General features: G+C 36.4%; 1 protein-coding gene across 1 annotated transcript; it reads left to right on the top strand.

The window, feature by feature from the left end:
* The first annotated feature begins 9,752 nt into the window (after window positions 1-9,752).
* Window positions 9,753-174,105, top strand: CF2H8orf34 (chromosome F2 C8orf34 homolog). Its single transcript, XM_049633303.1, is given in 9 exon segments — window positions 9,753-9,952; window positions 9,954-10,070; window positions 10,072-10,146; window positions 90,357-90,504; window positions 103,819-103,950; window positions 106,902-107,030; window positions 123,472-123,500; window positions 156,345-156,517; window positions 173,074-174,105. Coding segments are annotated over 9 exon segments (1,122 nt in total). The 5' UTR covers window positions 9,753-9,817; the 3' UTR covers window positions 173,258-174,105.
* Window positions 174,106-247,500: the final 73,395 nt, after the last annotated feature.

The raw sequence follows: 247,500 nt of genomic DNA, 5'->3' as shown, positions 1-247,500 counted from the left end.
CATTTTTGAGAGACAGAGACAGAGCACAAGCAGGGGAGGGGCAGAGAGAGAGGGAGACCCAGAATCAGAAGCAGACTTCAGGCTCCGAGCTGTCAGTACAGAGCCAGACTCAGGGCTCAAACCCACAAACCGTGAGATCATGACCTGAGCTGAAGTCAGGCGCTCAACCGACAGAGCCACCCAGGAGCCCCCAGCCTGAATGGTTTTTAAAATGACAAAATGCCATAATATAAAGAAAATAAAAATACATAAACAATGCAAAGTCTAACTCCAAGTCCATATTTTTAAACATTCTCCAATATTGCCTCTTTTATTCTAAAAACAGTTCCTGCAAAAAACTGTATTACCATGCTCAATCACATACCTCTCCCAGTTGTTGAAAAATATGAGTTGATCAGTTGCATTACAAGTACATTAAAAGACATTAATGAATATTTTCCAGGTAGAAAGTAAATAGAAAGCTTTGAAAGTAAAAACATTACAAAAATAATAGAGGTAATTGAGGTGTTCACAGGTATTCAAAATATTCAACTGCAGTTGAAACTAGTCCCCAGAAATAAAATGCAAGAACACATGCTTTGGAATAAGATACTTAGATTTGTATTTTGGCTTTTCCATCAACTAATATATGTTATCCAACAGCTATTGGCCTTGGTTTCCTCGTCTGTAAAATGCAGAGTGATAATGACAGGTAATCATGGTCATACAGTTGTCAGTAAGTTTAACTTCAGGTTTGACACCAAAGACAGTTTACCTTTGAGAAATGCACACTCTGAGGGAAACAAAAATGTCAAAGGACACTTAAACTTGTAGATAATACCTCAAATACTGAACAAAGAGACCATTTATCCTGGGGAGAAGATAGGACACGTTAGAAAAATTTAGTCTCGCAAATTTCATTTCATAAGGTCCCAGTCCATTACTACCTAATTGTAACTTTTTATTGGAGGGAGATTAACATTTAACATCAGTGAAATGTACAAGCTTGGACATATATCTTCGTTGCCTGTTTGAATTCTGTAATATTCTGTCATTGCTTCATTAAGACTACAAGTTTTTGCTATGATGCCATTTTATTAAAGATAATGACATGAAAAAGAGAAAAATGTTTTTCTTTTGAGAATATTTTTTGGAGCAAAACAGTATGTGAGTACTCTCAGTATATGATGAGAGTAAGAAATAAGTGTCCCAAGACATATGAAATCTTGTGTTCAGTGGCAATGATTTGATAATAAAATGTGTCTAGGGATATGACTGTCAATGGCAAGCATTTACAGACAAAAGGTTCTTAAAATACATTTTAAAAACAGGTGTAGCAGAAAACATTTGTTATCAAATCTAGTCAATTGGTTTTCACCGACCACTGACAATTGTTTCAGACCTAGGCTGCAAGATGAACAACACGCTTTAAGATTAAAAAAAAATAATAATAAAAGACGAAAGAAAGTGGCAAATTGAAGAGGAGAGGCTCAAGAAATATGTAAAGGCAAATCAATGCTGCTATCTTACTGAAAAACTATATTTAAGTACCTTATAAACACTTAGAAGAATATTCTGTTGAACAAAATCAATTAGAAATTATTATGTATGTAGAAAGGGGATTTGATTATAGATGGCCGACAACCTGGTTATTAGATATGCTTCATGGTTACCTTATGAATTACCAGCATTTTATTCTTTCTTTTTAAAATTCAATTTTTTCTTTCAATTATTCATCTATTCATTCATTCATTCATTCATTCATTTAATTTTTGGTTTCCTAATACTTCCAGGCAAAATTAGTAAGTTTAGCTGTTGTTCCCCATGAACTCATCATAAATCTTAGTGTTAGATATCTAGTAAGTCAGTGTGATTCTTTGTTTGTGGAAGCTTAGCATATCCTTAGACATCACAAAATTCCCTCTCAGGACCAAAACTATCCGAAGATTGGAGGGTAGGTGTTATCCAGAGGAAATGGACCAACATTTGCTTTGGAAGGAGAGAACTTGATGACTACTGTTGGGCATTATGGTATCCACAGTGTTTTTGTAGAAAACTGCCATCCCACCTTTTTTTTTTTTTTTAATTTAAATTCACTCTAGGTAATGGTGATTCTGTAACTGAACCAATGTGAGTTTGTTTCTTGGTGAGTCACAGATACAGTAGGTGTTGTCCCACAAAGTAAACTTTATTTGCATCCAATGAGGAGGTCTCAGGGGATAACTTCCACAGCCTGACTCCCTGAGCAAGGGGGATTCGATTCTTTTTATTTAGGATTAGGGTGAATATTTAGGAAGGGGACCTTATCATCCTATGTAGAGGCAGACATAGGCCATGCATATGTCTTAAGGAAACATGCCTATACATGCATTTTATGTTATGTAAGTGATGCTGTGCTCCTTCTTGGGCAGAGATTTTAGTATTATAATGAGGCAAAGGTTGTTGTCGGTCATTCTAGAGGTCACTTCATGGTCCATCTGAGCAGGTACAAGTCAGGGGTTACATTCAAACGGGTCTGGGTAGTCTGGGCTGGCTGGAGATCTTGTCAAGGCAGTCGTTATGAGTTGAGGGCTGATTTGGGTTTTCATTTGCCTAAGTTAAGAGATACTCTGGAAAGAAAACCTGAAGGCAAAATGAGGGACAACGGTTGGAGAGTATAAACAGGTAGGCAGTAAAAGCCAGGTCAGTTCCACTAATTCTGCTAAAATGTACTTTTAACCTTTAGTGCTGGGGTTGTTGAGATATGCTGCATGACTGAGCATTGGCTGGCATTTACAGAGATGCATGTTTGAGAAATAGGTCCCATGTTACTTACTCCTTGATAGCTAGGCTGGAGCTGTAGCACATCCTGCCCTAGGCAGAGTGCCTGGTTCCCCAGAGTGCCTAAGTAGAATTGTTTCTCCTTACCAGGTCGTCTTTTGTTTGCTTGGATGCTCATATTTTCTCCTTTCTTTCAATGCATTTAGTATCATGTTACAGTATTCTGTAACATTTCTCATCGTTGACTTTTTAGCTTTTTATTCCTAACAAAGACACTCACTAATTGGGATAAAAAAATCAAGACAGCATCATTTTGGAAACGATAAGCAAAAAGCATGTCAGAGTTAACAGTTTATTGATGATTAATATGAAAGTTATCTACACAGTTTGATCTCTGTAGATTTCTTTGAGTGATTCATAATATAATTCATATAAACAAGTGATAAAAAGATATTGACAAACAGTACTTTAGATTATTGCTTATAAATATGCCACACTCTAAAAATTAAATATTAAAACCCAATATTTAAATGTGGAAATTGAAGACAGAGGAATATCACTTGAGAAAGCTGGATGGTGAGACTTCACAAGCTGGCAGAAATATTTGAATTCTGATGGTCCAGTAAGTCATTAGTGCAGTCAGAATCAGTCCCAGTGTGATTGATTCTCACTGTTCAAACTCACAAGAAAGACATATACATACAAGCCAGTTTGTCAGTGTATTAATTTAGTATGAGGCCAGAAATTTACCACGGTATCTCCCCCACCAACCCACCACCTTTCCCATATAAACACACGAGGGAAGTAAAATTCGTGGTCAAAATACCTCTTGGTTGAAATGAATTCAAAGCAAAAGGAAGTGGTAAGCCTGGGACATTGGTAGTCAAGACTTTGGGAGGAAAATGATGTTTAAGAAGCTACCTTGGCTCAAATATGGACTCTGCTACTTATTAGCTGTTACCTTGTACAAGTTAACTTACCTCTGTGTGCCTCAGTTTCCTTACCAGAAAAAGTGGACCTAATAGTAGTACCTACTTCATGACAATGTTTTGAGAATTAAATGAATTAGGGCAGTGGATAAAGTGCTTGAAACGTACCTGGTATATATAGTAGATGCTGTATATGTGCTCATCATTTGCATTTGTTGTGAGAGTCATTTCAGGCAGAAATGAAGAAAACTAACTCTCTCTGACCACCCTCATTCCCCGAAGGACCAGATTACTCATATGTGCTGGGTCCTATAGCTTTCTGTCTTAGGAGACAGGCTTGAATAATCACCAAAAATTTCTATTGTCTTCCATTTTCCAGACTTCATGTACAAAACTTTCTTCCCTTATTATGTAATTTCTTTATGCAGAGTAATACCATTGAATAGATCATTTTATGTTATACTCTATACTTATCTTACAGCTCTCTTTTTGTATCTAGAAAACCTCCTTTCAATTAGGGGACTATTAACTCTGTCTTACTGCTTTGATTAGCAAGATACTCTCTCTACCAAGGACATCTTCAGGTAATTGGTTTAACACAGTTGATGCGAATTTTGCAAGTCTAAGTCTGAAGGTATTGACGATGATGATGATAATGATAATGACATGATGACAGTAATAACAACATTAACACTACCCTTTATTGAATCTTTTACTGTGCCTGGACCTGTACTGAGTTCTGCCTGCATTATCTCATGTAATCTTCATGATAAACTGATGAAGTCAGTACCATTTATTTTCAGTTTACAAATGAGGACATCGAGGATAGAGAGGTTAAGTAGCTTGTGAAGATTACATACCCAGTAAGTGCAAAGCCTAGATTCTATCCCATGCTAGAACTCCAAGGTCAGTATTCTCAATAATTCATGTATAATGGATTCCCAAACATGTCCCTCCCTTTCCACTGAACTTGAACTACCACCCAAGTAAACAAGAAAACACGTTCTAAATTTTCCTGAGGAGCTACTGAAAAAATAATCAGAGTTAAGGGACACCTAAATGACCCTTCACCCATACACAGATATGAGGCCTGGTGGTAATCACAAATCTAACACTATGTTGAAATTAGTATCTTTGTAACAAAGTATACTATATGAAATGATAATAAATACTCTTGCATTAGCATCAAAATGTATACAGGCATCTTCTGAATTGTTTCCTGAAAGATAAATATTGAAAGTTTCCATATATAGAATAGCCCACTATGCTATCGTCAAAGGTGGTTTAAACCATAATTATCATTCATTTTTGACAATTCAGACTTGAAAATCTAAATACGTTAGGGAGGGAGGTCTGTCACTTGGGACTATTCCATGTTCTCACTTTTCTGCTTTATCTCTTCCAGAATCCCCTTTATTTCAGTCTCTGACACAGCCTCTCCACCCAATAGCTCAAAAATAAAAAATCCTGGATGGTTCACTGAATTCTCTATGAAGATACTTGTCCCTGTTTGTTGTAAAGTGGAAAGTGAAAGCAATACAGGAAAGGGGCACATATATTTCAGGGTTAGTAGTCTAACTTCAAGGAACCTGTATACATTTCTCTGCTCTCTGATTTTAATATTTAATTAATTTCAAGGGATTATATTGCTAATAATTCCTAATTAGGTCAACAGGCTTTCACCATTGTTCTCTTGTCTCATCAAAAATCATTTGGTTAATGGGGCACCTGAGTGGCTACTTCGGCTCAGGTCATGATCTTGTTGTTTGTGGGTTCGAGTTCCACTTTGGGCTCTGTGCTGACAGCTCAGAGCCTGGAGCCTGCTTTGGATTGTGTCTCCCTCTTTCTCTGTGCCCTTCCCCTGCTTGTGCTCTCTTTCTCTCTTTCTCTCTGAAATAATACATGAGTAAACTTAAAAAAATCATTTGCTTGAGGAGCTGTGCAAGGTATCTTACAAACAGAGTTAGAAGAGAGCTTTAAGTACATCCCATAAACTGGATTCTGTATATTTGTAAATTATGCTGACAGGCACTCCTATAACACAATGAGGCCAAATCAGTCTCACCAAAAATGGCCTTTTCATGCTGTACACAAGCCAAAAAAAAAAAAAAGGAAAGGATCATAAAAGTACCATATTTATGTGTGCAGAAGAAAGTTGTTAAATTCAGTCAAAGACAATGGGTGCTTTTCAGCTAATCTTAAATGGACTAAATGAAACAAATTCTTAAATGTACAGCAATAGGATATTAATTAAATATGTATTTATGAAGAACATACTGTACGAAATAAATACTATGTTACATGCTACAAAGCGTAAGAGAATTATTAAGATATAGTTCATGATTTTAAAGGGTTTGCAATTTAAAAGAGGGACCAAGATATACATACAGTTAAATGGAATAAAACAGAACATAAATATCATGTGTTTGAGGCAAAGTTTAGCCTGAAAGAATATAGCTGGATTGAATAGATCTACTAAGATTTAATTCACTCATTCAACTGGTATTGACTGAGTGTTTACTAGGTACCAGGTCAAGAGATACAGCCCTTCTCACTAAGGGATACTGATACATGCAAATTAGACTCTTGACTAATTTTCAGGATACAGGGTAGAGAATGGAAATAGCCTTGGCTTTGGAGTTAGAAAAAACTGAGTCAAACCCTATCCACTAGTCATAAGGTGACTTGGGCAAATAATTTATAATCTTTTAGTTTCATTGCAGAAATCATAGGGTCATCTTTGATTCTCTCTTTCAACCTCATCCTTCCATATAGTTCATTAACAAATTAGTCTTTAAACATTTCTTGAATACATCCTATTCTCTCCGTCCCTGCATCCGCAGTCGCTAAGCCTGGCGCTCATGATTGCTAATGGATTCTGTAAACCAAATTGGCTTTCCATCTCCCTTTTATTCTTTTTAAATCGATCATGCATCGTGTAACCACAGCAATCTTTCCAAAACTTTTACCTCACCATACACTTCTCTGCTCAAAATTCTTTAGTCACTTCTCATTGCCCAGAAGATGCAAATCTACACTTCTTAACAAAGCATTTAAGACTTTTTTTGATGTTTATTTATTTTTTGAGAGAGAGAGAGCAGGGGAGGGGCAGAGAGAGAGAGAGAGAGAGAGAGAGAGAGAATCCCAAGCAGGCTCCCCGTTCAGCTCAGAGCCTGACGTGGGGCTCAATCCCACAACTGCAAGATCATGACCTGAGCTGAAATCAAGTCAGACATTTAACTGAATCACCCAGGAGCCCCAAGGCATTTAAGACTTTTAATGAGGTAAATTCTGCTCACATTTTTAACCTCACATGCCAATATTTTTCCATATAGACCCTATGTTTCTCTAACCACCAGCCTGTTGTGTGCTCTGTGCTTTTGCATATGCTATTTTTTTTTTAACACCAAAGCCTGAAATATTACCCCCATCCCCACTCTACCAATCCCATCTGGAAAACTTAAAAATTGAAAACTTAAAAATTTTAGTCTTCCTTTACGATTTTGCTCAAACACCATCTCTTTTGTGGAGAATTCCTTGAGGATCTCAGTACAGGTAATTTTTACGTCATCAGTATGTGTACAGCATGTTTTATATATCTATATTAGTACAATGCATTCAAATGTCTTATTTGTGTATATACCGATTGCCTCAACAAGATTAAACACCTGAGAGCAAAGACAAGGCTTTTCATCTTTGAATCCTCAGCTCTCACGTAATGTCTGCCATGGAGAGTCTGTGTAATAAATATTTATTGTAATAATGAAGTCAGGTTTGGGGATCAGTGGAAAGAACCAAGAAATGCTTTTAGGAGAAGATAGTATGTGAGGTTGGCCTTGAAAAACTTCTAAATATTTCCTTAATTTAAAAAAAGTAATTTTGAGGGGCACCTGGGTGGCTCAGTCGGTTGGGCGTCCGACTTCGGCTCAGGTCATGATCTCGCAGTCCGTGAGTTCGAGCCCCACATCGGGCTCTGGGCTGACAGCTCAGAGCGTGGAGCCTGTTTCAGATTCTGTGTCTCCCTCTCTCTCTGACCCTCCCCTGCTCCTGCTCTGTCTCTCTCTGTCTCAAAAATAAATAAATGTTAAAAAAAATTAAAAATAAAATAAAAAATAAAAAAAGTAATTTTGAGATGTTCAGTGTTTTAACACACATAAGGTATTATATCTTCATGATTCTCCCTTTAATATGTGTTTTGCCAGCAAAGCTTTCTTCTCTTTTCTTTGGGTGTCTTTTCTTTCTTTCTTTCTTTCTTTCTTTCTTTCTTTCTTTCTGTCTTTCTTTCTGTCTTTCTTTCAATTCAAGGCCTAACTGCAGTTGCTCTGAGCATGTATGTGGTATCAGAAGTACTGGACTTTTTAGCTGGATCATAGATGGCTCTACACCATACCTTCTAGCAAATAGAAATGCTGATGTTCACTATGTATATTTAACTTCTCCTGAACATACTTGGAAATATGTAAGTATACCTTTGATCCATAACGGAAAACACATGAGATCCCAAGGCACGTCACTGCTATTCCACCTACTTCATCCGGGCAGATCACCCAAGTCTGATTGTGAAAGCAATATCCGGGGGATCTTTTCATTGCAAATCCTGTCTGTTTCAAGTTGTTGGTGGTGGTGAAGCTTTTAGGAGTTCTAGCAGATTTCTTACATGAATTATTAAATGGAATTAACAGTAGCTTCTGGAATCTTCCACTCTTAACTATTGCATGTTTCCACATATGTAGTTCTGCTTAAGTAGTCACACAAAAGAAAAAAACATCGATACCAATAAACAAATTATGAATTACAGAAATCCAGAACACAGAAAGAAAACTAAGTCTAGACTGTTGCAGTCTGCTTTAAGTACAACTATTCCCTTCATTCCAAACCTTCATATTTACCAACACAAATCTTCATTTTGGCAGCACGTCATGGTTTAGGAGCCACAGAGATCGTCTTTGGAGGCCTCAGTGCGTTTTTCTTTTCTCCTTCTCCTCTTCTTCTTCTTTCAATGTTTGTTTATTTTTGAGAGAGAGAGAGAGAGAGAGAGAGAGAGAGAACATGACCAGGAGAAGTACAGAGATAGAAAGGGAGACAGGGAATCCCCAGCAGGCCCCATGCTGTTAGCGCAGAGCCTGATAGCCTGATGCGGGGCTTGATTTCACAAGGGTGAAATCATGACCTGCACTAAAATCAAGAATAGGACACTTGACGACTGACCCACCCAGGTGCCCATCAATGTGTTTTTCAGGAGAACTGTCTGTAGATCTTCAACTTGGGAAATCCCTGGATAGTAAGAAAGGTATTGTCTAAATTTGAGGATCTCATGAGGTGTCTAGAGGAAGCATCTTTAGGTGGAATAGAGTAGTATCTGGCGTGTAGCTACAGACATATTAAGAACATGTAGATTATAATTCACGTAATTATACGTGAATCAGGAATTCAGATTTGCAAAGGAGGACTGGCTTGCTTTTATCTCTTATTCCTACCAAAAGCTAAAGGGTGGCTCCCAACCTTTGGGTGTCTGCACTTAGGGAGTTTTCATCTGGGTTCCCAGCCTATAGATGGGCGCCAAGCCAGACATTCTAAAGGAAGACAACTTCATTTTAGCGGCAAACCCTCAGACCCACGCATCTTCCCATGACTCTGCCTTTCTCCGATTCTGAGCTAGTGTAGGCAGAGCACGAGGTGCCGAGGACAGGCTCCGAAGGGGCGGTGGGGACCATCCTTTTCGAACAGCGTTTGTAGCTGCCAAGAGTAGCCAACAAGCACCAGATTTATGTGCACTTTGAAAGAAGCACCTTCACCATTGGCTTTTTGAGCGGCGCTGTCGCTAGGGAGCAGCGAGCAGGGCGAGCACAGCCTGGGGAGAAGCCCGGGCTGTTTGTTCCTGCAACGGGGAAAGGGGACGCACACAGTCGGGCGCGCGGACACACACGCACGCACACGCACGCTTGCCGCGAGTTCGAGCCCCGCAGCCCCCCACCGCCCGAGGGCGCTCCCGGCGCCGCGCCAGGCGGAGAAGCATTCGCTTCCTGGCTCCTGCTGCTGTTGCTGCCGCCCAGAGGAGAGAGGAACCTGGAACCTCTGCCTCGAATTTCCCCCGGCGCCGCGCGCTGCGGAGAGCGGCGGGGGTGGGCGCCAGGAGGAGAACGCGATGAATGAGTTCTCCCCTCGCCTCGGAGTTGACTGAGTTGGCGGCGCCGCGCCCGAGCTTCCGGCTCTCGGCGCCCCACGCGCTCGCGGCTCCCGGGGCTGCAGCCCACGCCCGCGGCCGGGGCTGTGCCCGCCACGCCGGGGGAGCCGAGGCTCTGGAGCTCCTGTCCCGGCTCCAGTCCGGGGGAAAAAGGAAGGTTGTCCCCTGGCCCAGGCGCACGGCCGCGCGCTCTCCCGCACTCTCCGCGGCCCCTTCTGTCTCTCCATGGCGTCTCATCAACAATCCCGGATCCAGGCTTACCTGGAGAAGAACAAGATCGGTCCCCTGTTTGAGGTAAGGCGCTGTGGAGGAGGGCGGTCCCGTTTGTATCTGGGGGAAGGGGTTCAGAACACCCGGAGGGAAGGAGGGACCGCGAACAAATGCGCGGGAGGGGTGGCCGTGCGGCCCCAGTTCGCTGGCATTCGCTCTGCCCGGGCCAGGGGGTCCGGGAACGCGGCCGGGCGGGCACCTTGCCGGTTACCTGGGCGCGGACAGGTGAGCTGGAGAGGGCCCAGCGTCAGTCTGGCAGGGGAAGTTTGAGCGGTCTGACTGTCCTGCATCTTTCAGCCTTATGCACAGGACCCGGACAGGCTGAGACCCACAGATGCACACACTTAGACTGTCTTACACGCTCACACTTTCTTCCTGGAATTTACACCGTATTGCATGTTGGATTTTTTTTGTTTTAATGTTGGCAGTAGTAGAACCCAGAAAGGTGAAAGAGGCGCTTAGCAATGGGGGAGACTATGGTTAACTGGGAGAAAACTGAACTGGTAAGGAGTAGGCTTCGGTAGATGAAGCGCCTTGAGTGAAATTGTCAAACTGAGACGCTGACATTGATCTCTGGATGAAGGGAGAGTCCTGTGCATTGCAGACCCTACATGTGTTAGGGTGAGAAAGGGGCGGAGAAAGATTCAGGAAAAGCATAAACGTATTTATGAGAGGAGACGTGTAGCTCTGAGCTGCTTTCTCTCACCATCAAAGAACCGATGACAGAAATACAGGAGGAGAAAGGAAGAGCGGGAGGACAAGAGAAAAAGAACCAGAGACTGAACCGGGCACTGGCAAAGCGTCCCGGCGGTAGCCAGCGCGCTGGGCAGATGCTAGTTCCCGCGGGAAGGAATGCCCAGGGTCCGTTCCCAGCCCGGTCCCACCAGCCAGCTGGGCACGGGTGGGAGACGATCGGACGGACGTGGGAGGCTCGAGATCCTCCCTCCCCCACCAAAAGCAGCTGTGGTCACTATTGGCGGTTTACGTGTCCGCGGCGTGGGAGTAAGGCTGTAACGCGGCAGGGGGAAAAGATAGAGAATGGGGTTGTTCCCTAGTACTGAGGAGAAGAGAATAACTGCAGAGAGGGGTGGGGGAAGCGAAATAATGCCCTAGCACAAAAAGGGAGAGGTGGACAGGGATGTGATCAGATAGGTCTTTTCTCTGGGGAGGATGGGTTTCAGGGAACCAAGATTTGCAAGATCTCAAGTTTTTCTGCCCAACTTTATGTTAACGTTGTAGTGTCTTGGGAGCTATGGCTACTGTTTCAACTGAAACTCGTTGTATAGAGTCATGAAGTCCTATAATGCATGTCTTGATTCTTGTTTCTGCCCAAGTGTTATTGCTGGTGCAACTAGGTTGTTTTATTTTATTCTAATGATTAGAGACCATGCCTAGTTCGACATCTATCTATATAAAAAGCTGAAGCATAATAACACTTTGTGACACAGTGTATTAATTGTGTTAAAAGAAACATGAAATACTTTCACAGTGTTTCTACGCCCCTAGAACATAAAGTATAATTTACCAGGGAGATTAAGTGAGTTGTTTGTTTTAATAGATTTGTTAATTTATCTTAAAGTTGCTGAGACTCTCTCCAAATGATAATGATAGAGTTTGGAATATATGTAAACTTTCTACATAATTAGGAAATAAATCCAACTTGATTTTTATCAAGTGCTTATTTAAAAAAAACTAGCCCTCTAGATAGTTCTGCATTAATGAATTTTAAGTGAAGACGAAATTGTCTCATAAAATCTTAAGACTTCCTCACCAAAAAAAAAAAAAAAAAAAAATTATATGCTATGTATTTTATTGATTTTTTTTGGGTGACATATTACCTACATTCCTATTAGCTTGGATTGCAGTGGTGAGTAATTTTTAAGGGCCGATATGTACTTTAAACAATTGAAGGGAGAAAACAGCTAAGTTTCTGCTTCTAAAAGCAGGTTTGTATGCAACAATTTTGATCATAACAGAGCTTAGTTTTGAATAGAATTATATATACTTCACAAAATTGGAAAATCTCACTAGCCTGTAGCGTCTGTCTCATGCTAGAGAGAATATAAAATGTATAGTGTTCATCTGGCATTCTCAAAGCCCCCAGGGCTTTGGTCAGTGCTTCTCATGAGAACTGCTTCAGGAGATCAAGGAGGAGCCCAGGAACCTGGACTTAGTAAGAAGTGGCACAAATGATTGTTACATATTTAATTTCTGGACCACATTGTAAGAAACGGTGTCATAAGTTAAACTCTTGTGACTCTTAAGTTTTAATATCTGTGCTATGTTGTGATGTTTTTGTGCCCTGGAGTTGGTGGACATAGGCTTACTTTAGTTTTGAAAATATACAAGACCTGAAAATGTGTTCCCTTTACAGATTTTCTAAGTTAAGAATGTTTTAAGAAAACTTACTGGAGTAAAGCACTTTAAAGAGAGCACGGGAATATTGTTTAAAAAAAAAAAACAAAGATAACATATACTGGTTGAGAATATTTGTATCTTGTTATTTTTTTAACTATACAGCTTAATTACCTAATTTAGTTAGTTTATTTCTTAACTTAGTTTATTTGCTTATTTCTAAATTTTATCATTTGAGAAGTTTATAAAGCTATACACAATATGGTATTGTGAAACTATGTTAGATGAAAATTAATCTTGTTTCCATGTGATTGAAGGGTATAAATTTATATTGTCTTTAAATATGATTTAACATGCTTAGAGGCATTACAAAACCATGTCTAGAAATCATTGCATTAGAGCTGGGTAATGATATTTTAATTAAATAATATAAAGAGGTAAAGTGAATATGGTAATAATGACATATCCCACAAACTCTTGAAATTTTTAATACTTTTAGTATTCTCATTGGCTTATTCAGGATAGGCTAGTATCCTGATAGCCTAGGCATCAATCTACGAGGAATGCTTGACATCGCTTCAATAAATTAGAACTAGAATCCTATTAATAAAGATTTCCACATGTAACTCCTTACTTAACTGGCAAGATATGAAATGGTTTGGCTTTCACCAAAGTATGGTATTTTGTAGCACACATAGGCAAGATTCATGGCGCAAACACAAGACTTACCTCAGCCAACCGCTTAATAGTTGAAGAGCTTGACAGTTAAAACTTTTGAAATTGAATAATCAACTGGCATATATCTGCTTTTTGGGATCAAGTGATCTACTTTGTCTATGTTGTAAGTAGTTAAACTTCATTCCCAAGAAATTGTGTATGTGGAACATCACAGTAAATATTTTCAACAGAGAGAAGTTTATACTTTTCAGTTTCTCCCATTTCCATGAAATAAACAGAATAATTATTTGAATATTATTGGTTGGAAGGGTGCTCAGGGCAGTCATATATCTTGGTTTAGGACTGATTATGCTTACAAGAGAGTGAAATCCTAAACTATTAAAACTCAGGATAATGGGGTCCCCGTTAAATCTTCATAGAATATTTAAATCTCTGTGTATTGAAGATGTGGCAAACCAAATTCACTACATTTTTTTCAAATGTGGTCTGACCCACTCCAAGTAGAATGGAACCACTTTATCACCTTCTCTGTTTAGTTCAAAGTACCTCTACTCACATGGGCTAAATTTGTGTTAACTGACTTGACACATATGTTATGAAGTGGACTCATATCAAATGTGTGGTCAACCATCAGCTTGCATCATTCATACAGTTACTACTGCGCAACTTGTTTTTTTCTGATACCCCTGCCCTACATATTCCAGCCATGTCTGCAACCTTGAACTCAAGTTGGCCTGGAGATTATCAGGCAGTGGCCTGGTAGGATCAGGAGATTTGTTATATATAAGGTAGAAGACTGTTGAGAGAATAAGTAAATATGTTGAAAATAATGCAGTCCAGTTTTATTGCTGATAGAGACGGGATTCACAAATACAAAAAGGAGAAAATGTAGAATGCACCCTGCAGTGTTGGATTGAAATTGGAGGTACTGGTGTATCTCATAACTTCAAGAATAGAAATAGATATAAATGTAATAGAAGTAAATATGGATTTGTATGTAGTAACATATACATAAGTATATATGCCTACATTTATTTCCTTACTCTGTCTACTGTGATGGCCTGAAAAATAGCAACATTTCAGTAGCAGTGAGCACACCAAGTGACAGATTTTGAGTTCTAAATACCATTCTCCATCAAGTGGAACCAGATATCCTTGGAGAAATGGTTGATCCTAGGCTTGAGTCTGGGAAAGCACAAGATAAACCTGGACCATCTTATGCCAGGGAATAAGGAAGTGGTCAAAGAATTATAGGAACATGTCAAAAGCTTGAAGAGACTCCTGTTAACTAAATCTGGGGCAATTTGAGATTCAAAGTATGATAGTAACAGATTATCATACTATAAAATAGGAGTATTTTATTCCACTACAATATATTGGGATACATGAATGTATCTAATTTATGGGGAGAAGATAAAGCTTTACTTTATAGTAGAATGCCAATTAATAAGAGTAGAAGTGGTGATGGAATTAGAGAATTACTACTTGGCAACCACTGAGCAATAATTGAGGCAATAAACATTAATTGTTGCTAAAAACTAATGGGTGAAAGTTGGAGGAGGAATGAGATGTTTACCTAATGTCTAGTATCTTTCCACAAAGTAGTTGTTAATTACAAAGGGAAAAGTAACTTTATAGTGAAGAAACCAGGAAGACTGAACTTTACTCAAGTGATGGGACAAATCAATATTGTGTGCTCCTGATAGTATGCAGCTAAAACAACTTTAATTCTTTAATATTTATGCCAATTACACATGACCTGAACTGAATAATGAGAAAATATCTGATAATTTTGATAGGGAAACTCTGATTTTCTGATGTGTTCAATAATGTGTAAAGTCATGACAGTCAAGGAAAGTCTCAAACTGATGGGACAATACAACTAAGTGCAAAATATGGTCCTAGAACTGATATGTTCACTAGGAAGGACATTATTAGGACAGTTTTGCAAACCTTGAATGGGGTCTCTAGGTAAAGTATATATGGAGTTATTTCTGCTCTTCATATACTTTTTCTGTAAGTTTAAAGTTATTTTAAAATTAAAAAATATTAAAAATAAAAAAGACCATCTAGGAAATAAGTATTTACAAGTAGTTCACCCATTGGATATTTTTTTGAACATTAAATTACGTGAACTTAGTTAAGAATTGTTTCTGTGACTTAACAGATACAATTGAAATCAGTAAGTATTAAGCTATAGTTCTGAGTAAAGCTATACTTAAAGTCATGGTCAACTAAACATATGCATTTTCCTCTTCTCCCTCCAAACTTTTATTGAAATATCAACAAAAATGTTAAAAAATAAATTCATAAGAGTGCTGGAACACAAGGAAAGGTGCTGAGGCAGAGAGACTGTTTCTCCCATATGAACAGAATTTCTTTATTATGAATGGTGGTATATCCTTTGCACCTATCTATGGTCAAGTGACATAGAGTCAATTATAAGTGGTGGAAATGTTATTTGGAATTCTCTGGAAGGTGCCTTAAAATAGTTGGATTCAGTTTGGACATGTTCCTCATATGCCTTCCTTCCTTATTGTTGTCTAGAATGCCTCTTTGTTCATTCTTCCTTTGTACCCTTCTTTATTCTCTCCACTTCCCCAGGCAACTACTTGTTTCCTTTCTGTTACCGTAGAATAGTTTTCCTTTTCTAGGGTTTTGTATAAATGGAATCCTATGCTATGCATGCTTTTTTTCTGTATATCTTCTTTCACTCAATATAACTATTTTACAATTCATCCATCTTGTGTCATGTGTCAGTAATATATTTCTTTTAGTTTCTGAATAGTATTCTATATGGATGTATGCATTTGTTTCTCTTGGGTAAATACCTGGAGTAAATTGGCTGGATCATATGGTAGGTGTATGTTTAACTTTTTAAGACATTAGCCACTAGTTTTGAAAAGTGTATGTACAATTTTACATTCCAACCAACACTGTATGAGGATTCCAATTGTTCCACGTTCTTGCTAAAACTTGGTGTTGTCTGTCTTTGTAATGATAGCCATTCTAATAGGTTTGTGTGATATCTCATTTAGTTTTAATTTATATTTACATTATGGCCCCACTCTTACCCCTATATTCTGAGACCAGTGTCAGTGGAGATCATGTGGGAAGCATGGCTTCTCTCACCCCTGGCAATAATGAGGCATTCCTTTCCCTCCCCACCTGGGTCATGTCAGGGGAGGCCTAGAAAAAGAGTCAGGACTTTCAACATTGCTGAGTGGTAATGAGGCCATTCCTGCCATGAAATCCATGCCAAGATACATTATAGTTAAACTTCTGGGAAAAAAAAAGTCAAGATATATCTTGAAAGGAGCGAGAGAAATGAAATACCATACCTATACAGGGAAAACAATTTGAATAGCAGCAGATTCTCATCAAACCTATGAATGTCAGAAAGAAGTGGCACAATATTTTTCAAATGCTGAAAGAAAGAACCTAGAGTTTTATACTCAGAGAAAATATCCTTTAGAAATGAAGGGGAAACCAAGAGAATTTGTTACCAACGGGTCTACTCTAAAAGTTTGGCTAAAGGAAGTTCTCTAAACAGAGAGGAATTGATAAAAGAAAAGAAAAACTTTAGAACATTAGGAAAGAAGAAAGAACATAGAAATAGAAAAAAATATGACTAAATATAATACATTTTCCTTCTCCTCTTGAGTTTCCTAAATTATGTTTGATGGTTGAAGCAAAAATTATGGCAGGGTCGGATGTGGTTCTAAATGTATGTAGAGAAAATATTTAAGAGAGTTGTATTATAAGCAGGAAAGAGTAAAGGGGAGCAAAGGAGGTAAGGTTTCTATAGTTCACTTAAACTGGTAAAACAACAACACCTATTGATAAGTTGTGCATTTTTAATGTCATACCTAGAGCAACCACTAAAAAAGCTATACAAAAAGATGCCCTCAAAAACTCTGGTAGTTTAAAATGGAGTTCTCGGGGCGCCAGGCTGGCTTAGTCAGTTGAGTGTCCATCTGACTCTTGATTTTGGCTCAGGTCATGATCTCATAGTTCATGAGTTTGAGCCCCACATCGGACTCCACACTCTCTCAAAATAAATAAATAAACTTAAAAAACAAATAAAATGGAGTTCTAAAAAATGTTCATATAACTCACAGGAGTAGGAAAAAGAAAAACAAAGCAAAGAACAAATAGAAAAAAAAATAACATGGCAGACTTTAGTCATAATATGTCAATAATTAAATTAAATGCAAATGGTCTAAATATACCAGTTAAAAGACAGAGATTGTCAGAGTGGATTAAAAAAATATGACCCAACCAGTAGGCAGTGTCTAAGAAACTCACTTCAAATACAAAGAAACAAGTAGGCTAGAAGTAAAGAATAGAAAAAAAAATATGACTCAAACATCCAAAGAAAGGAGGAGTGGATCTTTTAATGTCAGATAAAGTAGACTTCAGAGGATAGAAAATTACCAGAGACAGGAACTGCCATTATGCAGTAATATAAGGGTAAACCTACTGAGAAAAATAGCAGTCAACAGCAGAGCTGCAAAGTGTTTGAAGCAGAAACTGACAGACTTAAGCAGAGAAATAGAGAAATCTACAACTATAGTTAGGAAATTCAAAACCCTTCTCTTGACAATTGGAAGAAAAACTATACAGAAAATCAGGAATGCTATAGAGGAACAAATGCACATCAAAGGATATAGTCGACATTTGTAGACCACTCAATGCAACAACTGCAGAATACATATTTTTTTTCAAGTGACATGGAATGTATACAAAGGCAGACCATTCCCTGAGCCACAGAACAAACCTCAGCTGAAATCATACAACAGGTTTTCTCCATTACAATGGTAACAGAAAGAAAACAGGAAAATTTCTAAAACGCTGTGAAAATATACAGAATACTTCTAAATAATCTACTGGTCAAAGAAGAAATCTCAGGGAAATAAAAATCCATCAAACAATGGAAAGGAAGATATATCACAATTTGTGGAACACAGCTCAAGCAGTGCTGAGAGAGAATTTTATAGGGTAACATGCATACATTAAAAAAGTGGACTGATGTGATTGGTTAGAATAGGGCCCATGCTTTTTATGTCATTCCTCTGTGCCCTTCCAGTCATAGAGGACAATCTGTCCAGCTAGAGAGAGGGCTCTTCCACAGTGAAGGATGTGTGAGTATCAGTAATCCGCTGACAATGGGTGTTTGTCATGTTTTGTATCCAAAGTAGATCTTCAGTTCTTAAAGGTGGGAAACAAATATCTTGCCTCATTCTTTATTGTGCATTCACTATAGTGTCTAGTGGAGCACAGACAATAAAGCACAGACAATAAAGCAGTTGATATCTGTTGAATTAAACAATACACAAACAAGACTTGTGTATTTTTTTCCATCTATGGAAAAAAATACATTTAAGTCACAACCAGCTAGCAAATAGCGTCTTAATATTTATTCCTTTAAGACCTAGAGCAAAATATTCCCCATCACATTAATTAGCCTTTATGTACAGTGAATAACTTTTAATTATGTACTTAACTATCTAATTCACTTTCAGCTATATTTTTTCCTTTTTAATATCTGCTTTCACGAGAGGGCCTGATAAATTAATCCACACCACTGTATAAGGCTAAATGTATACCCCGCCCCCCAGCACATTTGCATTTCAAGGGAGGAAGTTGCATGACACAGTTATATGGGATGAAGCAGGTGATCTTTGGAAATCACACGAGCTTAGCAACCATTTATTCTCTGCTTGACCCTGGGCACTTGATGATCTCTGTGAACATTAATGTCCTCATCTGCAAGACAATACCTAAGAGGGATTTTATGAGGACTATATGAGATGAAACGAAGTCTAAAGAACCCAATCCAGTGCCTGGCACTTGGTGGACACCCAGTATTTTGACTGCCATCTCATTAGATGCTACTATTTCTCTTTTCAATTAATAGTAATAACTCAGTGACAGACCCTGTGGAGAGATGCTTTTGAAGGATGGCCTTCTAGTATCCTGAAATTAGAACTAATTCAAAGTGTGGAAAAAACAACAAAGTAAACATCTGCTTTTTAAGGTTGTAGCTCTGATATCTCTGAAAAAGCACTGTGGCACAGTTAGAAAGGAGAGTAGGCCAGTGTGTGTGTGTGTGTGTGTGTGTGTGTGTGTGTGTGTGTGTGTATGTTCTTTGTTAAGCAGTGGGAGAAAGGGAGGTCTTGCTTGTTGCTGTATCACAAAAGTATACTTTACTTTGGCTAAATTTGGAGACATTATACATAATTAGAAAACAATCCAGAATATATCTTATTGCTTCAGAGAGGCAACCTGGATCACTCCCAACTAAAATAGCACACACAGATCCAATGTCCCTGTCACTCTCTGTAGCATGATTTTTTTATATCCCTTATTGTATTTGATATTGTTTTATTGGATTTATTCCTTTGATTTCAGTTTATATTCTGTTTATTCCACTAGAGTATAAATTTCTTATAGGAAGATATTTTGGTAGTCTTTTTAACTGTATCTTCCTGCCTAGAAAATGTCTGGTACGTAAATGGTGTTCTACTAAATAGTTGTCAAGTACATTTATGAATGAAAAAAATCATTATGAATGAAAAATCAGGATCAACCTATCAAATTTGAAAAGTGTGGTTTGGGTATGAATAATCATTTGCCACTAGGAGTCTGGGAATGTCTCAGCAGTTTATGAGAGATTTCACTTTCTTTAAAATTCATTATGACTTTGTTATCTTTTCAACAGCTATTAAGTTCTTTGGCACATGATGTTTGGAACGTCATTTACATTCATTTGGTACATATTTATTGGGTGCTGTATTATGTATTAAGAAATATAAATTGAAATAAAATATTTCCTGTCCTCAAAAACTCCTGCATATTTAGAAAAGACTGATAATACTTGGGGCACTCTCAAATATTATATTCTGGTAAATTTTACAGAAGCCTACCTTGGTTTTCTGTTTATATGTTTGGTACATTTTCATACACAGCAATACATTCCATTAATAGACTAATAGAAGTAAGAAATTAATATTTGAAGTTCAGATTTAGAGATTGGTTTCCAATAAATTTGCCATAGAATCAAGTATGTAAATTGAACAAGGTAAAGGGTAGATTTGTTAGTTTCTGTTGTTTTTGCTCCTGGGAGTTCTTAGCACCAGTAAGACATCTAAACATGAATTATTAAAAATACCTAAATGATCTGATTGTTGAGTAATGTTCTACATGAAACACACTGACAGTTTTCAGTTGTAAGTTGTTCCTTTAACATAAAAGAGAGAACTTTCTTTTTGAAGTATAGCCTGGAGTGTAAAGGGGTATATAACTCCTGCTCTTTCTTTGCTTTTTGAACATATTGATCTGAAATCAAAAAGTGACAAGCTATATTGAATTGACAGTACATTTGATTTGTCTGCACATTGAAATAATATATCTATTTGTGTGAAGTGAACTATATTGTATTAAGATTTATTGTAGCTGTGTATTTCTGAGATATTATTTTTATTTTAATGCTATTTTACTCCTAGGATTCTCTCCAGAGGATCTGGTATTGTTTTGTTGATTTCATTTTTTCTTGTTATGTTTTTTATTTACGATATATAATAATTATTTTAGCATTATATAAAATGGTGATTAAAACCAGCTACAGTTTATTATGCACAGAATATTATTCTATTCTGACTAAAAATATTTATTGAAACATTTCTTATTATCTTTCCTCTTAGTGATATAACAATGATATGAAAAACACTCTTAAAATATACAGATGACAAATACTCTGCTATGTGGAGCCTTAAAGTCTTAGTTTTCCAGAATTTTAAAAATCTAACCCTTTCTTTATATTCAGGTAAGACATTGAGGTCTGTGTACAATTAGCAACACGTCACTGCCATAGTCTATGGATGGATAGGGAATCCAAGACAGAGGGCAGTGTCACTACTTTATCAATAGTTCAATCTTGAGAAATCATAGTGAAGAATTCATGCAGGTCATGTACATCAAGTTCTTAAGTTATTAACAAGTATATTTTTGGATAAAGTTAGTTGAAGAGTGACTTGGGTGCCCATTCAGCTTTACGGTGACCCACTAAAGAATTACTTTCACTGAGCTGTGCAGTGAGTGATCTAAGAAGCCTTTATTGAGAGTCATTATAAGAATCAGACCATGAAAATACGGTTTTGTCATCTATTAAAGGATGTTGTGGAGGGGCATATTCATTGCATTAGACAGCATCCTCTTATGAGAACTACTGTTCTCTTTTATAATGTCAAAAATAGGTTATGAACCTCACACCTTCAGAATGGCTAAAATAAAAAACACAAGAAACAACAAGTGTTGTCAAGGATGCCAAGAAAAAGGAACCCTCGTGCACTGTCGGTGGGAATGCAGACTAGCTCAGCCATGTGGAAAACAGTATGGAGGTTCCTCAAAAAATTAAAAATAGAATTACCATATGATCCAATAGTTCCATGACTGGGTATTTACCCAAAGAATATGAAAATACTAATTTGAAAGGATATAGATACCACTATGTTTGTTGCAGAATTCTTTACAGTAGTCAAATTAAGGAATCTGCCCAAGATGAATGGATTAAAAAAGGTGGTATATATGTATATACAATGGAATATTACTTAGCCATAAAAAGAATGAAAGCTCGCCATTCGGAACAACATGGATGAATCTAGAGAGTATTATACTAAGTGAAATAAGTCAGTCAGAGAAAGACAAATTCCAGATGATGTCATTCATATGCGGAATTTAGGAAGCAAGGCAAACAAGCAAAAAAGAGACAAACCAAAAGGTAGACTCAACTGTTGAGAACAAACAAATGGTTACCAGAGGGGAGATGGGTGAGGGTATAGGTGAAATAGGTGAAGAGGGTTAAGAGTACACTTATCATGATAAGCACTGAGTAACATATACAATTGTTGAATCACTATATCATACACCTGAAACTAATGTAACACTGGATGTTAACTATACTGGAATTAAATAAAAGATAAAATAAAAAATAAAGAAAAACAGTCGTATATTAATATTTTGAATTGTGTAATTCATAGCATTCCTTTCCTTTTTTTCTTTGTATAGGCTTCTGGAAAACTCGTGGTAGCCAGAATGTAGGTCATTATCATGAACATTTTTTTTTATTGAAATATAATTAACATACAGAGTTATAGTAGTTTCAGGTATGCAATATGATTCAACAATTCTATGCATGTCTCAGTGCTCATGAAGATAAGTGTACTCTTAATATCTTTTATCTCTTTCACTCCTGCCCCTATCCACTTCCTCTCTGGCAACTACTAGTCTGTCCTCTGTATTTAAGAATCTGGTTTTTTGTTTGTCTCTTTTTACTTTATTTATTTGTTTTGTTTCTAAAATTCCACACATGAGTGAAGTCATATGGTATTTGTCTTTCTCTGACTGAGTTATTTTGCTTAGCCTTACAACCTTTAGATCCATTTATATTGTTGCAAATGGCAAGATTTTTTTTAATGGCTGAGCAATGTTCCATTGTATATATACCACATCTTCCTTATCCATTCATCTATGGAGAGATACTTGGGTTGCTTCCATAATCGTGGCTATTGTAAATAATGCTGCAGTAAATATTGGGGTGCATATATCTTTTTGGATTAGTGTTTTTGGTTTCTTTGGGTAAATACCCAGTAGTGGAATTACTGGGTCATAGGTAATTCTATTTGTAATTTTTTGAGAAACCTCCATAGTGTTTTCCACAGTGGCCGCACCAGTTTGTATTCCCACCAGTAGCACATGAAGATTCCTTTCTCGTGAGCATTTATATCTCCCTTCTTTTCCCCACATTGTCTTCACTTGTTTTACTTTATGTTTCCCTCTACTTTTTATTTATGCTATTTGATCATAGTTTATACTTCTTTGGAAAATACTTTAACTTCCTTCTGAAATAAGGATGAATATAAATATGTTATATAAATCATAGAATGACCTAATCTTGGTCCAAATAATTTGGGCATATCATAGGATGTATTGAATCATCTGTTTCCTGTCGTTACATGTTATAGCTGGCTTGCTTTCTAGAAATATTTATTTGGCTCATTCTGGATGTTTAGTGAGAATATGTTTGCAGGATTAGCCTCCCAGGGTTAGCCTTTTGAGTAGCAGAGATGAAGCTGCCTTAAAAGGCAAGCTTTGAGACTCAGGCCTTTTACACAATGTTTTCTCTGCTTAAAGGTTTTCCTTCACATGCCTCACATGGCCAGCTCCTCCTACTGTCCAGATCTCATGTTTAAACATACTGTCAGAGAGGCCCTCACAGACCACTCAATCTCAGCAGCTTCCCATCAGCCCCTATCACACCACGTTGTTTTATTTCCACACAGCACTCATCAGGTGTGGCCTTTTCTCATTTATTTATTTAGAGATTGGCTCCCTCTCTTAAATTAAGCTCCACAAGGAAAGGGACTTTGCCAACCTTGTTCTCTGACATGTCTTCACAATGCACAGTAAGCCCATTTCCTGCAATCAGGTATTCATTCTCATTCTTCTTACCAAATATTCCTTAAAAAGGTTAAATAAGCTTTGCTCTAGATAGGATATTATATGGAACCATTAAAAATGTAGAAAATATGAATTCAAGATTGTATGTGTATGTAACTAGGTAACATATGCAAAAAGATAAGAATGGATAAGAATGGTCTATAGCTTTTATATGAAGTGCTCAGTGGAGGGGCTGTTTTTGCTCCCACAACCATTCTGATTTTCCAAGCTCTCTGTATTACTGTGCTAATGCTTTTAGTATTAAGTCATTTGTTTTAGATCATTTCATCTCCTTGAGGCCCTTACTAACTCCCATATGTGTACTATATTTGCATATTAGTACTGGATTTCTTGTAAACTAAAACCCTAATGGGGCCTATTGGCAGAGGTTGAAGGAAAACCCCTCATTCAGGAGACAAATAAAAAATGATGGTTATGACAAGCTAGAAGCAGGTGTCATGCAAATGAGCACCAGGTGATTAGAAATGGTGCCAGGTGGGCAAGTGGAAAGGCATAAGTCAACATTTTCAAATATAACCTGACTATCATGTTTTACCCTCCCCTTTCTTTTTTTTAAACCCTTTTTAAAGAGTTGAAAAACATTGAGAAGTGTGGACACACAACACACATGTGCGTGTGCGCGCATACACACACACACACACACACTGTTTCTCTACTCATTGTGGTCATACTTCTTAAACAAGAGTATGTATTCATTATGACAAATGCTAATAACTGTGGATGATATTCAAGGTTCATGTACATTTTAAAGATAATCAAACTTTAGAGAATTTTCATGCTTGTACTTTGTCACTTTTAGCTCTGTGTCCATCCATCCAGGAGGATGAATTCACAGTCCAGGGTCATTAAAGATGCAAGAGTTTTGGGACATTGAATTATGAGATGAATTCCAAACTGGGGTAGCATTCAGGGTCCTCCAAAATCTACTTAACCATACTTCTCATTTTCCCCACACACTGCCTTCAGTGTGAGCAAGGTACTTTGTCCAATTATCCCAGTACATATAATATCAAGTCTTTGCTTGATATTCTTTCTACATGGAATATTTTCTCTGTTTGCTATAATGTCTTAGATGGGGTTCCTTGGGAGACAGACTCTGAAGTGGAGATTTGCATGCAAAGGGTTAACTGTGGCGTGCTTAAGCCCGTAAGGGATGTGAAGGGAGTGAAGGAAGTGGGTTTGAGTGGAGGAACAAAGTGAACTGTGAAGTAGTTATAATAGATAATAGAACTCTCAGACGATCACAGGGAGAGCCCTGCAAGTGCAGAGGTCCTTAAAGGCTGTTCCTTTGCACTTTAGTGATTAGAAGCAAGCTTCCTCCAAAGAATGTGACCTTGGATGAGGCAGCTGCCTTCCTGGAAGGACGAATCTGGACAAGACCTTAGGTGAGAGCCTCTAACAGCCAACACTCCTGGCAGCTGGCAGAACGAGCTTTTGTTTCTGAAGAAAGGATCTGGGCACATACCCCAGAATCTACATTTTCCTGTTTGAGTATCAACCACTCATTAAGGGATAGTTCATGTTTTGTTTCTTTAATTAAATATTTTTGACTTCTCTAGCTACCCTAGATTTTCTGTTTTATGAACTATTGCACTTAGGGGCTGTGCCACTCACTTTTGTGGTTAACCACAACGTTACTTAACTACTTTCTTCGTTATGGTTTGCTTTTCTAACTACTGTTGGCTTATTTTTTTTTCTTAATGTTCCTCCTAAGTATCTAATTTGTAGTATATGCATCATAAGAATTTAATTAAATACTTGTTGAATGAGTAAATGCATAAAAACAGCATGGCTTGCAGAAACACAAGATAATCTTTGCTTTATCACAAAATAGGCTAAACCTTTCCACTACTTCTAAGCTTCATAAATGAAAAATATGCAGAAGATTAAAAGATGATCCACAAAGTAAAAGGAATTAATATCTCTGTAGTCTATTACAGGAGTCAGTGGATCCCCTTTTGTGTGTGTGTGTGTGTGTGTGTGTGTGTGTGTGTGTGTGTAAGATGGACCAATTTGGATTTTCTGTTGTCAGAAAAGAGTCTTTAAGTTATCCATGTGGTTAAAAATATTGTGATTTGTAGGGTGCCTGGGTGGCTCAGTTGGTTAAACATTCAACTTCAGCTCAGGTCATGACTCATGGTTCATGGGTTTGAGCCCCACATCGGGCTGTGTGCTGACAGTGTGGAGCCTGCTTAGGATTCTCTCTCCCTCTCTCCCTCCCTCCCTCTCTGTCAAAATAAATAAACTTAAAAAATATTGTGATTTGTGGAAAGTAAAAACGTAATTATGTGACTCCATTCAATCTGTGTGAGCCTAAGAAAGATGCAGCTAAAATAAATGGCATCCTTTTTTGTGTGTTTAATTGATTGCCTTCTCTCTCACATGGGGTATACATCTGGGATTCTTAGATGGATGTTTTTTTTCTTGATGGCTCATTTTGACCAAATAATCAAGGTTTTTCATAAAAATTGGATAGTTTGTAGAAATTAAGTCTGATTTTGAAGCTTTTTTTTTTGTTAATACCAAGATCTTATTAAGTATGCAGCAGAGTTTTCATTTGTGAAAAATTAAGATAGAAAAATCGGTCATTTTAATCTTCTCTGGACCAGTTAAGATGCACTAGAGTCTATATGTATTAGTTTACTTTCTACTGTATTTTAATATACTTAAAATGTGATTTTTGGAGGGTCATCTAGCTCAATGAAGTCCTATTCCCAAAAGGTTTCAAATGCCACCTTACTCTATGAAAATGAGGAGGTTTTACCCCAGATTATTCTGAGATTGGACCAGAAAGTAGATTTAATTATGATGAAAGGAAATTTATCATTTTGATTTTATTTTATTTATTTATTTTTTTTTAATTTATTTTTGGGACAGAGAGAGACAGAGCATGAACGGGGGAGGGGCAGAGAGAGAGGGAGACACAGAATCGGAAACAGGCTCCAGGCTCCGAGCCATCAGCCCAGAGCCTGACGCGGGGCTCGAACTCACGGACCGTGAGATCGTGACCTGGCTGAAGTCGGACGCTTAACCGACTGCGCCACCCAGGCGCCCCTATCATTTTGATTTTAAATGTGTGTTGAGAACCATGATAAATTATCCTAGTTTATTTTTACTTAGCCCTAAATTATTTTGAATTTTTCCATGTAAAGAGCCATATTGTTTGTGAAAAGCACAGTGTTGTTTCTTTCTTTCCAGCTATTATAAATTTTATTTCCTTTTTTTAAAAATCATATGATGATATGATGGCTATTATTAGTGAAAAGTAGTAAAAATGAAAGTTTTGTGTCTTTTCAGTGTCAATAGCCTTTATGTCTTTTTTTTTTAACTTTTTTAATTTTATTTTTGAGACAGAGAGAGACAGAGCATGAATGGGGGAGGGTCAGAGAGAGGGAGACACAGAATCTGAAACAGGCTCCAGGCTCTGAGCTGTCAGCACAGAGCCCGACGCGGGGCTCGAACTCACGGACCGCGAGATCATGACCTGAGCCGAAGTCGGACGCTTAACCGACCGAGCCACCCAGGCGCCCCTAGCCTTTATGTCTTTTTTGAGGAGAGGAGGGACTTTACTCTTTTGGCTAAGAATTCTAATACAATGTTGAAAAGAAATGGTAATACTTTGTACTTTTTTGGGTGGGTTCTGATTTTAAGAGGAATGATCATTACAACATTAGTAGAGTTTAAATAAATAGATAACTTATAAAGTTAAAAAAATTCCCTTCTCTTAATAGTTTGCTAGAACTTTTAAAATTAAAACCTGAGTTCACTTGGAGTGCCTGACTGGCTCACTTGGAAGAACATGTGACTCTTGATTTCAGGGTTGTGAGTTCAAGCCCCACACTGGGCACAGAGATTACTTTAAAAACATTGACTTCACTTAATATTCAAAGGTCTTATTCGTATATTGATATTATCATATGAATTTTCTCCTTTATTCTGTTAATTGGAAGAAGTACATTATTGGATTTTTAAAATGTTAAACCAGTTTTGAATTTCTGGGAGAAATGGATTCTGATCAGTTGCTGGGTTTGGATTGCTAGTATGTTATTTAAGACTTTCCTCTTCAAAAAACCTCTCTGACCTCAGTCACAGAAATTTCTTACTTGACGCATCTCCAAAGGCAAGGGAATTAAAAGCAAAAATGAACTATTGGGACCTCATGAAGATAAAAAGCTTCTGCACTGCAGAGGAAACAGTCAACAAAACTAAAAGGCAACCTACAGAATGGGAAAATATATTTGCAAATGACATATCGGATAACGGGCTATCCAAAATCTATAAAGAACTCACCAAACTCCACACCCGAAAAACAAATAATCCAGTGAAATAATTGGCAGAAGACATGAATAGGCACTTCTCTAAAGACATCCAGATGGCCAACAGGCACATGAAAAGATGCTCAATGTCACGCCTCATCAGGGAAATACAAATCAAAACCACACTGAGATATCACTTCACACCAGCCAGAGTGGCCAAAATGAACACATCAGGAGACTATAGATGTTGGAGAGGATGTGGAGAAATGGGAACCCTCTTGCACTGTTGGTGGGAATGCAAACTGGTGCAGCCACTCTGGAAAACAGTGTGGAGGTTCCTCAAAAAATTAAAAATAGATCTACCCTACAACCCAGCAATAGCACTGCTAGGAATTTATCCAAGGGATACAGGAATGCTGATGCATAGGGGCACTTGTACCCCAATGTTTATAGCAGTGCTTTCAATAATAGCCAAATTATGGAAAGAGCCTGAATGTCCATCAACTTATGAATGGATAAAGAAACTGTGGTTTATATATACAATGGAATACTAGTTGGTAATGAGAAAGAATGAAATGTGGCCTTTTGTAGCAACGTGGATAGAACTGGGGAGTGTTATGCTAAGTGAAATAAGTCATACAGAGAAAGACAGATACCATATGTTTTCACTCTTATGTGGATCCTGAGAAACTTAACAGAAGACTGTGGGGGAGGGGAAGGGAAGAAAGAAAAAAGAGAGGGAGGGAGCCCAACCATAAGAGACTCTTAAAAACTGAGAGTAAACTGAGGGTTGATGGGGGGTGGGAGGGAGGGGAAAGTGGGTGATGGGCATGGAGGAGGACACCTGTTGGGATGAGCACTGGGTGTTGTATGGAAACAAATTTGACAATAAATTTCATATATATATATATGAGAAAAGAAAGTCTTTTATATATATATATATATATATATAAAAGACTTTCTTCTACTTTTGGAAGTTTCAGACTTAATTGTGTGTGTGGTTTTCCCAGAAATAGTAGGATGCATGATGAGTAATATGTTTACCTTCCTCATGAATAATGCAGTAGCTTTAGAGTGCTTTCCCTCTTGCCAGTACTTTTGCCAGCATATATGCTGTTGTTCATTATTTCAATTCATTTTTTAAAATTCCAACCCACAAAATAGACAGGTAACAAGTACCTTAATCTTTTATTCACATTTTAAGATGTTCTTTCACATACTTCTCCCTAGACATCCTTGAAACCAATCTTCCAATTCTGTTATTTTCAAATCTTCCAGCCACACTATTATCCACTGTCCATAAATCAGTGAATCCCTATTTCTGGCAATAGATCAGTTACAAGGGTAAGTAAATATTCTTAAAGCTTTAGAGCCTTTCTCTCTTTCTTTCTAGAAGACTTCTTAGTGGACATATAATGCCTTAATAGTCCACTTGATTTTATGCCAGTATGTCATACTGGACCAGGTCTAAACGAGTATCAAGTGTTTTTTTGTTTTGTTTTGTTTTGCTCCTTTTTTTTTTCCTTAGTCATGCATCACTAATGAACTCCCCATGAGGATGTACATATAGGTTGAGGGAGAGGCAATGTAGCAGAAGCACATATTTAAGGAGTCTGAGCTACCTGCATATGTAACTTACTGTGCTCTGGATTTCTGCTGTAAATGTCCAGTCTTATGGTGTGGTAGTCAGAGAACGCCCAGTTCATAACGGACAGCTCAGATCTCCTGGCCAATTCATGTCCAATAATCAGGTGTTCTTCTAGGGTCCAGTAATAAACCAAGAAGACTTCTGCTATCTGGAGAAGCACATAGGACTTTACTAAAATTCTTGTGGGACCTGTGCATCTTCTCCTGTGCAGGCTTGCTGGCCACTCAGTGCAGCATCCCACTTGGCCCAAGCACTTGGACTATTACTGGATCTCCTGGGACATGAGGATTTAGTGCCAAAACAGCATGTACTACAGCTGGATCTGCAGAAGGGCCTGATGTTGCTCTGGACCCCACTCGATAACAGCAGCCCAGGGGTGCCTTGGTGGCTCAGTTGGCTAAGTGTCCAACTCTTGATTTCTGTCCAGGTTATGACCTCATGGTTCATGAGTTCAAGCCCTGCATCAGACTTTGCACTGACAGTGCAGAGCCTACTTGAGATTCTCTCTCTCCCCCTCTCTCTCTTCCTCTTCCCCACTTGTACTCTCTCTCTCTCTCTCTCTCTCAAAATAAATAAGTCAGTTTTAACAAATCCCAGCAGCCTAATGGGTTATTCAGTGTATTCAGGTATTCAGTATGTTCAGTATATCAAAGGCATGCTCCTTTGTAGTGCTAGGTGGTGTGGGTACAGCAGCTTGGGAGAGGATAATCTTGAAGGATTAATGGGCCCTCAGAGACTTCAGCTACTTGGGAAATCCCTAAACTTTCATGAGGCCAGACTCTCCATTGTGGTAACTCAAGTCATATTTCAGCCTTCCACATCTGGTTTCTTTCTCTTTTTGTATAGATTGAGTTGTATTTTGTAGGCTGCCTGTCTGTTCCACTCCTAGGGACACCATGATTAATTTTTAGGCAATATGAAAGACTACTGCTGGTCAGAACATTTTGCTTATCATTTGGTTTCTGTTGCTCATTATCATAAATATGTCTGTCCTGTCTGTGGAAGTTAAGCAGTGCTACCTGAGTGGCTTCCAGAGAAAGCCATCATCCCAGTTGAAAGCAGAGTCTGTCTTAGTGGCAGGATTTTCTCTGTCTTCTCTGGTCTTTAGAAGACAGCCAACACAGAGTTTTTCAAGGATATTCTCTTGGTCTTCTCCCTGATGTATTTCCTAATTCTTTTAAAAATTTTTTTTAAATGTTTATTTATTTTTGAGGGCGGGGGGAGAGAGAGAGAGAGAGCAAGAGAGAGAGAGAGCGAGCGCGCATGAGTAGGGGAGGGGCAGAGAGTGAAGGAGACACAAAATCTGAAGCAGGCTCCAGGCTCTGAGATGTCAGCACAGAGCCTGATGCAGGGCTCGAACCCCCAAGCCATGAGATCATGACCTGAGCTGAAGTCAGACGCTTAACCAACTGAGCCACCCAGGTGCCCCTGTATTTCCTAATTCTTTAGTGAAGAGAATGTCCTCATCCCAGTGTAGAGTCAGGGGTGAGTGGATGTGCAGTTTTCACGTGATAAATTTACTGCACTATTATCTTGCTAAGTCTTTGTACTCTTTCCTTTGAGTCATTCTATACTGTAGCGTCTCAACCTCGCTGAATTCAGGACTCTTGAGGCCCCGTGTCAGTCAACCAACCTAGCAAACTGTTAGAACATGAAAACTAACACTTTACATAAGGAATGTATAGATTCTCCTGTATCAACCCAGCACAACCCAGTGTTTTATTCCATTTGCTCTGATCTAACATCCTTAGAATTCATTTCCATACATATTTTTGCCAAAATAAATAAGGGAAATCTTACAGAGTGTAAGCTATCTCCTACAGGGTCAACCTTTTTACCTGTCTCCCAGGAAGAAGCTGATAGCTGATTCTGGTTATCAGTCTAAAGGGAAAACAAAGGGGTGGCTGGGTGAGTCTTAATGAGAAACGTATCCCATTGCAAGGCAACTTCCCAGGTGAGGTTACTCAGAGCCCCAAAGAAAGAAAGACTATCTCCTTAACAAAGAAGGACATGACTTCCATAAAATCACCTAGAGCTATAAGAAATAAGAGATTGTTTTATGGCTGCTGGCGAAGCTTTGTGGTTCTCTGTGAGTTGAGCTGAGAGTAGAGCTCTGAGCTTGCCATTATTTTTGTAAGCTGTCAGTTTAGGCAGATTCCCCCTTAAAGTTATTACTTGTATTCCTTATGCTCACCATTATTACAATAGTGGTCAAGTGTAGCAACCACTCAGTTGCCCAAGGCAAAGCCTTCTCCAGGCAATTTATCACAAACATGCATGTTAATATTTTAAAGTGTGATGTGTCTACGTGTCACATATTTTTAGTATTATAATTCTCGCTGGGTTCAAGCATATGACCAAACAAATCATAAAGTTCCATCTCCAAGGATCTTGATCCTCAGTACTGATTAGGAGCAAGTTGGAAAACAGAAGCCACATTTCATATTTCAACAGAGATAATATATTATGGGGAATTGGCAGGATAGGGGTTGGAGGACTGAAAAAACAAACAGGGAAAAGCTGGGGTAACTCAAATTCAGTAATTTCAGGAAGCAGCTATATGGAGAGTCTTGGGAACAAAGGGAAGAAACATAGAACCAGGGGAGCACCATTGTCCAAGGTTGGGAGAAGGTGGATATTCCAGCTGCAGGGGAGAGAGCAAATTCCCCCTTTCTCTAGCTTTTTGTTCTATTCAGTCGCTCAATGGATTGGATGATGGCCATCCACCTTGGTCAGGACAGTCTTCTTTATTGAACCTACTGATTCAAATGGTGATCTCTCCTGGAGACACCCTCATGGACACACTCAGAAATAATGTCTTTTCAGCTATGTGGACATCTCTTAGCCCAGTCAATTTGACACATAAAACTAGTCATCACAGTATTCAATATGGTTTACTTTTGATCCACTGTTCTCTGCTTTAATGCTTTAGCCAAAATTTCTGAGAGAGCTGGAACTGTCTCATTCCATGTTCTACTTCACTGGTTAATTTACTAGTAGAATTTATTTCCTTTTCTTAAGTCACAATATATTTCATTTATAGCAGCATATGGCCAAAAAATTAAAATATGTTTTTTCTACATTAATTTTGAAATAAATATGTATTTTGGAGTTTAATTTTTACTTAGTAATCTTGGTGTATCACAGAATTAAAATAAATACAGCCACAGACATTAATAACAAAAGCAAAATGATATAACTCTTTCTTAAAATACAGTTATACTTAAGAATTTTTTATTTGAAGATTATATTAGAAACATATTTATATGTCTTCTGGTGTGTTAAATAAACCTATAGCAAATACAAGATGCAAACTCTTAATCTTTGATGCTCAGCTTCTCTCTTCATGACATCCAACTTAAAATGAAAGTTTTCTCCCATTTCTGACTATAGCACAACAGATGTGAACCTATTTTATTATTCGTAGTGGATAGGATTTGTTGTAGTTCAAAACTGACCAGACATGGACATTGTTTGAGGGCCCAGCTCTCCACCAAACACAGATAAAAATATTTGAACTTCTTTGTAATTATTCAACTTGAGCTTTGAGATTCAGAGTGAAGCCTGGAGGACACCACGTAGCTCCTAAAATATTAGTCATATTTCTCCCAGTGCTACAAAGAATCCATATGTGAAACATACTAATCAACTAAAGGTAGTTATCTTTATCGTTATCTTTTAAAAAATAAATGATCAAGGCTAACAGAGTTTAAATAATTCTCCCTAGATCATGTCTAAGTGCTAAAACTAGGATTTGCCTTGGGGGAAAATGCTTGGTCTTTGCAATTAAAAATTGTTCAAATACCAATTTCCCCTTTTACTAAAAGTGTGACAGGAAATTACTTAACCCCCTTAACTTTCTTTTAATCAACCATAAAGTAGGGTAAATATTTCCTACCTTAGTGGCTTACTGTGAAGATTAAATAAGGCTATATGCTTTGATTTAGTGACTAGTGTAAAACAAGTCAATAAAAAGTCATTTTCTCTTCTGTCTTCATATAGGAAAAGATGTTATAGAATCAACATCAATAAGATTCTTTGAGATGCTTTCTAATTCTATCAGAGATAGTTCTGTGATGACTCATCTACATCTTCTTAATTGGACTTAATTTTATACCTTTAAGAGAGAGATTTTATTTTTGTGCAGTAAGGTGACACAGGAAATTGAATTTTTGACATGAGCTTTGCCTATATCATGTTCTAACTCAGTAGTTTCCAGTGTTTGTGCAAACCTATTCATAACAGTTGTTTCTTTATGTATCCGCATTTATGTGTATGGATGAATTATAGGCATATACAACTGTTTAAAAAAATTATACATAATAAGACACATGTGAACAAAGACCTTTTCAAAAGATGAAATAAAAATAAATCTAAGTAGAAGTTCTAATATTTTCTTCCCATTCCCTAACAGACAGTCATGTACACTCCATGGAGAAACCATGGCTCCAACCATATAGTGGGCATGCACAAGCATTTTTAGAATAGAAACTCATTATATAGGATGTTCCTATGTTCCTTTCTGCTTCTGTTGGTATTCTGGTGTCTTTCAAACCCAGAAAACAAATAGGATGACCTAAGACAAGGTAGTCTTTCAATCATGAAAGATTGATTCATGAAGTGTATGTTATACAGTGGGTCCCTGAGAGTATTATTTTGTTTAGAAAAAAAAGTACAGACTACCTAAAATACTCACATGTCTTGGCCTGTTGTAATCTAGGAATTAGCATGTGCCAGAAGTATGATTAGACTTGATGACACTACATATTATAAATAATATGTAGATGCATTCAGCAAGATAGCCAAGTAGTTAAGAGGTTGGGCTTTAGAGTTAGGCATATCTAGTTTTTAATCAGGTTCTGGAACTTACACTCCTAATCTCCCTCCATCAATCAAGCCATCATCTACCCTACCCTTAACACTTTATGCAGTGCCTGCAACATACCATTAAGTGTACTAGGTGCTGAGCTGTAGAGGACACACAATATTTCATGAGGCAACGTCAAGATCCCTGTCCTTTTTCTCTTCACATTTGTATCCCCAAGGCCTAGAACAATGCATATATTTGTTGTGGGAAGGAAGGAAGGAAGGACGGAAGGAGGGAGGGAGAAGGAAGGGAAGGAAGGAAAGGATAAGATGGGGAGCACCTGGGTGGCTCAGTCAGTTAAGCGTCCAACTCAGGTCACGATCTCACAGTCCGTGAGTCCAAGCCCTACGTTGGGCTCTGTGCTTACAGCTGAGAGCCGAGAGCCTGCTTCGGATTCTCTTTCTCCCTCTCTCTCTCTGCCCCTCCCCTGCTTACATTAAAAAAAAAAAGTCCAAAGAGACTAACACAGGAATGTACTGTTTCCTTTTGCCTTTTTTTTTTCTTATTTGAAAGTTTAAAAGTTTAAAAGCTGAGCCAGGCAACGCTCATAGAGGTCCACTTATGAGAAAGGCAGAAGCAAGAAGCAAGAGTAAGGAGTTGGTAAGCCTATCCTTAGGAGTAAAAGCATGTGGAAGAAGTAGAGGTTTTTAGTTACAATCTCAGTAAGAATCTTCTAAGATTCTGCTACTCACGATTGTATCAAATGTCATGAGTCTCATTGGACGTTGTGCTGTATGAATTGTGAATCCTCAGGAAACATTTACCTGACTCCCCTCTCCCCCACTTATTTTTAAAAGTAATTTAGTGATTAGTGTTTTTTTTTTCTATGTCCTGGCGAGCCAATTTTTGCTTTGTTTTGTTTTTCTTAAACCCGTATGTGTGAATGTGCTAAGGCAGAGAACTGATAACATTGATTTGAAATCACACTATGTATTTGTTTCCTAGTTAATTCATTTACTTGTTTTTCAACAAATATTTATTGACAATTCTATGTCAGTAAATTCTATGTCCAGGTTCTATGCTTGAATGATAATAGACTTCAGAATAAATTCCTTGTCCTCTAAGTTTCTCCATGTCTTGGTTTTTTGGGGAGGGTTAAGATTCTTCTGAGTAGTGGAGAGAGCCTATTTTAGGATGAAGCCCACAGTAGAGACAGCAAAGCAGAGAAGCAGAATGACCAGGTTCTTCCTGGACCCGTCATGAGATTAATGAGCCCTTCAATCAGTCAACCAACTTGAAGTCTATCAAGCTGAGGACTTTATAGCTACATAAGCCAATCCTACTTATTATTTAAAGTAGTTAGAATTGGGTTTTCTATTACTTGCAACCCCAAACATCTTAAACAATTAGATATATATGATAGGTAAGTTGAGGGTGAAATAATAGAAAGGTTGGGGTGTCTGTGTTGTGAGGAACATTTATTTTTAAAGTTTGAACTCTGGATCAATACATAAAGAATGATACTAAGATTATCCAACTAAAAATAGAAACCTGATACTATAAATTTCAAAAAGCAAAGCATTATCTTTGCAATGAAAAGGGACAATGAGGTACTGAACACATATGATTTCCTATTATTAAATGAGTCTTAAAGTTCTTTAGGGTTTTCAAAGAAAGAAGACTTGATGTGTGAACAAAGTCAGCACACTTTACATGCACTTATTTATATTAATAAAACATGTGTTTATGTAAGTTAATTAAATTTAACATTAGTACTAATTTGTAAACAAGAGCCTATAGCTAATCATTGTTTGAAGAGAGAACAAGATGATGGAAGGCTTTAGCTGTTCATGGCTAGTTGAGAATCAGACTTTGCATCTCTGGGACATTCCGGGGTTGCTTCAGTTGTCCATCCCATGCCTGTACCTGGTGACAAAAATCACTCTTAAGAACAAAACTCCAGAAAGCATCTGTTCCCTTTACCACAAAGGAAAAATGTCTAATGTCGTTTTCACATCATAACAGGGAAACTAACCAAGCATGAACTTTACCAGCCTCTAACTCTACCTCCCCTGCTCCCTGATAGCATTGACTTGGATAGAATCTACTGGGCTATCATTAAAAAAATTTTTTTTAATGTTTATTTTTGAGAGAGAGATACAGAGCATGAGCTGGAGAGGGGCAGAGAGAGAGAGGGAGACACAGAACCCGAAGCAGGCTCCAGGTTCTGAGCTGTCCGCACAGAGCCCGATGTGGGGCTTGAACCTACGAAACGGGAGGTCATGACCTGATCTGAAGTCACTTGACAGATTGCGCCACCCAGGCACCCCTGTTGGGCTGTCATTTTAAACCATTGTTGCTACTTTGCTTTTTTTTTTTTCTGACTTTGGTCCCAAAGTTGCACCTTCATCTGTTCTCTTTTCTTCCATTGCTTAGATCTTTCCTTCATTTCTCTTAGCAATATTATCTGATTCCTTCCATAAGCTGTTGATGTTCAAACAAAGAAACACGTACAAAAACTCAAATAAAATGGAGTACCTGGATGGCTCAGTTGGTTAGGCATTCGACTCTTGATTTTGGCTCATCATGATCTCAAGGTTCATGAATTCAAGCCCTGCCATCAGGCTTCTTGCTGACAGCATGGAGTCTGCTTGGGTCTTTCTCCCCCTTTCTCTGCCCCTCTGCCATTCTCTCTGTCTCTCAACAAAACAAAACAAAGAAGCTTAACAATCTTCAAATAAAATTGGGACCCCTGGGTGACTCAGTCGGTTAAACACCTCACCCTGACCTAGGTCGTGATCTCCCGTTTTGTGAGTTCTAGCCCCTCATTGGGTTCTGTCAGCACAGAGCCCACTTCGGATCCTCTGTCCCCCTCCCTTTCTGCCCTTCTCCTGCTTGCTCTCTCTTTCTCAAAATAAATAAGTAAGTAAAAACATTAAAAAAAATGAAATAAGATAAACTTGAGCAGTGTAGGCCACTTTTTATAAAATAAAAAAAATTCACATGATTATTTTGGACACAAATGATCCAGGACACCCTTCTGTTCTTCCTGAGCACATACATATTACCATCCACCCTTTGTCTTGTTGAATGTTCCCCTGAGGCTCCTTTTATGGTTAGAGAAAATATCTTCAGGGTCATTAAGATTTGTAATATGGCTCAATCTGCCTTTAAATTCACTTGCTAAATTAAAAAAAAAAAATAAGTAGCTGCATTTTCTCTGACAGGAACAAGATGTACTTGAAAGAGAAATTGAGTTCAGCCCAGAAAAATAAGTTGTAGAGAATGAAAGAAACTTGAAGAGAAATCCAGCATTTAATTATGTTTAATTGTCACTGTGGAAATTTCTGTTTACAGTATTGTCATTTTTAAAATGATATTTTTAGAGGTGACATTTTGATTAGGATAATTTCCTACTTCCAACATAGTGTGTTTTTATCAGTATTTGACTCCATGGCTGTCAAGCCAGCAAAATTGTTGATAGGTTTTTCAGATTGGATGAATGCAAGCCCCAGATTTCTTGGCTCTAATTGGGGCTTACTGAATGCATCAATATTTTATTGACATAAAAAGCCCAGTTCATGTGACACTACTTAATTCAATTGTACCACTTGGTAAATAGATACACACAGGACAGTGATGAGGTCAGCAAATGTTTTATTTGTGCAGACACTTTGGAAAGAAACTCAGGTTGAACCTGAGCTTGGAAAAATATATGTATTACTGAATCCAAGGCAATCAAGATTTATAACACATGCACTTCAGAAAATTCTTTTGGGAAAACATTAACTTCTTTTATGTGTTGAATTATGCCTTCGAGCTACATTTCAACTGAGAGTCCGTATTAATAAATTAGATAATAAAATGTAAGCAGAAAGATGAAAGCTAGTAAGATAAGTTGTCTTAGGGAAAAGAAGGCTTTGAGGTGAAGGAATTACAATTAAGAATTCTACAATAATTATGAACTAAAGCATGAAGGGTTTCAGTTATTTAGTAGAAGAACAGATTAATAAAAGAATACTTAAATATTTTTTTGATTATTTTAAGAAGTACAATAAGAAATTTGACTCTATGGGATTGGCTAGTTTGTCACATTATCTGAAGAAGGAAGAGTGGCTTACGATTCTTTAATAAGAAGGGGAAATTATAAACTTCATGAATTTGTATTCAAAAACCCTGCTCTCAGCTTAAATCTTCCAAAGGGAAGATTTATAGGTTAACTAACCAGACTCTTAATTAGTCCACTTAATCCCTGAATTTCATGTACAGTCAGTACCATAGTTTCCAATTTGCAAATGTTGCTTTTTGAATATTCCATCATCATTGGAAGACCTCCACCATTTATATCCTATGCTTAAAACACCAAAGCATCTGGGGCACCTGGGTGACTCGGTTGAGCGTCTGCTTCAGTCAGGTCATGATCTCACGGTTTGTGGGTTTGAGCCCCGCGTCGGGCTCTGTGCTGACAGCTCAGAGCCTGGAGTCTGCTTTGGTTTCTGTGTCTCCTATCTCTGCCCCTCTCCCACTCGTGCTTTGTCTCTCTCTGTCTCTCAAAAATAAATAAATGTAAAAAACAATTCAAAAAAATTAAAAAAGCCACGCATTTATAAGCTTTAATAGACAATTAAAATAGGCAGTTACATGGGTTACAAATTATGTATCTTAAGCATGATATGTGTGTGTTCCATTTAAAATTTTTTTTAAATACCATTGATTAAAAATAGAATTGAAAAATAATCAAAATTAAGTTTTATAACCTCATTATCAGAAGTAACTGTCATTAAAATTTTAACATATTTTCCACTCTTTCTTTTGTATATATGTTATTTAACAAAAGTGATTTATATTATACAAACTGGCAACTTGAAAATTTCAATTAGAAATATATCTTGTAGGGCATCTGGATGGCTCAGTCAGTTAAATGTCTGACTTTGGCTCAGGTCATGAGCTCGTGGTTCATGGGTTCAAGGCCTGCATTGGGCTTTGTGTGGACAACTCAGAGCCTGGAGCCTGCTTTGGATTCTGTGTCTCCTTCTCTTTCTGCCCCTCCCCTGCTTGTGGGTGCACTCTCTCTCTCTTTCTCTCTCTCTCTCTCCCCTTTCTTCCTAGGGTAAATTCTTGTTAATATATTTGCTATATAAAAAGTTGTGCTCAGTTTAGGGAATTTTACATATATTGCCAAACTGTTTTCCAGATTTACAGGTTACAGTCTCAGCAGTGTTGTAGGCTACACTTTTCTTTATATTTTAGCCTCTATTTCCTTATTTGTAAAATAGGAATAATGATAATAATACAGTCTGTTCCCACTTTCTAGGCTTGTTGGGAAGACACATTGTAATGACATGTGAAAATGGTTTCTATAAAGAATTAGAAGCTTGAAGTTTCAAGGTCTCAAGGGAGTTTTCTCCAACACCCTGCAGTTCTGTCTTCCCGTGTTTCCGTCAGCCTCTGTGGTTGCTGACTGTCTCCCTCTCTCTCTCTCTCTCTCTCTCTCTCTCTCTCTCTCTCTCCCTGTCACCAAGTTCTTATGTGCTAGATACCGAGCCACTCACTTTACCTTCAGTACAAATACAATGGTCTGAAAAGGTGATGTTGTGACCCACTCAATAAGTCAGCTATGCAGTTGCATTTCTTATGTACTTAATCCTTAAAGCTCCACATGCCTTACTAGTTACAAATGACACATCTCCCTCCTGGATTTTCCAGCCTGCTTTGTGTAAGGCCCAGGAAAACCCAAGGGATTATGTAATCTAAACGAGGGGGAGCCATCAGTGCATCTCTTTATGTGCTCTAAATACAAAATGCTTGATTTACAGACTGAGCTTTTTCTTCTGCAAGAGGCCATTCTCTTTGCCATTGTGTGAGTTAACCCCCACGTGACTCCAAAGGGTATTTCTATCTATCTGCCCATCTAGAGAAGATTATCTTCCATCAGTCCATGTGGTCCTCTAGTTTCACATAATTTCCAAATAACTTAAATTTTTTTCTTATTAAGACAATTTATAATGGAATCTCTGGCAGGGAACTGCTGCCATTAGATGGCAACCATCACATAATGTCATCTTAGAAGCCATTGAGATCTGAGCCTGAGCTTGGAAAGTCCAGAGACTAGCTCTCGATAACCAGCATTGGTGATCAAGCCCTGAAGAAAACCAAAGCAAAACCAAACAAACACCCCCCCCCCCAAAAAAAAACCAAAAAAAATCCCCAAAACCTCTCACTCTTACTAAAATACATACCGGCCGGGGGAGGACAGCAGACTGCCACATTTACGTTACAAAAAGAGATTGACAAATGTATCCTGGACCACGATACTGGTGGGCATGACCAAGAGTTTGGGAGCCAAGCTTTATGAAAACAAAGTTATTATTCTAATATATTTCATCAATTTTTTTTCCGTAAGAAATCTTCATTACTGGGATTGAGAATAGGCAAACTGTACTTTCCAGAATTTTCTCTCCATATGAATGGAGACTCAGGAGATTCTTTAGGGACATTGATTGGAACAGCAAGAGCTGGATGCGTTGGCTGGATGTGTGATGGAACATCAAGCTAAGATGTTCCATACGTTAATCTTACAAAAGGAAGGTTTAGTTTTTGCAACAAGATAAATACTTACAGACTAGTTATTAAGATCCTCCCCCCACCCCATGGGGCTTAGATGAGCACTGCCAGTGTTTGCCTCTTGACTCTACTTTTTATACTTCCATAACTGGCCATCATCCCTTCCAGTGGACAAACTCGTTTCTTTTTAGCTTTGTCAAGTGCAGCCATATAGGAAGGAAGCCTCTTTTTTTTTTAATTAAAAAAATTTTTTTTAATGTTTATTTATTTTTGACAGAGACAGAGACAGAATGCGAGTGGGTTAGGGGCAGAGAAAGAGGGAGACACAGAAGCAGAAGCAGGCTCCAGGCTCTGAGCTGTCAGCACAGAGCCCGATGTGGAGCTCAAACTCAGGAGCTATGAGATCATGACCTGAGCCGAAGTCGGATGCTCAACCGACTGAGCCACCCAGGCGCCCCGGAAGGAAGCCTCTTTTTCTTTTTTTCTTTTTTTTCTTTTTTACATTTATTTATTTTTGAGACAGAGAGCGACAGAGCATGAACGGGGGAAGGTCAGAGAGAGAGGAAGACACAGAGTCTGAAACAGGCTCCAGGCTCTGAGCTGTCAGCATAGAGCCCGATGTGGGGCTCGAACTCACAGACTGTGAGATCATGACCTGAGCCGAAGTCGGACGCCCAACCGACTGAGCCACCCAGGCGCCCCAGGAAGCCTCTTTTTAGGTGACTTTTTATATCTATGCTTTCACCTCTTATGTGTTGTTATTACAGATTTTTTCTTATTATTTCATTTATTTATCTCATAAGTTTTTAAGGAGTACCAAATCTATAACCTGCAACACTTAAACCACGAGTTGTTTAATGCTTTTAATGATGCTATTGTTTTTATCATGTCCAGTTTGCATGTGAAGGATCTTAGCTTTATAGAGTTGACATACTTTCCCAAAATATACAGAGTACAATTAGAGGAGATGATATCAACCTGGGATATGTCTGAAGCCAAAGCCCGTACTTAAAATTTTTTTTTTCATTTTTAGACTTTTTCAGCTTTATTGAGATATGACTGACTTAAAACATTGTAGACATTTAAGATGTACAAAGTGTTGATTTTGTATACTTCTATATTGCAACATAATTACCACTATAGTATTGGTTAACACCTCTAACTAATACTCTAACTACAAAAGGTCTCATAAGTACCTTTTTTCTTTTATGGTGAGAACATTTAAGATCTACTCTGTTAGCAAATTTCAGGCATATAGTACAGTATGTTAACTGTAATCACAAGCTGTATGTTAGAACTTACTTCTCTTATAAATGGAAGTTTATAGTCTTTGACCAGCATCTCCTCATTTCTTTACTCCTCTATTCCAGTGGCCACCATTCTACTCTCTATTTCTGTCAGTTGGGCCTTTTTAGATTCTGCATATAAGTGAGATGCTACAATATTTGTCCCTTTTTGTCTGACTTATTTGGCTACAATGCCTCAAGTTTAATCCATGTTATTGTAAATGTTGTTTTTCTCATGACTAAATGATATTCCATTGTGTGTATACACACTACATTTTCTTTATTCATTCATCTGTTGCTGGACACTTAGGTTGTTTCCATATCTTGGCCATTGTGAGTAATGCTGCAAGGAACATGGCCATGCAGATGTTTCTTTGAGATCCTGTTTTCATTTCTTTTGGATATGTACCTGGAAGTGGGATTGCTAGATCATCTGATAGTTTCATTTCTAGCTTTAAATTTTAATTTTTGAATGAACCTCCATACTGTTTTCCATAATGGCTGTATCAGTTTATGTCTTCACCAACAATGCACAAAGGTTTCTTTTTCTCCACATTCTCACCAACACTTATTATCTCTTGGTTTTTTTGATGATCAAAGCTCATACTTTTAACTACTAGGATAGTTTGCCCTCTGTCTCCTTAGATTCTTTACACTGCTTATTAGCATCCACCACCCACATGTGGCAATTAAATTAAATTAAATTAAATTAAATATAATTTAAATTAAATTAAATTAAAAATTCAGTCCTCAGGTCTCACTAGCTGCATTTCAAGAATTCAGCAGTAACATGTGGCTACTGTATTAAACACAATGGGCATAGGTTATTGCCCTTGTTGCAGAATATTTTATTGGGCATTGTTGCCTTAGATTCAGAAGTATTTCTGTTTCTTCTCCTTTCTGGCTTCCCACTATTTAATACAGTGAGATGCCATCTTCCATGGGCTCGTGAGACACCAGTTTTCCTCCTGTTTTTTTAGGCTATTTCTTCTCAGTCTTCTACCTCTACCAACTCTTTAAATGTTTTATATTCTCAGGGTTCAGTCCTAGAGCCCATCCACCTCTATGGAGTCAAATGCTTTCTGTCTGCTGACAATTCTGAGTTTTATACTTTCACTTCATATCATGTCTTCTGATATGTCTACTTTATATCCTTGCTGCTTAGATTTGTTGACAGCTCCATCCTCCCGGGAAGGAAGAGGCTCCTTAGACAAGAACTAGGAAATGACAGCATGGCTCTAGTGAGCAGAAAAAGAGTGGACCAGATACTGAATTCCTATGTGCTCTTAAGTGTAGCAAAGTTGAATGATGGCATCAGGCCAAAAATTTGGAAATGCACAAGACAGGGAAGAAATAGCTGTCATCCTAGGTCCCGTACACACTTGAAAGTAAAGTTATCCAAGGCCATCATCATGACTTTGTTCATATCTGTTTTCTTACTTCCTAGTCTTAGCAAAATTTTGTTGAAAATTCTGAACTTACTTCAACTGTTCTATACGGAACATATTAAAGGAGAGAACATTTTGCCTAAATTTGGGGAAAATTGTTAACCATAAAATCGTGTCCTCTGTCCCTCCATCCCTTCATCTTCTACTTGAGACCCATGGGATGGTGACCGTGATCATTCACAAGCTGCTTCAAGGATCTGTGTCTTCCTTGTGTGGTTTAGACATTTCCCCATCGTAAGATTTCCCTTTAAGTATTAACATTGAAATTTGTAGTACTTATGCTGCTAAAAATACAGATCCTCTTCAAACTGTGTACTGGGAGGAAATATATTTGGGTCTCAAATGTTCCTTTAAGGTTTCAAGCCCAATATATACATCTACACTTGCAATGTGAAAATGATCAATAAGCTTCTCAGTTATCATATCCAGATTTATACTTCAAGCCGTAGAGTGTACAAAAGCACACCTTTCAGAAAAAAAAAAAAAATAAGGGAAAAAACTTCCCCACCCAACACTACAGCCCATCCTGATTCTTTAACTTGTGGTAAGAATTGCTCATTTCTTTTCTATGGCCATTGGCTATCTCCATAAATATTTTTCATCCATGTGCCTGGGAGATTATCTTGGTATGAGGTACCTTAGAGTTATGAGGTACCAAGAGAATATTTGTTGAATGAAAAAATCCAGGTTTGTATCATTAAGCAGTCTCAATGAACCTGTGCATCCTCTCCAATTGGGTGGAAAGAGTATTTCTCTTCCACTAAAAGCAATACACAAGACATTGGGATAGCTATGGGTGTATTTTAAGTAGTCTGCCATTCACATATGTGTTGTGTTTAGAAGAAGATACTTAATAACACTGTCCTTTCTCAGCAGTTATAATGAGAGGGAAAGTTTCACCTTTTTAAAATAACTTGAACTAAAGCTAAATGCTTTAGAGATGGAAATTTGGCTTGTTCCAAATATATTTTCTGAAACTACTTTTAAAAAATTTTGTTTGCATCTGAAGTCAATGTCAATTTAGAGTTCCTAACCCTCTTCTTTGAAGTTTTAATAGGTCCTTAATTATAGAGGGAAAAGATACCCACAGCAAAAACAATGAATCAAAAGAACACAGATTCAAGGACTTTTGCCAGTTTTGTGTTCAAAATACAAATATATTGCTGTTTGCATCAAAAAAGATGCTTGGTAGAAGCCAGTATGAATTTACTGCATAAAAGCAAAATTTAGCCTCTGCTGTTGTTGATTACTATCAGATTAGTAGGCTAAAATTGGTTGTTTAAATACATAAAAATACTTTGACAAGGAAATTGATTCGGCCATTATGTGTAGACATAACTGTTATTTCCCCTCAGCCAAAGGCATTGTTCTCTATCTGCATATAGTTTGAAAGATTGGAAATGTAGGTTCTAATAATATGATGGCACAAAGCTCATGGTGGGAGCAGATGGTGAAATTTTAACAGATGACATGGAGAAAGTAGAATAATTCAAATTTTATTTTGCTAATATATTTTCTATCAAAGAGGATTATCTTTAAACACTTAAAACAAGATGTTCTTGATTAAGAAGAAGCTGAAGACCAAGAAATGAGAAAAAAAATAATGCAATATGCTTTAATGAGCTGAAAATCTTTCGGCTCAGAGTAGTTATATCTTTGTGAATTTAAACAACAATTGAGGTCATAGAACTACAGTGTACCTTCTTTAATTACTAAACTGACATCTAACTACGATTACTATGTGTCAGTCACTGTTTTAAGCACTAGAATATTATCTTATTTGATTCTCACAATAGCCCTATGTGGTGATTTTGTTAGTTCCTTTTTAGTGATAAGGTATTGAGGCATAGAGAAGTTAACTTGTCTAAGGTCACACATGAATCAAGTGGAGGGACTAAGATTTCAACCCAGGTACTTTGATATCAGTATCCATGGAGCTAATCCCCATACCTTCCTTGTCAAGCTGAAACACAGAAATGCCAAAACACTGAAGATAGGAGAGAGATTTTTAATTTTCAAGATAGTAGACTAGATATATTCTGGAATCACCAGAAGACAAGATTAATTGGTCTAGAGTCAAATTATAGAATTTTTTTGGCAGAATAATGTCTTTTAAAAATTATTAAAATATAGTTGACATCATGTTACATTAGTTTCAGGTGTACAGCATAGTGATTCAAAAAGTCTATACGTTATGCTATGCTCATCTGTCGCCATAAGATGCTATTACAATAACATTGACTATATTCCCTATGCTGTACCTTTCATCCCCATGACTTCCTCATTCCATAACTGGAAGCCTATTTCTCCCACTTCTCTTTAACTATTTTTGTCCATCCACTACCCCCCCCCCCCCGCCCCTTGGCAACCATCAGTTCTCTGTATTTGTGGATCTGTTTCTGCTTTTTTGTTTCTTTTTTTTTAAGATTCCACACATATTTTGTTTTTTAAATCCCACATGTAAGTGAAACCATATGGTATTTGTCTTTGAGTTATTTCACTTAGCATACATAATACTCTCTAGGTCTATCCATATTGTTGCAAATGGCAAGATCTCATTTTTTTTTTTGTTCAGCAATACTCCATTGTATATACATTACACACACACACACACACACACACACACACACACACATACACCGCATCATCCTTATTCATTTATCTATCTATGAACACTTGGGTTGTTTCCGTATCTTGTTTATTGCAAATAATACTGCAACAAACATTAGGGTGCATTTCTCTGAGTTGTTGTTATTGTTGTTGTTTTTAATTTGGGTAAATATCCAACAGTGGAATTATTAGATCATGTGGTAGTTTTATTTTTAATTTTGGGGAAATCTCCATACTGTTTTCTACAGTGGCTCTATCAACTTACAGTCTCACCAATAGTGTACAAGGGTTCCGTTTCCTCCACATCCTTGCCAACACTTGTTACTTCTTTTTTTGATTCTAGCCATTCTGACAGGTGGTTTTGATTTGCATTTTCCTGATAAATAGTGATGAATAGTGATATTGAGCATCTTTTCATATGTCTGTTGGCCATCTGTTTGTCTCCTTTGGAAAAAAAAAATCCTATTCATGTCCTCTACCCATTTTTTAAGTTGGGTTATTTAAACTTTTATGTGTATTGAGTTGTGAAAGTTCTTTATATACTTTGGATATTATCAGATACATCATTTGTGAATATCTTCTCCCATTCAGTAGGTCATCTTTTCTTTCATTTTGTTGATGGTTTTCTTCTTCTGTGCAAAAGCTTTTTATCTTGATGTAGTACCAATAGTTAATTTTTGCTTTTGTTTCTCTTGCCTGAGGAGATCTAGCTGGAAAAATGTTGCTAAAGCCAATGTCAAATAAATTAGTGCCTCTGTTCTCTTCTAGAAGTTTTATGGTTTCAGGTCTCACATTTAGGTCCTTAATCCATTTTGAGTTTATTTTTGTGTATAATGTAAGAAAGTTGTCCAGTTTTATTGTTTTGCATGTACCTATCCAGTTTTCCCAGCACCATTTGTTGAAAAGACTTTTTTTCCTATTGAATATTCTTGCTTCCTTTGTCAAAGATTGTTAAACCATATAACCGTGGGTTTATTTTTGGGCTCTTTGTTCTGTTCTGTTGCTCTAGTATCTGTTTTTCTTTCAGTATCATACTGTTTTGATTACTACAGCTGTGTAGGATATCTTGCAATCTGAGATAGTGATATCTCCAGTTTTTTTCTTCTTATTCAAGATTGCTTTGGCTATTTGGGGTCTTTTGTGGTCCCCTGCAAAATTTAGGGTTATTTGTTCTAAATTTGGGTTCTTTGAAAAATGCTGTTGGTATTTTGATAGGAATTGCATTAAACTTGTAGACTGCTTTTGGGTATTATGGACATTTTAACAATATTAGTTCTAAATGAGCATGGACTGACTTTCCATTTGTTTGTGTCGTATTTAATTTCTTTTATCAATGTTTTATAGTTTTCAGAGTACAGGTCTTTCAGCTCCTTTGTTAAGTTTATTCCTAGCTTGTTTATTCTTTTGGGGGCAATTGCAAATGGCATTGCTGTCTTAATTTCTCCTTCTGCTTTATTATTAGTGTATAGAAATGCAATGGATTTCTGTATATTGATTTTGTATCCTGCGATCTTACTAAACTTATTTATCAGTGTTAGTAGTTCTTTGATAAAGGCTTTAGGGTTTTTTATATATAGTATCCTGTCATCTACAAATAGTGAAAGTTTTACTTCTTCCTTACCAATGTGGATGCATTTTCCTTCCTTCCTTCCTTCCTTCCTTCCTTCCTTCCTTCTTCCTTCCTTCCTTCCTTCCTTCCTTCCTTCCTTCCTTCTTTCCTTCCTTCCTCCCTCTTTCTTTCTTTCTTTCTTTCTTTCTTTCTTTCTTTCTTTCTTTCTTTCTTTCTTCTATGATTGCTGTGGTTTGGACTTCCAGTACTATGTTGAATAAAAGTGGTGGGGTGGACATGCTTGTCTTGTTCCTGACCTTAGGGGAAAAGCTCTCAAATTTTCCCCATTGAGTATGATGTTAGCTGTGGGGTTTTCTGATACGGCTTTTATTATGTTGAGGTCTCTATACTTACTTTGTTGAGGGTTTTTTTTTTTTATCATGATGGATGTTGTATTTTATCAAATGCTTTTTCTGCATCTATTGAATTGATTATATGGTTATCCTTTCTCTTATGATGTATCATGTTCATTGATTTGCAAATATTGAATCATACTTGCATCCCAGGAATACATTTCACTTGGTCATGGTGAATATTTTTTAACATATTGTTGGATTTGGTTTACTAATATTTTGTTGAGGACTTTTGCATCTATGTCCATCAGAGATATTGGTCTGTAGTTATCTTTTTTGTAGTGTCTTTATCTAGTTTTGGTATCAGGATAATGCTGGCCTTTCAGAATGAACTCGAAAGCTTTCCTTCCCTTCTATTTTTAGAAGAGTTTGAGAAGAATAGATAACTTTTACTAAAATGTTTCGTAGAATTCACCTGTGATGTTGTCTGGTCCTGGACTTTTGTTTAGGAATTTTTTGATTACTGATACAACTTAATTGCTGATAATTGGTCTGTTCAAATTTTGTATTTCTGCTTGTTTCAATTTTGGGAGGTTATATGTTTCCAGGAATTTACCCATTCCTTCTCAGTTGTCCAATTTTTGGCATAAAACTTTTCATAATATTCTCTTATAATATTTTTTTCCTGTGGTGTTGGTTGTTGCTTTTAATCTTTTATTTCTGATTTTGTTTATTTGAGTTCTGTCTCTCTCTCTCTTTTCTTCATGAGTCTGGCTAAAGGTTTATCAGTTTGGGTGATGTTTTCAAAGAACTAGCTCCTGGTTTCATTGATCTATTATTTTTGTTTTTGTTTGTTTTGTTTCTGTTTCATTTATTTCTGCTCTACTCTTTATTTTATTTCCTTCCTTCTGTTTTTAGGTTCTGCTTGTTCTTTTTCTAGCTCCTTTATGTATAAGGTTAGGTTGTTTATTTGAGATTTTTCTTGCTTTTTGAGATAGGCTTGTATTGCTTTAAACTTTCTTCTTAAAACAGCTTTTCCAAAGATTTTGGATCATTGTGTTTTCATTTTCACTTGTCTCCATTTTTTAATTTCTCTTTGATTTCTTGGTTGACCCATTCATTGCTCAGTAGCATTTTATTTAACTTCCATGTATTTGTGTTCTTTCCAGATTCTTTCTTTGATTTTGAGCTTCATAGCATTGTGGTCAGAAAAGTTATATATAGTATGACTTCAATCTTTCGAATTTGTTGAGACTTGTTTTGTTGCCTAATATGTCATCTGTTCTGGAGAACATTCTATGTGCACTTGAGAAGAACGTGTATTCTGCTGTTTTAGGATGGAATATTCTGAATATATGTGTTAGATCCCTCTGGTCCAATGTGTAATTCAAAGCCACTGTTTCCTTGTTGCTTTGCTGTTTGGACGATCTCTCCATTGATATAATGGGGTGTTAAAATCCCCTACTGTTGTTGTATTACTATCAATTTCTTAATTTATGTTTGTTATTATCTGTTTTATGTATTTGGGTTCTCCCATGTTGAAGTGCATAAATATTTACATTTGTGAGACCATCTTGTTGCATTGTACCCTTTATGATTATGTAGTGTCCTTCTCTTTCTCTTGTTACTGTCTATATTTTAAAGCCTATTTTGTCCTATATAAGTATTGCTACTCCAGCTTTCTTTCCACTTCCATTTGCATGGTAAATTCTTTTCCATCCCTTCTCTTTCAATCTGCATGTGTCTTTAGGTCTGAAATGAATCTCTTGTAGGCAGCATATAGGATTGGTCTTGTGTTTTTATTCATTCTTTCACCCTATATCTTTTGATTAGAGTGTTTATTCTTTTTATATTTAAAGTAATTATTGATAGGTATGTACTTACTGCCCTTCTGTTACTTGTTTTGTGTAATATCTTTGTAGTTCTCTGTTCTTTTCTTCTCTTGCTCCCTCACAGTTTGCTGGCTTTCTTTAGTGAAATACTTGGATTCCTTTCTCTCTCTCTCTCTCTCTCTCTCTCTCTCTCTCTCTTTGCGTATCTATTACTGTTTCTGATTTGTCATTACCATTAGGTTTATATATAACATATGCATATAGCAGTCTATATTAAGTTGATGGTCACTTAAGTTTAAACCCATTCTAAAAGCACTAAATATTTACCCACCCCCTATGTTTTAGGTATATGGTGTCATACTGTACATTCTTTTATTTTGTGAAGCTCTTGACTGGTTTTTATAGATAACTTAATTTTACTGCTTTTGTGCTACTTTTCTTATTTTGGGTTATTGTCTTTCCTTTCCATTCAAAGAGTCTCTTCTAACATTTTTTTTGTAAAGCTGGCTTTGTGGTGATGAATTCCTTTAACTCTTGTTTGTCTGGGAAACTATTTATCTCTCCTTCTCTTCTGAATAGAGTGCTATCTCTTCTGGATAGAATGCTTGGCTACAGGTTTTTTGTTTTTTTGTTTTTTGTTTTGTTTTTTCCATTAAGTGCTTTGAATATATCATGCCACTCCCTCTGACCTGCAAAGTTTCTGCTGAAAAATCAGCTGAAAGCCTAATGGGGTTTCTGTATAAAACTGTTTTTATTTTTTCTCTGCTGCTTTTAAAATTCTCTCTTAAATCACTCCATTTTGCCTTTTTAATTACAGTGTGCCTTGGTGTAGACTACCTTGGGGGCTGTCTGTGTCTCCCAGATCTGGATGTCTGTTTCTTTCCTCAGAGTCAGGAGGTTTTCGGCTATTATTTCTTCAAATAAGTTTTCTGCCCCCTTTTTTTCTCTCTTTTTCTGGGATCCCTAGAATTCAAATCTTACTACACTTGATGGTAATGCTGAATTCCCTAAGTCTATTTTTATTTTTTCTCTCTGTCTTGTTTAGTTTGAGTGCTTTCCATTACTCTTTTAGGTTGTTGATCCATTTTGTGTTTCTTCCAGTTTACTATTTATTCCACTTAGTGTATTTTCAATTTTATTTATTGAGTTCTTCAAATAAATAAAATAAATCTCTGGTTCTTTTTTATGTTTTTATATTTCTTTGTTAAAGTTCTCACTGAGATCCTTCACTCTTTAGTCAGCAAGTATCTTTTTAACCATTATTTTAAATTCTCTATCAGACATATTATTTATCTCTATTTCATTTAGATCTTTTGCTGTGATTTGGTCCCATTCTTTCATTTGGGACATATTCCCCTGTCTCCTAATTTTGTCTAACTCTTTGTGTCTGTTTCTAGGTGTTAGTAAACTCAGCTACATCTGCTGTTGAAAGTAGTAGCCTTTGTCTTTTTCTGGCTGACAAATGCCATATGATTTCGCTCATATGTGGAATTTAAGAAACAAAGCAGATGAACATAGGGGAAAGAAAAAAAAGAGAGGGAAGCAAACCATAAAAGAGACTTTTACTATAGAGAACAAAATGAGGGTTGATGGAGGGAAGGTGGGCAGGGGGATGGACTAAATGGGTGATGGATATTAAGAAGGGCACTTGGATATTAAGATGAGCATTGGGTGTTATATGTAAGTGATGAATCACTAAAATCTACTTCTGAAACTAATATTACATTATATGTTAACTAACTAGAATTTAAATAAATCTTGAAACATTAAAAAGTTGTTTTAATAATAATAAAAAAGAAAGTAGTGACCTTATGATGAAGAGGTCCTGTAGTACTCTGCTGTGGAATGTCTCCTGTTTACCAGAACCTCATGCTTCAAAAGTGTCTCCTGTGTGTGTTGCCTACACTCTGTGATTGTGGCTGAGCCATGTTTGCCCTCAGTGTGGTTATTTGCAATGGCTTTCTTTGCCTATTGCAGGCAGGGTTTGTTCCCTGTGCTGTTAGTGGGCCTGTCTGGGGCTGCCTGGGGATTAAGCTGAGTCAGACTAGGTGTTTACTAGAGATGCAGTAGCACAAACTATAGAAAAATGCAGGGACATGGCACATGGCACCACCAAGGTCCACATCAGTTACTGGGATTGAGGCGGGCAGAGTTGTAGGGGGTGGATCCATGGAGGTATCCGGTGGTGGGAGGTGTGGTGTTGGCACAGGTTGTTCAGTTAACTCTTGGAAGAAACCTGGAGCTAAGGCCTGGCTGGAGAGGGTGTGCCTGCAGAATATGTATGTTGGGGTGCTCTGTTAGCAAGTTAGGTCATCAGTATTGAGGCAGTGCTGGGTCCCCCAGGTGTCTGTGTGTTTATGCTGGGGCCTGATGGAGGGTAATGGCATCCACCAGTAGGGGGCTACTTCTTTATTAGGACCAATTGGATATTTCCCAGTAGTTTGTCACAGGGAATACTTGGTTGCTTTCTATTGTTGATGGTTATTTTCCACTGATCTTTTCTAATAGTGAATTCGATGAAGACTGCTTCTGACTTTTGTCCCCAAGACAAATTTTGTTTTTTTAAATAAACAGATGTTCAATTTACTGTTTTATTTTTTCTCTCTTACTCATTATTCCATGGAGAAAAATCTTTACAAAGCTTGCATAAAGGATTTGAAGATTAAATGCAATTGGTTATATTTTGTATTTAGCAACTTCTTTCATTAACCTTCCTAGCCTTATTGTTTTTCATTCCAGAGGCCCAGTGGAGTCTTAAGGTAGCTTTTTTCCTCTCCAGAGAGCATAAAAAGTCTTATCTGATCACCTCAACTATTCAGCTAGCTGGAACCACCCCTCCTCTCAGGTAATCCAATGGGTTACCTGAAACCATTTATCTTTCATGTCATTATAGTATGCATTTTTATGTAAATAAAATTTATACCTCCTTGGGAATAGGGACCTACATTCCTTCCCCTCCCATCTCTCTTGACCACAGGTACTTTACCAGGCTAAAGTATTATGGTGTTATGATACTGAATCTACTGAGCAATGAACAAATGGGTATTTATTAAGGTGTTTTTTTTAGCTTATTCTTTCTTGACACAGGTCAGTAGCTTGATGCCAAAATGTAGTGCAGGCAAAGCAGTGCTACAGAGGGCCATGGGTTGTGCCATAGACTATTCAAAGAAGTAGAAAGTCCTCATATCCTTCAAACCATCTTCTATGGATGCTATTTCACTAGTCTGGTCTAGTCTTTCTCAGAATGTTAGCATGTATGAAAATAATCTGGAGAGTTTGTTACAGCACACTGTGTGATAGGTCCCACTGTCAAGAACTTTTGATTCAGTAGATATGAAATGAGACCCAAGAATCTGCCCTTCCAGCTCCTAAGCATGCAGCAGCAGCTGGTCAAGGGATCCCACTTTGAGAACCACTGCTCTGAATTGGCTTTAGATGAGTGTTATAAGTTTTACTTTTTTTTTTTTTTTTTTTTACTGAGAACTGTACTGCAACCTTTTTGTATTGTCAGTTGATAAAGAATGCATGTAAAATCCCAATTACAAGATGTGGTACCCAGCAGGTATTCAGTGAATCGAAACTTTATTGTTGCTAATCAGATTTGACATCCACATTTCAGTATGCATTTATTCTATAGAGAGTTATTAAATCCCACCCCCTTGTAGGAAATGGAGGTAGATTAGTGAACTGTTGTCCTCATGGTAGATTAGTTAGTGAACTATTATGCTCATATTGAGGAAGAAGAATAATAAGGAGGCAATTATAAAATTTAAGGCATAATTTTCATTCACTGATCGAGCATGATCTATGATCTTGGGCATGCTCCTCAGTTTCGACATCTGTGAAGTAGTGATGATGCTAAAACTCACATAGTTGCCGTGAGTTAAATGAGGTGTCATAAGTGACTTGTGTACTATCAAGGCTCCTTAGATGTGAGGTGCAAACTAAAAACAAAGAACATATATATAGGAGTGACCAAGAGCGATGGAAAGAAAAAGATTCTTGTAATGCATTACAGTGATGACTTACAGGAACATTTCGAACACGTTCAGTACCTAAGTATACTTGTTACCCATGTTGTTTTACAAGCACGTGAGCCTCTTTAAAGGTAAGAATTTATTTTGTAAGTATTGTATTAGATAGGGCTTGGGTGACAGTCTCTTTTTGATTGTAGCTTAGGGACTCAGAATTATCAAGCACTCGGAGGCTTATTCATTCAAGGGGTTATATATTAAAAATCTCAAGGTGATACTGAATAAAAGAAATAAAGTTATCTTTTGATATATAGAAGAGATGATTTGACAATTTCTTTTCTATTTATTTTCTCAAAGCCTTGGTGAATTTGTGTGGAGAGATATATATTTACTTTTCACATAAGAAGTGAAATCTTGTTTCAAGGACAAGATAGAAATTATTTTTAGGCTTACATAATCCCAGTGATGACCACTTTTCTTTTAACCTGTTTTCTAAGGTGCTTATGTATTAAGGCATATGAATAAGCATTTTGGTGAGCTACGGTTAGTTTTGAAGTGATCACCATGACCATTACTATTAGTGAAGAGGTGATTCCTTTGTTGCCCTGGGTTTATGTATCCTATTTCAAATTTGAGTTTGTTTTGCCTTTTCTCTCACTGTTGTTATATCTTTTTTCCCCTTTTGGTGTGGCATCTTTTACTATAGAAGGTACTAGAAAGAATCAGAATACAATGGACATGCAGTTGGTCAAGGATAAAGAATGGGAGTTCTGTTTCTGAGTCTGCCAGTCTGTCCCCTGGACCAATCTCCGAAAATTTTAGCACATTGGGCTCCATGTTCATGAATTGAGGACCATAAACTGAGTTTATTCTCCTTGGAAAAGAAAAGTTTGAGGGCTAGCTGAATTTAACTAATGAAATTTATGAAATTTTTTGAACTAAAAGGTGATAGCTGCTTGCTTTCTATGTAAGCCATAAATGGGTCAAGAAGAAATAGCTAACATTAAGATAATACAAATGCTCTGCTGGTGGAAGTTAATACAAATCAGAGGGGATTTTGAATAGAGGCTGTATCTCATAGATTCTTTAAAACTAGAAGAGGCTATCTTTTCATTCCTGTCATATTTTTCTTTTGTTTTTCTTTGGCTATAGGAAGTTTATCAAGTTTTGAAAGTTCAGCCTGTGTATCTCCTCCAGGCTGTGGGCTTTGGAACCAGAGGATCTGGTAGAATTAAATTTTACCACTTAATAGCTCCGTTTTTTAATCTGTAGAATGGAGATGAAGGTTTTGAACCTGTGAGTATGTATATTTGTAGTATGTATCACTCAGGGTACTCCAGAGAAACAGATCCAATGGGAATTTATTTTAAGGAATTGACTCATGCAGTTGTAGAGGCTGGCAAGTCTAAAATCTGTAGGGCAAGCCAGCAGGCTGGAAACTCAGACAGGAGTTGGTGTTGTAAGCTGGAGACAGAATTTGTTTCTCGGAAACTTCAGTTTTGCTCTCAAGGCTTTCAATTGATTGGATGGGGCCTGCCCACATTATCAAGGGTAATCCTTTTTACTTAAAGTCAGTTGATTATACATAAAAAACATATCTGTGAAGTATTTTTACAGCAACACCTAGATTAGTGTTAGACTGTATGACTGAGTACGGTGGCCTAGCCACATTGACTTATAAAACTAGTTATCACACAGTTGTCATATTAGCTAAAATATCCTTACTCTGAGCTAAATGTTCACATGGATTACTTCACCTAGTTCTGATAAACATCATAGGAGGAGATTTTCTTCTCTTAGAAAGGATAAAACTTGCCACTGTCCCACTGAAATTTGCAAAAGCATGGGAACCGTATCTTGTTCAACTAGAGTACTGTCACAAAAGTTTTCAAATTCATATTGGAAAAGCGAATGCTTTTCTTTACCATCTCGCACTCAGGCTGTCCTGACATGCTGGGGGCCGTGTTCCCCAGGCCATGTAACGGGCTAGTTGAAAAGTATTAGGCAAACGTGCCCAGAAAAGCAGTGATGAACATTAGAGAAAGGTAACTGTGAATGTTACAAGAGGTCTCTTCTCTTCTACAGTTTGACCTTGTTAAGTAATTGTTGTTTTTCTTTGCTTAAGTAACTTTGAGTTGGGTGTTTGGCACTTGCTGTCAGAGTCTAGTATGATACTGCCACATTACTATCAAAGTGACAGTTAACAAACAACCATCGAATCGCAATAGTTTGAGCCGCAAGTTTTATTTCTTGTTCACATTCTATGCCCATTTGGGTCAGTGGGAAATTCTGGTCTCTGTCATCTTCATTTAAGAGCTTCCACTTTCTGGGGCACCTGGGTGGCTCAGTCAGTTAAGTGTCCAACTTTGGCTCAGGTCATGATCTCACCGTTCATGAGTTCGAGCCCTACATTGGGCTCTATGCTGACAGCTCAGAGCCTGGAGCCTGCTTTGGATTCTGTGTCATCCTCTGTCTCTCTGGCCCCTCCCCTGCTCATACTCTGTCTCCCCCCTCTCTCTCTCAAAAATAAGTACACATTTTTAAAAAATAAAAAAAAAAGAACTTCCGCTTTCTGAAATATGGCTGGCCACCACAGCAGAAGGATGGAAGATGATAGATTGTGCACTGGTTCTTATAGGCCCAGAGTGACATAAGTCACTTCTACTCATATTTCCTTGTCTCAAGCAAATCACATGGCCATCCAAAAAATGCAAGGAACTGGGAAAGTGTAATCCTATCACATCCAGAAGGGCAAAACCAAGAAAATCGATGAACATCTCTAATAAATACTGAATGGTTTGTGTAACTTTAAACTCATGCAAAACACATTGGATAATTTTGTTGGTGGAAGGTAATTATCTGAAGAGAATATAAATTCTAATTTCAAAATTATCATTTTTTTCATTTTTTTGCCATGATTTTTGTTTCTTATCTACAAAATACTTTTCTTTCATGAGATCATGAAGATCTTCTATTATATTTTCTTAAAATAGTTTTTTTTTCTTTTTTCATTTAAGCATTTAATAGATCTGGAGTTTATTTTTATGGGGTTTGAGTTAGGAATCTAGTTTTATTTTATTTATGTATAGAAAGGACACTGTCCCAATACCATTAATAAAATAGTCCATTTTTCTTCTCAGATATAAAGGATCATCTCTGAAATATATTAATTTCTCATATTTACTTGGGTGCATTGGAGATTTTGATTTTCCTTTGCAATGTTCTATTTTCTTATAGTAAAAAAAATCATACAAAACTGCAACAAAAATAATGTATGTTACCTTTGAGTGAGTATAAGAATGTTGCTGGAGTAGTCTTTGTAACTTTTTGTATGTTTTCCCAATTATAAAGAGGTAATGTTCTGCCAAAACTATTATTTTTTATAAAGTTTTTGAAGATTAGATAAAATTTCATTAGAAAATAGCTTTGTTTATCAGATACTTTCTATCCTCAATTATGCTTTACTTTAAAAAAATACTTAATGTGGGAATATTCCAATTTAATATATAAAAACTGATAGCTGTTCAGAATCCACTTTAAAGGAGATTGACCCTAGTTCATCCTCAATCTGTTCTCAGTTTGAAGAATAGGCCTGTGTTAGGAACTGCAGTCCTATTTTCTTTTATAGGTTATTATGATTTTGAAAAGTGATAACATCATGTTCTTGGCTTCAGGGAATAAAGACTAAGCTTTGGAAAAAGCCCAAGGATTGAATGTTGACCTTGGAAATGTTTTGTAAGGGAATATATTAGAGAAACACATTACTTTCTTAATTTTGTTTGATCCATTAGCCAAAATTTCATTTCACTTGTAAAACAGTGCTGTAGTTCTCACTCATGCTTTAAACTAATTATTTGGGGCTGGTGAGAGAAGGAAATGCTGAAGACTGAGGTACATATATGTCTATGCATGTAGTAAATTTTCTACAACTGAATAGCCTTTTGTGAGTAACATGAGTTGAATTCAGGTATTCGTGGTGGTTGGTCAAGCCTAGCCCAATCAAAAAATGAGGCATAATCTCAGCCTCATTCCACATATTACAAGGAATTTTGTCTATGTTATATGATTTGATGAAATAAAGAAGTGTAGAGAATTGACACATTTTTTCTCAGCAGAGTTCTTTACTGTCACAGGAAATAGAGCTTGGAACAAAATAAAATGCATGAATATCTCACAAAATTTTTGGTAGCACAAGTCATGAGAATGTTAGCAGGTCAGTGAAGGATGGAGGAGTTTGCATTGAACCTTCTTTCCCACCTTAATGGAACAGTACTAGGTGGCAGTGACAAATTAGAAGCTGTATCATAGCCCCCAAATCAGGCTAATCACATAAGATTGGCATGGGGAGAGAAAATGTAGATCATGGAAAAAGTAGAGAAAGAGGAAGCTTTAGAAGGTTTAGCAAAGGAAGCAAACTATTTCAGTGTAGTGTTTGAGAAGAGAGATGTGGAAAGAGATGAAATTAGAGAATTCAGCAGGCATCACTTCATGCTTGCCAGTATAACCATCATTAGGAGCTTGGGCTTGATTCTGAAGGTGATAGCAAACCATTGAAGAACTTTGAACAGGTTAGCGAAAAAAATAGATGAAAGTAAAAGTATACTCTTACTCTTCAAAATCTAGTCATCAGTCATCAGTGTGTCATCAGTCAGGCTTAGTATTTGACTGTCTGTGGGAGTAAGGGTGAGGACTCTTCGAGAATAATGGGATAGGTAGTGAAATTGAGTGGGTAGGCATGCTATTTCTGAGGGAAGAAACACACATCCCTGGCAGTTATTGCCTTATTTTTAAGTGCCAAGTATTGTGCAAAGTAATTTTGTTCCTAAATGTATGATATTTACTACCAATTTAATGATGAATTCTATCTTGTTTTGGACTCGTGCTTTACAGTAAGCACATAATTTCTCATCTTAAGTGAAGGCAGTTATCTCAGTGCATAACTTAGTACTAAAAATAATGATATTCCTGCCATTGCCATCTAGTGGCCATTATTAGTTATGGTACCTTTCATTTAATTTTGTGCTCAGGATTTCATTTCTTGAATTATATTGCTCTTAGAGAGAAGGCTATGCACTACAGTAAATATTAGCTATTGGAGAATCAGTTTCTTTGAAAATTCAGTAGGAATCCTACAACTGAATAAATCCTATTGTGTAGGGTGTTAGTGATGTGAAGATTCTGTTAAATTTCATGGCATAAATTCTACAGTTTTTCTAGAGCAGAACTTGAAACAACTTACTTTAGCACTTTTGGGGAAAATTTACCAAAATTTTAGCAATAGTTACATTCTTTCATATCATGCCAGGTAACAGAATGTCCCTCAATGGCAAATATGTGGAAAACATACAAAGGGGTTTTTGTAGCTATCAGTGTGTAAATACCTAGTAGACAATTGTTGTGTGCCCAAAGATTAATGTTGTCATACTCTGAGGGACACAAACGAAGAGCAGAACATGGGCATTTCCCTGGAAATATAACTTTACTGGGCGAAGATAACAAAATATACTGTTTGTTTCCAGCCCTCTCTGAATCCAGCTACACACACAGACACACACAGACACACACATACACACACACACATGCTCCAACCAATAATTCAAGATTCTGAACATCTGTAACGGGGCCTCCTATTTCTATTGAGTATCACTGGTCAAATACTAATGATGAGCTCCTTGATGTCAGTAATGTGTTGTGTTTTATACTTCTGTTTGCCTTACCATGTCAAACAAACAAAAATTAAAATAGTAATTTCTTTAGCCAAAATCTTATCAATAGACTTTTAGATTGTTTACAGTCTTTGTTATTTTAAATAGTGCTTTAAATAAATGTCCTTGTTTATTTGTACTTTTTAAATTGGCTAGATTGGGATGCACATTTTTGCTTTTGAAATGCCTTGCTGCATGGTACTGCACTGTTTAAGGCCATTCCTTTTGTCCTGTGAACTATTATTTTATATTTTTTACTGGTTTCTCTTAGTCTATTTTTTTCTTTTATTTATGACATTTTTTTCTAAGAAAAAACAAAATATACATACCACAAATAATGCAATTTTAAAACCTGAAACACAGATTTCAGAAACACAAAGATAATAGATTACAGCCTATGATTTTTCTGTAGCCACTTTAACTGTTAGAGGTCTGTAGAGCCTCTTAATTAATTTAAAAGTCTAAAAGTTATGCCTAAACAAAGCTCATGAAAATTCCCTTACAGTTGAACCAGTGATTAACATTTGTGAAGACTATCCCATTTATATTAAATGTGTAGTCAGAGGTAGATTAACGTAAGCCTGAGAGGAATATGTAAGCAAATAATCATCAGAAGCAAAACATAGTATACTGAAAAAATATTTTGAAAATCGTAGTATTATCACCAAATAGAGTTATTCTGGCACAGAGGAATTCACTTACATAATCCAACATCCCTATGAAAGAAATGATTTCAAAGCAGTTTGAGAAAGTTTCAAGTACTCTTGAGATATTCATTCTATATTTGAATTGTTTTGCTAAATATGCAGTTTTAGCATTGGGGAAATTTACTGAAAAAGCAGTTTACAGCACAGCAGTATCTGACTCAGCATCTCTTAACTTTGCTTTAGAAAGGGCTGGCTCTGTGGGCCTGTGACCTGTGCCATCACACAGGCCCCCACGCTCAGAGGTCTCCACTCTTGGTTTAATGCTCTGCTATTGTTTTCTTAAAGTTCTTAATCATTTTTAACAAGGGGTCCCACATTTTCTTTTTCTATTCTCCCCAGTCACAGAGAAGCATCAGGCATTAGAGCCTCCTCGATGAGGTTTTCTACTATTATACTGTTTCAAATCCATGCAGTTCAGTGCTTCTAAGGGCCAGGTTACTTCTTGAAGACCCCGATTTGCCCTGCAACAAATATCAGTAAGGAGCTCTGTGGTGTACATTCCTCCCCCCGGGGAGGCCATTGGGAGGTAGGAGTACCTGAAGACCAACAGCGACTCCTATAGCTGTCAAGTCATGTTGCACCTCCTGTTGAATAGCGGATTCTTCTTACCACTGGCCGCTGTTCTGTTAAGCCCTTTGTGCTTTCTTACCCTATCTTTTGGAAGCCTCAGAGTTACTACACATAACTGAGTCAGTTTGTGTTTTGACTCTGTAGATTGTCTTTTAAATATTTCTTTTTCAGGAGGGCAGGGACAGAGGATCCAAAGTAGCTCTGCACTGACAACAGAGAGCCCGATGCAGGGCTTGAACTCCTGAACCGTGAGATCATGACCTGAGCCGAAGTCGGACACTTAACCGACTGAGCCACCCAGGCACTCCTCTGGTGGCTTTGGTCTTAGTAAATTGAAACGTGGTTTCCAATCTTCTTGTAGCATATTATCATAGAACGGTAGAAGGATCCAGAATCATAGAGAGGAGTTGAGATGTATTAGATTTGTGACTCCACAGAAGACCATAGGCGTGACATTCTGGGTGGTAAACTGAGAGATGTGTGTCTCTGCTGATGGCCCAGTTGAGAGAAATGTGAGGCATGTCAGGTCCACCTGAGAGCCTTATGGATGAAGGAAAGTCAACCGCTGACATGGGATCAGCAGCTTCTTGGGGCAACACTGTTCTCCCCACAGCTCCTGGGGGTGATGGTTGTCAGAGGATTGCTTCATGGGTGGACTACTGCACAAGGGCTGTTAAGACATCTTCCTTCTGGTGGAGTTATGGTCTGGGTGGCTCAAGGAGAGGAAGGCCAACCTGGAGCAGGAGGCCAGGGCTGTTCCAGAAGTAGGGTGTTGAGGAGGGTAGAGAGTGGGGTGTGGAGGCCCTGCCTCTGCCTATGACTGCAGAGACTTGTAGAGTGACTGTGCCCATAAAAATCAAAAAAGAAATAACCTCTTATTAAAATATTATCCCCTTAAGACTTTACAAAAGATCAAATTCATATTTAAATGTAACTTTTCTTTCTAGCATTTTACCACACTTCTGCATACCTGGCTGCCTCTGATTTTTATATTCATGCATATTTTTTCTTTTCCTTTTATCTTTGTAGAATATCTCTTATACTTTCTTTTATGTAGGGTGTGAGGGAGATACACTCCTCAGAATTTCATGTCTGAAAGTATCCTTCCCCCTCTCTGACCCTACAGTTGATGATAACCCAACACATTCATAGAATCTAAAGTCATTTCCCCTCTCATCCAAATCAAGGATCTTAAAGGTACTGCCCTTTTATTTTTTAACATTGAGTTCTACTGATGGGAAGTTTGTAATAGTCAGAATTTCTTTACTTTATGAGCAGCATTTTGCCCCACTGACATCTTTTATTATTTTATTTTTATTTATGAGCTTTTTACATTTCATCACGATATTTTTAGCTATGGGTCTTTTCATTAATTCTGAGCTCTTTCAGTCTGATGCTTTGAGTATCTCTTCAGCTTGGGGAAATCTTATTGTATGTTATTCTTTATCTTCTTATTTGCATTATCACTGTATCCTTCTGAAGTGCTTCTTAAAAGGCTGTTGGGACTTCCATATCTCACTTCCATACCTCTTCATATATATCCCCCCCCCCTTTTTTGTATTTTTATTTCACTCATCATTAGATTTCTTAATCTTTAGTCTTTAGGTCACTAAAATTGCCTTTAATTTATTGAGTCCTTCCACTTATATTTTGATTTTAGCCACAGTATTTTAAACCCCATGAACTCTGAATTTTTCTCAGATTTTTAACTTTTCATGGCAGCGAGTTCCTATTTTATAAATGCTACATTCTTTCCAGTTGAATTTCCTGAAATAGCTCTATTTCTTCTTGGCTCAGTTGAGCTCTTGTTTATACACTTGTACAATTTTTCCTAAAATTTCTGGTGATTTCTGGTTGTTGATTCATATGAATGAAAATGAGGTTTCTTATTATAGATACCTTTCTCTAGACTTGACTAGATTCCCCATCTGACCTCTTCCTTGACTGGGAAGGCAGGAGAGGGGATTGTCTGAGGGTCCAGCAATCAGGCTTCCTTGTATAATGCCAGGTGGAACAGCCAACTGCCTAAACGGGGAGGGCCGTGGTTTGGGGTATAATGCTTTCTTGTCGCTCACTCACAGGCATCTGCCTTCACTTTTCATGAGATGTGGAGTCCAGTGTTACCTCATGTTCTAATCTGCTGCTTCGTGGAGTCCAACACCACTCCTGTAGACTCTCTCAGACAGGTGGCATGGGAAGAGTTCTCTGACCTCATTATGTGGGAAAAAGTCCCAGCTGCCAACAGCACCTCTTAGAAGAGGGAGATGGGATCCCAACTAGCCCAGTTGCTCAGAATGCCATTCTTTTATGAATCACAGCAAAGGCTTTCCCTTGGCCTTTGGTTTTGTGTGTTAGCTTGAATGTTCTCTCTAGCCTTCTTGGAAAGAATAGAACTGTCTTGGGCTGTAGTGTCTCTCCTGCTCTGCTGAAACCACTAGTCTTCCCCTACTTGCTTCATTCTTCATGTTAACAGAGTTTCTCAAACTTTCTAGTCCACTGATGGCACCCTTTTTTGCTTTCTCTTGGGAATGTGTTTTCACTCTTTAAATAATATCTTTTCTGTCACTTTAATAGGACTTTGGGGCATGAGGGAAGGGCTAGTCCATGTAAAGATGTATAAGATCATTCCACTATGTTATGTAAGAAACCAACAGGTTTTTAACTTGTTGCATAAATGTCAACCCACATGGCTTCCAAATAGTATTTGTGGTCTGGATTTGGTGTTGAAGGAATACGATTTTGGTCAAATAAAAGTATATAAGCATACACAGCATATTTCATATGTAAAGCAGTCTCGAAAACAGCTGGCAAGATTATTCATTGCCTTAGCAGAAAATGGATTTTACTGAATGATTGTGAATCTTTCTAAATCACCTTGTGGTTTACCAGCTGCATTGAGCTCACTTGGACTCTGAGTGTTTGTTGACACTGATTGCTGTTTATTGTTCATTAAGAAATTTTAGTCTAAAGCACATGATGTCTGTTTTTATCACAACATATGTAACTAAACAAAACCTTATATAAAGTAATAATATAAATAGAGTTAAGTACATACATTGTGAATGGGGATATTAGGTATCTGTAAATTAAAAATGTGTTATCAGCAATTGCTGATGACATCAATAGACTTTTTTACTTTTCATAAACCATAGGGAATATATGATTGTCAGCATGCTGCTAAATTAATTTATATAAGAATGTCTGTCTATGCCTAATGCCATGACTTTTGCTTTAATGTAGATTTAGTATTTAGTAGTAAATGCCTTATCAATTAGCTTCTTTCTACATCAGCGTGGTGTTGTGTGTATTAGGTATAATATTTCTTCTAAAATGAGTACATAAATTTGAATATTAATGTATTGTTTTAAAGTTTTGGATTTTAATTGTACTAGTATAGTTTTTTTCAGCTGAGAAAATATTTCTAATAAAGAAGAAAGATTAGTCCTTAACTGTTTCAGACTTGCTAGATTTAAGAGATATTTTAAATATAGTCCTATCTTTCAGCTCCATGTTATCAGATTATATTGCCCACCACCTCTCATTGTTACTTTTATCTGTAGACCCTCGGGTGGTTCCCCATATTCCTTAATAGTGTTAACTCCTAATCATTAACACTCTTTCTAATACTACACATGTATTCATTCTTCACAGTTTTCACATACATGTAGATGACCTTTCCCTTATCCTAGTGTTCTTATTAAACTTTTAACCAATGATTTTTACCTGGCTTCCTGCCTCTACTACCCCTATTGCCATTACCAGTAACCTCAGACTCTCCATAGTCTCACTTTCAAGCATCCTTCTCTCCGACCATCTCCTTCTAGCCTTCTAATTCACTGCCTCTAGTATTCCAATCCCAACTTTTCTTTAACCCCACCTGGACATCCAGTCCATTGATCCTACATGTTTTCACTTTCCCTTACCTACTTGATGTCCTCACTCTGCTTCCTACTCAGCTTAAATTCTGGAATCTGTGAATGGGACCTGTCATTATAACTGCTCCGTTGCACATACCCTCAAGTGCCTTGCCCCTCTCTCAGTTCATCCTACTTAATTAGCAAAACCATAACCCTTTCTTAATTAAACATTTACCTCTTTCTTTTTTTAAAGTTTATTTATTTATTTTGAGAGAGAGAGGGAGCATGAGCAAGGGAGGTCCAGAGAGAGAGAGGGAAAGAAGGCTCCACACTGTCAGCACAGAGCCCAGTTCAGGGCTCAGTCTCATGAACTGTGAGATCATGACCTGAGCCAAGATCAAGAGTTGAACACTTAACCAACTGAGCTGCCCAAATACTGCAACATTTACCTCTTTCATGTCTATACCTATGCAGCTAAACATGGGTGGGAGGGAAACACTAACTTGTCTTGTTTTAAGTTTGTGACCACAAATACCAAGTGGCCAGGTAGCCCTCACAGTCATAGTCCAATCATTCCTATATACTCCTGGGTCCCTACTTTACAGGTCTCTCTTTTTCCAAAACTCCCTGTCCTCATCTCCCCTGCTCTGTTTCTGCTGTTGACCTTGTTTCCTACCTTCCTAGGATAATTGAAGCAATCTGATCTGAAGAGAAAATCTACAGACCAACACCAGCAACTATAGAGCAGGGATACCTTTCTCTTTTGTTCACTGACAGTCTGCAACACACAGTGCCCGGTTTATAGTGGGTGCTTACTGGGCACCTGGGAGACTCAGTCGGTTGAGTGTCCAACTTCAGCTCAGGTCATGATCTCACAGTTCGTGAATTCGAGCCCCACTCTGCTGTCAGCACAGAGCCCACTTCCATTCCTCTCTCTCCCTCTCTCTGCCCCTCTCTCACTTGTACACTCTCAAAAATAAATATTAAAAAAATAAATTGGTTTAGGTTAAATCCCTATTAAAAATATAAAACCAACCAAACAAAAATCAACTATAGTGGGTGCTTATTAAATACCTGCTGAACATATAAATACCATTGATATTCTAAAGGAAGGATTAAAATATTAACTTAAAAATTGCTATGAGTACCGTCTATCTCATCTGTCTCGCTACTTCACAGCTCCTTTTATCAAACTGGCGCTCTTGGTCTTCTGCCCCTAAACCATCCCTGGCTCGTTTTTCCATATCATGATGAGTGGTACTGACCACAGCTCAGTCATTGAAGCTCAATACCTGGGAGATTCATTCCTCAGGCTGCTTTTACCCACTCCTTCTCCCGATCAGCTCTACTTTTGGAATTTGTGTAAAGTCAGGCCACTGCTTTGCACCCTCAGTTATGCCTCCGCTATAGTAGTCTAGTTGTCCGTGAACAATTCTTCTGGCTTCTCCTCTTGATCTTTACGTAGTGGCCAGAAAACGCTTTTTAGAAGGGTAAATCAATGTTCCTTCCTTCCTTAACAGCATTCATTGGCTTTGCACTCCATTTAAACTAATCTATGCCTTAGCTGACAAGGCTCTGCAAAGGTCTGGCATCTGCCTACCTCTTCAACTCACATGCTACTCAATCCCTATTGGCATTCTGACAGCTCTTCAAAATGTATCAAGCTTTTCAATGCCCAGGAGACTTTGCATTTAGTGTTCTCTCTGCCTGGAATGTCTGGTTCTAATTTTACCTTAAAATCTTAGATCAAATATCACCTCCTCAGAGAGGTTTTCTTGACCACCCTATGTAATATATCCCACCCCCATTTTTTTCTAATATTACTCTGCCTTTTTTTTCATAGAGATTTTCAGAATTCATATTTATTTTATTTATTTATATGATTGTTTATTATCTTACTCTTCCAAAGAATGTAAGTTCCCTAAAGCCCTAGGACAAATCAGTATAATTTATTTGGAGACCCAGAGACTACCATAAATATGTGATATGAAAGTGAAAGATGTATCGAGGGAACTTTTGCTGTCTGTAGAATCTAGAGCATATTATTGTAAGAGGTGAAACTGTTGTTGGGAATGGTTTTTATATGACATAATGTATTCATTTATTCATTCCTTCTTGTAGTAAATATGCCAAGGACTGTTCTTTGATCTTGGGAAACAAAGATGTCTAAGACACGTTTCTTGAACTCTGCAGAGAGTTGCACTGGTAAACACATGATTTAATACAGTGGGATGTGTGTTGTCTAGAATTGTGTTCATAATGTTCTTCATACGTTTTCTATGCCTAACTAACTCTGCTTTGGGCTGATCAGAGCTGGGCTATGTTTTCTTTTGTTTTTAAATTCCATGTGGTTCTTATTATGATAGTCACTTCTCTGAAGCTATATTTAGTAGACATCTGAAATATCACTTTTCCACCACTTCCTCTCCTAATAAACTGCCATTTCCACCATCCACATGGCTAGTAAAAAAGGCTATGATGTTCTTCATGAGAACCTGATCAATATGTCCATATCTTCTCTGGAAATTTTATATATTTGAGACCCAGAGAGTCAAAGTTCACTTATGTCTGTTGACCTGATGTGTAGGAGCTAAGTTATGTTAGCTATATATGGCCATGTAACACACTACAGCCCCAGAGGACAGTGGGTTCAGAAGCTGAAGGAAATGTTACCCAACATGTGGAGAAAGCCAGCTACAAAGAAAGATAAAGTAAATGGAGAGAGACACGTGTTGAGCTTCAAGAGTCTGCCTCTAGTTGTTCCTGAAAGCCAGCATTCATCGCGCCACTTCCCATAGATTGGTTTTTCAACTTGTTCTGGAATCTGTAAGCTAATAAAATGAATCCATATTTTTTGCCCAAGCTAGAGACTTTTGACTGAGCCATACATTTTTGGAGGGCAATAACTATGAGTTTTTAGAGTTTTATTGAGATATAACTGACATACAGTACTGTATAAGTTTAAGCATAATGACATAACATATATATTGTGAAATGATTAACACAATAAATTTTGCTAACGTCCAACACCTCACATAGTTACAAAAATTTCTTTTTCTTGGTAATGAGAACTTTCAGGATCTATTCTTTTAGCAGCTTTCAAATGTGCTGTACAGTAGTGTTAACTGTAGTCAGCATGTTGTACGTTATATCCTCTGGACTTATTTATCTAATAACTGGAAATTGATACCTTTGGACCACCTTCCCCCAATTCCCCACCCTTGGCCTCTGGTAATCATACTACATGAAATAATTCAGACAGAGAAAGGCAAATACTGTATGACCTCACTTAATGTGTGGAATTTAATAATTAAAAAACCCTCACAGACAGAGATCAGATGTGTGGTTACCAGAACATACATTTTAAAATATTACCTACGGGAAATTCTATCCATCTATCTACTTTATACTTCACACAGATTGATCATCAAATACACGGCTTCATCTATCCTCTTAGCAGTGATATTAAGGAGAGTTGTTCTTTAGCATATGCTACAGCAAATGGTATCCACAGCTGCCAACTCTGCTCGAAATGGCTTCTCTATTTGTTCTGTTATATACATATGGAGCCTGGATTACATTCAAAAATGCTTCCTTTTTTAAAAAAAAATTCTTAAGGAATGGACTTAGCAATTATTTTATATGTATTGGGAAAATCATTTGAATTTTCTCTATCACAATTTCCTAATTCTAACACAAGCAGAAGAATACCCGCTTCATGGGTTACTGTTATGAACATGAAAAGAAATCATGTCTAAAACACCTAGGACTGTGTCTTGTAGATGGATTATTTTCTTTCTTCATTCTTAACTAGGCTGTGTGATTGTAGGGTGGTATTTTTTTTAATTAAATTAAATTAAATTAAGTTAAATTAAATTTTAGAGAGAGAGCAGGGAAGAGGGGCAGAGGGAAAGAGAGAGAGAATCTCAAGCAGGCTCTACACTTGGTGTGGAGCCCAACATGGTGCTTGATCCCACGACCCTGGGATCATGACCTGAGCTGAAATCAAGAGTCACACGCTCGACTGACTGAGCCATATCAGGTGGTATTTTAAACTTTAGGTTCCTAGTAGGAACGATAATGTTAAGGTTGCAAATAATCTTTAAGCAACTCCCCTGGCTGGTTAAAAACAAATTAACTTATGACATTTTTCTGGGTAAAATTGTTAAAACATTCCCATTCCTGGTGCACCTGACCCCTTTCTCTGCTTTTTTTTTTTTTTCACCACAGTACTCATTACCTATTGATATGTTATATAATTTGTATATTTATTAATTGTTTTCTCCCTACCACTAGAATGTAAACTCCCTGAGAAGAGAGATTTTTGTCTGTTTTGTTCATGTCTGTATTCCAAGTATCTCAGAGAGAGACTGGCACATATCAGGTGGATCAGTAAATATTTATTGAATAAATGAATGAATATTTTAGAGTAACATTTTGTCTATTATTTGCTGTATTTGTTAACATCAGTTGTGAAAACAGTTATTCATAAACTTTCATCTTTTGTGTTCCTTAAGTATTACATTATTGCTTTCCCCAGAGCCAACATCTGAAGACATGGGAGAAGGGAAAGATGGAGGAAAGATTTAGGTACCATATGGGAGCAGTTCCACTCTTGATAAAAATGGCTCATAGTTTTTAGCAACTGCTATTAAAGCTACTGTTCATATAAAGATTTAGTATACATAGTAATTCCTGAGATCTTTCTGGAGATCCCAACTGCCATTCTTTTAATTAAAATATTTCTAATTAAAGCTTTAAAAATTAATAGACTTTATTATTTTAAAGTAATAAACTTTATTTTATTAATAGACTAAAAAAATGCCTGATTTTATAGAGCACTTACAGGTTTTAAGAAAATTTTAATAGTAAGTAAAGAGAGTTCCCATATACTTTTTTCCAAATTAAATTTTTTTTAAAGAGGAAGGAATAAGAACATATGTTGTTCTTGAACACATTTTTATAAATAATACTTAAAGAGTTTAGTAATGGTGTACTAGATAATTTGGACCACGCATTCCACTAAGGAAACCTGGAATAATTGGTCAGAATATAGAAAACATCTGTTTGAGAGCCTCAAAAAGCTAACAAATTAGTGAACGATGACTGGGCCAAAATCAAGGAGAAGATGAACATTCAGGGCGGTAAGCCATGTGTTTGGGGCTACTTTTGCCCTGAGAGCCTTGATCCTTTCTAAGAGGCCACTAAGAGGTTGACCAGAAAACCCCAACAGAAACCACCATACAGCTGAGGCACCTGTGTGCAGTTTGATCTGCCAGAAGTGGCATCACCGAAGCTCTAGGCCATTTTAGTCCCTTGCGCACAGAGAGCTAGTGAATCATCTGATGTTCCCACAGTGGCAAAGCTGTAAGCTGACCCAGTCCTGGCTCTACAAGTTGGCACACCAGTAGGCAGTTCCATTCCCCCACACTCTTATTCACTTGCTTTCTACCAAATGGCATAATAAGAACAAGGGCCAGAAGCTTCTTGCCTAACCCCTGACCATGATCACCCATTGATACCAATCAGCTTAAGAAAGAATTTTAGTTTCTACTGATTGCAACACCAGGGATTGAGCAGGAGTGCCAACAGCATTAGAAGAACAAAACAGACTAGAGTAAATATTACAAGGGCTCCAAACATTAAGTTGTCTTTTAAATGAAAGCCCACAAAAATGGGGCAGAACGCACACACTAAACCTAACTAAACAGGATGACTACCTGTTAAATGATAGAATATCAGTAAGTAGAATCAAGAGTCTCCTAACATATTAAACAGAATATCCAGGGTATATGTCATATAATATATATATTATAATAATATAAAATATAATTATAATATAATATATATGATATATACATATCTACACACATACATATCTACACACATACATAATATACATATTTTATATATATATATATATATATATATGTGTGTGTGTGTGTGTGTGTGTGTGTATACAAAATCACTTGCCAAACCAAGTACCAAGAAAACCACAATTTGAATGAGGGAAAGATTAATCAACTGAAGCTAATATCAAGAAGAATTGGATGTTGGAAGTACCAGACAAGGATTGTTTTTTTTTTTTTTCCAGATTTATTGAGAAGTAACTGACATACTTCACTGTGTAAGTTTAAGGCATATAGCTTGATGGTTTCATTTACGTATTTTGTGAAATGGTTACCACAATAGATTCAGCTAACATCCGTTTTCTACTATAGATTCAGTAAAAAGAAAGAGAAAGAAACCATTCTTCTTATGATGAGAACTCATAGGATTTATTCTCTTGGCAATTTTTTGTATATATCATAAAGTGGTATTTGCTATAATCGTGTTGTACATTAACTCCCTAGTATTTATTTATCTTATAACTGGACGTTTGTACCTTTTGACCACCTTCCTACAATTTCCCTTTCCCCCACCCTCCACCTCTGGTAACCACAATTCTGATCTCCTTTTCTGTAAGTTTTTTTTTTTTTTTTTTGGTAAGATTCATATATAAGTGAGATCTTATAGTATTTGTGTTTCTTTGACTTATTTCACTTAGCATGATGTCTTCATGGGCCATCCACGTTGTTGCAAATTATAGGATTTCTATGTGCTTTATGACTGAATGCTATTCTATTCCATATATATATATATATATATATATATATGTATATATGTATGTTATGGTATGTGTGTGTATACATATCACATACCATACACATACACATACCATAACTTCTTTATCCATTTATCTATTGATGATCACTTAGATTGTTTCCATTGTCTTGGCTATTGTAAATAATGCTGCTATGAACATGGGAGTGTAGATATCTTTTCAAATTAGTGTTTTCATTTCCTTTGGATATATTTTAGAAGTGGAATTGTTGGATCACATGGTAATTCCATTTTTAATTTTTTGTGGATCCTCTATACTGTTTTCTATAGCAGCTGTACCAATTTACATCCTACCAACAGTGCACAGGGTTTGCTTTTCTCCACATCCATGCCAGAATTTGTTATCTCTTGTCTTTTGGATGATGGCCATTCTAACAGGCATGAGGTGATATCTCATTGTGGTTTTAATTTGCATTTCCCTAATGACTGGTGTTGTTGAGCATCTTTTCGTGTACTTATTGGCCTTTTTTCTTTTTCTTTTTTCTTTTTTTTTTTTGCATCTTCTTTGGAGAAATGTCTATTCAAGTCTTTTGCCCATTTGTAAATTGAGGTATTTGGTTTTTTGCTATTGAGTTATATGAGTTCTTTATATATTTTGGATATTAACCCCTTATCAAGTATATGATTTGCAAATATTTGTTTCCATTCCATAGGTTTTCTTTTTACTCTGTTAATGGTTTCTGTTGCTGTGCAGAAGCTTTTTAGTTTGATGTATTTACATTAAAAATTTTTTTTTTCCATACACAATTTAGGATGGGTGTGAACCCTTGATATTTTTTGCTGCCGCCCCATAGGATTCTCAAAATGTTTAAGTCTTGAAGAATCATTTTATAAGTCAACATAAGTGTTCTACAATTACATTGAACCTTTTGTGGATGAGTTATCTAAATTTTGGTTACATTTTGTTCAAAATCAGTTGCAAATCTTTAAGAAGTGGAGAAACAAAATAATTCACCTTTGAAGATTCTTGCAAACTGTAATTATTTTTTGTTTTATAATTTTTAAAAATTTTCTTTAAATCCAAGTTAGCATATAGTATAATAATGATTTCAAGAGTAGAATTTACTGAGTCATCACTTCTATATAACACCAAGTGCTCATCCCAACAAGTGCCCGCCTTAAGGCCCATAACCCATTATAACCCATTTAGCCCATCCCCCAACTCAACACCCCCCCCCCCCACCAATTCTCAGTTTGTTCCCTGTATTTAAGAGTCTCTTATGGTTTGCCTCCCTCTCTGTTTTTATCTTATTTTTCCTTCCCTTCCCCTTTGTTCATCTGTTTTGTTTGTTACTTATGCTTTAGGTGTCATATAAAAAAAAAATGTTTCCAAGACCGATATGAAGGAGTTTTATTCCTAGTTTTATTCTAGGAGTTTTATGGTCTTAGGTCTTACATAGAAGTCTTTAATCCATATGAGTTATTTTTTGTGAGTGGTATAAGTTATGGCTTCAATTTCATTTTTTCATGTGAATATCCTACTTCCTAGCACCATTTACTGAAAAGACTTTTTCCCCCATTGAGTATTCTTAGCTCCCTTGTCAAGAGACAAGCATTTTAAAGCAGCTGTCATAGGGGCGCCTGGGTGGCTTGGTTGGTTGGGCGGCCGACTTCGGCTCAGGTCATGATCTCGCGGTCCGTGAGTTCGAGCCCCGCGTCGGGCTCTGTGCTGACAGCTCAGAGCCTGGAGCCTGTTTCAGATTCTGTGTCTCCCTCTCTCTGACCCTCCCCCATTCATGCTCTGTCTCTCTCTGTCTCAAAAATAAATAAACGTTAAAAAAAATTTTAAAAATAAAGCAGCTGTCATAAAAATGATCTAACAGGATCATTACAGGAGTAATGTTAGCAAGACAGATAAATAAGATGTCTTCCATTCACAATCTTCTCAACAACAATAATTTGACATTCATCCATAGACAAAAATGCCTTGAGGGAGCTTTGGGATCCTGGTAGGAGATTGTGAAACTTTGATGTGGTCCAAGACCAAAGAGAACCATTTTGTGAAGGCAGGCTCACACCCAGGCAGCTGACTCACCAACCCTGGTCCCAGCTACAGACCTACAAATAGCTAGATACTCTCTGAGTATTCACAATAGCCCTATTTGGCTCTACTCCTGTCACCAGTACCTTACACCAAGGAATCCAAGAAGAGTCATGCCTACCCACTACCCATGCATTGGGTAATAGGCATACAGACTTCATTCTTGGCTGTAGATGCTGAAGTGTGCCATGAGCAAGCTTCATCTTCTCTCTGTTGTGATCTGGGAGCTCCTTGAGATAAGCCTATTAAATTTGATCAGACTATAGATTTTGGAAGACCCTGTAACTGGGTTCCCATCCATTTCAGCTGCAGGCTGTGAAAAGTCCTCTGGCATAGGGACCCAGCAGCAGCTACTCCTATCTGTGCCCTCCAAGATCCTGAAAGGGCCCTATATTTGGCTTCCTCCCCCTCATAGCCAAAATCTGCCAGCAGTCCAGTTGGCAGTTGGCACAGGGATCAGGCATGAATCACTAATGTCTGTGCTTCAGAAGATCCTGAAATGGCTCTCTACTCAACTCCAGTCCTTCTAGTTGTGGTTAGGGAGTGATCAAGCATACCCTGGGACCTCCAGGAGACACACCTATCTGTATCTTCAAATTAAGTATATAGACCTTAGTCTTGGCCATGGGATCTGAAGCAGTACAGGGGCTTGGTTCTGGTCCCTCACAGCCATGATATATGGCTCATCCTCCTACCTAGGGACCCATCTAGTGACCTGGCAGGAGCTCTGCTATGAATCTGGTAGGACACACCCATCCATACACTTGGTAATAGAACCACTGTCTGAAGACAGACCTGAGGACCCTGATCCAGACCTTTTCTACAGTACCATCCTACCAAGAAAGGTATAGGAGGCAGTCCCATTTATCCAGGGACCAGAAAAAGATCCCATTTACCCAGGGACCAGACAAGACCCATTTCTGCCTAAGCCCCTGAGAACAAACCTGCCAACATGACCCCAGTACAATCCCGGTGACAGCTTTAAACCAGCTGTAACCCTGAAATTCTGAAAGTAAACTTATCAGCCTGGGAAATTGACAGGAGAAGGTCTTTACCTGCCAAAACCAGTCTTTATTTATTTTTTTATTTTAATTTTTTATGGGAAATTTATTGTCACATTGGTTTCCATACAACACCCAGTGCTCATCCCAACAGGTGCCCTCTTCAATGCCAATCACCCACTTTCCCCTCCCTTCCACACCCCATCAACCTTCAGTTTATTCTCAGTTTTTAAGAGTCTCTTATGGTTTGCCTCCTTCCCTCTCTCTAACTTTTTTTTTTTTTGCCCCTTCCCCTCCCCCATGGTCTTCTGTTAAGTTTCTCAGGATCCACATAAGAGTGAAAACATATGGTATCTGTCTTTCTCTATGACTTATTTCACTTAGCATAACACTGGAGTTCCATCCATGCTGCTACAAAAGGCCATATTTCATTCTTTCTCATTGCCAAGTAGTATTCCATTGTATATATAAACCACAACTTCTTTATCCATTTGTCAGTTGATGGACATTTAGACTCTTTCCATAATTTGGCTATTGTTGAAAGTGCTGCTATAAACATTGGGGTACAAGTGCCACTATGCATCAGCACTCCTGTATCCCTTGGGTAAATTCCTAGTAGTACTATTGCTGGGTCATAGGGTAAATCTATTTTTAATTTTTTGAGGAACCTCCACACTGTTTTCCAGCGGCTGCACCAGTTTCCATTGCCACCAACAGTGCAAGAGGGTTCCCATTTCTCCACATCCTCTCCAGCATCTGTAGTCTCCTGATTTGTTCATTTTAGCCACTCTGACTAGCATAAAGTGACATCTTAGTGTGGTTTTGATTTGTATTTCCCTGATGAGAAGCAACGTTGAGCATCTTTTCACATGCCTGTTGGCCATCTGGATGTCTTCTTTGAAAAGTGTCTATTCATGTCTTCTGCCCATTTCTTCACTGGATTATTTGTTTCTTCGGTGTGGACTTTGGTGCATTCTTTATAGATTTTGGATACTAGCCCTTTGTCTGATATGTCATTTGCAAATATCTTTTCCCATTCTGTTGGTTGCCTTTTAGTTTTGTTGATTGTTTCCTTTTGCAGTGCAGAAGCTTTTTATCTTGATGAGGTCCCAGTAGTTCATTTTTGCTTTTAATTCCCTTGTTTTTGGAGATGTGTCAAGTAAGAAATTGCTGTGGCTGAGGTCAGAGAGGTATTTTTCCTGCCTTCTCCTCTAGGGTTTTGATGGTTTCCTGTCTCACATTCAGGTCTTTCAGACATTTTGAGTTTATTTTTGTGAATGGTGTAAGAAAGTGCAAAACCAGTCTTTAAAGATTGGAAGAGGTGTTTGCTCCTTCAGATAAACAAACACCAATGCAAGGCTACTTGAATCATGAAGAATTGGGCAGATATGACATAATTGAAGAAAACCAATAAAGCTCCAATAGCTTATCCCAGTGAAATGGAGATGTGTTATTTGACTAAAAAATTCAAAATAATATTTCAATGAAACTCAATCAAATGCAAGAGAACACAAATAGACAACTTAAAAAAAATGGGAAAATAGTGCATGAACAATATGAGAAGTTTAATAAAAAGGGACATAAAAAAGAACCAAACAGACATCCTGAAGATGAAAAATATAATGACAGAACTGGAAGCAAAAAGAAGAAAGAATTGAAAAGGAGTTAAGAAAGCCTACATGAATTATAGGACCAAAAAGTGAACAAATAGTCACATCATGGAGACAAGGGAAGAAAGCTTGTTATAAGAAATAATAGTTGAAAACTTTCCAAATCTTGGGACAGATATGAACACTCAGGTATAGGAAGCTCAAAGGATCCCAAGCAAGATCATACCAAAGCAGATTACTCTGAGACACAATATAATCAAAATGTTAAAAGTCAAACACAAAAGAACTTTGAAAGCTCAAGAGATAACTCATTACATACAAGTGAACACTTACAAGGCTATCAGCAGCTTTCTCTATAGAAATTTTTCAGGCCAAGAGAGAAAGGATGATGTATTCACAGTGCTGAAAGGAAAAAAAAAGGCCTTCCAATGAAGAATACTATACCTGACAAAACTATCCTTTAGACGTGGAGAGGTAAAGACATTTCCAGACAAAAACTGAGGGAGTTCATCACCACTAGACCATTGTTACAAGAATTGCTAAAGGGAGTTCCTCAAGCTGAAATGAAAGGATGCTAAGTAACAATATGAATACAAATACAAGTGTAAAACTCATTTGTAAAAGTAAATATATAGTCAAATCCAGAATACCCTAAAACTATAATGGTGATTTGAAAAATAAGCTTTATCTCTAGTAAAAGAAAAAAAGGTATAAAGTGTGACATCCATTAAGATAGAATGTGGGTGAGGTGAAGTAAAAGTGTAGACTTTTTTTTAAAGGCATAGAGTTTTTTGGGGCACCTGGGTGGCTCAGCCAGTTAAGCGTCCAACTTCGGCTCAGGTCATGACCTCACAGTTCATGGGTTCGAGCCCTGCATCGGGCTCTGTACTGACAGCTTGGAGCCTGGAGCCTGATTCGGATTCTTTGTCTCCCTCTCTCTCTGTTCCTCCCCTGCTCATGCTCTGTCTCTCTCTCTCCTTCAAAAATAAATTTAAAAAAAATTATTAAAAAAAGCATAGAGTTTTTTAATGCATTGAAGGTTGCTTGTTATCAGCTTAAAGTAGACTGTAATGTCTATAAGATATCTATAGAGAAAGGAATTTATATTGCTATGCAAAATAAATCACAAAGAAAAACAAGAGAGAAGGAAGGAAGGAAGGAAGGAACAAGAAAAAGTCAGAAAACAATAAATGAAATGGTAATAATAAATCCTTACTTATCTATACTTACTTCAAATTTAAATGGACTAAATTCTCCAGTCAAAAGACAGAGTGCCTGAATGGATTAAAAACAAGATCTAACAATATGGTGCTTACGGAAGAATCACTTTAGTTTTAAGAACACACATAGGCTGAAAGTGAAGGGATGATAAATGACTATGTTAAGAGAAAAGAAAAATGTCAAACAACCTACACTACAAAAGTTAGGGAAAAAAAGAGCAAACTAAACCCAAAGTTAGCAGAAGAAATAAAGATTGGAGGAGAAATAAATACAGATTAGAAAGACAACAGAAAAAAATCAATGAAATGAAGAGCTGGTTTTTTGAAAAGGTAAACACAATTGACAAACCTTTAGCTAGATTAACCAAGGGAAGAAAAGAGAGAGGACTCAGTAATAAGAATTACAAATGAAAGAGATGCTGGTGGTTTAAAAAATTTTTTTTAAAGTTTATTTACTTATTTTGAGAGAGACAGAGACAGCACAAGCAGGGGAGGGACAGAGAGAGAGGGGCAGAGAAACCCAAGCAGGCTCCCTGCTGTCAGCTTAGAGCCTGACGTGGGGCTCGAACCCACGGAACACGAGATCATGACCGGAACTGAAAGTGAGTCGGATGCTCAACCGAATGAGCCACCAGGCACCCCAAGATGCTGGTGATTTTTAGCAAACATTTAAAGAATTAATGCCAGGGGCGCCTGGGTGGCTTAGTCAGTTAAGCTCCGACTTCGGCTCAGGTCATGGTCTCAGGTCATGGTCTCGCTGTTTGTGAGTTCCAGCCCGTGTTGGGCTCTCTGCTGACAGCTTGGAGCCTGGAGCCTGTTTCGGATTCTGTGTCTCACTCTCTCTCTACCCCTCCCCTGTTCACTCTCTGTCCCTCTGTCTCTCTCTCTCTCACTCAAAAATAAACATTAAAAATTTTTTTTTAAAGAATTAATGACAATTCTTCTCAAACTCTTCCAAAAATTGAAGGGGAGGGAACACTCCCAAACTCATTTTACGAGGCCAGCATTACCCTAATACCAAACCCAGATAAGGACCCTATAAGAAAACCACAAGCCAATATACTTGATAAATATAGATGCAAAAATTATCAACAGATTACTAGAAAACTGAATTTCGACAACACATTGGAAAGATTATAAACCATGATCAAGTGGGATTTATCCCTGAGTTGCAAGGTTGGTTTAACATATGCAGACCAATAAACATGATATACCCCATTAACAGATGAAGGGGGGAAAATCACATGATACTCCCAATAGAGGCAGGAAAAACATTTGATGAAATTCAACTTTCATGGTAAAAAACTTCCAACAAATGGGGTATAGAAGGAACATACAATAAACTAAGGACTATGTATGACAATTCCACAGCTAACATTATACTCAGTGGTGAAGTCAGTTCCTGATTTTTCTCTAAAATCAGGAACAAGATAAGGGTGACCACACTCATCACTCCTGTTGAATACAGTACTGAAAGTCCTAGCTAGAACAGTTAGTCAAGAAAAAGAAATAAAAGACTTCCAAATCAGAAAGAAAGAAGTAAAATTGTCTCTATTTGCAGATGACATAATATTATGTATAAAAAAACCTAAAAACTGCACCAAAAACCTGTTGGAATTAATAAATGAATTCAGTACAATTTCAGGATACAAATCAATATAAAAATCAGTTGCATTTCTATACACCGACAATGAACTATTGGGAAAAGAAATAAAATAATCTCCTTTACAATACCTCTAAAGTAAAATATATAGCAATAACTTAACCAAGTGAAAGATCTGTACACTGAAAACTATAAGACTTGGATGAAAGAAACTGAAGAAAACACAAATAAATGGAAACATATCCCATGTTCATGGATTATAAGAATTAATATTGTTAAAAATGTCTGCACTATTCAAAACCTCAATAGATTCAGTACAATCCCTATCAAAATTCCAATGTCATTTTTCACAGAAATAGAAAAAAAATACTACAATTTGCATGAAACCACAAGAAACCCGAAATGGATAAAGCAATCTTGAGTAAGAAGAGCACAGCTGTAGGTATTACAATTCCTGATTTCAAATTAGACTACAAAGCTATAGAAATCAAAGCAATGTAGTATTGGCATGAAAACAGACACTGTAAATCAATGGAATAGAATAGAGAGCCCAGAAATAAATCCATGCACATATGGTTAACTAATATTTGATAAGGGAGCCAAGAATACTCAATGGAGAAATGACAGTCTTTTCAATAAATAGTGTTAGGAAAACTGGTTATTCATATGGAAAAGGAGTACAATTGGACCCTTGTCTTTCACCACTCATAAACTTTAACTTAAATGGATTAAAGATTTAATCATAAGGTTTGAAGTTGTAAGAGTCCTAGAAGAAAAACAAAGGAAAAGCTCCTTGACATCAGTCTTGGCAACAATTTTTGTATATAAAACCAAAAGCACAAGCAGTTAAAGCAAAAATAAAAAATTGGGTCTACTTCAAACTAAAAAGCTCTGCACAGCAAAAGAAATAATCAACAAAATGAAAAGGCAGCCTATGGGATGGGAAAAAATGTTTGCAAACTAGATAGCTGATAAAGAATTAATATCCACAATATAAGAAACTCATACAACTCAATAGCAAAATAATAATAATAATATGATTAAAAATAGATGACCTGAAGAGACATTTTTACAAAAAAACCCGACAACATACAAATGGACAAAGGATACATAAAAAGTTGTTCAGTGTTATTAACCATCAGGGAAATGCAAACGAAACCCATAATGAGATATTACCTCACACCTGCTAGAATGGCTATTGTCAAAAGACAAGAGAGATATTAAGTATTAGTGAGCATGTGAAGAAGAGGGAGCCCTTTTACACTGTTGGTGGGAAGTAAACTGGTACAGCCACCGTGCAATTAAAACAACAATGAGGTATCATTATAAACCTATAAGAATGTTTAGAATTACTCATTTATTGCTGGTGTGAATGTAAAATACTCCAAAAAAGGCTTATAAGTTCCTTTTAAAAGTAAGAATGACCTTAGCATTACAACCCAACAATTGTATTCTTAAGCATTTGTCCCAGAGAAATGAAAATGTATGTTCACACAAAAGCCTATACATGCATGTTCATGGTAACATTATTCATAATACTTAAAGTGTGGAACTAACCAAATGTCCTTCAATGATTATTGGTAGTTATTACTGAATGGTTAAACACACTATAGTACATCCACATCTTGGAAATAACACTCAACAATAAAAAGGAATAAACTATTGTTTATTCTTGTGCTTATCAATATAACTTGAATGAATCTCAAGGAAATTGTGTTGAGTGTAAAAGTCAATTTCAAAAGGATATATACTTCATGATCCCTTTTATATAACATTGTGAAATAACAGAATTGTAGAAATGGAGAACAGAATGTGGTCGCCAGGGCTTAGGTATGGAGCATGGGAGTGGGAGGGTATGAGTATAAAGTGATAGCAAGAAGGAGTCTTGTGATGATGGTGCAGTTAACTATCTCCACATGTGGTAAGATTGTGTAGAGCTACACACATACACACACACATATGCATGTAAACTGGGGAATGTAAATAAGTTCTACAGATTGTACCAATGTCAATTTCCTAGTTTTGATATTATACTATAGTTTTGCATGATGTTAACATTGCGGCAAGCTGGATGAAGGGTGCATGAACCTTTTTGTACATATCTTTGCAACTTCCTATGAATTTATAGTAATTTCAAAATATACTCCTAAAAACTGCAAATAAGTAATGAAAAGAGGAAATATTAAAAACATCCTTAGAAAATTCACATTTTCTTTAAAGAAATGTGGCTGAATTCTCAAAAATAATAATGGAAACAAGAGAAAATGGAAAGAAAGTAATCCCAATATATAGTTAGATTCAGTGAAAATATCTTTAGGTCTAAAAAAAAAGATGGCTGGTACAAAAAAACCCCACAGAATTTGGCACTACTAAAATAAAAGGTATTCCTTATGTTGCTGAGAATGATCCCAGATGGATGGTTGGAGATGAAGGAAGAAATATAGCAATAAAAATAGTAAATATGTGGATACATACAAATGTATGCTAATGCCAAGGGTGATAAATGGAATCAAAGTATTCTAAGTTCCTTGCAAAATCTGAGATGAGGGGAAAGGACCAGTGACTTAATGCGGCTAAGTCAGTATTAATTTATCATCTCTGGAAAGTCACAAAAAGAATATTACAAGTGTGTAAGACTTTCAGATTAGCATAAGGAAAAGTTGAATGAATTTTTGTTAATCCAAAGGAGAAAAATGAACAATCTTGACAAAATAAATAGAAAAGTGAGTGATACAAGATTGGATGAATTTTTCCTCAAGCTATCAGAATTTATTGTATAGCTATTAAGATATTGTAATGATGGTGAAGTTTGGCAAATAGATTAATGAAAGAAAAATGTAAGTTCTAGAAATAGGCCACTTGATTTATGACTCTTAGGGTGCTAGAATAGTTAGGACTTAACTACGTAGCAGTGTTCACCTATGATAGTCCAATCTATCCATCAACAATTTAAAGTTATGCTTGCCATAGAGACAGAAATGTGTGCATCCTTTCCTTAGATGATTAGTTGTAAGAGGAAGTAATGGACACGTACTATTAAATTTCCTCATTATTCTGTCATGCTGAAGACTCTGTTTTCATTACATATTCTTTACAAATGATGAAAGGCTAAAACAAATAAATTCATACTCAACTGAGAGACATCCTTCTTCTTATCATATGTATATACATACACACATACATACATACGTACATACATATATCTGCTACTTCCATCATGGGTTGATTTAACTAATTTCTTTGAGTTTGGAAGTGCTTTATTATTTCTGCTGAGTATCACCTATATTTTACTCCTACAGTGGTATTTTCAAGTAAGACTCTAGAAATTCCTACCTAACACCAAATAAGTTGCTTTGATAGATGTTTATGTTGAACAATATAATACCCTAACTGAAAATATTTCCATGTGGTATGTTAATATTTTTCACTGGGAACCTTGATATTTTCCTGGAAATTTAATTATAAGCTTGTACTTTTATATGAAGATTTTCTCAAAGTAGATACTAAATACTCAATAATCTGAAAGGAAACTTGTGTATTAGAGGAAAGATTAGTAGACATTAGACAAATGTCTAATTTAGATTTCATCACTTGTCATCATTCGATAGTTCCACTGGTTAGATTTACTTATTTGCCTATATTATGAAAAGGATTATAAAACAACTTACTTTTTACTTTCCCTAGATTATCTAGATTATATTCCATAATACACAACAAGGCTAATTAGATGGCTTTTATTACTTATTATAAATAAGTATTATAAACCTAATTGTATATTAACTTATATTTAAAAAGGGACAAGAGCCTTTTAAAATAGGAATACAGATTTTCTTTTTCCTAGTCCTGTATTGTTGTGTGTGTGTGTGTGTGTGTGTGTGTGTGTGTGTGTGTTGGTTTGCATTGGTGGGTTGTTGATGAGGGGCAGGTAACCAGAAATACGCAAGGATTTAACAAACACCTTTGTAAAAGTGAACGTACACTAGTTGGGTTGTGCATCTTGTATACAAGCCTTTAATTTATAGTGAATGATTACGTAAAATACCTGACACTTGTACATATTGGATTCAATACATGATAGTTTAATCACTGCTATTCACTTTGCTTCCTTTTCTGTTGAGATCATTGTTCCAATGAAATCTTGGTTTTGATAGGGAAGTGAGTTTAGGGCAGGTGTGGGCATGGTTCTGAGGTAGAAGAAGGTTGAATGACCAGCAGATAATTTGAGTTCTATGAATAGAAGGATTTGACAGAAAAACATGAAACAGATGCTTTTCCCCTTCTCACTTGTGCATGGAACCCTAGATGCTGCATTGGAACTTCTTCCTGGCCAAAGGCAAAACCCATAACAGAGCTTAAAGGTGTAACGAGGCAGGGGAAAAAAACAAAACAAAACGAAACAAACAAAACAAAAAAAATCTCCTTGTTCTACTTCCATTCAGATAAAATGAAGGAGAGAAAGGAAAGCATGGGTTCCAGTGTGGGTGGAAACCAAATGGGATTTGATCAACTTAGGAATGGTGGCATAAATTTAAAATGTTTCAGAAAAGTGTTTCTGGGACAACTGAATTTTAAGTGGACATTCTCTCATGAATTTTTTGGTAGCCCAATGTCCATTACCTGCCTATATATGACATTAGTTGGGTAGGGGGGTGGAGTGGGTGTTCAAAAGGTTGAGATTTCAAATGCAAATTTTAATAAGATCTAATTAAAAAGAAAAAAATTGAAACGTGCAGATTTAGACTTAATTCAACCATCAGATCCTAAAACAGTTTCGAACTAAAATAACATTATACATATAATAATGTACCATATAGAATTAATATTTAAAATATTTATGTGTGTTAGGGGCGCCTGGGTGGCTCAGTTGGTGAAGCGTCCGACTTCGGCTCAGGTCATGATCTCACAGTCTGTGGGTTCGAGCCCCGCATCGGGCTCTGTGCTGACAGCTCAGAGCCTGGAGCCTGCTTCCGATTCTGTGTCTCCCTCTCTCTCTGCCCCTCCCCTGCTCATGCTCTGTCTCTCTCGGTCGCAAAAATAAATAAAAACATTAAAAAATTAAAAAAAAATATTTATGGGTGTTGAGTAAAAAATATATCTGATTGACACCACCTCCATAATGGAGTATAATGTCCTGCATATTTACTGATTTAACAAAAGGACTATATAATGAGAAAGCTAGATTTTAGAAATGGATTTGTTTCTTGATAACTTTCTCCTGAGGTTAAGAGGAACAAAAGTAGTACTTACCTGTTAGGGTAATGAAATAAAATGTAACTTAATCCCAAGGAAGTAATTAAGTAAAGTAATTTTGGGGCAGAATGCCATACTGTCTGTATACTCTGGGACCCAGAGCAAGGATTCTTAATTTGGAGTCAGTGAAACCCATGGGTGGATAAACAAAATATTATGTAATGTTATGTTAAATTTGGCGTTTGTGTGTACATATGTGCTTTTCTGTTTGTTTTTTGACCAAGGGATCCCATAGCTTTCATTAAATGAAATGATCTTTTATTAAAATAATTTCTACTATTAGCTGATTACTATTCCAGTTTTAATAATGACTCTGTGATGAGCTACCTCCTCACTCGATTTTGCTTGGACATTAAAATAAATAGTGTTTTGAGACAGTCGTTGTTAGTATTCATTTTCCAGCTCGTTAATTTTGATAATGTTATATATAGTACCCAGTTGTCTTATTATTAGTTATAATGGCCCTGAATTCCATTTGTCTTTACATGTTTGCATCCAGTAATTGCTTAATGATCTATGTTCTGTAGTTTTTCAAAATTTTTTAAAAGAAAGTTATCTTCCTATGTATATTTTTAAACTTAGTGTATTTGAATTGGTACCAGTAACGAAATTGTAATTAACAAGGGAACAGCTATTAATGCAGGGGACTGTCTCAATATATAGTATATTCATGAAGTTAAAGACTGTAGTTGATAATAAACTATATTAAGAGGACATCTATTAGTTTCATAACCAGAAAAATAAAGCCAATAAAAAGATGCAATGTGCATATATAGCATCAAAAATGTATGCTATAAAAATGTGATAGAAATGGTAATGATAGTAGTAGTAATAACATATAAACATATAAAATATTATGATGCAAATAGATCAAAGTAATCATAAATGTGAAAATATTAGCTAACACATCTTTTGGGTGGATCATTAAGGGTTCAGTCAGGAAAACAGAAGCCACTCTATGTATCTGGGTCTTACAGGGTTTATGTGATGGTGAGTTAGAAGGGGGGGCACAGAGGCCAGGGAAATGCTGCTGAAGGTTGTGCGGCTTTCACCAAAGGCAGGAGGTGGTGACCCTGAAGATCTCTGCCTGGAACACAGAAGCAGGTGGCTCTCAAATGCTCGCCTGGAAGCTGCTGCAGTTCTCCAGTATCTTTGGGAGCTTCCAGAGTGATCCCAGTCTGCAGTGGTTTCTACAAACTTGCTGGGAAACTTCTGTGAATCTCTCATCTGCCCCACATATGCTTGCATTTAACTCTGGAGAATAATTTCTTCGGCTTCTCTCTCCTATTTCCCAAGTCTCCTATGAATTCCTCACACTAGGAAACTTTAACCCAGATCATATAAAGGAGATTCTGGGAGACAGTTTCCAGCCTATCAGCGTAGGCTACATATATCCCAAGCACTTTATGAATGCTTTGCAATCATTTTATTTAATCCTCTTGGCAACTCTATGATCTAGGTAGTATGTATTATCATTTACAATTAGTAGATGAAGTATTGAATGTTAAAGTGATGGTCTTACCCAAAGTCAAACAGCTAATAAGTAGAAGATGACTTGAAGTGTCCATCTGATTTCAAAGCTTTGGTGTGTAATCATTACCTTATCCTGTGTCTTTTGCATTTCGTTTACATTAGTAATATTATTGATATTAGTTAAGTATGAATGAAATCCTCCATTGGTGACAGTTAATACATTCTGTTTGTAACTTGAATGCCTCAAATTTAACTAAGCCTGTGAGTGCAAATAGATCACATCAAAATTAATACCTATATTTTATTAATCCCCAGGTCCTTAGACTAAAATTTCCACAAATGTTTTTGTTCTAGGGCAGGAGTGCTATTACCACTTCCATTGTTATTTCAATTTTTATGTGCCCACAACCAACATTTCCCAGGGATCCTTGGCTAAAGGAAGACTTGAAAATCTCTGAAGCAGCAAATTAGGAGGACGCCCCACACTATAGGCCGGATTCCTGGGTGAAAAGGGGGCAGGCAAGGCCATTAGTAGAAGAGGCGAAGGCATGCCCTCTCCAAATCTTTTCCAAGTTCAGGGCAGCCATTGAGCTGTTGGCCTGAGCTCTAAGGAGGGCTTTTGTCATTGAGCTGGAAGTCGGGGGCCCGGTGCATTGTCCTCAGAGCTGGGGAGCAACTCCACGGTGCGGTTCCAGCATCCCCATAGGGTCTGAGGGTGGAGGCTCGCGGTATGTTTGTTGGGCGGGGCAAGAGGGGTAGGTTTCTGGCAAGGGGCGAGGCTCCGGAGACACAGGGATATCCTGACACCCTGCAGCCAGCTCTGGGGCTACAGGACGGGGTGGTGGTAGTGAGGCGTCTTCAGGGTTTGCCCTGATTTCCGGCCTTCCAGGAAGCTTGCATCCCGGGACAGGTTTGGGGTGCCTCCCCCCCAAAAGCGGTGTCGGTGGCTTTCCTTGGGGCAGTTGCGAAGATGATTGCATCCCCAGGCAGTAAAGGCGTCAAGTTACCCAGGGACTCTGCCCCCTAGGAGCTCGCACGCGGTTAGGTCTCCCGGGTCGGCGGGTGGGTACGCCCTCGACGCCAGCTCGTCGTCGGAAGGTGCACGCTGGGGTGTGTCTGGATCTGCGCCTGCGCCGGGCCTCCATAGAGGTAGAGCGCGAAGCTTCGAGGGAGCGCAGTGTGCCTGCCTGCCTGCCTTGTAGGAGCTCGCGCTGCAGGCTCTCTTGGCCGCCACCCAGCACAGCTCACGGTGGCCAATATAGTGCGGACAGCCAGGCGCAGCATCTCCATCTCGGTCAGGTTCAAGCACCCAGGGAATTTCATGTCACAGCTCTTGCACTGATGGTAAGAATTGTAGCTAAGCCCCCATCCCCCCGTACCCCCACTGGAAGCACAGAACATTTCCTCCTCGTGTTCAGCCTCCTTACCTGACACCGATTGCTGTTCTGGAATTGCTTCTTCCTTGTGTGAATAATCCTTGTGAAACTTTTCTGCAGTCGGGTTTCTATCTCCAGCCTGACATCAGGTGCATGACTCCTTTCTCTTTTCTTCAATCTGTGTGCCCCTCTGTTCTCTTTGTATATAAATCTTGGGTGGAGGAGATCATGGTGGTGGAGATCAACCTTTTTGTTGCCAGAGCATCTTTGCAAATACAAGGATTTAAATTTTCAGGTCTGAGAAGAGAGGTTTCTATCCAGTTCAAGTGCTCAAAATTATTCTTGTTCTTTGTTGGTGGATACATGGATTGAGTGGGAGGATAATTCCTTTTATAAATACAATAATCTAAAGCTAGGCTATTGTCCAGCCAAGGTACTCAACATACCCTATTGCAAACATTAACTATTTTCATTTTGTTTATGACTAAATTTATCCTGTGTCTTTACTATATATTCATTGATGGAATACAAGGATATCCAAAATTAGTTACGAGACTAGTGATATTTTTAAAATTTAACAATAATTACTTGGCTTATTAAGACTGTGTGACCCATCTTCTAAAGACAATATAGGAACACTTTATTTTATTTTAAAAGTAGGAAAATAGACACAGAAACTTTCCATCTAAGTTGAAAGGTAAAAAGGAGTGCATGAGATCTTCAGAGGTTTCAGATTAGAAATTACTGTGGCTTTAAAGCTTTATTATCTGACCTGATTTTGCTTTATCTGAGTGCCCAGGCCTTCTGTGACAAGAGTAATCCAGTTGGTTCTTCTATTTCTTTTTCATTATTTGTAATGTATGATGTATTTAAATAGAATATGATACATCTATAGAGGCAGAAGTCAAAATATTTTAAATTACATTCCACTGATGTATAATTGGGGTTTAAATGAACCCTGCATTGCTTTAACCACAGTATAGGAATGACCTCTTTAGTTATAATTAATAATTGAGATCTTAAATAAAAGAAATAAAGAAGACCTGTGCCAACTGGTTGCTTGCTTACTTTTTCAGCATATAAAAAAAAATCACAGTTGTCTGTTAAATATTTTGCTACATAGTATTTTTGTGGTAGAAATCCTTTGCTCTTTTTAGCTCCAGCTCTATGTTCAATCTGCACGTTTTGGAGATACTGTGAATTATTTTATCCATGTCTCTGAAATCACCTTGGAATCTTGTCATCTACAAGGTCCATTTAGCCTCTACTCGGGTAAATCAGTGTGTTCCTAGATTGTTGGCAATGTGAACAAATATCCCAGAGATATCATGACAGCAGTTTCTTGTATAGGAAATTTGAAGAGTGTTTTCTTCTGGGCTAAGAAATCTATGCATGCTTTAATTGTTGTTAATTAGGACAAAAAGAGACTTTAATTATTATTATGTACCTGGGGTCAGTAAACTAAGAACTCATTTTTTCATTTATTCATTCATTCAGTACCAGCTATGAGCTCTGTAGAGTTCTAGGCTCTAGGGAGAGAGTAGAGATCTCTCTACTCTCACGCTTTCAGTTCTGCGGTAGAGGGTGAGCAGAGGCAGGCACAAAAAGATGAACAAATATTAAATGAGATGATTCTGGAGAGTGCTAAATGATAGGAAGAAAATAAGATAATGAAGTGATAAAGACTTATGAAGTTGGGTTAGGGGAAGCTTCTCTTAAGAAGATATCATTAGAGACAAATGATGACAAGCCAGGCACCTGAACATCTGAGAGAAGAGCATTCAAGGCAGAAGAAACAGGCCACCAACATAAAAAGACAATGGTAGGGGCGCCTGGGTGGCGCAGTCGGTTAAGCGTCCGACTTCAGCCAGGTCACGATCTCGCGGTCCGTGAGTTCGAGCCCCGCGTCAGGCTCTGGGCTGATGGCTCGGAGCCTGGAGCCTGTTTCCGATTCTGTGTCTCCCTCTCTCTCTGCCCCTCCCCCGTTCATGCTCTGTCTCTCTCTGTCCCAAAAATCAATAAAAAAATGTTGAAAAAAAAAATTTTAAAAAGACAATGGGATGGGGAATTTCCAGTATCCCTTCTGTTAGTACTCCTAATATCTGATTTTCTGGCCCACTCATAAGACATTGTTTCTTACAGAATCTAAACTGAAAATAACAATTGACAGACTAGAATTCTGGGCTAAAACTAGCAAGGTGAAACGTGACTGATGTGAATGTACAATGGTGCATACAAATTCACAAACCTAGTTACACAGCACAAAAGATATCCACGTGGCTTGGCAGCTGTTCTTATGAGAACAGTTTAATTGACCACAAATTGGAGCTTGCTCTTTGCTGTTCCTGACTAGAAAAAAAACAATGTATAGATATCACCCTTCGGCAGCTTTCTGCCCAATTTAAGGCATCATTATAGCTACCCCAAAATGGAACAGTCTGCTTCAGCAAGTAGAGAAATCTCCATTGCTTAACTCACTAAAAAAAAGAAGAATGATTACCCATCAGGGCTTTGGGAAAAAGTAAATATTGTTTGGAGACTAGTTTAAGACATTTTTTGGTTTCTGTGAGTCGGTGGCTTATTAACTTGCTTCTAATGTTCATTCCAACAATTTTTTTTTTCATTTTGGGATATGGTTAAGAAGGAAAAAATAACGTTTGTATACAAGGTATATGGTGAAGTCTACCAAAAGTTTAGTTTGTAATGTATTTCTCAAAATAGTAATCTGAAGTTTAAAATTCTTGGGCTATAATTTAAAAAATTGTTTTTTTATTATGTTTCTTTATTTTTGAGAGGCAGAATGCGAACGAGGGAAGGGAAGAGAGAGAGGGGGACACAGAATCAGAAGCAGGCTCCAGGCTCTGAGCTGTCAGCAGAGAGCCTGACGCGGGGCTCGAAGTAACAAACCTCCAGGAGATCATGACCTGAGCCAAAGTCGGATGCTCAACCAACTGAGCCACCCAGGAGCCCCTTGGGCTATAAGTTTTAAAAGAATTTAGATCAAAGTTGTAGTATTTCTTTGGCCAAGTAGAATAAGAAAAATAAATGTAAGTAAATATTTCTTGGCTTTGTGTTAGCTGTGTAACATAGTTTATTCTTCTGTACTTCACTTTCCTCACAAGGAGGACAATAGCTTGTACCTGCCTGAAAAGATTATCATTAGGATTAAATCATTTGGTGTATATAAAGTAGGTAGAGCAGTGCTGGCAGTAGTAAGTACTATGTAAGTGTTCACAATTATTATTAGATACACATATATGCTGTATTTTGCTTTCAGGAATTAATGACCAAATTAATAACTGAGACACCTGACCAGCCAATCCCATTTCTCATTGACCATCTTCAGTCTAAACAAGGAAACCGTGGACAGCTTCAAAGAACTTTATCTGGATCTGCAGCTCTCTGGGCAGAAAGTGAAATAGCAGGTAAGTAAAAAAAAATATATTTTACAGTTGGTTTTGTTACATTTAATTAAAAAATGTACAATAATCTTTCTGATTATAAGATAAATGTAAATGGTTACTAAGGGTTTCATGTATTCATTTGTAACTTAACCCATATGCTAAAGTTTCATTCATGTATGGAATTTAAGAGACAAAATTAACGAACAAATGAAAAAAGACAAAAAAGAGTCTTAAATGCAGAGAACACACTAGTGGTTGCCAGAAGGGAGGTTGGGGGGAGGGGTGAAAAAGATAAAAAGGATCAAGAGTACATTTATCTTGATGACCACTAAGTAATGTATAGAATTGTTGAATCATTATATTGAACACCTGAAACTACTACAACCCTGTATGTTAATAATACTTAAATAAAAAAAAAATAATTTTCCATAAGATACTCTTGAATTTGAACATATTGTTATATATTATGCTATGTATCATGCTTCAAGATATGAGAATCTGTATATTCCATTTTAATAGAAGCTTCAGATTTGCACAAAAAGGTTTCATTCCATATTAATTAAAACTAACTTTATTTTCTTTTCATAAAGAATTTGAATTCAGTGCTTATAGCTTATCTGTAGAAAGGTAAACAAAGATTTTTACGAAGTTACCTTTCACTTTGTCCAAACTAACAATTATTCTCTATTTCCCGTGGCGCCCGTTGTTGTCTTATGTAGTAAGTTCACCCTTACGTGGATTCATTTACTCCGGTCGTTGGGGAACCAACCTTACCAAGTCTGCAATAGCCTCATCTCCCCAATAAGCACTGACTGAGAGAACTGGGTAGATTTGACTTTGATCTTTGCTTATAGAATGTGTCCGACACTTTTTTCTTCTACGTACTGGCTTGTTGGTTTGCCATTTACTTATGAAACCAAATCCCCTATGCCTGTTGCATCAGTAGGCAACTCCTTGCCTAATTCCCATGGAAATCTGTTTGATATGACTCCACATGTTTTCCTGGAATGACATCTTCTTCACTTCTCTCATCCTTTTCATGCTCTATGAGATCCCATGAAAGGATTTTGGTCTTCTTTGGCTATATTCTCATACTGGTACCTTCTTGAGACCATGTTTCAAAGCCACACTCAAGTAGGTAGGGAATAGGGTATCCTCTGAAAAATGTAGAGCTCTCTGGTATCAGTTATCCATACAGAAGTATCTGCATTATATAGGAAACTAGGATATGAACTTTTGGCATATAAAAGAGAGAATCTTGCTTTTTCCTGGCCTCACTTTCTTGGGTTTAGATTTTAAGTAGCATGGGTATATAGGCATGAACTTTGGTTTGTAGGTGCAAAGTTGGCACTCATCATGTAAAGGCAGACCATATGAAACTTACGAGCCCAGTGAGGTCGTATGAGCCCACATTTATAAATTGTAGTATCTGGAGAGATAGTAGTATGTTAAACTCTGCAGTTTTAATCATCACACATTTAGGAACTCATACTTTCTGTGGATCAGAAGTCCATACCTGGAGCAACTAGATCCTCTGTCTAACCTCACAAGGCTGGAAATTAAGATATTGGCCTGGTTGCATTCTCATCTGGAGGTTGAAATAAGAAAGATCTGGCTTCCAAATTCATTCAGACTGTTGGCAGCATTAATTTACTTGTGGCTGTATGACTGAGGTTTCCGTTTTCTTGCTGGATTTTAGCCCGGGGTTGCTCTCAACTCATAGATGCAATTCACGGTTCTTTGCCATGTGGCTTTCACATCATGGAAGCTGACTTCCTTAAAATCAGCAAGGGACTTTCTCTTATTCAAGTCTACTGAGCATATATAGCATAATCATAGCATTGACATCCTATCATCTTTACCATATTCTGTTGGTTTGAAGCAAGTCAGAGGTCCTATCTACTACACTTAAGGGGAGGGAATTATATAGGGCATAATGTCAGGGGCAAAGATAATGGGAGTCATCTTAGAACTCTGACCAGCACAAGTACTGCTTGGAGAGGGTGAAGGAGGGGAGGAGATTTTTTTAACCCCCAATGTACTGACTTGGGTAATGTCATACGTGCATATTTCACAAAGCAAGATGGAAACAGAGGAGTAAATTTATGAAGGACAATAATAAGTCCACTTCCTATTGATCACTTTGAGTTTCCTATGGGGCATTTTAGTAGGTATTTCCAGCAAGCAGTTAGATATGAGTCTAAAACTCTGGGGACAGGTCAAGGCAGGACTTACAGAGTGGCATTCAGTATGAAGCAAGTTATGATAACCAATGGAAGAAATTGTGGTCAAATTTGTAGGTAAAGTAGGAGATGGACTGGGGGAAGCAAGTGTGGGATTACATCTGATGCCTACAATTTTGTCTTTTTATTAAGAAGTGAGATTGTTTGATGGAAGTATTACTCAGCAATCAAAAAGAATGAAATCTTGCCATTTGCAACTACATGGATGGAACTAGAGGGTATTATGGTAAGCGAAATTAGTCAGAGAAAGACAAATATCATATGACTTCACTCATATGAGGACTTTAAGATACAAAACAGATGAACATAAGGGAAGGGAAGCAAAAATAATATAAGAACAGGGAGGGGGACAAAACATAAGAGACTCTTAAATATGGAGAAAAAACAGAGGGTTACTGGCGGGGTTTTGGGAGGGGGGATGGGCTAAATGGGTAAGGGACATTAAGAAATCTACTCCTAAAATCATTGTTGCACTATATGGTAACTAACTTGGATGTAAATTTAAAAAAATTATAATAATTTAAAAAATTTAAAAAAAAGAAGTGAGATTGTTTGCTGAGGACAATAGGATTGGGTATTGGATAGGGGAGATTAGAGTGAGTGATGCCAATTGTGTAAAGTCACCAAGGAGAAGGAAACAAGAATTGACAAAAGGAAAAAAAAAAGATTATGAGGCAGTTCTGGGGCCTCTCTGAAGTTGAAGACATGAGTTAAACATAGAAACCATTAGCACGGTTGTGCTATTTCTCCAACAGTGCCCAGAAGTAGTGGGAAGCAAACAGGGCAGACAGTTGGAGGGACCGATTGAGAATTGTGGTTGTGGCACGGCAAGGGCGAAGGGCAAAATAACAGTTTAGCACAGCAATTGAGGACATTTGGGAGCAATTTATGCAAGTGATTGAAGCACAAGGTCTGGTATGAGAAGGTAGTGAGCAAAGATAGGAAAAGAATTAGACAAAAAAAGCAGATCAGAGAGCTAAAGACCTTTAGAAGGCTGGTGCGGTGTAGGTGCAGTGAAAATATGAGAGATGTAGAAGGACAGGGGATTGTGGTATTTGAGATAAAAAAACAGGTGGAATGAATCCTGATGATGAGACTGTCCTGTTGGTAGCTTTAGTTTGAGGGTGTCTTAGTTATTAGGGAAGTGAAGCTTTTTCGAGTTAGGGAGGACAAGGAAGTATGGGACTTCATGCATGATTTATCTGAGGATTAAGAAGATGAAGCCAGAGTTTCATTCAAGTTGTTGAAAAGTTAAGGGAGACTGTGCCAAGGTCTTAAGTCGGGCTGTGGAGTAATCAGGAGCAGAAAGATGGTAACAATGAAGAGTACTGAATAGTGTAAGCAGGCAGCATATACTGCAAAAGAGAAGGGACTTCCCACTTAACATTGTTGGGCCAGGAGAACCCAATCTTTGGTGGGTACCACATGGGACAACGAGCCCTCCATTCCAGGAAGCTGCAGAGGAGGGAGTGCTCTTGGGGAAAGAGTGAGGTGTCTCTTCAGACATGAGGATAGAGAAATGTTTGTTTACCATGGAATGTATGCCCCAGAAGGTGAAAAGGAAAAATTTTAGAGAGAAAGAGTATGACAGGAGGGAGAAGTAAAGCATAGGATAATTCTTGGGTATGAATATAAGTGGTGACGTTATAATTTAGGTGACAATAAGTAATGCCAGTTTACATCTTGACTGCAGTTTTGAATTGTTTTCTTCTGGTGCATCTTCTAATTAGCAAGAAAATATGTTAATATTCAAGGTATATTGGTATAATACCTTTTGAAAATATCTGAAGTTGTCCTTTTATTGCCTTTAAATATATCTAGCAATGCGGGACACAGCATCATCTAAAAGTCTGTCATTTAGTATTGTTGAGGAGAAACTAGAAACCTGCCTTATTTTTATTTCTTTTTCGATATTCTAATTATTTTTCTTAAATACTTATGGTTTTTTTTCTTTATTTGTGATATTGACAAGTTTTCCTGGGTCTATATCTAGATGATTATCTTGTTAAAATTTTTTTTCTTATATTCAGTGACTCTTTTCAATCAGCAAATCTAAGTCTTCAGCCTAAAACTATTTTCCTCTTGTGTACTTAGATATTGCTTCTGTTATATTTGTTTTTTATTTTTTCTTCAGGAAAATCAACTATGTGTAAATTGAGTTTGCTTTACTGTTCTTCATTCCTCCCATTTCATTTCACATTATATTTGCTTTTTTTTATTGACCGACTTCTAGGGAAATTTGGCAAAGTGTGCTCTCTGTGTCACTGACTCAATTTTCTGCAGTATTAGTTTTCTCTTTCTGGCTTTGAAAACAAATTTAAATGGTGGTATTGCATTTTGGTTTATTGTCAGAATTTCCTTATCTTCTTTATCAATTTCTGTCTGAGGTTATATTTTATTGTCGGTTGGTTGGTTAACCTGTCGCCTCTCACATTTCTTTTTGTTTCATACAATCCATTTTCTTTTATTTTTATTGAGAAGGCAAATTAATCACGTTCTAAAATTTTAAGGTTTTTCATAGTAAATCTTTTCTAAGATTTCTTTTTTGGAGGTATCGCAATTCTGGATTTTATTTATTTTTTAAAAGTATAATTTATTATCAAGTTAGCTAATATACAGTGTATACACTGTGCTCTTGGCTTCAGGAGTAGATTCCCGTGATTCATTGTTTACATAAACACCCAGTGCTCATCCTAGCAAGTGCCCACCTCAGTGCCCATCACCCATTTCCCCTCTTCCCCACTCTCCCGCCCCCCCAAAGTTTGTTCTCTGTATTTAAGAGTTTCTTGTGGCTTGCCTCCCTCCCTGTTTGAAACTGTTTTTTCCCCCTTCCCCTATCATCTTCTGTTAAGTTTCTCAAGTTCCACATATGAATGAAAATATATGAGATCTGTCTTTCTCTGACTGACTTACTTCAATTAGCATAATTCCCTCCACTTCCATCCACATTGTTGCAAATGGCAGGGTTTCATTCTTTCTCACTGACAAGCAGTATTCCATTGTATATATAAACGATATCTCTTTTATCCTTTCATTAGTTGATGGACATTTGGGCTCTTTCCATAATTTGGCTGTTGTTGACAGTGCTACTGTAAACATTGGGGTACGTGTGCCCCTATGAAGAGGTACTCCTGTACCCTTTGGATAAATTCCTAGTAATGCTATTGCTGGGTCATAGGGTAATTGTATTTTTAATTTTTTGAGGAACCTCCACACTGTTTTCCAGAGCAGCTGCACCAGTTTGTATTCCTACCAAAAGTGCAAGAGGGTTCCTTTTCTCCACATCCTTGCCAACATATGTGGTTTCCTGAGTTGTCAATTTTAGCCACTCTTGACCAGTGTGAGGTGGTATCTCAGTGTGGTTTTGATTTGTATTTCCCTGATGATGAGTGATGTTGAGCATCTTTTCATGTGTCTGTTGGCCATCTGGATGTCTTCTTTGGAAAAGTGTCTATTTATGTCTTCTGCCTATGTCTTCACTGGATTCTTTGTTTTTCAGGTGTGGAGTTTGGTAAGATCTCTATAGATTTTGGATACTAACCCTTTATCTGATATGTCATTTGCAAATATCTTCTCCCATTCTGTCAGTTGCCTTTTAGTTTTGCTGATTGTTTCCTTCGCTGTGCAGACACTTTTTATCTTGGTGAGGTCCCAGTAGTTCATTTTTGCTTTTATTTCCCTTGCCTTTGGAGATGTGTCAAGTAAGAAGTTGCTGTGGCTGAGGTCAAAGAGGTTGTTGCCTGTGGTCTTCTCTAGGGTTTTGACAGTTTCCCATCTCACATTTAGCTCTTTCATCGATTTTGAGTTTATTTTTGTGTATAGTGTAAGAAAGTGGTCCAGTTTCATTCTTTTTCATGTTGCTGTCCAGTTCTCCCAGCACCATTTGCTAAAGAGACTGTCATTGTTCCATTGAATACTCTTTCCTGCTTTGTCAAAGATTAGTTGGCCATACATTTGTGGGTCCAATTCTAGGTTCTCTATCTTATTCCATTGGTCTATGTGTCTTTCTGTGCCAATACCATACTGTCTTGATGATTACAGCTTTGTAGTAGGGGCTAAAGTCTGAGATTATTATGCCTCCTGCTTTGGTTCTCTTTTTTCAACATTAGTTTGACTATTCAGGGTCTTTTGTGGTTCCATACAGATTTTAGGATTGTTTGTTCTGGCTTTGAGAAGAATGCCGGTACCATTTTGATCGGGATTGCATTGAAAGTGTAAATTGCTTTGGGTAGTATTGACATTTTAACAATATTTGTTCTTTCAATCCGTGAGCATGGAATATTTTTCCATTTCTTTGTGTCTTCTTTAATTTCTTTCATAAGTTTTTTATAGTTTTCAGCATACATATCTTTTACATCTTTGGTTAGGTTTATTCCTAGGCATTTTATGGTTCTTAGTGCACTTGTAAATGGGATCAATTTCTTGATTTCTCTTTCTGTTCCTTCATTATTGGTGTGTAGAGATGCAACTGATTTATGTACATTAATTTTGTATTCTGAGACTTTGCTGAATTCATGTATCAGTTCTAGCAGCTTTTTCGTGGAGTCTTTCAGGTTTTCCATGGAGAGTATCATGTTGTCTGTGAAAAAGTGAAAGTTTAACTTTTTCTTTGCCTATTTGGATGCCTTTCATTTCATTTTGTTGTCTGATTGCTGATGCTAGGATTTCCAACACTATGTTACACAACAGTGGTGAGAGTGGACATCCCTGTCGTGTTTCTGATCTCAGGGGGCAAGCTCTCAGTTTTTCCCCATTGAGGATGATATTAGCTGTGGGCTTTTCATATATGGCTTTTATGATGTTGAGGTATGTTCCTTCTATCACAACTTTCTTGAGGGTTTTTATTAAAGAAGGATGCTGTATTTTGTCAAATGCTTTGTTTTTATCTATTGACAGGATCATATGGTTCTTATCCTTCTATTAATGTTGTGTATCCAATTGATTGATTTGTGAATGTTGAACCAGCCCTGCAGCCCGGGAATGAATCCCACTTGATCATGGTGAATAATTCTTTTAATATACTGTTGAATTCAATTTGCTAGTATCTTGTTGAGAATTTTTGCATCCATGTTCATCAGGGATATTGGTCTGTAATTCTCCTTTTTAGTGAGGTCTCTGGTTTGGGAATCAATGGAATGCTGGCTTCATAGAGTGAGTCCGGGGGTGCCTGGGTGGCTCAGTTGGTTAAGCACCTGACTTCAACTCAGGTCATGATCTCATGGTCTGAGGTCAAGCTCTGCTTTGGGCTCTGTGCTAATAGCTCAGAGCCTGGAGCCTACTTCTGATTCTGTGTCTCCCTCTCTTTATGCCCCTTCCCTGCTCTCTCTCTGTCTCTCTCTCAAAAATAAATAAACATAAAAAAAAAGAATGAGTTTGGAAGCTTTCCTTCCATTTCTATCTTGTTGGAACAGCTTGAGAAGGATAGGTATTAACTCTGCTTTAAATGTCTGGTAGAACTCCCTGGTAAGCCATCTGGTCCTGGACTCTTATTTGTTGGGAGACTTTTGATAACTGATTCAATTGCTTCGCTGGTTATGGGTCTGTTCAAATTTTCTATTTCTTCCAGCTTGAGTTTTTATATTGTGTGGGTGTCTAGGAATTTGTCCATTTCTTCCAGGTTGTCCAGTTGGTTGACATATAATTTTTCATGGTATTCTCTAATAATTGTATTCCTGTGGTATTGATTGTGATCTCTCCTCTTTCCATTGGTGGTTTTATCTATTTGGGTTCTCTTTCTTTTCTCTTTGAGAAGGTTGGCAAGGGGTTTAGCACCCTCGTTTATTTTTTCAAAAAACCAACTCTTAGATTCATTGATCTGTTTTGTTTTTTTTTTTTTTTTTTAATTCTATATTGTTTATTTCTGCTCTAATCTTTATTATTTATCTTCTGTTGGCTTTGGGGTTTCTTTGCTGTTCTGCTTCTAGTTCCTTTAGGTATGTGGTTAAATTTTCTATTTGGGATTTTTCTTGTTTCTTGAGATAGGCCTGGATAATAATGTATTTTCCTCTTAGGACTGCCTTTGCTGCATCTCAAAGGGCTTGGACTGTCATGTTTTCATTTTCATTTGTTTCCATATATATTTTTAATTTCTTCTTTAATTTCCTGGTTGACCCATTCATTCTTTTTAGTAAGATGTCCTTTAACTTCCATGCATTTGGAGGTTTTCCAAAATTTTTCTTGTGGTTGATTTCACATTTCATAGCATTGTGATTTGAAAATATGCATGGTATGATCTCAATTCTTTTGTATTTATTGAAGGCTGTTTTGTGACCCAGTATGTGATTTCTTGGAGAATGTTCCATCTGCACTCAAGAAGAATGTGTATTCTGCTGCTTTTGGATGAGAAGTTCTGAATATATCTGTCAAGTCCATCTGGTCCAGTGTATGATTCAGGGCCCTTGTTTATTTATTGATTTTATGCCTAGATGATCTGTCCAATGTTGTAAGTGAAGTATTAAAGTCCCCTGCAATTACTGTATTCTTATCAGTAGGACTGCTTATATTTGTAATTAATTGATTTGGGTTTGTTCAAGTTGGGGGCATAAACATTTACAATTGTTAGCTCTTTTTGATTGATAGACCCCATAATTATGATATAATACCCTTCTTCATCTCTCATTACAACCTTTAGCTTAAAATCTAGTTTGTCTGAAAAAAGTATGGCTACTCCAGCTTTCTTTTGACTCCCAGTAGCATGATAGATGGTTTTCCATCCCCTCACCTTCAGCCCTTAGGTCTAAAATGAGTCTCTTGTAGAGAGCATATAGATGGATCTTGTTTTGTTTTGTTTTTTATCCATTCTGATACCCCGTGTCTTTTGATTGGGACATTTAGCCCATTTGCATTCAGAGTTATTGATAAATATGGATTTAGTGTCATTGTGTTATCTGTAGATTTTATGCTTGTGGTGATGTCTCTGGCCCTTTGTAGTCTTTTCAGCATTCCACTCACAGAGTCCCCCTTAGGATCTCTTGCAGGGCTGGTTTAGTGGTCATGAACTCCTTCAGTTTTTGTTTGTCTGGGAAAGCCTTTATCTCTCCTTCTATTCTGAGTGAGAGCCTTGCTGGATAAAGGATTTTTGCTGCATATTTTTCCTATTCAGTGCATTGAGTATTTCCTGCCATTCCCTTTTGGCCTGACAAGTTTCAGTGGACAGGTCTTCTACTACCCTTATGTGTCTACCCTTGTAGGTTAAGTCCTGTTTGTCCCTAGCAGCTTTCAGAATTCTCTCTTTATCTTTGTATTTTTCCAGGTTCACTATGATATGCCATGGTGAAGACCTATTCTTGTTAAATCTGAAAGGAGTTCTCTGTGCCTCCTGGGTTTGGATGTCTGGTTCCTTCCCCAGATTGGGGAAATTTTCAGCTGTAATTTGTTCAGTTAGTTCATTTCAAACCTTCTGCCCCTTTCTCTCTCTTCTTCTTCTTCTTCTGGAACTCCTATGATACAGGTATTATTAAATTTCATTGAATCACTTAGTTCTCTAATTCTCCCTTCGTGGTCTAGTATTTTCTTATCTTTTTCTTGGCTTCATCATTTTCCATAATTTTATCTTCTATTTCACTTATTCTCACTTCTGCTTCCTCCATCCTTGCTGCCACTGCATCATTTATTTTGCACCTCATTTACAACATTTCTTAATTTGTTGTGACTATTTCATAGTTCTTTAATCTCTGCAGCAATAGATTCTCTGCTATCTTCTATGCTTTTTTCAAGCCCAGCTATTAATCTTATGGCTATTATTCTAAATTCTTGATCAGATATATTGTTTATATCTGTTTTGAACAATTCTCTAGCTGTCATTTCTTTCTGGAATTTCTTTTGAGGAGAATTCTTCCATTTTGTCATTTTGGCTAGTTTTCTGTCTCTTATATGTTTTAATAGCTTGTTATGTGTCCTGCACCTGTGAGTACTACTGTGAGCATTAAAAAGGGGTTATACCCTCTCCAGGGCCTGGCCCTTCAGGAGGTGTTTTTGGAGTGTGTTGTATGCTGTCTGTTGTTGTGACTCTGGTTGCTTTATCTCCCCAGTCATAGTGGTGGTTTGGACCTTCTACCAGGTGTGATTTGATTTGTTCATTGAAGTAACTCTGGAAGAAATTTTAAAAAGGGGGATGGTGGTGGAAGAAGCCTTATCCCATAGAAAGAAAGAAATGACAGGGGCAGGAAAAAAAAAAGGATAAATGATCAGGCAGAGAATCAGAGAAACTATACAGCTTAATCCATAGAGAGAGAGAGAGAGAGAGGAAAATAAAGAAGGAAACACAGAAGAGATGCAAAAAGAATAGATTAAAAATGTCTACTTAAACAAGCAACAACCAGAATAGAGAAGGGAAGAAATAAGAGGAAGAAAAGGAAGAAAAAATATATATAGAAAATAAGAATTGACCAAGAATCAATTCAGAAAATGCAAAACCACTGGACCAATATCTGATGGTGTCTTGGAACTGGTGGCTGCCCTGGTCTGGAGGAGGGGCCTTCTGGTTCAGTCAGTGTCAATCTTCCTTTGTTAGATATGCAGTTACCAGGCACTGAGGGACGTGGTTTGGTATCAGTGGGTGCCACATCTACTGTGGGCCCGTTTTCTATTCCCTGAAGCCCCACCTTGTTGGGGATGGGTAGAAAAAATGGAGACATCCCAGTCTCTTCTCCCCAGACCGGTGTCCCAAACCACTCTGTTCAGGCTGCCCTCACAGTGCCGCGTGGGTGTGAGCGGGCCAGTTTGTCCCACTCCACAGTCTCCTGTGCCGCCCAGGTGCTTGGCTGGGATTCAAACCCTGATGTCTTAAAGGGTCCTATTCCGCCCACCCTGGTTCTGGGGTAGTGCTACTCCACCAGCCAGCCAACAAAGAACCTCTGACTGGCTGGTGCCTGCAGGGTCTTTTGTCCTTGGAATGTCTCTATACCTTCTTCTCACAGCACTCAGGGTAGGGGACTGCTCTCTCCCAGTGTGCCTCTGAGCTCACTACCAAGCTCCGGCTGGCTCCCCTCCTTCTCAGGCAGATGTACAGGGCAGCAGGCCCCAGTCTGGAGAAAGCCCCGCAACCCTGGGATGAGTTAGAAATTGGTTCTTTCTCCATTTTTTCTATTCCTCAGTTCATGGTTTTTCTTTTGTCCAAATACAATCCTATACTTCCAAGCCTCTCTTTCTCTTCCTTTTGTCTCCCCACGGAAGGGGATCCCTCCGCTCCATGCCTACTCTGCCCATTTTATCTCTCCCAATTCACAATCACACACCTGTGGCCTGCCAAGTTGTCCTCATGGGTCCCTGGAGATGTTTCTGTCACTCTGTAGCACGGATTCCTGGAATTCCAAGTCTTCTGGCTTCAATACTGCTGTTGTTTGAGGGATGAGGGAACTTCGGGTCCCCCTACTTCTTTTCAAAAATTTTAGAGCGACAGAACAAATCATGACTGCTACTAAAATTTCCATTATCAGTTGAATTCTATGGGTCTCTGCTACACTCATGAGTAACTTTATGTTTCATCTTGTTTTTCAACTGATGAAATAAGAATAGTATCATTACTAGATTATTTATGTTAATGTGGATTTTTCTCCTTGTCTGTAGTGGAAAAGTAAAAAAGCCACAAAATCTAATGTGTCATTCCTCCTTTGTTCTTTTTAACCTTTTTCTTTGTATAATAAAATTATGTATTTTATGACCAGGATCCTTTTTCCTTTAGCCATATTGCATTAGAAGATACTACATTCCACGGTGCCTCAGTGGCTCAGTCGGTTAAGTGTCTGACTCTTGATTTCGGCTCAGGTCATGATCTCACCATTTGTGAGATTGAGCCCAGCTTCAGCTGCTTCTCAGCATGGAGCCTGCTTGGGATTTTCTCTCTCCCTCCCTCTCTGCTCCTCCCCATCTCATGCTCTCTAAATAAATAAATAAATATTAAAAAAAAAAAGAAGATATGGTCCTAGGATGTACACAGAAAGACAAATTCTCATTCAATGACAGAAATAGATGTAAGGGGAAGTATCATGGATGCCTAGAAATCTTCCAATTTCCTTCTGATTTTCTTATATTTTGTCTTATTCATATCTGTGGAAATACATCTGTGTTCTGACAGACCACAGACCAGTATTTCTGTTCCTAGAGTTTTAAAATGTCTTTGCTTCTTTTGGTATTCAATGGCATATTGGAGGTGGAAAAATTAGGTAACAACTAGTTTAGTAAAACCTTAAAATATAAATTTGAGGAATCCATATAATGTTTCATGATGTCTAGTTGGTATTTACAAGTGGGTGGCTAAAGAAATATTGATGAGTCATTCATAAAGCTAAGATGATTTGACAACTTATATATTTAAACAAGAAAGTAGAAGGAAACTCTAAACTCTAAGGAAGATCACATAGATGAAAGAAGATGGAGAAGCAGTGAATGAGACAGAGTAGGAGTAGTGACATAGGGGATATGGAGATGAGGAGAATGTCGTGCCCTGAGAATAAGAAAAAAAAATATTCCATAAAGATAGGTATGTCTAAAAATATGAAATGCTTTGCAAAGATGTCAAGAGGGGTGAACTCTTGGAAATATCATTTAATTTGGGAATTGGTATGACTTGGACCACCTTTGAAGGGGAGCTGTGACTTTCAACAAAATTGGCTGAATTACTTTCTTGAATAGAGAAGTGGAAAAAATGACTGATGCTAGAGAAGAAATGTGGATGACTGTTGGTGGTTTAATGTATCTTAGTGAATAATGGATAGGGTAAAATCAGATGAGTCAAACTTACTTAAATGTTTAGTTGTTTTTATTTACTTTAGAATACAGTGCTTTATTCCATAATACCCATTTAAAGAATGTTATTTTAAGTATTGGTAATCTATGCCTTAGAGAGTGTTTCCAGAAGCCTTTCAAAGTTTAGCATGATCTTAATCATATCAATATACAAATTGAATCATATCAAATTCAAAACTAAAATTTAAACATTTGAACATTTGCATTAGTTTTGATGTGAGATGACCTATAACTTTTGCGAGGTATATCTAATGACTTCATGGTTTAGTTTTTGATCAAACTTGAAAACACTTAGTATTGAGTGTATGTATACAGACACGAATATATATTTTGTTTGTTTTAACAGAACATAAAGGAACAAGAAGGGATTTCAGAAGCTATGATAAGCCTTGGCAATTAAATGCAAAGAAGCCTAAAAAGTCAAAAAGTGACCTTGCTGTGTCTAATATTTCCCCACCGTCATCAGAATCCAAATCATGTAAGGAATTTTGTCATTCAAATGTTACTTAATGTAAGTATGTGTTACTAACAAAATGAAGAAAAGGTAAGAGTTGAAGCCTAACTTTTTATCTGATAATTCTGGCTGTTAATCCTAATGAATGTCATGTTCATTTTAGCAGTAACATTGAGCTGTATTTATATATATCTACTCACTCATATTCTCAAGCATGTTTAATTGGTTTAGAGCTTTTTGAGTATAATATTCTTTTAAAAATGTTAGCTGCTTGGAGCAGCTTCCTTGCCTGTTACAGCATTATATCACATTCAAAGCAACAGTAACCCTATATTTAATAGTCTATAAAAACAAATTAAATCTTTTAGAGTAGAGGGAAATAAAGGAGTTTTATATTAAAAAAACTTAGTAAAATTTTAAATGTTAATCCTTCTTTCTTCTGTTAGTCCCCTCAGATTCTACTTCCTCAAAAATAATTTATATATTTTCATACCCTTTGAAATAGTTTGCATCTTTTATATCCTTTTCTTTGTACAGACTAGCGTATAAAATATGTGTGAGTTGATTTGCTTTATAAAACTGGTTTTAGACTATACACATTCTTGAGCAATTTGTTTTTATTATTTTAGAATATACTGTGGATGTATTTTCATGTTAAACTTAGATCTAAGTTATGCTTTTTAATGAATACATGCCGTAGCATGCTGTGAATGTGCCATAATTTATTTATTCCCCTGTGGAAGGACAGTTAGATTGTTTACAGAGTTGTGCCACCACAAACTCTTCACTGAAATAAATGAATATCTTGCAATTTCTGATAAAGTAAACAACCTTGTACATACATATATAAGTGTAGGTGTTCTCATTTCTTCATGATAATTTACCAGACATAAGATCACTGGGTCAGAGGGTCAGTATATTTTTAGTATAGTAAATATTTCAGATTACTTTTTTAAAAGGTAGTAGGAAAAGTATTTCAGAAGTCTGAGATTACCTTTGCTGTAACATTACCATATAAATATTTTAAAAATTATTTCATTTGGGGCGCCTGGGTGGCTCAGTCGGTTAAGCGTCCAACTTCGGCTCGGGTCACGATCTCGCGGTATGTGGGTTCGAGCCCCGCGTCGGGCTCTGTGCTGACTACTCAGAACCTGGAGCCTGTTTCAGATTCTGTGTCTCCCTCTCTCACTGACCTCCCCCGTTCATGCTCTGTCTCTCTCTGTCTCAAAAATAAATAAATGTTAAAAAAAAAAATTTAAAAAAAATTATTTCATTTTATTTTAATCAAAACGAAAATATACATGGTTTGAAAAGTAGTATTACAGGCTTCTAACATGGAACCACTTTGAATTCTTTCAGATGTTTCAGAGCTACACAAGTTTACATATCAAAACATACAAGTTACTTGCACAGTTCCCTTTTACTTTTTAAATTTGAGGCATCAGCTTTTGACCTCCTTGTAAGATTTTGTGACTTCAGACCTCAGGCCCACCTCATCCCCCGAACACAAACATGCAGATATTTCAAATGTTGAATATATACTCCACATCGATATTATTATGGCTATATTAATTAGTCTTTATTCCAACAGAGACATCGATGTCCAACTATTAATTTCTTTCTAGAACTAGTAATTGTTTTATTTTTGTATTTGCTTTGTTTTCTGTGTATTCCTCACTAATCCTTCCTCAAGCCTTGCCTTAAAGTACTGAATACTCAGTATGATCAAATTCATCAAGTAATCCTAACTTTGATCTTATTTTATTTTATATTTTATATTTTATTCCATAAAAAAAAGTAGAGACCTCTCTTTTACAGCCCTGTGTGCTCTTGCTCAAATTTTGGTTTCTTAGTTTTGAGCCTTTTTCTCAACTGTCTTCTGAGACCATCCTTCTCTGCTATCCTGAAGATTCTCTTTTCCTTTCTCTTAGGGAGGGTCACCTATTTCCTGAATCCTAAGTCTTTCCACTTTGGGGTTTATTTATTCATTTTGTTAGAGAATCTCTACTACGAACTTTCTGAAAAAAGGATTGGAAGATAAATGGTTTGAATCCTCACAAACTCTAAGAAGTAATTTTCAGTTGGAAATGTGAAGGAATTTCTCCTGTGTCTTCTAGGGCAAGAGTGGCTATTGAGGAGTCTGATGAGAGTTTGATTTGCTATTTCTGTCTCTGAAAGCTTTTCAAGATCTTTCTTTACTGCCCCTGTTATAAAATTTTGCCTTGAATTGAATTGAATTGAATTGATGTCTTGAATTGTTCTGGACATTTAATGGATCCTTCCAATCTGAAAAACAAGTTTTTATATCCTATTACCTTGGCATTTGTCTTCCTTGATTGATGCTTTAGTGTTAACTGTTATGAAATGTTCACCTTTTTGGGCATCTCTCCGTGGCATTAGATTTCAGTATTCTCTACTTTGCTGAATCCAGTTACCACTCCTCAGTTTGTTTTGCATCTTCCAAAAAAGATTTGCTATCTCTTGTCTAACAATGTCTTCTCTTCTTGTTCAACTAATTATTTGACAAAAAAATCTTTAATCTAATTTTAGTAAGAATTTGGGGGAAGTAAAGCTAGATGTGTTCAGTCTTCTGTTTTATCAGAAGATAGTAAAATTTCTTAAAAATATTTACTAATTGCTAATGAGGAAGTTAGTAATTATTTTTTAAGCTGCTGAAACATACTTTGCTTGTATATTTTCCCTAAATTATAGAAATTATTGGTTTTAAATTAGTACCCGAATTTTCTTTTTTTTTTCTTAAATATTGTCATACTTTCCTTTACTAGTTCAGTGAAAACATTTCTTAAAACCCAGCTTTGTAACTTCCCTCTGTTTGCCCATAAGAAAACCATATCCAAAACAAACATTTTTATTCTGTACATTGATCTTGACACAATCTCTCACATGATGATGAATAGTAAGTTTTTATCATTATGTAGCATGCTTATGGAGTAATCATTTTTTTTAAAACATAGTGCCAAGGTCAGTAGATCATCCTAAGTGGAACTGGCGAATTAAACCAGAAAGCCGTGATTTTGATGAATTGAACCACATCCTTCAAGAGAGCAAGAAGCTGGGAAAAGCCCTTGAGAATCTTTCTCGAAGTAAGTTCATTTACTTGATTATAATTGAAATTCCTAACCAGTATTAAAGTAGAAATATTTATTCCAATTTCCAGTAACCCATTTCCAACATCCTCATTATAATTACATGAGAGCTTGTGATAGTGTGTGTGAGATTGGAAATGAGGATTGATCTTGCAATTTACACACATTCCTGGGAAGATTGGCATATAGAGTAGGAGGAGCTGTAGACACTCCACCCCACCCTGTCTCTTGCCCTTGCTGTTTGACTCCAGTCTCTACAAGGTCTCTGTTACCCAAGTCAGCTGCACATGTAATGGTCTTACTCATTCTTCTCTTTTGAACCTCATTGTTTTATGTCATCCTAATTAGTAAACATACCATTTGATTTCATGAGTTTTTGATGTCTCTAAATCTCTCAGGGTAGCAACGGGGCAGATTCTTCTTAGAATCCTTTCAGAACCTAGCAACATATTTAAAAAAAAATCATTCTGTAATCCAAGGCCTAGGTTAGAGGTTTTGCTCTGCCACTTATGAATAACCCCAGGTAAATCATTAAACCTCCAGTGAGCGTTGGTTCTCTCGTCTCCAGAGTAGGAAGACATGGTCTGTCTCCTTTTGATAGGTGTGAAAGTTTAAAATTACATATTTCAAGTAAAAAACTTTAAAATATTACTGTCATGAGAATAGGCAATCAAATATTTTGATTTGATAAATGCTTTCTATATATGTAGATATACATTTATACCTTGTGGTTTTAGTAGTAGTGGGTTCAAAGTATTCCTGCCTTCCTCGGGTTCTTAAATATCTCTCAATTTTAAAATTAGGTGCCTTTAGAAGCCCACTAATGCTATGATCTTACTAAAATTTTCTTCTGCCATATGGAATATTAAAAATTCTTAAATAGAAGATAGGATACTAGCACATTCTAGTGGATTCTATTTTAGAATCTGTATGTTTCTTTACATAGCACAGTTGTACCAGCTTCATGACTTATATCAAAGTTAAAATTGCCTGGGGGGATGAGCAAATTGGGTGAAGAGGAGTGGGAAATACAGGCTTTCATTTAGGGAATGAATAAGTCATGGGAATAAAACGCACAGCACAGGGAGTTAAAAAAATTAAAATTGTCCCTTGGTATGTTTGGGGAGAAATAATATGTGTATGGAATATATATGCATTTGTATATTGTATGTAATTATATATATTTACACATTACATTTTATTGTATTATAATTTTACATATAGAGATTGAGTTTTTTTTCATACCTCTTAATTCATAGCTCACTAGAGCCTTTTTTGGATTTTTTGTGCAGTGAACCCACATCACAAGTTAATTTGCCTTATCATAGGGTCTTATAAATTTTAAATTAATTTTTAAAATTTTAATTTCAGTATAATTAACATACAGTGTTATATTAGTTTCAGGTGTACAGTGTAGTGATTGAACAGTACTTTTACTTGGTGTTCATCATGATATGTGTACTTTTCAATCCCCATCACCTAATTTAGCCCCCTCCTACCTCCCCTTGGTAACCATCAGCTTGTTCTCTATAATTAAGAAGAATCTATATCTTGGTTTGTTTCTCTCTTTTTTCCTTTGTTCATTTGTTTCTTAAATTACACATATGAGTGAAATCATATGGTATTTGTCTTTCTCTGATTTATCTCAGCATTATATTCTCTAGATCCATCCATGTTGTTGCAAATGGCAAGATTTCATTCTTTTTTATAACTGAATAATATTTCATTGTATATATATATGTGTGTGTATATGTATATATATATATATATATATATATACACACACACACACACACACACACACACACACACACACACCATCTTCTTTATCCATTCATCTGTTGATGGACACTTGGCACTTGGGCTACATCTATAATTTGGCTATAGTAAACAATGCAGCCATAAACATAGGGATTCATATATCTCTTGAATTCGTGTTTTCGTGCTCTTTGGGTAAATACTCAATAGTGGGATTACTGGATCATATCAGAATTCTATTTTTAATTTTGGCGGAACCTGCATACTGTTTTCCACAGTGGCTCCACCAGTTTGCATTCCCACCAACAGTACACAAGGGTCCCCTTTTCTCCACATCCTCAACGACACTTGTTGTTTCTTACACTTTTTATTGTAGCCATTCTGACAGGTGTGAAGTGATATCCCCTTGTAGTTTTGATTTGCATTTCCCTGATGATGAGTGATGTTGAGCACCTTTTCATATGTTTGTTGGCCATCCGGATGTCTTTGGAGAAATGTCTCTTCTTGTCTTCTGCCCATTTTCAATTCTTTGTTTTTAGTGGGTTTAGTTGTATAAGTTTTTTATATATTTTGGTATGTCAGTTGCACATATTTTCTCCCATTCTATAGGTTGCCTTTTAGTTTTGTTGGTTATTTCCTTTGCTGTGCAGAGGCTTTTTATTTTGATGTATTACCAACAGTTTATTTTTGCTTTTGTTTCTCTTGCCTCAGAGGGCCTATCTAGAAAAACTTTGCTAAGGCCAATGTCAGAGAAGTTACTGCCTGTACTGTCTTCTAGGGTTTTTATGGTTTTGGGGGCTCACATTTAGGTCTTTAATCCATTTTGAATTTATATTTGTGTATGGGGTAAGAAAGCGGGCCACTTTCATTCTTTTGCGTGTTGCTGTCTAGTTTTCCCAACACCATTTGTTGAAGAGACCGTCTTTTTCCCATTGCATAGGATCTTATAATTTTGCTATTAGTAGAAATTCTCTGCTTGTGATTTAAGAAGACCTTACCTTTGGCTTTGGAAGAAATAATGATAAAGTGAATTTGGCTTATTACTATATTATGTTCATGAAGTAAGTCTTATTCTATTAATATGTCAAAGGTTTATATTAATATGCATAAATCTTACCCCTTTGGGCAGAGCCTGTGGCTCTTTATAGTCTCAATTTATCTAAAAACATGAATTAAAAGAAAGATGATTGAAGAATGTGCCCAATTATGGCACAGATATAGTATTTTTGTTCTTTAAAATATGATTAATTGCCTTATAGACATTTGTTATATCATTGTTAATTTGTAGGAAGACATTTGGCCTGTCCCTAAAGCTTTTTTATTTGATTTTATTTTGTGTTTTTAGAGAGAGAGAGCACAAGCAGAGGATAGGGGTAGAGGAGGAGAGAGAGGGAATCTTAAAATGGCTTCATGCTCAGCGCAGAGCCTGATGCGGGGCTCGATTCCATGACCTTGTGATCATGATTTGAGCCAAAATTGAGTTGAACACTCAACCAACTGAACCACCCAGGCGCCCCTAAAACCTTTTTTTAAAAATTTTTATTTATTTTGAGGGAAAGAGGGAGAGTGCACGCTGGAGAGGGGCAGAGAGAGGGAGAGAGAGAAACCTAAACAGGCTCCAGTCTCAGTGCACAGCCTGATCCGAGACTCCATCTCGTGAACCATGAGATCATTATCTGAGCAAAATCAAGAGTCAGACGCTTAACTGACTGAGCCACCTAGGCACCCCAAAAACGTTTTAATAAAGGACTTTGATTGCCTTTCAGTTATATGTTTGCCCAGTTGAGTGACAAAAATATCAAGGTTCAAGCTATGGTCTGTCTCAAGAAAACTTGGGTGTGGCCTTTTCTGAGTCCTGTGATCAGAGGCTATTGGAGGGCTATAACAGGGGACTCATTTAATCCTTTTTTAAAAAAAATTTTTTTTAATGTTCATTTTTGAGAGAGACAGAGAGAGCATGAGCCAGAGATGGGTAGAGAGAGAGGGAGACACAGAATCCAAAGCAGGCTCCAGGCTCTGAGCTGTCAGTACAGAGTCCAATGCACAACTCGAACTCACAAACTGTGAAATCATGACCTGAGCTGAAGTCGTTTGCTTAACCACCTGAGCAACCCAGGTGCCCCAGGTGCCCCAGGACTCATTTAATTCTTGAAGGAAATCTGGAGAAACAGAAATGGCTAGAAGGCAGTCCTTGGTGGGAGAGCAGAAGAGGTGCAGATACGGCACATTATTCTTGGGACAAAGTCAGGGCCAAGGAAGCAATCAGGTGAGTCAGTAGCTCAGCCAGAAATAAGGTGTAATGTTCAGCTTCTATGTATATGATGGAGAATTGCTTTTGGCTTCTCTTGATGATTTTAAGAGGGCTTTAATTTTTGTGGCAGTAGTGGTGGGGGGGTGGGGTTAGAGAGCAGGTCTTCACATATGGAGGGATTGCTCTTCTCTCCCTTTAAGTGTTTCTGAGTCTCTTTTGGAACAAAATGCTGCTTTCTTGGAATGACCTGACTTTTTGTGATTTTCAATATCTGAGGTTTAATACAAACTTTCTGTCTTAGGCCCAACATGTGACTAAGTACTAAGTTATTAGTTTGCCTGAGATGACCAGTGTAAATTAGTAGAAATGCAGCTTTACCATTTACTGGTGTTTATTTAGCAGTCTGTATGCCCATTATTTAACTATGTAATCACCAACTTAGTTCTTTACCTTCCTGAAGCAGAATGTCATTAATTCTTATTCGATTTTATAATAGCTTCAGGTTGGTAACTCTTTCTCTAACCTAATCTCCCATCTCTAATGATTGTTTTGCATTGTTTTATTTACTAAGACATAGGAAATGGACTTTTTCTTCCAGGATGGTCAAAGTGATTATTCAGTGTCATGTTATTGTGGACCTTTCTCTCCAGTGCCATAGCTGTTGATAGGAAAGTTTGAAAATTTTTAGTGATCTCTTAATTTTTGTAGTTTCTGATAGAATTCTCTCTGGCAAGGTTTGCTTTATCTCAGTTGTACTTTCCAAAAGATGTGACATATTTTGGAAGTATTTGTTGTTTACCTCAGACTGACAGCAAAAAATCATTTATATCTCTCAAAATGATAGAATTATCTCAGCTCTGCAGCTGTCAGCTTATCCAGGCTTCAATTCTCTCTCTGTCTCTCTCTTTCTCTTCCTCAGTCTCTCTCTCTCTCTCTCCTGACAGGATTGAAATAATAACGGGAAAGACTAGGTATTCTCTTCAGTTTGCAAATGGGAATTTTGTTTCAGTAACAACTGTACCATGCTTTTTTTTCCTGGCTTTTTGCAAACCTTTCAATGTAATGCTTTATCTTAAAGTCAGTCAATAACTGTGACTCTCTTTATGTTATGATTCCCTTAAAAAGTAGATGTGTTAGAAAGACTTGCAGTGTCTTGTAATGCTGCATAGTCATGATATGGTAGGCATAGTGGATTTTTGGTTCCTGGATCCCTCCTTTTGCCGCATTTCCAAATGTTCTTCAAACCTGACTTTCATATTCCAAGAGCCTGGACTCATGCCTTTTCCTTCAAGTGTTGGTTTCCATCTGACTTTCAAGTAGTGAGAAAAATTGTTTTTGAATAGGGAAGTTGCAAAGATACAAGACCTTCACATTCCCAAATAATGTATCTCTTTTAGTAGCTGTGATTGAAGGGCCTTAGGGCAGCATCCTTCTCAGTGCATTATATTAGGGCCCATCATCATACTACTGGTGATACTAACCTCAGTCAGTTGGTTAAGGTGGTGTCTACCAGCTTTCACCATTATAAAGTTAATACTGTTCCTTTTTGTAGTTAATAAATATCTTAGGAAAGATACATGAAGCCTTCGAAAATATCATGTTTCTTTTTCACACTTTCACCCAGTAATTTCAGCATCCGTTGGTGACTCTTGCCTAGAACAATTATTACTGTGGTTTTCTAAAAGACAGTTTCTATCATCCCTTTATTCATTGTAATTCTTCTTTAATGGAGAGAAGGGAAAATGGACTTACAACCACCCCCAACGTAACAGGGGCCTACTTATCTTTGCTTGTGACCGGTCATACTTCTGTTTAATATTTATATATGCATATGGATATTAATGTGGGTATATATGTAGATATGGATATGAATGTGAGTATAGATATAAACATTTTTCTATAGGTATTGATATAAAGAAAATAAAATACATATCCTAAAGTTAATTCATACTGATTTTTCTTGGGAATCCCAAGTGGGCATTGCGCTGTCAGCACAGAGCCTGGCGCGGGGATCCATCTCTCACAGATCGTGAGGTCATGACCTGAGCCAAAATCAAGAGTTGGGCACTTAACTGACTGAGTCACCCAGGCACCTCCCAGCTTTGAGTATATCATTTGACCTGCTTCCTCAAATTTCCTCTTTTGTAAAATGAAGTAATTTATCCCGGATTACCATTAAGACCTCTCCAGTTTTCACAAGTCTTTGTTTTAATGATCTATAATTTATATTCCAAAGTTAAATGTACTCACGGCTTACAGATTGTGGTTCCTCCTGCTTGCATTCTTTCTAGCTCTTTGTTATCCTCACTCTTGTTCTTCCTGAATTGTGACCTTCAGCACATTGGAGTGTCTGCAGTATATTTGCACTTCATTCTTTTTCATCTTTTTTTTTTTTGCTTCCCCTGCCCATACTGAACTATGGGCTTGTGTCACCAATATTCTTGTTCCCTGTTGTTTCCATTCTTCTGCTGTGTCTCTGTGTGAAATTCCCATCTTGGCGTAAGTGCTGCAGTCTTCGGTTCTTCACCAGTAAGGCTGAGAGCTCCAAGGAAAAATGGCAGGGTCCAGCTGAACCCTACATCTAGATTCTTGGTTTTCAGCACTGTTACTTATCTTGGTCAGTCCCTCCCTTTCTCCACTCTTCTGCAACTATGAAAAACCCACACAATAATCTTCACACCCATATTTATTCCCTGCCTCACTGTTTTAGCAATTAGCTTGCCTCCAGCTTCATAGAAAAACTTAACTGTAAAATGTGTAAAATGTGTTCCCCTCTACCCATCTGCATACGAAAATACATCCACATCTATCCTGCCCTTCTCAATGGAGGAGTTGTTCCTCTTGTTTAAGGCTAAGCTTTCCACCCATGATTTTGATCCCATTTCCTTCCCAGTCCTCTGAGATATGATTCCCATTAATCATTTTGTCTTTTCTGTATGTGGAACTCTTTCTAATTCCAGTCCCACTGATACTGCTTTTATGATGCTGGGAAAATTTCTTAACTTCTCTGTGTCTCAATTACCTTTTCTGTAAAATTGCAATATTATCATTAATTATGATTAATTATGATACATAATAATTGCTAATTAAATATTAGATATTATATTTCTATTACCGTATCACAGATGACCACAAACTTAGTGGCTTTAAAAAAATACCAATTTACTACCTTATAGTTTCTGTGGCTCGGGAGTACAGGCGTAGGTTAGTTGAGTCCTCTACTCTGCGTCTAGGCAAGCTGAAATTAAGGTGCTGGTTGGTGCTGCGATCTCACCTGAGGCTTCGGGGTCTCTTTTTACGCTCATTCAGGTCATTGGCCAAATTTAGTCCTTGCTGTTGTAGTACTAAGATCTCTGTTTTCTCATTGGCTATTGGCTGGGGATTGCTCTTAGAAACAGAGGCCATTCTCAGGTTCTTGCTTTGTGATCTTCTGGTAAGGGTAGTTCACAACTACATCTTTGAATGCACTGAGGAGCATCTCTCTGAAGCTCGGCCTTCTTTTAAAAGGCTCATTTGACTAGGTCAGGGCCATCCAAGATAATGTCTCTTCTGATTTACTAACTGAACCAGTTAGTAACCAAATCATGAGAATGATATCCTTTCATATTCATATTTATAGTCCCACCATGCAGACTCAAAGAGAAAGGAGTACACAATTGTGTACCTTGGGGACCATCTTAGAATTCTGCCTACCACATATATTATAAGTGTATTACTGCTTATCCCTAATATCCTGTAACATGCTCCAGCTGAGCATGGCCCAACAGAAATGTAATGTGAGCCACATTACATTTTATATTTTCAAACAGGCACATTACAATAAAGCAAAAAGAAACCTGTAAAGTTAATTTTAATAAAATATTTTTATTTAGCCCAGTGTATCTAAGTTATCCATTAAACTTGTATTCCATATTAAAATTATCATTGGGATATTTTTTTCATACCAGGTCTTCAAAGTTAGTTGTGAATTTTAGTTTACGTCACATCTCAGTTTGAACTAGCCACATTTCGAATATTCAGCAGCCACATGATGAGTGGCTACCATTGGATACCACAGCTGTAATTAATGTTAAAAGCAAACACCCATGGAAAATCTTCTCTTGAGTTTGAGTTACCTCAAGACGTCAGAATTTCTTCTTCCTCTTTGATACAAATTTTCAAAAGAAATGGTGAACACTCATTATCTCTGCTTGTTTCTCCTCCTTTCTCCCCTCAATGTGGCTCTGTGATTGCACCTATCATTCTATTGAAACCTTTCTCACTGTGGTCATCAGTTGAACCCAGATGGTCAAACCGAATGAACACTTTTCCAGTCCTCATCTTACAAAATTGCTCTGGTAGTTTTAACACCATTGATTATTCTGTCTGTCTTCGGACTCTCAGATCTGCTCTCTGGGCCCAGGCCCTCATTTGATCTTCTCGGATGCCCTTCACACCATTTCTTACAGGTTTCACTCCGGCGCTCCTCTGTCTTCCTGGCCACTTTGAATGCTGTTCCCACAAGTCATCCTTTGTTCTCTCAAATGTTCTGTTTCCATTGTCATCCTCCCTCACAGTTACAGTGGTCAGCCCCACACAGCTAACTCAATTGAGTATATTTCCCATCCAGACTGTTTACACTTCGTGGAAAATGTTTGAAGCCTATCTTCATTCGGATATCCCACTGCCGCGCAAAACTCGGTGTGTCTAAGTAGGTCATACACCTCTCTTCAAACATGGCTTTTCTTCCTCATGCTTCTTCTTAGGTGACAGCACCATCACTTTCCAGTTCTCACAGACTGGAACCTTACAGATTCCTTTCTCTTCCTAACTGTTCGTAAGTAATTAATTACTAAATCTTGCTCATCTGCCCTCTATCTTGGGTTTGATTCTCTTCTCTACCCCTAGTTCATACTCTCAACATCACTGACCAAATCATTGGTTTATCCATTTAACATGTTCTGTTTTGTTTCATTTCATTCCTGCCCCGTGATGGAGAAAAACAGATGCAGTCCCTGCCCTTACCGGGCTAGTGGCTGGCTGGATTGCATAACCTGTGTTAGGGGAATCTCATGGCCAGAATCTCTGTGGCTGAATACGACGTAAGTATTTTCCCCTCCAAAAGTAGTTCAGTGTGGTGTGGTAGGGATGCAGACTACTTCCCTCCAGTTACTCTGCAATCTTCAGTACATGGCCTCCAACGGTCCTGCAGAAGGGAGAAGTAGATCTGAAGCCTAGAGGCAAAAGTGTAGTGCATTCCCTCTGACCACATTGCACAACTAGCTGTGAGCCTGGGAAATGTAGTCTAGCTTGGTGGGCGCAGGAGAAATACGGAAATGGCTTGAGGAATGAACAACCAGTCTTGCCCACACTCTTGTTTCTCAGTTCCTCCAGTCCCTTGCTGTGATCAGTGTGATGGATCTAAAGTGAAAACCTGACACCAAGTTCTTGCAGATATTCAGTGTTTCCTTAAAACCTCATAGAATGTGCCACTTGATCTGACCCGGTCTCCTGTATCATCTTTCAAGGCTTATCGTCTAGCCATTTATGCACCGGCGACACAGGAGTTTTTCACACTTATTGAAGGTCCTTTATTTCACATTTTTGCTTATGTTGTCCCTGTACCCTGAAATGTCACCGTCACTTCTCTCTATAGATTCCATTTCAGCCAAGCTAAATCCTATTCCTCTCTCTAGGCTCAGCTTAAATATCATTTCTTCCAAAATGAATTACTGTTGCTGTCCTTCCTGGACTGGATTTGGTGCCCCCTTTTTGTGCTTCTATATTTTTCTCTGAACACACTTACTTGCTATTTGTGCTTATCTATTGAAGGAGTTACGCTTAAAAATAAATAGGTAAGTAAGTAGGTAAATAACAAACTAAAAGCTCCCTATTGTATGATATTGGTCAGTAGAATCTTTTCCTTAGCAAAGTTCTGTTTCCAGGGTAGCAGGGCTTCCAGCATTTTCTGAGCCTAAGGCTTTTGCTGCTCTTAGCATTTTTCCCTGAAGTGAAGCAGCAATAGGATGAGTATCTTTAGTCCATCCAGACATCAGTCTATAGATTGCAGTTCATGAGAAACACTGGCTGGAACTTTGCCACGGAAAAGAACCCAGCTGCTGAGAGGACGGAAGACAGATATTTATGTTCCGTGACTGATAATAGCAGTCTGGACTCAGCCAAGAAAAAAATAACAAATGACTTTTTTAGTTTGTTAATCATGAACATACCCAGAAAGTCTTGCCTGACAAACAGCCTGAGGAGTTGGAGAATGACAGCCTGGGAGTGAGAAGGAAGCAGATAACGCAGCAGTTGTTTATTCATTCATTGCCGCACGGATTCATCTGGCCCTCATACATGCCTGTGGGGGTACAAGATGGCTCACATGTGCACCCAGACCTCAAGTTCACTGGTTAGTAAGAGAGATAGGTGTGAGAAGCAGGATTTCAAAGCCTTGTAAGAGACACCTTACGGGAGCTTATGGGAGCATCAAAGAGCCTCCAACAAGGGGTTTAGGGCCAACCTGATGGAAACTGTATCTGAATGGAGTCTAGAAGGATGAAATGGTAAAGCTAGGGTGAAAGGAGAGTGGAGATACATCATGGGGAAGGAGGCATGTGTGTAAGAGGAAAGTTTTATACTGTTGATGCACAAAGGAGAAAGCAAGTAAAAAAGGCAATGAAGAAGGAAGTCTAGGTGGCAGGGGAGTCAGGGGGTGGGGGCTTCTATGCTACAGGGATCTTGTAAGCAACTGCCATCCCATGCTTTTGAATAATCACTCTGGGACACTGATTATGGTTCACGCCTCAAGGCAAAGATGAGATGAAAAAAGCCCAATAAAGCCACGGGATAGAAAAGAGAGAATGGACTTAAGAAAATGTGGATTATTATATGACTAACAGTTTTTGGTTCTTATGAAGGAAGGGTGCACATAAAGAGAGAAGAAAGTGTTTGTTTTAGTTTTTGGTTTTGTTTATAATCAAGGTGCCTGGTGCTGTCTCTAGCTCAAATAAGAATTTGTTTTCTGTTTTGGTTTTGTTTATAATCAAGGTGACTGGGTGCTGTCTCTACCTCATATAAGGTTTGGGTGTGAAGGAGGAGTATTGTTTCACACCCCGGTTTCAGATACAGAAGGCACATCCAGGTGTTGTGGATAGCTCTTCTCTGGTCCCAGCAGACAAGCACATACATATAAAAGTTGCCTATTTGGAGATACTTGATCAGGGATAAGGATGAGGGGATCTTCAGTGCAGAGACAAAGACAACCACCAACACACACCATCAACATTTGAGATATGAGTAGACAAGTGACTTAGCTGAGAAGAATGGAAAGGGTGGAATGAAAACCAAGCTAGAATGTTTTCATAAAAATCAAAGGGGGAAAGTATTTCAGGAAACCGAGGTGTCTGAAGTGGCAGACAAGTTTATAAGAAAAAGATGGAAATATATTCCAAATTGTGTGCTGCTGTCTTCAAGCTCTACTTTCGTTGTTCACTGCTGTGAGACTCATAATAGTGAAAAATTGGAAATTAAATATTTTTTATTATTAGAGAAATGGATAAAGAAATCATGGTGCATTCACACAATGGTACACTGTATACCCATTAAAAATGATGTAGAAAATAGTAATATAAAATATAGTTAGATATGCTTTAAATAAAAAGCAGGTAACAAAAGTGTGTATGTTTTGTTTTAATTTTATCATATATATGCCTATATAGACATACAGTATTTATATGTATGCCTGTACATGTGTACAAAATGATTTGAAAGAATGCATAACCAGCTGTTATCATTAGTTGTCTGTGAATGGAGTCTTGTTTTCCTTTTTCCCCGTATTATGTCTTCTATATTTTTCTGTGATTAAGATGTACTGGCTTCATAAAGTGAAATAAAATGGGATATCTTTTTGTAGTAGAAAGCGTTCCATATGATTACATGATCAGGATGTGTATAGAGATGTTTCAAGAGAATAGTGGAAGCAGAGGCTAGTATGTAGGGGAAGGAAGGGTTAATGGACAGTAAGGAAGAGATACAAGGAGTATAAACACTTTGAAAAGTTTTGATGAGAAAAGAAAAGGTGTGAAAGAGAACATTATAGTGGAGGAAAGTCAAGGATGTTAGGATTTTGAGTTATTTTGGTTTGGTTTCCTTTAGTTTCATGCACATGTGTGCATGTGTCTATGAGAGAGAGAGAGAAAGAAAGATAGAGACAGACAGGGAAGAGGGGAGATAACAGAATATGTGTGTGGGTGTAATGGGTTTTATGTAATGGGTTTTAGGGTGATCAGAGGAAACCAAAAGAAAGAACTTGCAGATTCAGGACAGAGAAGGAAGATAATAGACGAAGCAAATACCAGAGAGGGTAGATGAGGACAGAGTCAAGAAACAGGTGTGGAAATTGGGCTTCTTAGGAGAGAGAACATATTGTCCTCTGCGATTAGCGAGACAATGTAAATGGCTTGGGGAGGATGGGTCAGAACTTCTAAGGAGTTTAAATCTGATAGTTTCAAATTTTTCAGGATATTAGAAGTTGAAGTCCTTTATAGTGAGAAAGTCCTTTACAGTGAGGAGATGGGTAGGGGCCTGATGAAAACTCTTAAGGTTTAGAAATGTCCTTTGAAGACTGATGGAGCCAATAATGAAGGATAAAAATTGGCATGTGCTTCTAGAGCAAGACTCCCTCAAACTCTGACCAAGGATCCAGATCTAGCCTGTGGTCTGTTTTTGTGGCCCATAAGCTAAGCATGTTTCTTACATTTTTAAACGTTGTGTAAAAGAAGAAGGATATTACATAGACCACATGTAACTTGAAAATCCTGCAATATTTACGATTTAGCTCCTTACAGAAAAGTTTTCCAACTTGGTTCTTTAGTAACCAAATTGAAGATAGAATCCCTCAGTTGGTAGCAGGAATTCCCTTTGCTCTAAAAGCAGTCAGCAGCCTATCTAAAGAGTGTTTAAAAATTTTTTTTTAATCTTTATTTATTTTTGAGAGAAGACAGAGTGTGAGCAGGGGAGGAGCTGAGGGGAGGAGGACACAGAATCAGAAGCAGGCTCTAGGCGCTGAGCTGCCAGCACAGAGCCCGACGTGGGGCCCGAACTCACGAACCTTGAGATCATGACCTGAGCCGAAGTCAGACGCTTAACTGACTGAGCCACCCAGGCACCCCTACTTAAAGAGTGTTTTAATTGACAGATGGTCAGGGGTAGGTCTGGAGTATCAGTAATGTTCTGTTTGTTGATATGTGTGATACTTACACAGGTATTTGCTTTAACACTATTTACCATATTTAACATTTACCATATATTTAACACAATAACCACCATTATACTCAGGGGTGTGCTGGGATGCTAACTCTAAGAATAATCCCTATTTGTAGCATTTGCCATTCTCCAGGGTGTAAATACTCCCACCATGGCTAATTTCAGGCTATCAGTGTGACATTACTGAATGAGGAGTTAGGAACAATTGTGCAGAATTGGTTCTCACAAGCCATTTTGGGCCAGTTTGGGATTTTTTTCCATAGGGAAAAAATTTTGGAGAAATACCTAGTTCCATTTCATACCATGAGAATTTTCTGACCTACTGTTAGGAAATGAAATACACTGACTAAGCTGTAATGACTTCTGAAAAGTTGCTACTTCCGTTGCTTGTAACTACAACTGAATTTGAAGTGTAGGGCTAAGCTGATACCTGGGAAGATGCACATCTTGGTAAAGCAGATAGCTGTCGTTTCCTTGAGAGAGCAGAACTCAAATTTGGTAATGTGAGAACTGTGTTTTAACATAAATTTCTGATACCACTGAGACCTCTTTGGAGATTTGAATAAATGGAAATGCCCATAAGTTGAAGGACACAAAGGGACTCCATCCAGATAGGTTTGCACTACAGCAGAATCAGGAAACCACCTCTGACATGCCTGTGGGAGCCCTTGCCTGTCTCTTTATCCAGAAGAGAAGCTTAGTTCTGCAGGAACTCATTCTCCCCAGTTTCTTACAGGCAGCCCACTTCTATAAGTTGCACACCATTGCTACCCTAAGCCAAGCCTCTTTGGCTACTCTGATAGGACAACGTTTCCTTTAAGGTTTCAGTTTGAGTTTTAGGAAGACCGTGTATCCCAGCCACTACCCACCCATAGTCAAACCCTGAGCCTTCTTTCCTTGCAACAGATTGTAGCAACGCACTATAGTCTTGTATATTTTCTGTGCCCCCTGCTTCTCAGTTTCTGTGAACTTATAAAATATAACTTAAAATATAATGGATTTTAAGAGTTAATGAAATGGCTAAGCTGTACTTGATTGTCATTATAACGTAAAGACGTCTCTACACCTGTCTTTGCATGTTTGCTCTGCATTTAGCGATCTACAAGCAGTATGTTTACTTGTTTTGTTTTTGTTGCACATTTGCATTGTCCAGGCAGTTCATGCTGTAGTTGACTTAAATTCCTAATTTGTTTTTGTTAGTAGAGAAGGATGTACCACAAAATGGTTAGTCTCCTCTCAGGGAATAGGTGTGAATGCTCTTCTAGGAACTAGGAGGAAAATCCTGGCTCCTCAATAGATACTATTCTCATTAGGACTTCATGCTTCTGAAAAGGAACATTTCTTTAACATTCTTCCAACTGCTTTTAATCAGTTTAAGCTTTGATTAAAAATAAAATAATGTAAAGTGAAAAATACCCTAACGCAATTTGATATGAGTAATAGCGGAAAGAATTACATGTATAATAGAGGTTTGTCTAGATAATTTCTTAGGCAAAGTCATCAAAATATGTAAATGTTAGGAAAATATAATAATAGATATTTTAACAAAATATGTGAGACCACACACTTGGAACAGTTAGAGGCATAATTCCTTTCCCAAATGAAGTTTCCTATTTAGCTAGTTTGAGTTTTATTCTGGGACCTGTTACCAATAACCTTATGAAAAAAGAATTTCATAGAGTATTGCTACGGAGAATGTGTCTCAAATATACCTGTGATTCTCGTTTTATCTACAGGGGGAAGAGTCGTACCATTTACTCAGATGAAGTAGGGCATCTTTTTCTACTTTGTGTATAATTGATTTATTAGGTCCACAGAGAGAGAGATAATATATAGCAAACCAACAAAGTACACTGTACAGACATTCTATACCTGATTGGGTGAGGAGATTTATACTCAGACATTTTCTTATTACTGTTTTCAGGTTCTCTTTTCCAACCCAACTCATTCTTTCTTGGGTTTTATAGTCGCTGAACTTTGGCTTCAACCTGTTTTTATTTTCTCTGTGTTTCCTTTGACTTCAAACCTGAGGACTTTCCTTGTCTCCTGGCTCATTCCACACTGGGATTGGACACTAGCTTCCCTTTACCCTAGGCCCCAAACCTGAGAGCCAGATACTCCTGCTATAGTACGTGGCCAGAGTACCCATGTTCAGCCATAGGCACACCATGGTTCACAAAAAGGAGAAGTGAGGCAATGGGGGGAGGATGTCCTTAGCCTGACATATTGAAATTGAAATGCCCACAAGGATTCAGCAAGTAGCTCAGGAAGAAGATCTATGCTGGTGATAAAGATTCACTAGTCATCACCTTAGAGAGAAGTAAAAATGCCAGTTGTATACATTAGATTACCACGGGAAGTGTATTAAGTGAAAAGAAAAGACACCTCAGCAAAGAACCCTAGGCATTTCAGGGAAGGACTCCCCCCTCCCCAAAAAAGAGGATTCTTGTGAAGAAGACAAAGAGAATAGAAAAGAGAGGCATTTCAAGAAGGAGAGTGGGGTTAACAGAGTCTATTATCACAAATAAATTAAGGACTAAAACTTTTTACATTTCTGATTTAGACCAATTTTAGAGGAATGGTAAAGAGAAATTAGAGATATACAATGAGAAATATGTGGATTATTTGAAGGAGAACTGGTGAGGAGGAATCATTTATCCATTGACTCAAGAAACTGTCCATCTGAGGGAATAGAGGGCAAATTCCTTACGCTCTATAGTCTGTGTTTTCATCTGTAAAATAAGGAAATTAAAATAAATGATCTCCAACCACTATTCTGCCTTGATATTGAATCACTCTAGGAGTCTAAATCAATTCTTAAGAAGGAACAAAATTGTAACAAGCTAAGCTGTGCTTGATGGTCATTATAACAGACAACATCTCCACACCTGTCTTTGCATGTTTGCTCTGCATTTAACGATCTGAGAGCAGTATGGTACTTGTTTTGTCTTCGTTGCACATTTGCATTGTCTGGGCAGTTCATGCTGTTATAGTTGACTTAAATTCCTAATTTGTTTTTGTTAGTAGAGAAGGATGTACCTCAATATTCTGAAGCACTAATAAAAAGAAAAAATAGAATGGAAAATGTGCTAGTTTTACAAATAGAACTTTTATTTTTGTTTCTAACATTGGGTTTTTAAAACCGCTTCTAAAACTTTTTTATAAATCTCTTTTGAATCCCAGGTATTGCAATTTCAGATGAACTCGATAAGGTAAGTTGAAAATAAAATGTAGAATTTACATTTTAACCCACTGTCTAAATGAAAAACTTTCCGAAACATAAAGTGTTCAAATATAATTTATTTGGTGCTAACATTTTTAAAACTTTCAGTGACATGCTTTGATTCTTTTATGAAAATTATTGCACGACATATATATATATATATATATATATATATATATATATATATATATCACCATCTCACCTATTCTTTGGAGTCAAGAGTTTTAGAATTTGGTTAGAGAAAACTGAATCACTGTAATCACTAAATCACTATACTAAAAAAAAAGAAAACATAATATTATGTAAAATTTTTTTCTATATATGATGATGATTATTATATAGAAAACACTTGTACTTTTCTAGAACTACCCTTTGTACCTACACCTTACTCAGTAAGTTTTTGTTTTGTTTTGTTTTAAAATTCCAAGATGCCAAGAGAGTATGGGGCCCCAGCTGGGGTGATAACTGTGAAGGTGGTGAGAAGTGATACAGTTAGGAATATATTTTAACAGTACTGTCAGTGGAACTTGTAAATGTGTCAGATGTGAGGAGTTATAGAAGAAATCAGTCAATGATGAATCCTAGGTTTGGAAGATGAGCAACTAGGTCAACTGTAGTGCCATTTGCCAAAATTGGAAAGACTGGGGAAGTGGCAAATCAAGCAGATTGCAGTAGCATTAGGAGTTCTCTTTGGGCCGTTTATTGTAAGTTGTCTAGTAAACATATTTATATGAGCTGTTACCCATCAGAGACTTGATTTAGTTATACATTTAGAAGTCATTGGGATAAAAGTTCTCATTATTTTGGACTCAGGACTCCTTTACACTCTTACAAATGACAGAGGAGGACCCCAAGAAGCTTTGGTTTGTGTAGATGATAACTATCAATACTTACCATGTAAGAGATTAAAAACTCAATGTATGTTCTTCATTTAAAAAACAGTGATAAAACCATTACATTAACAATAACATTTTTTTTAATATCTGAAATTTATTGTCAAATTGGTTTCTATACAACACCCAGTGCTCATCCCAAAAGGTGCCCTCCTCAATACCATCACCCACCCTCCCCTCCCCCCACCCCCCATCAACCCTCAGTTTGTTCTCAGTTTTTAGCAGTCTCTTATGCTTTGGCTCTCTCCCACTCTAACCTCTTTTTTTTTTTTTTTTTTCTTCCCCTCCCCCATGGGTTTCTGTTAAGTTTCTCAGGATCCACATAAGAGTGAAACCATGTGGTATCTTTCTCTGTATGGCTTATTCCACTTAGCATCACACTCTCCAGTTCCATCCACGTTGCTACAAAAGGCCATATTTCATTCTTTCTCATTGCCACGTAGTACTCCATTGTGTATATAAACCACAATTTCTTTATCCATTCATCAGTTGATGGACATTTAGGCTCTTTCCATAATTTGGCTATTGTTGAGAGTGCTGCTATAAACATTGGGGTACAAGTGCCCCTATGCATCAGTACTCCTGTATCCCTTGGATAAATTCCTAGCAGTGCTATTGCTGGGTCATAGGGTAGGTCTATTTTTAATTTTCTGAGGAACCTCCACACTGCTTTCCAGAGCGGCTGCACCAATTTGCATTCCCACCAACAGTGCAGGAGGGTTCCCGTTTCTCCACATCCTCTCCAGCATCTATAGTCTCCTGATTTGTTCATTTTGGCCACTCTGACTGGCGTGAGGTGATATCTGAGTGTGGTTTTGATTTGTATTTCCCTGATGAGGAGCGACGTTGAACATCTTTTCATGTGCCTGTTGGCCATCCGGATGTCTTCTTTAGAGAAGTGTCTATTCATGTTTTCTGCCCATTTCTTCACTGGGTTATTTGTTTTTCGGGTGTGGAGTTTGGTGAGCTCTTTATAGATTTTGGATACTAGCCCTTTGTCCGATATGCCATTTGCAAATATCTTTTCCCATTCCGTTGGTTGCCTTTTAGTTTTGTTGGTTGTTTCCTTTGCTGTGCAGAAGCTTTTTATCTTCATAAGGTCCCAGTAATTCACTTTTGCTTTTAATTCCCTTGCCTTTGGGGATGTGTCGAGTAAGAGATTGCTACGGCTGAGGTCAGAGAGGTCTTTTCCTGCTTTCTCCTCTAAGGTAACAATAACATTTTTTATGAAAAATACTTCATTTTCCAAAACAAGATATTTGTGAGAACATTACATTTGTTACTTTTTTGAAAATCTCTTAATTGGAAACTTCTGGGTTTTCATATCTGTTTCTGTACTTCATGTGTTATGATAAATTATCTTGGCTGAAAAAAAAGTCTGACAACAGATATGTAGTTGGAAAAGGGGAATGCACCTAGAAATAGACATTAATATTTGGTGAGTGTTGGTCCAGATATCTCTCTAAACAGAATACAGTTGATTTGATGGTTATAGATAGAAAATGATAGAAAGTATTATACAAAAAATGCGGTCCTATAAATCATTACCTTTTGAAATAATGAACTATAATGTAATAATTATAATTTTTTTACAAAAGCAATAAAGTTAGTACTCTTCTATTCCAAATAAAATTAGACCTTTTGAATTTTGTATCGTAAGAATACATTTCTGTTTGATTAAATATTAGGTAAAATTTATTAATATACTTTCAAGTATTAAGTTAATAGACTATTGCAATATTTAAAAATTAGTTTATATTGAGGTGCCTGAGTGACTCTGTTGGTTGAGCGTCTGACTCTTGATTTCGACTCAGGTCATGATCTCCTGGTTTGTGAGATCAAGCCCCACATCAGGCTGTGCACTGAGAGTGCGAAGCCTTTTTGGGATTCTCTCTTTCTCTCTCTCTGTGCCCCTCCCCTGCTCACACCCTCTTCTCTCTCTCTCTCAAAATAAATAAATTTATAAAAAAATTAATTTATATCTATACAAACTCTATGCAAAACTAGATCTTGACTCTAAACAATAGCAAGTAGAAAAAGTGGCAGATGTGATCTTCTTGCTTTGTCCTGCTTTTCTAGTCTTCTTCCTCTGTGTGTCCATCATTGTCTTTGGCCCATGCTGGTCTCCCTCTTACACCATGACCTTCCTTACAACTTGCAGAAATTACATAATCCGTGCTCCTTTATTCGTTCACTTTAAGTACAAAGCCAGCATCTCTATTTCTAGGTTCATTTGTTCCTTCCAATATATTCTGCAAAGCCCTGGCTGCCTGAGTCATAAATTAGCTTTGTGTGGTTCTGCGTGGCCCTCATCCTTCCTTTCTTCCGGGTTCTGACTAGCAGTGGGGCTGTGTCTACACCTTTTTTGGTGAGCTAAAGAATGTACTAATTGTTCTTTGAACTGAAAATAGATTTCACCCTCGCCCTCAGTGGATGCCATGACACTTGGTTAGTATCATGCTCTGGATATAGCTTCACCCCAAACCTTCTCTCTTAGGAGAGAGAGTTTCTGTTTAACTAAATTGTATAGACTGATAATTTTTATTTACTTACCAGACATTCCTGTTTTCGAAGACTTCATAGAAATTGCTGAAATTTATTGCACATGTATTATTTTTAATTTTTATCAAGAAGATGTCACCAATTGTCATAAATAAGCTTTTACTTAAAAAATATTGATGTCAGTACAAAGAAATTGTTACCACTCTCATACCCATTTTTTCTTAAGAGTACCAGGTAATAAAAGGCAAACACAGGCTGCCAGAGCCACAGACACCATCCTTTGCCTGCCTGGAAAGCAGCTTTGGTTGAGGAGAGAGTTGGCCCCATAGCGTTCTCTGCTGACCATGAAGCTCACAGTCCTGTATTTTTCTCAATAAGAAAATGTGAATCTCAGGCAGGTATTAAAAAAAAACCCAAATAGAATTATTTACAATTTGTGTTGACCTGACACCTGTGTCTTAAATGTAATAATAAAAATCAATTCAGCTTTTTCCTTTTAATCTTCATTAATAACTTTGGGGGCTTGCTAAAGATCTGTTTTTCTTAACCTTTATAAAGTACCATTCCTTTACTCTCATATTCCAATTATATTCAATCATAATTTCATTGAAATGATTTTTTTTTGCAATTTCTAAAGTTAGTTTTGAATGATTAATTTTACTTTAAATGGAAACACTAATAACAGAAGCTAATGTTATTTTTAAGGCTTGTATTTTTAGTTGTGGGAATTCTAACAACTTCTTATTCATCAGTTTTGTCCTTTCCTTAACCAATGTATTGGTTTTCTATTGCTACTATAACAAATTAAAATAATGCATATTTATTATCTAATGGTTCTATAGTTTAGAAGTTCAACACAAGTCTCCCTAGGCTAAAATCAAGGTGTTGTAGGGTTGCATTCCTTCCTGAGTTTATGAAGAAAATCTGTTTCCTTACATTTTCCAGCTTCTGTAGGCTGCTCTATTTCTTGGTGCATGGCCCTTTTCCTGCCTCTTCAAAACCAGCAACATCTCATCTATCTTTGACTGTTGCCAGAAAAAGCTTCCTGCTTCTGGGGGATCATGTGATTAGGTTGGGGCCACCTAGCTAATCTGAGTAATTGAATCTTAACATTTTTAACTTTAATCATGCTAAGTCCCTCTTGCCATGTAATGTAAGATATTCAAAGGTTTGGGGGTTAGGATATGGACATTCTGAGGAAGCTATCATTTTGCCTCACAGCCACTATTCAAGTTCAGGTGATATTACCTTTCAAATCTGTATCTAATTCTTCAGTCTGCTACCCTTCCAATTCACCCTTCAAAATGCCGTATAGTAGACATGGATGGTGCCTGCTCAGTTACCATTCCCTGGGGCAGTGTGACCAGTCCTTTGAGTACTCTGAGGGTTGCATCCTTATTGGCTCACTCTTCCTGAGGATTGCTTCAATCCATTAGGAGCCACCCTGACCAGAGATGCCTGGGTTCTCAGCCAGTGATGGACTGAAATAAGACCCTGACTTGTCATTTACATTCCAGAGCTCCTTAGGAGATCAGGTTGTGAGTAGACTTTACCCAAACCCATATATTTGCCTAGCTTTTTCCCTGTCTTCTGCTTCCTTTACTCTCTTACAGGTTTGCTTCAGAGAACATATGAATATATCACTTTTTAAGCCTTTGGTTCTAGGGAAACTTACTTAGGGAATCCCGCTAAAAATTCTCCATGACTTCCTGCTACCTACCAAATTAAGTCCGTATTTCTAACACCAGAATTAACAGTCTCCATTTTGTCACTCAAATCTATATTTTATGCTTTGTTTCCCTCTTTTTCTCTATTCAGAGTCTGTGTTGTGCTCAACAAGGAATACTGTAAGGCAGCTAGACTATGGTACCTCCAAGTCACATTCTTGTTTATTTCCACATTTTTGCTCATTGTCATTCCTTCCCCTCTCTCCAACTTTTCTATTTTTCAAGCTCCAGCCTTTCCTGATCACTCTTGCAGAAAGTGATCTCACCTCCTCTGAGTACTTAGAGGATATAGCAACCACATCACAAATGATACTTCTTGTCTCATATTATGGAAATTTTTGTTCACTGCTTGACGAAATAGCCTGATATTTTGGAAAAATCCACAGAGTAAACCTTGTATTGAACCTTTCCTCCTGCCATTTACTAATTATGTGAACTTCAGAGAGTTATTTATAGATGCTGAGCTTTAGTTTCCTTCCCTGTGAAATGTGATGGTTTTAGTAACTATTGAAAATAACATCAATTACTCTCCCACTCAAAAATAATTTTAGGTAGATTGCTAAAATATATAAAATATAAAACATTTAAAAGGAATATTTGGAGAAATCATTTCAAAGGGAACAGAGTATAGGAAAAATGTGAGTCCCCTGCACAACATGCAGTCTTGAGGCTCAGTATCCTCACTATAGTTGAGCCACAATTGAGCTTTTTGTCATTTGGTATCCTCATCACCATAGGATCAGAGCAAAACAGTAGTTCACAGGAAAACTAACCATTCCTACTACTGAATCTCAAGAAAAATATCCCCCATTTATTGTCATGAAGTACATACATATAATGTATCAATAATATCCTCAAAGCATTTTTATACATCTGTGCACCAGAGGATATAATCAACAGGGTACAAAAAATAGCTTCCAGATTATGAGGAATATTTGCAAATCATATGTATATGATAAAGAGGTTGATATCCAGAATTTATAAATAACTCCTACAACTCAACAACAAAACAAATAATCTGATTTTAAAATGGGCAACGAACTTGAATAGACGTTTCTGCAGAGATGATATACAAATGACCAAGCATATGAAAAGACCCCATATCACTAATCATTAGAGAGACATAAATCAAAACCACGAGATACCACCTCAAACCCTCAGTATGGCTACTATCAGAAAAATCCCAGAAAATAATAAGTGTTCGTGAGGTTGTATAGAAATTGGAACTTTTGCATACTGTTGGTGGGAATGTAAAAGGGTGCAGTTACTATGGAAAACAGTATGACAATTCTTAAAACATTAAAGATAAAATTACCAGGTGATCTAGCAATCCTTCTTCTAGGTATATATTCAACAGAATTGAAAGCATGATCTCAAAGAGATTTACACACCTATATTCATCATAGCATTATTCACAATAGCCAAAAGATGGAAAGAACCACGTGCCTTTTGATGAATGAATAGGTAAACAAAACACACACACACACACACACACACACACACACACACGCAGTGGAATATTATTCATACGTAAAAAGGAAGGAAATCTTGTCACATGCCACAACACAGATGAACCTTGAGGAGATTATGCTAAGTGAAAAAAAGTCAAAGAAAGACCTAATACTGTGTGATTCCACTTATATGAGGTATCTAAAATAACCAAATTCATAGAGGCAGAAAGTACAGTGATAGCTGCCAGGGGCTGGGGGGAGTGGAAGATGGGATTTGTTCACTGGGTATGAAGTTTCAGTTTCACAAGATGAAAGAGGCCTACTCCACATTGGTTTGCACAGCATCGTGAACACACTTTACTGAATTGCATATTAAAAATGGTGTAAGATGGTAAATTTTATGTTACCATTTGTTTTACCACAATTTAAAAAATATAGTCTTACAGTAAATAAGATCATTAGTTTCACAGGAGTTGTTTGAATAAAGTCTGCTGATCTAGGCAAATGTCATAATGCAAAAGCAAAGTTTAGTTGCAACAATTCCACAGGAAGTCTCAATAGTGAGGTATAGGACAGGGCTTCCTGGTGTTCTGGCTTAAGTAAAAGATACATTTTATTTAGGGTGGTAGACAGTTTGCATATCTTTTAGACAACTTATCAGTATATTCTCTTTAACTAACTTTTGTCACCTATTGAATGATAGCTTGAGTTTCTAGTCAATCTTTAAATAGATTTATTAATAAGAGATATAATAAAAATGGACTATTTAGTGCATACTCTATTCTAGACCTTGGCCTAAGCATTTCTTATAGATTACACCATTTTATCCTAATGAAAAATCTCTAACATTTTTGGAGAACTAACTGCATACCAGGCAGTGTTCCAGATTATTTACCTGCAGTATCATATTTAGTATTTACTAATACCCTGTGAAATTAGGGACTATTCTTCCCATTTGACAAATGACAAATTTGGAATGCAGAGAGGTTATTAAACTTACCAGAGGTTATACTAATTCAAAATAGAAGTGGGACACAAATTCAGACCATTAACCTCAGAGCCCATGCTGTTAACAATGATGTGATATTCATGATATAGTTACTATTATTTACCAGTCTAATAAATGAAAAAATAGGAGCTCTTAGAGTTTCATATGTTCCCCCTTGGTCCCACGGTAAATGGAAGAACTGGAACTCAAACTCAGCCTGTTTATACTCCAGAGTCTATACTCTTAGTCTCTCCAGTAGGTTATGCCAGTAAAGTCCTTATTACAGGCGCCTGGCACAGAATAATCACTCAATTAATAATTGCATTTTTTATTAGAAACTCTTTGTTCGCAGTATCTGCTAAGCCTGCACTAAGCCTTTGGGAAATAATTGTGTAATAGCCAGAACTAATCTCTAATCCAGTTTCATTTTTTGTAGCCTTTTACCATATTTCTTACTATCAAGACCTTTCTTTGAGTTATTTCATTATATCAAGAGCTCTAGTTCTAATATGGTAGAAATATAGAAAGAAGGGTACCCAGTTATAGTGTTCATGCTCACAAATAATGTTTTAACATGGAAGTTAAATATATATGAGACCATGCAAAAGACTAACTCGGCAGGTACTAACAGATTGTATTTTATCAAGCATATAGTTTGCCAGGTACTGTGTCAGGTACTTTAAGTACACTTTCTTACAAATATTCACAGGAGAAAGCCCTATGAGAAAGCTCTTCTGTCTATTTTACACATAGGACAATTTACACATAGCCCACAGAGTTTGCAACTTGTACAAATTTACAGATATAGATAATATGCTGTAGAATTCAGATCTGAGTACAAATTTAACTTTAAAACCCATTTTCTTAAATACTATGTTATGTTGCTTCACTAAGAAGTTAGGAAGCTTAAAGAGAGACTGTTGTTTTTGTTTTTATTATTTCAGACTGGCTATATGAATATAAGTAATATTGAAATCTGGTACAGACATAATATGCCATGGGCCTTCTAGCCACTTGATGATTGCCTCCACTAAGTATACCAGTGGAAGGACTGAAAAGTTAACTCCTTTAAAGATAAGGTGTTTTTTCGCTAGATAGACTTGTTTTGCTATTGACTTTTCATTTCTATTCATTTCTCTCCAAACAAATCTGGATTTCATTCTTTGTGTATGTGTGTATGCATGTCTGTGTGATTATTTGGAGAATGGTTTTGGGATTTAGGGCATACTTATATTGTTATGATCCTTTTGTGTTGCTTCTGTGTTCCAGAATTTCTTGCCCACCCACATCTGACCTACATGTGTATCACATATTTTTGGCAGTAAAGGGTTATGTTGGTTATATGTTTGATTTATAACAAGCAATGATCCTAATATGCCAGTATGATTGTTCATGTTTTATCTTAAAAACCTATCTCTCAAGAATGAAATGTGGAAGATGACAATCAAAGGAAAATATTTGCAGTTTACGTTACAGGCAAAGCTTAATAACTCTAATTGTGGGGCACTTCTAAAAATAGAGAACAAAAGGCCTAAATTCCACTAAAAATGAGCCATATGAATGGATTGGTCACAGAAAAATAAATGAAACTGCCTCTTAATGATATGAAAAGATGCTGGGCTTCATTTAAAGTAAGAGAAATGCAAATGAAGCTCCACTGCTTACCTATCAAATTTACAGAAATCCCCAAGTTTATAAAAATATTCTGTTGGTGAGGCTATGAGGAAATAGGTGGGAATGTACTGGTGGGAATGTGCAAACACTATGGAGGGAAATTTTTCAATATTTAAAAAACTTTATGTGCAATATTTTTTGATCAAATGATCCTAGTTCTATGAATCTATTCCAAAGACGCACTGGCAAAAATATGAAAAGACTTATGCATTGTGATTATACCTTGCTGTACTATTTTAATAGCAAAAATTTAAAACAATTAAATGTCCATTAAAATAAAAATACTGGGTACATTATAGTATATCCACACAACCGAATATTATGTAGCTGTAAAAATGAAAGAATGTCTCCATAGAGACTTCAGAGTAGTTCCCAGGATATATTATTAAATGAAAAAGGCAAGTAGAGGAAATGTGTTTATAGTATGCTACCATTTATCTTGGTAAGTGTAATGAAAGTATATGGGGCGCCTGGGTGGCTCAGTCAGTTAAGCGTCTGACTTCAGCTCAGGTCACGATCTCGCGGTTCGTGAGTTTGAGCCCTGCGTCGGGCTCTGGGCTGATGGCTCGGAGCCTGGAGCCTGCTTCCGATTCTGTCTCCCTCTCTCTCTGCCCCTCCCCCGTTCATGCTCTGTCTCTCTGTCCCAAAAATAAATAAACGTTAAGAAAGTATAGATACATATGTGATTATACTAAAGCCAAAACTACAAGAGCAAAATCTGTCATACTGTGACACACACACACACACACACTCACACACACACACAATTGTTAAAAGTTACCCTTAGGAGAGGGGAAGATACAGAAAGTTAGGAGTAAGGAAAGGTATAGAGAGGACAGGATAGGGATAGTGGGCTGATTTCTTAGAACTTTGAGTATATGCACTTGGAACCATTTAAATACAATAAAATCTTAAAACAGTAGTTTCTAATAATCATAAGTAAAGTGAAACAAATCGGGACAACTGTACTTCACATTGATGGCATAAACACACTGAGATGAATTTATTCCAAGTCATTATTAGCACAGTGATTTGATTGTTCTTTACTGGCGTATACTCTAAGGACAGAGGGAACAGCAATACACTTTAAATTGTTTTTGGTAGTCATGTCATTGATGGATAGTGTTGGTAGTATTATAAAGAGATTATTGTCTATGCTTTGTGTGATATAGCAAAGAAGTAATTATGTTGATATCCTTAAGAACCAGAATTTTTGGCATAGAGGAAAGGAAATACAGATGTGGGACTGATAAATTTAAGTAAAAATCTTATAATCCTGTTTTGAAGAGGAAGTATCGTTAAGAATTCATATTTTTTTTATTTTGAAAAATAAAATTCACTCTGTGCCAGCACTGAGCACACCTAGAGCCCAGGTATTTTCTTCTAAATATCATTCTCTATTAAAAGGAACCAAGGCTCTTTAGAGAAATGGCTGAATCTAGGGCTGCAGCGGAGAAAGTATGCATTGAGTCTGGAATATCTTTTAGTGTCAGGAAGTAAGATGCAATCAAAGAATGATGATGGAACATTTCAAAAGGACATGGGAACCTACTTGTGGGAGCTCCTTCTAGGAATGTTAAAGCCTAAACATCATGATAGTAATATAGTTCATTGAATGAATAATAATTCATAATCCATACTGAAATACCTACTTACATGCATACATACACATATGGAGGTGAAGGAGAAGCTCTTTCTCACAGTAGAGTACCAACAAATAAATTTAGAAGGAATGGTGAAATTATAAAATCACAAGTTGGCAACCATCATAATAATTGATTCAGGGAAGGGCCTGCAAAGGATGTTAAAATTAGTACGTGAAATTTTGATGAATTACAGGTTATCTGCATAGTTTCAGAGTTACTCCCCAGAAGACATTTAATAATTAACCAGAGAGAAGTAGCAGGTTTACAGTGGAGAATCATGAAAGATACCACCTTAACCAAGTGGCCACGGTTAACATCACTAGCAATAAGACAAGTCAGTATCATGTGCCTTTTGATAGGAAAGGAATACATCACTTCTGTGTTATTCTTGCCTCAAATGAGTGACTTGACTATAATCATAGGAAACATTGGAAAAACATAAATTGAGGGACCTCCTAAAAAATAACTGGCCCATATTTTTAAAGCACATGAAGGTCAGGGGCGCCTGGGTGGCTCACTCAACTAAGCCTCCAACTTTGGCACAGGTCATGATCTCACAGTTCGTGAGTTCGAGCCCCACATTGGGCTCTGTGCTGACAGCTCAGAGCCTGGAGCCTGCTTCAGATTCTGTGTCTCCCCCTCTCTCTGCCCCTCCCCCGCTCATCCTCTGTCTCTCTCAAAAGTAAATAAACATTAAAAAATTTAAAAAAAGTAAAAAACTTGAAGCTCATAAATGTCAAATACTGAAAACTGTTCTACATTAAAGGAGATTAGGCAACAACAAGAACATGAGAATTGAATCCCATATGTGACCCAGGATTCTTTATTGCCATTAGCAACTTGATTCAAATAATTGAGGAAATTTAAACAACAAAGTTGGTTATTGGTATTGTACTAATGTTATTCTGTGGCTGCATAAGAAAATGTCCTTTGACATTTGATAATTATTCTGTGGCTGCATAATTATTCTGTGGCTGCATAAGAAAATGTCCTTCTTTATAGAAAATACACTCTGCAGTGTTTAGGGATAAAGACTATCATATTTGCAACTTACCTTCAAGTGGTTCTGGGGAGATTTTATATATCAATGTGAAAGAGAGAGAAAATGATAAAGCAAAATATCAACCACCAATGTTGACATTATTACATTAACAACATTGGGTAATCTGGATGAAAAGTATACAGAAATTCTTTTTTTTCTTTTCTCAACTTTTATAAGCCTGAATTATGTCAAAATAAAATATTTAAGACATACATATTTCTTAGATCTGTCCACTCTTATTGGCTCAAAAATAATGAGTATACCCAGTGTCCAGAATAGTCTTAAAATATATTTCCCACTAAAATGAATTGGAATAATGGCTGATTCTGGGTTGGAAGCACAATGAGTCTAAAATATCTTGTCATGCCAGAAAGCAAGAAGAACATGGGAAAGACCACTTGGCTGTGTCACAATTGATCACGAACCAAGTTTAAATAGTTTCCCTCTGGAAAGAGTTGAGAAAATTTGAAGAATAAGAATAATAACTACAGTGATTTATATATAACATTTAAACATTTTTATGTTAATCCAAAAATTAATCATCTTAAGAGTATGTTAGGAGGCCAAAGTTATTATTTTCAAAAATCTGTAAAAGGGAAAGAATCAAACATTTCATTTGCCTTTTCTATATGAATTGTACTTCAGGGTAACCAAATATTTGAGAAAGTTTCTCTTTACAGAAGTTTTACAGCAAATAACAGAATTCCAACAAATGAATTATAAAATGAGACAATCACCATCTGGTAATCTTTAGTGAATCAATGGATCTAAGCGATAATCATGAATGCTGCCAACATCAGTAAAGAGTCGTCATCAACAGGACGTTATGTACCTCCAGGTGGAACTGTAGTCATCCCTTCCTATCCATGGGGAGTACCTTCCAAACCCCAGTGGATACCAGAAACCATGGATAGTACTAAACCCTATATATATTATGTTTTTCCTATACATACATACCTATGATAAAGTTTAATTTATAAATTATGCACAGTAAGAGATTAACAGTAATATATAATAATAAAATAGAAAAGTTATATGAATGCGGTCTCTCTCTTTCAAAATCTTATTGTACCTGTACGCACCCTTCTTCTTGTGAGGTTTTGAGCTGTTAAAATGCCTGTGTGATGAGATACAGTGAGGTGAATAATGTAGGCGTTATGATGTACCGTGAGTCTACTATTGGCTTTCTGACAGTGTGTCCGAAGGATCAACTGCTTTTGGACTATAGTTGAGTGCGGGTAACTGAAGCCACGGAAAGCTAACCCACAGATAAGGGGTGGGGGACTACTGTGTAACCATTCTCTCAGAAGCAGTGTTGGCAGCAACAACAACAACAGCAACAAAAACTTTATCCAAAACTAACTACTAATTTACAGAAATTACAAAGGGCAGAGGGACATTTCAAGCCACATCACAGGGATGTAAAGGGGAAAACCAGACTGTGGAAAACTCCCAGGAAGAACAGTTGAGATTTTCTGAACAGCAGCAGCCAACAACAAAATTACAGGAGAAAAAATGAGACAGAGGAGGAAACTCTAGAGATTAAAAGAGACAAAAGTCCGTCACAACATGTTAAGTGTTGTGTAGAGTCTGACTTGTACAAACAGATAGCTTCCCTGAGACAGTCAAGGAAATTTGAAAACTAATGAACTTTGTTGATATTAAAGGATATTGTTACTTTATTGTTAAAAGTAATAATGGTATTTGTTTACAAAAGTGCTCTTACCTTTTAGAGATACGTACTTGACCATTTACAAATGACATGATACAGTGAATGGGATTTGCTTTGAAATCATCTGGGTAGGGGGGCGCCTGGGTGGCTCAGTGAGTTGAGCGTCTGACTTTGGCTTGGGTCATGATCTTGCGGTTTGTGGGTTCAAGCCCCACGTCGGGCTCTGTGCCAACAGCTCGGAGCCTGGAGCCTGCTTCGGATTCCGTGTCTCCTCCTCTCTCTGCCCCTCCCCTGCTCATGTTCTGTCTCTCTGTCTCTCAATAATAAATAAACGTTAAAAAAATTTTTTTAATAAAAAAAAAGGATATCATCTGGGTAGGAAAGAGGTGATGTGGAAGGGATGTGGATGGAGGTAAGGATGAAGTGAGTTTACCCATAAGCTGATAATTGATGAAAATGTGTGAGACTACAGATGGGTTTATTTTACTCTTCTTTCTACTTTCGTAGAAAATATCCATAATGAATAAAATGTTTTAGGTCACCGATAGTAGGGTGCAGAAGATAGTGGAGGAAAGGAGGAGGGATAACGTTGGCCCTTATTAGGGCTGGCAGGCATGCTAAGGCCTTTTTGATGTTATTTAATTTAGTTTTTGGACTAGTTCAATGAATGGTTGTATTTTTCCTGTCGTAAAGATAAGGAAACTGAAGGTAGAATGATTAAGTGCTTTGTTGAAGGTCTCAGCATTAGTACTTGGAGCTAGAATCAATACTTCCTTCTGGCTCATCTGATTGTTCATCTGATTCCAAATTCATGCTTTTCCCTTACTACTATATATTGTACTCCACCATGAAAGAAGACAAGCTAAAATAGGTTTAATGTATTATTTTGACAACTTTATTGGCATAATAATTCCTATAATAAAATCTTCCCCTTTAAAGGGGGTACAGTTTAGGGATTTTTAGGATATTCAAAGTATATTACCGCAACCTAAGTTTAGAACATTTTCATCATCCCAAAAGAAACCTTGTACCCATTCCGCATCCCTCCCCCCAGCCTCTCTGCCCTAGACAACCATTAATTTACCTTCTGTCTCTATAGATTTGCGTATTCTGGAAATGTCATGGGAATGCAGTCAAACAGTTGTCTTTTGTGACTGTCTCCTGTCACCGAGTGTAATGTTTTCAAGGTTCAGTGATGTTGTAGCTTGTGTCAGTACTTCATTCCTTTTCGTTGCTGAATAATATTCTATTATATGGATAGGTCTGATTTTGTTTATTCACTCATCAATTTGTAGACATTTGAGTTGTTTCCACTTTTCAGCTATTATGAGTAATGTTTCTATGAATATTCACGTGTAAGTTTTTGTGTGTACGTGTGTTTTCATTTCTCTTGGGCGTATATGTAGGGAATGGGAACACTGGATTGTATGTTCCTCTAACTCTTTGAGAAACTGCCAAACTATTTTTCACAGTGACAGCACCATTTTACATTCCAATCAGCAAGTGTGAGGGTCCCAATTTCTCCATATCCTTGGTAGTCCTTGTTCATCTTTTAGCTTCTAGTCAGCCTCATGGGTGTGAAGTAGTATCTTACTGTGGTCTTACATATTCTAATGACTAGTAATGTTTGATAATGTACTATGAGCCACTGAATCATATGTAACCTAATTTTGTCATTCTTTTATTCACTGTGCATATAGAGTACCTTCTGTATGCCAGAAAAAAAGAAATGACAGTTCATTCTTTGTAACTGTAGACAAGAATGCTAGTAGCTGGTGGGGTTTTGATGAAAAGAGAAACAAATTCTCTTCTGATTGCTTTCATTTTCCCATTGAAATAAGAAGCAACATAATGCGCTAAGAATCAGGAGAGAGGTAGGAAATGTTGAAATTAACTGAGGAATGAAAATGTATCTGAACTGAAAGAGGAAAAAAATAACCAAATGAACTTGAATGACTCTATCAATGTGGCGTGTGCATTTTTCACATTTCATAGATAACACAGAATTTCTCTCTAAAGGTTATCATTTACACTCCCGCCAACATTTTGTAGTATTTTTTGTTCCTGATCCTTGCTCACACTGGCTGTCATCAAACATTTTAATTAAAAAAATGGTTTCTAATAGATTCAATTAGTGATTTTATAATTTTCAATAAGATTGAATGCCTGCTTGTCTCTTTTGCCCATTTTTATTGTCATTATTTTTTTCTTTAGATTTGTGGGTTTATTATATATTCCAGACGTCAACTCTTACTGGTTATATATTGTCTCAAATATATTCGCTAAGTCTGAAGCTTGTCATCACTTTTTAAATAATGCTTTCTATTAACAGACATTTTTAACATTAACTTGTAATACTGTTTTAAGAAATCCTTTCCTACTTGACATCATGAAAATAATTGTTTTTTTTATTTTCTCCCAGAAGTTCTGTTTTTCACATTCAGGTCTTTCATCCACTTGAAATTACTTTTTTAATATGGTAAGAAGTTGGAACATATTTTCCTCCACATGGATGATATATTTCCTATAATCGTATATTGAAAAATTCATCATTTGTCCATCAGTATGCATCTTTCTGTCACTTGTCCTGTTTCTGGGCCCTCTTTTTTCTTCTGTTGGCCTATTTGCTTATTTCTGTTATTCCATTTGGTTTGGAGTTGTATTTTAAATTGATTTGAGAGGATTGACATCGTTAACATTTCTGTGTCGTCCTATTGTGAACATGACATATTTCCATTTAATTAAATGTTATAATGTTTTGTGATGAAGTCATATAGTTATATCCAGTAAAGCCATGTAAATTTTGTTAAATTGATTCCTAGATACCGTGTACTTTTAGCTATTATTACAAATGGTCTCTGTTTTATAAATTACATTTTAAAACTTGCTGGAATATAGAAATGGAAATTATTTTTCTAATTTTATCTTAAATTCCATAAATGTACCAAACCCATATATTATAAATTGCCTCTGAATCCTCCTGATTTTTTTGTATAGGGAAACATATGTGACTGATGATAGTTTTGTTTCTTCCTTTCCATTAAGTGATAGATGATATGGGGTAGCCACATTAAGTATTCCCATTAGAAAGGGAAATAATGAGAAGTTTATAGAAATTACTGATTCTTTTTTAAAATTTTTGAAAATTTATTTTGAGAGAGAGAGAGAGAGGCAGGCAGAGAGAAAGGGAGAGAAAAAAATCCCAAGCAAGCTCCGTGCTATCATCGCAGAGCCTGACATGGGGCTTGAACCCACCCACCGTGAGATCATGACCTGAGCCAAAATCAGGAGTCAGATGCTCAACCAACTGAGCCACTCAGGAACCCTTATAAATTACTGATTCTTATGGGCACATATCATTAGGTCTTCCTATCCAAGGGGTTGGGAAGTGTTCCTTAATTGGGCCCCACTTCTGTTTTGTGGGAGTGGGAACTGGGTTCCCTGGGAGTCTCCATCTTTTATTTGCCACAGCTCATGGCTTCATCCTGTGGGAGTTTCTTTCTTTTTCGTTAATGTCTTTGAACACTTATGAAGAGGGTGTTGGAAGAGATACCTTTGTGCAACTTTTTTTTCAGCTTCTTTTCCTGTAGAAAAATGGTGGCCCAAAGGAGTGTTTACATCTTGTAGTCTCAGTCCCTTTTACTTCAGATGCTTTTTGCCAATTCAGCTGTCTTAAATAATTTTTGGATTTCCTTTGTATCTGATCACTCTCTCTTTCTTGTGCCAAAAACCACATCCACAGTTTTCTTTCAGGACATGCCTCTCTCTAGATTTAATTAGTGGTATTTCAGGTGTTGTGAAACATCCTTAGTAGGCACCATCTTAATTTTTTAGAAGTCTTAATGAAGGGCCTTATAGCCACATCTTTGATTTCTTTTTTAACCTGAAGCTCTGTCTTTCTGACAGGGCCATGGATTTAGTATTAGTATAAGGATTATCTTAATTTAAAAATCTTGAGGTATCAATAAATGCTGGATATAAAAAACCCAGCCAGACTCTTAATATTTTTTTCTAAATTTTGCTTGCAAATTGTTATTTTTTTGTACTCATCTATTTCTTGAAGAAACTTAGTATATAGCTAGAAGCAAGTAGGTAATATTTATGTGATTTTTCCTAGAGAGCTTCTTGCCCAATTTTCAAACTTTCTACCTTACCATCACTTTCTACCTTACCAAGTTATCAGAGATGATAGTTTTACTAAATGACTAACACCACATAACACTGCCCTCCAGTGTTTCTGGCCTCTTATAATAATCTCCTCATCATTTTTATAGCCAATATCTGTCACTGTATCCCAAGACCAATGACATATGTTTTAAGTTTTTATTTAGCAGTACTTTACTTCTAGGATCAGTTTGTTTCAGTTAGCTATAGCTGTGTAACCTTTTACCCCAAAACTCAGAGGCTTGAAACAATAAATATTTTTCCTGATTTTCTGGAATTCAGCTGACCTACACTGGATCTTGGCTAGATGGGCTCAACAGATCTCAACTGGAGTATCTCATGTGGTCTAGAGGTTGGCTGTTGTCAGCTGATATAAGGTGGACTTGTTTGGTGTCATTCAGATCTGTTAGAAATGTTTCTTGTCTTCATTTTGGGTTAGTGGACTAGCATAGGCATATCTTTTTCACGGGGATGGCAGAAATAGTAGAAACATGTAAGGTTTCCTAAGGCCTTGGCTTATAAGAGGCATACAATAACTTGTGCCTGTTTCATTGGCTGAAGCAGGTCACATTTAGAGGTCAATATGTCCCACTTTTATTTTTAGTCTTTTTAAGTTTATTTATTTTGAGAAAGAGAGTGCTTACATGTGGAGAAGGGGAAGAGAGAGAGAGAGGAAGAGAGAGAATCCCAAGCAGGGATGCTGTCAGCCCAGAGCCCAGTGTGGGGCTTGATCTCACAAACTGTGAGATCATGACGTGAACCAAGATCAAGAGTCAGACACTTAACCCACTGAGCCACCCAAGGGGCCCCATATGTCCCACTTTTAAACTATAGGGGTGCCTGGGTGGCTCAGTTGGTTGAGTGTCCAACTCTTAATTTTAGCTCAGGTCCTGATCCCAGGATTGTGGGATTGAGCCCCATGTCGGACTCGGTGCTGAGCATGGAGCCTGCTCGAGCTTCTCTCTCTCTTCCTCTGCCCCTCTGTCACACTCACATGCTCTCTCTCTCAAATGATAAATAAATAAATAAATAAATAAATAGAATAAAAATTAAAATTAAAAAAAAGAAAGAAACTTTAAACTGACATGATAAGGGGCATGGACACAATGAGGTTAAACATTTAATGATTAAGGGTCATCAATGCCATCCTACCATACAGTAAAGTCATGATCACTAAGCCAAGAGCTGCAGGCTATTGGGGATCTGTCAAAATACTCGGACATATTTCAGTTTTACATAGTTTTTGAGAAAAATGTTTGCTAATATATTAAAGACTAAAACAAAATTTTTTTAAATACTCCTTCCAGTTGCTGATGTACTGGCTTTCAGCAGTTTATACTGATTACTAAAGAAGAGTCAGGGCTACAACGTTAGCAGAAGAAAGGAAATAATAAAGACTAGAGCAGAAATAAGTGAAATAGAAAACAGGACAATGATAGAAAAGATTAACAAAACTAAGAGTTGGTTTTTTGAAAAAATAAGCAAAACTGAGACACCTTTAGCTTGACTAACCAAGATAAAAGAGGAATCAAATAAATAAAATTATAAATGAAAGAGGTGATATTAACTGATAATACAATAGTACAAAGGATCATGAGAGTACTATGAACAATTAGTGCCAACAAACTGGTAACATAGGAAACAACTGGATAAATTCCTAGAAATATATAACTCACCAAGACTGAATCATGAAGAAACAGGAAATTTGAACAGACCAATAACAAGATTAGAGCAGGCATCAAAAACCTTCCAACACAGAAAAGTCGAGAAGAGGTGATTTCATTGATGAATTAACACTATCTTTCTCAAACTCTTCCAAAGATCTGAAGAGGAGGTAAGACTTTCAAATTCATTTTCTGAGGCCAGCATTACCTTGATACCAAAGCCAGGTACGGACACTGTAAGAAAAGAAAACTACAGACAAATATTTCTGATGAATATAGATGCAAAAATTCTCAACAAAATACTAACAAACTGAATTCAATGGTACATTAAAAGTAGCAGATACCAGGATCACAATCGTGTGAGATTTATCTCTGGGATACAAGGGTGGTTCAATATTTACAAATCAATAAATATGATACATCACATTAATAGAATGAAAGATAAACATCACATGATCATCTCAATAAATGCAGAAAAATACATTTAACAAAGTGTTACATACTTTCATGGTAAAAAACAAAAACTTTCAACAAATTGGATATAGAAGCAATATAACTCAAGATAATAAAAGACATATATGACAACCCTCAGCTAACATACTTAACAGTGAAAGGTTGAAAGATTTTTCTCTAAAATCTAGAACAAGACTAAAGGGCCCACTCTCACCACTCCTATTCAACAAAGTACCAGAAGTCCTAGCCAGAGCGATTAGGCAAAAATAAGAAATGAAAGGCATCCAGATTGAACAAGAAGAAGTAAACTTGTCTCTGTTTGCAGATGGCATGTTCTTATGCATAGATAACCTTTAAGACTCAAGCAATAAGCTGTTAGACCTAATAAATGACTTTAGTAAAGTTACAGGATACAAAATCAACATACAAAAATCTGTTGCATTTCCATATACTAACTGAATTATTCTAAAAATTAATAAAACAGTTCCATTTACAATAGCATCAAATACAATAAAATAGATAGGAATACATTTAACCCACCAGGTAAAATACCTGTATACTTTTTTTGATGAAAGAAATTGAAGAAGACAGAAATAGGTGGAAAGATATCCCATGTTCATGAATTGGAAGGATGAATATTGTTAAAATTTCCCTACTACTCAAAACCATTTATAGGTTCAATGCAATCCTTATCAAAATTCCAATGGCATTTCCCCAAGAAATAAATAGAAAAAACATTCCTAAAATTTGTATAGAATCACAAATAGCCAAAGCAATCTTGAGAAAGAAAAACAAAACTGGAGGCATCATATTCCTGATTTCAAACTGTATTAAAAAGCTAGAGTAATTAAAATACTATGGTGCTGGTATAAAACGTAGACCAATGGAACAGAATTAAGAACCCAGAAATAAACCATGCATACTTGGGCATTTAATATTTAAAAAGGGATCCTAGAATGCTCAATGGGAAAGTATAGTCTTTAATAAGAGGTGTTGAGAAAATTAGATATTCACTTGCAAAAGAATGAAATTGTATTTCTGTGGTATCTGTTGCATTGTTTTCTCTTCCATTTCTCATTTTGGTTTTGAATCTTCTCTCTTTTTTTAATGTAGTTAAATCATTGCCAATTTTGTTTATTTTTTTTGGAAAACCTGGACATTACTTTCAATGTTATGTTATTGTTTATTTTGGTCTCTATTTTATTTATTTCTGATCTTTCTTTGTTACTTCCTTTCTCTACTAAATTTCAGATAAATTTCTTCTTTTTCAGGCTACTTGTTATGTAATGTTTATTTGAAGAATTTTCTTAATACAAGCATTTATAATATTAAAAATTATAAATAGAATCATAAAAGAATGAAATTGGACACTTATTTCACACCAAGTACCAAAATCAACTCAAAATGCCTTACTCAAACTGTAAAACTCCTAGAAGAAAAATCTCATTTACATTGGTATTGGCAGTGCTTTAAAAAATTTTTGGGTGGGGGAGGAGGTTTCCTGCGTGGCTCGGTTAGTTAAGCGTTTGTCTCTTGATTTCAGCTTAAGTCATGATCTCACAGTTCATAAGTTCGAGAGCCCCATGTCAGGCTCTGCACTGACAGTGCGGAACCTGCTGGGGATTCTCTGTCTCCCTCTCATTCTGCTCCTCCTCTGCTTGCTTTCTCTTTCTCTCAAAAATAAATAAACATTTTAAAAATATTTTGAGAGAAAGAGAGACAGAGTGCAAGCAGGGAAGGGGCAGAGAGAGAGGGAGACACAGAATCTGAAGCAGGCTCCAGGCTCTGAGCTATCAGCACAGAGCCCCATGCGGGGTTCAAACTCATAAGCTGAGATCATGACCTGAGCCAAAGTCTGACACTTAACCTACTGAACCACCCAGGTGCCCCTAAAAAGTGCAAGCAGCAAGTGGGACTACATCAAACTAAAACGCTTCTGTACAGAAAAAGAAAAAATCAGACTGAAAAGGTAACCTTTAGAATGGCAGAAAGTATTTGTAAGTCATATATCTGATAAGGGGTTAATATCTAAAATATATAAGAAACACAGCTCAATAGTAGAAAAAAACAAATAATCTGATTTTTCAAAATTGGGCAGAGGACCTGAACAGACATTTTTCCAAAGAAGATAGATAAATGGCCAAGTATGTGAAAAGATGCTCAACATTACTAATCATCAGGGAAATGCAACTCAAAACTATAATAAGAGATCACCTTACACCTGATAGAATGTCTCTCGTCAAAAAGACAGGAGATATCAGGTGTTGGCAGGAATTTGGAGAAAAGGGAACCCTTGTGTACTGTTGGTGGGAATGTAAATTCATAGGGGTACTATAGGAAGCAGCATGGGGGTGTCTCAAAAAATTAAACATGAAGCTGATTCAGCAGTCCCACTTCTGAGTATATATCTGAAGGAAATGAAGTCCCTATGTCAAAGGGAAATCTGAACTTCCATGTTCACTGCAGTATTATTTACAACAGCTGAAACATGAAAACAGCCTAAGTGCCTGTTGATAGATGAATTAAAAAAAATGATTTTATATATAATGGCATATTTTTCAGCCATTAAAAAGAATGAAATCTAACCTATAGAAAGAGAAAATAGAGTGGTGGTTGCCAGAGGTGAGGGGGGTGGGGGAAATGGTTGCAAGTGATCAGAGGTTACAGACTTCCAGTTACAAGATGAGCAAGATCTGGGGATCTAACGCACAGAATGGTGACTAAGGTTTACAACACTATATTGTATACTTGGAAGTTGCTAAGAAAGTTCTTACCACACACGTACACACACATGCGCGCGCACACACACACACACACACACACACAATGTTAATTATGTGAAGTGATGAGTATGTTAACCTTATTATGGTAATCATTTTGCATTATATATATATATGTCAAATCTTGACAGTATACAATGTAAACCTACATAAAATATATCAATTATATCTCAAAGCTGGAAAAAAATTAAAAAAGAGACAGTAGGAAAAAAGCTTTTAAGTATCTACTTACATTACTTCCTTTAAACTCTAATTCAAGTTCAATGTGTGGATTAGTTTAACAATGGCTATTAGGTTAAACATTTAATATGTAATTATGTGTTTCATAATTTTCCTTTTGTGAATTGGTAGGATTAAAATAATTTACTCAAAAGCTTGAGAATTTGTACAGAATATTTAATTATTTTAAATCAGTCACATCTTGTAGACTTTATGCTGAAATGGCTTAAAAATATATTAATCAGTGTTGTCCATGAATCATTTATACGACTTTTAGTTAGACATAATGATACTTCATAATTTGTGATATGACATAATGATACTTCATAATACTACCAACATTTGTGTTGGTTTTCCTTCTATGAATTTTTAAAATTCACTTAATACAAATTTTATACTTATTTTATGAAATAATTATGCTAGTTATTATGGGGAAAACAAAGGAATTTAAGATGTGATCCCAGCCTTTCATGAGCATCTTGATTTATTAAGAAGGGAAAACAGACTTCTGGAGAAGATGGCAGAGTAGGAGGATCTTAGGCATCCCACAGATACATCTAGATAATACCCACATCACTGTAAGTAACCCAGGGAACAACCTGAGAACTGGAAGAACAGACTCTTCACACGGGACTTAGAGAAGAGGCCACATCAAAAGTGGTAGGAAGGGTAGAGACTTGGTCAGGACCAAGGTAACTCCTAGGATTGTCCATGGCAAGGAGAGACCATAGACACGAGAGGGGAAAGGAGCAGATCCTGTATCAGGCACCCCAGGCATGGGGGACACACCCTGGGAAGATGAATAGCCATAACATTTGGCTTTGGAAATCAGAGGGGCTTGACTTTGAGAGTTCTTACAATCAGTAGGACTAAACACCTGGAACTTTAAAAAATCACTGGGCTTGGCTCTGGGAGAGACAACGGATGATAGGAAACTGAGTCCCACCCCAAAAGAGACAGAATAACTAACAGCCCTGTTGAGGTACAGCATAGAAGCAGCAGTTTGGAAAATGCCTGAGATTTATTTGCTAGTCTCAGAACATGTGCTGGAGAGGCAGGGATCTTTAGGAGACTTCTCCAGGAACAAAGTTGCTGGTAGGAACCATTCCCTCTTCCCCTGTCCCCTCTCTGGCCTAGATACATGGGAGCCAGCAAGAACACTCTCCACCTAGCTTGCTAATAACACTATGCCCTGCCCTCACATTCTCCTGTGGACACATTTCTCCAATTCACCCTCGGCAGAAGTCCGTGCAAAGTAGTGCCACAAGCCTGTTAGTGTGCAAATAGCCCTGACGAGAGCCATCACCTCTCCAACATGACTCCAGCCCCTGGAGAGGGAGAGAGGGTAAGGTAACCACAAATACTAGTTTGACTGCAGCCCCAGCAGTGGGCTGGGGGTAGACCTCTGGTCTGACTACAAGCCCCACCCACCAACAAAAGTTTCTCAGGAGATAACACAGGGAGAGTACTCTGCAGTTCTGTGTGACCACAAATCTGGCAAACACAAGCCCAAGGTGACCCCACACTGCCCATTACCAACACAGGGACCAAACCCTGCTCACAAAGGGCAAAGAGAGCCATTGCACATGATAGGACTGAAGGCAAAAGTGGCTCAGCCACAATAGAATTAAAAAAATTTTTTAAGTTTATTTTTTGAGAGAGAGAGTGTGCACACAAGCAGGGGAGCAGCAGAGGGAGAGGGAGACAGAGGATCTGAAGCAGGCTCTGTGCTGACAGCAGACAGCCTGATGTGGGGCTCAAACTTACAAACTCTAAGATCATGACCTGAGCCAAAGTTGGAAGCTTAACTGACTGAGCCACCCAGGCACCCTGTCAGCCACAATATTAAGGCACAGGCAGCACACATAGGAGACATCCCTGAAGCACCAGGGTCTGGTAAATAGGAGACATTGTACTACAGGGCACTGCAGGACATCTCCTTCATAAAGCCCCTATTTTGAAGAGCAGAAGATGTAACTGACTCTTCAGACACATGAAAACAGGCACAGAGAGATAGACAAAATGAGGAGATGGAGGGATGTGTCTCAAATGAAAGATCAGGACAAAAAAGCAAGACCAATCTATATGCTGCCTCCAAGAGACTAATTTCGGAGGTAAGACACATGCAGATTGAAAGTGAAGGAATGGAGAAGCATTTATCATGCAAATGGAAGTGAAAAGAAAGCCTGGGTAACAGTAGTTATATCGGACAAAATAGACTTTAAAACAAAGACTGTAATCAGAGACAAGGACACTATATAATTATAAAGGGAACAATGCAACAAGAAGATATAACAATTATAAATATGCACCCAATATGAAAGCACCCAAATATATAAAGCAGTTAATAACAAACATAAAGGAAGTAACTGATAGTAATACAATAGTAGTTGGGGACTTTAACATCCTGCTTATATCAGTGGATAGACATCCAAACAAAATCAGCAAGGAAACAGTGGCTTTGAACGACACATTGGACAAGATGCATCTAATAGATATATTCAGAACATTACATCCTAAAACAGAAGAGTACACATGCTTTTCAAGTTCACATGGAACATTTTCCAGAATAGATTACATGTTAGGTCACAAAACAAGTCTCAACAAATTCAAAAAGATTGAAATCACATCATGCATCACATCTGATCACAATGCTATGAAACTAGAAATCAACCACAAAAAATGTGGAAAGACCACAAGTATGTGGAGGCTAAATAACATGCTACTAAACAATGAATGGGTCAACCAAGAAATAAAGAATGTATGGAGACAAGTGAAAATGAAAACACAATGATCCAAAATCTTTGGGCTGCGGCAAGAGCTGTTCTAAGAAGGAAGTTTAAGAAGCAAGAAAAATCTCAACATTACTTATACCTAAAAGAGCTGGAAAAAGAAGAACAAACAAAACCCTAAACCAGTAGAAGGAAGGAAATAATAAAGAGTAGAGCAGACATAAAATAAACTAAAAAAAGAACAAAAAAAAAAACAGTAGAACAGATCAATGAAACCAGGAACTGGTTTTTTGAAAAGATCAATAAAATTGATAAACCTTTAGCTAGACCCATAAAAAAATAAGACAACTAAATAAAATCATAAATGCAAGACAAGCAATAACTGACAGCCTAGATTATAAGTGAATGTTATGAAAAATTATATGCCAACAAATTGGACAACCAAAAAGAAATGGATAAATTCCTAGAAACATATAACCTCCCAAAACTGCATCTGGAAGAGAAAGAAAATTTGAACAAACTGATTACCAGCAATGAAATCGTATTGGTAATCAAAAAGCTCCCAACAGACAAAAGTCTGGGTCCAAATGGTTTCACAGGTGAATTATACCAAACATTTAAAGAAGAGTTAATATCTGTTATTCTCAAATTACTCTAAAAGAGAAGAGGAAGGAAAGCTTCCTAATTCATTCTGAGGCCAGCTTTATTCTGATACCAAAACCACATAAAGACACTACAAAAAAGAGAACTACAGGCCAGTAACCTTGATGCACATAGATTCAAAAATCCTCAATAAAATATTAGCAACTGAATCCAACAATATGTTAAAAAAAATCATTCACCATGATCAAGTGGGATCTATTCCTGGAATAGAAGGGTGGTTCAATATTTTCAAATCAATCAATGTGATATATCAAGAGAAAGGGTAAAAATCATGTGATAATTTCAATAGATGCAGAAAAGTACTTGAGAAGGCACAACATCCATTCATGATAAAAATTCTCAACAAGGTAGGTTAGGAGGGAGCATACTTAAACATAATCAAGGCCATATGTGAAAAACCCACATCTAACCTCATACTCAGTTCTGAACAACTGACAGCTTTCCCTTAAAATCAGAAACAAGACAAGGATGTCCACTCTCACCACTTTTATCCAACATGGTATTGGGAGTCCTACCCACAGCAATCAGACATGAAAAATGAATACATACATACATACATACGTAAATAAATAACTCATCCACATTTGTAAGGAAGAACTAAAACTTTCCCTATTTGTAGATAACATGATACTGTATATATAAAACCCTAAAACCTCTGCAAAAGAACTACTAAAACTAATAAATGAATTCTGTAAGGTCGCAGAATACATCAATATAGAGAAATCCATTGCATTCCTATACACTATAGACTAATAACACTACACTAATAACAAAGTGGCAGAAAGAGAAATTAGGAAAACAATCTCATTTACAATTGTACCAAAAATAACAAAAGACCTAGGAATAAATGTAAGCAAGGAGGTGAGGAGACCTGTACTTTGTAAACTACAAAACATTGATGAAAGTAACTGGACACAGAAAGATGGAAAATATTTCTTGCTCATGGATTAGAAGAACAAATATTGTTAAAATGTTCATACTACCCAAAGTAATCTACAGATTTAATGCAATCCCTATCAAAATACAAACAACATTTTCACAGAGCTATAACAAATAATCCCAAAATTTTCATGGGACCACAAAATAGCCAAAACATTCTTGAACAAAACTGGAGTAATCACAATCCCCGATGTCAAGATATACTACAATGCTGTAGTAATCAAAACAGTATAGTAAAGGCACAAAATAGGCACGTAGATCAATAGAACAGCATAAAGAACCCAGAAATAAACCTGTGATTCTATGGTGAATTAATCTTTGACAAAGGAGGCAAGAATATTAAATGGGAAAAAGTCAAGAAATGATGTTGGGAAAGCTGGACAGCAACTTGCAAAAGAATGAAACTGGGCCACTTTCTTACACCACACACAATATAAACTCAAAATGGATTAAAGACCTAAATGTGAGTTTTTAAACCATAAAGATCCTAGGAGACAGCTCAGGCAGTAATGTCTTTGACATCATGTGTAGTAACATTTTTCTATATATGTCTCCTGAGGGAAGGGAAATAAAAACAAAAATAAACTATCAAGACTACATGGAAATAAAAAGCTTCTGTACAGCAAAGGAGACAATCATCAAAACTAGAAGACAAGCTATTGAATACAAGATATTTGCAAATGACATATCTGATGAGGAGTTAATATCCAAAATATAAAAAGAGTTATACAGTTCAAAAAACCAATAATCCAATTAAAAATGAGCCGAAGATTGAAGCATGAAAAGATGCTCAACATCACTCATCGTCATGGAAATGTAAATCAAAACTACAGTGATACCACCTCACACCTGTCAGAATGGCTAAAACCAGAAACAAGAAACAAGTGTTGGCAAGGAGGATGTGGAGAAAAAGGAATGCTTGTGCACTGCTGGTGAAAATGCAAACTGGTGCAGCCATTTTGGAAAATAACATGGAGGTTTTTCAAGATTCCAAATAGAATCACCATATGACCCAGTAATTCCACTGCTGGATATTTACCTAAAGAACATGAAAACACTAATTCGAAAAGATATATGCACCCCTGTGTTTACTGCAGCATTATTTACAGTAGCCAAATGTGGAAGCAACCCAAGTGTCCATCAATAAGATGTGGTATATATAGATAGATAGACATATAGTGTAATATTACTCAGCCATAAAAAATAATGAAATCTTGCCATTTGCAGCAACATGGATGGATCTATGGGTATAATGCTAAGTGAAATAAGTGAATCAGAAACACAAGTACCATATGTTTTCACTCATGTGGAATTTAAGAAACAAACCAAACAACAAAAAAAGACGGAAAAAAACAAGACTCTTAAATATAGAGAACAAATTAGTGGTCACCAAAGGGATGTTGGAGGGGGAATGGACAAAATAGCTGAAGGGATTAAGAGTACACTTATCATAATGAACACTGAGTAATGTATAGAATTTTGAATCTGTATTATACACCTGAAATGAATATAACCCTGTATGTTAATTACAGTGGAATTTAAAAAAATAAATAGAAAGTTAAAAAAGAAGAGAAAACAAATAATGTGGAATATGATCACATGTACTGATAACCAGTGGTGAGAAGAGTTGGATTCATTGTGGATTAGCCAGTGGGAGCAGGCTACTTGGACAGAGTAGGCCTGGTTTACTGTAACTTCTTGGATAGGTTAGCTTTCTGCTGATTGGAAATACTAAGCAAATTTGTGATCTTGGGTGAATTTTTGGCCATAAATGCTTTTCTTATTAAATTTAAACAGACTTGCTTAAGAATCTCAACTCTAGAGACTTCTGATCTTAGGGAGGGCAAAGGAATATGTACTTACACATTTAGAAAAAAATTTTTTTAACATTTATTTATTTTTGAAATACACAGAGCAGGAGCAGGGGAAGGGCAGAGAGAGAGGGAGACAGAGAATCGGAAACAGGCTCCAGGCTCTGAGCTGTCAGCACAGAGCCCGATGTGGGACTTGAACTCACGAACCGTGAGATCATGACCTGAGCCGAAGTCGGATGCTTAACCGACTGAGCCACCCAGGTGCCCCAGTACTTATACATTTTTGAGGAATAATTCGTATTTACATTGTTTAGAATTGACATTTAAATTATTTACCATGTACTTAAAATATTTTCAAGAACGTACTGCTTTTAATGTGCATTTTAAAATGTCTTTTGCTATGTAGTGATATTTGTGGTACATTGTATGTAGTGTTAAGAACTGCTTTCTTCACTGAAATCCTTCATAAAAATTTATGTTTATTATGCTTAATCAAATATAAGTGATACATCCAAGGAAAATTTGCTATTTTAATCTATTACAAGTAGATAGGTTACATTCAAGAACTTTTATAGATGTAACATTTTAAGAAGGCATAGATATAAAAAGAGCTTTGATCATTCTAATAAATAAGAAAAGTAGAGTTTCGGTTTTTTCACCTGTAAAATGCTAACTTCCTAACTCCTCTGACCTTCTTTGCGGCTCTTTGTATTTCTTTGCCCATCAGCTATTTCCCACCGAATTTCTGCTTTCAGCTACTGTTAAAACAATTTATCCTTCTCTCAGTGCTCTACTCTCCACAGCAGGGACATCTATCATTTTATTTAATTTCCCAGTAAGCGACCAGGAAGTTATTTCTAGAAAATTCTCTGCAGCTCTCAACTTTTGATCACACTCAACTCTAAATTCTATTTCACATTTCTCATCAATAGTGCCCAAACCCACTCCTTTCTCTTGCCCCCATTCTTCTCTGTTGAGCCTATAAGATAAATCTCCAAGCCCAATTCTGCTTCATTGCATAAATGCAGTTAATAACACTGAACTAATTATCCAACGTTTTTAATATTCTATCTATAAAATAAAACTTCATAGGATCAAAATTTGCCCCATCAATTCTCTGTTCTGTTACTCTGCGCATTTTCACAACCAAGCATCCACTCTTCCCCAACTTGCTCATTCTTGCAGTTCTTTTCACCTTTTGTTTCACATTTATATCACAAACATAGAAGTGGTTTTAACATAGTCTGCATCCTTAAATAATCGTATCTAGCATACCTACAGAAAACTGTGGTTTAACTGTGCTACCTACTAATTCATTTGATACAGTGGGTTTTGTAATACACATCTGCACTGTTTTACATTTGGAGAAAGTGAAATTCACAAAATAAATAACATTTCAGACACAGAGATCAAAACTGGTTCTGAGGCTGTGGATGTGTTTATAATTTTTTAAAATTCTAAAACAGAACTTTGCCTCAGCTTGCTTTTAAAAACAAATACAGTTTTAAAATTTAACAATATTGCTGTTAATTTTAATTCTTTTGCTTCAAGTCGTATTAAATTGTTATACCTGAATGTGCCTTTCTTGTAGTTTCAAAACAGTAATTTGATTACATGATTTCACAGTTGACAGCCTAATAGTTCCTTGATTTCCTGACTATGGGAACATAAATGCAGAAGGAATTCTGATTATTTGTTAAATAACTAAAATTTATCTGGTATATTTTTATGTGAGCTAGAGAATCAATATTAAGATATATAACTACTTTCTGTCCCTTTATATCACTTGGATATTCATGAAATATGTCCTAATCATATTTCACATGTTGCCTTTGGTATTATATTTGCAGATTAATTAATATTACATTGTATGTATTGTTATGCCATATTTTTATTGTATTATATTTGTGTAATATTTTGGAGAATTGTAAAAACTCAGAAGGCCAGGTCCACATCTTTAAGAAATTATTCAGAACTTTTGTCATACTAAAAACTATAGCAAACATAATTTAATGCAAGCCTGTTTCTCAGATAAGGATATTTTTAATACTCATTCTTTTGACAATGAGTTCCTATTAATCATAATATTGCAAAGACATGGAAGCACCCAAAGAAGAAACTAAAATTACCTATAGTTCCTCTTTTTAGATAAATCCACAAAAGTTTGGTCTTACCATTGTTTCCCCAACAAATCAAGCTGTTTCAGGCACATAGTAGGTCTTAAATATAAGAAAATGAATAAATGAGTAGGATTAGTGTATGAATGATGAATTATAGTATAAACTCTGACAATTGGTTTTATTTTTTCTTTTTGTAATGCAAATGCTGTACTTAAACCTTGATTGTCAAAGTGTCCACTTCAAAGATGGCTGTCTCCAGTAAACACATTGTCAGTCACAGTAGACTAGATAAAGAGCCAGGCCACCTCCCCTGACTGAAGCTCTTTGGTGTTAGAGATCTTGGTTGATTTCAAGTACTGACCATTTGGGCCTCTTGTTTTTTCTCTCCTTGTGCTCTAAATTCCCATTCTTCTGTTTTAAATTCACCAGTATAGAATGAGCCCACAAAACCCTAGGCTTCCACCCTCAACCCCAATAAAAACGGAACCCCAACATTCTGCTTGCTAGCTCTCTCTCTCTTGTCAACCTGTGACCTCACAGTGTGGCCCCAGGTGTGCTGCGTAATTTGCAGGCCTTATAAACAATAAACTTTTAATTTTTCTGAGCTTCCTGATGGTTATTGATGAAGGGCATCTTGCAATCATAATAAGAACCACAACATTGGTTATCGATAGGCTGAGATCAGTACAAAACATTGATATACACCCATATGAATTTTTAAAACAAAACTAAAATCATAGAGTAGGCGCTGCTTTTAACTGGCCTTTTTCTCACTTACTGAGATATCTCTAGCAATGACTCACATCTAGTATTTGAGTACCTTTCAAAGGTCATTAATTTATTTTTAGAGAGAAAGAGAGAGTGAGAGAGAGAGTGAGCGCACATGAGTAGGGCAGAGAGGGAGAGAGAAAGAATCCTAAGCAGGCTCTGCATTGCCAGTGTACAATATGTACAATAGACTGCACAGAGCTCCAACCCATAAACTGTAAGAGCATGACCTGAGCTGAAGTCAAGATCTGGAATCTTAACTGAGCTATCCAGGCATCCCTTTTTTAAAATTTATTTATTTATTTTGATAGTAGAACCTTTCAAAATATTAAATGATTTAAATGGTTAAAGTATCATTTAAAGAGCCACATCATACCCAAGTCTATGAAAAAAGATCACTTTAACGTGTTTTGATTAGCTAGCATACCTGTTATTGATATTGCCCTGCTTCTAACCTACACTGGATGGCTCCAAGTCCAAAATGTTTCACAGTTGGAGACAATCCATCCTTCCACTGCCATCTCTTGACTTTATTCCCTTACCTCACCCCAGTTTCCTCCTAAGAAATTTTTATCATTTCCCAGTAACACTAAGCTCTTTCACTGTGTGTGCCTTACCGCACACTTTTCTTTCTGTCACAAATGCTAGTCTCAGCTCGTCCTTCCTGAGAACACACATGCAGCCTTCTGATTCCAAATAAAAGATTTCATTCCTGGATCCTTTGTCACAGTGACCTAAAGGAGTCAGCACAAATTACAAAGAATAAGTCATCTAATAAAAATGGAAATTTTAAGTCAATTCAGAAAGAAAAAGAACATTTTGATTTACGGAAGTAGTTGAAACTGTAGACAAAATTATTTCCCTGCTGTCCTATTAATAAGAATAAGTGATCTGAGTCAGTATATTCTTTTCTCCTCTTTAGGAAACAGTGGCATTTAATTCTTCTCTTCTGAGACCCCGTGTGATTGGAGAATGGATTGGTCGAGAAGAGAATGATGCTGACCCACTAGCAGCTGAAATGTTACAGCCCCCAGTTCCAAGAAGTAAAAATGAACAATGGGAAAATGAAGACACTAGCTCCAGCCCTGCAGGAAGGTGAGATGAGATGCCTTCCAAGATTCTGAATTTGGTTAGTCGTTAAAAGCTAAAGGGAAAATAAATCCAGGTGCATGATTTTGACGATAACTTAGCAATTTTGTATAGAAAATTATGTTGGGTTCCACATAAGATAAAAGTTAATTTCTCTGTTTTAAAATTAAAGTTTTACTAGATTTGCTTTTAGATTTTGGTTTTGATTTTCTCTTTATATCTAAGAATGTCACCATCTCTTTGCTACTAAGACCAAATAGAGAAATAATTTGAAATACATAGGCTGTCAGCCGAGACCCACTATAATGCTGGGCAGGGAGTGACTGATTGTTAAGAACTGGAGATGGAGGGCTTCTCATTTACCAGAGAGATGTAGTTGGTTATTAGGGGAGATAAAATTATTAAATGTACAATAGACTGCACAAAGCAGTAGAATTTAAAATACAAGAGAAAAACCTTAGTTTAGAGCCACTTAGGTTTGGAGCTGGTAACTATGTTTGAACATAATTCTTTAAAAAAAAATTTTTTATGTTTATTTCTTTTGAGAGAGAGAGAGAGAGAGAGAGAGACAGAGAGAGCAAACCTGGGAGGGGCAGAGAGAGAGGGAGAAGGAGAAAATCCCAAGCAGGCTTTGCACTGTCAGTGCAGAGCCCAATGTGGGGCTCGAACCCACAAACCCTGAGATCATGACCTGAGCCAAAACCAAGAGTTGGAATCTCAACTGACTGAGCCATCCAGGTGCCCCTGATGGAACACAATTCTTTTCATTTGCTGTGTTTAATTTTTGAAGTATTTATCATTTGTAAATTTGGAAGTCTGTATTTCACTTACTCAGTCCTGTGATGACTCAAAATGGTGGTGGGAGATTTGCCTTAACTTTCCATATGCTAGTAGAAGTAGGGTAGTTTTGACACCTGCGAGTCCAGATCATATTTATTAGAAAAAGTGCATTCAGAACAACCTCTTTTTTTTTAATAGCAATTGCAGTGAGTAAAACCCGAAATGAAAACTTCCACTAGGAAGTTGGAGTGAAAGAAAAAGCATTATGGAGGCAAGACTTACACGAGACTGAGAAAACTGATTTAAATACTCCTGAGTTAAAATGTGACAGAGCTAAAACTTTCTTTGGGTGCTACTAGCTGACCACCACAGAAGAGATTTTCCTATTGATAGCATGGCCACAGTTATCTTTGTATTTCCTACATTAAATTTAGCAGCAACCAATAACTATTCTTTCTCAAGGAGAAAATTGTATTTTCTACAATGTAATAGCTTTCAAGGGTTTTTTATTTTGACTTATCACTTGACTAGAAGGAAGGAAATTCAGAATTCTCATTAATGTGCTTCAAGGCATATAGAAAATTGATTCTATTTCCATGAGAAATAACTTTTAAATTATTTAAATAGTCCTATATAAGGAGAAGGAAACCATTTTTAAAAATCCATTTACCTTCTTTTGTGAAATGCCAGATCAATTTCACCTGTCAATGAGGGTAATCTTATTTTTAATACCAGACTTATGAAACCCACTAGACCTTTATCTTTATTCATTGCCAGATCTTTAATGTAAAATAGAGAAATGTCAACTTTCATTTTGCTTTCATTTAGTCATAATAATAATCGGAGCTATTTATTGCAAATGTTAGTGCTTCTATTTTCTTCCCAACTTCAGTGAGCTCTGATTCCCTCTTGAATACCCAATAAAGGGGAATATTTCCTTCAATACTAGTCAAATTCCTTACCCAGAAAACTCAATCCATGAAGCTCTCTTTCAAATATTTGTTATGAAATGTCATGTTTAGTTTTATTATTCTCTGTCTTTAAATTATGAGTTGAAGTATTACCTGTGAAATGAAGAAAGGTGAAATCCTGCCCCAATGACCCAGCAGAGCAGAAAGAATGCATGTGTGTCTGAACTTGGCTTAAAAAATAGTGACAAACTATGGGTGTGAAACTATGTCTCTCCTATCTTCTAATACAAAACAGGATTTTGAATTTATACCAGGAATTCACATAGCATTAGATTTTATTTGGAGGAATAAAAATGGATTGGGGGAAATTTTTTAATGACTCTAGAGGCTATAACTAGAGTGTTAGCTTTTGTTTTTAGTAATGAACTTGTAGTATAACTTACCAGTCTTAAATACTAACAGACTAAATTGTATTATAGACTTCGGTAGGAGATTTAATTTTCAAAGATGACTTCTTCCATTTTTCTCTCCCCTACTGGGCCTGGATCATTGTCATTGCCAGTAGACATCTGTTATGTGAGTGAAGGAGGCACATAGAAGGCTGTTAGTAGATATCTGCTAAATAAAGCTTATTTATAAGAAGGATTGTTTATAGTCTATCTTAACTTTTTGCCCCTTCCTATCACAGTTTTTCCTGTTGTTAATTGCTCAACTCTTATTTGAGTGGCTGTTATTATAACACTCTATCTTTAGTACATAGCCAACTTTTTTCCTAAGGTCCTGCATATAGAACATTGTGTGAAGGGGGTTAGCAACTTTAGCATACACATTTGTCACGTGAGTGGTTAAGTTGGCGAAAATATGAAGGCAGTTATAAGGGCAATATGGAGAAACTAATAGATAAGACAAGAGCTACTGACCTGGAGTTCATGACCCCTACATGGACTCTGATGGACCCAAGAGATCTGTGAATCTCTTTATTTTTGAAAAAATTTAATGTTTATTTATTGTTCACAGATCGTGAGCATGGGAGGGGAAGAGAGACAGGGAGACACAGACTCCGAAGCAGGCTCCAGGCTCTGAGCTGTCAGTACAGAGCCTGACGTGAGGCTCAAATCCACAGACTGTGAGATCATGACCTGAGCTGAAGTCAGACACATAACCCACTGAGCCACCCAGGGACCCCTCTGAATCACTTTAAATGAAATTATGTGGAAAATGGGGGCACCTGGGTGGCTCAGTCGGTTAAGCGTCTGACTCTTGATTTCGGCTGAGGTCATGGTCTAACAGTTTTTGAGATGGAACCCTGCATCCAGCTCTGCACTGACAGCGTGAAGCCTGCTTGGGATTCTCTCTCTCCCTCTCTCTTTCTGCCCCTTCCCTGCTTGCATGCGTGCTCTCTCTCTCAAAATAAATAAATAAATATTTAAAAAAATAAATTATGTGGAAAGTGTTCTGTGTATGTGCAGATGGGCATTTTCTTTCTTAGATTCTCTAAAGGTCCTATTAAGGAAGGTTAAGAAAGAAATTAAAACATCTGAACAAGAAAAGGAACAGGGATTTATAAAAGAGAGAGGTGAAGGCATTGGGAAATGATTGAAGGCTTTCTGAAATTGTTAGATACTACCAGTTGGCATCAATTGTTATGGCTTGTCTAACCATTTAATGGGAAAGCCTATGTGTTGATTGCACATTTAGAGTTATTAAAAAATAATCACACATTGATAATACAAATGTAAATAAAATTGAATGTAATAAACATATAATTGTATGTTAAGCCATTTTAATTAAACGTTGCAATAGCTGGGTAATGGATTTCCTAAAATTACTAGCTAAATCGTAATATGGATTTGTAAATAGGCTTATCAAGCCTTGAAAGCTTAATGAAACTCCTCTGAGCTGAATCACTTTATTAAAACAAGAATATCAATACATATTATAAGATCTGGTAAATTGACTTTGTTAAGTGAACATTGCTATCAGACGGTAAATATGCCATAAAATGAATAGAAAATCTTACAATTTAGAAATATATATTAAATATTTTTTAAAAAGCTAAATTCACTTTCCATTAAGAAGTGTTTCTTTTCATTAAAGCTCATAATTGCTTGTGAGATATCTGTTAATGAAGCCTGAAAATGTTCCCTTCCTCTTGGAGCTTCCTCTGTTGGCAGCAAGAGACAAATAATAAACAAGTAAATAAATATAAAAATATGTACCATACGTTCAAGCAGTGATAAGTGACAAGATGGAAAATAAACCAGAATAGGAAGGAAGAAAATGGACAAAGGACACTCTTTTTCATGAGAAGTCCAAGAACAAAGAAATAACCTTCATATTGTCAGATTTTAGCTGTTGTAGACCTGATAGAAAATATGTAATACATATGTCAGAGACTAAGTCAAGCTTAGTAATTTAGGGATATTCTAATGTAAATTTTAAGCGGAAAGAATGTTGATTAATGGAAAATTAATCTTTCAAAGGAATCAAAAAACAGAAGCCTTAAAAATATCGAAAACAAATGTATCTTATGACTCACTCATTTCTTTTTGAAAGCCAAAATGGCATATAACTAAATCACACATTTATTACAGAATGTTGATAGGGCATTTTGATGAGTTCAAAATTTGTTATTTCTCATTTATTTAGGAATTCATTCATTTATTTCTTTAGGAAATACACATCCTAACTCAAGTTATTCTTTTATGAAACTCATTACTAGTCACTTGTGGAATCATAGACTCATAGGTGGACTCTTCCTAGGCAGTCAACACGTAATCAATGTCTGGGATTCATAGCCTAGCACTGTCTTCATGACCAAACCATGTATTTTAATAAGACTAAAGGAGACACTTCCTTCAGCCTTTATGAAAATGATCTTGGTCATTGTTGGCTGTTGAATAGGAATTACACATTTATAATCTGCCCTTTGTTCCTCATCTTTGACAGCCTAATCTACATATTTTTCCTTATCCTGTTTCACTACCAATATATTTCCTGGATTTTTGTATCTCTCAAGTTGGAAGACTCCTATAGATCTGCTTAAATTAATTCTTACTTTATTTAGTGTGTTTAAAAATGGAGTCTAAAAGAAAAAGTGATTTATTATTTATTGAGCATTAACACAAGGTAATGTGCTAGATACTGCATGAGACCAATATGAAAAAGAACACCTTAGATTCAAAGTACAGGTATTTACTTTCAGATGAGTAGAATGACAAGGAAATGTGTTTTATTTCTGCAGCTCAGCACCCACAGTGCCTGTATATGTATATATATATAAAACACTTAGTGTCTGCTAAAGTAATTATGAAAACTTCACATAGGGGCGCCTGGGTGGCTCAGTTGGTTAAGCATCTGACTTCGACTCAGGTCATGATCTCATGGTTTGTGAGTTTGGGCCCCATGTTGGGCTCTGTGCTGGCAGCTCGAGCCTGGAACCTGCTTCGGATTCTGCATCTCCCTCTTTCTCTGCCCCTCCCCTGCTCGTGCTCTCTCTCTCTAAAATAAATAAACGTTAAAAAATTAAAAGCATCACATCTAAACATTAAAAAAAAACCAGAACTCTTACGCATAAGCCAAAATGCGACAATGAAGTGTGAAACTTTTTATGATCTCTTCAACAACCTGGACGTTAATGCAAAGAAAGTCCTTTAATTTCTGCCTAGAGACAAGAGAAAGGGCACAGATTCTGCCTGCGAGGCTATAGTGGTGAACTAAAGAAGCTTAGGAGGTAGGTTAAGAGAGGAATAATCTTTTTTTTTAATTTTATTTTTAATTTTTTAAAATTTACATCCAAATTAGTTAGCATATAGTGCAACAATGATTTCAGGAGTAGATTCCTTAGGGCCCCTTACCCGTTTAGCCCATCCCCCTTCCCACAATCCCTCCCATAACCCTCAGTTTGTTCCCCATCTTCTGTTTTGTCCCCCTCCCTGTTTTTATATTATTTTTGTTTCCCTTCCCTTATGTTCATTTGTTTTGTCTCTCAAAGTCCTCCTATGAGTGAAGTCATATGATTTTTGTCTTTCTCTGACTGACTAATTTCACTTAGCATAATACCCTCCAGTTCCATCCACGTAGTTGCAAATGGCAAGATTTCATTCTTTTTGATTGCTGAGTTATACTCCATTGTATATATATACCACATTTTCTTTATCCATTCATCCATCGATGGACATTTGGGCTCTCTCCATATTTTGGCTATTGTTGATAGTGCTGCTATAAACATGGGGGTGCATGTGTCCCTTTGAAACAGCACACCTGTATCCCTTGGATAAGTGCCTGGTAGTGCAATTGCTGGGTCTTAGGGTAGTTCTATTTTTAGTTTTTTGAGGAACCACCATACTGTTTTGCAGAGTGGCTGCACCAGCTTGCATTCCCACCAACAGTGCAAAAGAGATCCTCTTTCTCCGAATCCTCGCCAACATCTGTTGTTGCCTGAGTTGTTAATGTTAGCCATTCTGACAGGTGTGAGGTGGTATCTCATTGTGGTTTTGTATTTCCCTGATGATGAGTGATGTTGAGCATTTTTTCATGTGTCAGTTGGCCATCTGGATGTCTTCTTTGGAGAAGCGTCTATTCATATCTTTTTCCCATTTCTTCACTGGACTATTTGTTTTTTGGGTGTTGAGTTTGATAAGTTCTTTGTAGATTTTGGATACTAACCCTTGATCTGATATGTCATTTGCAAATATCTTCTCCCATTCTGTCGGTTGCCTTTTAGTTTTGCTAATTATTTCCTTTGCTGTGCAGAAGCTTTTTACTTTGTTGAGGTCCCAGTAGTTCATTTTTGCTTTTGTTTCCCTTGCTTCCAGAGACGTGTTGAGTAAGAAGTTGTTGCGGACAAGATCAAAGAGGGTTTTGCCTGCTTTTTCCTTAGGGATTTTGATGGCTTCTTGTCTTACATTGAGGTCTTTCATCCATTTTGAGTTTATTTTTGTGTATGGTGTAAGAAAGTGGTCCAGGTTCATTCTTCTGCATGTTGCTGTCCAGTTTTCCCAGCACCAGTTGCTGATGAGACTGTCTTTATTCCATTGGATATTCTTTGCTGCTTAGTCAAAGATTAGTTGGCCATAGCTTTGTGGGTCCATTTCTCAGTTCTCTATTCTGTTCCATTGATCTGAGAGTCTGTTCTTGTGCCAGTACCATACTGTCTTGATGATTACAACTTTGTAGTGTAGCTTGAAGTCTGGGATTGTGATGCCTCCTTCTTTGGTTTTCTTTTTCAAGATCGCTTTGGCTATTCAGGATCTTTTCTGGTTCCATACAAATTTTAGGATTATTTGTTCTAGCTCTGTGAAGAAGGCTGTTGTTATTTTGATAGGGATTGCATTGAATATGTCAATTGCTTTGGGTAGTGTCGACATTTTAACAATATTTCTTCTTGCTATCCAGGAGCGTGGAATCTTTTTCCATTTCTTTGTGTCTTCTTCAATTTCTTTCATAAGCTTTCTATAGTTTTCAATGTACAGATTTCTCATCTCTTTGGTTAGATTTATTCCTAGGTATTTTATGTTTTTTTGTGCAACTATAAATGTGATCGTTTCCTTGATTTCTCTTTCTGTCATTTCATTGTTGGTGTATAGGAATGCAACTGATTTCTGTGCACTGATTTTATATCCTGCAACTTTGCTGAATTCATGAATCAATTCTAGAAGTTTTTTTGGTGGAATCTTTTGGGTTTTCCATATAAAGTGTCATGTCATCTGTGATGAGTGAAAGTTTGACCTCCTCCTGGCCGATTTGGATGCCTTTGATTTCTTTGTGTTGTCTGATTGCAGAGGCTAAGACTTCCAATACTGTGTTGAATAACAGTGGCAAGAGTGGACATCCCTGTCTTGTTCCTGACCTTAGGGGGAAAGCTCAGTTTTTCCCCATTGAGGATGAAATTAGCATTGGGTCGTTCATATATGGCTTTTATGATCTCGAGGTATGCTCCTTCTGTCCCTACTTTCTTGAGGGTTTTTATCAAGGAAGGATGCTGTATTTTGTCAAATGCTTTCTCTGCATCTGTTGAGAGGATCATATGGTTCTTGTCCTTTCTTTTATTGATGTGATGAATCACGTTAATTGTTTTGTGGATATTGAACCAGCCCTGTATCCCAGGTATAAATCCCGCTTGGTCGTGGTGAACAATTTTTTTAAATGTATTGTTGGATCAGGTTGGCTAATATCTTGTTGAGGATTTTTGCATCCGTGTTCATCAGGGAAATTGGTCTAGGTTCTCCTTTTTAGTGGGGTCTCTGTCTGGTTTTGGAATCAAGGTAATGCTGGCTTCATAGAAAGATTTTGGAAGTTTTCCTTCCATTTCTATTTTTTGGAACAGTTTCAAGAGAATAGGTGTATTAACTCTTCCTTAAATGTTTGGTAGAATTCCCCTGGAAAGCCATCTGGCCCTGGACTCTTATTTTTTGGGAGAATTTTGATTACTAATTCGATTTCCTTACTGGTCATGGGTCTGTTCAAATTTTCTATTTCTTCCTGTTTCAGTTTTGGTAGTGTATATGTTTCTAGGAATTTGTCCATTTCTTCCGGATTGCTCATTTTATTGGCATTTAATTGCTCATAATATTCTCTTATTATTATTTTTATTTCTGCTGTGTTGGTTGTGATCTCTTCTTTCATTCTTGATTTTATTTATTTGTGTCGTTTCCTTTTTCTTTTTGATCAAACTGACTAGTGGTTTATCAATTTTGTTAATTCTTTCAGAGAACCAGCTTCTGGTTTCATTGATCTGTTCTACTGGGTTTTTTTTTTTTTTGTTTTTTTTGTTTTTTTTTTTTTGGTTTTGATAGCATTAATTTCTGCTGTAAACTTTATGATTTCCTGTCTTCTGCTGGTTTTGCGTTTTACTTGCTGTTCTTTTTCCAGCTCTTTAAGGTGTAAGGTTAGGTTGTGTATCTGAGATCTTTCTTCCTTCGTTAGGAAGGCCTGGATTGCTATATACTTTCCTCTTAGGACCACCTTTGCTGCATCCCAGAGGTTTTGGGTTGTGGTTTTATCATTTTCATTGACTTCCACATACTTTTTAGTTTCCTCTTTAACTGCTTGGTTAGCCCATTCATTCTTTAGTAGGATGTTCTTCAGTCTCTAAGTATTTGTTACCTTTCCAAATTTTTTCTTATGGTTGATTTAGAGTTTCATAGCGTTGTGGTCTGAAAATATGGACGGTATGATCTCAATCTTTTTGTACTTACTTTGGTCTGATTTGTGTCCCAGTATATGGTCTATTCTGGAGAACGTTCCATGTGCACTGGAGAAGAATATATATTCTGCTGCTTTAGGATGAAATGTTCTGAGTATATCTGTTAAGTCCATCTGGTCCAATGTGTCATTCAAAGCCATTGTTTCCTTGTTGATTTTTTGATTAGATGATCTGTCCATTGCTGTGAGTGGGGTGTTGAAGTCTCCTATTATTATGGTATTAGTATCGATGAGTTTATGTTTGTGATTAATTGATTTATATATTTAGGTGTTCTCACATTTGGTGCATAAATGTTTATAATTGTTAGGTCTTCTTGGTGGATAGACCCTTTGATTATGATATAATGCCCTTCTGCATCTCTTGATACAGTCTTTATTTTAAAGCCTAGATTGTCTGATATAAGTATGGCTACTCTGGCTTTCTTTTGTTGACCATTAGCATGATAGATGGTTCTCCATCCCCTTATTTTCAATCTAAAGGTGTCTTTAGGTCTAAAGTGGGTCTCTTGTAAACAGAATATAGATGGATCTTGTTTTCTCATCCATTCTGTTACCCTGTGTCTTTTGATTGGAGCATTGAGTCCATTGACGTTTAGAGTGAGTACTGAAAGATATGAATTTATTGCCATTACGATGCTTGTAGAATTGGAATTTCTGGTGGTGTTCTCTGGTCCTTTCTAATCTTTTGTTACATTTGGTATATATATATATATATATTTTTTTTTTTCATCTTTTCCCCCTCAGAAAGTCCCCCTTAAAATTTCTTGCAGGGCTGGATTAGTGGTCACAAACTCCTTTAATTTTTGTTTGTCTGGGAAACTTTGTATCTCTTCTATTTTGAATGACAGCCTTGCTGGATAAAGAATTCTTGGTTGCATATTTTTCTGATTCAGCACACTGAATATATCCTGCCACTCCTTTCTGGCCTGCCAAATTCTGTGGATAGGTCTTCCCTTGTAGGTTAGGGACTTTTTTTCCTTTGCTGCTTTCCTGATTCTCTCCTTGCCTATTTTGTGAATTTGGCTATGATATGCTTTGTTGATGGTCTGTTTTTGTTGAATCTAATGGTGGTCCTCTGTGCTTTCTGGATTTTGATGTCAGTGTCTTTCCCCAGGTTAGGAAAGTTTTTTGCTATGATTTGCTCACATAACCCTTCTACCCCTATTTCTCTCTCTTCTTCTTCTGGGACCCCTGTGATTCTGATGCTGTTCCTTTTTAATGAGTCACTGATTTCTCTAATTCTTAAATTGTGCTCTTTTGCCTTAATCTCCTTCTTTTTTTCCACTTCATTATTCTCCTCTATATCACTGATTCTCTGTTCTGCCTCATCCATGCTTGCTGCCACCGCATCCATCCATGATTGCAGCTCAGTTACAACATTTTTAATTTTATTCTGGCTCTTTTTTACTTCTTTTATCTCTTAGAAAGGGATTCTAATCTATTTTTGACTCCAGCTAGTATTCTTGTTATCGTGATTCTAAATTCTGGTTCAGACATTTTGCTTTATCTGTGTTGGTTAAATCCCTGGCTGTCGTTTCTTCGTGCTCTTTCTTTTGGGGTGAATTCCTTTGTTTTGTCATTTTGAAGGGCGAAAAGGAATTAATGAGGTAGAAAAATTAAAATTACTAAAATAAAAATTAGAAAAATATGAAAATTAAAAAATTAAACACCCACGCACACACACAAATCGAATAAATGATGCTAGATTCTAGGTGTGTTTTGATCTGGGTGTTGAAAGTGGTTTGACAGATTAGAGAAAAAATAAGGGGGGGGAGAAAAAAAGGGAAATAGTTAGAATTTGAAAAAATGAATACACTGAAGTAGACTAAAATGAGATGATGGGAGTAAAATAGAATTTGAGAAAATATACACAAAAGTAAAGAATGATGTAGAATATAATTAAAGAAAATCAATGAAAATTAAATATAAATTTGAATCTTTTCTTTTTCTGTATTCAAGAAAAAGAAAAGAAACGAAAAAAGAAAAAAGAAAGAAAAAAAGGAAATCGTTTGAGAATTTGAAAAAGTGAATACACCTTGGTAGACTAAAATAAAAGGATGGAAGTAAAATAGAATTTGAAAAAATTTACACAAAAGTAAAAAATATACTAATAAAAATTAAAGAAAAATATTTTTAATAAAAATTGAAAATAAAAATGAGTTTTTTCTTTTTCTGTATTCAAGAAAAAGAAAAGTGTAAAGAGAAAAAAAAAAGAGCATTGAATAGGTGGACCTGCTAACAGATTGAAGTAGGACTGAAATTCCTTCATTTTCCCCTAGAAGTCAGTCTATGTAGCGCTTCATAGTCCATAAACTAAGCTGGTGGTGAGACTTGTGTTCTTGAGGAGGGAAGTTGGCCCAGTTGGGTGGGGCTCAGTGTAATGGCTCCGCTTTCCAATAGATGGCGCTGCTATCCTGCTGGGCTGGATTGTTGCTACGCTGGTAGGTGCGTATGCGCATGTGTGGAAGCCGTTAAAATGGCACCACTCAGCTACCCTGTCTGTTCTGGGTCAGCAATCGCGCACCTGTCCTCTGTCTTCAGCTTTCGTCTACTCCCTGCTTTTTCACCCTTTGTGACCAGGCCCCAGGCAGTACCTTTCTCCCGAGTTTTGTCTCAGATGCGGCTGTTTTCCCCGGCCCCTTACTTCTGAAGGACTGCGGCTTTGACCCGTTCCGTCCCTCTGTGGGAGGGTCTCACTGAGCATTGGCCAAATATCGGCTGCACCCAGGAACGCTTGCTAGACCCTGCTGCTGCCGGTGCCCCGAGACTACGGCCAGGTGCCAGCCCGCCCCAGGAAGAGTTCGCGAGATACTGTAGCAGCAGCATTTCAGGGACGATGGAAAATCACAACACACATCTGGCACCAGGCTTCAGCCTTAAGGACCTTGTTCCAGCACCAGCGAATGTGGCTGTTTTCTGGGGTCTGCTGGGACCAGGTGGCTTCAACAGTCTCTACCAAATGTCCTTCCGCTTCTCCCCGTGTGTCCCGAGAACCTCCTGGACCCCACTCTGTTCCTGGGGATTCTCCCCTCCTACCAGAGCACCACCAGGTATCTAGCTGTGGAGTTGCAGCCTTTGCGCTCCCCTTGTTTACAGTCTTAATGGAATTTAAACCCTCTCCTTTCTCCTTTCTCCCTTTTTAGTTTGGTCCCTGCGGCTGTTTCCAATTTTCCACTTTCTCTCCAGCTGCTTTTTGGGGAGGGGTGCTTTTTCCGTATTCCGCCCCTCCCCCCGCCCGAACTGAGCTCTCTCAGCTCAAAAAAGCACCTCCCTTCCTGCACCTTCTCACTCTGCTCCCCAAGTTCACTTCTCTGCGCTGCGTACCTGCTGAATTCTGTGGTTCAGGTCGTGCAGATTGTTGTGTTAACCCTCCAGTCAGTTTTCTAGGTGTGTAGGATAGTTTACTGTTGGTCTGGTGGTATTTCATGGACATGAGACACACAAAAAACTTCCATGCTGTTCCAGCATCTTGGCTCCTCCCCCCAGGAATAATCCATTTTTCCACCAAAGAGAGCAAGCACATGGGGTCAGATAAAACTAATACTTACCAATCTGTGTCCAGAAACAAGCATATAAAATGCAATGCAGCAGGGTCAGGCACCCAGGGAAGGGTGGGGTCAGGAGGAAGAGAACAAATGGTAATTCAGAATACAGGCCATCAGGACGGGAAGGAAGGTTCCACCTGGAGAGAGAGGCTGAGGGAGGCAGGTGGCCACTTTAAACCATCCTTTTCCCATTAATCTGGTTTAGAATTTATCTTTTTAAACCAAAGTAAAATGGAGTTTTGGAGTATATTAACACATCATTGAAGTATCAACTGTTGTTCTTTTTCATAAAGCCTCTTTGTGGTTCCGTTTCCTTCTCTGTGGGATGATACTGCTGAAGGAAGCATGCAGATATCCAGGATGCTGCCTGTTGTATTTTCTGAACACATAATGGTATTAATTACTGTTTAGTGACTGCTCCAGGTGCTTTATATCTCTTAATTCATTCCATCCTCATGAAAACATTATTATCTGTAATTTAGGAAGGAGGAAACTAAATCCCAGAGTAGTTACGTCACTGTCCCAAGATTGTACAACTATTAAGTAGCTGAGCCAGTCTGTCTTCCTCCAAATTCCATGCACTTCCGTGCTGTATGCAACCTCCCTTCAAGAAGGACTTCTAAGAATCCCCTTATCATTCAGGTTTAGGTTCGAAGTCCAGAGTAGAGGGGCCCAGGACCCTACATGCTGTCAGAAGGACCCTAATCCCACCTTTCCCCATCTCAGTCACCACTTGTCTGCATTACGAGCTCTGCTTCCCAGTAGCAGGGTACTCTTTTCTCTCTAATGGTGCAGTTTGCACTTCTGTAGTCTATAGGTTATGGAGTTGGAAAAGAGGAAGGTGTCATCCTTGCTCCCCTTTCCTGCTTGTAGATCTTGCTGTCTCCTTTCCCCCTAAAAAAGTCTCCAGTTCTGTATTTCTTGTTTCCAAACATGCTAATCTTACACCACCTCTCATAGCAATCATTTACCAAATCCCAGGTCACTCCTCTTTTCCTAAATAATGCATGCATCTGGCTCATTGTCACATTCCCCAGCACCCTCCCTATCTTGGTGAAGTTAGTATCCACATTAGTGATTCTTTCCCAAACCTAGCCTCTCCTTCCTTAGTCTGCTCTTCACCACTGATCTTGAATTCCACCCTACTTTAGTCACTTATCTTCTCTGTCATATCTAAGCCTCATTATTATTAACTGCTAACCCATAATGTCAATCTCAGGTATTTCATTCTCTGACTATACCTCCTATCTTTCTAGTTTGTTCCCACTAGTGCCCAACTTTAACTGGGACCTAGATATACTGGTTCCACTCAGTTTTTCTTGCCCCTCATCCACCTTGTTTTCCTCATTTTTCTCCTTATACAGCTTCTGGTTTGGGCCCATTGTTGTAATCTATTTATTGGGTATAACCCTATTTCTCTTACCTCTCTTTTCCTTTGTTTTACTTACGTGGTAAAACTCTACCCTATTTAAGTCTGACTATTCCATGGCTGAACTGGCACAGGCTAGAGAAGAACACATGGCCACACCGGCTGGTATCACTATGAATCCATGACCACCAAACTCTAGGAGGTCACTGGTCCTGCCCAAAGATACTCTGGGTTCATCCAGTCTGTTCACGTGTCCACACTCCTCAATGACGATCGCATGCCTTTTCTTGTCTCCTCAAACCTCCATCATTCCTCCCCAGTCCTTCTGTTCAACTGATGACACTTCCAGGAATGTAAAGGTTCTGGTCACTCTGGAAAACAGTTTGGGAGTTTTATATAAAACTAAACATGTAAATACCAAACTTGTCTCAGGTAAATGAAAACTTATCTTCACACAGAAGCAAGTATATGAATGTTCATAGCCAAAAAACTTAACCCCTATGTCCTTCAATATGTGAATGGTTAGATAGATTGAAGTACATGCATGCCGTAGCAAAGAAAGGGAGTGGACTCTTGATACATGGAACAGCATGAATGAATCCTTAGGTAATTAGACTGCCTGAAAAAAAACATTAAAAGGTTACATAGATACCCTTTGTATAATATTCTTGAAATGAGAAAATTGTAGGAATGGAGAACAGACTCGTAGTTGCCAGAGGTTAGGGATGGGGAAAAAGGGGTATGGAGTCTGGTGGGAGGGGCAGAAAAGGGCAGTATGAGGGCACCTTGTGGTGTTTGAAATGTTCTGTTTCTTGATTCTGGTGGTGGATACATGATACACAAATCTACACAAATACTAAAAATATCGGGAACTAAATACGCACGCAGGGGCATACACACACAAATGAGTACAATTAAAATGGGAAATCTGAGTAAGATTAGAGAATTGTATCGTTGTCAGAAAACTATTGTACAGTAGTTTTATAATATGATGCTGTTGAAGGAAACTGTGGAAAGGGAGGGTGCACAGGATCTCAATGTATTATTTCTTAGAACTTCATGTAAATCTATAATTATTTCAAAGCAAAAAAAATCAATTAAAAATGTTAGTAATCTGTTAAAAACACCTTGAGAGTTTTGACAGTCCATCTCCCCCCAACTATCTTTCAGCAAAGGGCATTCGTATCCACTGATGGGCCTTGCCTGAGCAGTTACTATGTTGGTGGTTGCGAAATGGTGATTTTCTGCTTCTACCATTCCTGCTACATTTATTAACTAGCATTAACCAGGACAAACAAAAGGTTTTTCTCTGCCCCTCTTTCCCCTGACCTTCTCTTTCATATCCACCCTAACTTTGAGGTGAACCAATGGGGTGGGACTGATTGATCTTTGCCCACTGATGACATACAAAGTCATTTTGCTGTTTCCATCCTCTTCTTAGACAACGTCGAACCTAGTATGGCTGTTAAGACAACTTGAAATGTTCTGATCTGTGCCGTGAAATTTATCTGGTTGGTTCTTTATTTTTGTTTTTTTACCACACTCCTTCTACATTTTGGCCTGGTGGCAGTGGGGACCAGACATGTAACCCACTTACCTTATGGGCTGTCCTTCTGAATACCTTTAGAAAGGTTATGTTTTCATCTTGCCTGGGAGAGATTTCCTCTACATCATGTGTTTTTCTTTCATGAAGAGACATTTGCCATTTCCTTCCTTTGGGCAATAATTTGAAAAGAAATTGGATTATAGAGAAAAGATGAACTTTGGAACAATTTTTTAACTATATGTGATTGTTGTTTGGACTTGTAAGTTGTCCAATCAGATACTGTCTTGAGAAGTTGGGGGAGAGGGAACCATGAAACACAGAGAATTTACCCAAAGGAGCCTGGCTTTATGACAAAGAAACTCCTCCAAATTTTTTTTTTTAATTTTTTAACATTTATTTATTTTTGTGACAGAGAGAGACAGAGCATGAACCGGGGAGGGTCAGAGAGAGGGAGACACAGAATCCGAAACAGGCTCCAGGCTCTGAGCTGTCAGCACAGAGCCCGACGCGGGGCTCGAACCCACGGACCGTGAGATCATGACCTGAGCCGAAGTCGGCCGCTTAACTGACTGAGCCACCCAGGCGCCCCTGAAACTCCTCCAAATTTTCAAAGACTCTTTAAACTCAAAGAAACTGAGAAACATTTAATTGCCAATTTTGGTTTCATCTTTTCTTCTACCAAATCCTAACCCCACATCTAGGCAGCCCGATAGGAATAGTGAGGAAAGTTATTTCAGTTATAGAAACTAGCGTTTTCATTTTAAAATAGTCTTGTGATAGTATAATAGTTATCCCGTTACATGTGTTTTGCTTGACATGCATTTGTTTGTAGATAAGGGATTTTTACATAATAATCTGGACTTTCTGCCTCCTCTTTTTAAAAAAATCAGAAAAAAATGCATCAACAGTGGGCTTTAATAATGACATGGCTGATTAGCACCTCCTCCCTTAAATGGGGCAGGAGTTACAGTTTGCCATGTTTCTCACCAATACCTACTTGGAAGATTGTTTATGAGGTGCCAAAGGATGTCTAGGAAAGAAGATAGTCTATATTTCCCTCATCCTTGGGAAGAATTTTACTAATATGACTATAATTTTGCATAGCAAAAAATTGAATGAAAATTTGGTTGCAGATTTTCTTTATTTACCACAGCTAATTGATAGTGTTGTCATCATTGAAAACTAACATTTAAATATTTCTTCAGCTTAAAGGTGGAGCCCAAGACTAAAGGATTAAAACAGCAGCAACAGCAACATAAGAAACTTCTGGCAGCAATGCTCTCTCAAGATTCTTTTGAGTCTCTCCATAGCCCTACCCCATCTGTAACAGAAGAAGATATTGATAATGAAGATGATGCAATGGAATTGCTGGGTAATTTTAAAAATTAATAATTTCTCTTTCTCTTCTTCTCTGGCATTGTAAAAGTGTGTAGTGATTTAGAGATTTTAAAGTTTTTGAATAGTTTTGTCCTAGGGGAAAGACACCATTTAACACATATTTTATTTACATTAGACTTTCATGAAGTTGCATGTAAGAATGAAGTTGAAATGACCTAAGCATGTGAAGTATTTATTAGACTGTATTTTGTCTTTGTATATGCAGCACTTTACCTTCTGACTCTTTAATCAAGCTTTATTCTGTGTGCAATTGTGATAAAAATTCAAGTCTGTCTGCTTTATTCTCTGATTATGATTGCCTTGATCACATCTTCTGTCTATAAAATATATCCAAAATACATATTTCAGCCCTCATTCCAAAGTGTCCCCTATTGTTTCAAGGATGTTTTAGAAAAATAGAGTAAAATTTAAAAGGACAGATAGTAAATTAGTGTTTTGTGTCTTCCATAAATGACAGGAAAGTTTGCAAGATTTCAGTGTTTTTATAGGCTCGTTACTTTCATGAAAACCTTATTAGTGTTGTATATGTAGGGAACCCTTTATATCTTAAATGAAGTAAATGTATGTTTTTATTTCACCATAAATCTCTGGATAGTAGTTTTTTTTAACTGAACTTTCCTTTTATCCTAAATAATTAGAATAATTTTTGAATACTTTGTAACCATATACTAAAGTGAATAAATAATGTAATCATTCAAAAACTGCAAATAAATTTAACATAGAATAAGGAGTCTCAGAAACATACAGACATTTAAAAATTTTTTTTTTCTAAATGAGCTTCCTGGGTTTTAAGTGTTCATGGCAGCAAAATACTATGATTTAAAAAAAAGATATGTCTCCTTGCATATACCTACAGAGGTGTTACTCAATGATGGCAGGTTCATCACTGTTTTCTGATAATACTGAATTCATTCCAGCATTGAGGAGACTGTCATGGCATTTTCACTTTATGCTGTTCATCTTTTTTTTTTTTAAGAACAATTAAGTCTGAGTATTTTTTTTTCAAGGAATCTCATCTCCCCACCTCCAAATCATTGATGTGGCAGATATGCCAGATGTTGTGGTACCTTCCCCAACTTCAATTCAGGAAATGTTTTTCTAAGCACTTAACCTCATGCTAGGCACTGAGCTCTGTCCTAGGATCATAATAAAACAATCATGGATTCTGTTTGCAGGAACTTTGCATTTCTTAGTGTTTGAGATAAAAAATGTAACTACATTCATGTAGTTCTTGCTACAGGTGCTAATGTGATTAAGCACACAGTTTAAATAGGGATAACACTTAATGCAGAGGTAGAGGATGATGATCAAGGAATGTTTCATAGAGAAGCTGATTCTAGCGGTGAGTTGAGTCCTAGAGGACAAGTGGATGGAAGTTCAGCAGGCAGAGTGTAGTCATTAGCCTTGTAGGTTTGCTCTTGTACGAATGGACTCTTTTGCAGTTGTGCTCCATGACTGAGCTTGTAAATTGTTCCTTTGCTTTGGTCGTTAACAGTGAAGGGGGCAGGGTCTGAACAGTGACTGTCACTGGCAGGGCCAGGACGTTGTTCATATAACATCAACGTTGGCTTTTTGGTACATTGACGTTGAATTGTACAGGTATTGCTCTCTCTCTCTCCCATCCATTGCGTGACTGACGGCTCTTGATCAGTTGATATCCACAGGAAGGAAATTATACTTACCTTGCAAAGATAATCTTTTGAAGAAATCTAGGCATGCTCAGAATCACTTTGGATTTCCTGATAGCATCGGGAGTATCATGTTAGAGTGGAGGAAATCATAAACTTCAGTGATGATTGAGGGGTTTAAGGAAACTCAGGTGTCAGTGCTGGTACATCCTAGATCTCAGCTCCTTAAAGTTTCTAGTCTCCCAAGCTGAAGACCAGAGGGTTGGGTTTTTGAGACTATGTGAGCCATTAATAGCTGGTCCTCATGGTTTTTTTTCATTTAGACGTTGTAGCCTGTGGTCTGAGCGAAGTAAAGAATGAAAACTAGTTGACAGTTTGGGCTTTCTCTATGGAACTCCATATATCTTAGCATAGGCAGCTGGTAGTGTACTAATGCTAGTCTCTAGATTATGAGATTTGTCTGCAATAACATGGAATGTTGCAAGTGTGCCAGGCTGTTCTCCTAAATAATGCCATATGCAATCCTGTTGCCCCGTTGTCTCAGTGAACAAAGGTCATGTAGCAGAAAATTGTACCTGAACGATTGTTTTACCCAGAAGTTCATTAATTACGTAAAATGTTGTTTAGATATGAAATATTTGTCTTTAAGACGCAAATACACTTATCCATTCAATCATTTAGAAAATATATATTTAAAATAGAGACTCAGTTTTCTTCAAAAGTAGTGTGCATAAATTCATGACTTACAATGTTACATGTGCCTGTATCTAAGATGATGGTTCATCTCTTATATGAAATCAAACCAGGTGTACATGAAAAATTTCAGTTGATGTAAGTTACAAATTTTTTGCAGTCATGATGTAGTAATGGATGAACTATTAATATGGATGAATATGGGTATAAAATAAATTGATAATTTAGTTATTCAGTTTTAAGACTTGACGTCTTCAATAGCCATGTATGTCTCTATTAATATTCTGTTAGATTTCAAGTCCTACACTAATCAATTGATGTGATACTGATAAATCAATTTAGAAACTATAATACTTACTTTTCCAGTCCTTTTAATATTAGATTTTCATAATTTTGTTTATTATTGAAGAATTTTAAGACAATATTTTTTTGAAACCCTGATCCTAGAAAAGCATATTATATGTATATATTTGAGGAAAATACAAATGCTGAGTTCCTGAAAATTTATTTGAAATCAAATTTTAGTACATAGAGTCATTGTAAAAGGCAAGAGACTATTTACAATATCTTTTGCACATCTGCAACATTGTATAGAATGAGTTTGCTATAGCTTATGTGGTTTCATTGTCTTAACTTGTTATCTATATCAGGGATTAACTGGCTGAAAAATCTATATACATGAAAAGTAGTATGTATTCTTTGTGAAGTGATAATTAAATGAGAAGTATAGTTATTAGTTAATGTTAATGGAACAAAGGATTGTTGTTAAGTAAAATTGGTTTAAGGGGAAGGGGGAAAAGAGCCTTTTAGTTGAAGAAGTAGAGGTCAGTAAAACTTCTTACCTTAATTCATTTGTAAAGGAATCTAGCATTATTAATACATACTGATTAATATTTAACTCTCCACAGTTGTTTAATTGTATGTTGTTAGATTTCTACTCCCAGTATATTGACATATGAAAATATAGTACCTACGGCATCTATAAATTTTTAAGTAGATTAAATATTTACTGTAAGATTGCTTTAAATCCTATTTGTAAATTCATAGCACAAAAGTAGCTTAATATGGAATTAATATATACCAGAGAACAAAATATCCAAATTTCTGGAATTTTAAGAACTAACAAATTTAAGCACCAGTGAAATTGGTGCTCTCATTGCAGAAGACATAGAATAAAATATCTGCCAACTCACCTTAAATATGTAGTTCTCATCTTCAAATATAAGATATTCTGAAATATTTTAGTAACTTCTGGAAATTAATGATCACGATTATAAATTTGCATATTTTTAAAAGTTATTAAAATTAATTATTTTTCAAAAATGGAGAGACAATTTACAATGGTACAGCAAGAGAGTTATAAAAAATACCTATATTATCTTTTACTCCACTAACTTTCACAGAAAATTTGAGGAACTTCACTAATTTCAAAGATATTTCAACTTGTAAATGTAAGTTCATTTTCACTATATGCATTTTTCATTTTATTTCTGATGAAAAGCTAGTCGCAGTTATGTGCTTGATTACCATGAATATAATTTATACTTATTTGAAAATATCAGAATTATTTGAAAGGCACAAGTGTTATTCTTACATATTTTGGTATAGGATATTACAGAAAAAAAAATTTTTGGCTTTCTCAGAATTGATGATGAGGCAAATATATAAAAATCAAATTTCAGAGATGCTACAAAAGGAAAACAGCATTAGTCATGATTTATACTTTCTGATCTTAGCTCATATCATATAAAAATTAAAACTAACATTGTATTACCAAAAATAAGCAAGGTGATTGTAAGTATATTTTATTTGCTTTAAACTTAGTAATTAAGAACAAGTATAATTGTACTGGTATTCTCTGCAGAATACAGTAAATTATGAATTTCTAAAACCCCAATATCTTATCAAACTATGTAACATATAAACTTAATTTTCAAGAGGGACTCATTGCATTAAGGCAATCTTTTGACAAATTCTTTTGCATGTGACCAATATTTATAAAGTAAACATTCATATTCTGTTCCGTTTTTTTTTTTTTTTTCCAGTTGGAGGCTTCTTAGCAGAAAGCATCCATTTCACTTAATTAATAGAAACAGGCATTTCACTTAATGAAAAATGGATGCTGTCATTCAATGATGTTGGATAAAAAAAGGGGAGAGGGCCTTAAATGTTAAAAAGAAATCTGTCTACCTACCTATCTATATACCTATATTTTAATGTTATTAAGTATGTAAAATAGTCTAAAGCATACACCATAAACTTTGTTTCCTTTGGGTATTGGTATTTGGGAATACCAGGACAACGGAAGAGTTGTCACTTTAAAATGAAGATTCTTTGTAGAAAAGATTCTTTTAAAAAGTCAAAGACTTTCCAAAATTTATATTACATGTAAGGTTGCTTTAAATGCTGCATAGAAATTCATTCAGCATAGTACTAAAATAACTTAATATGGCATTAGTACATATTAGAGATTAAAATATTCCAAATTTGTGGGGTGTTAGGGTATAGCGATTTTGAGCACCAGTGAAGTCAGTGCCCTAAATCTAGAACATACTGAATAAAATAACACCCACATCACCTCAATCTCAGTAGCTCTCATTTTTAAATACAGAATATTCTCAGAAATTCCAGTAATTACACTGCAATTGATGACCACAATTACCTAAACATTATAGAAAATCTACACATATATTCTTAAATGTTCACTAAATGAATTAATATAATTGAAAAACTAGAACTTCACACAGATGTATGAAAATATCTTTCACATGCCAAATAATACGTATTAACTCCTGTTGAACCATTTGATGTATTGTAACAGAAGTTCTATGAGATGCCTCTACTATAGAGTTTTGTCCTATATTCCTGAATTCTAACGTCACCTTGCTTTAGAGCCATCATTGTTTGCACAAATGCCAAGTGGGATCAGGTTGAAGTGTTGTCTAAGTGGAGTTGAATAGCACTGTTTGTCTCTCTGGATTACAGTGACAACATTTGAGAAAATCCACTCAGACACATTTTTTTCGTTCAGCAAATATCATGCACCTGCTATGTGAACAGTGCTAGTTTGTATTAATGTACAGCTCTAGGATTATTGTGTCTTGTGTTTTTCTAATTACTTGACCTCTTTGGACTTTGAGAGAATGGTGAATCTAGTGCACATTGGCATCTACATAGAACCAAACAATTCGTAGGTTTTTCCTTCAGCTCTCAATTAGTCTATTGATTAATTCATTCATAGGTTTATGAATTTCTCCACTTATTACATGACTCTGCACATCCCTGGGAGTTAAAGTTTGCATAAATCTGGGCATGTTTCATGAAGTATTAACTATTCAGGGATGATTCTCAAGATTTGGTTTGCTTAAGAATCATCTGAGTAGCTTATTTTAAGTACAATCCCCAGTTCCCTCTGTCCTCAACTTTTGGTTTGTTAGATTTGAATACAGCCCATGAATCACCATTTTCCAACAGGAATGCTCTTCCTTCAGTCTTTCAACAAATTCTGTTGCAGGTGATCTGTACAACATACAATGAGAAACTCTAATCTGGAAGGTATGGTCAATGAACTTTTTTGTCGTTTGATCTAAGATATCCTGAAGCAAGAGAAATAAAATTGCAGAAAGTATGATTTTTATAATAAAAATAACATGGAATAGAGGCTTCTGAGTTAATCTAGCTCTTTTGAAATGTCTCTTGAAAATAAGGAAAAGTCTTGCTAAGAAGCCTTGGTTACTGTAGTTTGTATGACTAATTATTGCTGTCTTTCTTCCTGATATCATATTTTTTAGGAGCACTTGAAAAGTGAACTGCTAGAGTAGAAAAATTATGTGTTATGAAATGATTCTAGCATAGTCCTGAGGACATGGCTTTGTTGAGATTCTACTTTATCATATTATTCTGTTAAACTTTTATTTAGGATTCTTGCTTTGCTTTTGTTAGATGTGATTTATAGCCCCCTTCACTGTCTTCTACAAGTACTCGTTTCATGCTTGGAATTACATTTGTGATTCAGTTTCTTTATTCTTCATTTGTGTTAATTTCCAACAACATATTGAAATATTTACAAATGATAGCCAGTGTTTACATGTAAAGGTTGCCTTTTAAATAAATATAAGCTTGTATGCCACCAAAAACATACATCATCCTACATGATTTATGGCATTTAATAAGAAATGTTATTTTTTCTTAAAAAAATTTTTTCCAGTGGTAAAAGTAGATCAACATAGCAGAATAAAGTCAATAGTTTGAAAATAAAATCTAAACCCACAAGTAAATTATTGACAGTTGTCCTTCATCTCAGTGGTATAACTGTGTGAAAATTCCTTTATTTGAGAGATAGCTGTTTTCAGTATACTTGTAGGTAAGTTGTTTCATACATATTTCTCACTTTGAAATAAGTTACAAGTTCTTTGACATATAACAATAATATAAGTTAATGTGCTTTTTCATATTTAGGCCATAGCTTTTCACTGAGTATCTTGCAAAGGTGTGAGCCACATTTATGATGTGTGATTATGTGGTCTCTGGCCAAGGCACTGAGCTAAAAAACTCTAAGACCAGCTCCAGCCCTCATGTTGCATGTTGCCTTTTGTCACCTGAGCTACCAGTACTTAATTATAAACGCTGGTAGCAATATCAACCTTCCTATTACGTGGGGATGTTGTAGGAAAAAAATGGGATATTCTCTGAAAATGCTTTTATTTTTATTTGTTGTGCCTAACAGCAGGAATATTTGAGAAAGGACACTAGAATTTATAGATGAAACTTTCCTTCCAAATAAATTTAAATCCTCCAACCCCACACACATTTTGTCTAGTTATAAGCACAGGAAAAAAAACCTAGCTTTCTTTAGCTTTGGAAATACCTAGTAGAGTAAATATTGACGTTTCCCACAAGATAATACAATCAAAGACTTGAAGAGGAAGGAAGTAAAGGTACAAGGGTATTTACAAGCCAATACAAAACATTATATTTTTATTTTTGACATGGATATTTAAGCAAGGGCAGACATCGATATGATTTGGTTAAGAATATAGAGCAAATTACTCCACTGTCTTTTCTTCCATATAAATATATAACTTCTAGGATGAAAAGAAAAATATTTTGTGCATACACATGAATGTTCACTAGCAAAAGCTGAGCTGAGAGCAGGAATAGGAGGGAAAATCAAAAATGAGATATATAAGAACTATAAATTTGTATTGTATGTTTACATGCTTCTGTGTAAATAAAACCTTAAAAGTGTTGAAAAATTTATAGGCTTTAAAAACTCTTCAACTATATTGATAACTATGAAAATATTGAAACAGCACAATTTTGATGGTTTTACGTTAAGTCATTGTATAAACAAATCACAACCAAGTTGAAAATCAGTATTAATTATTATTAGGCTTTTATTGTTTTTGAAATAAACTTTCCTCTTTCAAATACTTAATAAAATGGTGGTGTTATATACTTCAGGATGATTTGTTTAGCTGCGGTAATGATTTTCATATAATTTGACTGAATTTGAATTAATTTTGTACTCTTTGTAAGAGCCATTTGAAAGTGGTACAAAGTCAATATTCTATTGTATTTTTTTTTTGTGGTTGAAAATATGCAACACAATGTTATTAACTCAGCAGTTATTTACATTTTAACATCAAAACCAAAAGACATTAAAGAGGTATTAAAACTGTTCTTCTGAATTGTTTAAAACTTCTTGTGTAACTCACAGTAATCTGTTTAGATTTCTATATGTTACAATATCATTGACATCTTATTTAACCATCTTAAATAGAAAGCTAAAATTGTTGAAGTTGAATACTGAATACACGGTAATAATAGTGATCACACACTTGTCAATTAGTTTCAATATCAGAAAACAATAATTTTTGCAAAGTAAAGCTTCATTCAAGATTTTTTAAGGTTTTTTAGAAATACATTTTTCAAAATCTGAAATGTTTAAACCGGTTCTATATATATGAATTTCTTTTAGAATGAAAATATTATGATTTTCTTTTTTTGATAGTCACATGTTTTATAATTTCAGAAAATATTCTTAACAATAATGAAAAAATATTTTTTAAATTGCTCTAATGCTTTTATACCTGCACGAAAGAACACAATAAGAAAAAAAATATGACAGTGTTTTAAAGGTGATAAATTAAATTAAGAGATTTTATTTTACTTTTTAACATTTTGGTTTATTTCTGCAACAGATGATTCAATGACTGAAATTAATATGGAATGAATTTACTTATATGAGACTATAAGCATAAAATTCCATGTAAATTTTTAATTTCTTTAAAATTTACTTTTTAAGGAATTGTCAGAAGGGTGTTTTTAGGCCAGCTGTTTTTCATGTTTTAAATGCTGTCATATTTATTTTTTTAATTATCTACATTTGTTTGGATACAGTCTACTTCAGGAATTTAATGTAGAGTATTATGTATATGGTAAAACAAAATTTAAATTAATCTAATGAGATTAATTGTATGGAAGAGAGTATATATAATATTAGAAATAAAAACAGCATACATGAGCTTTCTATTCAGGTAATCCTAGATGCAAGTTTCACCATTGCCTCTTACTAATTCTGTGATTTGAGAAAATAACTTGTTACTTTCTAATGTTGGACCTACCATCAGAAAAATGGGAATTTGGCAACACTTACAGGGTTTTGTGAAGATTAGGTAAAGAGTTTGGTGAAGATTAGGTAAAATAACCCCTGTGAAGTGCTCAGTGTATCTCATAAAGGATTAGAGCTAGAAAAAGGATTTGTTACTATAATTCATACCACTTTTATACCAATTCCCTTCCTGTCTCCATCTAGCCCATGAGATTTAGTACATGTGAAAAAGAAAGTAAGATCATGGGAATTTGGCCTTGGGGGTTTAAAGTGTTTAGTGTTTTGTCATAAATGTCTCATCTAGGTATGTTCTACATACATGGAAATTATTTCAAAAAATACTTTCCACTTGATATTTAAGTCCTACTTCTAATTTTTTCCCTTTCCTTTAAAAAACACAAACAGGGGACACCTGGGTGGCTCAGTTGGTTGAGCATCTGACTTCAGCTCTGGTCATGATCTCACAGTTCATCAGTTTGAGCCCCATGTGAGGCTCTTCTGAGAGCTCCGAGCCTGGAGCCTGCTTCAGATTCTGTGTCTCCCTCTCTCTCTGCCCCTCCCCTGCTTGTGCTCTCTCTCTCTCTCTCATAAATAAACATTAAACGTTTTTTTTTTAAATAAAAAATCACAAACAACTTTCTCAAAAGAAAATGCCACGAGACTAAATCTCCCCCAATGTGTTAAAAAGAATCTTGCATTTAAAGACAGTACCCCCATTAGAAAAGAACATTATAACATTCAAATTTTTCTAACACTTTGAAGAAACTATTTTCAGCAATTTGAAATATTAAAACTTTTTTTAAGTATCAAAACTTTTTAAAAAAAGTATCAAAATCTAGGAACTTCTGATTTTTTTATATGTATTTGTTTTTGTTGCCATGTTACTGCCTCCCTGATTTACAGTCATTGACATCCCTAAGTCCTGTGGTATAATGAAGGTGATACCTGGTTTGTAGAAACGTGAAGATTGTATTGGCCTCATGAATGCCAACTTATCATGGGAGTAAGATATGTAGCATTCCAAAACTAGCTCAAAGAAGTAAATATTTTCCAAAGCTTGTGTAAGCTATATGCATTTTCATATTATAATGCATTCTTTTTTTAAGGCAATTTTTTATCTTCTCACAATTCAGAGAATCCATATCCAATAACATGCAAAAATATCAAGAGAGGAAGGGGAGAATTTTTTTTCAGGCTACAATATGGTGTTCTTATCTTTTTTTTATGGACTTTTGATGTTCATAGTCTGAAACTTTTTCAAGCGGCATTGTTAAGATTTTGATACCATCTGATTCCCAACATCTCTGTGGCTGAGTTAAGGACGTCTTTTACTGAAAGTAGTAGTTAAGGTAAGAAAGGTGTCTCTGCTCATATATGGTCTAAACATAAAAGGACCAAGGATCAAATAAACTCCTAGCCACTCTATTTTGATAAAGAAAATTAAGAATGTGAGCGGTTACTCTCCAATATAAAAGCTTTTAACTGAAAGAAAATTCAAAAACCTATTTTAAAAAAATCAAAGAAGCCCCCCCTCCAGTCAAAAATAAAGATAAAAAAAAATTAAAGGCGGGGTGCGCCTGGGTGGCTCAGTCGTTTAAGCATCCAACTTCAGCTCAGGTCATGATCTCGCAGTTGATGAGTTCGAGCTCTGTCTCTCTCTGTCTCTCTCTGTCTCTCTCTCTCTCTCTCTCTGTCAAAAATAAATAAAGATGTAAAAATTTTAATAAAAAAGCAATTTTTAAAGAAAAATTAAAGAAGTAACTAAAAAAACTTTTTTAATTTTAATGTTTATTTTTGAGAGAGAGAGAGAGAGCAAGCAGGAGTAGGGGAGGGGCAGAGAGAGAGAGGGAGACACAGAATCCGAAGCAGGCTCCAGGCTCTGAGTTATCAGCACAGAGCCTGACGCGGGGCTCCAGCCCACGGGCTGCAAGATCATGACCTGAGCTGAAGTTGGCTGCTTAACCAACTGAGCCACCCTGGCACCCCAGAAGCAACTTTTTTGTGTGTGTGTGATAAAGTTCAGATTATTTGCTCATTATTCCACCTAGAAACAAACATGGTTGTTCCTTTAGAAATGCTATCTTTGTTTAATATAAACTTTCCAACCATAAAGAGAAATGCCATCATAATATACACATTTATAAGTTTATTTTCTAAATTGTATCATTGTTTCTCATAATCAGGTGTTAAATAATTCTCAGTTTGTGGGAGGGGAGGGAAAGGTATGAAAATGCCTATGTGCTCATTACTGGTCTTCTAATGGCTTCAGGATTTTGCATTCTTAGTTTTCTCTTCCCCTGAATGTTCAGATGTGTATACTATCAACTTATTTCATTGTTTATTGCCCTCCCGATAAGCAAAAAAAAAAAAAAAAAAAAAAATTGGAACAAAGACTAATTTTTCTCTGGAAAAATGTTGGCAACCTTTAGCAGTATAAGCTAATTTAGGAGCTTTTAATATCAGATCTTCTGGAAGTCAGTTGTCCTTTAAAATAATATTTATTTTTGAAGGCACCTGGGTGGCTCAGTCGATCAAGCATCCAACTCTTAGTTTTGACTCAGGTCATGACCTCACGGTTTCATGAGTTCAGGCTCTGCATGGAGCTCCGCATCGGTGTGGAGCCTGCTTGGGATTCTCTCTCTGCCTCTCTCTCTCTTTCTCTCAAAATAAATAAATAAACTTTAAAATAAAATAATATTTATTTTTGATTATGAAAAGATACATATTCAGGGCACCCGGTGGTTCAGTCAGTTAAGTGTCCGACTCTTGATTTCAGCTCAGGTCATGATCTCATGTTTTATAAAATCGAGCCCTGTGTTGGGCTGTGTGCTGACAGCGTGAAGTCTGCTTGGGACTCTCTCTCTCTCTGTCTCTCTCTCTGTCCCTACCCTGCTCACCCTTACACATGCTCTCTCTCTTTCTCTGTCTCTCAAAATAAATGAACTCTCCCCCCACACACAAAAAAGATATATATTCAATGTAAAGAGTGTGAAATTACGGAAGTCAAATAAATGTTACCCAGAAATAATTACTGTTAGAATATTTTGGTCATATTTTAGATACTTTCATATATAATGTAGGAAGAATAGTATTATTATGTAGATTTATAATATGAAATGAACTGTCCTTAGTGCTTTCTGTACATTACTTAATAACCACACGATACCATGGAGCAGGCAATATTATTATACTCACAACATAGAAAAGGACCCAAATCCTTGCAAAGCAAAAGTTACCTAGATTACATAGTTGATACTCAAGAATCATATCCCTAAGCCTCTGAATCAAACACTAACTGTGCAACAATACACATTAAAATGCACATTCGTGTTAACATGTATATAGTTACTTGCTACATACATGCAGTTTTCACACAATAACCGAAGTTTAAAATTTAACATCAGGGGCTTCTGCTTCCAGCTATGCTGGAATAACTGGTATTGGCCTTATCTCTTCACATTTAACAATTATAAAACTAGACAAAGTATATGAGGTCAACTTTTCAGGCACTGGACAAAAAGCAGTACAGGACTTTGAGTCTTATGAGAAGAGAAACAAGTAAGATGAACCCTATGTTTTACACTGGCTTTTTTCATGGTGACACTTCCCTGCCCATCTTGTGTGGATGAGGAGCTCAAGTGGAGAGTGAAAAGTGGCAATCTCACTGATTTGAGAAGGAAGAGATTGGAGTTTGTGGCTGTTGAAGCAGCTGGGATTTATGGGACAGTATGCCAACAGAAGGAAACTGAGCAAAGGGTGTGGACATAAATCAACAGGTATGTTCCCTTAAATCCTTAACTGAGACTGTGCTGTTCTTGCATGAAGCAAATTGAGAACTGAATAGAAGAAGAGAGGTCAGACAGAGCTGGAATACGTCAGAGTTCCATCCCAACCAGAGAGGGTACATGTTCCTAAGTTCATTTATCATTCAGAAGAGACCTTGGAAGAGTCAACCATTAGGAGTAATGATCACACACTGAATTGAGAGTCACTCATAAGAATGAAGGAAAAATTGAAATAGCCCCAGCTTAACAAAGCATAAAACCATGCCTACAAAGGTGAAGTAGGTCTGCCAATAATTTAATTCCTGGCAGCAAACTCAGTATCATTTAGAGAAGACCGTGTAAGCCAGACTTCTTAAAAAGAATCAACCATAATGTCTACCATATAATAAAAATTATAAATAATGCAACACAGTAAGAAAATGTGACCCAAAATCAGGACAAATCAATAGAAGCAGACCCCATTTTACTCAAATGCTGGAATTAGCTGACAAAGACTTTTTAAAAGCAATTATTATGCATATTTTATGGACTTAAGAGAACTCAAGGAGTAAACAAGAAATTCAGTAGAAAAATTGAAATGAGAAGAAGAACCAAAAGCAATGTCTAGAATGTAAAGGAAAATCTAGAATATCTGAGATTTTAAAAATTAATAGGATTAACAGCTGATTGAACAATATAGAAGTAAGGTTCAGTGAACTTGAAGATGGGTTGACAGAAATTATCCAAACTGAAGATCAGAGATTTAAAAAGTAAAACAAAATGAAAAGAGTTTCAGCGACTGGTGGGACAATATAAAATGATAAAAGATTTAATTAGAATTCCAGAAAGAGTAAAGAATGAGAAAGAAAAAAAATATTTTAAGTAATATTGCCCTTCCCCCCCAAATTTGATGAAAAATATGAGCCTACAATGCAAATTTAGAAAATATTAGGCTGACAAAGTAAAGCAATTAAAGGTAAACAAAAGCCCACTGAATATGTTACTAGTTACACATTCACTATAAAATTGTTAGGCTCTTTCAGGCTGAAGAAACTTAGATGGAAAATAAGATTTACAGGAAGGAATAAAGACACTGGATATGATAAATATGTGAATAAATATTGCAGACTATATTCCTTTTATTAATTTGGGGAAAAACAACTGATTGCTTAAAACAAAAATGCAAACAGTACAGTGTAGAGTTTACAACATGCAAAGAAGTAAAATCATATGAAAATAGCCCAAGCAGATGAGAGTAAATGGAATTACAGTGTTGTAGTTTCTACATTTTTACAATAAATGATGCAGTATTAATAAGTAGACTGTATTGCAGGTACACTGTAATAAGTCAGGGATGCATTGATTTAATCCCAAGAGCAATCACTAAGGAAAACATTTTTTAAATCGAAAACCAAAGAAGTTAAGTTAAAAAGATTGATTAAGGAGAAATGAATCAAAAGCAGTTGGGGCAAATACAAAACCAATAACATAATGATAAACTTTAAACCCAAACATATTAATAATTACATTAAATATAAATGGACCACACACACCAGTTAAAGGGCAGACATTGTAAGCCTAGATAAACAAGCAAGATTTATATATGCTGAATAGAAGATTCACAGTTTAAGAACTGATAAGTCTTAAAGTAAAAGTAAAGGTAAAAGGATAGAAAAATATATTACATGCAAAAAGTAGTCATAGAAAGTATAGCACAATGATCAAAAGCACATTCATCAGGAAGGCATAACAATTATAAATGTTTATGCATTTGATTTTAAAAATATAAACTGACAAAACTAAAATTAGACAAATAGGTATTCATAGTTGGATATTTTAATACATTTCTCTCAGTAATTTATAGAAAAATTAGAAAAATCACATATATAGAGAAGATTTTAACAACATTATCAATATTTATTGCAAATTGACATTTATAGTACACTCAACAATGCAGAAAACAGATTGTTTTCAAATGCAGAAGAAATGTTTATTGAGAAACACTATATGCTGGGCCAACTTTCTATACTTGGGTCACAACAGGATTAAATTATAAATCAATAACAATAGGGGCGTCTGGGTGGCTCAGTTGGTTGAGTGTCCAACTTTTGTTTTTGGCTGAGGTCCTGATCCCAGGGTTGTGGTATTGTGCCCTGCATTAGGCTCTGCGCTGAGCGTGGAACCTGCTTAAGATTCATTCTCTCTCTCAATCTCTCTCCCCCCACCCTTTCTTTCTGTCTCTTTGTCCCTCTCCCCTGCTTGTATACTCCCTCTCCAAAAAATAATTTAAATAGAAAAAGAAATCAGTTATAATATAACATTTAGGAAAATCCCAAAATTTGGAAATTAAACAGTTTTTGTAATGCATGGGCTAAAGAAGAATCAAAAGGGAACTTAGAAAATAATTTAAACCAAATGATAATGAAAATGCAACATACACAACATACAAATAAATGCTTAAAGAGAAGCTCAGAGCTTTAAACAAAGGTTATTAAATAATTGATACAAGCTTCTACCTTAAAAATTTTTTTAATGCAAATTGTATCCACATAAGAAAGGAGGAAATAATACAGATAAAGAAATCAATGAAAACAGACTATAACATAAAGAATATTAGCAATGCCAAAGCTGATAAATTTCTAGTAATAACGGAAAAAAAAGTAACAAAACTTACCAATATTAGAAATGAAAGACAGACTAGACTTCACTACAGATCTTATAGATGCAGTGGATAACAAAAGGATATTATGAACAACTTTATGCCAACATATTAGTCAAATTAGATATAATGAAAATAAATTCTGGCAAAATATCATACCAGCAATAAAACAGGAAATTGTAACCCTGAATAGTCTAATATTTATTAAAGAAATTGAATTTGTAAGCAAAATCCTTCCTAAAAGGAAAACTTATGATGCAGTTGGTTTTATTAGTAAATTCTATCAAATAAATATTTAGAGAAGAAATAATGTCAAATGTAACAATCTCTTTTAGTAAGTACAGAAGAGGGAACACTTCTCAGATTGTTTTGAGAACAATGTAGCTATAATGTCAAAACCTGACAAAGACATTAAAAGAAAAGAAAATTACCGATGAATGCCCCTTATAAACATTGATACATATATTCTAAAAAAATATTATTAAATTTCTATGATTAATACATTGTTAATCAGATTCCTAATGGCTTTTTTTTTTTAATTGAGCTAATTCTAAAATTTATTTGGAAATAATAGCCTTGTATGGTCAAAGTAATCTGGGAAAAGAACAGTATCAGTGGAATTACAGTATCTGATTTTAAGGATCATTATTATAAGGCTACAATAATCATAACAATGTGGTATTGACATTAGATAAGCAAACAAATCAATGGAGTGGATTACAGTCCAGAAATGTATGTGTTCAATTAGTTTTCAACAAAGGCACCAAAACAGTTCTATAGAGAGTGGATAATATTTTCAACTTTTGATGTTGAGACATTTGGATAAATTTAAAGAAAAAGAAAGAATTTTGACCTTGTACTTCATACCATAACAAAAACTATTTTGAAATGATTATAAGCACAAACATAAGCACAAAAGTCATAAAACATCCAGAATAAAAAAAAAATGCAGAATATATTAGGAATCCTGGAGTGGGCAAAGATTTATTGGAGATAACAAAAATTAATAAGGATAAAATAAAATGTTATAAAGTGGGCCTTATTAAAGTTTCAAACTCAGAAAATAAAAAGAAAGTAAGAAAATAAAATGTAAAGGCATACCACTGATTGGGAGAAAATATATGTAATATGTCTGACAAAAGACTTGTATCCAGAATGTATATAGATCTCCTACAAATCAATTTTTTTTAAAGGGTAAATAACCTAATAAAAATAGGAAGAAGATTTCAATAGATGATTCACAGAAGAACCTAAGCAAGTGATAAATAAGCACATGATAAAGTATTCGACATCATTAGCCATCAGGGAAATGCAAATGAAAACAACACTGAAATAAGTTAAAAATAAGGAAAGGGCAAACAAAAACAAAACAAAACAAAACAACAACAACAAAAACCATTGAGATATCACTTCACAACCAGCTAGAATGGATAACATTAAAGACTCAACACCAGGGCGCATGGGTGGTTCAGTTGGCTGAGTATCGGATTCTTGGTTTCAGTTCAGATCATGATCTCACAGTTCTGTGCATTTGAGCTCCGCATTGGGCTCTGTGCTGGCAACATGGAGCCTGCTTGGGATTCTGTCTCTCTGTGTCCCTCCTCTGCTCACGCTGTCTGTCCTTCTCAAAAATAAATAAATTTTAAAAATTAAAAAAAAAAAAAAAGACTCAACAAATGTTGCCAAGGATGTGAAACAGCTGGAATCCTTAAATATTGGTCATGAAAATTTTTACACTTTGGAGAAAATGTCTGGCAATTTCTTATAAAGTTCCATATGTACTTGCTGTATCTACTAACAATTCTTAGATATTTTCCAAAGGGAGGTAAAATATGGATCCACAAATATCTGTATATAAAAACAACTCTATTCAAAATAATCCAAAAGAAAACAATCAGATTTACAATCAGGAGAATTTGTAAACAAATTGTGGCATATTCACACAATGGAGTACTCTTCAACAATAAAAATGAATTAAGTACTGATACATGTAGCAAAATGGATAAATGTAATTATGATGGACTAAATTGTTTCCCTTGCAAAATTCATATGTTAAAGCCATAATTCCTAATGTAATCGTATTTGGAGATAATGTTTGGGGGAGGTAACTAAGGTTACATTTGGTCATAAGCGAAAAAAAATCCTACCTAATCCAGTAGGACTGGTGGCCTAAGAAGAGCAAAAGTGTTCTCTCTCCTCTCCTCTCTTTCTCTGTCTCTGTCTCTCCCCCCCCCTCCCCTCCCCTCCCTCTCCCTTTCTCTCTGTCACTTATTGTGGGTACTGTGGAATGGCCATGTAGGACATAGAAGTTGGCTATCTGCAGCCCAAGGAAAGATCTCTTTCCAGTTATTGACCATGCTGGCACTTTGATCTTGGACTCTCGAGCCTCCACGACTGTGAAAAAATAAATTTAGGTTGTTTAAGACACCCAGTCTAAGATATTTTTGTATGGCAGCCTAAGCCAACTAAGATACGCATAAACATTATGTTGAACTAAAGAAATCAGACACAAATGATCACTTACAACTAATTTAATCATAAGAAATTCAAGAACAGGGAAAACTAAGCTATGATGATAGAAATCAGAACATGATGGGCCGGGTGAGGGATTAGCATGAAGAAACCTCCTGAGGTGATAGAAATATTTTATATCTTGAGTGGGTTGTTCATTACATGGGTGTATACATTTCTCAAAACTGATTGCATTGTGCAGTTAATATCTGTGCATTTAACTAAAATTTGGATTAAAAGATAACATAGCAATTTTCACATATAAAAATTGTGGCTGCACAATGTTACATCATGAGAATACTCCAGGAGTCAAAATTAAACTTGACATTTGTTATTGTTTCTGAAATGAAATGATGGTTGAATTTCATGTAAAAGCATATGAGGTATGAAAAGTAATTCAAAACAATCGTATGGGCACTTGCTACGGAAATGTCTTATAACCATGACCTGGTGATTTGCAAAAATGTGTGTCTGTTGTAAGCATGATGTTTAAATAATCCTGAGCAAAAACAGAAATTGTCATTTTAATTTCATAGTAGCATTTCAAAAGGCAAAATTTGATCTTTGATGATAAATTTTCTAGTTTTGAAAATATGTACTCTTCCAATGTGGTCACACTGTCATTTTTTTGATATACTGAAATTCCCTTTCCCACCAGTGTGCCTGTGACATAAAGAATGAAAGGGAAATTTGGCTTGAAAATGTACTCATTGTCATCTGAAAATGTGTAGTACTATAATGTGAATGTGATTATATTCTTTTTAAAACATCTTTATCAAGATACACAACATGACATAAAATCCACTCATTTAAAGTGTACATTTCAGTGGTGTTTTACAATATTCAGAGTTTTGCAACCATCCCACAATCCAAGAACATTTTCTTACCCCAAAAGAAACCCAGTTAGCAGTTCACTCCTTGTCTCTCATACTACTCACTCCCTCATCTATTTTCAGTACCTACTGTCAACATTATGTATAAGTGGAATCATATACTATGTGGTCTTTTGGGGAGGCCTTCTTTTATTTACTATAAAGTGTACAAGGTTTATCAATGTTGTAGCATTAATTAGTACTTATTCCTTTAAAAAATAGATTTTAGGTTCTAGAGCAGTTTTACATTCACAGAAAATTGAACTTAAGATACATATTTCCCATATATTAACCCATACATGCACAGCCTCCCCTACTGTCAACACCGTGTACCAGATTGATACATTTATTATAATAAATGAACCTACATCAACACATTACTATCACCCAAAGTCTATACTTTATACCTGGGTTCATTTTTGGTGTTACTGTACATTCTATTGGTTATGAAAATGATAATACATGTATCCACCATTATAACCATACAGAGTAGTTTAACCACCCTTCAAATCCATGCCATTTTGCCATATGCCATATTTGTGCCTACTCCTCCATAAGCACCAGCAACCGATAATTCTTTTATTTTCCCCATAGTTTTGTCTTTTTGCCAGAATGTAACACAGTTGGAATACAATACAATATGTTTATAGAGTTTTGAGATTGACTGCTTTCACTTAGTAATATAAATTTAATATTCCTCCAGGTCTTTTTATGTCTTGATAGCTTATTTCTTTTTGACACTGAATAATACTGCACTGTCTGGATATAGTACAGTTTATTTATCCATTAGCATACTTGAAAGACATCTTGGTTCCTTCCAAGTTTTGGCAGTTGTGAATAATGCTCCTGAAAATATCTTTGTGCAAGTTTTTGTGTGGACATGGATTTTTCAACTAATTTGAGTAAATACCAAGAAGCATGATTGCTAGATTGTCTGATTAAGAGTATCTTTAGTTTTGTAAGAAACTGCTGAACTATCTCCCAAGGTAGCTGAACCATTTTTTATTCCACCAACAAGGAATGAGAGTTCCTTATGCTGCACATCTTCACCACCATTTAGTGTTGCAGTTTTTTTGGATTTTAGCCATTCTAATAGTTGTGCAGTGTTATCTCATTGTTTTAATTTGCAATTCTCTAATGATATATGGTGTTGAGCACTTTTAATATGCTTATTTGCCATCCATATATCTGTCTGTTCAGATCTTTGACCTATTTTTTAATTGCATATTTGTTTTCTTTTTGTTGTGTTTTAAGAGCTCTTTGTATATTGGTAACAGGCCTTTATCAGATGTATCTTTTGCAAATATTTTCTCCTAGTCTTTCATTCTCTTGGCATTGTCTTTTGCAGAGTAGAAATTTTTAGTTTAATCAAGTTCAGCTTCCTAATTCTTTATTTTCTTGATTCATGGATCATACCTTTGGTGGTGTATTTAAGAAGGCATAAGCTCCAACTCAATTAAGGTTTTTTTTGTGTTATCCTTTAGGAGTTTTATAGTTTTGAATTTTGCATTTAGGTCTGTGATCTATTTTGAGTTAATTTTTGTGAAGGGTGAAAGGTCTATGTCTAAATTCATTTTTCTGGAGGTGGATGTCTGGTTATTTCAGTACTATTTGTTGAAAACACTATATTTCTCCATTTTGCTGCCTTTGCTCCTTTGTCAAAGATGAGTTAACTACAGTCAGGTGGGTCTATTTCTAAGCTATTTTGTTTCACTGATCTTTTTGTCTGCTCTTTCATCAATGCCACATTGTATTGATTGTTTTAGGTTTATGGTAAGTCTTGAAGTTGAGTACTGTCAGTCCTCCAGTTTTGTTCTTCTGCTTCATCATTGTGTTGGCCACTCTTCCCTTTCAGTATAAACTTGTGAGTCAGTTTGTAGAAATCCACAAAATAACCTGCTGGGATTTTGATCTGGACTGCAATTGAATATGTAGATCAAGTTGGAAAGAACTGATATTTTGATAATATTGAATCTTCCCATTTATGAATATAAAATACCTCTCTATTTATTTAGTTCTTTGATTTCGTTCATCAGAATTTTGCAGTTTTTCTCATGTAAATCTTGTACATACTTTGTAAGACTTATACATAAGCATTTCATTTTTCAGGGGCAAATGTAAATGGTATTGTTTTTAATTTCAAATTTCACTTGTTTATTGTTATTTAGGAAAGCATTTAACATTTGTGTACTAACTAGTATTTTGCAGCCTTGCTATAATTGCTTAGTAGTTCCACATTTTGTTAGTTGTTTCACATATTTTACATAGATGATAATGTCTGTGAACAAAGACAGTTTTGTTTCTTCCTTCCCAATCTATATACCTTTACTTTCCTTTTCTTATAGTAGCTAGAATTCTAAGTACAGTGTTAAGGATTGATAGTAGAGAACATCCTTGACTTGTACCTAATGGTAGTGGAAAAGCTTTGAGTTTCTCACCATTAAGTATACCTTAGGCTATAAGTTTTTGTAGATATTCTTTCTCAAGTTGGGGCAGTTTCCCCTCTAATCCTAGTTTATTGAGAATTTTTATCATGAATGGGTGTTGGATTTTGTCAAATACTTTTCTGCATCCCTTGATTTGATCGTAGACTTTTTCTTTTTTAGTCTGTTGATGTGATGAATTATGTTGATTGATTTTTGAAGGTTGAACCAGCCTTGCATACCCAGGATAGACCTCCCTGGTCATGGTTAATAATTATCTTGATACATTGTTCGATTCAATTTGCTAATACTTTGTTGAGGATTTTTGCATCTGTGTCTATGAGAGGTATTAGTCTGTAGTTTTCTTGTAATATATTCATCCATTTTTGTAATTGGGGTAATACCACCCTCAAACAATGAATTATGAATTCCCTTTGCTCCTATCCTCTGGAAGAGATTGTAGGAATTGGTGTAATTTCTATCTTAAATGTTTGATAGAATTCACAAGTTAAGTCATCTGAATCTGTTTTGGAAGATTGTTGATTATTGATTCAATTGTTTAATACATACAGGTCTACTCATACTGTTTCTTATTTCTGTTTTGTAAGTTTTGGCAATTTATGTCTTTTAAGTAATCAGTCCATTTAATCTAGGTTACCAAATTTGTATTCATAGAGTTATTCATACTATTGCTTTATTATTATTTTCATGCTCATAGTTCCTGTACTGATATCCCCTTTTTCATTTATGATTTTAGTAATTTGTGTCTTCTTTGTTGTTTACTTTGTTAGCTTGGTTAGAAGCTTATCAGTTTTATTCAGCTTTTCAACAACCAGCTCTTGCTTTTGTTAATTTTTTTTCGATTTACTTCCTGTATGAATTTTACTGGTTTCTGCTCCAATTTTTGTTAATATTTTTTCTTTTCCTCACTTTGTATTTAATTTGCTCGTCTTTTTCTAGTTTCTTAAGGTAGAAGATAAATTATTGATTTTAGAGCTTTCTTCTTTTCTAATATATGTACTAAATACTATAAATTTTCCTCAAAGCACTGCTTTTGTTGCATCCACAAATTTTGCTAAGTTTGTTTTCATTTTCATTTAGTTCAACTTATTTTTTAATTTGGGGAGATTTCTTCTTTGACCTATGTGTTATTTAGAATTGTGTTGTTTAATCTCCAATTATTTTGTGATATTCCATTGTTTTTCAGTTACTCATTTCTAATTTAATCCCATTGTGGTCTGAAAGTAGACATTTCATTTTTTTTATATTTTAAATTTGTTATGTTTTATGGCTAAGTATGTCATCTGTCTTGGAAACTTTTCATGTGAGCTTAAGACATTGTTGGGTGAAATAGTTAATAGATGTCAATTATATACAATTGATTGATGACACTGTTGAGTTCAACTATGTCCTCACTGATACCTGCCTGCTGGATTTGTCAATTTCTGATAGTGTGGTGAAGTCTCCAACTATAACAATGAATCCAATTATTTCTCCTTGCCATTTTTTCTATTTTTACCTCATCTATTTTGATACTCCATTGTTAGGCATATATATATTAGGGACTATTATGTCTTCTGGGAGAATTGGCCCTTTTATCGTGATGTAATACACCTCTTCATCCCTGATAACTTTTCTTGTTCTAGAGCTTGCTCTAGGTTGGTGAGTTTTTTCTCTCAACATTTTATTTCACTTCATTTTTTTCTTGCTTATGTGGTTTTTGAGAAGTGGGAAGTAATTCATGTCTTTGCTCTTCTCTAGGTAATGTGTTTTAGTTTTCCATCTGCATACATTCAAGATTTTTTTCCTTATCTTTGATTTTCTACAGTTTAAATATGATATGCCTAAGTGTAGAGTTTTGGTTTTTGGTTTGTTTTGCTTTGTGTTTTGGACATTTATCCTGCTTGATATTCTCTTAAACTCCTTGGATTTGTGGTTTTGTGGCTGAAATCAGTTTTAAGGAAATTTTCAGCCATTAGTGCTTCAGATAATTCTTCTGTTCTTTTTTCTCTTTCTTCTGGTATTCTTGTTATGCATATGTTACACTTTTTGTGGTTATCCTATAGTTCTTTGATATTCTGGGATTTTTTTCAGTCTTTTTTTTCCTTTAGTTTTCTGTTTTGGAAGCTCCTAATTAACATATCCTCAAGCTTATAGATTCTTTCCTCAGCTATGTCTAGTTTATTAAGGAGCCCATCAAAGGCACTCTTCTTTTCTGTTACAGTTTTCAATCTCTATCATTTCTTTTTCATTCTTTCATATAGATTCATCTTTGCTTAAATTGCCCCTCTGTTCTTGCATGCCATTTTCTTTATCCATTAAAGCCCTTTGCTTCTTAGTCATACTTGTTTTAAATTTCTGGTCTGATATTTCCAGCATCCTTTCATATCTGAGATTTATGGTAGGCCTTAAAGTTGGGTATTGTCAGTCCTCCTTTGTATTGTGTTTAGTCTAGATCTGATGCTTTTTCTATCACTTGGGATTATGTTTTTTTTTCCTTTTTAGTATGTCTTATAGTTTTCTCCATGATGCATTTATTAAAAGGAACTGTGGTAAATAAGCCTTTAATAATGTAGTGGTAACTTTTGGGGTCAGGAGAAATATTCTATAGTTCTCTGATTAGATCTCAGTTTTTTAGCAAGACTGTGCCTCTGGACTATGAAATTTACAAGCGCTTTTCTTTCCCCTTGCTCTCCCCAATCCATTAGATGGGGACAAGATGGCTACAGGACACTGGAGTTTAGTATTTTCCGTTCTCCATTTAGAAGGCTAGAGTGTGCTAGAGTTGGGATTTCTCTTCCCTCCAGGACAATTAGACTCTTAAAAAACTTAATAGTTTAGGTTCTGGCAAAATATTTCTTCCAAAGGCAAGCCTTGTTAAGAACAGAATACTCTGGCATATTTCAAGATGGTTACTTTTCCCCTCCCCCTGCCAGAAGCCTGAGGGGATTTTTCCCATGGTATTAGCTGTGAGAAACTGGTAGAGCTCCTGGAAATAAAACTCACAAAAGTGTTGGTTCTCCCTCTTGACAAGGTCCCCCTGGAGTTTTTAATTTTCAGACTTGTCCAGCCAGAGCCTCAGAAGTTCATCAATTACTCATCAAGTACACAGGTTAGGTATTCCTGTATAGGCATTGTTTCCCATAGAGGCTTCTACTTAAGGGTTTCTCCTCCAGAAAAATTGTGATTCTGTGTACCTGCCTGTCTGTCTATCCAATTCTGGGGGCAGTGGTGCCATACACACACAAAGACCACACACACACACACACACACACACACACACACACGCATAATCTTTTTATCACTTTAGTTCAGTATTTCTGTGCCAATATTTTTTTTTTTTAGTTTTGTCCCTTGTTTTTAAAATTTAAGTTCAGAGGCTTTTTTTTTCTAATTGGACTTACTCTATTTACATTTATTGGATCTGAAAATATTTGGATTTATTTTGCCATGTTGTTTTGTGTTTTATATTTGCTTTGCTACTTTTTCTTTTTCTTTTTCTTTCTTTCTTTCTTTTTTTTTTTTAGTTTTTGTTTGTTTCACTACTTTACTTCCCCTCCATAAGTTTTTACTGGATTGTCAGTTTTTATTAAACAATTTAAAAGAGGTTGCATGGTAAAGAGAATGGCCTGTGGAGTTAGAATGCCAAGATTTAAGACTCCCAAATTCACTACTTAGTAATTGTACAACCTTGACCCAGTTATTTCAGCCTCTCTTTTTTGCAGTTTTCTCATTTGCAAATCGAAGATGACAGAGAATTGTTGTGAGGGTTAAAAGAGTAAATATGTAAAGTAGTTCTTAGTACATAGTAATAGTAAGCCTTATGTGAGCGTTTGCTATTATCCACCTCTCCTTTTTTTTTTTCTTTTATCCTTTATTCTGGTGAGATTGATGCATTCTCTTTATGTTCTTTAGAATTTTTAACATACATTTTTGGCATAACAAAGTCCAAGTGTAATCAGCATCTGTAGCCTTCTGCTTAGCAAAACTAAAATTTTAGAACATTTGCTATTAATTTTCCACCTCCATATTCCACTTTATTGTTTTCTAGGATTTTAGCTCTACCCTGTGTTTAAATTCCCCAGAGCTTGTCAGTATTTGCTTTCATAGTCAGTGCTTCTTTAGATTTGCCAACATATTTTCCATTATCTTTGCTCAGCTTTGTTTCTTCCTTCTGGATTCAATTTCTTTCTTTCTGAACAAGATTCTTTAATGGTTGTTTTCCTTAAGGTTTTTATAGCTGCACACTCACTCTTAAATGATAGTTCAGTTAGGTGTAGACTTCTAGGATAGTGATCATTTCTTATCAGGATTTTGAAGACATTACTTTGAAGACGTCAGTTTGTCTTTTCTGTATGCATGGTAATGTCTTTTCCTTTCAGTGACTCTTGAGATTTTTCTCTTAGTCACATTCTATCTTCCACATATCTTAATCTCAAATAGTTTTTAAAATAAAATGTAATCATGAAATACTTCAAGCATACGAAATTATGGAAAGTAATCACACATACATAATGTATTCATCAATAGATTTAACAAATTTCATCATTTTGTTGTATTCACTCTTAATAGTTTTTAAGAAACAAAAATTGCATATACACAGCCAAGTCTTTATCCCATCCCCATTGTTTCATTTCTTCCCCCTTCTTCTCCAGAGGTAACTACATTGATAAAGTTGGTCTGTATTCTTTCATTCCATGGCTTTATATTGTAAAAGATGTACCAGTAATAATGTGCAATTTTAAACATTTATGTCTGTGGTGTTATATTGTAAATACAATTCTGATAGTTTCTTTTTTTTCAATTAATTTTATGTTTTGAAAATGTATCCATGTTGATACACGTAGATATAGTTCATTCAGTTTAGCTCCTGCATTCTATTGTATAAGTATTCCAAAATTTATTTACCCATTTCTGTTTTGTTAATTTTTTGTTAATTAATTAAAGTTTTGTTAATTTGATTATGAAATAACTCACTACTTCAAATATTTTCATTTTTCTGATAATTAATGAAGTTGAATTATCATATTTTCTATTTCCTTATTATCTCTTTTGTGTTGTGGATGATTTCTTTAGATATGTTGTCCCATGCTGTCTGATTGTAATTATCTTGTCCTTTGGCATACTTACTTTCAATTATTATATTTTTCATACCTAGTAATTTTATTTTCTTTTAATTCAAATATATTTGTTTTTGTCATTTTCCCCTGTATTTACCACTCTTTTCTTATAGTTCCTGAATGTTCTTTTTCTTTCTTTCACATTTAAAAGAAACTTCTATTTAGTCTTTGAAGTTAATCCATCATCTCCAGTTTTTAGGGTATTAATTCTCCCTTTGTTTTTGCTTGTTTGTGCTCCCTCATGGTAATTTTTAATAGTTTTATAGTTTTTAATTGTGACCTAATTTGGTAGGGAATGCAATCCATTTAGCATGGGCTGTGGAAGCACTCATACTCAGTGCTATTTCTTTTTTCTTATAGGACTGTAGGAGGATTTCTCAGTTGAATTTTCATATTAATTTTTCAACTTAGGCTTTCCTCGTCCTTTGGACATATAAACTAGGACTTTACACCACCATGTAGTATATGTTTGTGTTTCCATTTCTTTTTTTTTAAGTTTATTTGTTTATTTTTAGAGAGTAGGCAAGCACATGTGTGCAAGCAAGTGGAGGGACAGAGAAAGAGAAGGAGAGAAAGAATCCTAAGCAGACTCCATGCTGTCAGTGCAGAGCCCGACATGCAGCTCTGTCCCACAAACGGGAGATCATGACCTGAGCCAAAATGCTTAACTGAGTTGATGCTTAACTGACTGAGCCACCCAGGCATCCCTGTGTTTCCATTTCTAATGACTTCTCTTTCGCTGATTCCAAGAAGAATCAGTGGATGACAAGTTTCCTTGCCACTTTTATGGCTAAGTAGGAGAATTTTTTTGTCCCTGTTTCCGGACACAGTTTAATGTAACTTACAGCTCTTTGGAGTTCTTAACTTTATTCAGAAGACTCCATTCTAGCTCCAAAATTTACATGAGCTGAAGGCTTCATCCCTTTTTTTCATAAATTCCTACCACTGGCCTAATGGCCTCCCTATCCAGTCCTAGAACTCTGTAGGCTATGTCTTTAGACTAGATTTTTTTGTTAGATTTGTTCTTCTTTATTTCTGCTACATGAAGACTTCATTTCTTTTAGAATATATATGAAGTAATTTTATTTTTTATACTTTACTTAGCATTTCTGTATTTGGGATGACAGAAAGCCTTTTGTAACATTCAATTAGCCAAATTGGTGGAAACTCACATTGTCTAATTTGAATGAAATCCAAATACTAGTTTTTAAATGCAACAAAAATACATAGAGAAATATATAAAAATTATTAGTTTTTATCAAAAAAGTAGCGAGCATTATATATGTCATTTAATTTTTGAAAAACAAATTGTTAAAAAATTGCATAAATGTATATGAGCTATAAATATATAAATTAACATACAGGTATCTATCTCTACTTCCATGCCTTAAACCAAACCACTATCTAGGGTTAATTTAGGGGGGCAGAATTAAGGAGGGAGGGAAGTTTTCATGTTTCTACTTTATATAATTCCTTATTGTGCGATTTTGTACATAGGCGTTTAAACGAGAAAAAGATGCTAAAACTACTAGTAATTATAAGATGAAGTGTTCTGTAATTTTCCTGATTAGTATTTTGATAGTTACTAACAGTGAAAAACCCTGTAAGCCTAAAAGACAGATTGTGAACTTGTTTCACTGACTGCTGTGTAATGGGGAAGTCTGGAAGTGCAGGCAGCCTCAAAACTGACCCCAGGATGTGGGTGCAGGAGCAGGTGGTGGACCAGGAGGAGACCGGGTCTTGGATGCCTGCTGGAGACAAGGACCACATGAATCAGACTGAGTGTGACCACCCACGGAGGAAGTCAGTATCGGCCTGTGTCCTCTCTGTTATGTCAACCTTATGGCATTTTGAGCTTTTTATAGAGGGCTACAAAGTTCTTATGAATTTTAAAACATTTATAATAATGCAGGTTGTAGGTATGATAGATACCATCCACAAATGGCATTTAAAGTTCAATTGAATTTCCCTCTCACAGCACACTCTGTTCAAATTTGGTAGCCACATACTCTCTTTGTAAAGTTTTCATTCTTATTCGATCTTCCACAAGCCATATTTGACTTATCATAAAATAAGGCATAAGAATGTTCACAATAAACTTTCCTAAACCTAAATTTATTACTTTGACTCTATTTATAGATCATTTCTGCCACACATACAACCTACGTTATTCACATCAACACACAAAATGTGTGTTTTATTGAATTTCAGTGCATTGATTGATAGAACCAGAGGAAAAAATTCTTCTTGCTTTCTTTACCTACTAATTGAACAGTACTTTAGACTACGTTATTTCCCTGAGGGTAAAGTAAAGTTTGCTAGCTTCTCTGTTTTGTAATTAACTCGTTACCCATTTATATTTGGCATTTGCCTCAGCACTTAGTTCTAGGCAAATAATTTTACACTGAAAAATCCATTAACCTTCTCTGTGGGGGAATCATTTTCTTGCAAATTAAATTGCCTAATTAGCTGATCCTTTGGAAACTGATTCTGAACTTGATCCCCAAAAGGTTAACCAAAATATTTCTACTTTTAAAATAAGCTACTTAAGATTACTTCGTGAAGATACCATATTCAAATTACTATTAGACTAACAATGAGGTTATTTATCCTGGAATTAAGTGACCCATTGAAACAAAACAATATATTTAGTTATCTAGTTGGTACGTATTTGCTATATGCCCACCCCACCTAGATCTTGTATGAGTAGAAAACCGCAACCTTGCATGTGGACTGCCAGAGGTGCTTTGATGTCCTTATAAATAACCTTGCCATAGAACAGCCCCCATAACAAAAAGTGTGACTTTATGATATCAGCTTTCTACACCAATAAGGAATAAATACACTTCCCAAGGTGTGATTGAGAGGCATTGTTATTCAGGGAATATTGTGACTTTTCATCATGGTTTCTACTTAGTATTCAATCTAGAAACAGGGATATTTTCCTATATGCTGTTTTATTCTAATGGATATGAGTGATGGTGCCTTTCCAGACCAGGTGCTCATAGCAGAAACATAAGAATATGGATGGCAGGGTTGTTGGCAGTCAGAGATAAGAGGCTAAGAATTAACAACAGATGCGGGTTAGTAATGAAATGTTTTAGAGTGTTCTCTACCTTGGTTTTTGGCCACTTGAATAAAATGCCCTTATTACTAGAGAAAAAAGAAGTGGAAATTTTCCACTGAAAATATGAACAGATGCTAAAATGCCTGTGGTTCAGAAAGTGCTTCTTTAGGAATCTGGTTCTCATCTACTGGTCCCCATTTCTGAGTTGTGAAATTTTTATAAATGAAAATTATAGGAGAGTAGATGAGAATTATACATTAGCCCTCAGTATTTTTATTCTGAGTCGACACAGAACAAAATGAAGTGGTTCATTATTCAGCAAACATAGGTTGTTTTCAAAAATTTTTAAATGTTTATTTATTTTTGAGAAAGGGAAAGAGCACAAGTGGGGGAGGGTCAGAGGGAAAGGGAGATTGAGGCTCTGAAGTGGGCTCTGTGCTGACACACATAAGCCATGAGATCATGAACTGAGCTGAAGTCGGATGCTGAACTGACTGAGCCACCTAAGCGCCCCCAGCAAGCATAAGTTTGTGTAGACAACTAATTTAAGAGTGAAGTTAGAAACTAATTATTCTTCACTTTATTTGGGCTTTGGGTCTAAGTTTGATGACTAACCTGAAATGTAAAAATCAAAAAAAATTTCCGTTGTTTAAATTTTAGAAAGCATATTAGTTTTTAAACTAATTAGTTTAAAAAATAAAAAGCTATTCATTTTTTAAAAATTAATAAAATGCACCTGTTTTACAATAAGTCATTTTCACCAAGCTGAAAAGAAAATTTCTAACCATGTGGTTTCTCTTTTGTCCTTCTCATAGAATGTAACAATGTGTAAAATTTAATTATTTGAAAATTTTTCATAATTGTTAGGAATATGGTGGTAAGGGAAGAATGAGAGAGAAGAGGGGGGAAGGGAGGGAGAGAGAGATAGATCACACCAGCACAGGAAAATTTTGTCTTCTAGCAAAAAGAAACTGTTAAACGTGAAAATAAACTAATTCTCTTTGTGATTGTGTTTGGATAACAGTGCCAGTCAAGGTTTATGATTGCATTTCCAGTTACCTATTTAGGCCATTGACTATATCATGCCCTGTGTTAGGTACTGAAAATACAGAGCCAAGTAAAGTGCAGCTCCTACTTAAATGTAACCGTGGAGATAAAGACAAAAAAATTTTTTAATATATAGCAAACCCATGCGTTATATACAATATCAGAAGCATGTACAAGATAAGATGTGATTCGTGGAGGGGACGATTGACTCTTTTAGTGGGAGAATCAGGGAAGGCTTCACAGAAGAAGTGATAGATGGACAGGGTTTTGACTGATAAAGCTGGGGTTTCTTGTAAGAAGATTGAGTGGCGGAGGTTACACCACTAAGAGCAAACACTAAGTGCTGAATTAAAAGCAGTGGTGTGTAAAACAAAGTAAGATTACATTGGCATGTTTGAAGTTATTCTGATGGTTATGGGAATCAGTTGATTAAAAGGAATTACTGCTTTTGGAAACCAGAGGTAACATTGCAAGAATCCAGATGAGAGATGATGATTATACTCAAAAGGTGAGGAAGGTAGAAGAGTCTGGAACAATTTCCACATATCTGGCCTCCATGAATGTTGGTGTCACCAACCTAGAAAAGGAATATAGGGAAAGTAACCAATTTTTAGTTTTTGAATGAGAAATAACTTCATGTTAAAACAAGTTTTAAAGTGTTTTTTTTTTTTACATTATCTGTAAATTAAAAGGCATATGGGCAAGTCTGTAAGTTGACGGTGGGGTCTATGAAGAAATGGGATAGGAAATTTAGTTTTGCAAATTAAAATTGCTTAGAGAGAGCTTTAAAGTAAAAATAGGAGAGATACTAATGCAAACTTGAGAAATGGCAACATTAGTCTTATGGCTAAATACTCATTTTTCCTTAGTTGTCACAAGTGACCTGTCTTAATGCAGAAGAATCATGTACATGAAAAGATCATCTGGATTTATTTTTATTCTTACATGTCTACAGACATCTCAGCTTAAAGAATTAAGCCCCAATGTGATTTAGGTAGGAAATTAAACACATAGCCAGGAACTTTGAAGAGTTAAGAAAGTAGTAGTTTTAGGTGAACAGTTAAAACATGCTTAGTGATATATGCTATCATCTAGCAAGAATGTGATGCTATGGGAACATCTGGGTAAGCTCCACATGAACGAAAGAAGGTGGAGTGCAAAGAGGAGGATTCATGGAGCTGATGATGGAACAGAGTCTCTGAAAATCAAATCGTTGCAGAGAGAAAATTAAGTTTTAAATGAGGACAACAGAGAACAGGGAAGTATTCACACTGGGTTGTTCACAAGGCAGGAGACAGATCATTGAAAGTGATGAAGCAGACAAGTTGGCTGAGATCAGATAATGAAGGGCTTTGTGTTTCACATCAAACGGTGTGGATTTTCTCCTGCACTTATTGGAAAATTATGGAAGGTACATATATTTTTTTTCCATGAAACTTTAGTAATTTGTTGGAAAAGCATTATGACCAGAGATGAGGAAAAATACACACATACGCATACATCTACAGAGAGAAACACTTCACACATACACACTAGGGGAAAGGAACATGAACTTTCATTTCTGACCTTATGTTCATTTAGTTTCATATCAGAAAAAATGCATTAAGTTTTATAGTCCTACTTTCTGAATACTTTAATTCTAAATATTTGCCTTCCACTGTCCTATGCTATTTCCTACTTCGCCCTGACACTGGGACCTAAATTAGCGATAACAGACTTATCTTCATTTAACTATTTGGTAGGGTGAGAGCACAAAAATGAATCTGATACTTGGGGAACATATTCTCTTTTGTGACTTTTTATCATGTTTTAGCTGCTCTTTTAAGTCACTAAAAGGATTTATTTTTATTCCGCATTCAATAAATCATTTCTGCAGTCTCGCCCTATGGCACCAATGGTGCTAGGCACCATTTGTCAAACCTCTGTGCCCCTGATCTTTGGAAGTTGGAAGGAAAATGTATAAAGTTCAAACACATATAGAAACAGTGGTGGGGGAAACAGAGGAGACTATGAGGAAAAATAACCTGATTAACCTTAAAGATACTGGGGATACATTGTGCGCCATTTCTTGTAAAAGGCTTTATTGCATAGAGATGGAGGAAAGGGGAGGGACAGCATTTGGAGCAAAGTACCTTGATGCATTACTATATTGTGTAAGTTATTTGTTCATGTTTTTAAGTGCCTGTGTCCAATCAGACTGAGAGCTCCTTCAGAGTAAAGACTTGATCTTTGTTGTTTTTCTATCCAGTAATTTAGCATGGCATCTGAAACACCATTGGTATTCTTAAATACCTGTCAAATGTTGGCACATTAACATTTTCTTAAGGAATTTAAATTTCTATTCATACCCTAAACTTGATAGTTATGCGTAATTGCTGGACCTGTATCCAAAACTGCATTTTGGGGCAAATCACTGTAACTTTTTAAAAGATACATTTCCTGAATAGCACAGTCCATTTTGGTTTCTACAGTATTAGCAAAGTGATGCCTTTCAAAGCTGTGTGAGACTGTTGTTTTGGGGCACTGTTTAGCCTACACACAATGGCCGGTATCCGTCTCATCTACGAAGACTGTTTGACCCATTCTTATACCATTTTAATCCTCTACTACCACTGCCACTGCCACGTCCTCCATACTGCCATTAATAAACCAGGTTTCAGAGAACTAATCTAACCCGGTTAGATAGTCAGGGAAATGCTTATAAACAAGAAACTTAATTAAAATACTATTGATTTCTTATTCAAAGAAAGAAGTGTATCATCACATATGAAATGAGCTCTAGGGCCCTAGCTCCCTATATTTTGAAAAGCTGGTCTTTCAGATTTTACTCTTGTGGCATCTCTAAATATTCCCAGCTGTATTTACAGAAAGGATTGAAATTGAGTCAGGAAAATCAAAACAGTAAAGAAATGCTATGTTTATTGGAGCCATAATAAGAAACGGTCATATCCATGACCTTAACAAAAACCTGTGGAAGTTTAAAAACACAAGGTTTAAAGAACTTTTTACAAATGTTTTCTTTTTCTTCAATGGGGTGGCCTGCAGATCGCAGTGCCACAAAGGGAGAAGGAGAGCTCAACTGGAAGCCAGGTGGGAGATTTTGGAAGGCTCATGTTTCAGGTTTGAGATTATCCACTTGAGAGAGCTAAAATTAAAAAAAATAATAATAAAAAAGACATATTAGCTCCATCAACACTCAGTATGTGCCTGATGTTATATTATTGTACATTGATACTTAAACAATAAAACAAAGTTTCTATCCTTAAAGCTTCTGCGGATTAGTGAGGAAATGGGTATGTAATTGAATAATTCTATTACGTGGTGAGTGATATAACAGAAGCATGTGCAAATATCTAGGGGGAATTGAGAAAGGAGTGAATAACATTGTCTAAAAGAAAATGAAACAGATATACAGAGGAAAGGAGAATTACTAAACACAATTTAGCTTCAGAAAATCTGCTAGGAACTTTCTACACATTATTTAGTATGGACTGGCTAAGACAAAAGCATATCTGAAAAAGAAGTACCTGTAATTTGTTTATTTAAATTTCAAAGTAAAATTGCTACGTTATGTAACTACGGAGACTGCATATCCTTAACTAGATAAGTTTTCTGTTAACAGTTTCTTAGTAAGAAAACATCTCTATGCCATACATTTGGTTAGTGTGATAGAAATGCCACGTGTATATTTTTTTATTTCTGAAGTTTTTTTTAAAAATGAACAAAAACTCCAGTTTTCATAAACTTTGCAAAATGGCATTTGCAGACAATATCCTTCTCTTTGAAATAGGGACTATGCTATTTTAAAAGAATGAAAATAAAATATAGTTGATCTAGTTATAAACTCAGTCAATTGAAAAAAATGATATCTTGATTACATATTTTGTCATCTTCTCTCTCTGGACTGCTACCTTTGAAGTTAGAAAAGATCCCAGAAGGCAAAAAGGAACTTACTCCCTCAAGATGCACCCTGGAAAGTGTCATGTTTACATGATAGTAAACCTCTGGTTTTATGTGTTTTGTATGTTAGGCCTAAGTGTGGAAGTGGGCCTAGCCTAGAAATGGAAGCTGGGAGCTAGTGGGCTAATTGACAGTCCTGCCCTTGCCATGGGTCCCGTGGCCTTAGGCAAGTTGTCTCATCCTGGGACCAGCATCCTTAGGGTCCTTTCCTAACAGAAGGGGATATTGTTATCTGAGAGAAAATGGTACCAGGAAAAGATCGCTTAAAATGAATTCACTTAAGATGGTGTGAACAAATTCAGAGTTAATACTGGAGAAAAGTTTGACTAGAATATTTCCTAAAAGATTAACAATTATCTTTAAAATTATGTTCTATTTTGCTTATAAAATTTAGGTTGCTGGCCCACTGTGTATTCATTCTTAAAATAATGACTGAGTTATATGGACTTTTTTGGCATGGTCACTGTATCCTTCATTGACATTTAATTTTTAAGCACTTTCATAGAAATGGCCGGTTTTGCCAGATTATCGGGAGGCTTCAGTACTTTTTCTAAGGTTCTCTTTCAGTGTTTTGATTTTCAATTACTCCTCTTCTGAAGTCCCTACGATCTCACCTTTCCTATCTGTGTTTTCCTTTTCCATTGTTTAACTGGTCCAAATCTGCCCCACCCTCATTTCTCAGTGGCTGAACACAAGACTCCAGGTACCCTCTAGTCCACTCCCAGCACTTCTCAGTATACTATATTTCTTTAAGGATTTTCAATTTGCAATTTTTCACTGCATTGCCAGGTTCCAGCAAGACTGTGATTGAAAAGATGAGAAATGAGGTGCCATGGCTGTCTCAGTCAGTAGAGCATGTGACTCTTGATCTTGGGGTGGTGAGTTCAAGCCCCACATTGGATATAGAGCCTACTTTAAAAAATATAGGGCACCTCAGTGGCTCAGTTGGTTAAGCATCTGACTCTTGGTTTCAGCTCAGGTCATGATCTCACGGTTTGTGAGTTTGATCCCAAGGTTGAGCCCTGTTCTTAGCTGACAGCATGGAGCCTACTTGGGATTCTCTCTCTCTCCCTCTCTTTCTGCCCCCCCCCCCACTGTGTACTCTCTCTCTCTCTCAAAATAAATAAACTAAAAAATGAAAGTTTTATATGTACATAATATTTTTAAAAAGAACAAGGGAAGAAGGATGACAGGGATTTTCAAGTGGGGGTTGATTTGTATATGTAACCACTTAATTGGCAAGTATTTCTTGAATTACTTACAGACTTTCTTCTGTGCTGAAATGTGTGAACTGATACAATGAAGAGTTAGATAATGCATCCTTCTCATATGGCCTTCTTTGACCCTAGTTCTTGTGTGGCTAGCTACAGGAGTCTTAATCCTGGATCAGGCTGCAGGTTTTGGGATTGGATTACTTTTTTTTTTTTTCTTTTCTTTAATCAAAACAAGGCACAGGTCCAGGTGGCAGCATCTTCCAACCACCTCCCTTGCCTTTCCTCCTGAAGCCTGTTTTTCTCATTGATCACCAGCAGGTCTCTGATCTTCAGCCACTAGGACAAAAGACAGAGAAGGTGACAGAGTCAATATTGGATCAAGGCAAAGCAGAAGAAAACACAGGTTTGTCAGTGGAAATAAATCCCATAGAAGTTATAAAATATAAGCTGAGTGTTTGGATGTAATAGACTCTACAGGGATAGGTTGTTGTTCTGGAGGGAGAGAGTACACACAAGTGAGACAGAGAAGAAAGGGGAGGTAGAATAGGGGGTGGGAGGGAAGGAGCGAGACTTAGAGAAAAAAGAGAGACCTATAGAGAAATTGAGACTTCTAGATTTTAGTAAGTACATTGAAAAACAAACATGCAAAGGAACTGAAGAGTGTGGTTTCTCTGCCTACCCCTGGAGGAGGTAGCTGACTGTTCTTCACATGCTCTTGGAGTGAGTCCCTGGCCATTTCTAGTCGCGGAACCACGCTTGTCCCAAAAACATCATCTCAAGTATCTTTTTTCTTCCATTTGGCCCACTGGGGGCAAGTAGGAACCACAGTGGATTATTCCTTCATTTTCCTTTCCTTAATTTCTTCTCGTTGCACTTTCAGGTATCTTTTTCTCTGCTTTCATTGCATCCAATCCCTTTCGTTTTTGTCCTTGTCTGTTCATGTTGGCCTCAGTGTTTCTGTGCTTTGGGGTTATTTCTAGCACTGTTGTCACAATGTTTTCAGAACTGGATCTCTGCTCTTTAAAAGAACGGGCCTTTGTACAAGATAGGTCCCTCTCAGATTCCACTCGATTACCTTATACACCCTACATTTTAGGAGGCAAATCAATTTCTGACAGATAAAGCTGCTAGCCCAATGGTTAGAAGTCAGGGCAAAGCCAGAATGATTCAGTGCCATCATTCCCTGAATAGCCTCTGAACATACCTTGCAAAACAAGAATTTCTTCAACTCTGTTTGCAGGGGAGAAAGGAAAGGAAAAAGAGCACGGTGAGGGAAAGGAAGAAAAACGGAATGAGCATTTAAAGGGAAAAATAGAAACACAGGGTACATTTCAAGAGCTAAATAGTGCTGATAGCAGAATGGGCCCATCATCTGTACCCCAAAGATGAGAGTTTTCTAATCTCAATCAAGATCAGTGATGAGCTGCACAAAATATATCATAAAATTGCTTAAGCTGGTATGTTATTTGGCAGCATGGACTAAGACTTACTCAGATTTTATCTTACCCTTTAAACAGAATGTTGAAAATAGGACTTTGTTATGAGACAGTTTTTTAAAAAATGAAATATAGCTGTATATCAAAGATGTTGTTATAATTAGATAATGTACTCAAAATGGACAGTCATTGTAAGAAACTGGAATGGTTGGAAGAAGCTACAAATTATACATGAACAGGTAAGAAGTCAGCTAATAAGAGTCTTACCCAAGGTGCTGTTATTAAATATTACAGCATTGTTTTTATATGCATTTGAATTATATTTTTATTTTATCTGTGAAGCATTTCAAAGACACAACTTCTTACTTATGATAGTTATTTGTAAAGTTGTGTTTTTTAACTTTACTTGTAATTCTGTCAAATCCTACTTATTTTTATTTTTGTGAAGTATTAGTTTACTGAGCTGTAGGCAGTAGTAAGACTCCACTAAATATTTAACATTAATATTCCCAGAGGAGACTTTAGGGTTAAAAATTAGAATAGAATTTGGGTTTCAACTCTGTCACTCTAGTTGTGTGCTCCTAGGAAATTTAATAGGCTCTTCAAACTGGATTATTAGTTTGTAAAGTTGGAGCATTTGCAGCAACGTTTTTATATTCAACAATGCCTAGCACAAAGTAGATGATTAATATATGGTAATTTACATTATAACTAGATCAGTAGTTTTTATAAAGGCCCCAAATCCTTTGTTGAAAGGTCTTTATATAAGAAATTCTAATGACAGAAAGCTTTTAAAAATAGAAACTGATAGTATTTTAATATTAAACCTGGTATAATTCCATCTTTAAGGTTAAGAACAGGGGTCATTAAACTTTTTTCTACAAAAAGTCAGATAGTAAATATTCTAGGTTTTGTAGGCCATACCATCTCTCATTACACAACTCTGCTATTACATCATGAAACCAGTTATAAGTAATAAGTAAACAAGTCGGCATGGCTGTGTCTCAATAAAACTTTACAAAAACAGGCAGTAGGTCAGATTTAGGCTATGGGCTTTTATTTGTCAACCTGTGTTGTGGACCATCTTCTTTTCCTTTCACTAACTTATCTTTCAAAAAAAAAAAAACACAGAAACAAAAACAAAAAATACCTGGGTTATTGGCTCTCAGAAATAAGGTGCATGTTTCTATGCCAAGATCTTCAATCCTTACATACTGACCCTTACTAAGAAAAGATAATTTGGAATTAACCCCGCATGACTTAGGGTTTGCTCAGAGAAACAAAAGTTCTAAGAGTGGTACAGAATAAGGGGTTTGTAGGATTGACCACACACATGAAGGGAGCTGGTTAAATAATCTGTGTAAAGCTGTCGCTGTTGCTTCTATGTCTGCTGTTGGGCTGATGTCAGTTGAGCAGCAAGTGAAGGAGGAAAGATGGGCATGGGGTAGGAAAGAGCAAAGACAAACTAAACCCACTAGGACTGACTGGAACCCACATCAGCCCCTCCCTACATCACCCTCCAACTTCAGCAATATAAATGACTCCCAGAAGCTTCTTCTCCAAGGAGATGCATATGCTCCTGGTAGGGGGCGGGTCACAGATCCCCGAGGCAGACATCAGGCAGGAGCGGAAGTGGGTGGAGGCCCTTCTACTGCACCCAACACAAGGGCACCTGCCCCTACCCCTGCCCCTCCTTTCCTAACTCAACAGGGCCACTGCTTCACTTCCTCGTTGCAAATCTCCTACATAGTTCTTAACCATTACTGAGCGGTACTACAAACCCTCTCGCTGAATTCCAGGTCTTTTACCAAGGAATTTAGAGGACATTGTCAGTCAGTGTCATTAATGTTTAAATATGCTTTCCTTACCTTGGCTTTTAAAATAGGATTGAGGATAAATATTGCCACTTTAGTACTTGAGTTGCCTCTGTAGAACACCTGTGTTCCCTCCATACTTACATCTTATCTATATGAATAATTGAATAACTTCAAGAAAAGATAAGGTGAGGTCATCAACTAAGTTACTAACACCAAAGCCTCTGTTCAGTTTGCAATTTGATTTCAGCTTTCCTGAGACCAAGTCTTTTCTCATTGCTCATTCTCTCCTGTCCCGTTCTCTCATATTTTCTATTATCATCAAAATAATTGTCTGGAAGCCCAAAGATTTCTGTGTCAAAGACAATTTTCTCTCTTCAAACTATCAGAACCACTACCAGAGAGTAAACTTGAACATTACTTGAACATAGAGTCACTAGCCAGCAGACACAGTTTTGAAACTGAATCTGGCTTCAGAACATTTAAACAAATTTTGAGAAGATCTTCTTTATTGTGTTTCCTACATTTACTCTCTCCTGCTCATCCTTAGAAAGCCTCCCATCAAACACATTTCCTAACTGTATCATGAAACTAGTTAATGCCCAACATACTCAACCATGGGAGCCATAGGAGATTCATGCCCCACCTAGATAAAACAAGGCAGTGATATCAGTATTCAACATAAGCCTCAGAGCTCTCCTTGTGGTGAGGAGGGCAATCCTCATGCTAGTAACAATAATAATTTAAAAAAAAATACAGGGGCACCTGGGTGGTTCAGTCGGTTAAGCATCCATCTTCGGCTCAGGTCATAATCTCACAGTTGCTGGGTTCCAGCCCCACGTCGGGCTCTGGGCTGACAGCTCAAAGCCTGGAACCTGCTTCAGATTCTGTGTCTCCTTCTCTCTCTCTGCCCCTTCCCTGCTTGTGTGCTTGCTCTCTCTTTCTCTCTCTCAAAAATAAATAAGTAAACATTAAAAAAATATAAACCAACCCAGAAGGAAATTACTGTGAATGTTTGTGAAGCACCCAAATTAGTTGCAGTTCCCCTACCTAACTTACACACATTTTGAAATATACCTTCGACCACTGTCAATGGCACAGACTTTTCCTCTGCTAAGTAGAAGCCCTGTGGATTCAGTCAATAACCCCTTGCTACTCAAAGGGTACCTGTGAACAAGCAGCATAGGTGTCACCTCTGAGCTTGCAAACAATGTGGAATCTTAGCCCCAAACACAAAGCTGCTGAATCATAATATACATTTTAACAAAATCTCTTTTCATATATTTGCACATTAAGGTATGAAAAGAGTCAGCTTAATTCTTGGAGTCTTCTCATTAAGTTGGAAATCATAGTGCACGAATGGTCAAAAGGATTAAATGAGATGGTGTGTGCTGACTGTCTGGCACAGACGCCTGGGGCAAAAGGAGTTTCCTCTATTAAAGAGAAAGCAATGGTGATTTTGTTGCTCTCTGACTGATCCTGAAGGCTGATGGAGGAAGTTTTGACTCTTCAAGGGAGTCGTTGAGAAATGGCACCCTCCCTCAGAGAAGAGCAGGGGCCTGCAGAAACTTGTGCACCTTTGGGAATTAAGCATTGAGACCATGTATGCGGTGGACCTCAGCAATCTCAAGAAAGCCATTCCAGTGAGATCCTTCCTTTCTGTAAATGGCATGCCCTGGGTGTTTGGCTAGACCTAGATTCACTTAGTAACAGGGCCACATTTTTGTTGTTGTTGGTGTATCTGCTTCCCACATAATGAGGCTTGTAAATCTTTTTTTTTTTTATTTTTAACTTTGCTTAATTTGTTCATAAGTATATCCCCAGAAGGAAATTACCCCTTGGGATCTTTGTAATCAGTCTTCTAACCCTGAAGTCAAAGATAACTATAGCAGTGGATGCAATGTCAAGTCCATCAGGAACTATCCATCATTCCTTTCATCTAAAAATTAGTGTCGTGCACCCACAATCTGTAAAATGCTTTAAAAGTTACTCTTTTTTTTTTTAATATATGAATTTTATTGTCAAATTGGTTTCCATACAACACCCAGTGCTCATCCCAAAAGGTGCCCTCCTCAATACCCATCACCCACCCTCCCCTCCCTCCCACCCCCCATCAACCCTCAGTTTGTTCTCAGTTTTTAACGGTCTCTTATGCTTTGGTTCTCTCCCACTCTAATCTCTTTTTTTTTTTTTTTCTTCCCCTCCCCCATGGGTTTCTGTTAAGTTTCTCAGGATCCACATAAGAGTGAAACCATATAGTATCTGTCTTTCTCTGTATGGCTTATTTCACTTAGCATAACACTCTCCAGTTCTATCCACGTTGCTACAAAGGGCCATATTTCATTCTTTCTCATTGCCACGTAGTACTCCACTGTGTATATAAACCATAATTTCTTTATTCATTCATCAGTTGATGGATATTTAGGCTCTTTCCATAATTTGGCTATTGTTGAGAGTGCTGCTATAAACATTGGGGTACAAGTGCCCCTATGCATCAGTACTCCTGTATCCCTTGGGTAAATTCCTAGCAGTGCTATTGCTGGGTCTAAAAGTTACTCTTAATCTTACTGTGTTTATTGTGCCGGTGGTTGAGCTTAATGTAGGCAGAAGCCTGTGTGCCTGTGGAGAGTGTGAAAGATAAGGAAAAATACCTTTTGTGTGCAAGCTTATTTATTATGACTGATAAATAAATAGCACTAATATCAAAGTAGGAAGAAGCATAGAGAAATTGCAAACTAGCCTTCTTTCTATATTTTAATGCCAAAGATAGCTAGGTGTGCACTTACATTGCTTACATCGATTTCAGTATATGAACATATTGACAGCCTTCTAACTGCTTTGAGAAACAAGCATGTGTGTTTGTAATACTAACAATGGTTATAAATGGAAAATTATGTATATGTGTAGTATTTCAAGCAAATTGTTAAACAGTACTTTCAGTGAATTTGATCACTGGTTTTCCCCAATAAGATCATTTGTCTGCTTTAATGTTTTCTAACTGAAGACATCATTAAAACTGTATATTAGCTCTGTATCTATCTTGCACTACCCATCTGACACTTTCACACTATAAATACATAAAATATTTTTGAACAGTGTTGTGATGTTACCATAATTACTATTTCCGGATATGTATGTGCGTGTGTGTTTCCAGAATATATATTTGATATGATTTCCAGTATGTATATATGTATACATATATATCACTTCATATATATGTGTGTGCATGTATTTCTGTGATGATCCAGAAAAAATTCCATTTCATTTATTTACATCTTCGATCAGTGTGTATGATGACTTTGTTTCTTATCAGGTTGCAGAAATATTGCACTACTTTCGACTATTCTTAGGGGTACTCTGATATCCATTTTACTGTATTTGTCCAGGTTTGATTACTACACTTTAGTGCACCATAAACAGTATGTTTGGGTTTTATGGCTGCTGTCTGGTTCCAGAAAGTGCTCAGCCTAGCGAGATAGCACTGTGATGATCATTGCTTTGAATCGGACAGATTTTATGTGTTTCAAAACAACATGGGTAATAGTAATGCATGACCTTTTTTTTTTTACATAGGGCTAGAATTTGCCTTTCTATTATTTTAGTCTCCTGGAGCAACCCTGAATAATTCTGGGCTCTCTTTCATACTCAACCCTTAGTTGAGTAAAGTTATCATCGATGTGCCAAATCTTCTTTTTGTTTGGTAAACATCCTCGTTTTCCTCAACTGCTAAATACTATGCTGGTTTTTAGGGCTTTTTCTATCCCTGGCATCTCTTCTTGATCTACTGCAGTTAAATGTGTGTTAATGAGGATGTATCTTGTATGTTGTTTAGTATTGCGTTTGGCTTTTTCCATTTCATATTTCAAACATATTCTTGGCTCATTTAGAACAGCTATGGTAGATTTCCTTGCTTTTTACTCATTTGGTTGACCTTTTGATTATAAACATGTAATTTTACTTTGATCCCTATTAAATTTCAGTTTAGTCATTTGGCCATCTATACTGAGCCATCAAAAGTTCATATCATGATCTCTATTCTGTTCTATAGATCTAAGTGTTTTGTTTTTATACCAGTATCATACATTTAATTACTGTAGCATTATATTATAGTTTGAAATCAGGGAGTGTGATGCCTCCAGTTTTGTTCTTTTTTCTCCTGAAGATTGCTTTGGTTTCTTTTGTTTGTTTGTTTGTTTGGTTGCTTGGTTGGTTCCACACAAATTTTAGGATTATTTCTTCTATTTCTCTAAAAAATACCACTGGAATTTTGACAGGGATTGCATTGAATCTGTATAATTCTTTGAGTAGTATGGACATTGTTGACTGTATCAAACTCAAATTCTGATTGTGATATTGTCTTACTTTCTTGGAAGATGTTGGGGAATCTAAATAAAGGGCACAGAGGGGGAAAAGGTGCCTTTTATCACATACTGATCCTATAGAATGTTCCCTTGAGAAAGAAATTTCTGTGGTCAAATAAATTTATATTATTCATACTGTCTTCCTGTCTTGAAGATTTTCAATGACCATTAGATAATCAAAACTTATGAGAAGTTCTGCAGTTTAGAAACCAATTTAAACTCTACTCACATTTTCTCAAATTTGATTACCGAATTATTTTCAAGTAATGCTAGTGACATATCATAAAGCTGGTGTGTTCTGCTTAATATAATTTATGAATTGCTAACTTATTCTATTGGATCTATTTAATTTGATTTGAATTTCAAATAATATTAGCTGCTATTTCAACATCGGTATAAAAATGTAAGTTTTATAAAGTATTTATCTTCATCTAAGATACTGAGAAAAATGTCAACAAGTGAGTATTATGGTAAGCTGCTAGAGATCTTAGCTTATGATTATGTGATATTCCCTGATTATCATTGTTCAATAGAAATTATTCATTGACCTGACATGTCATCCATCTTACACTATTTCACCTTGTTCACAAAATTGGAATAAAGGTACTATCTAGTGTCTTAAAATCAGGATATTTCTCTAATTTTAAAAAATTGAGTGTATAGCAAAGGTCATCTCTGTTGTACTTCATTGTGCTTTAAAATTTTGGAATTGCAGAGTAGACAATACTTCTTATAGATCACATAAATGAATTAGGTAGTTTATAACCCATTGAGGATACCAAAGTAAGAGAACCCTAGTTATATTTTTGTCCTCTGTGTAATAATGTAGGACATGCATTTGTTTTCCATTGCATGTAAACTGAAAACATACGCATAAGGAGCTACTATTCTACCTGATGGAAGGTCTCACTTGAAATTCTACTAGATTTTATGATTTTATTTGTCAAAAGTGTGACAGAGTGGTGATTTCTTCACAAGTAGAAATAGACCAAATTAGTCCATATTGGAACATTTTCTGTGCTTGCTCAGGCTTCCTCAATGAAATATTTCTTTTTCCAAAGGGGGGGAAAAAGGAAATAGGGAGATCTGAATTCCTTACTTTCATATATCTAGAAATTTGAATAAATATTAACTCCACAGCTGGAAAGTATTCTAAGTAAAATCATAAGTTTATGCAAAATCTAAACTCTAAATGACATCTCCATGTTAATTTTATTATGTCTGCAAAGAAAGAAATACAAATATAAACCATTAAAAGTTGGAAAAGTCATTGGGAGAGAGGCAAAGGAGTGTCATAAGTTTATAATTTTTCAGTTGTAAATATGACTTGTGTTTAGCTAATGTATACATTCATATTTTGGCAAATTGTATTAAGATGCCAATAAAATACTTATATACCTAAGTCAGTATAAACTAAATATCTAAAGCTAAAAATAATGTATTACAGCTGCTTCTTTATCACTCTTTCCATCAAGCTGTTATTTTTTAGTTTATATTGCTACTTTTGGCACTGTCCACAGTATAGTTTTCTAATCCCTCATATTGTCACTTCCTAAAGTATATTATATAATTACCTACTCATATGCTTAATCCCATACGTGTTAAAGACTACAGTGGTATGTTGGAAAGAGTTTGCAGTTGGCATGGGAGAGGGATACTCTTTGTTCATCTTATGAAATAATTGAAACAGGAAAAAAAGATATTTTGTCATTACAGAGCTATGCAATATGTAGAACTGTCACACAATGATGACATCCTATATCTGTCTCAAAGCTACAAAGTGCTCAGCCCCTACCATGATCACTGACTACCCAATAATGGATGGGCTTTTGATGGGGTTCTGTGTTAAAAGGGACACAATATGATGAGACAATATGATGAGTCTTCCATGCTGTGTGTCCTAAAGAGTCTACATACATTAAGGAGCGGTAGTTCCTGGTCTTCAGGAGCATAGTGTTTTTATTGGGACTTAAGTGTTATCCTTGGTTCCAAGTGACAAGGTAAGTTACTTATCTCTTTTTAACTTTGATTTTCTAATTTGGGTAAGTTGGACAATAATACATGCTTACTACTTTTTTATATGATGGACATATATGCTACGAGGATTTGTCCCCTATTTATTTTTTAAATAAAATTGTGTTATTTAGACATCAAAAATGACTGTCATTCCCATTGTTTCCTAGGACCTGCACAATAATCCTGCTTTTACTCTTATCCCAAGATTCAAAGCATTAGGGCATTTATTTATCTCCAATTTAATGTTCACACACACACACACACACACACACACACACACACGCATGCACACCCATCATTCTGTATGTTATCTCTCTGCTTTTATGGAAATAAAAATTATTAGAATAATATTATAAGTATATGGAAATATTTTAGAAGAAATAATAACCTTTTCCTGAGGATTTAAACTTTTCAGTACTCTGTGATAAAGTATAAAAGACAAATAGAAAAATGAATTCAGCTGACATTCAAGTCGGTTTTTTCCTCCTTCTAAGTATGGTATTAAATTAGGGATGGAAGATTATTGAAAACAAGAACCTATGAAATAGCTGTTCAATGTCATAGGTAACAGGTTATGCATCCCTTAACAGGAGGAAGCATCACTACCTAGTTACTTTTGCTTAGCCACAGTCCTGTCAGTATAATTGTCTACAAAAACATTAATAAATGTATTATAATCAGAAGCTTTGAATATTGTATTTGATGGTATCGTATAATAGTAGCTAAAATTTACAATGTTCTCATTAGATTTAACGTTAAACACAGTGTGAAATGCATTGATCTTTGACATTTGGTGCTGATAAAAGTTCTATGATTAAAATCCATTCTTCTAATTGATTTTTAATTCAAGCAAAGATTTCTTGAAAATCTGAAAGTAACAGTTAAAGTAAAATATGTATCAATATAGTGTTTACTTTACACGTTTGCAAATCAAAAAGGCATAAAAGAAATCCACAAATACAGTTTGGGAGTTTTCTGTGAACTTATTAATGTCAGCTATATTAAATTTAATATAATAAATGTAATATAAAAATAATATAATAAATATAACAAAACTTAATGTAAAGTATAATTAAAATGCACACAAATCAATTAGTTTATAGAAGTGTTACTCTTTTTAAAGTGCCATCATATTCCAAAGGATTGTATCTTTATATTTCTTGCTTAGTTGGTTGTATAAAGTATTTATAAAGATTTTTAAATTCCTTAAACAAAAAACTTAAATATTTTCTCCACTTAATTACTTCTCAAAGTGTGCTATTTGGACGAACTACATCAATATCTTCAGGGAGATTAGAAAATGTCAAGTTCTATCCAAACCTATTGAATCAGAATTTGCATTTTAACAAAAGCCCAGCTGATTCATACACACATTTGACAAGTTTTGTCTACTTTTAAAAAATACATATAAGTGGTCTTAAAAATGCTGTTATTATCATAGGGTCATAGAAAAAAATCACATGAGGTATTAATAAATATGTAACAAAGCATTACATTTTTCTTTAAATCAGTAATATTGCTTTTAACATTTTTTGAACTGATTTATGTTGTGCATTTGCACTTTGAAATGATTATATTTAGAATTACATGTTTTGAGATTTTTTAAATTATTTTATGCATTATTAAAAACAGGGAAAGAAAACTTGAGGCAAGTTTAAGGAAAGCATTCATTTGTGCTTAAAATTTGTTATACCACAAGGGGGTGCTAATGCTTTTGATTTGCAATTTTGAAAATTTACATCTAGATGAAATTAAGTTTTCAAAAAGAATGTGTTACATATAAGTAAACTCGATACAGGACAAAATGGTGTTAAGTTATTAAAAATGGAAACCTGGGTTGTAAATTAAATTTGTTTTACAAGTTTATTTTATGTACAAAGAATAATTTAGACAACTTCATATTTCTATTCTTTTTTGAACTTTATACAGTGTATAAAGTTTAAAGAAAATGTTAGCATAAAAACAATGAAGAAAATATGCTGAAATATGAACAGTGGCTACTTCATGAGACTAAAATTACAGGAGACTCTCATTCTCTTCACATGTTTTTGTGTACTTTTCATTTCATATTCTACCATGGTCATGGGAGATATATTTATAACGAAAAAAATTAAGAAGGAAGAAAGAAATGAAGGAAGTTATGAAGGAAGGAAGAAAAGATTAGCAGTCATTTGCCAAGATATTTTGGGGCTAATACTTAAATTGTGCTTGAAACTTACAAATGATTTAAACATATTTAGGACACAAGAAGCAAAGAATTTGAAGTCTTGTGAATAGGATTAAATAATATTACAACACTAAGATACCCCCTGAACTTTCTTGTTTTCATGTAGTACATACCGAGGCTACAGGAAAGTAACATGACTTGAATTTGATTTCCTGCTTACATCAGCACAACATTAGATAGTCTTTCAATAAAAATGTCTTATTGAGTGAGAATACACCTAAACTAGTACAAGTGTATTCCTCTAGCAGGATATACTGATTCTCTTTAAATCAGGAGAGTAACTTTGATGCCTTATTAAATCTAGAACAAATTTGGTGGCCATTGGAAGTAGGTTTCTTAAGAGTCTTCATTAATGCGATAATAAGTAATTTAGCCCCAAGAGAGAAAAAAAACTATAGCAAAATTTTTAGTGAAAGATATGCAGTTTCACTGTAGATAAAATATGTAAATATGTATCTATTCTCCAATACTTATCTACAGTCTGAAGAAGTTAGTTATTAGCAAGTTTTATTTGGTTTGCCATCATTTTGTGACTAGTATATAAAATAAACTTGAAACATAAACTTGAATAAACTAATTTTTTGAATTTCATACAGTTGCATTGCTAATAAAATTTTGATCTATTGCTTTTCTACTTTTGGCAGAAGTCCTTGCTTAGAAGAAATGCCCTATTGTTTAAAAATTAAAAGCAAACAACCGGTCACAATTCCTAAACATGCTACTTTTACTTTGTTATTTGGAGTATTTGCCAGTATCAGCCCTCAGTAAGTTAACATGTATAGTAATTAAATCTGTTTCTTTGTTGAGGGGTAGAGGTTTTTAGATGTTCATAAAGCACAAGCTGACCTCCTTAAAGGAAGACAGCATAGGTCCTCCAAAATTGTGCAGGATATATATGTATGTATGTGTGTGTGTGTATATATATATATATATTTAATGTCCAAATGAGAATTAAGGAATAACACCTATTTCGGTGGCTGGTGTTCTAGACTCTGCCCCTCTGAATTCTTGTCCCCTTAAAGTTCTGGGATTTTACATTTAATGATCATAACTGTGCAGACACTGTCTTGCTGCTCTGAGGTGCAGAAACTTGTTTGCCTTGGTTCTTAACACTAAGTGAGAGAATTCCTAAATAATTTTTCTCAGATTTTATGTGAACACAAAATGGAAATACTTGATGAGAGCAGAATGTAAAAAATTTTCATTTTTCCAAAGCATCTCCATTCTTTAAAATGCAATTGGAAAGACTGAACCAGGTATACTTAGACCTGATTTAGTTTTCCTTATCATAATATAAAGACACATTAGTTCCAGAGGACCTCGTAGTTCTTCAGATTCATTCTTCTTGGCTTTGTCCCTTCTCAAATAATCCCATTCTCTCAGACAGATAAACTTTGATTACTTTCTTTTCCTTTATTGCCTTCAAGAACTAGTCTGATGGTTTATCTTACCCCTTAAAGAAAAGTTGTAAAGTAAACTTCTGTTTGTTTTTTTGTTTTTTTGTTTTTTTGTTTTTAATTTCATGAAGCTCTCTCTACCTTGCTTTTCCGAGTGTGTTCTGTAGAGCAGCAGCGGCGGGAGCATCACCTGGAAGCTTGTTCGAAATGCACACCTGCATCCCATTACCATTTGTGGTCTGAAGGCTCTGCCTAGCTGAGTGCTTATTCTAAGGGCAACGATGACTGAATAAATGAATTTTAGATTAAGGATGGCAAATATAGGGCACATGTGCTACTACTTTCCTCTATTCCAGCCAGTGGTAATAACAGTCATCACTAAACGAACATGTCAGTCTTTTCCCTTGATCCCAGACTTTGCCTGAGACAAATTCTCAAACCAGCACTCCAAGTAGCCCTTAACATAGATTCACATTAAGTCTATTCATTATAACTTATCTAAACCCTCTGGACAAAGATTATCAACTTTGTTCACCGCTAGAGAAAACTAAGAGAAATGATTGCATAATGGCTGTGTATAAGAGTATTACAATATAAATTCATAGGAAGTGCGGAAACTAGAACAAATATATAATGAATGAGTGATAAGAGTTGACAAGTATATAGGAAGTGAGAAAGGATTATTCATTCCCAGAACTGTAAAGAATATCTTGGACAGAGTCCCTATAGACCAAGAACTAATTTTTTCTTAAACAGATAAACAATGTCAGAGCATTAAAGGATATGAGAGATAACCCAAGATCTGCCTTTTAAATTTATAAAAAGAAAAAGGGGAAGGAAGAGAAAGAAGAAGAAAGGAAAGGAGGAAGGAAGAGGATCTAAAGTGCATATTTGACTTGTTAATAGTTACATTCATTAATACTATATTACTATTACAGTAATGTATAATCACTAGAATTGGGATTTTTACTTCTTCAGTTAAAAAAAAGTAAAAAAGAGGGGCGCCTGGGTGGCTCAGTCGGTTAAGCGGCCGACTTCGGCTCAGGTCATGATCTCACGGTCCGTGAGTTCGAGCCCCGCATCGGGTTCTGTGCTGACAGCTCAGAGCCTGGAGCCTGTTTCAGATTCTGTGTCTCCCTCTCTCTGACCCTCCCCCGTTCATGCTCTGTCTCTCTCTGTCTCAAAAATAAATAAACGTTAAAAAAAAAAAATTTTTTTTAAAAAAAAGTAAAAAAGAAAAAGATCTAGGTGATTTTATAATAAATGCTATCAATACACTTGTGACAATATACTCTTGCCCCTGATCAGGTTAATTCAAATAAGTTGGTTCTGGCTTTAACATTTAGATTGCAAAGGAGAACAGAGGTCATGAAAATGTTAAGTGGTTAAAAACTTGAGTTACTAGCTTATGTCTACCAGCATAATCAGTACCTAATACTAATAAATCATAAGAAGATAGGCTTAATTACTTCTGAGAAAATGAGAAGTTAAAGGATTTATATCAAAGTAATTAATATGCAATATAATGTTTTCCAGGGATTACTTTTAATGTGAGTAATGAAAAGATAACTGATATTTCTGATGATGGAGTTTCTTACTCCCTAGACTTTCACATTGTTGATAACAGGAATAAAATCTTTTTCTACTCTAAACTTTCCCAGTGTCTAGAACGTGTTTAGAACCTAGTCAAGGTTCAGTGCAAAAATCCGCTTAGGTATTTCAAGTGAAGGGTGATTTAATACAGGGATTAGGTACTAACAAAATTATTGACAGGATGAAGGAGCAAACGTCAGGGTTTCAGGTTTTGAAACCTTTGCTTCTATTGCTGATCCAAAGTTTCTGGAGTGGTTGCTACTCAGGAAGCTTTAGGAAACTGCTGCCGAGTCAGACCTGTCCTGCAATGCCAAAGCTAGTAACTAGCTGAGGAGGCCAGCAGTGGAAGCCTACCATTGAAAAAAAATTCACATTACTGAAGCATGTTTGTCTGGCATTACTACTGCCGGAGGGAAAATGTCCTCTATCACCCTCATCTTCTAATTTCTTGCGAGTGCATCTCATGACGGAACCAAATTGCATCCAGAATCCTAGCTGCTAGAGAATCTCAGGGAAGTTTCCTCAGTTTTCCAACTCCTTTGGAACTCGGAAAAGCACATAAAAGGATAGGAAGGGTTGCTGAGCAGAAATAGACAGTGGGGGAAACATATGGAGAGAAGGATAAGTTAGCAGGAAGGAAAAGAGTACATATATTAGATGCCTACTATGTATGAGATGCTATAAAGGGCTTTACTTTTAAGGTACTTAATATTTCAAACAGTTTTTAAATTATTACCATAATATTTCAAACAACTTTTAAGTTATTGCTATTTATACTGAAGCTTCAAGAATTTAAGTAGCTTGTCCAAGTTCATATAACTAGTAAATAATACAGCATATGTTTAACATTTGAAATCATTTTTCTTTGGGTAAAAAAATCATTCCCTATTCATCATATGGTGCTAATGTCAATGAATTCTTCAGATAAATAATGACCCAGGTATATTTAAATTACTATGCATTTCCAAATCCCCACAGTGGTATTTTTCAATGTGTTAATCCAATTTCATTTTTTAAACTATTTATTTATTTTTGAGAAAGGTAGCAAGGGAGGGGTAGCGAGAGAGAGACTAGGAGAGAGAGAATTCCAAGCAGGCTCTGTGCTCTCATTGCAGAGCCCGACGTGGGGCTTGATCCCACAAACCATGAGATCATGACCTGAGCCAAAATCGAAAGTTGGTCTCTGGACACTTTACTGACTGAGCCTCCCAGATGCCCAAGTGTCATTTTCTTTTGGGTCAATAGGTCACATATATAAATGGTTCTCAACAAAAGTATAAATCTATACTCTTAGGCTGTCGATAGCTGAGAAGAATTTTATAATTTGTATCTGGAAATACTTAAAGAACCCAAGATTACAAATCATGGCCTTTTTCAAATTAGAACAAATTCAGAGTTTTTGTAAAACAAGGTCATTATCTCACTTCCATTCCAATTTGCATTCTGGAGAGGTTGAGATGAAATGGGCATCCTGGAAATGCTATACATTATTTAACCAATCCCGTGCTCATTATGAATGGCTTTTACTGATGATTATGAATTCTAAAGCCTGTTACTTACAATTAAGTAAAAAAAAAATTAAGTATAGGAATTTTCAAAAATTTATGGATATACCAATAGGAATATGCCATCTATGTGAATGTGATGTGTCATGTGAGGGTAACTATGGAAAAAATTCACATTGCTGAATCCTGTTTGTCGGGTATTACTGACATGAGATTAAAAATGGTGAGGAATTGCTCGTGTGAGATATTGAAGACAACTTTTCTTTAGCTGTGGATTCATAGGCAGTCAATGCATTAATTCCTTTTCCATTTCAACAAATATTTATCATATGCCTGCTGCTTGTAATGCATTACATAGGTAAAATTACAAAATCTGTCCCTGATTCTTAAATGATACCTTCAGACAAATCAGATCTGCTCCATTTTGCCCCCAAAAGTCACTTGAGAGTGTTGCCAAAAGCCGTGTACCCTCAGAGAATTCTCTAGGAGAGAAAGAAGTCTGTGGAAACTGATCAAAGAGTGAATGAAAACAAGGAGGGATGAGCAAAACAGAGTATTCATATGGCTGTCTGTTTTCCTCAGTTGGGGAGCTATTTTGTCCCACCAACTGAGATGTATATATCTTTCTGTGGAAATCCTACTTACATGCATATAAATATATATGTCTGTATCTTCAACGTCTAATCTCTTAGGCACCAAATGCAGGGAAAGAGCGAATGCAGCACAAAGAGAACAGCTGGGAATCATTAGTCATAAGCATAGCCAGGATCAAGGTAAAAACCCTGCAGGTGGAGTGTTCTCTCTGACAAAGTAGTCCAGAAATCTGGAAAGAGAAACATTGTTTAAAACATAGATCTTAAAATAAATCATGCCTGTAACTTCCTTTGGTCTTGGTTTTCTTTTCTTTTTTTTTTTTTTAAACCTGGTTCTTATTGCTTAAAAATTGAATATTTGGCATGATAAAAATAATAACCATGAATTGGGTTGTGATGGGGCTTAAAGGATCCCATAAAGAACACAGAGTTAGATATAACCCTTTTTCCTCTGCCTCTGCAGTTTATTAACTGTCATACCAACATCACTTTTTGTTTTAACATGGTCTTGTCCAAACAGAACTAGATGGAGAAGTAGAATTCCTACAATCTAATGCAGACCTGTCATTATGTAGGTTTGGGAAAGTTCCTTACTATCTCTAGACCTCAACTATTATGACTTGTGAACTAAGATCCTTTTTAATTAACTACATTAACTACAGTCCTGTCTGTGAGCTTGATGCTCACTGTTGGCCTGTAGGCAGAAAACTTAAAAGCCTGAGATGTGAATTTAGATTGCCCTTAGGATGCTTATCATTCTCCTTAGAGCAAAATGTGGAGAAAATAGTGTGGTGAGTACATCTGTAGAAGAGAGAGGGAAAGAAAACTATAATGTTTAATGTAGCTTCTTGGAAGTGATAGAACCATGATAAAAGCTTTGAAAGGTAGGGAGGAATTTTATGGGAATAATATGTGAATTCAGTTTGGTCAAGAATGAGATGACATTTTTGGTATATGGTTAAACAAAAAAATTGGATTCTCATATTGGATAAAAAATGTATATTAGGCAAAATATTGAGGAGACAGGCAGTAGTTTGGATTTTGTTTTACCTTAAGTTACAAATACTACATTAGTTATCTATCACAGCCTAACAAATTATCCTAAAACCTAGTGGTTTAAAACAACAAACATTTATTATCTCACATCTTGATGGGTCAGGAATTTGGGATGAGATTAGCTGAGTGGTTTTGACTCAGGGTCTCTTAGGAGGTTATAGTCAGACTGTCAGCCAGGTTTGACATGGGTGGGTGGTGACGTAGATTCACAACCCTCTCAGGAGCTTTCCTGGTATAATACGAATCTGAAATTTGTCTCCTGTGCGAATGAGGGCAGGGAAAGGCTGAAAAACGAGGCCGGCAACTCCATAGTGATAGGTGACAATTTTAATAATAACAAAAAGAACTTAGATGCAAGACTTGCATTGGGCAGCAGCAAGACAAACAGATCCCTGCACCCGACCTCCAAATCTTAAAAGTTTATAAAGAGGCCTCAACAGGGCTCAGTCACATGTAGCGTGCAGGTGTTTTCAAGATCACATCACCATCTCAAGGCGATATCCTTGGAGCAGCCTCTGGGAGCAGGAAAGGCAAGTGAAACCCACATTTCAAGCAGGTGAGAAGCCTCTGAGGGCCTGGATCCAGCTCACTGTCAGTCGGTTGGTCAGGTCTTTTTTGGTCATTCCCCAATGAGGGGTGGAGGGCTGGGGAATGCGCTTCCAAAGAGGCTCACTCACCTGACTGTTGGCAGGAGGCCTCAGTTCCTTGCATATAAACTGCTCCATAAAGCTGCTGAAGTGTCCCCATGACATAGCTGCTAACTAGACTCAGAGTGAGCAATCCAGGAAGCAAGAGAAAGAAAGAGTGAGAGAGGCAGACAGAAGCATGAGCCACATGTCATTTATAAGCTAGCCTCAGAAGTAACGCACCATCACTCCTGGCATATCGTTTATGTCACCTAGTTCCATCCGGACACAATGTGGGGAAGAACAGAGTGTGAATACCAGGGGACAGGATCAACAGGGAACAGCTTGGAGACTGGCTACCACAAATACTAAAAATACAATACTAAGAACTGAAAATGGATGAGAGTTTGCTTCTAAGTATACATATTAAAAGAAGAGGAAGGATATTACAGAGCTAGATATTTAATATGTCTCTTTGTGTGCATTTTACTATTTGTTGAGAAGAATGCAAAATATTACCAAATCAAGCTAATCTATAGTTAAAGAAGGAATCTTAAATGAAATATCACTGAAATGGGCTACATTTTCAGACGTACTCTATGGCTGACCAGTTTAGGTATAGATCTAAAAATTAAGTGCTTTAAATGCTGAGAGCTATAAAATACTTCTGAAATACTACAGAAATCTTTCTAAACTGAGAAGACTTAAAGTTTCTTTTTTTTTAAATTTTTTTTTTTTTCAACATTTTTTTTTAATTTTTTATTTTTGGGACAGAGAGAGACAGAGCATGAATGGGGGAGGGGCCGAGAGAGAGGGAAACACAGAATCGGAAACAGGCTCCAGGCTCCGAGCCATCAGCCCAGAGCCTGACGCGGGGCTCGAACTCACGGACCGCAAGATCATGACCTGGCTGAAGTCGGACGCTTAACCGACTGCGCCACCCAGGCGCCCCAAAGTTTCTTTCCACTATATGACATTAACATTTGTTTATGGAATCTAGGTTGTTATAGCACATCTATTCTCCTAAAAATCTTGTATCTTTTTATTTACAAAAGTTTTTTTTTTTAAGTTTATTTATTTATTTTGAGAGAGAGAGCAGCATGAATGGGAGGGGCAGAGAGAATTCCAAGCAGGCTTCATGATGTCAGTGCATGGAGCCCAAAGAGGGGCTCAAATGCATGAATTGTGGTCATGACCTGGGCCGAAATCAAGAGTCGGACACTTAACCGACTGAGCCACCCAGGCACCCCTATTGCCATAAGTTGTAATGATGACTTACAGGCTTAAACACAATGTTGTTTAAGTTTCCATATGAACAACAAATACAAAATGCCCCTATTCACCTTGAAGTCAGCGGACCCCCATGATTTTGCATAGCTGACTTGATATTCCCAGGAATAATTTCTTTCTGTATAAGTAATCCTGTATTACTTACCTCCTTGTCTTTAACTTAAGAGTTAGAGAATAGAGGGGTGCCTGGGAGGCTCAGTCAATTGAGCGACCAACTGTTGGTTTCAGCTCAGGTCATGATCCCAGCGTTGTGGGATTGAGCCCCACATTTGGCTTTGTGCTAAGTGTGGAGCCTACTTAAGATTTTCTCTCTCCCTCTGCTCCTCTCTTCTGCTTGAGCTCAATCAGTCTCTCTCTCTCAAAAAAAAAGTATATAAATAATTAGACTAAGGTTGTATTATTGCATTAATTTCAACATTCATTATATATTTTGAAATGCATACTCTGTTCTAGGCACAGTGCAAGGCATTGGATGTGTAACTGTGGCCCCTGCCCTGAAGGACCATTAAATTCTAGTAGGACAGTGGCCTCCAGCTGTTTTTAATTGTGTCTCTCTCTACATAAGAGGGGGGGAAGACATCAATGCATGTATATGTAATTATTTTCAAATTGTCTACATGTTCTCTATCATTAGTAATATTTCAATGAAAAATATGTGCTTATGTAAAAAACTTATACTTTTTATCAGATGTGACTAGATGATTTTTTTTTTTTTACTTCTGACTGACACAGATATTGTATTATATGAAAAAGGGCCAGAATGCCATTTTCTTGTTATTTCCTTACTTTTCACTATTAGTGTTATCTTTAATCTGTAGCTTGTATTCAGAAACCTTTTAAGTTATATATCTCTTTTGTCAGGGCTACTTCATTAAAACTGGATAATATAATCTATTAATCCACTTAATCAGTCCAGATACACTGTAATACCTTTTAACTCACTGAGGGTGCATGAAGAAAGACAAAATGTTGACTGCTGTGGTCAGGAGAATCCTACTGACCCTCAGGACACCTCACGTTCTTTCTCTGAAGTGTGATCATAAGACAGAGACAAAGGGCACTAGCATTAATTTGTAAATAAAATAAAGATTAATGTCTTATATTTCTGAAAAAACAAAACAATATAGCATGTTTAATATTTTCTTCTATATTTAACCTATTACATGGCTAAAGAGTTTCTGAAAACTGATTTTATTTTGGAGAATGAGTAAAGAAATATGGGCCAAGGACTAAATCTGACTCTTAGCCTGTTTTTGTAAATAAAATTTTATTGTAATTCAGCCATAGACATTTGTTTACACTTTTTCTATGGCTACTTTCATACTACAATGGCAGAGTTTACACAGTTGTAAAAGAGACTCTACAGCCTGCAAAGCTGAAAATATTTGCTATACAGCTCTTTACAAAAAAAGTTTACCAGCCCCTGTTCTGAGTACTTTGAGTGTGCAGAGTAAAGGAGTGTCAGGTAAATTTGAAGACAGAGGAGTCTAGTGATTAAAGACACAGACTTTGGTTTAAATCAGCTCTGCCCTCTCTGGTCTTATGACCTTGGACCAATTGCTTAATTTCTTGGAGTCACAGTTCTATAACCTGTCATAGGATTTTTTTTTTTTTTTTTTGAGGATGAAATGTTAAGTGTGCAAAGTGCCTAATTCAATCCAGTATGTAGGTTTTGAATGATGGTAGAACTTTAGGACACATTATTAAACAGATGACTTATAAGTCATAGAAATAAATGAAATGAGAAATGCAATGCAAATACCTTTGAGTATAAGCATTTAACTGGCGTCTTCATTATGTTATGTTATTATTTTATAGAATCTGTTGGTTAATTGATTTTAATCAAGACCTCAAGTGGAATTCTGAGGGATTGCTTCTAGGGTTTTTTTGACATTTTGCCAAAACTTGGAATGGTGACAGATGACATACTTATCATATTTAAGTGACCCAAAGATAGGAAAGACAGATAAGCATTGTGTAAAAAAATATGGATTCAGAAGGACCTATAATAAAACTAAGAAATTGCTGTTTTTAAAAGGAGAGAGAGAGGAGTGTGAGAAAGATTATGAGGGAGAGAGAGAAGATGCAATTTCAGGCTCTATTGAAAGCATACAATATACAAATCAAAAGATGCAAATTAGACCAGTCATATTTAAGTAAGTCTTTGTGTTCTGTTTTAGGTGCCATATTTTATTTATTTATTTATAATATTTTTTCTTTTCCTGTTTTTAAGTAGGCTCCACACCCGGTGTGGGGCTTGAACTCACAACTCTAAGATCAAGAGTAGCATATTCTACCGACTGAGCCAGCCAGACACCCCTAGATGCCATATTTTAAAAGGAACATTGATCCCCAATAGGAAAATTTAAATTATATTTACACGGATTATTAAATTATATTTACACAGATTATCTCTACCCCCTATAGGTTAAGAGTTGTGATAGAGGCTTTACATATGTTGACTGCCCTTCCCCATTAAAAAACTGTGTTTTAGATAGAAATCTAGCCAGCTTCTAGCTTTGAACCTGTGTGTGTGTGTGTGTGTGTGTGTGTGTGTATGTGTATGAGATAGTCATTATTATTTTTTTACATACAAAGACACTGAATTTCATGTGGGTTGATAATAATAAAGACCATGATACAATATTGCAGTAAAAATCAGTATAGAAAGCATGCAGTATAATTGTGATATACAAAAAAATCTAATGCAAAATAAAAACAATGAAGGAAGATGCACTAAAATATTAACAATTTTCCCCAAATTTTCTAATATTTATTTAATCACTACATATTTATTGAGCTTCCACTAGTTACTGTTTAAGGTTAAGAGATATAGTGGTAGACAAGTATTCTACAAATGTTGTGGAAAGTTGCCCTAGGAATTTATTGGAAAATAAGAGCAAGACATTGAAAGGTCTAGAAACACAGTTGAATGAGGAAAAAAATGACTTGTAGATGTTAGTCAATGCAACAGAGGTTTATGGGTGGTCATAAGTGAGTCTTCATGAATTTGAAGGACTGTCATGTGGAAAAATGGACAATATCATTTTACATGGCCCTCAAGGATAGAATTAGGACTAATGACAGAAAGTTGCTCATGACTGATTTCAGGTCGGCACTAAGAAGAACTAAGAGGGCTCTCTAACACAATAGGCCAGACGTCAGCGACTTTTTTGTGTAAAGGACCAGATAATAAATAGTTTAGACTTTGCAGGCCATGCGATCTGTCACAAACTCTTTAACCATGCTGTTGTAGTGTACAGCAGCCATAGACAATATGTAAATAAATGCCTATGGTTGTGTTCCAATAGTACTTTATTTGCAATCTAGGCAACAGGTTAAACTTGGCCTATAGGCCAGTTTGCCAAGCCTAGCACTAAGCTGATTTATAAGACTGTGTGCTGTAAACACAAACAAGTAGCCTATCTTTCAATCACATTGAACACAGATTTTTGAGGATGAATTAGAGAACATGACTAAGTTTTCTTCAAAATCGAGGATAGTAGCAACAGTACCCACTCTGTTCCATGTCGATCTATAAATGCACTCCTCTCTTTCATATTTCATTATATGTTACCTCTTTCCTATTTGACAGAAATATCTATTTGTATGAGGGAGGTTAAGATTGATAGAGTGGGAATACAGTAAAAAGAAGGAAAGGAAGGGAGGTAGGAAGAAAATGAAAGGAAGGGTGGAGGAGGGAGGGAGAAAAGAAGGAAGGAAAAAGGAAAGAAAGGGAAGGGAGGAAGGAGAGAAGAAAAAGGAGAGAAGGGAAGTGAAAGGAAGGGAAGGAAAGGGAGGAAGAAAGAAAAGTAGAAGAGAGGGAAGAAACAAAATCCTTTAAAATACAGAGCATGACTTTTTAATTTCTCAGCAACAATTTTATTAGAAAAGAACACTTTCTTATTCCTTTTCATTTAAATTAACCTAAAGAGTGTGGGGCTCAAACCCACAACCCCGAGATCAAGAGCTGCTTTCTCTTCCGACTGACCAGTGAGGCACCCCCTAACAAATTTATTTTTAAAAATATTTTCACTGATGGAGTGCCTGGGTGGCTCAGCTGGTTAAGTGTCCGACCTTGGCTCAGGTCATGATCTCGGGGTTCCCAAGTTTGAGTCCCGCATGGGGCTCTGTGCTGACAGCTCAGAGACTGGAGCCTGCTTCAGGTTCTGTGTCTTCCTTTCTCTACCCCTCCCCCACGCTCTCTCTCTCTCTCTCTCTCTCTCTCTTTCTCAAAAATGAATAAACGTTAAAAATTTACTTAAAAAGTAAAGTAAAAATGTTTTCACTGATGGTATATATTTGCTAATACAAACTCTGATCTCTCTATATTTTCCTGTTTATATTTTTTATTTTATCCATTTGAAACTTTTCTCTCATTTTTTCTTCTTTCATCTTGTCAAAGATTTATCTATCTTATTAGTTTTTTCAAAGAAGTATCTTTTGATTTTATTAATCATCTCTTTTTGTTGTCTGTTTTCTGTTTTGCTGATTTCTGACCTAACCTTTATTATTTCCAGTATCCTCAGATTTATTATCTTAATAATAAATAAGTTGTTTCTCGTTTTCTAGTAAATGTGTTCAGTTCTGAAATTCCTTAAATTAATTGAATTAATTGTGTCACACAAATTTTGACATATAATGCCTTTATTTTGATTTACTTAAAAAAAATTTTTTAAGTTTATTTGTTTATTCTGAGAGAGACAGAGGGAATAAGCAGGAAAGGGGCAGAGAACAAGAGGGAGAGAGAATTCCAAGCAGGCTACACTCTGTCAGCACAGAGCCCAATGTGGGGCTCGAACTCACAAACTGCGAGTTCACGACCTGAGCCAAAACCAAGAGTCAGGCACTTAATCGACTGAGCCATCCAGGTGTCCCTTGATTACTTTTAACTACAAGTTAAATTTCCCAAAATGTTCTTTTTAAGCTGCCCGTGTACCTTCCTGGTAATTACTCTTTGATTAGGGAATATTTTTACTTGTCTTGTTTTAAATTTTCTGTTTATTTTTTTCTTCTTTCATAACTTCAGTAGGATCAATTTTACTCTTACTTGTTTAAAATTTATGCATTCTATTTTTACGCTCTGGCATTTTCCTGAATTTGTTAAGATTAATGCATATTTTTATCTTCCACCAATGATTTTTGAGCTAACACAATTATGTTTGCTTACTTTCAGTTCCCTTTGAGCTCCCGGCTCTCCTCATTGGCTGGTTTTGTCTACAGTTCTTTTTAGTTCTTGATTTTTACAGTTGTACTTTCTGTTTGTTCATTTACAAGAACAAACTCTTCTAAGTGATTAACTTATACTCACATCCCAAACACTTTTAGCATCCTCTTTGATCCATGTCTCACTTTATAGGGTATTTTCTATAACAGTTCTTTCAAAGAAGATCTCTGGTTGATAAATTGTGAGGACTTGTATATCTGAAAATATTATTTAAAAATTTTTTCTGCTCTTACATTAAGTCAGTGATGGATATAAAATTCTAGTTTGAATGTTTTCTTCAAAAGTATGGGACTATTGTTGCTGTTGAGAAGTGTGGGCTACTTTAATTATTTCTTGTTGCAGATAATCCATTTTTGTCTCTCAAAGCTTTTAGAGTTTTCTTTCTCCTTGGGGTTTTTACATTTCTCTGTAATGTTTCTATGTGTGGGGGGATTTCTTTCCCTTTACCTATTTCTTTTTAGATACTCCCTTATAATTCATTTGATTCTGAGGATTTGCATGTTCAAAGAAAATTTTAGGCAATATTTCTTCAAATATTGGCTCCTTTCTATATTGTTTTCTCTTCAAGTGAGAATTCCATTTTATATAAATTGATGCTTTTGTTTATATTCTCCACGTCTCTTAATTTTTCCTTATTCTTTCCATTTCTTTATCCTTTCCTGAAACTCTTTGGCAAGGATCCTAAAAATTATTTCCAGAACACTGATTATCAGTTGTTTATTCCAAATTCTGTGTGCTTTGTTTTTATATCCAATGTTTTCAAATGGTGTCCTTTTTTCTTATAACTATTTGTTTTTTCTACGTGTTTAAGATCTCCCTTTATTTCTCTGTGGCCCTCCTTTATGCTCTTTATGAATATTGTTCTTTTTTGATCTTTTAATTCCACTTACTTTGGTATAGATTATCTAGTTTGTGTCTTTCTCTCTATTGCACTTATGCCCCTTGGATCATAAGAGCAATTTCTCTGAGTATATATTCCCTTTGACTAACTTGACTGAGACCTAAGACAAAATGACAAAAACCCAGTCCCCATGTCCAAGTAATTTTTAGGTTGTTGAGGATAGAGGTAGGATAAAGAACCTTGGTATTATAATATGAGCTCAACTACCACCCTGATTAGATAATCCTATTCCTTGGATACTTCATTTTCTACAGCCTCTTTCGTCTAACTTTTAAATATGATGGCCTTGCTCTGAATGCATTTACTTTTACTCATTCGTATATGTGTTGTTAAAATGAAAACATAGATGTCAAAAACTATGAAGGGTCAGTGATCTTTGCCCTGCTTTCAAGCCAATAAGATAGTCTGCGACAGTTTCATGGATGCTGGTAAAAGACACAACTGTTTCTGAACATGGGTGAGTAAACTATGTTAATAATCAACTCAAAGAATTTCCAAAAATATGGATAAATATGGATCCTCAATGTACATATAGTTGCTATGAATCATTTAAGCCTTTAAAATATTTTCTACTGGGGGGGTCTGAGTGGCTCAGTAGGTTAAGCCAGGTCTCAGGTCATGACCTCACTGGTTGTGAGTTCGAGCCCCGCATTGGGCTCTGTGCTGACAGCTCAGAGCCTGGAGCCTGCTTCAGATTCTGTGTCTCCCTCTCTCTCTGCCCCTCCCCTGCTCATGCTCTCTCTCTCTGTCTCTCAATAATAAATAAACGCTAAAAAAAAAATTAAAATATTTTCTACTTTGTAGTTGAGAGTTGAAATTTGATTTCTTTGTTTTTAATTAACTTAATAATATTTTGCTGTCATCTTGCTCCATGAAACATGCACACTTTCAATGCCACAATTTATATGGAGGTGGAAGTTTATGGCTTTGCTAGGAATTCTTAACTAGACTACCATCTTCCTCAAAGAATACTATGTGCCTATAGAGTAAAACTTTGAAAAACTTAGTCATTGCCTAAAAAGCCAAAGATGAATGAAATCTGAATCATTTCAAAGAGAATTTTGCTTTTCAAAAAGTGCAAGAAAACACAAAGGAAGCTCAAAGGGAAGCTCTCAAATTAGAATCCTGATGTCAAGACATCAGAGATGTCAGAAGATATCCCTCGACAGGATTTTAGGTGAATCTACTCTCATGAGTATGCTCCTGAGGTCAGAATACTCCCCATGGAAGAAGGAGTGAGGGTCAGACAAAGAGAAGTATTGTCAGTCTCAGTGGAGTGGCAGGCATCTGGTGTCTCAAATGAGAGAGTGGGTCACGTGCACGCTCTCATATGGCCTGCATATTGGCTTTCTGACTGTATTCTAATGGCTGAAGGTTTTTTTTTAACATGTATGAAATAACAAGATGTTTATTTTTAAATGATTTATTAGGAATATCTTTATCCTTTAAACAAAGGATCTCATCCGTGTGCTTTGGAAAAGTGGTTGAATTATAAGGGCATGAACTTTACATTGAAAACTCATCTGTCTGTTTTTCTAAGTGCAAATCCTGGGAAATCAGAGGAACTTAAATAAATTCATCCTGCAGTTCAGATAATACATATGCCAAATCAGTGTGCATATGTGTGTGCGTGTGCACTGATAAGGGAAATTTAAATGGATTCTTTCCCTCATTATTTTGGCATCCAAGGAAGAACCCCAAAGGGAGTCTCTTTGCTAGAAAATTGATACTGTAAGAGCGATTTTTCTCATGTTTCAGATAATACCTTTAAACCCACTTTAAGCCTTAAAGTAATATAACTACTAGGAAAGAGTAACTTTATTCCTGTTTCTTGTCACAGTCTGACAGCCAGTAGCACATATGTCTTAGTTTTAACTTTGTTTATACTGATAAAAAAAAAAATTAAGGTGGTGAATATTTTAAAACCAGAAAGTTTTTTCCCCATAATTAGTTAGATTTAACCACTTGGAATTATGACTGTCCCTTTTTTTTACTACATTCAAGAAAATTAATATTTTGACAGATCTCTGATAAGATAATCCATAAATTCAAATTAATGCTAATAATTCTTTTTGAAAATTGAAACATACTGTTAGGCTAAGGTTACTATTTTAACATATTTAAGCAACTTTCTTTTTCCTTAAACCCTCACATACTAATAAAAATAAACTGCATTGTAACTGACAACCAAGGAAGATGGCCATCAATTCCATAATTTTTGAAGCTAGAAGCTTGAAGCTAGAAATAATGCAGCAGAGATCAGACTAGAGACCCTGTAGATCAGCTTCAACTCTTCTCCCTGGGCAGTATTACACTCTTCTGTTAATATGCCCAAAATGTTTGGGGCACCTGGATGGCTTAGTCAGTTGAGTGTCTGACTCTTGGTTTCAGCTCAGGTCATGATCTCACAATTCATGGGATCAAGCCCCATGTCAGGCTCTGTGATGACAGCCTGGGGCCTACTTGGGATTCTCTCTCTCCATCCCTCTGCCCCTCCCTCACTCTCTCTCTCAGAATAAATAAATAACATTAAAAAAATATGCCCAAAGTGTTTAAAGGGAGCACAAGATGTATGATATTCTAGCAGCATACCATTAGGGATTATTTTTGTTAGTGGATAATGGGTCAAGGTTTATAAGATATAGGAATTAACCCTAGTGTGGTATAAGGTTAATTACTGACACAGCAAAAAGCACCAATGGGAAGAATCCCTGGCACAGCTAACTTTGCTGACACGGATAAAGAAATCTGGATCATGGCTTTAGGGTATTAACAAACAAAACGAAGCTAGAAACCTGATGAAGAGATTCTTCTCTTAGACTTCCTGTGACTCCAGCCTCCTTACAAATTCCAAGACTGTCGGTCCACTGAATATGTTCTAGAAATTTTCTTTTGTAAGATGTTCCTTTTCAGATGTGAAAAGAGGATTCTTATAATAACTAAGTGGAGAATGAAGGAATATAATGAAAACTCACAAATTCTCTTCCAGAGAAAATGTCAGATCTGAATAGAAAATCTGCAAAACATTAACTTCAAGAAAAATGAAAATATTCCAGATCATAAATAAGAGAGTCTGATATATAGAGGATGAGGGTTTTCTATTAACGAATTGACAATATTTACTATATAAGAGATAGGTAAAATTCAGATATTTGCTTTGTAATCTCAACATTCAGAGAATATGGTGTTTATGAAACAAAAGATAAAAACAACTATAAAAAGATAACATGGTGAAATTTAACTGGTACTTGAGAAGAGAAAGGAACATTAAAATGGAAGTAAAACAAGATGAGGTCAATATACAGAGAAAAATCTTAGCTCTATATACTAGTAGCAAAATAGAATAAAAAATAACCAAAAACCCACTTAAGGTAGCATTAAAAACATAAAGTACTTAGAAATGTACATTTCTGAGAGATAATAAAGAGAACTCAAATAAATGGAAAGATACATTATGATCATGGACTGGGTGAGTCAATCTTATTAAGATGTCAGTATAGTTTTAATGCAATCCCAGTGAAAATTCCAACAGCCTGTTTATAGAAATTAACAAACTATTTCTAAAATTTGTATGGAAGCACAATTGTCCTATATAGCCAGAAAACAATATGGTAAAATAAGAACAAAGTGGAAGATTCATACTACCTAAGTTTAATATTTACAAGCTACAGTAATAAATACAGTGTGGTACTAGGATAAGAATAGAAAAATGGATCAATGGAAAACAAAACAGAGAGTTTAGAAATGGACCTTTGTGAATATAGTCTGAAAGGCAAGTTTTAAAATGAATTATGCCTGATAAAAATGAAGTTGCACCCCTCTCTGTAATATATAAAAATGAATTTAAAAATAAATGCAAAAGCTAAAACTATAAAACTTCTAAATGAAAACATAGGATAATATATTCATGAACTTGAGGTAAACAAAGATTTTTTGTTCCATGACAGGACATGGAACACACCAATCATTTTAAAAAGTGATAAATTAAGTATCATTATACTTCTGTTTATCAAAAGTCACCTTTGGAGGTTGGAGGAAAATGGCAGAGCCACATGGACACCCTCAGCTTGTCTTGTTCCTGAAACACAGCTAGATCAGCACCAAAACATTTTGCACACCTAGGAAATTGATCTGAGGATTAACACAACAATCTGCATAACTTGAGCCACAGAACTCGGCAGGTATACACGGTGCAGAGAGGTAAAGTTGGGGAGAGAAAAGCTGTGGAAGGTAGAGAGCTGTTTTTGCAGAGAGAGGAAAGAGGTGGAGAGTGCAGCACATCTGGAGAGTGCAGGAAAACACTCCCCTGAAAGTACTTGGAGAGAAAGAGAGGGAAAGAGTGAAAACACTCACAGGGGACTGAATAAGAAATATGTTCCCAAACCACTAATGGGAAGAAAAGAGAGGGTTTCAATACCATCAGGATTCTATAAACAGTGGAATGCCGAGTCTGAAGTTCCAGAGTTCAGTGCCTGGTGGTGCTCTGGTGAGGAAGCAGGGCGAATCCCCAGAGGCAGGCAGTGGGGTCTGAGGGGTCCATGGGCCACACGGAGAGAAGCAGTTCCCCTGCTTGCAGAGCATTTGGTAAAGTCCACAATGGCCTCCCCACAGGCAAAGGTCCCAGTGGACCTCCGAGAGCAGCCATGTGTGCTGGTATTGGGACAAAGATGCCAGAGTGCAGTGAAACCTGGTGCTGGCTGTGTGTTGTGTTTTGCCATAATATCTGAACCTTGGCTGCTGCGTGATCACCTGAACGTTTCCTGGGGCAAACTGGTACCGGCCATTGCTCAACGATAGCCTCCCCCAGGGAGTTGACACAGGTCCAAGCTGCAGGGGTCCTTGAAGTGCCCCATCTGAGATAAAACTCTAGAAGGAGGTGAAACCTGGCAGGCAGACAGCTTGCACATGGACAGCATAGAGGTGGAGAGTGGATGGAGGCCTGAGACAAAGGAGAGTTGCTTGATCGCAAGTTAGTGACAGCGCAGAGTTCCTGTGCCAGAGACTAGGGAGCTGGGTGTAGCCATTTCCACACAACGACATGTGCACTACACTGATCCACCCCAGTAAGCTAAGCAGTGCAACCTAGTGGAGCACAGAGCCATTACACCAAGCCCAACTATGCCCTCCAAGCACATAACCTAGAAGACCTGCACAAGCCACTACATCTGCTCAGTGTACAGACCAAGTGCTTCATAGTTCCAGTTCTAGGGGAAGCTGTATGCAACTTAATTTGGGTTTCATTCTGTTTGCTGGTTCATTTATTAGTTTGGTTTTTTTTTGCTTCTGTTTTTGTTTAAATTATGTTTTTTCTTTCCTTTTTCTTGGATACAGAAAGAGAAAATTTTATTATTGTTCTCTTTTTTAAATTTATTTTTATGTTTTTATTATTTTTTACTTTCTTATTCTATTTCATTTTCTTTATTTCATTTTATTCTATTTTATTATATAATTTTTTTATTTTTAAATTTTTTCTTACCTTTTTATTCTTTTCTTGCTTTTCATTCCCTTTTCTCTCTATTCTATGAAGCTTCTCTTGATAAGCAGACCAAAACACACCTATGATCTAGCTTCCTTTATTTGATTTTTTGTCCTGTTTTTAATTTTTAAAATTTTTAATTTGTATTTTATTAATTTTTTTCTTCTTCCAAAATGAAAAAACAAAGGAATTCACCCCAAAGGAAAGAACAGGAAGAAATGACACCCAGGGGCTTAATCAACACAGATATAAGCAAGATGTCTGAACTAGAATTTAGAACCATGATAATAAGAATACTAGCTGGGGTTGAAAAAAAGCATAGAATCCCTTTCTCTGGAGGCAAAAGAAGTAAAATCTAGTCAGGACGATATTAAAAATGCTACAACCGAGATGCAATTATAAATGGATGCCACAGGGGCGCCTGGGTGGCGCAGTCGGTTAAGCGTCCGACTTCAGCCAGGTCACGATCTCGCGGTCCGTGAGTTCGAGCCCCGCGTCAGGCTCTGGGCTGATGGCTCGGAGCCTGGAGCCTGTTTCCGATTCTGTGTCTCCCTCTCTCTCTGCCCCTCCCCCGTTCATGCTCTGTCTCTCTCTGTCCCAAAAATAAATAAAAAACGTTGAAAAAAAAAATTAAAAAAAAAAATAAATAAATGGATGCCACAATGATGGATGAAGCAGAGCAGCGAATCTGCAATATAGAAGACAAAATTATGGAGAAAATGAAGCAGAAAAAAAGAGGGAAACAAAGGCAAAAGACCACAATAAAAGGCTTAGAGAAGTCAGTGACTTATTAAAAAGGAATAACATCTGAATCATAGGAGTCCCAGGAGATGAAGAGAGAGAAAAAGGGGCAGAAAGTTTATGTGAGCAAATCATAGCAGAAAACTTTCCTAATCTGGGGAAGGACACAGACATCAAAATCCAAGAAGCAGAGAGAACTCCTATTAGATTCAACAAAAACCCATCACCAAGGCATATCATAGTCAAATTCACAAAATACACAGACAAGGAAAGGATTATGAAAACAGCAAGGGAAAAAAGTCCTTATCCTATAAAGGAAGACAGATAAGGTTTGCAGCAGACCTATCCACAGAAACCTGGCAGGCCAGAAAGGAGTGGCAGGATATATTCAATGTGCTGAGTCAGAAAAATATGCAGCCGAGAATTCTTTATCTAGGAAGGCTGTCAGTCAAATTACAAGGAGAGATAATGAGTTTCCCAGACAAACATAAATTAAGGAGTTTGTGACCACTAAACCAGCCCTGTAAGAAATTTTAAGGGGGACGCTTTGAGTAGAGAAAAGATGAAACAAAGCAAAACAAAAAAGGCCAAAAGCAACAAAGACTAGAAAGGACCAGAGAACATTATCAGAAACACCAATTCTACACGCACCACAACAGCACTAAATTCATATCTTTTAGTACTCACTCCATTAGTCAGTGGAATAAACATTCCAATCAAAAGACATAGGGTATCAGAATGGATAAGAAAACAAGACCTATCTATATGCTGCTTACAAGAGACCGATTTTACACCTAAAGTCACCTGCAGATTGAATGTGAGGGGATGGAGAACCATCTATCATGCTAATGGTCATCAAAAGAAAGCTGGAATAGCCATACTTATATCAGACAAACTAGATTTTAAAATAAAGACTATAATAGATGGAGAAGGGCATTATCTCATAATTAAGGGGTCTATCCACCAAGAAGATATATCTCATAATTAGGGGTCTATCCAAGAAAATACAATTGTAAATATTTATGCCTCAAATGTGAAAGCACACAGATATATAAATCAATTAATCACAAACATAAAGAAACTCATTGATACCAATATAATATTGAGGACTTCAATACACACTTAACAAGTGCTGCACACTTACAGCAATGGGCAGACCATCTAAACAGAAAATCAACAAGGAAACTTTGGCTTTGAATTACACACTGGACTGGATGGACTTAACAGATATATTCAGAACGTTTCATCCTAAAGCAGTGGAATACACATTCTTCTTGAGTGCACATGGAACATACTCCAGAATAGATCACATACTGGGCACAAATAAGCTCTCAACAAGTTCAAAAAAGGTCTGCATATTTTCAGACCACAATACTATGAAACTTGAAATCAACCACAAAAAAAATTTGGAAAGACCATGAATATTTGGAGATTAAAGAATATCTTATGAAGGAATGAATAGGTTAACCAAGAAATTAAAGAGGATATTAAAAAGTACATGGAAGGCAATGAAAATGAAAACACAACAGCTCAAAACCTCTGGAATGCAGCAAAGGTGATCATAAGAGGGAAGTATATAGCAATCCAGGCCTTCCTAAAGAAGGAAGAAAGGTTCATCCTAACCTTACACCTAAAAGAGTTGGGAAAAGAACAAGAATTAAAACCCAAAAAGAAGAAGAAGGGAAGTGATAAAGATTAGAGCAGAAATCAATGATATTGAAATTTAAAAAACAAAAACAAAAACAGAACAGAGCAATGAAACCAGGAGCTGGTTCTTTGAAAAAACTAACAAAATTGCTAAACCCTAGCCAGACTGATCAAAAAAGAAAAAGGAAAGGGCTCAAATAAATAAAATCAAGAATGAAAGAGGAGAGATCACAACCAACACAGGAGAAATAAAAACAGTAATAAGAGAATATTATGAGTAATTATATACCAATAAAATGGGCAATCTGAAAGAAATGGACAAATTCCTAGAAACATATACACTAACTACCAAAATTTAAACAGGAAGAAATAGAAAATTTGAACAGATGCATAACCAGTAAGGAAATCGAATTAGTAATCAAAAATCTCCCAAAAAACAAGAGTCCAGGGCCAGATGGCTTTCTAGGGGAATTCTACCAAACACTTAAGGAAGAGTTAACACCTATTTTCTTGAAGGTGTTCCAAAAAATAGAAATGGAAGGAAAACTTCCAAACTCTTTCTATGAAGCCAGCATTACCTTGATTCCAAAACCAGACAGAAACCCCACTAAAAAGGAGCATTACAGACCAATTTCCCTGATGAACATGGATGTAAAAATTCTCAGCAAGATACTAGCAAAACAGACTCAACAATACATTAAAAGAATTATTTACCACAATCAAGTGGGATTTATTCATGGGATGCAGGGCTGATTCAATATCTGGAAATCAATCAATGTGATAAATCACATTAATAAAATAAAGGATAAGAATCACATGATCCTCTCAATAGATGCTGAAAAAAGCATTTGACAAAATACAGCATCCTTTCTTGATAAAACCCTCAAGAAAGTAGGGATAAAAGGATCATACCTCAAGATCATAAAAGCTGTATACAGAAGACCCACCACTAATATCATTCTCAATGGGGAAAAAACTGACAGCTTTCTCCTTAAGGTCAGGAACAAGACAAGGATGTCCACTCTCACCACTGTTATTCAACATAATGTTGGCAGTCCTTGCCTCAGCAATCAGATAACACAAAGAAATAAAAGCATCCAAATTGGCAAGGAGGAAGTCAAACTTTCATTCTTCACAAATGACATGATACTCCTTGTGGAAAACCCAAGAGACTCACCCAAAAACTGCTAGAACTGAGCCATGAATTCAGCAATGCTGCAGGAAATAAAATCAATATACAGAAATCAACTGCATTTCTATACACCAGTAATGAAGCAGCGGAAACAAAAATCAAGGAATTGATCTCATTTACAATTGCAACAAAAACCGTAAAATACCTAGGAATAAACCAAACCAAAGAGCTGAAAAATTTTACACTGGAGACTATAGAAAGCTTATGAAAGAAACTGAAAGACACACACACACACAAATGGAAAAGCATTCCAGGCTCATGAATTCAGAGAATAAATATTGTTAAAATGTTGATACTACCCAAAGCAATCTACATATTCAATGCAGTCCCTATCAAAATAACACCATTCTTCACAGAGCTAGAACAAGCAGTCCTAAAATTTGAATGGAACCAGAAAAGACCCCAAATAGCCAAAGCAATCCTGAAGAAGAAAACCAAAACTGGAGGCATCACAATTCCAGACTTCAAGCTGTATTACAAAACTGTAATCATCAGGACAGTATGGTCCTGGCACAAGAACGGACACATAGATCAATGGATCAGAATAGAGGTCCCAGAAATTGACTCACAAACATGGCCAACTAATCTCTGACAAAGCAGGAAAGACTATCCAATGGAAAATATTCTCTTTAGCAAATGGTGCTGGGAAAACGGACAGTGACATGCAGAAGATTAAACCCAGACCACTTTCTTACACCATACACAAAAATAAACTCAAAACGAATGAAGGAACTAAACATAAGACAGGAAGCCATCAAGACCCTCAAGGAGATAACAGGCAACAACCTCTTTGACCTCAGCTGCAGCAAGTTCTTCCTTGACATTTCTCTGGAGGCAAGAGAAACAAAAGCAAAAATGAACTATTGGGTTCTCATCAAGAGAAAAACCTTCTGCACAGTGAAGCAAGCAATCAGCAAAACTAAAAGGCAACCAATGGAATGGGAGAAGATATTGACAAATAATATATTGGATAAGGGGTTAGTACCCCAAGTCTATAAAATATCAAAATCAACACTCAAAAATCAAATAATCCAGTGAAGAAATGGGCAAAAGACATGAATTGACACTTCCAAAACCTCCAGATGACCAACAGACACATGAGAAAATGCTCGTTGTTACTCATCATCAGGGAAATAGAAATCTAAACCACAATGAGATACTACCTCAAACCTGTCAGAATGGCTAAAATTAGCAACCAAAAAACCAACATATATTGGTGAGGATGTGGAGAAAGAGGAACCTTTTGCATTGCTGGTGGGAATGCACTCTGGAAAACAGTATGGAGGTTCTATAAAAAACTAAAAATAGACCTACTCTGTGACCCAACAATTGCACTACTAGGTATTTATCCAAAGGATACAAAAATGCTGATTCAAAGGAGCATATGCACCCCAATGTTTATAGCATCTCTATTGACTATAGCCAAAGTATTGAAGGCCCATCGACTGATGAATGAATAAAGAAGATATGGTATATGTATGTATGTATGTGTGTGTGTGTGTGTGTGTATGTGTGTGTGTATATATGTATGTGTATATGTATATATATATATATATATATATATGTATATATATATACACACACACACGTAGACACACACAGACACAATGGAATATTACCCTGCAATCAAAAAGAATAAAATCTTACATTTGCAACAACATGGATGGGGCTAGAGTGTATTATACTAGGCAAAATAAGTCAGAGAAAGACAAGTATCAAATGACTTCATCAAATGGGGAATTTAAGATACAAAACAGATGAACATAAGGGAAGGGAAACAAAAATAATATAAAAACTGAGAGGGCAAGAAACCATAAGAGACTCTTAAATACAGAGAACAAACTGAGGGTTGGTGGAAGGGTGTTGGGTGGGCAGTGGGCTAAATGGGCAAGGGGTATTAAGACAGGCACTTGTTGGGGGTGAGCACTGCATGTTATATGTAAATGATGAATCACTAAATTCTATTCCTGAAATCATTATTACACTATATGTTAAGTAACTTGGATTTAACTTAAAAAATGTTACCTTGAGGAAAATTAAAAACCAAAAGTGTTATCTATATCCACATAAAGACATATGTCAAAAGAATATCTAAATAACTTTAACATCTTAATAATAAAAACATAACCCCAAAATGGGGGAAAACTTAGACATTTTTCAAAAGATAGACTGACCATTAGGACATGAAAATATAGTCAATATCATTGGGTGATGCTAAAATTTTTGGTTTAACAAACATAATTTTAAAAACTTTTGATAAAGATAGTCTATTAGTTTGCCTATTCCAATGTTCATCTTTCCTTTTTGAAGTTTTAATTCTTCTTCTGTTATTATTTTCTTTCTGTTTAGAGAACTTCCTTGAACTATTCTTTAATGGTAGGTTTGCTACCAACACATTCTCTTAATTTCCTTCACTTAAGAATGTCTATTTCGCCCTTATCCCTAAAGTGTATTTTGACTGATGTAGATTGCAGTTGACAACTTTACTTTCATCACTTGAAAAATGCTGTCACTTGCTTCTGATAATCTGTGGTTTCAGAGAAGATGTAAGTTGGTGTTCTCCTATAAATGATGCAGCATCTCTCTCTAGCTGCTTTCAAGATTTTTGTCTTGGTCTTCTGTTTCCTAAATGGTACAAATGGTTTTCTAAATGGTCTGCAATGGTACACATATTACCTTTTTGTTATTGTTCCACAGAATCGTACTGAACTCTGTTCATTCCCTCCCCACCCCCAAATCTATTTTTTCTCTCTGGGTTTGAGATTAGATAAATTCTACTGATCTTTCTTCATGTTTGTTTGTTTATTTTAGTTGTTGTTTATTTATTTATTTTGAGAGAAAGAGAGAGAGAGAGCAGGGGAGGGGAAGAGAGAGAGACGGAGAGAGAGAGAAGATCTCAAGCAGGTTCTTTACTGTCAGCATGGCTCGAACTAAGGAACTGTAAGATCATTACCTGAGCCAAGATCAAGAGTCAGATGCTTAACTGAGCCACCCAGGTGCCCCAGTCCTCACGTTTACTGATTCTATACTCTGTAGTCTCCACTCTATTATTGAACTCATCTAGCAAGTTTTTTATTTCAGTTATTATATTTTTCACTTTTATCATTTTTGCTCAATCTCCTTTACTATTTCTTGGATGAAATTTTAATATTTTTTCACTTGATTCAAAGGAATATATAATTGATGTTGAAACATCTTTATGATGATTGCTTTAAAATCCTTGTCAGATAATTCCAGAATCTAATACATCTTGGTGTTGGAGTCTGTTTAATGTACATCCAGGGATTTTTAGTTTTAAGTGGAAGGACCTAGAAGGAATGCAGCTACCTCATCTAGGCTGGAACCAGAAGTCTCATTATTACTGTTGAAAGCATAAAATGGTAAAACCACTTTGGAAAAAGGCTTAACAGTTTCCCCTTAAAGTTAAACACACTTACCCTATGACCTTAACAATTAAACACTTACCATAACTATTCCTTTTCTAGGTATAGGCCCCAAAGAAATAAATTATTTCTTTTTCTTTCTTTCTTTCTTTCTTTCTTTCTTTCTTTCTTTCTTTCTTTCT

Source organism: Panthera uncia, chromosome F2, assembly GCF_023721935.1.
Source record: "Panthera uncia isolate 11264 chromosome F2, Puncia_PCG_1.0, whole genome shotgun sequence".
Lineage (NCBI taxonomy): Eukaryota > Metazoa > Chordata > Mammalia > Carnivora > Felidae > Panthera > Panthera uncia.
This window is presented reverse-complemented; position numbering and strand designations above follow the sequence as displayed.